The 288358-nt window shown below is 34.0% G+C and overlaps 1 pseudogene; it reads right to left on the bottom strand.

The window, feature by feature from the left end:
• Nucleotides 1–102782: 102782 nt before the first annotated feature.
• LOC109679491 (sal-like protein 4) lies at nt 102783–256657 on the bottom strand (annotated as a pseudogene).
• Between the last annotated feature and the right edge of the window lie 31701 nt (nt 256658–288358).

Here is a 288358-nt window from a genome sequence, read left to right as displayed (position 1 = left end):
TTCTAGAAATAAAAAGTCCATTTAGTCAAGCAAAGAAAAAGGCTACTCCATTACATTCTTCTCAGCAGCCCATGGAAATTTCTACAAAATAGATCATATCTTAGGATACAAAGCAAGCCTCAGAAAATATAAGAAAATAGAAATAACTTCCTGCATTCTATCTGATCACAATTCATTAAAACTAGAACTCAACAATAACAACAACAAAACAACAACAGAAAACACACAAATAATTGGAGGTGGCATAATACATTGCTTAAGTATCAGTGGGTCATCATAGAAATAAGAGAAGAAATAAAAGATTGCTGGAAGCTAAATAAAATGAAAACATAACCTACCACAACCTCTGGGACACAGCAAAGGCTATCCTAAGAGGAAAGTTTATAGCCTCATGGCTATGCATGTGCATATATTAAAAGGACAGAAAGAGCTCAAATAATGACCTAATGCTATATCTCAAACTCCTAGACAAACAAGAACAATCAAAAGTCAAAACAAGCAGAAGGAGAGATAATAAAAATAAGGGCTGAAATTAATGAAATAGAGACCAAAAAAATGCAGAGATTCAACAAAACTAAAAGCTGGTTTATTGAACCTATATTCCAATAAATGGGAAAAGCTTGAAGAAATGGACAAATTTCTAGATACTTATGATGATGCAAAACTGAACCAAGAGGATATTAACCACATAAACAGATCTATAATGCATAATGAAATTGAAGCAGCAATAAAAAGTCTCCCAAAAAAGAAAAGTCAAGGACCTGACAGATTCTTAGCTGAATTCTACCAGACCTTCAAAGAAGAACTAATACCAACACTACTTAAAGTTTTCTGTGAAGTAGCAGGAGAATGAACATTGCCCAACTCATTCTGTGAAGTCAGTATTATACTCTTTCCAAACCAAATAAGGACACATCCAAAGAGGAGAACTACAGGCTAATCTCCTTAACAAACACCAATGCAAAAATCCTCAATAAAATAATGACAAACTAAATCCAACAACATAACAGAAAGATCATTCACCACAACCAAGTTGGCATCATCCCAGGGATGCAGGGATGGTTCAACAGATGCAAATCAATAAATGTAATACAGCACATTAATAGAAGGAAAGACAAAAAATACATGATTATCTCAGTAGATGCATAAAAGGTCTTTGATAAGATTCAATGCCACTTCATGATAAAGCTTTAAGAAAGCAATTAATAAAAAGAAAGTACCTCAACATTTTAAAGGCTCTGTATAACAAACCTATAGCCAACATCAAACTTAATGGGGAAAAACTGAAACCATTCACCCTAATCTCAGGAATAAGGCAAGGGTGCCCACTCTCCCCACTCCTATTCTACATAGTCCTGGAATTCCTATCCAGAGCAATAAGGTAAGAAGAAGAAATAAAAGGAGTACAAGTAGGAAAAGAAACAGTCAAATTATCCCTATTTGCAGATGACATGATCTTATACTTCAAAGACCCCCAAACTTCTAGACACCATAAACAGATTCCTCAATGTAGCAGGATACAAAATCAAATTACAAAAATCAGTAGCCTTTCTATACACCAACAATGAACAAATCGAGAGAAAGAATATAGGAAGACAATTCCATTTGCAATAGCCTCAAAATAAAAAAACCAAATACCTAAGAGTAAAGTTATCGAAGGATATAAATGACCTCTACAAGGAGAACTACAAACCACTGAAGAAATTGGTTTAGGAAGACTAGAGAGGATGGAGAGATCTATGTTCATGGACTGGTAGAATCAACAGAGTAAAAATGCTATACTACCAAAACCAATCTACATTTTCAATGCAATACCCATAAAAATCCCAATGACATTCATCACAGAGATTGAAAAATCTACCATAAAGTTCATGTGGAAACAAAATACTGTGAATAGCCAAGGCAATACTGAGCAAAAAGATCAATCCTGGATGTATCACACAATACCTGACTTCAAACTATACTACAGAGGCATAGGAATAAAAACAGCATGGTACTGGCACATGATCAGGTATGAAGAGTAATGGAACAGAATAGAGGACCCACATATGAATCCACACAGCAATACCCACTTTACTTTTGACAAAGGCATCAAAAACATACAATGGAGAGAAGATAGCCTCTTCAACAAATGTTGTTGGGTAAATTGGCTATCTGCCTGCAGAAAACTGAAACTACATCCATGCCTGTCACCCTGTACTAGAATCAACTCAAAGTGGGTTAAGTACCTCAATATCAGACTCTAAACCTTGCAGTTAGTTAGAGCAGGGTCTACCCTGGAAACAATAGGTATAGGTCAGGACTTCCTCAATAGAACTAGAACTCCAGCAGCCCAGCAACTAAGAGAAAGGATGGACAAATGGGACTACATGAAGTTAAAAGGCTTCTGCATAACTAAAAAAAATGGACTCTAAACTGAAGAGACCACCCACAGAGTGAGAGAAAATATTTGCTAGCTATACATCAGACAAAGGACTGGTAACCAGAATATAGAGATAGCTCAAAAAACTAAACTTCTCAAAAATTAATGAACTAATAAGGTGGCAGAGGAACTAAATAGAACTTTTTTGAAGGAAGAAGTCCAAATGGCCAAAAAAATACATGGAAAATGTTCTCACCATCTCTGCCCATAAAGGAAATGCAAACCCAAACCACACTGAGTCCACCTCACCCCTGTTAGAATGGCTATAGTCAAGAACACCACCACCACCAAATGTTGGCAAGGATGTGCATAATAGGAACCCTCACACACTGCTGGTGGGAATGCAAGTTAGTACAACCACTTTAAAAACAATATGGAGGCTTCTTAAGAAACTAAACATAGATTTGTCATATGATCCAGTAATGCCATTCCTAGAGACATAACCGAAGATATGTGACTGAGGATATTACAAAAGCATCTGCACACCCATGTTTATTGCACCACTATTTACAATAGCCAAAGTACAGAAACAGTGAAGAAGCCCCACTTCCAAAGAATGGATCAAGAAAATGCAGTATTCATACACAATGGAATTTTACTCAGCCACAAAGAAGAATGAAATTTCACAAGTAAATGGATGGAACTGGAGAACATCTTCTTAAGTGAAGTTAGCCAGGCTCAGAAGGCCAAAAATTGCATGTTCTACCTCAAATGTGGGTTATAGACCCCAAACAAATGCAGTAATATTACTGGACATGGGTCACACACTCAGGGGAGAACACATATGAGAGAAATAGGGAAAGGAAAGGAAACCTAAAACTTGAATGTGGCTTATGTGTTCACTATTGAGAAGCAAATAAAGTAATCTTAAACTGACAGTGGCCACTATGGGAAGGAGACCAAGAAGTAGCAAAGAGGTCTGGCAGAAACAAACCAATGTGGGTTTCAATACACATGTGCATGGAAGCAACATTAGGGATCTCTGTATAGCTCTCTTCATCTCAAATTAGCAAAAATGATGTGTCTTTCTTATTAACTCTTATGTTTTCACTTCAACAAAATCAGAAGAAGAGGACAGAACAGTTTCTGCCTGGAAGTGGGGTGGGAGGAAGGTGGCACAAGCAATGTATACACATGTAAGTAAATGTAAAAACAATAAAATAAAAGAATACAAAAAAAGAAAAAAAAATCAAAAATAGACTCAACATTTAAATATAATTTAAAAAGAATAGCTGCAAATAAACACTTCCTCCCAATAAGGATAGAAAAATAATGAGCTAGTAGACAAATGGGATGAAATACTCACTTAAAAATTAGTAAATGTGAAAGTATTAATAATTAAATAATGAAATAAAATAATACATGACTAAACAATTATTAATTAATGAAAGAAGAGAGTGAGAGAAAGCAAGATGGGAAAGAAAATGAATATATGAGATGAAGTTATGAGGAATAATAGTGAGGAAAAACAAAATAGAAAAATACAGAACAAAACAGTTGGAAAAGAAGAGAAAAAAGGGAGAAAAGGCAATAATTTTTCCTTTCTGAGGAGATGGAGAGTGGAGATGCTTCACTGTTTTCCCAGGCTTCTTGCTTTCCAAACATGTCAGACCTGAAAACCTTGTTTGGAGGCTAAGACCAGGTCTGTGGGCCTTTCAGACACATACTGTGAGCTATCATGACTGCTAGGCTGAATTCCTGCCAGTATTCTGCAAATGCAGACCAGGTAATGGAGAGAGTGTAGTACTTGCGCTCACGATGCTTCCACTGCATGATGCCCATCCCATCAGTTGCTATCTTCCAGTTCTCCTGAAGACAATACCTAAATAGCAGTTGCATTTCTTCCAAATGTCTCTGGGACTCTGAGGATGTCCAAAGCAATTTTTGTTGTTGGTGGTGTAGGACATTGAGACATGACACTGAGTGATCCTATATACACTGGACATGGCAGTCTCGGTCTCTGTCTTATCCCCATTTGTATCCACACACAGGTTGTCTCACTCCTTTTCCCAGAAGTTGGGCCACCATTCCCAAAAGGAAATGCCTGCTGTTTCCCTCTGCAGTAGAGCCCACACTTTCCACCCTATAGACTCTGTCCTCAAGTCTGTGTCCAAGTTCCAACCAGTTTTCTGGGCCCACACTGATTCTTGGAATAATCACCTGCTTAGTTCCTGAAGAAGGGAAGATTTTAGGGTTTTGGGGTATGAAAATGTTCTTCTTAGCTAAAAGGTTTTACTGTAAGACCTCTCTTAGGTTGGTTTCCCAGCATAGCACCAGTAGCAAGCTAGAAAGTGCATGGGGTTCCTTCTTTAGTGTCTTCTTACTGTGTAGATTTCAGCTCTTACATTTTAAAATACATTTTAGCAGAGTGCTAGATTGTGGGCCTATCAGGATCACTGAGGCTTTCTTTAGCTCTTTTCTTCAAGCCCCGCTGTGGAGGTGTCTCCTCCTTCCCTTCAATGTTGCTTAGATCCAAATGTTAAGGTCATTTTTTCCTTTTTGTAAACCTAAAGTTCAATATCTCTGGATTTGATTTGGTCTTTATCAATTCTTACTGTTGTACTCCCTTGCCTTTCCATATTACCCTCGTCTTCATGAAGTCATGCATCTGATTTTTTCTTTCAGTCTCATTGAGACTGAGGAAAGTGCTGGTCATCTCTGATCTTCTGTCTTCCCTCACAATCCTCAGTCTCTTATCTGAATCCAACAGTGCACTTCTCACTTATTTCTTAATCCAGTCTTCCTTATGTCTGAGTCTACTTTTTTATCTGCATTATTGCTAAGAAAGCACATTTAACATGCATACTCAATGAATGTTGATATGTAGGGTAGTTTGCAAAATGGATGTATGTAAGTGTTGATTTAGGTTTATAGAGAGAGTAAAATGTCATTCAATAGTTCATAGTAGTTGATTTTATTTGAGTTAAAGCTAAAGCATGATTGCCTGATGATGAAATCAGTCAGTGAGATTTTCTTGTATTACTTGCAAATATCACTCAGACAATCCACCTGTTTTCCTTATATCACAATAAATTGAACTATAGGTGCTGAAAATTTTAATTTTAACTAATCATATGAAAGTATTTGTTTCTATTTTTCTAACTTCTCTATACCATAACCAACAACTTTGTAATGTAACAATTATCTATGATGAATATTAAGATGTCAAGAAGTGATAGGATGGCAGATGATAGAATGATGTTGCCATTATAGTAAGTTTATGGTAAACATACTGAAATTAAAAATTTCACTCTGACTTACCAATCTTTGATGAGAATACACTTTCTAATAAAGGAAATACTTTTTGTCAGTAAAAGGCTATGGAGGTTGCTCAAAAAACTAAAAATATAGCTACCGTATGATCTTTATATACCACTCTTGAGAATATAGCTAAAGGAACAAGTCAGCACACAATAGAGACACCTGCACACCCGTGTTTATGGAAGCTAAATTCACAATAGCCAGATTATGGAATCACCCTATGTATGTACCAATACATGAATGGATAAACAAAATGTTACATTTATAATTTATGGGGTATTTTTCAGTCATAAAGAAGAATAAAATTTTGTCATTTTCAGGAAAATAGGTGAAACTTGAAATCCTCATGTTAACTAAAATAAATCAAACTCAGAAATACAAATGCCATATATGTTCTTTCATGTGCAGAAGCTATGTCTAAGGAAAAAATGAGCATAAACATAAATGGGGGACTTGGGGGAAACAAAATCAAAAGTAGACAAATGGGATTATATCAAAACAACAACTTTCTGAAAAGCAAAGGAAATATCAACAAAGTAAAGGGACAATCTTTAGAATTGGAGAAAATATTTATAACATGAACATCTGACAAGTAGTTGATACCTAGAATATGAAAGAAACTCCAAAAAGAAAATAGCAAAAAGGCTCAAATGACCAAATTGAAAAATGAGCACTAAACCTAAATAGACATTTATCAAAAGAACATAAAAAGGACCAGAAGCTGTGAAAACTTGCTCACTATCAATAACAATTGGGAAAATACAAATAAAAATCACAATATCACCTTATCACAGTAAGAAAGACAATCATCAAAATGATTACAGATAATGGATGATAAGGATGTGGAAAAAAGGGCACTCTGTTGTTGGAAATGTAATTAGTACAGTCATTACAGAAAGCAGTAATGAATGTTGCTAAAAAATTAAATAGACAACTACCATGTGATCAATCAATCCCACTGAAGGGCATATAGCCAAAGGAAATAAAATTTGTATGTCAAAGGCATCAACATTCCCATTTCATTGAAGAACTATTCACCACAGCTAAGAAATGGAAACAACCCAAGTGCCCATCAACCAATGTATATGTAAAGAAAATGTGGTACATATGCACAAGGGAAACCTATTTTGGTACATAAAGTAACAGAATCTTGTGATTTATGACATTGCGATTAAAGTGATCATTGTGTTGAGTGAAATAAGCAAGACACAGAGAGGCAAATACCAAATTATCTCACTTACATGTGGAACCTAAAAAAAAAGTTAATTGCATAGATGAGAGTTGAATGGTGGTTACCAGAGGCTGGGGAGAGTATGGAGTAGGAAAGAATGAGGAAAGGTTTATCAGTGGGTACTACATTACAATTAGATAGAAACGAGAAGTTCTGAAGTGCAATTTTACAATAGGGTGACTACAAATAACAATGTTTTATTGGACATTTCAAAAGACAGAAGAAAGGATTTTCAAAGTTTTCATGAAGGAGAAATTACAAATATTTGAGAAGACAGGTTATCATATGATTTAAATGTTGTGCTGGGTATATGTGTATCTAGATGTCACATGATACCTCATTAATATGTACAATCTTTATGCTTTTATGTACCAGCAAAACACAAATCTAACTAAAATGATTCTTCTGTTTCATGTCTTCCCAATTCTGCAGACATTTCTGTTTGAATAAATATCTTCAGAGAATTTCAGTGTAGAATAATACAGACCCTGCCATGAGATGGGATGCCAATGACTGGTGAGTCCAGTCAAAGCTCAGCTTGGGCAGATTCTGGTTATGGTATAAATATTCATAGAAGTGAGCATCGTTATGTCAGAGGTAAAGATACAGTTTCAACAGGAAGGTAGGAAGCTTACTATCATAAGAAGTAGCTACTAGTAAGTTAAAAGAAGAAGGCAATTTTGAATACATTATACATTTTATTAGTCAAAACCATCAAGCCCAAAACCATGTTACAAGAAAGTTGAACAAAAGCAGGTATTTTTGCTACCATTCTTTCCTACAAAGAAGCTAGGTGTGACTTCAAATGTGTTCTTCTGATTTCTTTCTTCTTAGCTTAAGAGCATCTGCATTATATTTTCCACTAGGACAGTTGAAAGACTGTTACAAAGTACAGTTTTGATGAAATACATGTGATATTGAGTACAAAACCTTCACCTTCTGAACTAGAACTTCAAAATGAAAGAGTTAACTTTAAGCGAGTTCATCAAACATTAAAATTACGCGTGTAAGTGTAAAATGAAATATTGAAAATAAAATGCTTCCATAAATAGTCCATATTTCACCCAAATGTCAGCGTCTCAAGACACTGTAGGTCCTGAGTCGGCATAAATATCTTCAGAGAGTACGACCTGGACTACTATGACATCATCAAGGTACCATAACTGTGAAAAAGATGGTTGACCCACACTTGTGCTCATTGTGGATGTCAAGACCAGCAAACAAACAGGTTAGACTGTGAGGAAGCTCTAGGGCATTGATGTGGTCAAGTTCAATATTCTGATCAGACCTGTGGAGATAAGAAGGCATATGTTTGGCTCTGAATATTGCAAAAAAAATAGGTTCATTTAAATATTTAAATTGGCTATTGTAAATACACATTTTTTCATAAAAACCTTTAAATTTAAGAATCTAATAATCAAAGATTATTAGATCAATGGATCTATACCAACCTGAGATTCAGAAAACAGGAAAAAATGGTGGTAAAGTGGACATTTCAAACAGAGTAGAAAATTGAAAATATTAATTTTTAAAATTCTTCCAAGGATAACGCTAAAACCCCTCATGACACATGTACACTATTCTATGAGATAGGGTATCAGAATCTTTCAAAAACAATGTAGAATTAAAAAAAGAATTAATATGAACTTATAGAAGAGTGCTCTCTCTCCCCAGAGGGTATGGAGCAATATGAAAGCCTAACAAGAAGTATGTAGTCATGGGGTAGCAATTAAATGGAAGAGTTAAACATCCAAGAGTGAGTGTTATAAATGTGCTTCATTTTCACAAGTTGAAAGTGTCAAGTGGCCCATCAAAGTTCACACTCTCTTTTGGCAGCCTGTTATCTAACCTAGCAACTATAGGATTCGGCTAGTTGCTGTGCATACTCAGCTTTTCAAACTTGCTTGCATTAATGAGTTTTAAAAAAAACTTAGACACATACTTACTTAAAAAGAGGGTTATTCTGTTAGTTCTGAGCACTGTGAGAAATCATAATAAAAAGGATGAGAAGTACTGAAGCTGCTTGGTTTCCATGAAGCAAACAATAAACTTTGTCATGGACTTGATTTTGCCATGATCCAAGAGAAATGTAACTGCCAAAGGGGAATTCTTCATAACCTTGAAACAATACGCAAAATTAAGTAAACATCTTCCTTATTTTCCCAAACATTTTTTCTTCCCCTCAAAAGAAGTAAGGAAATGAAACACTAAATATCTATAAAATTTCTAGTCTCTGGGCTGGTAGAGAGGCTCAAATGGTAGAGTGCCTGCCTAGCAAACCTGAGACCCTGAGTTCAAACCCCATCACCACAAAAAAAAAAAAAAAAATCCAATCTCTAAATTTAATTGCAAAACTTTATTTCTTTAAGTTCCGTAATTGTTGGGATCATAACTTTTACGCATTTTATATAGTACAAAGATTTCCTGTAAGCTTTTGGCATTTCTTCCATTAGTAGTGACAGGCCAGTCACTACTGTATTCACTAATTTGGGTATTTCTCTTGTTTTCTTGCTTTTTCTATGCTTAACCTATAATGTTCAAGTTTATTCCATGAATAAATGTTAGCTATATAAATATCAGGGAAAATTTTCATCATTAGGTTTAAATCCATCCATTAGCAATTGTTTTTTAAAAAACAAGAGAAAAAATAGTTGTTCTAGACTTTGATAATATCAACCTCTTTGATGTAATAAATACTTTGGAAGACAAGTGTAAAACAAATATTCACTTCTAATTCACATGGCACACTCACCAAAATAGACAATATGATAAGTCATTAAACAGCAATAAGTTTTCAAATATTTGACATTATGTAATTGTACAGAGCTTGATCTCAAACTGGGGGGCCATTTAGTTAGAATCAGAACTTTATCAATATCACTCTACCTGTTTGAAACCAAATTCACACATACACACATGAACATTTCCCTATCTAAAAATTAAACAATATACTTTTAAGTAACCCATGCAATAAAGAAGAAATCCCAAGCAAAATTAGAAAATATTTCAAACTTATGCTAATAAAAGTAAAATAACAAATTGTTGGTATAGTTAAAGCTTACCATAATTTATAATAACCCAATAGTACAAGTAAAGCACAGAGCAGAATGACTTTCAGTGAGCCATTCTTCTCTCTGGACTCTTGGCATCTCAATTTGGACTGGGTTCGTAGCTTGCTGATGCCATAACTGAAGTTGTCTTGATATTTCCTAACTTTTGATATTTTCCTAGTTTTTCTAGTTGTTTATTTGTTTCCTAAAAGCTACTCCATCATTTCTAGAAGTGGATGTCTGACTCATTCACTTTCAAATGTCTAGATACACACCCCATTTAAAGCATCAATATTCATATTGAAAAGAATAGCTGAAATAATGAGGGTCTTGGTTACCACAATTTCAGCATAATTTAGAAATGGGAAGAGCATTTTAAAATGCCAGTTTTCTTGCTCTTAATAACCATATTTAGATTTGTATTTCACTGTCTTGAGAGATAGATTATTTCCCTTAATAAACCTATCTGCTAACACTATTTCTTTTTAACTTTACTTCTACTTATCATATGTAAGCCATGGTTTCTGTTGCGTATATTATATTCCAACACAAAATTAAGCTACATGTTACTGAATTTAAATTTGATTCATGTTTATTATGATAACCAGATTTAGTCACTTCTCTCACAAGTTATTAAATTTTTTAGGTGTTTCAATTTTGTCTAATAAGAATGTATGATTTCCTAACTTAATTGCTATAATTAATTATAAACTAATTTAAAAATTGCATTGGAAATTAAGTGAAATTTATCTTTCATATGAACCAATATAGACAGAAAACATAAAAATATATGATATAAGTCGTATTTCCTTCATAGTAACTACATTTTCAAATAAAATAAATATTGTTAAAATATGTAAGTTGCTACAAAAACTGACATACTTTTAAGCAATTCTAATTATAAAGCATTCCTAGGAAAAATGCATGCTAGTTTTTTTTTTCAGAACAATTAAAATATCGCGAAAATATGTGTTAGGTTTTATTGTTAACTTTGTTGAAATTCTAATTAACAAAAGCAGCAGGATCTACATAGGAAAGTTTTTGCAAGATTCTCAATATTTACACTAATTCACCAGTTATTACTCCACAATAAGGACATTTACCTTTCAGAATGATTCTGTCCCAACATCTCATCAGTGTTTCATTAGCTCTCTTGATCATTTCTAAAATCTCATTATAAGTTTAAAGGCAAACTTTTTGAACTTTCTTTATAGATTATTTCTTCTACATTTTGCAAATTATGCTACAGTTTGAGGACATACTCTTCACTCAAAAAGGCTCAGACTTTTCTTTAAATTGTTAATTTCCTGGGTTTTTTTTTTACAGCAATACTCAGTTTCTCATATTATTATTCTTTTTAAAGTCCTTTATGACAGAACATGTGACATTTATTACATGAATATTATATTAGTTTACTTTTTTGATATTTTTGTTGTTCTTGGTACTTGGGTTCAAACTCAGGGGCTCATGCTTGCTGCGCATGCACTCTACCACTTTACCCCTTCATTAACCCTTTTATGTAGTTGATTATTTTTGAGATAGGGTCCCCCAAACTATTGATCTAGGCTGGCCTTGAAGTTTGATCTTCATCATTTCTACCTCCCCAGTAGTTAGGATTGTAGGCATGAACTGGTGCCTGGTCAATACATATATTTTTTAACAACACTTCTGTATGTGTTTTTAACAGCCTTCACTGTTTCAAAACAACTGTATGGTAAAAATTTGAACGTTTATGTTACTCAGAAGATTAGTGCATAATCATAGAATCTAACTCTTGTTTTCCTATTCATTTGAAGTGTCACTATAATCATGTGCATCCAACTCAGCTACTTTTTCCACACACAAAACTTACTTTTTAAGCTACTATTCTTACGGAATTCATTTTGATTATACTTTGTGCTTCATGCCAAAATATACATCATGCTGGTATGAGTGCTCTCTTGCTAAGGATCACCAAGGCCATACCAGATGTCAAATATGATGTATAGAATTGTTCTATAAAATCTGTTATAGATCCATAAAACATGATGTACTCCATCAGAGCTTTCTCCATAGAATTTCTGAAAATACTGGCATTTCTTTTAGGTGGATAGATGGAAAATCAATGAAGTGAGGTGTCCCAACTAGTAATTGTAATAATTTCATGACTGCAAATTTATCTGTGTTATCATAATAGGTCATACCTGGAACACTGGAATAAGGGGAATCTAATTGTGAAGTATAAATCAGTTACATTAATGTTGATTGTGATGCAGAGTATGTTGTATTTTTCCAATATTAAAACACATTTACTGAGTGTCTTTTTCTTGATCCATCCACATCACTCTGGAACATTGCCTGCTTTTGGAGATCTATGACATTTTTCTTCATGAGAGCTGGCCTTTCTGTGGTTGTGATTTCACTCCAGTCTTCTGTACCTACTGTTACTTTTCTTACAAACTAAGTAAACACTCAAATATTTTCTATAATATATTAGACTCTGTTCTCCATCAGTGCAAATGTTCACTAGTAATGTATAAAGGTAAATGAGATATATATTAATAATATCTAATATTTTGAGCATTAAGCATCACCATACTGTTGTTAAAATATACCTATCACTATTTAACCTCTGAATTAGACCTATAAAGAGAGTTCATATCAGATATAGTTATCTTTTGATTATTTTAACCATTTCAGATACAGATTGAATGTAGTAGGCTTAGGGTTTTCATATTTTTATTGAAGAAAGAGATTGAGGAAGATTACAGAAGTTGGAAACATCTCTAATGTTCATGGATTGGTAGAATCAACATAGAAAAAGTGGCTATACTACCAAAAGCAATCTATATGTTTAATGCAATTCCCATCAAAATTCCAATGACATTCATCACAGAGATTAAAAAATCTACCCTAAACTTCATTTGGAAACAAAAGAGACTACAAATAGTGAAGGCAATACTGAGCAAAAAGAGCAATGCTGGAGGTATCACAAAACCTGACTTCAAACTTTATTACAAAGCAATAGCAATAAAAAGAGCATGGTACTGGCACAACAACAGACACGAAGACAAGTGGAAAAGAATAGAGGACCCAGATATAATTCCACACAGCTATACCCAGCTTATTTTTTACAAAAGGGACCAAAAATATATGATGGAGAAAAGACAGCTTCTTCAACAAATGTTGCTGTGAAAAATGGTTATCCATGTGCAAAAAATTGAAATTAGATACATATTTATCACCCTGTACTAGAATCAACTCAAAATTCATCAAGGACCTTACTATCAGACCTGAAACTCTGAAGTTAGTACACAAAAGAGCAGGGATACTCTGGAAGTAATAGGTATAGGCAGGGACTTCCTCAATAGAACCCCAGTACTCAGCAACTAAGAGAAAGGATGGACAAATGGGACTTCATAAAATTAAAAAGCTTCTACACAACAAAATAAATGGTCTCTAAACTGGCGACCACCCACAGAGTGGGAGAAAATATTTGTCAGCTATACACCAGACAAAGGATTGATAACTGGAATGTACAAGGAACTCAAAAAACTAAACTCTCCCAAAAACCAATAAACCAAAGAAATGGGCTTAGTTCTGCTACTGAACTAAGCAGAACCTTTTCAAAAGAAGAAATTCAAATGGCCAAAAAACATATGAAAAAATGCTCACCATCTCTGGCTATGAAGGAAATGCAAATCCTAAGCACACTAAAATTCTACCTCCCCCCTGTTAGAATAGCTGTCACCAAAAACACCACAAACAATAGGTGTTGGTGAGGATGTGGGGAAAAAGGAACTCTCATACACTGCTGGTGGTTGCAAGCTAGTGCAACCACTCTGGAAAACAATATGGAGGCTTCTTAAAAATCTAAATATAGATCTGCCATATCCAGCAATCCTACACCTGGGAATATACCCAAAGGAATGCGACTCAGGTTATTCCAGAGGCACCTGCACACCCATGTTTATTGCAGCTCTATTCACAATAACTGAGCTAAGGAAACAGCCAAGATGCCCCACTACCAATAAATGGATTAAGAAAATGTGGTACTTATTCACAATGGAGTTTTACTCAGCCAAGAAGAAGAATGAAATCTTATTATTCTCAAGTAAATGGATGGAATTGGAGAACATCATTCCGAGTGAGGTCAGCCAGGCTCAGAAAACCAAAAATTGTATATTTTCCCTCATGTGAGGACTTTAGATCTAAAACAAATGCAGTAGTATTATTAGACTTGGGTCACATGCTAAGAGGAAAGCATATACAGGAGGAGTGGGGATAGGTAGGAAACACAAAAGTTGAAACTGTTTGATGTGCCCACTGCAGAAGAGCTAATACAGTAACCTTAAAACAACAGAGGTCACTACGGGAAGGTGACTAGGAGATAGTGAAGAGGTCAGGTAGAGATGAATCAATTTGGGTTGTAATACACTTGTGCATGAAAGCAATGCTAGGAATGCTTCTGTATAGCTATCCTTATCTCAACTAGCAAAAACGCTTTGTCTTTCTTATTATTGCTTATGTCTTTTCTTCAACAAAATTGGAGAAAGTGCAGAACAGGTTCTTCCTGGAAGTTACGGGGGTAGGGCAAAGGGAGAGGGCTAGGCAGAGGGGAGAAATGGCCCAAACAATATATACACATATGAATAAATGAATAAAGAAAAAAATATTCTAACTTTCCAGGGTGAGAGCTGCAGACTGCAAGTAAGAAGTAGGCCTTGAGTAGAACTCAGTCCGCCATGTTTAAATGAAAAATTCCAACTGTGATAATACCTTGCAGCAATTGTAATCCATCTCTGATATGACAATAGGTCACCTGCTTTACTGAGAGAAGCATTATATCACATGAGCTCCCATGGGTTTTCTACCAATGTGTTTTTAGTCAAAAATGCATTCATGGGTAAATGAATTTCAGAGATGTAGTAAAATAATGAACACAATGAACAGGTTTGGAAGAGAATAATATGTACTGTTTTCAACTCAGAAAAAATATATTCAGTTTTTTATTCAGAAAACTCTTCTGTTGCTGAACAGTGCAGGTAGGATCTTACTGTCTTCTTCATTTAAAAAAAAAATAATGCCCTTGAAAGACCTGTGTCATCTTCAGACATATATTCAAGGTCATGTCCATTGTGCTATACAGAAGAAATGTACTAATTAGCTATCATAACTTAAAAATATTTCAAGTGGATTATCTAGGAAAACATACCTTATTTTATGGGCAATGCCAAAATATATTTTCTGCTAGTGTTGACTATGTGAAATTATTGCAAGGCTCAAGCATTTTGTTATACAGTTACAGTCAATACAATTGTTAACTTAATGAAAAAAATCTTATTTTCATTGTTTTTTTTTCTAAACCAATGTAATATAAGACCCTATTAAAAATGATCCTTCTCATTATTAAAATATATGTATGTATATATATGCCTATCAGTTTTACTACCCTAAATTTGGGAAAATCATTTAATAGGATGTCTGTTTGATGATCTTGTGTGACATAAATAAATTGCTTCAGTAGAGTAAATAAATAAAATCTTAGAATAGCTTATGTTTTCTATATGCATTTGGAAAACTATAAATATTTATATAATCACAAGTACTCTTATTTTAACAGTCCTGCAGAGATATTATTGGCAATAAAAATTGCCAAACCAAGATTTTCTTTTTTCCACTGGATTCAAGAAAATGATAAAGCTAATGATTTGTGGGTAAATACTAGAGAAACAATATTAAAATGTTATGATTTAGAGGCAAGAAAATAATTTTACTATTGACAAAAAATAGATCTCTGAAACAATATTTTGAAGGGAACAAGTAAATCCTTTTGAGAATCTTGGCTTAACAGTGAATGTATATGCATACTGTGGGTTCAAGACCACTAGGTCTTTTTGTATTGTTAAAGATAAAGTAATGTTTGTGTAAGGGAATGTGACCTTCATTCACTATTTAGTCTTGGTTGATGCTAACCTGACCTTGTTGTTTATTTTATATCCACTTCCAGAGAAAGTACTCTTTAACTTATTTTTTGGAACCAGTATCTTAAATAATTATTTTAGCTACCAGAGAGTGTCTTGGGGAAGTTTCCACTCAATAATTACTAAAATAATTTCAATTTTATATCCTCCCTTTCAGCAACATTTGGTTTCAACCAAAAAATGTAAACCCTAACTAAGCCTACTACATTCAATATGTATCTGAGATGATTGAAATCATCAGAAGATAGCTATATCAGATATGAATCCTCTTTATAGATTTAATTCAGAGGTTAAATAGTGATTAAAATGAAATATTTACTTATTTTAGCATTAATTTTCTTTTATATTTTTTCCTATGTATACAGGCTAAATGCACAATTTAGTGATTTTTAAATAGTCCTAAGACAAAACTTAGTATATTGCATTGACATTTGAAAAAGTTATTTAGATTTTGTCACATAATACAAATGCATGAGTCTCCATGAAATAAACATATTTCCACCACTTATATTTTTAAATAATAAAACAGTGTTATGCTAGTAATGATCTCATAATATACTACTATGCAGTTCTTTAAAGTGACACACAGACCATGATGCAAACCATGCTTTTGAGGTCCTTGGAACTTCTTTTTTATGCCTTTTGAGTTTGTTCCAATGTCACGTAATTTCTGGTCAATAAATCTCAGAGGAACAAATGGTCAATATTATGAATTGGGGATGGGATAGAGGCAAGACGGCAGGGCAGCAAAAGCTTTCTACATCAAGTCCTGTGAATAAAACTTTGAGAAACAAAGAAGAGACTACATGCAGAAGAGTCAAAAAGAAGAGAGCACAGAGAAACACAAAAGGGTGACAGGATATCTGAAAAATAGGTAAAACTTAAAAAATGACACAGTAACAGTTTGCAGAGTCGGAGAATACTCTTTGGGTAAGGGGAAGCCAGGCATCTGCCGTGATAGACTGGCAGAACTAGCTCTGAGACAGTGACTACGCCACCTGCAAATCCTAACTCCAGTTTTAGGATTAATTACTAGATCATAATTTCCTCCTGTGTGACAGCCCACCAGCAAACAATACAACCCCTCATTCCTCATGTCAGAGACCTGTGGCAAGCCACTATTATGAGAGAAACTCTGATTGAGCCTGGCGACTTGAGATATCTGAATTCAGAGACTTTGACTTGCAGCAAGCTGAGAAGTTAAGGGACCTGGCATAGGGAATTGGCAACCCTGCCAAACTAATGAAAATCTCCAAAACAAAATGCCTAGCCTACCCTGACAGACAGCTCAGCTATCAGAAGCTCCCTGCATGGAGGAAAGCATGAAGACTGAACAATTCAGATTTGAAAAATCACAGCCCTGAGAGTTCTGGGACTCAGTCACAGTGTCCACAGGAGAATCTGTCACCAGAGGCAGACATAGTGAGGGAGGGTCCGAAAAGAAAATTCTAGCTTTCCTAGCAGGAAAGTAGAAAAAATGCTCAGAAGTTGGCAGCTTCACCCAATCCTACTACAACAGCCACATTGTATGGGTCAATTAAAAAAAAAAAAAAGTACACACCCCTCTGATGGAACTAGAATTAGAGCAGCTGATTAACAACAAACAAAGACAAGCAGTATGCTTCAAACGCAGCAAATTTGGTGATTTAAAAGGTAGCAGCCTGGGAAATTCAAATCTCTGAACCACAGTGACTGCCTGGGAGACTGCCACCAGAGGTAGATGTAGAGAGCATGAGGTTTTGACTAGGGCAATCTGAAAAGCAGCAAAAGTGGCCCCACCTTCTCAAGCTACAAGGGCCCTAATCACAGAATGTGTAGCCCTGCTTGCTCAGAGCTCTCTGCATTTCAACAGGAAGTCTCATTCCCCTATGTACAAAGGCTGCACAGGCCCAAAACAACCCAGAGGGTAATGCTCTTTAAGAGAACTTGCCCAGAAGGTATAAAATCACAAAGACTCAGCTGCCTTCCCCTAATGTCCCTGCAACAGCCTAAGCTAGAGGCACAACTCCTCCTTCTTGAAATTCTTCCAAAATATGTTTTGCATTTGTTTGTTTTTTGCTTTGTTTGTTGTCATTTGTATTGTTTATCTGATTGTTTGTTTCCCTTTATCTAATTTGCTCGTCTTGATATTTCTCTTGTTTTTCTTTCTTTTTTCCAACTTGGTTTCTAATTGCTGGAATCTTTTTTTCTTTGACTTTTTTTTTTGTACCTTTTTACTATCTCACAAAAAAAGACAATATATTATATTGTCTATATTATAATTATATAGAGCTTTCTTATAGTACTATCTTCTACATATACCTCCCCTTCTTTACATCATACACAAGAGAAGACTGTGTCCCCAAAAGGTAGCAATTAGGCAAGGGGAAAAATGCCCTTTCTTCTTCCCAAGAAACATCTGTTTGCACCAGGGAAACACCTCTTTCCACCCTCTTACAATAAAAAAATCCGTAAAACTGGATTTCCAACCAGACCCAGGGGACTACCAGTTTCTGGTTCCTGCTGCATTACCCCACCAGGCTTTTTCTTTCTCTTCTCTGCAAATAAAACTCTTCTGACCTTTGCTGCTTCAGTTCACCTCTGATTTCTATCCAAGCAGACCAACGAACCCTTGCCACCACCAGAGATTCCCATTGCCTCAACCTCACTCCTCTTCTTTTCCCACACCCAACCCCATAATACTCAATTTCCTACCTTTGTACCTTTCAACTAGTGTTAAGATCCCAGATAATCTCCCTAGAAAATTGAGTTTGTCTCTTATACACCCTTATTGGGGGAGATAAATAAGGGTTTCAAATGTTCCTTATTCATTCAAATACTTGATTTATAAATGAATTGCTAACCTTGCTACTGCATTAAGTTCTCTGTTCACCCAGGGAAGTAAAAGAAACTTAGATCAACAAATATACAAATTAAAGTGTCAAAATTTAAACATGATAAACCAAGACAATGTCTCACCTCCAAAGTCTCACTAAAATAATGCAACATCTAAATCTAATGATGATAAATTGGCCAAAATGTCAGAAAGAGAATTCAGAAGGCCACTGTTAAAAATTATCAGAGACTTTAAAGAAGATGCAAATAAACAGATAAATGAAGTTAGGAAATTAACCCAAAACCTAGACAAGAAGTCAGCACCATTGAAGAGATATTTAGCAAAGAAATTACAAAAAGTAATCAAGTAAAAATGGTAGAAATGAAAACCTCAATAAACACAATAGATAGTATTTTCAGCAGACAAGATCAAGCAGAAGAAAGAATTTCAAAGATGGACCACAAGATTGAGGCAATATTGCATGCAAACAATCACAAACCAAAAAATATACATGAATACAGCATAAAAGTGCTCTGGGGCATGATCAAAAGACCAAACCTAAGAATTCATTGGTGGAAGAAGATGAAATAAAAATCTAAAGGCATAGGAAATCTATTGAAGAAGTCATAGCAGATAATTTCCTAAATCTATGTAACCAATAGATCTCCATACACATGAGGCATTTTGAACTCCAAATAGACATTCAACACCATACTGTGGATGATATGTAGTTAATAGATATTTATAGCATATTTCATCCTACAATGGCAGATTACACATTTTTCTCAGCAGCCCATGGAAATTTCTCCAAGATAGACAATATCCTAGCTCATAAAACAAACCTCAACAAATGCGAAGAAAATTATATAATCCCCTATATCTTAACAGATTCTATTAACTTTATTTATGTAATAAAATTAGAAATCAATAGGAAAGAAAACTACAAAAGAACCATCCATCCTCATTAATATTGAACAAAACACTTCTGAATGATCAATGGGTCATTGAAGAAATTAGGAAAGAAATTAAGAAATGCCCAGATTCAAATGAAAACAAGGACACAAATTAGCAGAACCTCTGGGTCACAGCAAAAGCCGGCTTAAGAAGGACGTTTATAACATCAGAAAAGAGAGATCTTAAATAAATAATCTCATGATACCCCTCAAACTCTTAGAAAAACAAAAGCAAGACAACCCAAAAAAACAATAGATGGTATGAGCTTATAAATATCAGGGTAGAAATCAATAAATTGGTGACGAAAGGAGGATATAATGAATTGATGAAGAAAAAAGGTGGCTCTTTGCTAAATAAACAATATTGACAACTCTGTAGCCAAATTAACTAAAAGAAGGAAGAAGCAAACCTGAAAAAATAAAATCAAACATGAGAAAGGAGATATTACAATAGAAACCAATGAAATTCAGATGATCATACAGGAATACTTCAAAAATATATGCAAGATAAATTTCTTGACACATATGACCCACCAAAATTGAACCAAGAGAACAGTAACAACATAACAGAACTATAAAAGTAATAAGATTGAGAAAGTTATAAAGAACCTCCCAAAAAGAATAGCCTAGGTCCTGACAGATTTACTGATGAATTCTACTAAACCTTTAAAAAGTAACAAACACCAGTGCTCCTCAAACTATTCTATAGAGTACAAAAAGAAGGAATATTATCAAACTCAGTCTATGAAGCCAGTATTAACCTGATACCAAGCCAGGTGTAGACCTATCAAAAAATAAAGTTATAGGTCAATATTCCTGATGAATATAGATGCAAAACTCCACAATGAAATACTTGTTAGCAGAATTCCACAAAACATTAAAAAGATCATATACCATAATCACATAGGAAAATGTTAGAGAATGAAAAATATTGAACTATCCCATCTATGTTTGAAAATAATATAATGTAATGCATTGTGAGCTCTTGAATAATAGAGGAGCAAAATGACAGAGAAAGAGTAACTAATGGAATTTAATCTCATTATTGCACTATATTTATATATATGTATACATGTATGTATACATACATACATATGTGTGTATATATATCTGTATTCACCTTAAAATACATATTTTTTTTTAAAAAATGAAGGACAGAAAGGTAAAACATGTCCTTTCTCAGGATAGATACCTGTGGGAGTGGGGAAGGCATAGGAAAGAGTGGATAAGAGCAAATGTGGTGGATGTATTTTGTATCCATGTATGAAAATAGAATAATTATACCTGTTGAAATAGTTCTAAGAAGGGGATGAGATCTATGAGGATGGAAGGGATGAATCTAATTAGGATATATTGTAAGTGCACATGTAAATCCCTGTTTACATGTAGCACTATTATATGTAAATTTTATTTTTAAAAAGATTGTGAATCAGGAAAATTCAATTAGATTTATAGTGAAATACCCTTTCATTTTAGAATAGTTTTCAAAAATCTGCAGAGACCATTGTGAATTGAGATTTATAGCTTATTAAATGCTTTCAGAATAAAGAAATGTTTGCTTCAGGAATTTAACTGAGGGCTTGATATAAAGAGAAAATGTACGAGAACAAACATGATTGTTTAAGAATGAACAAAAGACAGAGAAAAATGGGAAAAAAATGTAAAAGAGTAATTTTGGTTTCCTTGGCTTTATTGTTAAAAGTTAAGTAAGAATGGAAAAGATATATAAAATGACAGGAAAATTATGTTTACTTTGTTATTCATGGTATGAATATTAATATGCAATTAAAAATTTCCACAAAATTTTATGAACATTGGTTTATAGAATAAGTAAGTTCTTTTTTTGGTTAGTTCAATCTAATTTTCTCTTAAGTATTAAGCATACATTTAGATAATAATGAACCTGTGTAGTGTTTTCTGAAACACCCTCTAGAATATTTAAAGGATGTGAAGAAATGGATTGAGGGCATCGTTGGTCAGTTTGAACAATTTATATCATCCTAACAGGAGAGGACAATGAGTAATTTTCCTCAGTTCATTCATTTGTTCCCAAAATTGTTTTGCATAGCTACTGTACATTGGACATTATTCTAAGGACTGCACACAACAGAAAACTATACCCTAACAGAGCTCATATCCTTGATGTGGTGACTGGCAACTAAAGGAGATAACTACAGATGCTCATAAACATTATGGGTTAAGTAAAACTAATTAATAAAACACCAAGTGGCTGCAGGCGGGAGGGAGAGTACTGGTCAGCTCTAGAGGGAAGGCATCTCTCAGAAGGTGACATTGGGACTTGGTGGGCATAAGCAGTTGAGCTCAAAATGAACTGAATATGCTTGAAGCGTTGGAATTTTCCCAAATGTTGAGTAGATTTACTTAATAAAATTAAATAAGAACTCAGTCTGCCATCAAAAAAGTCATCACAATAACCCATGCTTATATTTTCATTCAACAATAAAGAAAGCTTTTCAGCAGTTGCAATCTTTTTTCATATATACCATCTAGTTAAGACAAATTATTCAAAAATAATTAGGAGTCAGATGTTATGGTTCATTTAAATAATCCCTTTTCATTGTAACAATGCCACAATGTATCTTTTGGGAATTCTCAATGACTGTTCCAATGACTGACCAACTGCAACTATACAAGAACTTTGACTGGGGTCAGTTAGTTATGAAGTTGTTCACCCACTGGAAGTGGTTGCATTTGATAGGAGCAGCAAGGTGAGAAACTTTAAATACCTCCTTTTATCTGCATTCTTTACATTAAGAACTTTTATTACAGTTCTTCTTGATTATCCTTTGCCCATTCATTTATCACAAGACATTTTTCTATATATATTTTTGCTTGTATTTTTATGTAATATTCATGTTTGATTTAGTGTTTCGTATTTCCTGTGTTTGCTAGGCAGGCACTCTACCACTTGAGCCACTCCTCCAGACCTTTATGCCTTAGTTAATTTTCAGGTAGGGTCTCGGATTTTTGCCCATGGTTCGTCTCAGATTGAGATCCTCCTACACATGCCTTTCATGTAGGTAGGATTACAGGCATGTACCACCATGCTTAGTTCTCCATATTTATGCTCATCACTTACCACTTGAACCTGACCTGATCTGCTCACAAAGAAAACGTCCCTCCATAGTTCAGTTCCTTAATACTCTGGAGACAACTTAAATAATTTCTTAGTTTTGGCAGTTTTTCTGCTAAATATGTATCAATTAAGTCTAAATGATATTAGTAATACTTATTGCTTTATAGTTTTATGGTATTTGAAAGAAAGTTTAATTTCCAAATTATCATTTGAATACCAATTGTTAACAATGTAATCAAGTTTGCTTTCTTCTTTTTATAGACAAATAAATTGAGTGTGCCCAAAGACTATGATTTTGTTATTGTGGAGGGTAATAGGATTTGAATTCAGGGTCTTCCACTTATTAGGCATGCACTCTACCACTTGAACTATGCCTCCAGCCCCTTTAGTTTTCCTTATTTATTCAGATAGTGTTTCTTACTATTTGAAGAGGTCAGCCTGGGACCACAATCCAATTACGTATGCCTCCTGTGTGGCTAGGATTATAGATATGAGCATCCATGATGTCAAGATGAAGTCTTGCTAACTTTTTGCTTGGGCTGACCCAAGTCATGATCCTCACAATCTCTGCCTCCAGACTTTCTAGGATTGCAAGCATTAGTCACCACACCTAGCACAAATTGGAACATCTTGCACACTTATGTACACATAACTTTTGTGCTTTTATGTATTTTATTTTTGTATATTCAAAAAGGAAGTACTTCATTTTCCTAAGATGAAAATGGTGAATTAAAAATTAGAATGTAAAACATCAGTGCTATGGGAGATATGAATCAAAGAGAGAGAGTGAGAAATAGGCAATAAGAAATTATCATGTGGATGCATTAGGATCTGCATATTTTCTCCACACTAGCCTTATGCATCACCTTGCTCTCCTGATTTTCCACAACTTTCTGTACTATTTGAAGTAATGCAGAACTAGATTTTCTTTCCTCTGCTACTTTTGTAATAAAACATTAGTCTTATCTTTATATTCTCTTAATTGATTCAAAGCAATGTACTTGTGTGTCTATATATTTACATTTTTCAAATAACTAGAAATACACATAAAATACAATTCTTACTAATGAAGTAATATTTAATTAATTGTTAGCAATCGTCTCTAGTGATTCTTTGTTGATTCCTTTTACAAGCATTTTTATTTTGAATGATGAATAGGCTTTGAATGCTTTTCAAATTTTATTATCGAATATTAATTGTACAAAGGAGATGTATTCTGGTATTTCTATAGATATTTGTAATAAACTTTGATCAAATTCTCCTACTTTATTACACTTTTTTATCCCCCATATTCCCCTTTATTTTACAGTGTTGGTGGGTTTCATTATTCTACATTCATACATACATATAATGTACTTTGTTCATACTGACCCCTCTATTACTATCTCCTTTTCCCTTCACCATTTTTGATGGCATACCCCTCAAAATCCCACTTTTCCATTCATGTCATATTATTATTATACTAAATATCAATGTTATTATTTAGATATTCATTATGCATATGACAGAATGCATGTGATATTTGTCTCTCTGAGCTTGGCTCATCCTGCTCAACATGATGAAATTTACTTTCATCCATTTTCCTATAAATAACATAATTTCATCCTTCTTTCTGGCTGAATAGTTTTTATCATGGCATGCATACTAACACACATAATTCTTTATGTGTGTACATTATATAGGTATGACAATGAACAGCACATACCCTTAATATTGAATGCTTGGCTGCTCAGCAATGAATATTTTGTCTAAATATTATAGTTTTTATCATTTGTCTCACAATCATAGCTCACATTTAGTCAGTTTTAGCTTCTCCAAGTTTTAAACTACTATAAAATTCTTCTACTGTTGTTAGTCATTTATTTGGATTTATCTAATCTCATATTACTGTACATTTATATAGTTTATGTTTTTAGGCATTGTTTTATTAATTGCCCTTTTGGATGTAAATAACATAAAGCCAAAATATAATCTTTCTGAAAGCATATGCAAATTTTCTCTTACATAAAATGCAATACTGAGGTAGAGCATAGTAGCCTACAAAGATTGATTCACACAAAGATTTTATTAAGAACCAAGATTTTTCCTAATTTGTTCAATTTCAATTACATTTCCTCTGAATTACAACATAATTGCAGTTTACAATAATTCTCTGGCTTTATTTTCATTCATCTCCAGTTCTAATTCCACCATCTCCCCAGAGTGCTGTTTCTATTATCTTAGTGCAACATTCTTTTATCTCACAAGAAAATACACATTGACCAAATCAAGTTTTCACTGTCTATAATTTACCTCATTTCCTTATACCCCTCATTGTGCAGGTTATTTTATGGTCAAACATTATAATTCCTACACAGACACTGTCCATTATCTCAAAGTCTTCCTTCATACTTTCTTGATATGCTTGCCACTTTGTCAAACTCAATCCTCTATTTACACTGTACTTAGATTCTGAAGCTCATTCTGACAGAGGGAAAACACTACACAATTCTGAAACACCACTAGTTAAATCTAAAGCCACTAACAGGGCTTTTATTTTTTTTCATCTGTTCCTTTTTTTTTTTTTAAGACAGGTTCTCACTATATATCCTAGACTGAATTCACTCTTGCAATTCTCCTCCCTCAGCTGATCACTAACTGTAACTGAGTTCTATTTAATGCCACCTGTGACATACTGTATTGTGCAAGTCTAGTAATACATTTATTTTGCATAAATTCCATCCCTTATACTCATCTGTAGTCATCACCCTGTGGATTATTGCCCCTGCTGAATTATTATTTCATTTTATTTTCCTGATTACCACCAGAATAAAAATATGGTTTTACTTTTCCTGTTTTAAATCAAATAAGTAACCTCTTGACTCTATTATCTTTCCACATATCAGTCCACTTCTCTTCTTCCTTTTATAGTAACCCTATTAAATATAATTTTATCTTTCAATTATTTTTTGAACTGATGTTTTATACCCAATGTTCATTCCATATTATTTTATTGATCATTTGAGTCATATTGTCTACATTACCAAATTCAAAGTTGAATGCTTAAACCTAATTAACTTGACCTATAAGCCACATTTGACATATGTAATCATCTCTTCTTTTAAACATTTTTCCTTAAAACTCACCACACTTTTCTGGTATACTTTCTAAATCTATGCTCATCCTATAAATATTTTGAAAGGCACTTCTTATATCTATGACATAAAATATTTGAGAACCAGTTTTCAGTACCTGTTTCTCTTATTTGTTTCAATTATTTCACTTAGTAATTCCATATAGCTTTAAATGTCTTCTTTAGATAATTGTACATGTCCTAAAATCTATATATGTGATCTCAACAGAAAAGTCAGTGCAACCATACTAAAAACAAGCAAGACCATATATATCTTTAGGACAAACTTAAGCAGCTTGGATCTCATTGAGGATATAGCCATAGCCCTTAAAATAGTGAATATATACCTCCTCCAATTTTAATCATGGTAATTTCTTCCATCATACTTGAACACTGGAACACATCATACTCATAATAGATTTTTTTCTTTTTAGCATGATTTTCCTTCCAGATAGTTTCTTATGAAAATTTCACAATGTTTTAGATATTACTATGTCTTAAGGTCATCTATCCAAGCAAAACTTTCTAAATCTCCATATTTAATTGTCTTAAAATTTTCTAAATAAACTTTCTCCTGTGTTACGTTTCTCATGTAATATCAGACATACCAGAACTTCTTGTCTTTTTATGGTATCCCTTGCGTAAAGAAGAGTGTTTGACACATAAGGTATTGTTTAGTAAATGGATGAATGATTGGCTTTTCACTTCAAGTTGGTTCTCTCATAGTTATAAGTTAGCCACAGCAGTTACAATCACATACATACCCAACAACATCTGGAGGAAAAGGATGGTTTTCTGTACAGCCTCTGTTTGTTCTTAGGGAAATGAGGATTTGTTTCTCTGTGTTTTTCCAATAGACTCTTGGCTCCTCAGACAATATTCATTTTGAATTTTTGGAGTGGTTAAATGGTTAAGAAGATACCAGTAGATACCCCTACTGACAATTACAAAGAATAGAAACAGAAATTAGATAGGAGAAAGAAATTCTGATGTTCTATTTCATAATGCAGTGATTATCAATAATAATAATGCATAGGTTTTGAAAAGCTAGAAAAAAGGACTAAATATTTTCACTATAAGAAAATGAGTAGGGCATGTATCTCAGTGGTAGAGCACATGCTTAGCATGTTTAAGACTGCAGTTGATAAATCTTTGAGGAGATAGATATGCTGTCTTAATTTGAACATTACACAAAGTATACATGTATTGAAATGTCATGTGGTACCCATTAAAATGTAACATTTTTATGAATCATGTGAGTTTTGGTAAAATATGTTATATGCATGCTGTGAATATCATAATTAATGCATAATTAATTTGCATAATTAATTTATGTTAATTTTTAAATTTGAAATTTAATAGCATAATAAATTATAGAAACTGTGTTAGAAGCAGAAATATTTTAAATGAGAAAAATCCCTGGAAATAACTTGTAAAACTGAACAAAATCCTTTAATGATATATGAAGGTCAATAGTAGTCCCATCCTTTTGCATTTGCTTTGTTTTTCTGACAGGTTCTCCTGCTAACTTTAATCTAGCTGTCCTCAAACCACAATCCTTCCATCTCTGCCTCACAAATGGCTAGAATTATAGTGTGAACTGCCACACACAGCCTTCGCCATGGCTTTGTTTTTAAGACTGAGTAGTATGTGGAGCATGGGTTTTCTGGAAATGGGAGGCTTACTCATTGTAGAAGGCATATTTGTCATTGGTATGACTTAGACTTGTCAATGCACAGCAATAAGAAAATGTGCACCATCTCTTACTATCTCTTACTAGGTTTTATTATTGCTCTTGATTTTCTGTTGACAATTCAAACATTATTGTTTGAAGATTACTTATCTACTATTGTCCCAATATTGGTAGGTTTTTAATACATTTTAGGAGTTATTGTTGAGATCAGAAATTATAGCACTGAGAATTGGAATATAATAACTGTTCTTTAATAAATATGAGTTATCATGAACCTTATTATATTTACAAAAAACATATCAACCAAATAGCTTTGAGTTAACTCTGTGTGTGCATATATGTGTGTGTATGTGTGTGTCTGCAAAACCATATGCCATTATTCTGAATTGCTCATGAAGTCACAATTCAAACACATTTAAAATTCCACTGCATCTGTCTCCATTTCATTTCTAATGGAAGAATGTACTATAAAAATCATATCTTCAATTACTTTCAAAAAAGAGAAGTACAACTGGATTCATGTTGGAGAGACTTGAAAATCAAGAGTCTATAGCACCACCTGCCTGCTGCCAGATTCATCTGGTAAAATTGTCAAGCTTTTACTGCTCTCGCCAACATAGGGCACAAAAAGGTACAAAGCATCCTTTCATTTTAATAAGGTGTTATGATGTGTTTTTTGCTTCAGTTGATGGATTCTTTATTTTCTTTTACATTACTAGTATGGATTATTTGTGCAAAATGGTTTCATTGTGATATTTGCACCCAGGCTAACTTCTGTCAAATTCACCTCTTATATCCTACCACCTCATTCTCCTTAAACAATTTAAGCAGGCTATGTTGCTTCATCTTCATACATGTGTATCAAGTATGTTGCCTATATTCACCCTGCCTTTACTCTTTATTCACTCTCCCCCATCTTGCTGGCACATTCCCACAAACACAACCTATTTTGCATATCTGTGAATCACTTTCAAGGACTAGATTCTGCATATGAGAGAGAAGATATGGTATTTGTCTTTCTCAGTCTGGCTTATTTCACTTAACATTATGATATCTAGTTCCATCCAGTTTCCTGAAAATAATATAATTTCATTATTTATGGCTAAACAATACAACCTTTTGTATTTATATCACATTTGCCTACTCATCAGTTGATGAAAGGCAGGCTGATTCCATACTCTGGCTATTGTGAATAGTGCTGTTAAACATGGGTTGGCAGTATGTCAACTATTTGATGACCTATGTACCTTTGGATAGATTCCCAGGAACAGAATGGCAGAATCATTGGGAAATTCTATCTTTAGATTTTTAAGGAACCTCCATAATGATTTCTGTAATGCCTCCACTAATTTACACTCCTGCCAACGATGTCTAAGGTTCCCCACTCCATGTATTCTACCATGCATTTGCTGTTATTTGTTTTCTTGATGACAGCCTTTCTGACTGAGGTGAGATGGAATGTCAATGACAGTTTTACTTGCATTTCCTTTATGGCTAAGAATGTTGAACATCTCTTCATGTATTTATTAGCCATTTGTAATTTTTCTTTAGAAAACTGTGCAGTTAGTTTATCCATTTACTAATCAGATTATTTATGCATTTTTGATGTTCAATTTTTAAGCTCTTCATGTATTATGCATATTAATCTTTTATCCAATGAGTAACTGGCAAAGAACACTTTTGATTTTCTTTTGATAGTGGTGTTTTCTTTGTTGTGCAGAAGCATTTTAAACTGATGCAATTTCATTTTTCAATTGTTGTTCTTATTTTCTGAGTAATTGGGATTCTACTCAGAAAAGTATTACTTATGCCTATGTCTTCAACTATTTCCATTAGGTTTTCCCCTAGCAGTTTATTTATTTATTTTTTAAAAATATATCTTTTATTCATATGTGCATACAATGTTAAGGTCATTTCTCCCCCCTTTCCCCCCACCACCTCCCTTTCCCCCACCCCCTCACTTCCAAGCAAAAACTGTTTTGCCCTTATCTCTACTTTTGTTGAAGAGAGAGTATAAACAATAATAAGAAGGACCAATGGTTTTTGCTAGTTGAGATAAGGATATGTATACAGGGAGATTCCTCGCATTGCTTTCATGTACATATTTGTTGCATTCTAAGTTGATTCTTCTCTAACTGATCTTTTCTCTAGTTCCTGGTCCCCTTCTCTTATTGGCCTCTGTTGCTTTAAAGTTTCTGCATTAATTTTTTTGTATTGAGGACATCAAATGTTATCATTTTTTTTTTGTGTTTCTTACCTTTCTTCACACCTCGCTTGTGTAATCTGGACTTATCATATGGCCAAAGTTCAATCACCTTATTGTATTTGCCTTTGATCTAAAGTCCACATATGAGGGAGAACATACGAGTTTTGGTCTTCTGAGCTTCGCTAACCTCACTCAGCATGATGTTCTCCAGTTCCAACCATTTACTTGGGAATGAAATATTTCATTCTTCTTCATGGCTGAGTAGAATTCCACTGTGTGTAAATACCACATTTTCTTAATCCATTCATCAGTAGTGGGATATTTTGGCTGTTTCCATAACTTAACTTGCCTATTGTGAATAGTGCTTCAATAAGCATGGGTGTGCAAGTGCCTCTAGAGTAACCTCTGTCACATTCCTCTGGTTATATCCTCAGGAGTGGGTTTGCTGGATCATATGGCAGATGTATGTTTAGATTTTGGCAGCTAGAGGGAGGAAGCAGAAAGCATGTCTCCTATAATGAAATCTTGGAGAGATGCTGGAGACACACCTTGCAGGCAAAACCACTGAGAAGAGTCAAAACTTTGACCCCTCCACACCTCCAGCTGGTGCAGAGCATCTCCATTTCACATTAAATGGAGGAACCAGGAGGGCCCCCAGGCCCCTGGGCTGCCAATTGCCCATGCCCAGAGGGCTTGGGAAGACATGGACAAGGTGAGCTTAGTGGTACTGCGGTACTCCCACAGACAACCCTGGGCCAGAGCAGCATAGCCCCCTGGACAGACCGACCCCCACTCAGGAAAAAAAGAGAAACTGAGTAATAAGCAATAAGAAAAATAAAGACATGCGGGAAAGAGGGTGGGGCGCACTGAGCTGAAGATTGGGAGAAGGGAATCCTTCCTGGAACTGTAAATAAACAAGCCATGTGGGCCCGAGAGGCTCCAGCAGGAGCGGGGGTGAGCGCCTAGCAACCAGGAGTGGGAAAGCTTGTGAGAGTGGTGGAGGGAGGAAAACTCCACAGGAGAGGGGGGAAGACACACTTCCCATGTGAGCTGTAAACAACCACGCAAGCTGGCAGGAGCAACAGCATCATCCAGTAATCAGGAGTGGAAAAACTTGTAAAAGTGGCAGTGGGAGGAAAACTCCACAGAAGAGGGGGAAGACCCACTTCCCACATGAGCTGTAAACAAACATGCAGGCCTGAGAAAGCGGGTGCGGTGTCAACTCCCCCAGTGTGCTTGGAAAGGCAAAAGCTTGTAGCAGAGGCTCGCACACAGGAGAACTCTGAGTAAACAAAGCCTGCAGGGCCAGGTGAGTGCTAAGCTCACCCCTGAAATCTGCATAAATAAAACCTCCAGCAACAGCAGGCTGACAGCAGCAGGCAGGCAAGCCACAGCCACAGATAACACTCACAGAACTGTCTCCAGACTCTTTTTTTTCTCTCTCCCTACCTTTGATGAGAAAACAACCAAACTACACCTGCATGCTGAAAAAGTTACTGAAACTGTATTGCATTTGAACTTGGGACACTTTGTGGGTTTTTTTTTGTTTTATAGTTTCTGGTTTTTTGTTGTGCAGTTTTGTTCTACTTTATGCATCCCCTTTGATGAGACAACTACAGAACAACATCTGAGACACCATCTCCAGGACTGGAGATTGAGACAGACACCAAAATTATTAAGACTAAAACTTCATTGCATTTGAACTTGGAGAGTCTTTTTTATTATTTTTTTTTAATTTTCTATTTTTCATTTTGCTTTATTTTATTTATATATATATTTCTTTCATTTACTTATTTTTTATTTTTATTCTTATCTTTAGTCTTTTTAATTTTTATTTTCAATCCTCTCTCTGTTTCTCTAAGGCCTGTTCAGCTTACTGTCAATTAGTACACTAACACTCCCTTTTTATACCTTTGAAACTTTCTTGTTTGAGTCCTTGTTTTGTTTTTTCCTACTTGACTGTTTGTTTTTCCCTTTTCTTTAATTTTTTGCTTCCCATCTTCTCTCACCCTTCCATTCTAAGTATTACCATTGTTATTATTACAAGCTAGAAAATACTTAATTGCACACAGTACAGGGACAGTAACAACACCAAGGACAATGATGGGAAGACAGAAAAAACAGGGAAAACAGTTTCCCCACAGCAAAAAATTAGTACAGGAACCAGAGGGGAATGGAGAAAACAGATACTCAGAGACTCCAACAAAATGAAGATAAACTATGCCAAAGACCCAATGAAGCCCACAAGAATAATTTAAAAGAAGACACACTACAGGTACTCAATGAGAATTTTATAGAAATGATACTGGACATGGTCAACCAAAATGTACAGGAGAAATTCCAAGACAACAAAAATAGAGAATTTGAAAAAGCAAAAGAAGAAATAAAGGAAACCATAGAAGCACTGTATAAACACCAAAGTGAAACAGAGAACACAATTAATAAACAGATAAATGAACTCAGGACAAAAATACACAACATTAAAGAGGAAACCACCCAGGATATGGAAGACCTCAGAAAAAAGAACGAAACAGAACTGCAAAACAAAACGGAAGGCCAATCCAGCAGAACAGAACACACAGAAGACAGAATCTCAGAACTTAAAGATGAAATGGTAATTAAAGGAAAAACTGAATAACTATTAATTAAACAACTCACAACCTGTGAAAAGAAAATGCAAGAACTCACCAACTCCATCAAAAGACCAAACTTGAGAATCATAGGCATTGAAGAAAGAGAAGAGGTACAAGTAAAGGGAATGCATAATATATTCAACAAAATAATAACAGAAAATTTCCCAAATCTAGAGAAAGCTATTCCCACACAGATGCAAGAGGTTTCCAGGACACCAAACAGACCAGATCAAAATAGAACTACCCTATGACATATCATCATTAAAACAACAAGTTCAGAAACTAAGGTAAATCCATCAAAATCACAGCAGACTTCTCAACAAAAACATCAAAACAAGAAGAGCATGGGGTGAGATCTTACGGGCACTGAATGAAAATAACTTCAACCCCAGGATACTATACTCGCCAAAACTATCATTCAAAATACATGGAGCAATAAAAGTCTTCCATGATAAGCAGAAACTAAAACAATATGTGACCATAAAGCCACCACTACAAATCAAACCTTCAAACAACTAAGACAACTAAATGACAGGAATCATCACATACCTGTCAGTACTAACACTTAATGTTAACAGACTTAATTCACCTTAAAAAGGAAGATCAAAAAATTTGTTGCTTACAGGAGACCCATCTTACTGACAGAAATAAGCATAGGCTTAGGATGAAAGCCTGGAAGAAGATTTACCAAGCCAATGGCCCCTGAAAACAGGCAGGAGTAGCAATACTTACCTCTGACAAAGTAGACTTCAAACCTACATTGATCAAATAAGAAAAAGAAGGACATTCCATACTTATAAAAAGGTAGATAGACCAAAGGGAAATAATTATCATCAATCTGTATGCACCCAATGTCAATGCACCCAATTTCATCAAACATACCCTGAAAGACCCAGAAGCAAAGAAAAAACCACTTGATCATCTCAATAGATGCAGAAAAAGCCTTTGATAAGATCCAACACCATTTTATGATAAAAACTCTAAGAAAACTAGGAATAGAAGGAAAGTACCTCAACATTATAAAAGCTATATATGACAAATCTACAGCCAGCATTACACTTAATGGAGAAAAACTGAAACAATTCCCTCTAAAATCAGTAATCAGACAAGGATGCCCACTATCTCCACTCCTATTCAACATAGTACTGGAATTCCTAGCCAGAGCAATTAGGCAAGAAGAAGAAATGAAAGGAATACAAATAAGCAAGGAAACTGTCAAAATATCCCTATTTGCAGACAACATGATCCTATACCTTAAAGACCCAAAAAACTCTACTCAGAAGCTTCTAGACATCATCAATAGCTACAGCAAGGGAGCAGGATATAAAATCAACATAGAAAAATCATTAGCATTTCTATACACTAACAATAAGCAAACTGAAAAAGAATGTATGAAAACAATTCCATTTACAATAGCTTGAAAAAAAATCAAATACCTGAGTGTAAACCTAACAAAAGGTGTGAATGAACTCTACAAGGAAAACTATACACTTCTGAAGAAAGAGATTGAGGAAGACTATAGAAATTGGAGATATCTCCCATGCTCATGGATTGGTAGAATCAACATAGTAAAAATGTTGATACTCCCAAAAGTAACCTACATGTTTAATGCAATTCCCATCAAAATTCCAATGACATTCATTAAAGAGATTGAAAAATCTACTGTGAAATTTATATGGAAACACAAGAGGCCACGAATAGCCAAGGCAATACTCAGTCAAAAGAACAATGCAGGAGGTATCACAATACCTGACTTCAAACTATATTACAAACCAATAACGATAAAAACAGCATGGTACTGGCACAAGAACAGACATGAAGACCAGTGGAACAGAATAGAGGACCCAGATATGAAGCCACACAACTATAACCAACTTGTCTTTGACAAAGGAGCTAAAAATATACGATGGAGAAATAGCAAGCAGCCTCTTCAACAAAAACTGCTGGGAAAACTGGTTAGCAGTCTGCAAAAAACTGAAACTAGATCCATGTATATCACCCTATACCAAGATTAACTCAAAATGGATCAAGGATCTTAATATCAGACCCAAAACTGTAAATTTGATACAGGAAAGAGTAGGAACTACTCTGGAGTTAGTAGGTATAGGTAAGAACTTTCTCAATGAAACCCCACAGCACAGCAACTAAGAGATAGCATAGATAAATGGGACCTCATAAAACTAAAAAGCTTCTGTTCATCAAAAGAAATGGTCTCTAAACTGAAGACAGCACCCACAGAGTGGAAGAAAATATTTGCCAGCTACACATCAGACAAAGGACTGATAACCAGAATATATAGGGAACTTGAAAAACTAAATTCTCCCAAGACTAATGAACCAACAAAGAAATGGGGAAATGAACTAAACAGAAATTTCTCAAAAGAAGAAATTCAAATGGCCAAAAAGCACATGAAAAAATGCTCACCATCTCTAGCAATAAAGGAAATGCAAATTAAAACCCCACTAAGATTCCACCTCACCCCTGTTAGAATAGCCATCATTAGCAACACCATGAAAAACAGATGTTGGTGAGGATGTGGGGAAATAGGAACCCTCTTACACTTTGGTGGGAATGTAAACTACTACAACCACTCTGGAAAAAAAATTGGAGGCTACTTAAAAAGCTAAATATTGATCTGCCATTTGATCCAGCAATACCACTCTTGGGCATATATCCAAAAGACTGTGACACAGGTTACTCCAGAAGCACCTGCACACCCATGTTTATTATGGCACTGTTCACAATAGCCAAGTTATGGAAACAGCCAAGATACTCCACCACTGATGAATGGATTAAGAAAATGTGGTATCTATACACAATGGAATTTTATGCAGCCATGAAGAAGAACGAAATGTTATCATTCACTGGTAAATGGATGGAATTGGAGAACATCATTCTGAGTGAGGTTAGCCTGGCCCAAAAGACCAAAAATCGTATGTTCTCCCTCATATGTGGACATTAGATCAAGGGCAAACACAACAAGAGGATTGAACTTTGAGCACACGATACAAGCGAGAGCACACAAGGGAGGGGTGAGGATAGGTTAGACACCTAAAAAACTAGCTAGCATTTGTTGCCCTTAATGCAGAGAAACTAAAGCAAATACCTTAAAAGCAACTGAAGCCAATAGGAAAAGGGGACCAGGAACTAGAGAAAAGGTTAAATCAAAAGGAGTTAACCTAGAAGGTTACACACACGCACAGGAAATTAATGTGAGTCAACTCCCTGTTTGGCTATCCTTATCTCAACCAGCAAAAACACTTGTTCCTTCCTATTATTGCTGATACTCTCTCTTCAACAAAATCAGAGATAAGGGCAAAATAGTTTCTTCTGGGTATTGAGGGGGTGGGGGGAAGAGGGAGGGGGTGGAGTGGGTGGTAAGAGAGGGGGTGGGGGCAGCGGGAGAAATGACACAAGCCTTGTATGCACATATGAATAATAAAACAATAAAAAAAAGAAGCCTCCAAAATTTTTCCAGAGTGGTTGCACAAGCTTGCATTTCCACTAGCAATGTACAAGGTTTCTTTTTTCCCCAAATCCTTACCAACACATGTTGTTGGTGGTGTTTTTGATGATTGCTATCCTAACAGGAGTGAGGTGGAATCTTAGTGTGGTTTTCATTTGCATTTCCTTTATGGCTAGAGATGGTGAGCATTTTTTCATGTGTTTTTTGGCCATTTGAATTTTGTTTTTGAGAAAGTTCTGTTTAGTTCACTTTCTCATTTCTTTATTGGCTCATTAATTTTGGGAGAGTTTAGTTTTTTGAGTTCTCTGTATATTCTGGTTATCAGTCCTTTGTCTGATGTGTAGCTCGCAAATATTTTCTCCCACTCTGCTGGTGGTCTCTTCAGTTTAGAGACCATTTCTTTTGATGAGCAGAAGCTTTCTAGTTTTATGATGTCCCATTGTCCATCCTTTCTCTTAGTTTCTGGGATTCTATTGAGAAAGTCTTTGCCTATACCTATTAGTTTCAGAGAGTTTCCTATTCTTTCCTTTACCAACTTTAGAGTTTAGGGTCTGGTATTAAGGTCCTTGATCTATTTTGAGTTAATTCTAGTACAGGGTGATAAACATGGATCTAGTTTCAGTTTTTTACAGACTGCTCACCAGTTTTCCCAACAGCTTTTGTTGAAGAGGCTGTCTCTTCTCCATCATTTATTTTTAGCGCCTTTGTCAAAAGTAAGGTGGGTATAGCTATGTGGATTCATATCTGGGTCCTCTATTCTATTCCACTGGTCTTCATGTCTGTTTTTGTGCCACTACCATGCAGTTTTTATTACTATTGCTTTGTAATATAGTTTGAATCTGATATAGTGATACCTCCAGCATTGTTCTTTTTGTGATTACTGCCTTGGCTATTTGCGGTCTCTTGTGTTTCCAAATGAATCTTAGGGTAGATTTTTCAATCTCTTCGATGACTGTCATTGGGATTTTCATGGGAATTGCATCAAACATGCAGATTACTTTTGGTAGTATAGCCATTTTTACTATGTTGATTCTTCCAATCCATGAGCATGGGTAATCTCTCCACCTTCTATAGTCTTCCTCAATCTCTTTCTTCAGATGTTTATAGTTTTCTTTGTAGAGTCATTCACATCCTTTGTTAAGTTTACTCCTAGGTATATGATTTTTTTTAGACTATTGTAAATAGAATTGTTTTCATATGTTCTTTCTCAGTTTGTTCATTATTAGTGTATAGAAATGCTAATGATTTTTCTATGTTGATTTTATATCCTGCTACCTTGCTATAACTGTTGATGGTGTTTAAGAGGTTTGGGGTAGAGTTTTTTGGATCTTTAATGTATAGGATCAGATCATCTGCAAATAGGGATATTTTGATAGTTTCTTTACCTATTTGTATTCCTTTTATTTCTTCTTATTGCCTTATTGCTATAGCTAGAAATTCCAGTACTAGGTTGAAAAAGAGTGGGGATAGTGGTCCCCCTTGTCTTGTTCCTGACTTTAGAGGGAACGGTTTTCACCATTAAGTATGATGTTGGCTGTAGGTTTGTCATGTATAACCTTTACAATGTTGAGGAACATTCCTTCTATTCCTAGTTTTCTTAGAGCTTTTATCATGAAATGGTGTTGGATCTTGTCAAAGGCTTTTTCTGCATTTATTGAGATAATAAAGTGGATTTTGTCTATATTCTATTAATGTGGTATATTACATTTTTTGATTTGTGTATGATGAACCACCCTGCATCCCTGGGATGAATTCAACTTGGTCGTGGTATATGATCTTTTTGATGTGCTTTGAATTCAGTTTGCCATTATTTTATTGAGTATTTTTGCATCGATGTTCATTAAAAGATTGGCCTGTTGTTCTCCTTTTTGGAGGTGTCTTTGCCTGGTTTTAGGATGAGTGTAATTCTGGCTTCATAAAATGAGTTAGCCAGTTTTCCTTCCCTTTCTATTTCATGGAACAGTTTAAGGAGGGTTGGTATCAGTTCTTCTTTAAAGGTCTGATAGAAAGCAGCAGAGAATCCATCAGGTCCTGGACTTTTCTTTTTTGGGAGACTATTGCTGCTTCAATTTCATTTCATGTTATAGATCTATTCAAGTGATTAATGTCCTCTTGGTTCAGTTTCAGATGATCATAAGTATCTCAAAATCTGTCCATTTCATTAAGATTTTCAAATTTATTACTATATAGGTTCTTAAAGTAGTCTCACATGATTTCCTGGATTTCCATGGTGTTTATTGTTATCTCCCCTTTTGCATTCCTGATTTTACTGATTTGAGTTTTTTCTCTCCTCATTTTAGTCAGGTTTGCCCAGGGATGTTGATTTTATTTATTTTTTCAAAGAACCAACTTTTTATTTCATTAATTGTTTGTATGGCTTTTTTTTGTTTCTATTTCATTGATTTCAGCTTTTTTATTTTATTATTTCTCGCTTTCTGTTTGTTTTGGGATTTGCTTGTTCTTGTTTTCTAGTTTGAGATGTAGTATTAGGTCATTGATTTGAGATCTGTCTGTCCTTTTAATTTATGCACTTATGGCTATAAACTTTCCTCTCAGGACATCTTTTTCTGTGTCCCATATGTTTCAGTAGGTCGTTTCATTTTCATTAACTTCCAGGAACCTTTTAATTTCCTGTTTTATTTCATCGATGACCCATTGATCACTGAGCAATGTGTTGTTCAGCTTCCAATTGTTTGTATATTTTTTACTGCTGTTTTTTGGTTGAGTTCTAGTTTTAATTCATTGTGATCAGATAGAATGCATGGGATTATTTCTATTCTCTTATATTTGCTGAGGCTTGCTTTGCACCCTTTGATATGGTCAATTTTGGAGAATGTTCCATGGGCTGCTGAGAAGAATGTATATTGTGAAGAAGTTGGATGAAAAATTCTGTAGAAATTGGCTAGGTCCATTTGATCTATGGTGTGATTTAGATCTAGGATTTTTTATTGATCTTCTGTTTTGATGACCTATCTATTAGTGAAAGGGGATATTAAAGTCTCCCACTACCACTGTGTTGGAGTTTATATATGTTTTAAGGTCCTTCAGTGTATGTTTGATGAAGTTTTGTGTGTTGACGTTGGGTGCATATAGGTTGATAATTGTTATTTCCTTTTGGTATATTTCCCCCTTTATTAGTACAGAATGTCCTTTATCTCATTTGATCAATGTAGGTTTGAAGTCTACTTTGTCCGAGAGAAGTATTGCTACTCCTGCCTGTTTATGGAGAGCATTGGCTTGGACAATCTTCTTCCAGCCTTTCACCCTATGCCTATGCTTATTTCTATCAATGAGATGGGTCTCCTGTAAGCAACAAATTTTCGAATCTTCCTTTTTAATCCAGTTTGTCAAACAGTGTCTTTTGATGGGGGAATTAAGTCCTTTAACATCGAGGGTTAGTATTGATAAGTATGTGGTGATTCCTGTCATTTAGTTGTCTTAGTTGTTTAAGGGTTTGATTGTGTGTATCTGAATCAATTTTACTCTCTACTTTCTTGCCTTTTGTTCTACTGTGGTTTGGTACTGGTGGCCCTTCATGATTATGTTAGCTTTTGCTTTCTGTGTGCAGGATCCCTTGAAGAATCTTTTGTAGTGTGGCTTTGTGGTCACATATTGTTTTAGTCTGCTTATCATGGAAGACTTTTATTGCTCCACCTATTTTGAATGATAGTTTTGCTGAGTAAAGTATCTGGTGTTGAAGTTATTTTCATTCAGTTTCTGGAAGACCTCACCTTCTGCTCTTTTTGCTCTCAATGTTTTCATTGAGAAATCTGCTGTGATTTTGATGGGTTTACCTTTGTAAGTTATTAGTTTTTTCTCTCTTGTAGCCTTCAATGTTCTTTCTATACTCTGTTCTTGTTGTTTTAATGATAATATGTCATGGGGTTGTTCTATTTTGGTCAAGTCTGTTTGGTGTCTTGGAGGCTTCCTGTACCTGAATGGGCATCATTTTCTCTAGATTTGGGAAATTTTCTGTTATCATTTTGTTGAATATATTATGAATTCCTTTCGATTGCACCTCTTCTCCTTCTTCAATGCCCATGATTCCTAGGTTTGATCTTTTGATGGAATCGTTGAATTCTTGAATATTTCTTTCACAGGTCTTGAGTTGTTTAACTAGGAGTTCTTCAGTTTTTCCTTTGATTACCATTTCATTTTTGAGTTCTGAGATTCTGTCTTCTGCTTGCTCTAGTCTGCTGGAGTGACCTTCCATTTTGTTTTGCATTTGTGTTTACTTCTTTTTTCTGAGGTTTTTCTATATCATGAGTCACTTTCTCTTTAATATTTTCTATTTTCATCCTGAGTTTATTTATCTCCCTATTTATGGTGTTCTTTTTTCACTTTGGTGTTTATACAGTGCTTCTATGGTTTATTTTATTTGTTCTTGTGCTTTCTCATATTCTTTATTTTTGTTGTCTTGGAATTTTTTGAATATCTCCTGTACATTTTAGTTGACCATACCCAGTATCATCTCTACAGAATTCTTACTGATTACTTACAGGATTTCTTCTTTTAGAAATGTCTTGTGGGCTTCGTTGAGTTCTTTGGCATAGTTTATCTTTGGTTGGAATCTGGATCTTGGTATCTGTTTTCTTCATTTCCCTCTGATTCCTGTAATAATTTATTATTGGGGGACGAATGGTTTCCATTTTTTTCAGTTTTTCCATCATTCCACTTTGTGCTGGTTCTGTCCCTGTACTGTGTGTAATTTAGTATTATCTAGCTTATAATAGTAAGAATAATGATACCTAAAATGGAAGGGTAAGAGGAGAAAGAGAGCAAATAAGGAAAGGAAAAAGGAATAAAAATACCACTGCCACTACCGACAAAAACAAAAACAAAAGCCAAAGAAATAAACAGGAAGAGATAGTGTGCTAATTAACAGTGAACTAAACAAGCATTAGAGAGATAGAGCAAAAAGAAAAAAGAAGAAAAGAAAAAAAAGAAAAAATCCCATGTTCAAATGCAATAACATTTCAGTCTTAATAGTTCTGGTGTTACTCCTTCAGTATCCAGTCCTGGTGTTGGTGTTTGAGTAGTAGCTCTGATGTTGTCTCACCAATGGAGTAAAGAGAAAAGAGAAAAAAAATAGTAATAATAATAATAAAGACAAAAATTAAGATGAAAAAGAAAAAATATAGAAAAGATATACAAAACTATAAAAGACTAAAAATTTCAGGTCCAGAAACCATGCTGTTTCAGTCTTAGTAGTTCTGCTGTTGTTTCTTCAGCATCCAGTCCCGGTGTTGGTATTTAATCAGTAGCACTGTGGTTTTCTTCCAGGTGTGTGGGTCAGGAGACAGCTTTGTAGACCCCTATCTGCTCTGTTTCAGGCTGTGGCTCACCTACCACCTGTTGCTAGCCAGCTGCTGCTGCAGGCTTTATTTATTGCAGTTTGCTGGGAGGGACCATCACACCCACCTACTCCAGCAGGCTTTGTTTATTTAGGGTTGTCTCAGGCACCTGCCCCTTCCCTTTTCTCCAAGGTGGAGTCCTACCAGCCTGCTACAGCTGCAGTCCTTGTTTATTTAGAGTTTATGTGGGGAATTTCCTTTTCCCCACTCTCTGGCGGAGTGTGCCACATGTCAGCCACTGTTGCAAACCTTGCCCACCCCAACCTCTCTGGCTAGGGTCATCAAACTCACCATCTCCAGCAGGCTTGTTTATTTACAGTTCATGTGGGGAAGTGCACCTCCCCATTTCTCCAGAGCTCAAGGTTCCCCGCCCTTTTTGCTATGTGTCTTTTTATTTCCGAGTTTATTATTCAGTTTTTTGGTTTTTTTTTTTTTTTTGTGGGGTGAGGGTCAGTCTGTCCAGGGGGCTATGCTGGTTTATCCCGAGAGTGATTGTGGGAGTACCGCATGCCACTTATTTGCTCACCTGTTTATCTGTGTCTCCCAAGCAAGTTAGGAGCCAGTGCCTGGCAGCATGGGAGACCTCCTGGTTTCTCTGTATAACATGGCATGGGGAAGCTATCTGTGGGTGTCAGATTTTTGCCTCTTCTTGGTAATTTTTCCTGCCAGGTGTTTCTCCAGCATCTCAGAAAGGTTTTTCCTTTATGGTGCTCATGCTGTCTATTTCTTCCCTCTAGTTGCCATCTTGGAACTCTCCCCTAGCAGTTTTAAAACTTCTGGTCTTTTTTTTTGGGGGGGTACTGGGGTTTGAACTCAGGGCCTTGCACTTACTAGGCAGGTGCTAACACACTAACACACTCCTCCAACCCTCTGGTCTTATATTAAGATAGTTAAATGATTTAGTATTGAGTTTTATTACAAGGGTGCAAGATAGGGATCTAGTTACAGATCCCTGCATGTGAATATTTATTCTATTACATCAAACTGCATGGCTGTTTTTGTGCAAGCAATATGCAGTTATTGTTATTATGGCTCTGGAATATAAGTTGAAGTCTGATATTGTGATACCTCTACTATTGCTCTTTTTACTCAGGATGGCTTTGGCTATTGGGGTCTTTGTGTTTCAAATGATTTGTAGATTAATATTTCTACTTCTGTGAGGAATGTCATTGGAATTTTGATGGGTATTTTCACAATATTAGTTCTACCAATTCATGAACATGGTAGTTCTTTCCATCTTGTACTGTGTTCTCCAGTTTCTTCAATGTCTGTTTTTGGTTTTGTTATAGACGTTTTTCACTTTTTCTGTTAAGTTTATTCCTAGGTATTTAATTTTTGAGGCTATCATGAATGGGATCATTTTTTCTGATTTTTTTCTCAACTTGTTCATTATTAGTATGTAGAAAATCTCCTGATTTTTAATGTTGATTTTGTATACTGCTTCTTTGCTGTAAGAGTTTATTGTAATTTTTTGATTTCTATCTTTACTTCCTTTTGTTTTCATGGGATCAAGAATATGATACAAATTAGTGGGCAAGATCTGCCCTTTGAGAAGAGTATTAGTAGGATTTTGTAGAGAAGTAGTTTTAACAGCAGATTGTTACATAAAAGCAGAAAAGATTCATACACAAAGAAGCACAAATATTTTTCAAAAGTACTCCAGAATTGTGAATTTTAACTGAAGACTTGAAAGAATTTTTAGTCTTAAAAATCTGTAGGGAGCTTTATAATGGTGAAATACCATTGGAAGTGATAGAATACTGATGTTGCATTGAAAATGGTGCATGAATATGGAGAGGTGAGCTAACTGTTTCAGGCCCTTTAATAATGAAAGTTAGTTATGGCTTTGTGGCACTGATTACCAAAGATATCAAAAATATTTTAATATAAAATTTATCTCCTCTTGTATTTCTCTATGGATAGTATTTAATAATGGGATTATTTGAATCATATTGCAGATTACCTAAAAACATTTGTATTATGTAGTTGAATTATAGCATATTGAATGTTTTATTTTTAAACAACAGAAGGAAAAGAGGGATCACAGATAAAAATTTTTAAATAATTTAAAGATTTTTTCAAAATTATGAAATATTGAACATATATATTAGTTATAGAAATGATTACCAGTTACTTCACAACAGAAAACAATTGTGAGAAATATCTTTCATCTCCAGAAAATTTTGGTTTTCAGGACAATCCAGCACAAATGAAGACAGGGCTGAGATTTGTTCCAGGTTTAGTGGATTTACAAAGAAATGGTCATGAAAAGAGGAAAGAAGAGATAAAGATAGTTTGACCAGAAATTGGGGCAGCACTGGCCTAAGAATGTGAAAGCAAGATTTTCTCTATATAATGTAAGATAGTAGATACATCTTCCTTTTAAAATTCCTAAGGGTTTATTAATAACCCATGTGAAAAGAGTATCTAATAATTGCAAAAGTTTATGCATTCTAGTATATTATATTGTCATCACTTTATTTTCTACTGTTCAATGGAAAGTAACAGATAAAGTATTTTGAATTAGTAAGAACACAGTTTTTGCCCTAGGCTGTTATTTGATTATTATTTTGTTAACCTTTTTGTTGAAAATCTCTACAATAACAGGCATAGCATTTAAAAATTAGAGGTGAGTTGTCTTAGTGAGATTTTCATCATTGAATCAATTCAGTAAACACAATTAAAATAAATTGCATTTGTAATGCGAATTCAGTATGATACATTGTTGAATCTCCTTTTAATTTGCTAACATGGTTAATAATATTTTTTCCATTTCTTTGTCTGATAATTTATTTTTAAAAGAAAATTCACAAATATATAATTTAAGTCATTTACATAATATACCTTTACTATGTTCATTTGTCACACAATTGATAATTGTAAATATTTGTATATATACATATGTTCAATTAGTTTATGCTATTACATTAAGATCATCAAGATAAAGTTTTAAACCATGTGTTTATTTCACTTGTGTTACTGTGTTTCATCAGTCATAGCATATACATGTACACATTTGCATTAATAGGCCATTCAACTGTATATTAAATTATCATGAATACTTGTTGCCTTACATTCATAGAAATATAACAGAAATTCTGTCTATGCTTCCTGGTGGTTTTGTAGCCAAAGTGTGTTCAGTCAAATGTTTGTCTTCTCACTTCAAATTGAGACTCAGTCTTCTGTCTTTAAGACATGATATGTGCTAAAGTCCATTTCAGAGTACTTGCATGATCATTTTCTCTTTTCATGACATTTAATCTTATTATATTAAGAGATATCCCAGAGGAGATGAAAGGTGGGAAATGATGCCTCATGAAAATGTGATTTCAAAATATACAGTGAATATAGAGAAGTGAATGAAGGAAGTGGTTTTGAGCTGAATTGTAGTAGGACAGCTTAAATAATTCTTGAGTATAAAAAGAGAATGAACTTGTGAAAAATCTGGGGCAGAAGTGAACTAAACATTTATCGGTAAATTAGAGTTTAAAATTCTATCAGAGAATTAGAGAGTGAGACTTTAGGAAAGGAACAACAAATATCTATTGCACTAATTTAACTGACTCATCGTAGTTTTATGGTGTCTAGATGTGAACTTGAATGATTCATTTTCGTCATGTTGGTAGTAATGCTCATTGAACACTCACTCAGTACTTTCCAGCACAAGAATAGATATTTTATGTAACTTCAAAAGTCCTTTTAGATCCCAAATTTTGAAACAGTAAATGCACATTTGCAACAAAGAAGAAAAAAATTACTATAGACTTTATGAGTATTTATTTAACACTATTAATGATAATGGAATTCTACAAATGAATGCATAAAGAAGGATCAGCAGCATAAAGAAGGATCAGCAGCATTTAATGAGGGAATGCCTACAGGCTATTATCTGTACAAATATATCAAGTGTCTAAATGAATATGCATCTCTGGTGATGTTAACTTAATAAAACTCATTGTAGATAAAATTTATGTACCATTTCTGACCCCTGAGTCCTAAATTGTTTAGGCTGGAAATTTACAGCTAATATTGATTAATTAATTTCTCTTTTTTTTTCTCTTCAATAGATGGCTATGCTTCTTTGACTAGGCACTCCATGTAAAGAGTAGACTGAACATAATGCACTTCTGGTTAGTTGAATGAAAAAGAGTCATACTTTCCTACTCAATCAAACATCAATAAAATATGGACTAGGACACAAGAACAGAACATATTTTAGGACAAATTTTATTATATCAAATACTATCTCGTGCTCACAATCTCCCTAAAGTTCCAGTTTGAGAGGCAGGATGTGGCCTTATGTGTTTGAGATGTAACACTTTGCAGAAGAATTTTTGCTGGCCATGGAATAACCATTATTTTTACCATCTACTATGACTGTGGACTGTCTCCTTTGACTCACCAGCAAACCCATAGAAGGTATCTCTTTATGTATTGAAAGGTGCCTTCAATAGAACTATTTATATAGTACTTAAGTATTTTAAAAAGCTAAAAGATATAGTTATAATCTAGGTCTTTCAAGAAGATATGAGCCATTTATTTAGAGCAAAATAAACAAAAAATAGCATTGGGGATTTTAAGTTAGCAAAAGTTCACTTTAGTAAAAGTAAAGAAAGGAATTTTTTAATCCCCTTAACAACTCATTCGAACTGCTTTATAGGAAGTATTAAAAATCAATTTTCCCTGTACATTGTAGTGTATACCTACAATCCCAGCACTCAGGAGACTGAGAGAGAGGCAGGAGGATGGTGAGTTTGAGGCCAGCTTTTGCTGCATAGAGACTATCATAAAAAGCATAAAAAGCAAAATCAATTCTAAATGCATTAATAGAAGCATTATATATGGCCTGGCCTTTTAACACTTGATGTTATCAGGCTTTTATCATTTTTAAAACAGTTTTTGACAATTGGTTGGAAATAATACACTTTTTCATACTGAAAAAATTTTTTTCTCTTACAAAAAAAAGCATCAAGCTTAATCTATTGTGTCTTCTTGAAACTTGAGGATATCCATTCACAATTTGAAATTCTTCTCACTCCTCCAATGCCAAACTGAGGTTGTACAAGATTTCTTTTCTAACTCTCTAATTTTATTACTTTCCAGAAGTAATTATGTTAATCATAATCACTTTTCAATCTTCCAGCCTAAAGATGGTTTATGGTAATTACCCTTCTAGGCTAAACAAGAAGCAGTGTATTTGCTGCTCTTTGTAGTTTTAAATTCTTCCAGTTATGGCCCTCAGTTTGTCTCTGAAATGTTTAACTGACTCCTAGTGTTAGAGGATTGAGCTTTTGATATTGAGGCCCTCAGATCCCATTGACTCTGTAAGTTACAGGCTATCTCCTCACTGCCACTGTCACTATTGGCAGTCACTGCTGCTGCCGTTGTGATTGCCAAGGCTGGAAACCCTGGGTCTTTGCTGTCTGCTCTTTGTGACCCCAGCTCAGCCTGCTCTAACCATAATAAAAACTACAACAAGTCAAGGAGACCACTTGGGAGAAACCTTTATTAGGGCTTAATGTTTTAACACCAGAGAGTTAGGCAGAAGTGAAGCCTCCCAGACTAACCTGAAGAGATTGGCAAACAATCTTATTTGGTTAGAAGAGGGGTATGGCATTCTAAAGCAGAGATCTTTATTTCACCAATCACAGAACAGCTTCTAGTTCCACCAATCATTAAGCCATGCATAAGGACCAATCACCAGCCTTGCATTGCCAGGAGGGGCTTTTGCCTAGCTTTCTTTTTAGTCCTGACTGTGGGATTAGCTGCAGGGGAGTAGGCTCATTTAGAGTTCACTGAGGCTTAGCTTTCCTGAAATGAAGTCTTACAAACTGTGTGCAAGTTATCTGAATCAGCTGTAACTGGAGCAAGTCCTACTTCAGCAGAAGTTTTCCACTTCAAGAGTATTGTGTTTGCAGTGTTCTTAAGTAGTTAGAGTACAATTTCCTCAAGTTTCCTGTGAAGATTTCAAAGCAGCCAATATGGCATAATTCCAGCTTAGTTTGTCCAGTGGTCGCCAAGAGCTCCTGCTTGTTGACAGATTCTCACTCACAAAAGAAATTATCTTCTTTTCATTCAGATAAACATGTATTTACCAAGTGCACAGTTTCATATAGCTCTTTTGGCAGAGAATAGCCAGCATTCTCCCCAAAAGAAAATATATATGTCTACATATATGTATGTGTATATATATTTTGGTACTTTCTTTATTCCTGCTTATACACTTGATGACAATATTTGAGGATGTAGGTACATATGTACCAAACTGACAGCAATCTCAGTTTGCCAGGGAAACACCCACAGCTTATTTGAAGATGTTCCAGAACTTTTTTTGTTTTAAATTGATTTATATTACAAGGTATGAAATGTTTAGGCTGCAAAGACTGAGTATCTGAATAATAAAAAAGTGGAATCTTGTAATTTGTACCATCCCAAAAACGTTCAGCTTATAAATATGTAAACAAGATTCAACAACCACAGCATTCTTACAGACTTACCAGATGTGTTTTCAAAGGGTTGTTTGAGGCTCTTCTTTTATATGTTCCCTTTTTTATCTTCTTCTGCCTGAAATATCATGGAAAGGGCAAGTGATTACCTCACAGTCTTCTTTTCAATATGAAATATTCATGATATCTGTTCCTACTGAAAGTTTACATTTGCTTAGCTGGTTTAACATTTTGGGGAGAATCATAGCCTTAGTGGCTTCATTAGACTTCCTGGAAAACAGATTTACATAGGAAATAGGAAGTCAAGTTAAACAAAAACTAGGTCTTATAAGAACAACTTATAGGAACATGTTCTTCTTTCTTAAATTGCATTCAAGTAAAAGAGAAGGTTAAATTTTGAATTAAAACAGTGTTCCACTCAGAGAAAAGTCATTTAATCGTTAACATTTATCTGGAATTGTTTTGTGTCAATTATATAACCTCAATTACATGGATTTTTGTCTTATTCTACACATATTTATTCTAATCTCAGAAATTATCTTTTCACTGTTCTACATTTTGATCATTAACAAAGTGTGCTATATTCTAGCATTGTGACAGATTTAAATTTATATGTAGTATAAGGCAATAGGTTAAAAATCAATGTTCTAATGTGCTTAAATGTAACATATTTGGTAAATAACACTCTCTGTGATATACAAGGTATAGCTTATAATGTGATAATATTAAAAATAAGGAAACATAAGCAAAATATTACCTTGTATAAAAGCAATTACTTCGAATCTTGGCTATTGTGAATAGTGTTAAAATAAACATGTGTGTGCAAATTGCTCTATTGCATACTGGAGCACATTCCTTCCAGTATATGCCCAGGAGTAGTATCGCTGGATCATATGGTAGTTCTATTTTTAGCTTTTTGAGGTACCTCCATGTTGTTTTCCACAGTGATTGCACTAATTTATATTTCTACCAATAGTGTAGAAGTTCTCCTTTTCCCCCAGCAACAAATGCTGTTTGAGTTATTGTTGATAACCATTTTGACTTGGGTGGGATAGAATCTCAAATTTATTTTGATTTACATTTCCCTTATGGCTGAGGATGTTGAGCATTTCTGCATATGATTATTGTTCATTTGTACTTCTTTTGAGAATTGTCTATTCAGTTCATTTGCCCTTTATACCGTGGGTTATTGATTTTTTGCAAGGTTAGAGTTTTTATTTTTCTTTATAGTCTGGTTATTAATACATTGTCAGATGTATTGCTAGCAAAGATTTTCTCCCATTATGTAGGCTGTGGATTCAGTCTGGTAACCATTTACTTTGCTGGGCAGAAGCTTTGGTTTCATGAAGTCTCAATTGTCAATACTTTATCTCAATTGCTGCATTATTAGAGTTCTACTCATAAAGTTGTTATCAATGCCTCTGAAGTCCAGTGTGTTCCTTATTTTTTTCCTGGATTAATTTCACTGTTTCAGATCTTAAAGTAAGATCTTTAATACACTTTGCAATTTAGAAATAATCTAGAATATCCTTAAAATAAGTATTCTTTAAATTTCTCCTTAGATCAATTTGAAAAGAATAATCTAAAATGACCTAAGAAAGTGAGTATAATTTTATTTGCAAATATGTGATCTGGTAATACAAATGAAGATATGTTGAAAGAAAGTAGATGAGGTGGAAAGCTTTGGGAATAAGTGGATAGAATTCAGGAACATAGCTGACAATAACAAATGAGTTTGTAAAAAATACCAGAATAGGTGGAGATAGGAAAAATATTTAGACAGAGAATCTAAGTTAAATATAAATATGTATGTACTGGACAGGAAGGGTTTGCTGAGAACATGTACATATGAGGCTGCACAAAAGGGAGGAAAATTTAAAAAGAAGATTTGTAAGATGCCAATTTGAGACATATCTGTGGCAACTAAAATGTTCTAGAGGCATAATGTGGTATGGAGTCCTTTATGTGATTAATGTGGAAAAGGAATTCATCTTGTAGATGCACTGTATAAATGTACTGCATTTTCTACAGAAGCATAAGAGAATAACCTTCAAAGGAACATCTTACTACAATCATTTACTATCTTGAATTTCTTAGGATAAGGATGCTGGAAGCAGTTTGTGTGGTACTTCCAGCTCAGCTTCTCTTGTGAAGTTGCCATCAAGATGTCAAACACAGCTACAGTCATCTAAAGGCTTGAGTAGTTGTGGGAACCCAATTCAACAAGCTTCACACATGTAGCTATTGAATGAAGGTAACACTTCTCTGAACTACAAGCTTTTCCATTGGAAAGTACTCTTATTATGGCAATAGGCACCCAGAGTTAATGAGCTATAGAAAGTGAGAGCAAAACAAGAAGCAAGAGTGCCATTGTGATTTGTTTCCAAACTCACACTTCATTATTTCAAGCTCACACTTGAGGGAAGAGTTTAGGTTCCACTGCATCAGAACACATTCCCATAATCCCAGATTGATGAGAAAATTCTAGTAGGAAATACATAAAGGTCTAGCATTGTTTTTGCCCCCAAAATAGATATGGGACTCTCATTAGGTCATTGAATTTCTCTGTGAGTCTTTTTTAAAGATGGTTCACAAGTATCATTCAAAGGGTTTTTGAAGTTAGTATAAAAAATTACTCTCAAGAAGTTATTTTCATTAAGTCAGTGCAAATTTATTATTATATTTTATTTTATTTCTTCATTTTTACATTATTTACATGTGTATACATTGTCTGTGCCATCTTCTACCTCTGGTATTCCCCCTGCAGAATCAATGAAGCAAAAAGTTGGTTCTTTGAAAATCCAAACAAGATTGACAAGCCTCTGGAAAATCTGACTGAAATGAGGATGGAAAAGACCTAAATTAGTAAAATTAGAAATTAAAAAGGGGAGATAGATAACAACAAACACCAAGGAAATCCAGGGAATCATCAATGACTACATTGAGAACCTATATTCCAATAAATTGGGAAATCTCGAAGAAATGGAAAAATTTCTAGATATTTATGTCCATCCAAAATTGAACTAAGAGGATATTAACCACCTAAACAGATCTATAACATGTACTGAAATTGAAGCAGCAATAAAGAGACTCCCCAAAAAGAAAAGTCCAGGACCTGATGGATTCTCAGCTGAATTCTAAAAGACCTTCAAAGTAGAACTGATACCAATACTCCTTAAACTTTTCCATGAAATCGAAAGGGAAAGAACACTGTCTAACTCATTCTATGAAGCCAGCATTACACTTATCCCAAAACCAGACAAAGACACCTCCAAAAAGGAGAACTATAGGCCAATTTCCTTAATGAATATCAATGCAAAAAACCTCAATAAAATAATGGCAAACTGAATCCAATAACACATCAGAAACATCATACACCATGACCAAGTCAGGTTCATCTCAGGGATGCAGAGTGGTTCAACACATGCAAATCTATAAATGTAATACGGCACATTAATGGAAGCAAAGACAAAAAACACTTGATTTTCTCAATAGATGCGGAAAAAGCATTCAACAAGCTACAACACCACTTCATGATGAAAGCTCTAAGAAAACTAGGAATAGAAGGAAGGTTACTGACAAACATTTAGCCAACATCATTATTAACAGTGAAAAACTGAAACCATTTCCCCTAAAGTCAGGAACAAGACAAAGGTGATCACTATCCCCACTCTTTTTCAACCTGGTACTGGAATTTCTAGCCAGAGCAATCAGCCAAGAAGAATAAATAAAAGGAATACAAATAGGTAAAGAAACTGTCAAAATACCCCTATTTGCAGATGGTATGATCCTATTCTTTAAAGACCCAAAAAACTCTACCCAAAAACTCTTAAATACCATAGACAGATATAGCAAGGTGGCAGAATACAAATCAACTTACAAGACTCATTAGCTTTTCTATACAACAACAATGAACAAACTGAGAAGGAATACATGGAAACAATTCCATTTACAATAGTCTCAAAAAAAATCAAAAGATAGGGGTAAACTTAACAAAGGATGTGAATGACATCTACAAGGAAAACTACAATCCCCTCAAGAAAGAGATCAAGAAAGACTACAGAAGATGGAAAGATCTCCCATGCTCATGCATTGGAAGAATCAACATGGTAAAAATGGCTATACTACCAAAAGCAATCTACATATTTGATGCAATTCCCATCAAAATCCCAATGGAAAAATCACACAGATTGAAAAATCTACCCTAAAGTTCATTTGGAGACACAAGAGACTGCAAATAGCCAAGACAATACTCAGCAAAAAGAGCAGTGCTGGTGGTATTACTATACCCAACTTCAAACTATATTACAAAGCAATAGCAATAAGACCAGCATAGTAGTGGCACAAAAACAGACATGAAGACCAGTGGAACAGAATAGAGGACCCAGATATGAATCCACAAAACTATACCCACTTTATTTTTGACAAAGGGCCAAAAAATATATGATGGAGAAAAGACAGCCTCCTCAAAAATGCTGCTGGGAAAAGTGGTTAACCGTCTGCAAGAAACTGAAACTAGATCCATGTCTACCTCCCTGTACTAATATCAACTCAAAATGGATCAAGGACCTTAATATCAGACCCAAAACTCTGAAGCTAGTACAGGAATGAGCAGGAAACACTCTGGAACCAATAGGTATAGGCAAGGACTTCCTCAACAAAATCCTAGCTGCCCAACAACTAAGAGAAAGAATGGACTTCATAAAATCAAAAAGCTTCTGTACAGCAAAAGAAATGGTCTCTAAACTAAAGAGACCACCCACAGAGTGGGAGGAAATGTTTTCTAGCTATCCATTAGAAAAAGGACTGATAACCGAAATATATAGGGAACTTAAAACACTAAATTCTCCCAAAACTAATGAATCAATAAAGAAATGGGCAAGTGAACTAAACATAACTTTCTCAAAAGAAGAAATTCAAATGGCAAAAAAAACACATGAAAAAATGCTCATCATCTCTAGCCATAAAGGAAATGGAAATCAAAACCACACATAGATTCTACTTCACCTCTGTTAGAATAGCCATAATCAAAAACACCACCAACAACATGTGTGTGTTGGCGAGGATGTGGGAGAAAATGAATCTTTGTATACTGCTAGTGGGAATGCAAGCTGGTGCAACAACTCTGGAAAAAAATTTGAAGGCTTCTTAAAAATCTAAACATACATCTGCCATATGATCCAGCAAACCCACTCTTGGGGATATACCCAAAGGAATGTGACACAGGTTACTCCAGAGGCACCTGCACACCCATGTTTATTGCAGCACTATTCACAATACCCAAGTTATGGAAACAACCAAGATGCCCCACCACTGATGAATGGATCAAGAAAATGTGGTTTTTATACACAATGGAATTTTACTGAACCATGAAGAAAAATGAAATCTTATCGTTTGCAGGTAAATGGATGGAACTGGAGAACAACATTCTGACTGAGGTTAGCAAGACTCAGAAGATCAAAAATCATATGTTCTCCCTCATATGTGGTCTTTAGATCTAGGGCAAATATAGCAATGTTGTAGGACTTGGGTTACATGACAAGGGGAGAACATATACAGGAGGTATGGGGTTAGATAGAAAACCCAAAACATGAAAGCATTTGATGTCCCCACTCCAGAGGAATTAATATAGAAACCTTAAAACGACAGAGGTCAACAAAAGAAGGGCATCAGGAACCCGTGTAAAGATCAGTTAGAAATGAATCAAACTGGGTTGTACATGGAAGTAATGCAACAAATCTCTCTGTATAGCTGTCCTTATCTCAACTAGCAAAATTGCTATGTCTTTCTTATTATTGCTTATTTCTACTCTTCAACGGAACTGTAGAAAAGTGCAGAACAGGTTCTGCCTGGAAGAGATGGCAGGGGGAGTAGGTGGGTGGGCAGGGGGGAGAAATGACCCAAGCAATGTATGCACATATGAATAAATGAATTAAAAAATCGATGCAAAAATCCTCAATAAAATAAAGGCAAAGTGAATCCAAAAACATATTAGATCATTAACCATGACCAAGTTGGCTTTATCCCAGGGATGCAGGGATCAACATACAGAAATTAATAAATGTAATACAGCACATTAATAGAAGCAAAGACAAAAACCATTTGATCATCCCAACAGATGCAGAAAAAGCCTTTGATAGGATTCAACACCACTTCATGGTAAAAATTCTAAGAAAACTAGGAATAGAAGAAATGTACCTCAACATTACAGAGTCTATATATGACAACCCTTAGCCAACATCAAACTTAATGGGGAAAAACTGAAACAATTTCCCCTCAGAACCAGACAAAGGTTTCCACTCTCCCCACTCCTATCCAACATAGTCCTGGAATTCCTAGAGAGAGCAATAAGTCAAGAAGAAAACATGAAAAGAATACAAGTAGGTAAAGAAATATTCAAAGTATCTATTTGCAGATGACAGGATTGTATACCTCAAAGACACAAAAGCTCCAACCAAAAACTTCTATTTTTATTATTTTAAATGTTTTTATAAAAATCTACTTTCTTCTGTGTCAAACATCTTTCATACATATCTTCAGCTCCTCTCCCTCTTGTTTGCCTCTGAAGCAGTTCTGCACCAATTTCATTCACCTGTTATTACACCAATGAGGTCTGCCTGGGCTCTGAATTATTCATCACCTCAAAACCTCTTGTATCCATTTATGAAAATAGAAGAATGAAACCTGTAAAATTGTTCTAAGAAGGGGGAGGATATGCAGAATGATGGAGATATATTGTAAGCATTTATGTAAATGTCACAATGTACCACATGTACAACTATAATATGCTAATAATAAAAAGTATGTAAAAACCTCTTACCTAATATAATAAGCACTGCCTTGACTCTAAGGTGTTAAATGTCAACCAGCCTCGAATATTCACAGGTATGTGAGATCTAGATGTAGACTAACAAACATCTTGTGGGGAGAAAAATATTGGAAGTGTGTGACCAAGAAAAATTCTTTTCTCCTACTCCCTTCAGATATACTTTCATGAAAACATTGTAGATACAGTCTCCAGGCAACATGTGGTTGGTTTGAAATTATAATCTTCAAATTGATACTCTTTTTCCCACTCCCTCATCTTCTCCTGACTCAAGTTCCCTGGGATTCTACACCACTTTTGCTTGAGCTTATTGCACACTGGGAATCCAAGACATGGACACCACTTATTTGTTACATACATGAATAAATACATAATATATTATAAATGCAATATACACACATTTTAATTGAGAATGTACATAGCAACATATAAATATTTCATACTTGGTATTATATAACTACATGCAACTAACTATACAATAATCATGCATAATTATACACAAGTATTTCTCTGAAAAGAGTGTGTTTATCTATTTGATTCTCAATATTGATAATGGATATAAAAAAATCTAGGAGATTAGTGGAGTTTTGAAGGAGAACTTTCAGAAAGTTTTTGAAATACAGACAAGATATAGAACCTTAGGATGCTTTTGAAACTATGTGAGATACTGAAATAGTTGTAATGGAAATGGGAAGAGAACTTCTATGTATTTAAAATTTTTAAGGTACATTTCTGATCAAAATCAGATCAGAGGAGGGGAATAACTTCATTATAGCTCTAGTAATAAATTTCATCTGTATGAGATGTGTTGTGCCTCAATAACTATACTGGAATAATATAGCTTCTTTTAAAAGTCCTACTCACTATAGCTATATATAAGCAACATGGAAATTAATTTTCTTTATCTTTACCTACTAAAAATACATTGGATAATCATCTCTTAACAGAAGCAATTCTGTTCCTTTTCTGATTTTCCTGCAGTCAAGGGTTATGACATTTTAATTCTTATTAATTCATTTAACATGATCTGTTGAATTCTCATTACATTACATGCACTATTCTAGGAACTTAAGATTCATTTTCTAATAGCAGAGATGATCTATATAAAAAGATAATCATAACATGTTTCAATATATTAGAATAAATACTAGGAGAAAACTAGCACAGCAGGCTTGAAGAGTGGAGTCTGATAAGGAATTATGGAGAAATTTGGAGGTATAAGAAGTTAGGTTTGAGTTACTTTAGTATATTTGGCTATGAAGTAATTCATTTCAGATGTGATAATAGGTGAAACCAGTTAGTAAAGGTGTTCAAAGTGAGAAGTGGGAGGATTCTGTGTGTTTTAAACATAAGACCTCCTCAACGATTGAATGTGATATTAAAATTCAAGAATGGGTACAAGGGACTGGATCTGATAAAGTGAAATACAGGAATCACCACAGATAAAGATAAACTTCAGAAGGGTCTATTTGGGGTGGGAAGTTTATAAATTCAATTTGTACATGTATAAATAAGGTGATATTTAAATTCTTGGTGGAAAGTGGCAAAAACATCTAGCTGTGTTTGGAAAGGCTATTTGGGATGTAGGTAAAATTTAGGTGTCATGGTATGGCAGACAGTTTTTAGAGACAAAAGAATATACAATTTTCAAGGAAATTGCCATCTAAATTTTTAAAAGGATGAGGGAAAACAACTAGGCTTCAGAAGTCCAACATAAATGGGTTAAAAAAATAAAGAAAATACAATGTAAGAGACTAAGAAGAATGACCAGTAAGATAAGAATAAGAATTAGTATTGTGTCCTGGGAACTAAGAGAATTTTAATTTAATTTAATTTTCTATAAAAAGTTTGAAAAGGAATGCAAGTATTAACTGTAGTTTCAAAAATATTAAAATCAAATCTTGTATTTATCAACATGAATAATTTGGTGACTTTTACAAGACTTATTTGATGAATTGGTGGTATGAAAACCTGACTGAAATGAGTTTGAGAGTGGCAGGAAATTATTTGAAGACAGAAAGAGGATACATGATAAAGCAAATAGTATTTCTTATTTAATGGGAGGAATGGAATGGTATTTGTATGTTAATGATAATATTAAAATGTTATAATAGAGTGAGAGAGGAATTCAACAAGATGAACAATGAAGGGATTTGCCTTTGCTAAGAGTCTTATGTGTTCAGCAATAGCCATAGGAGGGAAGGTAAATTTTCTTTATGATTTGTGATGCTTTTATGTGTGCATGTTGTTGTGAATGTTTGAAAGACTCTCATTTGAATTTTCCCAATGAAAAAGAAAATAGGTAGAATGTAATTGTGAAGAAGGGAAGAGATGTTGTAGATTTCATGTTGAAGGAGATAACCTGAAGAAGTTTAGCAAAGTAGAGGAATGGAACAAGAAAACATAATGTAATTGCAGGGAAGAACCAAGGACCAGCTCAAGATTTGTGAACATGAGTCAATTGTGACATGTGTTATCATATTGCTCAAAGTCTGCTAAGGTACTTGGCTCATAGAAAGTAATCATTAAAAGTCTGATGAGTAAATGGAAAAATACTTGAGTAGTGAATTTCTATCATAAAGATGCCCTTTGTAGGTTTGATTTTCTACTTACTCTTGTCTACCTAAGGCCACCTTTTGATTCTAATCATGGAGAGAAAAATAACTACTCTATTGTAGTTGCCTGGAAAATAGCAATGAGAGCTCAGGAAAGTAATTTTGTTTGGTACAGTATCTAAGGAAGCAGAGTTGAATGCTAGGACTGTTGATGTAGAATCAATTTCCAATGATGGATTTAGTTGGTGTCAAAATTAGGAGAAATGAACCCTTAAAGTTGTGGTAACTGACCTGGGAGCTATGCTCAAGTGGTAGAGTGCCTGCCTAGCAAATGCAAGTTCCCAAGTTCAAACCTCAGTACTACAAGAAAAAAAATCAAAACAAAATTGTAGTAATTGAGACAAGGTGGGTGGCATAATCATATCTCAGTACTTGTGGAGGATTACTTCCGGGACTTCCTGTAGAGTCTCAAGTTCCTTATTTGAAATAGCACAGTATTTTCAAATAACTTATGAACACTTTTCTTGTACTTAAAATCATCTCTAGATTAGTTGTAATAACTAATACTATGACAGAGTTATATAAATACCTCTTGTACTGTATTGACTAAATATCTGTGCAGGTTCAATATAGATGACAGTTTTATTTTTCAAATATAGTCATTTCACAGTTTGTTGATTCCTTGAATGTGAAGTTCACATATACAGAGAGCCCTATGTGCTGCATCCTCCTTCATGAGCCAGTCATCAGATGCAGGTTGCCAAGAGAGCGTGTATTAGTTTATTCTAGGAAACATCAGAATAATGAACATACATAAACCAGTATTGTCCCATAATGCATACTGGAATTCTTAATCACTAAACAAAGTCAAATGTTAAAACTGAGGAATTCACAATTGGTGTCACTGAAGTTGTCTGGCATTCTCCCTTGTTTTGTTTTGTTTCTTTTTTTTTCTTTTATTTAATTTTGCTAGAACAGTAGGGAAGTAGAAGATGAAAAGTTATTTGACATTTATTAGAAACCACTAACCTATATTTTGCTATGGCTTCCATATAGTTTGAATGTATTCCTTAAAAGATTCATGTGTTGGAATCCTGGTACCCAGTGTGACAGTACTAAGAAATGGGGAAACCTTTCAGAGATGGGAAGAAGGGTGTTAGGTGAATAGGGGCACTTCCCGCAGAATGAATTAATGCTATCCACATGAATAAGTTCTCCTAAGACAGAGTTGTTATAAAAAAAAAAGTGAGCAGAATCTCTCTCTACCCTCTGGCTTCCTGTCTCCCATGCCATTACTCTTTTACAAGTCCCACCATTGTGACGCCTTCACTATGGTAGTCTAACCACAGACAGGCAGATGCTGGCACCATGCTCCTGCGTGACTCATTTTGTGAACTAAATATACTTCTTTGCGTTATATATTGCCCAGCTTTACACATTTTGTTATAGTGAAAGAATATGCATGAATACATCTTTTAGAGCTTCTACTAGCTATAAAAGAAAAGAGGATAAAATGTAAACTTGTAGCTAAATACAAGCCAAAACAAAAATTATCAACTACACCAGGTTGAAGAAAATCACACCATCCTGTGATGGGACATACAGCAATAAATATATGTCTAGAGATATGCTCTCTAAACAAGCTTAACACACATGCACAAACATGACACACACACATGCATCCAGATCTGATACCCTATTGGGACTGTCAGAGTTTATGAGTCATATAGAAACAATCCTCATGTGTTAATTATATAACAAAATCAACCATGGAATTTTTAAACTGAATTTTCCCAACTCCATATAAATCGCACATGTTTGTTTATCATTAAACATAAGATAGGTTTGATTTTAAAGAATTTTATAGAAATTCAATTGGTTGTAAAGTACATCACAAAAAACATTGCTACAAACACTATATTCTTCATCTCAGATGACTTTATATTTCTACCTAAATATTTTTCAAGAAATACTAAACTCTTTAATGTTTGACTTTTATAATTTGAATGTAATTTCAATGGAATTTAAAGAAAAAATAAAATATATTTAGTGGCGAATTCTGAAGTCAAAACCAAATATACTGTATGAAAACTTATAACTATTCATTAAATAAGTAACTTTGACCTTTCAACTCTGATGTGATTCTTGGTCAAAAGTAGGAAGAGCTTATATGGGAGGAGTTCCACAAGGAATTTTCAAAAACCAGCATTTTAAAAGCTGAATCTCCTCACATATGACATGGAATCAAAAAAGGGGATAGAACTTAACTCAATGTGCAGTACATGTGTAACATGCATGAGTCCTGGGCTCAGTCCCCAGAAACAAAAGTAATAATGATGATGGTGATGATAAACTGAGTACTCAATCATACCACTGCTTGTTTACCCTGAAAAGGTTCTTCACATTTGTTTTCATTTGTCAAGACCTGATTAAGCTATGAATTTACTACCCACACTCCCTAGTTACAACTACTTAAATGTTTTCTTTAAATGACAGTGATAAAACTTCATAACTTCTAGCTATGATAAATTTACTTATGCTTATACTTATGCTGACACTTACGTATAATCGCATCTGAATAAGCATATTCTGCTTTTAAGATTTTTTGCATGACTGTTTTCAATTTTCAATTGGGACTGTCAATAATTGCTTATATGTACCCAGGTGTTTGTAAGCCTAGTGTGTTCAAGTACACATTTATCATTGACAACTCATTTCTATTTTTATACTGTAAGTTGTCATCAGAAAATGTATGCTATCAGTCATTTTACTCTGCATGATTGCTACTTTTTTTTTTTCTGGTAAAACTGGGGTTTGAGCTCAGGGCTTTCCCCTTGAAAAGTAGTCCCTCTATTTCTGAGACATGCCTCCAGCCTATTTTACTTTGATTATTTTGAAGACGAGGTCTTACGAACTATTTGCCTGGGCTGACCTCAAATTTCTATCCTCCAGATCTCAGCCTCCCAAGTAGCTAAGATTACAGTTGTGAGCCACCATAGCCTGGCACAATGGTTAGTCTTTTGTGAATTAAACAGGACTCGATAATGTAATTGTTTTGTTGAACTAGATACAGTCGACTACAAGAAAATATTGAGCATTTGACTGGTAAGAACCATGGAAGGTTGCTTTTTTTTCTGGTACTTATTATTTAGTAAGTAGAATTGAATAATTTCTACACTTATAATTTTCTTGGTGCAATTGATCCTGGAAATACAGACTTTGTTTTCATTTTGCATATAATGTTTCAGTGATTTTGCATTAGTAACATTAGCACAATTTCCAAAAAAATTAGTGTGCCTTTCAACATATGTTTATTTCCTCTTAAATAAATTTTAGTGCTTAATAAATTTAAAAATAAAAATTTAAATATTGAAACATCCAAAGTTAAGGCAGCTAACTTAAGTTTTAGAGAGGAAACTGTAATTCAGATCATGAAACTAATATGAGACATTTACCAATTAACATAATGATATTAGCTAACTAAGAAAACTCTTCACTTATATACAGTTTCCTCTTAAAAAAAAGTTCCTGTTCCTGTTTTTGTGATAAAATAATTGTTTTAAAATTCTGGTTGCAATCTAATTCAGAGACAAAAAAAGCAATTTCATGTCATAGATAATTTACTTTATAAAGAAATCATTCTTTTCTACCTTGGTTCAATAATGATACCTTTTCATTTTCAAAAGTGAGCCACAAAACATTATAATGAAGAAATTCAATAACTCCTTTTTCTAATAATATAGGTTTCCAAAATATTATGAACCCAATAAAGAGCTGCACCCTAAGAATCATTTAAGAAAACGCTCTTCATATCAACATTTGTTCATATTAAACAAAAATTATAATTACCTCTGAGTACTACATACTAATTCTAACATTTTAGTATTATGCAAAAATAGAAAAATAAAATGTCATTTAAAGCATACTTTAAAATCTATTATGAAATTCCCAAAAGTGACACTATAAAAGAGGAAGAGTAGGAATGTTTATATTTTTCCTTTTGTATTTGTATACTTACATTAAAAAGTATTATATCACATAGTTAACACTGACCACAATTTTCTAAGTTAAAACATAAAATTTTTTAAAATAGGTAACATGGTTTAAAATTTGAATTAGTTTGTATAATGCTAATAATATTCATGCACATTTATTTGCAAATTTAAGGTAACTCATTGCTACCTTAACTATTAGGAAGATTAAATGAGTTCATTATATTTATTTCTTTTATTATCATGATGTAAACATCATTCCAATAGATAGAAACCTTCTTTTTCCTGCTTTATATTTTCACTAAGTATAGGACATCCATTTTTTAAAAGTAAAGACCTGAAAGTTTGAACTTTCCAAGGTAGTTGGGAGCAACACACAGTCCAGAATAAATGGAGTAGACCTACTCTTCCAACAAGAATAACTAGAAATATTGTACCAAATAAGAAATTGATCAATTACAAATATCAGGACACTTCTGTAAGAAGGAGGGAAAGTGAGCCCAAGATTTTGGAAAACAGAGATGAGAGCTGGCATTTTTAAGCTATATTCCAACTAGGGCACTTGATAATTCTTAGGGTAGAAAGAGATCTAAGAACTTGTTTTGCTTAGCAAGGGACTGCACTGGTGGATGTAAGACACATGCTGCTAATTTAACAGCTTCTTTAAGTTCTCTTGACATTGAATTTGTTGAGCCACTTCAGTAATCAAGAACTTGAAAGAGAACAAGCACTAGGGTAAAAGCGTTGGAAGACTCAACCCAGGCTAGAAGAAAATGTTGTTCAGTCACAAATGAAGCATTAAACTTATTCTTCATGTTAAACAATCATAAGACATAGAAGATAAAGGAGGTATAAACTCACATAATGTAACTGAAATTCAAAGAGGAGTATGAGATGCAAATTTTGTATTTGAAGACATAAAGGCCAATCATTTTAATGTGTTTGTGAAAGCTCACCATTAAGAACTTAAGAAGAGAGTCTGAATGTGACGGCACATGCTTCTAATACTAGCTACTTGCAAGGCAAAGATCTAATAGAGGATTCTGTTTGAGGCCGGGATGGACAAAATGTTAGCGAGAGTAGAGTGTGTGCTAAACAAGTCCTGTCTGGATGCTTGTTCCAGTGGTGGTGTGTGGGGGTGGTAGGACATGAGAAAAGAGTGTAGGAGAATGAACATGGCGGAAATATTATGTAGTCACTTAAGAAAATGGAAAACTAATTATAGTATATTTTAATTCTTGAACGATCTATAGATGACTCATTTTCTTTACTTAGATATTAGCAGTAGAACACTTAAAGGCTGTACAAAGAAACATATGGATCCTTATCATTGTGGCTTGGAAATATTATAAAAAGTTAAGACATTGTTTTCTATGATTAGAATAGAAAAATACTCATGCATTTTCTTATCCCTTTTAATTTGCATTTTAGTTTTTTCATACAAATGTTTTATCTATCCAATTTTTTTGGCATAAGAAAAAGGCAAGAATTTTTCTTTTTTGTTATTGTTTTACTAAATAGATAGTTATAACATTAGAGAAATGGCTTTTTTGTGATATTTTCTAAATAAGTCCTTCCAAATAAAGACATTTCAACAATTCTAATTTCAGATAAAAATGTATTGAGCATTTATTTGAAAATTTGAACTAGTAGGTAGTGGTTGTTTTAAAGGCTGGTAATGTAGCCTTTAAATGGTGGAGCACTTTCTTAGCATGAGCAATGCCCTGAGTTTGATCCTTAGCACACAAAAACAAAAAACAAACAAATTTTAAAACAACAGTCAAGCATAAAATATAATAATTTAAAATTCATATTCAAGGTATTATTTGCCCAAGCTGAAAAATTTGGACTCCACCTACAAGTGACAGAGATTCTTAACGTTCTTTATGCCTACTATCTTGTTTGATAAAAGATTACTTACATGCAATCTCTTACTTATAATTTTTTAATTAGTGACATTGGCATAGAAATCACAGATCCATTAAATATTCTGCCTCAATTTTAGAAAACATTATTTAGAAAAGTTTATGTTAAGCTACTTCCTTATTCTATGTCATTCTTCCATTTAAATCAGTCTTTTATGTTGAAACAAAATTGGTTAAATTACTTACTATAAACTGTTGCACAAATGATTAGAAAGAGTCTATATTGTGGCAACATCAGGTTGAGTAACAAGTACCCAAGCACTGATAGAAATGTTGCAGGCTGGTATCTAGAGTTCTTGCCTTCACCGGCCAAAGAATTGGTTTGTGAGGCAGTGGATTGACTCATGAGACAACAAGGTTGGCAAACAAAGTAGGATTTATTGGAGAAAAAGGAAAAGCTGCCCTTAGAGACAGAGGTGGACAGGGATCTCAGAAAATCAGTAGTTCTCTGTTGTTTACATAGAGGGTTTTTTTTTCATTTGGTCCTTTTTGTTGGGGAAGGAAGTCAGGAGTCAGGGATGGAGTGATCTTTGAACATACCTCTGCAGGAACATGTACACAGTCCTGTGAAAGCCTGCTGTTTATTGGCCTTGTGGCATTTTGAGGCATCCCCAGGTGGCCATGACTTGTGAAGATGCATGTCTCTTTACAGGATGTAGGGCTCACGGTGCTCTCATGGGGGATGGGGGAACTGGCTCATTTTTTTTGTCTTCTGATCCCCCAGACGCAACAGAAGTAATGCATTCTAGTGCTTTGCATCACAATGGGGTGACTGTAGTTCACAATAACCTGTTATACATTTTTATAAATAACTAGATAAAAGGAAGTCAAAGGATGAACGACAAAGTAATGATCAGTACATATTGTACACTTGTATTAAAATATCACAGTGTACACCATGAATACATACAATTGCTTTGCACTGGTCAAAAAATTGCAAAAAATGCTTAAGAAGACAGAAATGTTAATTATCCTTGTGTGATTACTATACACGTCACACATACAGTACTCCATACTACCAAATGGTGCTCCATAAATATGCACAACTGAAATGATAATTTTAAAAAGTAAAACTTTAGAGAAAAAGAAAGAATATATCATCAAGGTGGCCTTCCTTCCTGTGGTGTATCAATGGGTCTCTTAAAATCTGTTGCTCAGGAATAAATCCATTATTCCTGATAAGTTGAGTTGGAGAATCTACAGCTTTTCTTATACTGGTCACTGTACTCTATGCAGTTAGTTCAAAATAGAAGTTTTTCCTTTTCCTTTTATGAGTGTTTTTTACTTTTAAATAGATAAAGTAAGAGGTAAATCAAGTTTGTGATCAATTAAAATCTCATGAACAAAATTTTATTTTGGTTACCACCATTCAACATATTTTAAGCTTACATGTAAATCATTCCAGTATTTTCATTATGTACCAACTTGTAAAATTGAGACAGTTTTATTTCATCATAATTCATTAATTTTTACAAATTACAGATTAAGGGATTCAAATACACCAAATAATTTACTAATTTTATGGCAAATGAAGCTCTATCAACCAGATAGGGTTTCTGTATTTCTCCAATCATAAAATCAGAAAGGTATAGTCCTCAACAAAATTACATAATAAATGAACCATTTGGAGAAAAGGCTAGAAGACTGACCAAAAATGAACAAGGTCAGTGCTAGTATAACATTGATAATTACCTGCCTAAAGATTCATTCAATAATATAGAGTCTTTACTTGTTGGAAAATGGGTAATATTGAGGGATGAAACTCTTTTATGTCTTCAATATATATATAATGCATATGATATCTTGCAACTTTTTATACAAGTGGCAATGGCAAAAGATGAGTCAAAAATGAAAGATGAGTGTGACTTATGCTCACAGAATTTATAGATACTTTGAATATTCTTTTATTTTTCCTTTTTGGAAGTAAAAGTTCAAATTCAGGGCCTTGGGCTTGCTAAGCAGTTCTAAAACTTGAGCCATTTTCCATTCCTTCTTTACTTTAGATATTTTTCAGATAGAATGTCACATTTTTGTCTGGGGAACATGTATACTATGCCCTCAAGTAGCAGAAACCACAGACCTTTGCCACCATGTCCAACTTTTTGATTCAAATGAGATCTTGCTAACTTTTTGCCTGGGCTGTCCTTGAAACGCAATCCTCCTGATGTCTACTTTCCAAGTAGCTGGGATTACAGTTTGAGCCACCCTACCCAGCTATTCTTGGTATTAATCTGACATATTTAGGCACAATCTCATTCCACTAAATTTCAAAACGTTAGAACGAGAATACTAGAATTTGTTATCATGGTAACAATACATACAAAACCTTAATGTTTGCTACAAATTAAAGCACAATGGAACAAACATTCACAAAAATGTTGTGCACAGTATATTCTAACTATCCAAAAATTTGAAACGTATTTTGGATACAGTGGTTTTCAATGTGACCCTAGGATCAGCACATCAGTAGCACTTGGGAATTTATCAGAAGCACATGTTTTTAGCTTCCCCTCACACCTACTGAACTCAGGGATAAAAATACAGTCCAGCAAGCTGTGTGAGTGTGTCTGTGTGTCTGGGGTGTTCTTAATTAATTTATTAATTTTCAAATAATAATTGTGTAGATTTATGGGGTACAATTGATGATTTCATCTGTGTAAACATTGCAGAAGATTCAATCAAGCTAAAGCTAACTGACCTATCTATAAATGTATCATACTTTTATGGTAAGAATAATAAAATTTTGAAGGTTTTTTTTAGTAATTTCAAAATGGAATACATTATTGTTAACTATGGTCACCATGAAGTAGTATACATGACTAAAATTTATTCCTTTTGTCTAACTGAAATTTTGTACCCTTTGATTCACATCCCACCTTTCCCCGTGGCATCCTCTCTCCCATCCTCAGGTAACCTCATTTCTACTTTATCTTCCTATATGAACCCTTTTAGATTCCATATAAGCCAGATTATACATATTTGTCTTTCTATACCAGACTAAAGCTATATTTTATCTACTTCAAGCAATTCTTAAGCATTTATTGATTGTGAAACATTGTAATGTATAGTGGCTTATTACCCTGGTAAAGGAGCAGAATAGCCAAGAGCGTTTCTTCAAATTACCCTGGCTTATCTCTACCCATATTGGTTTTGATTTAATATGTTTCACAATTTTTAAACTTTTATGCTTCTTACACTGTACACAATATGATTATGTATAATGTGCTACTAAACTAATATTTTGTCTATTCCACACTTTTTCTTTTCTCCTTTTCTATCTTAAGTTATTGTTTACTTCATTTTATAATTTTCATGTGGTTATTAAACATTTCAGTTTCTCTCCATGCATTTTCTGAACTTACAAATGCCTTCTTGGAAACAAGCCATGTGTTAGACTTCATCTCTCTCTCTTCTTCCTAAACTCACATCCTTCAAAGTCTCCTTTGATACAAAATGTTCAACTACTTTCTTCTTGAGTATTGGCCCTCTGCCTGCATGAGGCTCTGATTCTCAAGCCTCCCATTCTACACACAGGATGGAAAAACTGGTTACAGAATGTGAGCTGCCACATGTTTTTATTGCCTTTGATTCTGGACTTCTCCACTACAACTTCCTCAACAACGGTCTTATGCTTTTCAGAAGATGTTACATTTTTTATGTGTTTATTTTTCTAATTATTGTCTGTAACAGTTTTGGATACCTTTAAGCTATCCCATCAGAACCAGAAGCAAAAGTTTAATGTGACTTTTTTTATATTTAAATTTGTTATTTTTTTTCTTTCTTGTTAGCATAAATTATACAAAGGAGTTTCATTGTGATATTACATAAACACATATAATGTACTTTAATTAAATTCAACCCATCCATATTACTCTTTCTTAGCAGCCCTCCCATGTCCTCCTCTTTTAACAATTTTCACTGGGTTTTATTTTGCTATTTTCATATATACATATATATACATATATATGCATATATGTATATATGTATACATGTATATATGTTACTGCAATATATATGTATATATATTACTTCAATCATGTTCACTCCTCTCCCCATCATTTCTCTTTTCCCTATTCCCCTCCCATGACTTTCCCCCAGTCTTATTTTTATAATTATGTCATATTAAAAGTGTTATTGTTATTATTATTACTAAAATTACTTTGAAGCCTATATTTCACATGAGAGAAAACATGTGAAATTTATCTTTCTGAGCTTACCTTATCTCACTCAACATGACTACAATTCTAACCATTTTCTTGCAAATGACATAATTTAATTCATCTTTACTATTCAATGATTCTCCACTGTGTGTATCATATAACACATTTTCTTTATTCATTCAACAGCTGTTGAAACATAGGCTGCTCCCGTAGGTTGACAATTATAAATAGTGCTGCTAAGAATAGCTGTATGAAGGTACCTCTATTGTATGTTGAGTTCAGTTATGTGACCAAGAAGATTAGAGCAGGACTATATGATAGTTTTACTTTTAGTTCCCTGGGGAACCTTTATACTTACTATTTCCATAGTGGCTGCATTAATGTACATTTATGATTAGGGTGAGATGGAATCTCATTGTGGTTTTGATTTGCATTCCTTTTATGGCTAAGAATGTTGAACATTTCTTTATGGAATTGTTATCCATTTGTATTTCTTCATATGAGACCTGAATGTTCAATTTATTTGCCCATTTATTATTGGATTTTTTTGTTGGTGTTTAATTTTATAATCTCTTTCTAAAACATGGATATTGTTGGAATAGCTTGCAAAAATTTCTACCATTCTGTTAGCTGTTGCTTCATTTTGGTAAATGTTTTCTGTGATGTATGAAGTTTTGAATGTTCTACAATACCATTTGTCAATGCTTCCTCTTATTTCATAAACAATTTGAGTCCTATTCATAAATCTGTTGCTTATGCCTATATCATTAAGGATTTCCTTTAGCTTTTCTGTAGTAGCTTTAAAGTTACAGGACATTCATAAGATTTTAATGCAACTTGAATTAATTTTTCTACAGGGTGACAGGTAGGAATCTAGTTTAAGTACTCTACTTACTGATGCCTAGGTTTTTCAACATCATTTGTTAAAGAGATTGTCTTTTCTTCAACATGTGTTTTTGGCTCCTTTGTCAAAAATCAGATAGCTGTACCTCTGTGGGCATATCTATGGATGTCTTATCCTATTCCATTGACCTAAATGTTTGTTTTTAAGCAAATCTCAACAAATACAAGAAAATTAGAATAACTCCCTGCATACTTTGTGTTGTCTGAATACAACATAATAAAATTAGAACTCAACAACAAAAGAAGCACCAGAAAACACTCAAACAATTGGAGGCTGAACAACATGTAGCTCAATGATCAGTGGGTCACAGAAGAAACAAGGGAGGAAAGCCAAAAGTTCTGGTAATTTAATGAAAATGAAAACACAACCTATCAGAAGCTATGGGAAACAGCAAAGGCAGTCCTAAGAGGAAAGTTTATAGTCATGAGTGCATAATTAAAAGCACAGAAAGATGTCAAATACTGACCTAATGCTGATCTCAAACTTGTAGAAAAACAAGAGCAAGCTAAACTCAAAACAGGCAGAAGGAGAGAAATAATAAAACTATGGGCTGAAATCAACAAAACAGAGACTAGAAAAACCATACAAAGAATCAACGAAACAAAAAGCTCATTCTTTGGAAAATGGCAAATCTGACTAAAATGAGGGAAAAGGCCTAAATTAATAAAATCAGTAATGGAAGGAGGGAGTTAACAACAAACACCTAGGAAATCATCACAGACTACTTTGACAACCTATATTCAAATAAATTGGAAAATCTAGAAAAATTTGACAAATTTCTAGATACATGTGACATTTGAACAAAAGGATACCAATCACCTAAACAAGATCTATAACACATGATGAAATTGAAGAAAAAATAGTGTTCCAAAAAAAAAAAGTCCAGGACATGATTGGTTCTCCACTGACTTTTATTAGACTTTTAAAGAAGAACTAATACCACCACTCCATATAATTCTCTATAAAATAGAAAGGGAAGAAACACTGTCAAACTCATTCTTTGAAGCCAGTATTACACTCATACCAAAATCAGACAAGGACACAACAAAAAAAGGGAATTATAGGTCACTATCTTTAATGAGCATAGATGCAAAAATCCTCAATAAAATAATAGCAAACCAAATCCAAAAGCATATCAAAACACCATGACCAAGCTGGCTTTATCCTAGGGATATAAGGATGGTTCAATATATATAAATCATTAAATATAACACAGCATATTAATAGAAGCAAAGACAAAAAACATTTGACCATCTCAATAGATGCAGAAAATCCCTTTGATATAATTCAACATCATTTTATGATAAAAGCTCTGATTAAACTAGGAAAAATGGAATGTACCTCAAGATAATAAAGGCTGTGTATGATAAGTTGATAGCCAATGTCCTACTTAATGGGGAGAAACTGAATCCATTTCCTCTAAAGTGAGGAATGAGATAAGAATGTCCACTGTCTCCACTCCTATTCAGCATTGTTTTGGAATTCCTAGCCAGAGCAATCAGACAGGAAGAAGAAATAAATGGAATACAAATAAGAAAGGAAGAAGTCAAACCATTTCTATTTGCTCACCACAGGATCTTATACCCAAAAGACCCAAAAAACTCCACCAAGAAAATATCTGGACATGATAGACATCTTCGGAAAAGTATCAGAATACAAAATCAATTTACAAAAATCAGAAGCATTTCTATACACCAACAATAAGCAGATTGAGAAAGAATATAGAAAAACTATTCCATTTAAAATAGCTTCAAAAAAGTCAAATGCCTAGGAAGAATTTAACCAAGGGTATGAATGACCTGTACAATGAAAATTACAAACCATGGAAGAACAAAATGGAGGAAGACTAAAGAAGATGGAAAGTTCACCCATACTATTGGATTGGTAGAATCAGCATAGTGAAAATTACTATACTTCCAAAATCAATCTACACATTCAATGCAATTCCCATCAAAATCCCAATGACTCTAATCACAGAGATTGAATAGTCTACCCTAAAGTTTATTTGAATACACAAAAGACTGCGAATAGCCAAGGCAATACTCAGCACAAAGAGCAATGCTGGAGGTATCACAATACAGTCTTCAAACTATACTACAGAGCCATAGCAATAAAAACAGCATGGTACTTGCACAAAAACAGATATGAAGACCAGTGGAACAGAATACAACACCCAGATATGAATCCACTGAGCTATGCCCACTTAATTATAGACAACAAAGCCAAAAGCATATGATGGTGAAAAGAGAGCCTCTTCAACAAATGCTGCAGAGAAAACTGGATGTCTGCCTGAAGAAAACTGAAACTAGATTGATGTATTTCACCCTGTACAAGTAAGTATCAGTTCAAACTGGATTAAGGACCTTAATATAAGACCTGAATTTGAAGCTAGTGCAGGAAAGAGCAGGGAATAAATGGGAAGCAATAGGCACAGACAATGACTTCCTCAGTAGAACTAAAACTAAGCAACTTCCTCAGAAACTAAGAGGAAGGATTGACAAATGGGACTACATGAAATTCAAAAACTTCTGTACAACAAAAGAAATGGTTTCTACATTAAAGAGGCTGCCCACAGAATGGGAGAAAATCATTGCCAGCTATACATCATACAAGGGACTGATAACAAGAATATACAGGTCATTCAAGAAAGTAAACGCCCCCAAAATCAAAAAGCCAATGAAGAAATGGGTAAATGAACTGAACAGAGCCTTCTAAAAGGAAGAAGTTCAAATGACTAAAAAAGAAATCATGAAAAAATTCTCACCATTCCTCATCATAAAGGAAATGCAAATCAAAGCCACATTAAGATTCCACCTTACTCCTGTACAATAGCTACTATCAACAACACAAACAACAAATGCTGGTGAGGATGCATAAAAAAGGAACACTTGTACACTGCTTGTGGGCATGTATGCTAGTACAATCACTATGGAAAACAATATGGAGGCTTCTCAGAAAACTAAAAATAGAATTTCCATATGATTCAGCAATTGCACTCATAGGCATACACCCAAAGGAATGTGAGTCATGTACAACAAAGGCACCTGCACTCCCATGTTTATTGCAGCACTCTTCGCAATAGGCAAGTTATAGAAACAGTCAAGCTGTCCCACTACTGATTAATGGGATAAGAAAATATGGTATTTACATACAATGGTATTTTACTCAGCCATAAGGAAGGATGGATGATATTTTGCAATTTGAAGGTAAATGTATGGAACTGGAGAACATCATCTTGAGTAAGTTGGCCAGACTCAGAAGACCAAAAGCCACTTATTCTCTCTCATATGTGGAATAAAGATCTAATACAAATGCAGCAATATTATGAAATATGGGTCATGTATGAGAGTAGAAGCATAACAGAAGGAAACAAAGAAGATGAATATGTTTGATATACTCCCTATACAAGAATGAATGTAGAAATCTTAAACAGACTAAAACTACCACAAGAAAGGAATTTAGGTAGAATGAAGAAAAATAGAGATGGACCAATTATATTGATTTTGTAGTCATGAATTCCTTTAGCTTTTATATATGAAGGAAAGTTTTATTTTTCTTTCAATTATAAAGGATAGCTTTGCTCAATATAAAAATTTAGGTAATGCTGATGGGTCTATGGTAATATGTGACTTGCACTTTCTCTCATGAAGATTTCCTTTCATTTCTTGTTCTGTATAGTTAATGTTCTATTTTACACTTTGGAGAGATTCTTGTCTGGTCTTGTGTGTTGCATGTACTGAAATCTCCTTTGCCTCTATGATTGTCTCTTTCTCAAGATTTTGAAATTTTTCTACTGTTATGTTATGCAACGTGCATTTTATCCCTCTAGCTGGCAGCTCTTCTCCTTATTTTATGCCCACTATTTGGTATACTAATGATTTCCAAGAGATATTTCATGATGTCTTTTTCTTTTTTTATCATTACCTGACTATCATTTCATTATTATCATAACATCTACCTTGTCTTCAAGCTCTGGTATTCTGTCTTACATTTGACCAGTTTATTGGAGAAGCTTTCATCTGAGATTGTTTTAATTTTTCTTAATGAGCTCTTTATTTCCAGATTTTCAATTTGATTTTTTCATTGTTTCTATCTTTAATTCATTCCTCTTATATTTCCTGCATACTTCTTAATTTCATTGAGCTGCTTATTTGTATTCTTTTTGAATTCATTATGGTGTGTATACTTATTCTCTTTAATGGTATTGATAATTCTTATAATCATTCTTTTGAGTCTCTGCTTAGGCTTTCATCCACTTTGCTATCCTCGGTGTCTATTATTGTGAGGTTATTGATTTTTGAAGTTTCCATGTTGCCTGATTGTTTCATATTTCTTGCATTTCTGTTTAGGATTTGTGCATCTAAGTCCAAGTTATTGGTTGAAAGTTTAATTTACCTACAGTCCTTCAGTTAAGAGTTCTCAGTGTTCAGGAAGGACTGTTTAGTAGTAGAACTGCAGTATGCTTTCTTTTTATTGTATTGTTGGTCTGGGTGGGTGTACATTGTAGCATTTACAAAGGTTATTACAATGTATCAAATATATCATACTTGAATTCATTCCTTCCACTGCTCTCCTTCATCCTCCCCCACCACCCTAATTCCTGGAATAGTTTCAACAGGTATCATTTTTGCTTTTATATACTTGTGACCATTGGGCTGAGGGTAGCTCAGCAGTCTAACTTTTGCCTGATTCCCAGTACCACTCATATAGATGAAGAATAGCTGAAGTCTCTTATTTCTTGTTTATGGGTTGGGGATATATTTAGATTGAGAGTGAGGGTAGTCAAATAGTTCAGCTGTGTGCTCATCTCCTGCTTTGACCTTAGAAGCTTCCCCCTTTTTGTGTACTGGAAGCCACTGCTGGATGCACAGAGCTTTGTCGGTGGGCCAGAAAGGTTCTCACTTGCTGCACAAGTCCCCAGTTTGTGTGCCAATGGACAACATGCATGCAAATATAGGGGTATCCATCAAATCTGATAGTGAGGAGAACAAACAGAATGTTGAGTGATAGAGAAGTAAGGGACTCAAATGCTCTGCCTGTAAGTCTCTGTGCTTTCAGACACCAACCAGCTATTCATCACCCTATGGTAAGTGAAGGCTGGAACTATCACACATAGGTGTGCTTAGAGCTCTCAGCCCCACTTGTCAGCAAGCACAGATAGCCAGCTAATAGCTTCTGGAGGTTGAGAACTTTGCCATTCATGGGCTTGATGTTTCTGCAGTGATCCTTGTCAATGGGACTTGCTCTTGCCAGGGAAGGTGATGACTCTGATTACTGCCCTGCCTATGCATACAGCAGCTAAAATGTCTCACTGGGTCCATGTCAGACTCTCTTCATCTCCACAACCACCTCTCATAGCCTATTATCATGTAGACACTCTGGTAAGGTGCACTAAGACTCACTGACCCTTGGTCTAAGTCTCCATGTCCCCAGAGTAGCTCAATCTCCAGCCCTGCCTGGTAGCAAATGCCTGTGGCTGGAAGGCTACTGCGGCCAAAACACTTCACCAGCCATGGGCTTGGTGCTCTGCTTCTTCTGTGATCTTCATCCAAGGGGGTTTCTCCAGCCAAAGAAGGTAGGGTCACTAAGTACCATGCCCTTCTCTGCACAAGCTCCTATATGCTTAAATTTCTCAGTGAGTCCACAAAAGACCCTCTTCCTTCCCACAACCACATTTTGGAGCCAACTCCCACCCAGTAACTGTGTCCTTGTGTCCCAAGACTCCCTGACCTATGATTATTCAATATTTTCAAATTCTCTGAATAGTTCAGTCTAATATTCTATTTGACAACAACCCCCTACTGCCTACTGGTAGCTCCTGAAACCATATCCTTTATTTCTAAAATGATACTCAGGTAATCATACTTTGTTCTATGAAGGAGCATAGGCTCAATGACCACTTGCAGAGCTCCAGCTGCTTAAATTTCTTCTTATCAGACCCTCTCCATCTCCACTATCACTTGATGTGGGTCAATTTACTCAATTACACTGTAGTCAGGTGTCCCAAGGCTCCCTGAGCTAAGATTATCCTTTTTTCCAAGTCCCCCAAGTAGTCGGTCTTAAACAGGAGACCCTATCTTCAGATGGTGCCTCACCACACCTCTCTGACATATTAGGAGTGAAAGCAGGTCTTCCATGTCCAATAATATCCCATCATGCTGTGGTAGCCACTTTCCTACCAAATTCCCAAATTAAGATTTGTGGGAGATGTGTGCTTTTCCTACAGCTAAATCTTCGTCTGTCACCAAACCTAGCTAACCTCACGGTGGAGTCTGACTTTCCTTTCCTCAGAGAATCTAGGAATGTAGCTGCAATCTGATTCCTGTTTTCACTCTGTCACCTTTCTGTTTATCTATGCTTTTCAGCTGTTCTGTCTCTTGTGGTTCTTGATGTTCTTCCCCTTTATCTTCCATGTTTAAATTTTCCTTTGTTACCCTGCCTTTTCTCATTCATGAGTTGGGCAGAAGAATCTTCTGTTATGTGTGAATTTCTTAAATTTATTTACTTTATGTTATTTGTATTTTCTGTGCTTTATCACTTATTTGTTTACAATATTTTCTAATTTTATGTCATTATATTTTTATTTTAATTTCCTATTATGCACAACATCTTAGAAGCTGTATATTTTAGCAGAAATTTTGGCTCAGTCTTATAATCCTAAATATGCAGGAGGCATACCATTATGTATAATGCTAAGTTATGGAAACAGCCACAATGCCCCACTACTGACAAATGGATTAAGAAAATGTGGTATTTATACACAATGGAATTTTATTCAGACATGAAGAAGAATGAAATGTTATCATTCGCTGGTAAATGGATGGAATTGGAGAACATCATTCTGAGTGAGGTTAGCCTGGCCCAAAAGACCAAAACTCATATGTTCTCCCTCACATGCAGACATTAGATCAAGGCCAAACACAACAAGGGGGTTGGGCTTTGATCACATGATAAAGTGAGAGCACACAAGGAAGGTATGAGGATAGGTAAGACACCTAAAAAACTAGATAGCATTTGTTGCCCTCAATGCAGAGAAACTAAAGCAGATACTTTAAAGCAACTGAGGCCAATAGGAGAAGGGGACCAGGAACTAGAGAAAAGGTTAGTTCAAGAAGAATTAACTTAGAAGGTAACACACATGTACAGGAAATCAATGCTAGTCAACTCCCTGTATAGCTATCTTTATCTCAACTAGCAAAAACTTTTGATCCTTCCTATTATTGCTTATACTCTCTCTTCAACAAAATCAGAGATAAGAGCAAAATAGTTTTTCCCTGGTAGCGAGGGTCTGGGGGCAAGAGGGAGGGGGTGGGGGATAATAGAGGGGGTGGGGGAAGGGGGCAGAAATGACCCAAACATTGTATGCACATATGAATAAAATAAAAATTAAAAAAAATAAAATTTATATATCTATAAAATCTGTCAACAGAAAATTTTCTTTAACTTTTAACATTTTTCTTTATCTTTGATCCTATAGAGATATTATGAAATATAATGGCTAGAAATGACACAAGATCCCTGGATACTATGTAGTCCAAATTACCACTGTATGAAAGAATCACTCTCTCTACAACAAAATTAGAGATAAGGGCAAAATAGTTTCTGCTGGGTATTGAGGGGGGGAGCGGGAGGGGGTGGAGTGGGTGGTAAGGGAGGGGGTGGGGGCAGGGGGGAGAAATAAACCAAGCCTTGTATGCACATGTGAATAATAAAAGAAAAATGAAAAAAAATATATTATTTTTGAAAGTTGACCATCTGCTTGTGTTAGGCAACTCACTATACATATTAATGACTCATTTTATTCCCTAACTGTACTAGTTGCCAAACTATTATAGCAAATCCATTGATTTTTGTTATCATTAACTTCATTTTACCTTGTTTCAACAATCAATAACTTTGAGAAAATGCCAGTTATTGACTTAGAATTATAAGTAAGTACAGATACACTTGTAAGCAAATTTCACTAGAGAATTTTGGAAATAACAAACTAACTTCAATAGGTTATGTTACCTTTTTAAAAATGGAAAAAATAAGTCTTTATTTCTAAATACATTGTTAAGTATTAGTTTCTTGAAATAATATGTAAAAACATATTTATACACAGTATACTATAATATATTTACTCAAAATGGGATTTTTGTGTTAGACTGTCTTAGGAGATACTGATTCTGCTCTTACTAACAGTACATGTAAGTTTTGCACATTTTGTACATTTTAATTAGTTATAAAATAGAATGCAATGATAGTTTAAAAACATGATAAAATCTTCTGTATAATTTTTGTGCAATGATGTTTTACAGAAGAAAATTTGATTGGCATGTAGTATAAAAGGTCACAGCTTAAAACAATGTCACTTGAAATTGGATTCCCAAATTGCACTAGTTATTGAAATAGTATATCTAATCTATTGAATATTTCATAGTAGGAGAACATATAGTTGAATATTAAATTCAATATCAGTTATGATATAAGCACAGTTGACGTAACAATGTTCCAAAACTACAATGGTTTAAATAATGTAGAAATTTGCTTGTCGATTAAGTTTCTTTCTTTTTTCTTTTTATTTTTTTGGCTCTATGGGATTTGAACTCAAAGCTTCACCGGTAGAGCTTCACTGCTCTACCAGCAAAGCCATACCTACAGCCCTTTTTGCTTTAGTTATTTCTCATATACTGTCTTTCATTTTTGCCTGGGGCTGATCTTGGATTGTACTCCTCCTATGTATAGTCACCCATATACCTGGGATCACAGTATGAATCAGCATGCCTGGCTTGTTGTTTGAAATGGGGTCTCTCTAACTTTTTATCTAGGCTCGAGTGAATTATTCTGCACCTGATCTCTGCCTTCTTAGTAGCTGGGATTACAGATGTGAACCAATGCACCAAGATCAAATACACTACCTTAACTCCCTTCTACTTCCCCACCTTTTACTTTTACAATTTTGATGAGTTTTATTATCCATTTTGTCACACATGCAAACTATTTCATACATTCATCAGATCCACCCAATCATCACTCTTTCTTTTTCTCTTCTCCCTTCCACTGCCTCCTGAACATGAAAATGCTTTCTATCCTTTTATTCTGACAATCTTCGCATATGCTTTTTTATATCTTCACTTAAGAAATGTATGGTTTCGTTCCATAAAATGATTTACCTGTAATCCATGTAGTCAAATTGGGAGAAAAATAATGGAAATCAAATCAAATATATTTTCTTGAAGCCTAAGTCAGGAGGTGCACATATTTTTCACATTCTTTTGGCCACAACATAACTATAGAGACAGTGTTAGCTGAAACTGAGGCTAGGGTACATAGTATTTACTGTAGCTAAAGTAAGATCAATTAATTTTTTAGAAGCTCTGCTGTTTAAAGGAATTAGGGAAAAATAGTCTTTAGAGGATAATCTGCAATCTCTTCCATCATTCAACAGTGTGGTCACTCAAATATGCTTATTATTTCATGTTCTGTTGTTCCTTTGCTTTCCAAATGAGACAATATCAATTATATGTAATAATGAGCTACTTAATTTTACCCAAAGTTGGGATCTTTGCTTTATGGGGAATCCTCTACATAGAGAGGAAACCTTCTACCCTAAACATTGCATATAAAATGGTGGATTTGAAAACAGATCACCAGGGAGTGGACAAGATGGCAGATTGTTGACATCTGTATAGCCCAGGTATGACTAACTGCCCTGAAAAAGGAAGCTCAGAGGACCCCAAAAGGCACCCATGGAGTTCCATGACCAGCAAGAAGCAAAGCCATCTCCAAATCCACAAACAGAGAAGCAATTTACCATGTGAAGAATGGGAAGAAGGAATCACAGCTCAACACTCTGATCCCCTGCCTTTCAAGTTACCATGCAGCTCCAGGCTTCATTAATATATGTTCTGAATTAATTAATTAATTAATTAATCCTGCTTGCCAGGACATAGAGGAACTTGGCTGCCCATGCTTCCCCCTAATACATGACCTACTACCTCCACCCTGAAATGTCAGAGAAACTGACACCCCTATGTAAGCAGGTCCAACAGCTTCCACAGCTTCATAGGTAACAGAATCACCACAGAACTTAGCTCTCTGAAGCCTATGTAGGAGCTTGGGCTCCAGAACTCCCTCTGCCTGCAAGCTTTGTTCTCCCAAGCTGGCAGCACCACAGAACTGAGCTTCCTGAAGCCCAGGCCAGAAATCAGACCCAAGAACTCCTGTTGCCCAAACGCTTTGTCCTCCTGGGCTAGCAGAAGCACCATAACCTGCCACCACACACCTAAGTAAACCCCAGGCTCCAGGCCTTGCTATTCTGCTGGTGTCAGCAGGCTTCCCTCCCCACAGAGCATGAAGGCCCAGCACTCCCACTGTCCTGACAGCAAGAGAGCCCTCGCTCCCCCATCAAAGACAGAATGCTAGATTCCCTACCGAGGGGAAGAAAGCTATAACCTGCTACCTTGCAGGTAGCACCATAATCCTTGTTCCTCCAAGATTCAGAGAAACCAGTGCTTCACATTGCACCTCTCTGCAGAGGAGTCATGTCTCTCCTGTCCAAGAGCTAGAATCCTAGCTCCTCTACTGAATGCCAATCCACTACTTTGCTGGTGCTAGGAAGCTTACCTTACACATTGCACAGAGACCTAGCACTCTCCCACTGCACCTGCAAGAGATCCCCAGTGCCCCCATAAAAGAGCAGGAACTCCAGCCCCCTTACTGAGGGGAGAAAAAAGTAATCAGCACCACGACAAGAACCTTGCAAGGGGTAACATATCCAGCATACTCCTCTCTGAGGAATACTGCTGGAATGCCAGGAGAAAAAACTCAAACCAACTACAGGGGCACAAGAGATTCAAAACCTAAGAAAAAACAACATCAGAAGCATAAATCTCAATGCAGAATGAAAAAAGACAACTGCTCTCCATCAAAAGCCAATTCCACCACTAAGGATCCAAACATCTGCATAGAGGAAGAGCTATCAAATAGTGAATTCCAAAAATCAAAAGTAAAAATGATCCACAACTTCAAAGAACAAACACAAAAGTTAGTATTTGACCCCAAAGAGGGCATGAATAAACAAATGAGCTCAAAGAAAATACAAATAAACAGACTAGTGAAATTAAGAAGACTATCCAGGATAAGAAAGAGGAAATCAAAAAAAGTTGTGGAAAACCTAAAAAATAATCAATCAGAAATAAGCAACTCAATATCCCTAATAAATACAACTATTGAAAGCTTGGTGAACAGAGTAGAACAAGTGGAAAAATAAAGTATAAAGAATAAAAAACAAAGTAGAGGAATTATACCAAACAGGAAAAGATCATAAAAGAAAGCAAAGAAAATCGAAATGGAACATGCAAGATATCTTGAACACCAGGAAGAGACCAAACCTATGAATCATAGGAGCAAAAGAAGGAGAGGAGATACGAATTAAAGGCATTGACAACTTATTCAACAGAATAATGGCAGAAAAATTCTGAAACCTCAAGAAAGAGAGTGACCTAGGTTCAGGAAGCTTATAGTACACCAAAATGTCAGTAACAAAAAAGAAATAACCCCAGACAGATCATAATCAAAACACTTAGTACACAGAACAAAGCAAGAATTCTGAAAGCTGCAAAAGAGAGAAGACAGAACACAAATAAAGGCAAACCCATTAAAGTAATAGGAGATCTCTCAACTCAAACTCTAAATGCAAGAAGGTCATTGAAAGACATAATTCACACCCTGAATGAAAGCAAGTGTCAACATAGACTAGTCTACCCATCAAGCTAGCCTTCCTAATTGAAGGAGATACTAAAACTTTCCACAACAAGGAAACCTAAAGGAATTTGCAACCACCAAGACAGCACTACAGAAAATACTTAAAGGACTTTTACATATAGAAGAAGAAACTTGAGTGAGACAAGAAGACTCAAGAAAGTAAAAACCCTTTTGAGCAAGTAGACCAGGGAACAAGGATTGGGTAAAAGTAAACAACAGGGTAAAAAATTGATTGGAAACGACAGGAGCTTTCAATATTAACACTGAATTTAAATGGCCTCAATACCCCAATCAAAAGACAAAAAATAGCAAATTGGATTTAAAAAAAGACATTCATCTCACTGAAAAAAGTAAACCTGGGCTTTCAGTCAAAGGGCAGAAAAAAATTCTCCAAGCAAATGGATCCATAAACAGGCATAAGCAGCTATACTCATTTCTGACAAGGTAGACTTTAGACTAAAATCAATCAGAAGAGATAATGAAGGTCACTTCATATTAATGAAATGAACAATTCATCAAGAGGAAACATCAATCCTTAACATATATTCACCAAACACAGGGGTACCCATCTACATTAAAAAAAAAAAAAAACTCTAATGGCCCTAAGAGCACAGAGTGATAGTGGGAGATCTGAACACTCCACTGCCACCAACAGATAGGTTATCCAGACAAAAGTTCAACAAAGAAACTTCAGAGATACTCCACACATTAGACATGGTTGATATCTACAAAGTATTTCACCCAAAATCTAGGCAATACACATTCTTTTCTGCAGCTCATGGAACTTTCTCCAAAATAGATCATATTTTAGGACATAAGCAAGTCTTAACAAATTCAAAAAGCTGAAATAACCCCTGCATCATATCAGATCACAATGGAATAAAAGTGGACTTCAGCAACAAAAGAAACTCCAGAAAATATTCAAACACACTGCTGAAAAACTAATGAGTGACTGAAGTAATAAGGGAAGAATTCAAAAAGTTCCTGGAATCCAATGAAAATGATGATACAACCTACCAGAATCTGTGGGACACAGCAAAGGCCATGCTAAGGGCAAAGTTTATAGCTATAATTGCCTCATTTAAAAAACAGAGACTTCTCCATAAACAACCTAATGATACACCTTAAACTCCTAGAGAAACAAGAACAAACTAAACCTAAAACAAACAGAAATAATAAAGATCAGGGCCAAGGTTGATGAGATTGAAACCAAACAAATTATAAAAGGATCAGTGAAACAAAATTTGGTTCTTTAGAAAAATTAACAAGATCAACAAACCTTTAACCAACATGACAAAAAAGAAGAGGGAAAAGACCCAAATCACTAAAATCAGAAATGAAAAAGGGGACATAACCACAAACACCAATGAATTCCAGAGAATCATTAGAGAGAACTTCAAAAACATTGTTCAAGTAACTCCTAGAAACATATACTCAATCAAGAAGACATTAACCACCTAAATAGTCCTATTACATGCAATGAAATTGAACCAATAAGAAAGAGTCTCCTTGCAAAGAAGAGCCCAAGACCTGAAGGATTCATGAATGAATTTTACCAAAACTTTAAAGAACTAACACTAATACTCCTCAAACTTTTCCAAGAAATAAAAAGGGAAGAAATACTACCAAACTCATCCTATGAAGCCAGCATTACACTCATTCTGAAACCCAATGAAGATGTAACCAGAGAAGAGAATTATAGACCAATATCTTTAATGAATATAGATGCAAAGATTCTTAACAAAATGCTGGCAAGCAGAGTTCAACAACGCATCAAAAAGATCATATAACATGACCAAGTTGATTCCATTCCAGGGATTGAAGGATGGTCCAACATATGTAAATCCATTAAACATAATATGACCCATAAACAGAAGCAAGAACAAAAACCACATGATCTGCTTGAGAGATGGAGAAAAAGCCTTTGACACAATCCCACACTCTTCATGATAAAAGCTCTGAAGAAACTAGGAATAGAAGGAATATTCCTCAACATAATAAAGGCTATATATGCATCTAGACCCAACATCACACTAAATGGAGAAAATCTGAAACTGTTCCCATTAACATCAGAAACAAGACAGAGCTGTCTGCTTTCTCTACTCCTGTTTGAAATAGTTTTAGAATTTCTAGCCAGAGCAATAAAATAAGAGCAGTAAATAAAAGAGGTTCAATTAGGGAAATAAGAAGACAACCTATATCTGTTTGCAGACGACATAATCCTATACCTAAGAGGCCCCAAAACTCTGTCAAAAAACTATGAGAAATCATAAACTCTTTTGGCAAAATTAACATATAGAAATCAGTGGCTTTTCTGTATATCAATAATGCACAGACTGAGAAAGAAATCAGGGAAAGAATCCCATTTACAATAGCCTCAAAAACAATAAAGTACCTTGGAATAAATTTAACAAAAGAAGCCAAATACATTTTTAGAAAATTATAAACCACTGAAGAGAGAAATAAAAGAAGATACCAGAAGATGGAGAAACCTTCCATGCTTGTGGATCTGTAGAATCAATATGGTGAAAATGGCCATACTACGAAAAACAATGTACATGTTCAATGCAATCCCTATCAAAATTCCAATGACATTCTGCATAGAATGAAATACATATGGAAATACAAAAGACCTTGAATAGCCAAAGCAATGCTGAGCAAAAATTCCTTCTGGAGGCATCACAATACCCAATTTCAAACTATTAGAGCCATAAAAATAAAAACAGCAAGGATGTGGTGAAATAGGAACCCTTATACACTGTTGGTGGGATTGCAAATTAGTATGACCATCATGGAAAGCAGTATGAAGGTTCTTCAAAAAGCTAAAGATAGAACTGGCATATGATCCAGTGATATCAATCCTGAGCATAAAGGAATGTAAGTCAGGATACAGATGAGACACCTGTACATCAATGTTCATGCCCAGACTATTCACAATAGCCAAGCTATGGAAACAACTCAGATGCCCTACAACTAATGAGTGGATCAGGGGGATGGGAAGTAAAGTGGTAAGGGAGAGTATTCAAAGGGATTAAACAGACCAAAGTAAAGTATATCCATAGAGGGCATACACTGAGACATCCCTTTGAATGTCAACTTACATATTAGAAACAAAAACCAGGACTGCAAAATAGGCACAGTGTGTGTGTGTGGAGGGGTACTAGTGTGCAGGGAGAGGGTAGGAGGGAAGGAGATTAAGATGATGGTATATGGTTGGTGGACTTCATATACTTATATAAAACAGAGCTAAAAACTCTCTTCCAATTGCTTTAAGTGAGGTGTGGAGGGGGTTGAGGGAGAGAGACAATGGGGGCAATGTAAATAATGTATAACACAAGTCTAATCAGAATTGTCACTATGAATCCTTCCCTGTATAATGAATATATCCTAATAAAAATTTATAATAATAAAAAATCTCACTGAAATATCTATGATTTGACATCCATATTTACAGGCAATAATAAAATTTAAAATTTCTAAAACTAGAAAATAGATCACCAAAATTAAAATTTTCTTCTAAAAAGAAAATAAAGTAGAAATAGAATTCAATCACCAGGAAGGAATTATGGAAATGTATTAATATGATTAAGAATGTCAGAAAAAGTTTAGCTCGTGTGACAGCCTTGTGTGTGTTCTCTTGTCCAGCGCTCTCTGTGGCTCTGGCTTTGAACTCTGGGTAATATTTTCCATGTGAATTTTCTGTTCTAAAGGAAATTTATGTGAACAATGGAGATGGATAGTGTTGTTACCTTTTCTTCTCCAAATGTAGGAATGGGATTCTGTATTTTCAAGCATAATGTACTGATAATAAACTACTGGAAAAGTTAGAGTATATTGGTTTTTTGGCAGATAGAAATTCCAAATGCTAAGTATACTCACAGATTTCATTTTGATGTTGTTACTAAATAACTATGGATATTTAAATACAACAGAATTTCTAAACACTTTTGGAAAGTGTACAATTGCTGATATTTTTAAGTCTAAATTTACAATTGCAATAACTACTTGCATATTATTTAGTGTTTATAGTATAAATATATACTATCACCAGAGGCAAGAAGTCTTAATTAACTGGGGAGAAACATTCCTTTATTTGTGACCACATCACCCCAATTTCTGTCTCTGTGGTTACATTCCCTTTTCTCCACTTGGGTGCCAAATTTTCTTCTTTTCTTAAGAGCACATGTGATTTTAATTATAACTCATTTAGATGATGTAGGATAGTTTCCCTACTTCAAGACTAAGTTTAGTCACATTTGGAGAGCTGCTTTTGTCAAATAAGGCAACAATAACCTGACACTTAGGAATATGAACCTATTTTTGAAGGCCATCTTTCAACCTACTATATCTTTCCATTCAAATTATATTATTAATAAGGATTTCAGAATATGTACCTGTATTTTAAATCTACAGTTGTTATAAAGAAGCATATCTTGTGGCAACATATGAATTGATGCAGGTGACAAAGGAAGGATTATTATCGCACTGGGAGAATGTTTGTCTGTTTCGTCAATATTCTGCTATGGTGCCCAGGCTTGCCTGGGACTCATGATCCTCCTACCTTAGTCCATTGAGTGCTGAGATTACAAACATGCACCTCATGCCTATCTTGAAAGTTTTTATTGAACCATTTGTAACTGAATCTTTAAGTAGAGAATTAGCTGTCTATGGAAATAAATCATATTAACATTGTATATGCTAAATCAGAAGAAGTAATTTATCTTTATTTAAGGAAAGTTCATTTACTTATTGAGGCAGAACATGTAAACTTTCATGTTCAAAATAAAAATGGCAGTTTTTGCAGAAACTACATCCTATCTCCAAATTACATCCCATGTCCTAAAAAGTAACCTTAGTCCCTGAATGGAAATATGATCTGATGGTAAAATACAAAGAAATTTATATTTGTTTTCATCCAAACACGTGCAAACCATTTATATTAGTTAAGGTGAAGACCAAATTTATTTTGTCAAAGTTCTAAACTTTAGTGGCTAAAAGAAAATAAATACTTATTGGGTACATTATATAATACACTGTATTAGAAACAGCTGCTAATGAATGGCTTTGTGTAACATGGTCATTCTGGCAACTTGCTTTTTTCTGATTATTCTGCCTTCTCCTATGGTATTGACTTCATGTGCATGATTCACAATACATTAATTTTTCTTTTAAATAAATGAAGAAATGCAGGTAGAAGAATGTGTAACATTTTAATGTATAAAATTCCTACCATACACCTTCATTTTAATAGCAGGGCTTTAGTTGCTGGGCACACTTAACTGTGCTCACCGATGGAAGATGTGTCCACTCAAGCAACTGCGTGTCCAGCTTCAAAAGTCTTCAAATGTCTTGTTCTGAAAGGTAATACATTTCGGGTTTGGTTTTCTCTTTCATAACCTCAATAGCAGATGATAAAAATTACAGTGTATTATACAATGTGGATATCTATATAATTTAATAAAAATGGGGAAAGAATTTGAAACATCAAAATCAGTTTCATATAAAACAGATTTTAAATAAAAAGTTAAATAACAATATTATATTAGAGGAAATCTAAATCAATAACCTTTATCACCTTTTCAATTTTCTCATTTATTCAGTTATTTCCATTCCCACTAAATGTCTCCAGGACATAAAGATTAATAGATACATTAGCTGGAATTGGGAAGCTCAGAGACCAATCAGAGATGGCAAAGACTCAATAATATCAGTTAAAGTAGATGATATAATCACACTACAATTATGATCAAAAAGTATCCCAAAACATTTTTAATTTTACATCTAAAAATATTTTAATATTAATTTTAATAATATTAGCTTTGAATTCTGGGACATTATATTGAGGGTGCATTCACATTGTCTTAGCTCACTTTTGCAGTGAGTTGACCAATTTATCTCAAGTTCAGGACAAAATGTTGGAGAAATACAGGGCTTTCAGCTATAGTGATATATCATCTTTGAAACCAGCATTTGAGTTTCAGTGATTAAAATTTAAATGTTGATCTTAAAATATTGTGAGTATAGAATTGTTGTGAATATAGAATCATTGAAGGTGACCACATATGGAAATACCGAAGGTAACATTTCCCAAATATCCTACTGAGACAAAAAAATTACATGAAGCCAAGCAAATTTCTCAGACAAGATTCCTATGAATCCAGCTATGATCTTACGCTCATGACTAGATGTATGCCATTTTTGTGACCTTGATTTTCTTTGCTTTTTACAACTCAATACCCGTCAATATCTTACAATGCTCTGGATTTAATTTCTCCCAGGAAATATTCTCAAATAGGTAAATGCTATATACCTAGGAATTCAGTCCTTATAAAATATTTTATATTGGCCTATGTAAAATCTTCACCACATGTATGTTTTGACTGCCTAAATATTGACCTGCACAGTCATAATTGTTCATGTCTTGAATCATATATTCCTCAAAACACTCTTAGGACCTACCATTATTATTTCAGGATTTCAAAAAAAAAAACTTAGGTTCAAGGAAGTTGTAATCCATGACTGACACCAGGTCAACTGCTTGCATTTACAACATAGCATTATTTTGTCAGTGTTTAATCAAGTCACATTTAATCAACTATGAATTTATATTTTCTTGCATTCAGGAGTTCTGTGAATACTTTTTGTGGCTCTACAGCTCATAAGTGATCTACTTGAAGTTTGTATTTTTTCATTTCCTTTTGTTTGTCAAGTGCTCAATGAAATGTCCTGTATATGTGAATAAAGTTTAATCTCATTAAATATATTTAATTTGCACTATTGCAAATGTATCTTTACAAAACAAATGATTGAGTAGGTTTAAAAAAGCCCTGCACTACAATCATATCTATTATGTGTTCCTAGGCCACTGATAACTACTTCCATTATCTGAAATGATGTTATATTTTAATCACTTTATTTATATATTGTCTAATATATTCTAATTAAGATATTTAATTATAATCCACGCATTAGTACTTCTGATCATAGTTTTTAAATTGCATTATGAGATGTGTTCTTAAGCAGCCATTTATAAAACAACTACAAAAAATCAATGGGAATATTTTTATTTAAGAATGATAATGTCTGTTGAATTTAATTTCTTAGCAGAGCAGGACATTTTTGATATCAGGATACTAAAAAATGCATCATTGTATGAAGAACTTTATTGGTTATTCTAATTCGTTTGCTTAAATTTCATTTGCAAAATTCACAAGAATTAGTCTATTTTTTTATGCCACAGTCATCTCTGATTCAGAAATATAATTTTTGCTGCCAAATTGTGAAAACTTAACATTTCTCTAAACAACATGTGGGTTTGGATAAATTTCTATATGAACCTATGACAATATTGGCTTTTATTTTAAAAAATGTGAAGCCAACATAATGGTTTCAAAAAAAAAAAATCTAGTCAGGAGTGACTTGGTCTGACCTTCAAATGGTTTGGAAAATGCATATAAATGGGCCTCAGGCTTGAGAGTGGTGGAAAGGTGTGATTTGCCTCATTTATAAAAGCAAGAGAGCTAAGATTCTTTATCATTGAAAATAGTTTGCTTAGGTGAATTGGTAATAATCTTTTCACCTGTTGGGTGTTTGCTGTACACTTGCATGTGTATATTTCAAGAAAACTAATTTTTTTCCACAAGTGTTTCCTTTTGTAAATGCCACAATTATCCCTAACCTGCACAACAATGAAAAATTTAAAAAGGAGAAAAAAGAAAATGAAAGATCTGATGGTTGTAGTGTATCTGTCTGTTTGTATATATGTATATACACACAACACACATATGCACACACACACATATATGTATTTATATAAAATTGTTGAGTTATTGGGAGTCAAATATAATACTCAAATCGACTTGTATCCTCACTTAATGGATAGACGTTAAAATTTCATCTTTAAATAGTAGTCTAATTTTTTCTTAAAATGAAATATTATGTATATTTACAACTATGGAAAATTTCCAAATGGCAGGAAATAGTGCATAAAATGTGAGGTTAAAAAGAAAGTCGGATGGGAAATATTTGGGAAGAAGAAGGGGGTCAGCAGCAGCAGCATGTGGGACAAGAGAGCATCATGGGGTTGAAGATGATCAAAGCATATTACATACATGTAGGAGATGACATAATAAAGCCCATTATTTTTCACAATTACTCTACATTAATAAAAGGACACAATGAAAAATAAAATGCTATAATTAGGCCAGATACACCATGCTTGATTTTACAATTAATTCATCTCAATGTTTGCATAATATTTTAAAAGTTTAGCACATTTTATTATAAAAGTCTACATATGAAAAACTTTCTAATATCTATTTGCATTACAAATTATTTAAAATATCTGTTAATTTTAAGTAACATTTTTGGGGTAGTAGTAGAATGTCTGCCTTGCAAGCATAAGGTTTGATTTCAAGCCCCAGTGTCACCAAAAACAAAGTAACATTTTTGAGTATTACTTAATTAGAAACTTATAAATTCTCCTTTTATTATTTTCAAAACAATAAAGGGAGGTATTAAGAGAGAAAAACAGAAAAGAAAATCATACTTCTGGCTATAAGTTGGTTATTTCACTTACTTGATATCAAAGGAGTTGTTTTTTTCTGCTTTTCTTTTCATCCCTGTCACCTAAAGGAAGGCTGAAGAAAGGCAAAAACTCAAGTATTCCTGAATTATTAATGAATGAGATACTTTGTTCCCACCTCTAAAAACTCAACTCTTATCTTCATAATCCTCAAAACGTATACTTTTCATATTAAAATCCCAAAGTGAAATAAAACTTCCACTTGTATGTCTTTTTATGCACAATCATCTATCATTACATTTTCAAATCACAAGAGAAAGTCACTTTTGTCCTTTAATGGGGCCTCCTTAGGTATATCTCCTTTTTACCTTGCAAAACAGCTAACAGGTGCGATTTTCTTTCTTCCTAAAAGGATTAAGTGAAACTTTTTCAATTATATTTGGTTCAAAAATAACATGTACATCACTATAAAAAAAGGACAAAATTTCAGTCTGACTTTTGCATTCATAGCAAACATGGAAGCAAAAATTAACATAAGTGGATAGCATGTACATTACTAAAAATAAGTGTAACATTCCATACTCCAGAGACCTATGAAAATTTATTCCTTACAGCCATATTGTTGGATACTAAAGATGCCAATACTCAAGAAGACAGGGATGCTTGAAACATAACTATTACATTTATTTGGGATGTATCTCAATGCTCAGTAGTAAGCACTGGCCTAAAATGTGAGAAGTTCTGAGTTCAATCACAGCACTAAAAAAGAATATAAATATACATATATTTTTTTCCATGTTAAACATATGAGGTTTTACTGTACCAAGACTCTTGAGTTGTTTTTAAGCAGTCAATAAAACTTTAATTGCTCTAATTCCTTTTGTTGAAAATAATTTCCTCATGAATTGATCAAATAAGCCAATAGCCTAGCAGAAAAATAAAATGTAAACATAGCATTATAGGACTAAGTGTAGAAAAGAATATTTAGTGGTCATTCCTTCTATGACCAGCATAAGTGAAATCTAATGGAACCAAACCAAGTAATAGAGTACACGAGTGCCAGAGAAAATTCAGAAAACCTCTCAGAAATTTGAAAGGATTTACCTACACTGTGAAATCTTATGGTTTCCTGAAATCAAAAAGGTCAAAAGAAAGCTGAACTAATGGGCTGAATCTTCTCTAATTTTTTAATATTTCTTTATAATATTATGGTTGTATAGGGAGTACATTGTGACATTTTAAAAATTATGTACAATATATCTTAATTAGATTTACCCTCTCCATCTTTCTCCTTCATTCCCCTTCCCCCCTTTTTAGAAGAATTTCAACAGAGTTCATTGTTCTATTTTCATATATGAAAACAAAATTCTTCCACCATATTCACCCTTTCCTTATGTCCTTCCCCTTCCCAGTGGTACTCACACACAGACAGGACCTGTTTTACCTTCCTATCCTTCATTTATTAAAGAAAGAACATTTTTGTTAACTTATGATTATTATACAGGGAATTTGGTTGTGACATTTCCATATATGTGTATATGATACCCCAAATTAGTTCTTCCCCTCCATTATTCTCCCTTTACTCCATTCTCTTTTTTTTAGTGGTGACTTCAACAGGTTTCAATGTTACATATTTGTACTTGTATGAAAGTTCATCAACTCTATTCACCCTCTTTGAGTTTGGAATAGTGAGGGAGAGCAACAAGCTGAAACAAGTTTCTATACATGTCCACTGGGTATGGGATATGACAAAAGACTGACCTGTTTCCCAGTCACTTAATCAGGTCAGGAGTGTCACCATGGCAATCATTTAGACAACTGGACCACAGACCACACAAGAAGTTCACAAAAGTAGATAAAAGCTTATCTGAGAGTTCAAGCTATAAGAGGTGGATAGACTACAATCAGATTTTATGCTAAATATTTGGTGGTTATTTTAGTAAAGGTAACATTTAAAGCACTTTCTCTGTCCTAAGTATATGCATTTTAAAATAAAAATGAAGTAGACAAATAAGTAGTTGGTAAGTCACTTATAAGGCTTGAATTAATGGTCCAGAGGCAAGTGAAAGAAAATTTCAAAGCACAAGGAAGGACAGTAAAGAGATGGAATTATGAAATAATGATTTAAAAAACTGAAAAATCTGAAAAGAGAAAATGTAGCACATAGGAGAGACACAATAATTTAAAAATAGAATAAAACTGGGCTGGGATGTAGCTCGGTGGTACAGCGCTTGCCTAGCATGCGTGAGACCCTGGGTTCGATCCCAGCACCAAAAAAGACAAAAAAAAAAAAAAAATAGAATAAAACTGCCTCTTTAAAAAAGATATGAATCTACAGATTGCAGTGTGTCACTATTACTGAGGTAAATTAATAAGAAGACACATAGGAAGGAAAAATTCTATCAAAATTGCTGAACTTTAAAGAGGAATGTAAATATATAATGAGGTTCCAGGAAGCAAGAACAAATGTATCCAACTGGCATTGGACTTTTGAAATAAACATAAAAGCCTGACCACAGGGTTAATCTCTACTTACCTACCTTATTATCCAGAGTGACAGGAAGTTGTTTGAGAATGTGCAAAAATTAAAAGAAAACTCACCACATTTAAGACATGCAAGAAATAGAAAAGCAAACATTGTTTGATATATAATTATTTGATGGTTAAGTCCACACTGTCTACTAATGTTCCATACATTTTCTAAATAGGACTGTAGAGCCAAAGGAAAAACACTGGGATGGTGGTTATAACTAGTATGAAAATACCCACAAGTTTAAGAGGTGGTTTTATGGGTACGGAGTGTGGTAGTAGAGATTAAATTATTGCAAGTGGTATACTACTGCAGGTACAAGTTACAAAATATACTGAGAAGTTAGAATACTGTGGTAAGTAAAAAACGTTAGTGTAAAACACTACTTTCTGCTTAAAATAATGTACTTGCCTCACTAGGGCTGATAACAGAGGAGACCATGAATGAGTAGGGGTGAAGGAGGTATGAGAACTAGCCTTCCTCTTTCCCTGCGAGCCTACAACCTTTCCTACATAACGTGAGAGAAATCCTTCCTACCATTGTGCAATGTAAAAGAGCATCCTGCAGCTGCCCATAAATGGAAGGATGCTTCTGTATCCAGATGTGTCATTTCTGAAAAACATTTGTCATCAAGTAAGGATACCACTTCTTTATTCTGAAGAAAATTCTAATTGCTAGATAAACTTTTTTTTTAAATTTTGTAACATGGTTTTATTTAGTTTTGTATGTATATAGAGAGAAACATTTGGATACATTGGGGCCTTTTGCATAATCAATATATAATTGGAAAGCTATTTTTAATAACTAAAGAGGTTGAACAGTTTTTCTTTTTTTATTGTTTGGGTCATTTCTTCTCCCTGTCCCCTGCCCCCACCCTCTCCACTCGCCTTCCTTCCAGGAAGAACCTGTTCTGCTCTTATTTCTAATTTTGTTGAAGAGAAAACATAAGCAATAATAAGAAAGACATAGCGTGGATAGCTATACAGAGAGATTCCTAGCATTGCTTCCATGTACAAATGTGTTACAACCCATGTTGATTCGTCTCTAACTGATCTTTACACTGGTTCCTGATCCTCTTCTCATGTTGACCTCTGTCACTTTGAGGTTTCTGTATTAGTTCCTCTGGAGTGGGAACATCAAATGCTTTCATGTTTTGGGTTTTCTACCCATCCCCATACCTCCCATATGTGCTCTCCCCTTGTCTTGTGTCCCAAGTCTAACAACATTGCTGTATTTACCCTAGATCTAAAGTCCACATATGAGGGAGAACATTGCTCATTTTAACATTTACTTACATGTGTATACATTGTTTGGGCCAACTCCCTACTCCTGCGTTACCCTCCTCCTCCTTCATCAGCTTCAGGGCAGAACCTGTTGTTCTCAGATTCTGTTGAAACCATGAATATCTTGAAGGGGAGTGAAAAATTCCCTCTTATCTCCACATGTAGTTGACTCATTGCTACCCAACCCAAATTCCAGAGTTCTTGGGTATAACTTTTCTCTGGGAAATATTGCAAAAGTCATCACCAAGTTTTTGTTATCTCAACCAAGTTGTTCTTCCATTATCATCCAGCAATTCTGCTTTAAACTAATCTTGAACTAGTCCAGCTAAGAATTAAAATTAGTTTTTAATTACCAGAGTTTTATTTTATAACTTTCTTTAAAATGTAAATTAAATTTATTTTTATCTTGTAAATGAAAAATTAAAAGTGTGCATATTAATTGGGTAAGATGATGTCTCTTTATGCAATGTAATGTTTAATCTTATTTGAACATTAAATTTAGACTGCTAACTTATTTGATTTTTTGGTCACAGATTTTCAAGATAATGCACCTCTTTCTAGTGTCAGCTGATAATAAATTGCTGATTCCTCCAATCAACTAGGTGAACAGTTTTCTTCTTCTTTTTTTTTTTTTTGGTGGGGCTGGGATTTTAACTCAGGGCTTCATGTTTGCAAAGCAGGTGCTCTACTGCTTGAGTAACATCTTCAGTCCATTTTGCTTTGATTATTTTGAGATGGCATCTCTCAAACTATTTGCCTAGGCTGGGCTTGAACCTTAATCCTGATCTCAGTCTCCCAAGTAACTAGGATTACAGGCACAACCCACTGGCACCTGGCTTACTCTTTTTATAATTGTATTTGTTCAATATGTAGTAAGTAACATACAAAAAGTCACATAAAACTATTAGTTATTTTTCATAAGCTGGGGAGAGATTCTTTGAATAGTATCTATTTAAAATGTTTGCATATTTCAATTTCTTTCTTTTTTAAAAAATGATTTTTTCTCCAGATATATTATTGTGTATCAGAAAGAATTGTATGATGCATTCCAAACTGCTTATACTGAGAAGTCAAAATATAAACTTTTTATCCATAAGGTAGGTAATATTGGAATATTTGCATAAACATGTTTGTTAGGATTTTTTTTTATGGGGGCTGACTGCATTATATCTGCTTTGTTGGAAGCTTTGAAAGACTAAATAATCTTTAAATATAAATATACATAAGAGGAGAATTGCACATTATTTGAAAATTATCATTTTTTTCTAAGTATAAAGGAATGAAAATTGCTTAATATTTACCTAAAAATAAAAATCTTAGTGCAGTTATATGTACACATATATATTTGTGTGCATACTTACATATAAATTTCAGTATTACATGATTCTTAATACAAAATGGTTAAATATTTTGGTTGGACATTATTTGACATCAATAAAATGTGCTTCAAATATATATTCATGAAAATAGTATAGGAAATAATTCTACATTTTTCAAGGAATTACTGTTTAATAAAGTACAATACAGAAAATATGCAGTATTATTTATCTCACCAATGTGGAAGCTCACATAAGAATAAGGATAGCATCATCATTCTTATATTTACAAATGTCTTCTATTTTTGGAGTTGTGTTCTTGAGGTACTCATAAGACAACTAATCATGTTTCTGTGAAAATGTAAGAATCTATGCTTTATTTAAAATTTCTTCAGAAATGATCATTGAAAATTTCATTTAAATGAGAAATGTTTTAAAGCCTATTCCTTTCATTTCTTATTTATCAATTGATTAATTAATTGATTAATTTATTAGCATTGTTAAGCATGTAAAGGATTTGATAAGTTCTTATTTTGTTCATGGCATGGTGTTATGTATTATCAATCATGTGTAAGACAGTATTTCTTCTTATGTGAGTTAGCCATATAAATTGTACTTCAATAAAATTAAAGAATAATGGCATTCAGCAATTTACAGTAAATCACATAGATGTGGGAGTGTTATTACTTCTGATAAAAAGTGCAAGAAATTCACAGAATGTATCATTATGATCATTTATCTTATGCTAACTAGACTGAAACAGAAATGAGCAGTCTGCTTTGTATCCTTAAGTTCATACAGACAAAGGATTTATTTCAAGCTTTATTTATCTTAGAGAATTTATCATTTTGTTTTTGTTCTCAATGAGGCTCTTTTTTTCTTACTAAACCAACCCTAACATAGAGTGAACACCTGTACTCATCTGCTAATCGTCATGGCACTTGATATCCAAACTCAGAGCAAAAATGTTAGCTTCATTTTGGTTAATTAAAACATAATTATAGAGAACATAACATCTTCCAGTGGGGGTTGAGTAAAATCAATTTATTCTGTATATCAATATGTGCATTTCAATTATGCTTTTTCAATTATAATGCACAGCTTATTTCTCCAAGGAATGCATAATGTGTAATTATTGTAACTTATATGTTACCTTTGTTAATGTTAAAAAAAATCTTAAAAAGGTCAATTCCTACTTTTTTAAGTCTTTTTTAGATGTTAGGTATAATAATTCACACAACTTAGATTATTGCATAATATTTTTATAGAAAAAAGGAAATCTATTCATGGCAAATAAGATCCATCTTTTTGGTTGTATGTTAAACTGATATTAAGTTTTCCATTGGAAAAATGTCCTAAGGAGAAGCAATGCACATTTAAATGTTTATCATTTATTTAAATAAAATGTACTTCATCTAATTTACATAAAGTAGCACTAGATTATCCTATCTACTGCCTGTTATGAAGACTATTTTTCATTATGTACAATGTGATACAATTCCAAAAGAAACAGAAAGATCACAACAAAATTGAGTAAAAACCATTTTCATCTGAAAATGTTGTTGTTGACTGGACACAGTGAAGTATAACTTAGGGGACAGGGTAATGAATGTTGCTCAGACAACATTTCCAGGATCTTTGTAACATCTATTTTTAAAATAATGATTTTAATTAGTTTGTTGAGAGTAGTTCAAGAGTCTGGTTTGTGCAAAGCCTGCCAGAGGTCTGTAGGGGAGGCCAGTTCTGCAACTGTAGGTGTCTCTGTGAAAGAAAATGTATCATTATTGCCTCTTGACATTCCTTATAAAGTAGAAAGTAAATGCCACACAAAAGTAAAGAGACGGAATGCCGGGAGAATAAGGAGGAAGGAAACATGCTTTCAACTGAAGGTAGATAAAGGCTGGGGTGTGCACATTGCAAAATTTCATTGTGAAGTTTTATTATCTAAGAAAATATAGTGGCTCTTCTCTAAATGCATCTTTTATTTTTGCAAGTAAATTTCTAGAAAATTTAACATTTGTCACAAGATTTTTGAAAATAAAGAAGATTAATTTGAAAGGGCTAGTATACTAAATCTCATGCAAATTGATTTTTGTTGTCAGTGTTTTCCAGCTCAAATGAATGAAGATGAGTTTACCTAAGTGGGTTGGTGGAGATAAAGTCCTCTGTTTGCTAATGTAAAATTTGCCCAAAAGGTGAATTGGGTTTGAAAAATATTTCCTGAATACCCAGTCAACTAATCATATTTGTTATGGTTTTCATGATTAGGGATTTTAATGAGGATCTCATATTTGTGTTTATAGCTCTGTTAGGGCATTAAAGTATAGTTTTTCTCAAGGTTTAGTTGTGTGTGTGTGTGTAGGCTGTGTGTATGTGTTACAGTTTTCATCTGGTTAAAAGCTTGATAAAACAATTAATAAATGAACAGTATTTTTTTAAATATAAATTTTATTTAAATATTAAATGTCAGAAATGCTTTTGGTAGTGATACTTTTGTTCTTTCATTTTTTTGTATGTTTTTAGAGACAAGATCTCATTCTATAGTTCAAGTTGTACTTGAATTCTACATCTTCCTTCCTCAGCCTCCAGAGTGTTGGGATCACAGGCATGTGCCGACATAGTAGTGATTCTTACCATAAATTTCACCGTGCTAAAAATTTAGACATAAAAATAATATGTCCTGTTTTCTCTGTTTTAGATTTTCGAAACTAACACAACATTTCATCATGTAGTTCAGAAATCCAACATTAGTCTTGTTGTTTAAAATCGATGTCAGTTAGAACTATGTTCCTTTCTGGAAACTCTAGTGAAAGAAATCCCTCTTGTTGTCTTTTGGTCTTGCACAATCATCCCAATTCTTGGTTCTTGGCTCTTTTCCTATCTTAAAAACTGGCAATGTCACATCTCTCTATTCTCCCATTGTCACTACCCCCTCTCATCATACCTATAAAAGTTCTCTCTTTAATCAAGACAATCTCTGCATTTCAAGTTCCTCAGCTTAATCACATCTGCTAAGTTTCTTTTGCCTGTAAGGTGACATATTCACAGTGCTCAGATAAAGAATCTTGGGAATCTATTAATCTCCCTACCATAATCATGGCTTCCCATGTACTTTCAAAAGTCTTAGATACAAAATTAAAATCTCTTTGGTACTGATAATAATTTGAAGGCTCAAACCAGGAGGAAAGTCACTGGTCTCCACATTTTATATAATTTGAAAATAGTTGTTGACAACTAAGTAACATCAACTTCTAGAACTTTGAAAATTGAAGATTGTTTTTGTTCTTCTCTAAGATTTTGCATGTGCCTGTTTGTGCATAATTCACCTTTGTTTAGTCTGACTGAATGCTTTCCTCCGAGATCATTAAGACCTAACTCCTCAGTAAGCCTTTTCCCGACCCAACTTTTTCTCTCTTGATCAAAAATCACTCCTCAGGCCGTCATTCCCAAACTGTGATATGGGAACATGATCCTGGCAGGGGTCTGTGAGGTCAAATGATTTTTTTAAAGTAATAGTTATTTTCATATCCATAAGCATGTTCTATGGAGGTTCCCACAGACTGCACTATGTCTGATATAACAGCTGATTGAAGTAGAAGCAGAAAACAGAGCTGCTTGCTATGAAGCCAAGTGTTAAAGGAACTTTTGTGAAATAAAAAATATGCTACTCTTCTCACCAGATTTTTTGCTTGGGAGATATTTTTTATATAATATGTGTAATATATTATTTTAAATAAATATTTTCATAATGTACAATTTTAATGCTACTTATACACATGCATATACACCCATATGGAACTCAGGTAAACAAAGTCTCATTGAAGTTCTCAAGATTTAAGAAACTAAAACAGTCCATAGATTGAATATTAAAGACTCTCTGCTTTTGGAATTTGGTGTTTAAGTAATCTCATAAATTAGCTACTATTTAGAGCTAATTATACTTCATGGTAGGCAATTATTATACTATCTTTCTGATACAGTTTTAATTTTTATATGAAACATTAGAATTTTAAAGCAAAAGTGATATGCTTGTTTAAAATAAGGTAAAATTGAAAGCACACACACGAAAACTCAGCTTAGTTTTCAAAACCTTTTATTTCCTATTCAAAATTGCAATGCTACTTCAATCTTTCTTTTAGAAAAGCAAATATTTATAACAAGATTCACTTACCACACCTCCCCACACCTTACTCATTTCACTTGTTGCTAGTGTAGGTAGTCCAATGTAATGGGAAAAACACAAAAACTTGCAAAGAGTTGAGCCTAAAAGAAACTGTGGCTTCATTACTTACCAGCTATGTGACAAATTTCTTTGAATTCCCTGACTAATGACACTAATCCTGAAAACTCTGCTCTGAAGATGTACGAAAAACACATATTTTTATCCTACTTATACCTCAGTTTCCTCATTAGTAAAATGACAAAAATTGCTTTGAAGATTATTGCAGCTTATCCATACACAGCACTTTGCACAATTTTTGGCAGTAAAAATGCAAGGAATAAATGCTAATGAATAAATTAATTGTCTAGCTTGTTGTAGACATTCAATAAATACACTTACTTCCTAAAAAATTACCACCAGATCTAAGTTTCATGACCTAGATGAAGTTTAATGTCTTCACTAAAACCTGCATTTCACTTTACTTTTATCTTCAATAAACTTCAATTTAGCTGTGTTTATCGACATAACTTTATGTATATGTGTTCATTAAAATGCAGTTTTATTTATATGCTTTTATCTTTACCTTGTCATAAAGCAGTAGCAAATACATTTGGAATTGTACTGTTAAATCCACAACAATTTAGGATTTTTATATCTTCTAGCTAAGTTGGCATTAGGTTATAATTTTTTTAACCAGTATAACAGTTTTTTACAATAAAAGTATAATTTTTTCTGGTATTAGAATTGATTCATAAACTTATGTTTAGATATTGGATATATTATAGTTGTCTTCTCATTGTAATGATTATTTTATTGATTGTATTTGTTATTTTAGAAGTCTAGTGCAAAATTTTGTCTGCTGATACTTAGATTCGAGTAATTATTCAGTTACTTTGTGTATTTTATTTTTCTGGTCATATTCTTCACAAATGTTAATATGCACTTAGTTATCAGAGTTTCTAGAAATTATTCCTCATTCTTCCGTTAAAAACAAGGAAGCACCTGAATTGCCGAGGATGAACCATCTCAGGCTTCAGTGCCAATTTCTTGGTGTCTTTGGCTTTCATTGCTCAGTAGCCCTGAATTTAGCATAAATTGTACTTTTCCCCCTACAAATGAATTGCAAGCTACTTAATTTATCCAGAAATCTGTGAAAAGTGAGATATTTATAAGGATTTACTCAACAATAATTCTCCAAATGGTTTCTAATTATGTTTGGCATTATAGTTACAGTTAAATCATCAAAAACAATCCAATATTTTGTTATAATATCATTTCCAACCATTTGTCATTTATATCACTCTACTCTTCAACATTTACATTTAAAATAATATTCATTTTTTAAGTTACAGGGTTATATTTACTGATGAAGAAATCAAACTGTTTTTACTTTACTTTTTAAATTATTATACTGGGGGTACATTGTGACATTTACAAATTTAGCTACTTTTATTTTCTTAGGAAACTATTTTTATAAAAATAATGAAGTGAACATGGAAATACATCTGTTTCAGTATTATTAGTGATAGACTATGAAAGACCATAAGTATAGTTTGGATAGAGATCAAAAGGCAAACAATCTAAAATCATGAATATTAATTTAAATTTTAGGACTTATACTCACATTACTAGTTATAAAAAGTATTACTCTATATAAATTATAAAATTGTTTAATATATGAATAGTGAATATTAATATAAATGCAACAGTGCTACCAAGTATCATATCTTGTATTGTACAACTTCCTACAGAAGTTTTTCTGTTTTTGAATTTCACATAAGCAAAATACATTATAATTTTTAAAAGTACATGATAAATCATAAGATAGTTTCTAAAAGTATGAGCATTTTGAATATTATTTCCTTAGTCATAGAATTAATATGAAATAAAAAAATGATGTCTAGACACAATATAAAATAGTACCATGAAGAAAAACTGTTGAGTAAGAGGCAGAATATGGGGTAAAAATCTATAAATGCCATGATATTTTTGTTCTGAAAATAATATTAGCTATTGCCTTAGCTTTTATCCAAAGCAAGATACAAAACTGTCACTTCAAACTAAAACTGACTATATCTAATCAGCTTTCAAAGGGGAATGGGAATATCTGTATCAGAAGGAAATACATTTCTATAAAACTCCCTTACATGTTCAAAGTCAGGTTGGAAGAGAAAAACCAGAAAATTCCTGTTTTGAAATGTTGATAAAGAAAGGGATCTAGTGAATAGTGTGAGAATACAAAAGGAAAAAAAGAGAGTTTCCAATTATCTACTTATTTTTGTTTATTTATTTTTTTGGAAGGGAAGCAGTCCAGATTTATTTTTCAATAGACGGCATTAGCAGGTACAGCTACAGGGATTCCTCCACGGGTCACAGATTCACAAGGCCTGATTGACCAAACACAAGAGAAAGCCACATACTGATGTGTTTTCTGTCACAATATATACCTCACAGTGTAAACAGGTGAACACTGTACATTTAGAATCCCAGAAGGAAAGGCACAACTCAGCAAAGAAAATTTGGGGCTCCTAAAGTCAGGTGCAATAACTTACAAAGCTCTGGGTGACAGTCTTCATCTCCATTTCGGCAAGGCCCTTCCACATGGTGAGAATTCTCTACCCAGAATTTGAGTCCTTCTTCTTCCTTTCTCATTAAACCATTCATTCGTCTGTTCAATATTACTACATGAAGAAAAGGGAATTAACAACAACAACAAAAGTGATCAAAGAACATCCAGCTCTTCCATTAATACGTCAACTCTTATGTATTCTGTTGGGACTACGTCAGTGGTCATAAAATGGGAAAATAGAGACTATGGCTACCAAAAAAAAAAAAAAAAAAAATATATATATATATATATATATATATATAGAGAGAGAGAGAGAGAGAGAGAGAGAGAGAGAGAGAGAGAGAGAGAGAGATGAGGTAGATAAATTAAAGCTTTCACCCTCCGGACTTGCCAACTTTGTAGCCTTCATGCAATACACGGGAAGGGGAAGGAAATCTTTCTTATTACCTGAATTAAGTGGCACCAAGGATATTACAAAAAAAAAAAAAATCATCATGTGAACCTGTGACAGGAAACACACACTTCCTTCTCATTTTCTTCTCAAGAACAGACATCGATCTACCATTTGATCCAGCAATACCACTCTTGGGGATATAACCAAAAGACTGTGACACAGGTTACTCCAGAGGCACCTGCACACCCATGTTTATTGCGGCACTATTCACAATAGCCAAGTTATGGAAACAACCAAGATGCCCCACCACTGACGAATGGATTAAGAAAATGTGGTATCTATACACAATGGAATTTTATGCAGCCATGAAGAAGAATGAAATGTTATCATTCGCTGGTAAATGGATGGAATTGGAGAACATCATTCTGAGTGAGGTTAGCCTGGCCCAAAAGACCAAAAATCGTATGTTCTCCCTCATATGTGGACATTAGATCAAGGGCAAACACAACAATGGGATTAGACTATGAGCACATGATAAAAGCGAGAGCACACAAGGGAGGGGTGAGGATAGGTAAGACACCTAAAAAACTAGCTAGCATTTGTTGCCCTTACTGCAGAGAAACTAAAGCAGATACCTTAAAAGCAACTGAGGCCAATAGGAAAAGGGGAACAGGTACTGGAGAAAAGGTTAGATCAAAAAGAATTAACCTAGAAGGTAACACACACGCACAGGAAATCAATGTGAGTCCACTCACTGTATAGCTATCCTTATCTCAACCAGCAAAAACCCTTGTCCCTTCCTGTTATTGCTTATACTCTCTCTACAACAAAGGGCAAAATAGTTTCTGCTGGGTATTGGGTGGGGGGGGGTAAGGGAGGGGGTGGGGGCAGGGGGGAGAAATGAACCAAGCCTTGTATGCACATATGAATAATAAAAGAAAAAGGAAAAAAAATAAAAAAATAAAGAACACTCCTAAACAAAAAAAAAAAAAAAAAAGACACTGTGGAACCACAGTAGGTCCACTGAATCCCCACTCAGGTGTGTATTTCTCCTGGTGTCTGGAAAGAAAGATGTCCATTCCAGGGTACTTTAAGGTTCTAAGATTCTGTCTATCAACCTTAGTTTTCTGGTCTTTTTTTTTTTTTTTTTTCCATTTTTTAAGAACATTCAAAAAAACAAAAGAGAGTGTTGGTTGGGGCCATACAAAACAAGTCCCTAACCAGATGAAAGACTATCCAGATTACCTACATACAGTTACCATGGAAATATACAGCACCCTCCCCTCAACTAGGCCAAGCAGTGGTCTTTCACTGTGGTCCAGTAAGCTCCAACTGTTTCACCTTCACAGTCACAGCCTTTGGAAACTGTCACTCTGGGTTGTACAAAGCTTCTATGTATACAGTTTGTTGCAAGTAACACAAACTACTTTGTAAGACCCAGCTTCCTTCCAAAACAATAAAAAAATTCTATTCTGTGTTTTGGCCTAAATTTTTTTGTTTCTGATTTTTAATTTTTTTTTGTTTTGATTTCATTTTTTTGTTGTTGCTTGTTTGCAAAGCAGCATTAACAACAGATATGATGATAAGACTGCCCAAGGCTGTGGTCACAACCGTAAACATCATTTTATATCAGTAAGAAAGAAAACCAGAAGAGGAGATGGATTTGAAAAAAATCTTTTTTTTTTCCTGTTGTAGTTTCTTGTTGTTGTTCATTTATTCACATGTGCATACATTGTTTGGATCATTTCTCCACCCTGTCTCCCTCCCCCACCCTTCCCCCCTTCCCCCTCCCCTCTCAGTTCCAGGCAGGTCCCGTTCTGCCCTTATCACTGATTTTGTTGAAGAAAAGACATAAGCATAAGGAAGACAAAGCGTTTTTGCTAGTTCAGTTAAGGATAGCTGTACAGAGAGATTCCTACTATTGCTTTCATGTACCCATGTGTTAGGACCCATGTTGATTCAACTCTAACTGATCTTTACATTGGTTCCTGATCCCCTGCTAGTGATAACCTGTCACTTTAAGGTTTCTGTATTAGTTCCTCTGGAGTGAGGACATCAAACGCTTTCATGTTTTAAGTTTTCTACCTATTCCTATGTCTCCCATATGTGCTCTCCCCTTGTCTTGTGAAAATCTTAAAAAGCAGAGATTTTAGACATTTCCTTCCACTGCATTTCTCCTCCCGCACTTGAGTTTAGCTAACTGCAATCTTGTTTTCTTCCAGGAGGTGAAGGACAGGGATTTGAACACACTATCGGTGACACCTGATTTCTGCACCTCAGCGCTGCCACCTGTCTGGGAGGCATCTATCTTGGACACAATGGAGTTGTTCACAGAGCTGGTCCCCAGGGAGACGGCAAAGATAGAGAGGCCGCATCTATGGTTGACCAAGATCTCATTAGTCTTCATGGCCAGGTCGCCGTTGGGCATGTTGATGTATTGGTTCCACACAACAGGGTCAATGATTTCCTTGGAAAACATTTCTGACACTTTACATCAGTGCTCAACAGTGCCATCGTGTTCTCTATAGCTAGCTTCCTCCCCCAGGGAGCACAGTCATTATTTGCCCCGTGTGTCACGTAGTGGACCTTCAGGATGCCTTTGGTGGTGAAAGCTTGCCCGCACAAGTTGCGCACAAAAGGCTTCTCTCCGGTGTGTATCCTCTCGTGGATCAGAAGGGCACTGTTAGACAAGAAGTTCTTCCCATAGTGTGTGCACCCGTGTTGCTTGGCTTATCGGTGTGGGTGGGATGATAACAAAGGTATCATGCCAGGGACATGGTGAGGGTCCCATAAATGTGCCAGGAACTTAAACTTTTACAAAGGTGTGCTCGGATAAACGTTGATGGGGGAGACTTATAGGACCTTCCAGCTCAGTGGTTGTGCTCTCTGAGTTCTCAGCCTTGCCCCCATCCAGGGACCTGGACTTGATTTTTGCTTGGCTATTCGCAAGGGACTCTGCCTGGAAGGACATGGCTTCCATATTGTCTGGGCTTCGGCTCTGATACTCCTGGTTCCCCAGGAGGGAGGACGAGCCCTTGGTCAGACCGTTGCTATCAACAGAGCAGTTTTCCCAGCTGCTCTGGCGCTGCAGATCCAAAGGACAGGACCTGCTTTTCCTGGGGCATCTAGACAGGACATGATGGCAAACCCAAGAGTGGACGATGAGGTGCTGTGAAGAGGTGCAGGGAACTTCGAGGGCTGGGACCCTCAAAGTAACAAGCACTCTCTGGCAGAAGCATGTTGGGAATCTGGCCACCCATGTGCATCTGAATATGGTGCTGCAACATGACCGCGTTGGTGAACTTCTGGCAGATGGGCCATGAATGCTGCGTTTTTATGGATGTGTTGATTCGGTGGACCCCAAGGTGCTTCCTCAAGTTGCCTTGATAGAGAAAGCTCAGCCACGAAACTTCCGCTGGAATGACCTCTCACCAGTGTGAGTGCAGTAATACATCTTTTTTTTTTCCTCTTTTATTATTCATATGTGCATACAAGGCTTGGGTCATTTCTCCCCCCTGCCCCCACCCCCTCCCTTACCACCCACTCCGTCCCCTCCCTCTTCCCCTCACCCCCTCAATACCCAGCAGAAACTATTTTGCCCTTATTTCTAATTTTGTTGTAGAGAGAGTATAAGCAATAATAGGAAGGAACAAGGGGTTTTGCTGGTTGAGATAAGGATAGCTATACAGGGCATTGACTCACATTGATTTCCTGTGCGTGTGTGTTACCTTCTAGGTTAATTCTTTTTGATCTAACCTTTTCTCCAGTACCTGTTCCCCTTTTCCTATTGGCCTCAGTTGCTTTTAAGGTATCTGCTTTAGTTTCTCTGCGTTAAGGGCAACAAATGCTAGCTAATTTTTTAGGTGTCTTACCTATCCTCACCCCTCCCTTGTGTGCTTTCGCTTTTATCATGTGCTCATAGTCCAATCCCATTGTTGTGTTTGCCCTTGATATAATGTCCGCATATGAGGGAGAACATACGATTTTTGGTCTTTTGGGCCAGGCTAACCTCACTCAGAATGATGTTCTCCAATTCCATCCATTTACCAGCAAATGATAACATTTCGTTCTTCTTCATGGCTGCATAAAATTCCATTGTGTATAGATACCACATTTTCTTAATCCATTCGTCAGTGGTGGGGCATCTTGGTTGTTTCCATAACTTGGCTATTGTGAATAGTGCCTCTGGAGTAACCTGTGTCACAGTCTTTTGGTTATATCCCCAAGAGTGGTATTGCGGTAATGCATCTTGAAGGATGCATGAGTTGAAGGAACTCTGGCAGCTTAGAACTCGACAACATTTGAGACACTCATCGGGGTCAGTAGTGGCCTTGTCAATGTTTTCCACCAGCTGCTACAATTTCAAGTCTCAGACCCATGCTTGGGGGTTCCACTTCCATGGAAGCCACCAACTCTTGGGGAATTGTGTTTGAGCCCCACCAGGGGTACCGTTTCTCCACCCAAATTTCTGGAGAAGGGTGGGGTTGCAGCCCATTGGTCAGGGGGCCACCTGTGAGGTTCTTGATGTTAGCTCCTGAAGAAAGATATTGAGATAGCCCTCTGGAAGAAGGTCCCTGTTTACAAGGACAGGTTTACTGTCTTAATACAGGCTCGATTCATCTATAAAGACAGGGACAGAAAGTGCATAGGGGACTCCAGTACCTGCCACCACTTTGTTCTGGAATTCTGCAAACAGCTGGGGGTTTGCTTTCACCTGGGGGTGCTGGTGCAAATGTACCTTGAGGTTGCATCATCCTTGGTGGTAAAGAGGTGACCACAGACCCAGCACTGGTCCTCTTTGGAGTTGATGTGCTGGGGTTTCTCCTGTTTGTGCCTGGATACCAGGCACCACAAGTTCCTGGAGTTAGGAAATTTACCTCAAATTACTTATTTTTAACTTGTTGATGAAAATGACCTAGAGTGGCTCAGCCTTTATTTCAGTATAGCTCGGAGGACTTTGCAATTGCAAAAGGGGTGCAGAGTCCCAAAAGGTGTAGAGACCAAATTTTACCAGGAAATAAAGGAATAAACAATGTTGAGCTACAAATAATTATTTTATGGGATTCTGTGTCACATGTTAAATTTGAAGAGATCTACTTTGTCAGGATGGAAAACTGTCTTGTACTCAAAATTTAATAATCTTTTCTATGTACATGTCTGCTTGCATTCAGTTTGAACTATTAGAGCAGATGTTCTCACTCCTTTCCAGTTCAACATTAAATGATCAGTTTGGTAAGTTAATAGTAGCCATGATGGGAGAGTTTAAATCTGAAATTTGGTAAAGGGTAAAATTTCGGTCCTTGTTGGCATCTTCTTCTTTTCTTCCCTTTTCTTTCCTCCTCCTCCTCTTCCTCTTCCTTTTTGTCCTTCTTTGAGGATCAGTTAATAAACATCTACCCTCACACTATTTTAACACAGACTTTGTGTTTGTTATATTTGGAGAAATCAAAGACAATTTGTTCAGTTCCTCACTTAGATAGATGTGAAAGTAATTATTAAATTAGAGGCAACCTAACTTTCCCTGTCTCAAAAAATGGAAACAAAGAAGAATAAAAAGAATGAAAAAAAGAAGCAAGGAAGGAGGAGAAAGAAAGAAAGAAAGATGAAAGGAAGAAAAGAAAGGTTGAGGAGAACAGTTTCAAATACTTCCTTTCCTTACATATGTACAGCTTCCTCTTCTATAGACCATCTACATTAGAGTGGTTGATTCATTAAAATTGATGATCTTACATTATTATCACCCAATGTCCTCAGATTACATTAGGGTTTACACATATGGTTGTATTATGTATGGGTCTTGACAAATGTGACTTGTGTTCATCACTGTAGCATCATAAAGAATTGTTTCATTGTCCTAAAAGTATTTGTTGTGATTATTCACCTGTCTCCTCCCCAAAACCCTGACAACCACAGATCTTTTTTTGTTGTTTTTGTACTTTTGCCTTTTCCAGAATGTGATATGGTTGAATTAATATAGTATGTAGACTTTTCAGATTGTCTTCTTTCACTTAATAACATACATTTAGGAGTCCTTTATTTCTTTTTTATTGTACTGGGTGGAGGTACATTATGGCATTTACAAAAGTTCTTACAATATATCAAATATACCATATTGGAATTCACCCCCTCCACAATTCTCCTTTATTCCCACCATCCCCCATTCCTGGAATGGTATCAACAGGTATCATTTTTGCATTTACCTACATGTATACATATTTTTTGCATTATATTCACACTTCTAACCACTTTCCCCATCACCATTCTTCACCCAATGGTATAAACCCTTCCCAGGCAGGATCTTTATTTATATGATTTGACAGTTTATTTTATTTATAATATAATTCCCAGGAATGGTTGCACCTATTATAAATGTCTGAATATTGCTAAGTACAGAAAAGAATTGGGACTTCCACAAAATGTGGACTAGAAGAATCAATTCATTTCAGTTAAAAGCAAAAAAGACATAGTGGCCTCAGATTATTTGGTTTGTCAAAGACACATTTCTCCTTCATTTTTGTTCATGGATTTGCTTTTGTTTCTGTGTCACCAATATTATCTACTGCTGGTTTTACTGCTTTTTTTCTCCTGATCTTTGTCTTGCTCTCTAGCCTATTTTCTGTATGTTCAACTCAACATGTCACTTTTATTACCAGTTCATCAATGCACAGAAAATCTAGCATGAATAAGATTCTAAATTATTGGTTTAGTTTTACATCTATTTGAAAATATTAGGTCTAATTACATTTCTTCTTTTTAAGAGCATTTGAGATTGCATGATGAACTAAGTGAATGTTCACCGATCACATCATTTTGTCATTACTCAAATTTCAGGCAGTTGGGTATGAACAGTTCAGAGTAGACAAATCCTTCATGAATGAAAAGCAAAAATTTGAGGTTCATATCTCAGGTCCGTCATTTGTTAGTGTTCTTCATCTCCAAAAATGCTTTCTTTTTTATAATAATCTGAAATTTGCAGACCTCATGTCTCGTATCTGATTATTAATAATGGCCTTTGTTTGTCAGCTAATCCATGTATTTTATTTACATTATTGCAAAATAGGTAGCTGATTAGATGCATCTCTGATGATGATAAAAATTATCATTTAGAATACTGAAAGAAATGGAGAGTTTTCCATTTCTTCCTTGTCCTCACTTTACTATTGTGAATGATGGTGGGTATACTTTCTGAAGCTGAAGCTTTGGGAGATATTAATTTGTGGAGTTGTAGCTTAATACATATACTTTGATCTTTTCACAGTGGTGAGACAAAGTTGTCTAGACCATTGGTTTTCAAGAGTGGTGCAGACACCTCTACATTTTTTTCACCTCCAAGAATCTATCAGAGGTTCTGAAATGTCAACTTATTTCCATAATAACATTCAGATATTATGAAACCTTTTCATTCTCATTTTATCACAGGTATATGCTGATGCTTTCTTGGGAGTGTATGATTTGTAAGAGTGGAATGAGTAAAACACAGAAGCAGATATGAAAATCCAGTTGTCATTTATTGAGACAAATATTTAAGAGATTTTCATGAATATAAAATGATGTGACTTTTCTAGTTGTAAAAGTCATTTTTATAAGTTATGTTATTAATGTTAACATTTATTATTTTCAGAAGTAAATGGGTAAATATATTTCACATTTATGCTATCATTTATAATATAGTAAGTATGAATATATAGCAACAGAGTTCTTTTTTGTCTTTAATCATATTTTAGACTCTTATGAGGCTTAAAAGTATATTTTGACTAGATAACATTTAGGCAAGGTTGAAGATTAACTATTATAGATTAAGAACATAAAACTAATTATAGTAACAACCTTATTAGAACAGGAGAAAAAAGATCTATTTCATAAGTTATGGATACTGGAGAAACAAGCAGTCAGAGGCAGATGAAGTAGATAGGTGATCTGATCTCTTTCACAGCCCTGTTTATCTTGGCAGAAGTTATTTCAGGATTGCCTGGCTTTCTGCCCTGACATGTGACCACACAAGCACAAATTATATTCATTAGAAAGGCCATGGAATGTCATTTCTAAACCAGTCAAGAAGGGTGTTTCTTTGTAATGAAATCAGAATTAATTTACTTTAACACAATTTTATCACTATGCTTCAAAGCATATGTTTGTATTATTTGTTATATATAACTCAATTTTTTTTGTGTGTGGTGGGTGGAGGTACATTGTGGCATTTACAAAAGTTCTTACAATATATCAAACATACCATACATGAATTCACCCCCCTTTAACATTCTCCTTCATTCCCCCTCCCCCATTACAGGAATGGTTTCAAACATAACCTAGTATTTTAGATATGTTTTATATTAGCATGGTAACTTTTAATATATTTAAAATATAATGCTTATATATGATAATAAACTTAATAGAATGTTGATACATTTAAAACAACTTTAAAAGTTAGTATCAAAATACAAGCAGAACCATCATCATGTTCAGTTCCTTATGCAGAAATTAGAGATATATTTTACAGTTATTAATACTTAGCATTAGTACAAATAAATATATTATTTTTATGGAAAATACGTATAATTTTTAGAGGGTTTTACTGGTTGTTTGTTTGCTTGAAACAAGGTTTCTTTTCATATCTAGCTTGGCCTCAAATTTATTATACTCTAGCTTCAGCTAGAGTATGCGTGTATCCATCACCACACATGGCAAGGATAAAATTTTGAATTAAATCCAGTCACTTGAGAGAAATAAGTCAAATATATTCTCTTGAAAATTATGACTCAGTGGTAAACAATTGTTTATAATGTATCAACATATTATAAAACATATATCTTTATCCCTTTTGATAAAAGTATAAAAGCAAAATATAGAGAAATTATCATCTTAAGTGCCTTTCTGTTTCTAGCTGTGGTGGCAAGATCAAAACAAAATAAAAACAAAACAAAGTAAAAATATTTCAGAAGGTTCTGTATAGTTGTTGGCTTTTAGTAATAAGAGATAGAACAGGTCAGATTAATTATGCTGTCATGAATAAGCATAATTATCGGGATTCAACATTACCTAATGTAAGTATGGCTTAAGTGGTAGAGCTCTTCCTTTGTGAATGCCTGCTTTGCAAGTTTGAAGCCCTGGGTTCAAACCCCAGTCATACCACACACAGAAAAAAAAGTCAAAACCAAAAGATAAACCACATACGACAGACTTTTTATGTTACAGTACTTGATTAGGCATTTAAACAAAGTGCCCTATCATTTCATACATAATATTATTTAAAAATGTTTACCTAATATGATTATATAAATGAATATAGAAAATTCCCATTAAGGAAAATTACTAATAACCCATCCCATTAAGGCTATAGCATAAACACTGTTATGTGGCCAGTTCATTTATGGAATTTGAATTCTCACAGGTTTAATTAGGCTTTCTCAGGTCTACCAAAGGAGAATATGGGTTTAAAGTTCACCGTGAAGTTAATAACTGCTACTGACTTTGCTAGCTTTCCTTATAAAAACCCATCAAAGGTAATATAATTCCTTTCAGCTTTGATTAGCTTCATGTTCTTACTGAATCTTATAAACATAAAATACCAGGAATTCTTGTTTAACAGAACTTTTTTCTCCCGAATTTTTCAGAAGTTTAGATCTCAGTAAACCAAAGTGTTGATCTATTCTTATGAATTGAAGATACATTACAAAATAGTTAAAAAAAACCTACAGATTTAGCTAATGTGTACACATTTGCATTGAAAATATGTAAGGCTGGAATAGAGCAATGATTTTACATTCAAATTAGGTGGGTTTTATAATGAACAAAACACGCCAAGGGAAAGAGACATGGGATGGGGCAGGGCTGTGAGCAGAGTTTTGTGTGTGATTCATCTAAGGTGTCATGCCAGTCAGCTCAAACAGATGGCTGCCTGGTGGCAATAAAGGCTCAGTATTGACATCCAGTACTCATTCTCAAGAAGGATGAAATATCTAGATCATTGCATGAAATCTGCGTTTTTTTTAAATTTTGACAAAAAAAAACTCCAATAAACTACTGTGTGTTTAAGCAGACATCTGTGCTCCTCTAAGGTACCTGACAGTGACATCTGATTCAAGGACTATTTACGATTGAGTGAATGTTAGCCAACTTTATCATAGTTATAGGGTGCAAATTCAGGGATGAACACTGAAAATTATATGAGAAATTTATGTCCAAATGTATTTTATTACTTTTTCTTCTAAAAACAAGCAGCAACACAACCTACTTTATTTACTTAATGTTTGCCAAGTGACTTGTAGAAGCATTGTCCAAAATCCACACGTGTCTTAAGACTTCGTTTCTTGAATCATAGAATAAACATCTTGTCTACTAATTAGTGCATAAAGCATAGTTTTCTTTTAATGGTTTTAGAAAATTTTTCTCCCCAGAATTTTCAGGGAAGTAACTCACTATTTATGTACTATTGAGAGAGAGAGAGAGAGGAGGGAGAGACAGAGAAAGAGAGAGAGAGAGAGAGCGAGAGAGAGAGAGAGAGAGAGGGAGAGAAGGAAAAAGTGTTTTTAATTTTTTCCATAGGCTAATATTTTTGTTTTTAATATGCTGAATAGTAATCCATCTAAATTTGTTGAATTCCATCTTAAATTGGCATTTGTAAATTATCTTACTTTCCATGTTTATCTTGCCTGTATTTGTCATTTTGGAGTGGAAGAAACTTTTTTCCTTGAGAATGAAAGTTGAAATGTGGCTTCAAGATGATATCTGTAAGTACTTAGCAGTTTATGGTAAGCAGTTAACTTCTCCGTGCTGCTGTTCCAAAATAGTTTTCTCAAACAGTGACTCCTCCTGCCTGTAAGGGGCAACACATACAGTACCTTTTACTTTAGCTACTCTTGGTTATAGTGCTTAGAAATATAAGTCCTATTTTGGGAGCTCTCATTATTATTCATATTATGTAACTGAGCCCTCTTGTGTTATCTTTGAGTACACGTAGAAATAAAGTCCTTTGTTCAAATAAATAAGTGTAACCTGGCTCTGAGGCTCACAAGGTATAGGACTTGATTCTTTAGGTCAGAGCTAAAACGCCTAGGGAATAGAGGTAGGAGTGTAAAGCAATGAACGTATCTTCCATTTATTTTCCAGCTATGGAACTTCTTGTGTACCAACGTGAAGAATACCTGTGCCAATAATTATGTATTTTAGGCAGATTATTTTTGGTTGCAGCAGTCACTCAGAAATCCTACAATACTTCAATAAATTATTGACTATTTACTAAAGATTCCAGTGAAGTTTTTATTATTATTTTTAGTATCATATTATTATTGTACTGGGAGTACATTGTGACATTTACAGAAGTGCTCACTATATATCTTAGTAAAATTCACCCCTCCATCATTCTCTTTTATCTTCCCTCTTGCCATTCTTGGAATAATTTTAGCCTGTCTTATTTTTCCATTTTCATACATGAGTCATGAGTACGTAACATTTCCACCATATTTATCTTCCTACACCCTTTCTTTATATCTTCCCCTCTCCCATTGGTACCAACCCTCAGAAAGGACCTGTTTTGCCTTCCTATCCTCCATTTTTGAAAAAGGCATTTTATTTAAGAAATCTGTATAAAGACTTTCATTATGTTATTTCCATGTATTTATGTATTATATCCCCAATTGTTTCATCCCCTCCATTTTTCTCCTTTCTACCTTCTTATGAAGTTTTGAGTTTAAAAATGTTTACCAATATTGTCCAAGAAAATAGTATAGGCTATTACAAAGGATGGCCTGACACCATCTTTATAAAGAACTTAAGTTAATATATTTAAATTTCCATATATGTCATTTTCCAGAGAAGAATAGTGATAAAAGTAAAAATTAATAATGACTAATATATACTGAAACAGAGGGAAAGCCTCTGTTTCAACATGGTTGAAATCCTCTGTTCAACATCGTTGAAATCCATATAAATCATAATGAATGCAGAACAGTTAAAAATGAGTTTCCCTATGATTAAGATTATCAAAGAGAAAATTGCTGTAATTTGTAAGCTATGGACTCCCAGCAGGTCCTTGCTGACTCAGTGACTGAATAACAAGTAGACTAATTTAGGTTTAATATCTCTTCTTCTCATCCTTTATTAGTGGTATGAAGAAATATTACAAAGGCCAAAAGCCAGGCAATGAGGGAAAGAAAAAATATGCTAATAATCTGTGGACAGGAGAATCTGAATATTGGAATAGTTAATAGTTTCTCATTCTTTAAAAACAAGTCGTAGAATTTGATTTTTAAACTACATAGTAATCTAAATGATTATGCCCATTTATAATTAAGTAACTAAATATATATATGCAAAAAGAATTCTAACATTTCAGAACACATTTATTCAGTATTTAATTACTTAGATCTGCAGAAAATGATATTGCAATTGTTCATTTAGAGGCATTAAAAATCTGTTGGCAGATTAATTGATTGCGTTATCATTATCCCAATGACTGAGTCATGATATACAGATGATAGATTAAAACATATTCAGTAAATCCATAGAACAATTAAAATTTTAAGAAATAATTTCATTTTTTCTTTCATAAGAACATATTGTGAATTATTAAATAAAATTCCAAAGATAATTTCAAATGTAGCAGTGTTCAAAAGAATGTTCCTCAAGCTTTCTCGTCTATAGATGGAAACCAGTAAACTTGTTTACACCTTTAAGATGTGAAATTCTAATGAGCAATGACAACAGCTTCTAGGCAGATGACTCAAGTCTGTTAAGAATGTGTGTGTCATACAGATAAAAAGAGAAAAGGACACCCATAATTAGGAAGGCCATTCAGATCACTGGTTTGATGATTAGCAGTACTTTTCTGTTGGTCTTGGGATCAATGATTCCAAGACAAGTTGACTACTGAGACTACATGTGTTGTCACACTAATTGGATAAATTGGCACTGATGCCACAAATGAAGGTGAGCTAGAGTAGCTCTAAAATGTCAGCACATCCATAGAGGAGGGTTTTGGCTAGAAGTGAACAAAATCTTCCATATTAGAGAAAGGTAACAATTCTATAAAATACACTGGTCATTGCAGTAATAATAAATAAGCAGGTGTATCTTGATTGCATCATTTTTTTCTGATATTATTTTTTTATAAAAAAGATATTTTTATTTCACATGTAGAAGGAGGATAATTTTATAGAAGATCAAAAATGACTTAAATCAGATATTTTCATAGATTACACAGGCCCCTGACTGTGCAGTATTATATGGGAGACATTTTACTTAATTTACTTATTTTTTAATATTTAAAAGTTCACATGTGCATACATTGTTTGGGTCATTTCTGCACCCTGTCCCCCTCCCCCACCCTCTCCTCCCTTCCCCCCCTCAGTTCCAGGCACGTTCTGTTCTGCCCTTATCAATAATTTTAAAGATGAATCAATATGGGTCGTAATACATGGGTACACGAAAGCAACATTAGGAATCTCTTTGTATTGCTATCCTTAACTCAACTAGCAAAAACATTTTGTCTTCCTTATTATGTTTGTGTTTTTTCTTCAGCAAAATTAGTGGGAGACATTTTAGTGTCACGGCAAAATACTTTCCTAATTCTTGCGTAAACATGGATGACCTAATGTAAATTCTTGGAAAGTGTGATTCATTTTCCAGAAAGTTGGTAGGTATAATTGCAGCTGTTTTATTGATATGAGTATAATTACATGTAAAAGAGTTTCTTGACTTCAGCACTTTTCAGGGCTTTTACCATGTTGGTCCCTTCTAACTGTCCATCTGGAAGTAGAAAGCAGAATCTGATGGAATCTTTACTCTTTATATAATAGGGTATATTAGAGAGATTAATAGTCAAAGTTCACTTTGGAGTTTGCTGCTCCACTTTTCAGAAAACAGCATCCCGAGAAAGATGCTCTGTTTTCTGTTGTGACCAGGGGCAAGAGCTGTGAGGTATTCTGCCTGATTCCGCATCCACACACCTCTCTTTGCTCCCTAACTTTGTGGCTTACTGTCTCTCTAACCATATAGAGAGGCTATTGTATTTTTGTTCTTTATGTGTGTCTTCTTTTGTTGCTTATTAGAGATTAGATATGCTATATTGTAAAGTTCTCTAAATAGTATAATTTTTTAATAGAATTTCTCCTGGTAGAAAAATGTTTAGTATAGATTAACAACAATTTTTAACTCATTAAACAAACTGGATTAAATTGTATGCTGATTCTTATAAGATGTGTAAATGTTGTATGGGAAAAACAATAATAATTCTTCATGAGAATCAACTTAATCAGCTTTTTGTCATGTTTGTCCAATGTTCTTACAACATTGGTTTTACTTTACTTATTTTCAAAGTTTGCGTGCATCTCCCTCAATTGACAAATATATAGAAGCTCTATCCTCAAATTGTCTTATCTTCATCTATTAAGAAACTCAGAACAAGTAGATTAAACAAGATATTTAGCAAATATTGACTAAAGGGGATACTGCCTCAAGATCATATTTGATCAATTGATATTCCATATGTCCTTTGGTCTAAGAGACTTCAATCCATCAAGACATAGACAGAACATTTATACTTACAGAAGGTTTGAGAGTATAGACAAAACATACTGAATTGCCAATAATCAGAAGGGGATAATTTCTAGAAAAAGGAAGTTTCTAACATTGTGCACTATGTAGCAGTGACTAAAAAATTCTAACTGAAATAATAAATTCTGACAATAGACATCCTGTCTGATGTGAAGTGATAAATCATGCTTATTAGTTTCCATAGCAATTACTCATATTGAGCATCTTAGCATGTACCTATTAGCCATCCGCATATGTTTTTTGGAGAAAAGTAATTCCAAGGTTATAAACAATTGTAATTGTGTTGTTTTATTGCTATTGTGTTGCAGGATTTATACATTTTTTATATTAGCCTTTTCAGTTGATTTTTTTATATAAGACAATTTTTTCTTTTGGTGGTACTGGGGTTCTAACTCAAGGCCTCATGCTTGCTATGGAAGTGCTCTATCACTTGAGCCTCTCCAACAATCTTTAAAACAAAGATTTTATGAAATAATTCCATTTGCTATTATGTGGAAGTTTTCCAAATATCATTCATAGAAAAGGCTATACTTTTGTGTAGTTCTTATTCTTGACATCCTTGTTGAAGATCAGTTGGTTACAGAGGCATGAACTATTAAAAGCAAAACAAAATAAATGCTGTAAAGAATGTGGAGAACTTGGAACCCTTGCAAGACTGTTGTTTAAAATGTAAAATGCTTCACAGATATGGAAAACAATATGGCGTTTTCTCAAAGAATTAAGAATAGAATTACCATATGATCCAACAATCTCACATCCTGGTATATATCCAAAAAATTAGAATGGGAATCTTAAAGAGATATCTTATACAACACCAATATCCATCAATGGACGAATCCAAAAATGATGTCTTATATACATAAAATATACTACCTGGTGTACAATATTGTGCATATAGTTAATAATATTGTATTTCACACTATAAAAATCACAAAGAGATTAAATTTCATGTACTTTTATCATAATAAAAAGTTAACATTTCTATTAATCTTTTAAAAACAAGCCTGGAGAACAATTGTGGGGCAAATTAAGCTCTCCTCAGTTTTCTGTGCTTCATTGTGACTTTAATCACAGCCCCACAAATGAGAAAGCCTCAGTAGCATAATCATGTCTGCATTTGCCTTTCCAAGTAGTGGATCCTCTAGAATTTTCAAATTCAGTTAATCCTGGTCCTTATTTCTGCCATGTGATGAATTAACCTATGAACAGTGAGTTCATGCACTTTGGTTTCTAGAACAAGTGGGTACTTTATCATGATTGTCTGAGATTTTTTTTTTCCTGTGGCCAAGGTTTGAACACAGGGCTTTGTGCATGCAAAGCAGGCCCTCTACCACTTGAGCCACACCTCCAGTCCATTTTGCTCTGGTTATTTTGGAGATGGAGTCTTGTGGACTATTTGCCTGGGCTGCCTTGAATCACAATCCTCCTGATCTCAGTCTCCCAAAGTAGCTAGGATTACAGGTGCGATCCAATGGTGCCTGACTTGCTTGAGAATTATCTTATTTATTTGATGCTTTGGTAAGAATTTTAGGATTGCAGGTATTGTTTAGGGTGTGAAGATTTTTGTCATCTGTAATTTGATACAGCAATTTGACTTGGTGAATGCTATGTAAGAGGTATTAGTAACATGGACAATAATAGCAATGCTAACAGTAGCCTACTAAATAAGAAACAGATGAAACAGAAAATAAAGGAAATGAGATGTTCTTGTATTAATGATCTAAAGAAAAGCCTTTTAAAATGACGATCTGATTAATGAAATATTTTAATGTTAATAATATATCTGGCAAAATTGTTATTCCTTGTTAAAATATTTCAGTCTTTGTATTTGAAATGATCACTTACAGATATTAATGAAAACTATTGAAAATATTCTGCCTTTAAAACAATTGTCTACTTCATATTATTGAAAATGACCCAAGTATATAATTGAAAAGGGTCAGAGATGTAGCCTTTTGTTACATGTTGCTAATATAATGAACTAAATTGTTAGATGGTAATTCAACATATGGAATCTAACTCCTTGATTCTTCAAGCCACTTTTGCTATTTTTGCCCTCTGGAACAAAGAACAATGTTCATCTTCTTTCACATGACATCCCTTCAAAAGCATCTAAACTTTGATGTTGGGATCAATGACTCTTAGACAACTTGAACAGCAGAATGCATGTGTTGTCAAATAATCAGAGAAATAGTTATTGGTGTTGAATAATAATGAACTTTAGTCCTGTCAGCATATTAAACTGTGCTAGAGGTCCTCCTTCACCCATCAATCCTTTTCTTTGTTAAACAACTCTAGTTCCCACAATCTTTGTCTTATTTAAAGTACTCCCACCATCTATATCATCTCTCTGATTCCAGTATTTGGTGTAAAGTTTTAGCAAGCCTATCAAAATGTGCTTCTTAGAAGTATTCTGGTTAAGTCCCAAGCAAAATTTATGATCCAGATATTCTCTTGCAGGTTATGTGAATGTTGTTGCCTTAAATGAGATAATGACTAAGGTAACTTTTTTCACTCTGACTCTTTTAAAACCTTGCTAATGAATTTTGAAATTTGTCAGGTCATTTTTTCATCCTCAGTGAAAGACATTATATTTGTTCACATTCACATGTACTATTTCACTGCTTATTTGATATTAGTTTTCTATTTTCTCAATGAATTTTTAGTGTTACTTCCTTAATGCAACTAAAGGGCTTATGTCACCATCTCAACTTCCTTCTCACTCTAATCAACCATTTAAATATTCAGTGTTGGAATTTTACCTATTTTAGCAAATGTCTTTTACTCAATAATTTTCATGAAGACAATATGAGAAATTCTCTGATGACTTACTAAAGATAAAAACATATCTATATTATTTTTCTGAAATGAAACACATCTTTAAACCAAAACTAATCTACTCAATGTCAGAGAAAATGTAGCAGCAGAGAGAACATTGTGGGCTTCAAGGAAAAGAGTTCATAGTGGCATAAGTAGATCTCTTCAAATTTGTCTCTAAGCTTGAATCTGTATTTCATGTATTCTTGTTCAACTTCTCTTGACACTTGGATTAATAACCTCAACTAATCAATTTCATTAAACCCTAACCCTATCCAGAATAGCTATTGTTACTTTCTTTCTACTTCTATATCTTTACTTATTCAAAGCTATTTAGTTCTGTCATTGGTCTTCAGTAACATGCTTCTAGTAAAACTCTCTTTTGGACAGACTTCAACTATACAATTATGCTCCACATCTTGATTCTGATAATATGTCCTCTTGCTTGTTCTTTTTGGTTTGGTTTCATTGTTGCCATTGCTGTTTTAGTAAGCTTGGTTTTGTCTTTTGTTTTTATTTTGCATTTTGAGACAGGGTCTGGCATTGTAGCCAAGGTTAGCCTCAAACACACCATACTACTATCTCAGTCTCCAGAGTGCTGATATGACAGGTATGCACTACTATGCCTGGCTTCAATGCTTGTACTTCATGTACTTCAACCTTATACTTTTATGAGTATATATGGTTCATTTTACTTCTCATTTTAGTAAACTTTGGGCCCTCATTTTCCTCAGATTTCATATATTTACAGATTCAACTATTGATCAAAATTTTTTTTCATTGACTCATATGTGCATACAATGTTTGGGTCTTTTCTCCCCCCTACCCTCTGCTCCCTCCCTTCTCCCCTGTCCCCTCCCTTCCCCTACCCCTGGCACTTCCTGGCAGAAACTGTTCTGCCCTTATCTCTAGTTTTGTTGAAGACAGAATATAAACAATAATAAGAAGGACAAAGCATTTTTGCTAGTTGAAAGAAGTATGGCTATGCAGGGAGATTCCTAGCATTGCTTCCATGTACATATGTGTTAAATTCTAAGTTGATTCTTCTCAAACTGACCTTTTCTTTAGTTCCTGGTCCCCTTTTCCTATTGGCCTCTGTTGCTTTAAAGTTTCTGCATTAGTTCCTTTGCATTAAGGGCATCAAATACTATCATGCTTTTTGGGTTTCTTACCTATACTCATACCTCCCTTGTGTGCTCTCACCTTATCATGTGACCAAAGTCCAGTCAACTTGCTGTATTTGGCCTTGATCTAAAGTCCACATATGAGGGAGAACATACGATTTTTGGTCTTCTGAGCCTGGCTAACCTCACCAAGAATGATGTTCTCCAGTTCCATCCATTTACTTGCGAATGATAAGATTTCATTCTTCTTCATGGCTGAGTAGAATTCCATTGTGTATAAATACCATATTTTCTTAATCCACTCATCCGTAGTAGGGCATCTTGGCTGTTCCCATAACTTGGCTATTGTGAATAGCACTGCAATAAACATGGGTATGCAGGTGTCTCTGGAGTAACCTGTGTCATATTCCTTGTGGTATATATCCCCAGGAGTGGGATTGCTGGATCATATTACAGATCTATCTTTTTAAGAAGTTTCCAGATTTTTTTCCAGAGTGGTTGTACTTTGCATTCCCACCAGCAGTATACGAGGGTTCCTTTTTCCCCACATCCTCACCGACATCTGTTGTTCGTGGTGTTCCTGATGATGGCTATTCTAACAGAGGTGAAGTGGAATCTAATTGTGGTTTTGATTTGCATTTCCTTAATGGCTAGAGATGGTGATCATTTTTTCATGTGTTTTTTGGCCATTTGAATTTCTTCTTTTGAGAAAGTTCTGTTTAGTTCAGTTGCTCATTTCTTTTTTGGTTCATTAATTTTGGGAGAGTTTAGTTTTTTGAGTTTCCTATATATTTTGGTAATCAGTCCTTTGTCTGATGTGTAGCTGGCAAATATTTTCTTCTACTCTATGAGTGGTCACTTAGATATAGAGACCATTTCTTTCGTTGTACAGAAACTTTTTAGTTTTATGAAGTCAAATTTGTCTATACTTTCTCTTAGTTGCTGAGCTGCTGGGGTTCTATTGAGGAAGTCCTTGGCTATACCTATAACTTCCAAAGTTTTTTCTACTCTTTCATGTACCAATTTTAAAGTTTGGGGTCTGATATTAAGGTCCTTGATCCATTTTGAGTTGACACTAGTGCAGGGTGATAAACATGGATCTAGTTTCAGTTTTTTGCAAATGGCTAATGACTTTTACCAGCAACTTTTGTTGAAGAGGCTGTCTTTTCTCCATCGTATATTTTTAGCACCTTTGTCGAAAATAAGTTGGGTATAGTTGTGTGAACTCATATCTGGGTTCTCTATTCTGTTCCACTGGTCTTCATGTCTGTTGTTGTGCCAGTACCATGCTGTTTTTATTGCTATTGCTTTGTAATATAGTTTGAAGTTAGATATTGTGTTACCTCCAGCATTGCTCTTTTTGCTGAGCATTGACTTGGCTATTCACGGTCTCTCGTGTTTCCAAATGAGTTTTAGGGAGATTTTTCAATCTCTGTGATGAATGTCATTGGGATTTTGATGAGAATTTCATTAAATATGTAGATCACTTTTGGTAGTATATCCATTTTTACTATATTGATTCTACCAATCCATGAGCATGGGAGATCTCTCCACCTTCTGTAGTCTTCCTCAATCTCTTTCTTCAGGGGTTTATAGTTTTCCTTATAGAGATCATTCATATCCTTTGTTAAGTTTACTCCTAGGTATTTGATTTTTTTTTAGACTATTGTAAATGGAATTGTTTTCATGGATTTTTTTTCTCAGTTTGGTAGTTACTAGTGTATAGAAAAGCTAATGATTTTTGTATGTTGATTTTATATCCTGCCACCTTGCTATAGCTGTTGATGGTATCTAGGTAGTTTTTTTGGGGGTCTTTAAGGTACAGGATCATATCATCTACACATAGGGATATTTTGACAGCTTATTTACCTATTTGTATTCCTTTTATTCCTTCTTCTTGCCTAATTGCTCTGACTAGGAATTCTAGTACTATGTTGAATAAGAGTGGGGATAGTGGGCATCCTTGTCTCCTTCCTGTTTTTAGGGGAAATTGATCAAAGATTTTGAGAAAGAAAATTGTTTCAATAGGATAATTGTAGTTAATAACAATTAATTAACAATAAATAGCTAGCAATATATTCTCAATGTTCCCAACACCAAGAAATTACATATCTGAGGTGATAACCATGTGAAAATTACATTAAGCTGATCATTATACACTGTACATGTGCAATGAATTGTCACCCTGCACTCCATAAATATGTACAACTATCATGTATCTATTAAATTTTGTTTTTATACTGAACAGGTACAGATTTTTCTTTATATTATTCTTCAAACAATATAGTATAACAAGTATTTACATAGCATTTACATTGGAATAGTTATAATTAATTTAGAGCTGATATAATATGTAGGTTATACATTATGTTATACATAGGTTATATGTCAGTAATACACTATCCAGGTTATATGTTAATAATACATTATTTTATATAAAGATCTTGAGTATCTATACATTCTGAGCATCTAGGACTATCCTGGAACCAACTCTCCACCAACATCAAGGCACGATTGTATTTTGATAGTAGTCTTAAAACATAAAATCAACTACATATTAACTGAAACAATATCAGATTTTTTGATATTTCATAGAGTAATGGGTGTTGGTATCTATGGGGTGATACAATTTTCCTAGTTAATATGTTGCCAACCTTCATCACATTGCTTAAAAAATTCTGCCCTCTCCTCTACCTAACTCTGTAATGCATATCTATTTCACTTCATGCCACTTAAGAATTTTGAGATAGTTTGCTTTTAACAGTGGCATGTTAATAACCTTAGTCTATGAGTTAATTTGAATCCAGTACTTCCTATTTGATTCATATCTACCTCCTTTTGCAGGCTAAACAAGAGTATGAACAATATTTAGTTAACAGTTAATTTTTAAATAAAAAAATTAAAAGTGTGTAACCAAAACTAAAAAGGTTATCTCCACAGACATTTATGAGAACTTTTAGAAATAAAAATATATGTTGAAATTGTTTTAGAGACTTTTAAAATTATTTTTCTCAAATATTTATTTTTATCTGTATCATTGAGGATGTTTACTTAAGGTATAATTTACTGAGCCTATCAAACCAAAATTATTAAAAGATAATTCTAAGGAATAAGGCCTGTTAGTCAGATTTTAATAGTTCCCAAGTGATATCTGATTACTGTTTGTCAAACTTTGTTTCTCTGTGATAATTACTTTTAATACATAATTACCAGTAAGCATGTAAAAGTCAGAGTTAAACAAAGGTGCTACAACTTTTAAAGAAGTAGACAGAAAGAAAGTTAGTATTATAATGTTGCTTGGTGGTAAAGCACTTTTTTAGCATGCACAAGGCCCTGGGTTCAAGCCAAAGTGCTGAAAAGAAAGTGTATTAGTGGAATACTTAGTTTAGTATATGTATTTAAAATTTAAGTAAATTTTAAATTTACTTTTGTTTCTTTTGTTATTATATTATATTCTTGTATTATATTAATATTGTACTACATTATATTGTTTTATAGCTTACAATTCTAATTTTTATTTATTTCACTGCATTACATTTCCTAAAATTATACATAGAAATATATATGTATACATATATATTTAAAATATAGTGCAGTCATAGATATATTCTGTGCTGCCAAATGAATATTTGCACATTTTGAAGAACGTTTGAAATAAAGGCATGAAAAATGAGTTACATTCATGCTAAGCTTAGTGTATTTGTGGGATAAAGAGGCTGCCCGTGAAAAGATTTGACATAATGATGCTTATAACTAATGCTTTAATTATTTTATGAAATGGAAAATGTCACTGATTAATACCACAAGAGTCATTTTAGAGAAAGGGATAACTATGAATTGCAACAAAAGCTCTTAAGAGTTAGAAATTGCAGAACATATCTTGCTCACCATTACATTTGATTAGAATATCCACTCCATTATATCACTGAAAAATTTCAAGCATCTACTGCATATTTATAGTCAAAAGGAGCTTCACTCTAATAAACAGAATAAGAGAAAGGGCAGACCTGAGTTTTAGAAATTTAATTTTACCTTTGCTCTGTTTCCCCTTAGATTTCACATAAATCATTTTTTTACACTGGTAATGTTCTGTACAGTATTTGGAAGAATATTCTACATATTTCTTTGGAAAATGTCTGTCATAGTAGAAAAACTGACATATCTCACAAATTTTAGACATTTTCACCTAATTTTTTACTCATTGTAGTGGTAGTTTACATATTGTTTATAACAATAAAAGTGGATCTACTGCTCTTACATTGCATTAACAGTATTCAACTGAAAGATGTGTTTGGAGTGTTCCTTTGTTACTATCTTGTATTGAATTATTGTATTATACTATGTCAACATTACATTATGTTACCTAGCTCACAATTCTAATTTTTACTGATTTCACTTCATTACATTTCCTAAAATTTTACAGTAAGAACTTTCAAAAATATAAAGTTGAGAGAATTTTGCAGTGGAACTTCATATACTCACTACCAACATTCTACATTTTGCCCTTCTATCAATGTATTTTATTTGTGGATACATTTAAAGGTAAGTTATAGGTATAAGTAAACCTCTCCTGAGACACTACAGTATTCATACAGTTAACTAAAACTCAATGTTGATTTTACTTTCTTTTGAGTTAGAGTAAATTGTACATTTTCATATATGATTTAACTTTCAACAAATGACAAAAGGATATGTATAAGCTTATCCCTTCACAAAATATATAAAATATTACCATTATCTTAAAAACAAATTTGTTCTTTTTCCAAATTAATCCCAATTTCAATCATCCAGTGGCAGCCACTGTTCTGGTATTTCTTTTGTCCACTCTTGAATAGAATATAAATGGATATATGCTATATATATATTCTTTTGCATAATCTTTCTGACTAATATTATATTTCTTTGTGTTTTAATCACGCTGTATGATTGTTCCTAAGAAAATATGCCATCTTGATAGGAATATCATTAAATCAAATTATATTGCATTACCAAACCTTGCTTTATCAAAAGAAATTTCTTTCAAATTATTTATGGACAACATATGCTAAAATTATACCAGTGAAAAAGTTTAGGAAAAAACATAGTTTTATAGAGAAAATATTGCATTATGAAAAAAATCTGAATTTCCATTTAATTGAGTAACATTTCATTTCAGATTCCAAAGTTTCTATTGTGCAGAATATTCATTATCAAAAATATATTATGAAAGAAGTCTCACTTCCTATGTAAAGCAAAAGCTATTAATAATAATTCCAACATTGAAACTTAGGAACATTTTTAACTTAATTGACATTTCATGAAATATATTTTTCACCATTATACAATGATATATAATATATTTGGGGGCCCTGGAATTGAAAGCAGAGCCTGATGCTTGTTAAGCACAGATTGTACAACTGAGTTACTTCCTTGGTTATATAAGATTTGAAGTTTTATTGATTTCATGAATAGTATTTTAGTGAGCTCCCACATATTAACTAACTAAAATAATAGTAGCATATTGAAATTTTGTTTCTTAATGCCTAATTTGGAAAGAAATATGGACATTATATGATGCTTTGGAATATAACAAGAAGGGTTTATAAACACAGGAATTACTAGAAAAATAGTGCAAATATAAAACATGCTGTACCAGGGAAAAGGAGTTAAAGTGAAATAACACCACAAACCTAAAACGTTTTCCTTGATCTCACAGCTTATGGTGAGTACAGATGGACTATATTCACTATGGCAGAATTTTCTGTAGAGCTCTACTCCCTTAGAGATTTAATATGTATTTGATCAACAAATATGAAACATGGATGCAAATCTATAAAAATAAAATTCCTTTGAATGAGAAGGTGGCCTGATAGATACGTAGAAATTTCCAAAGGCAGTGGATAAAATCAGTCTATTCTTCCATTGGCCTTCTCAGACCTGCTGAAAAAGCTTTTTAGTAAACCTACCAAAAGAAGGAAGGAAAATTTCAGATGAAATGTGGCAGAAAGGATGTAAAAGCAGAGAGAACAAGACTCAAACCCAAGTGGTTGGAGGAAAGGAAGATTTATTATGCCAGTGGGCCAGCACCTGAATCTCTCCAAAAATGCAGAAGAAAGCAAGCAGGAAGGACAAAAGCAGACATGGTGGTTAACCTTTCGCTGGAAGATTACAATTTATCACACTAGCACAAGGTTACAGGTATCACACCAGCACATCTGTGAAAGAGGAGCTTGATGAGGGGGAAGAGGGGGGCGGGGAGCACTTGCCTTCAGATCTTTCCCCTGGGTTTCTTTATCACAATGTCTCCTTATCCCTTAATTCTTTTAGGATTTTTATGTTTTTCTCTTCAAAACATAAAGATATTTGGGACGTTTTCTGCTTATGAGAATTAATAAGTCTCAACTAACTGGAGCATATGGGAAGTTACATACAATATTATAATAAAGAAGTAATTTCATGAGTTACTACCTGGGGAAATTTATAGAAAACTGATTAGTAATCTTGTCCACATTTGTAACTAATGGAGAAATATTTACCAACTCTCTTTAGTTTCTTAATATTTCCTAGGGTTGGGTATCATGACATGTTTTGTCTTTTGGAGTGACAAGTTTCACAGAAATCCAATCATTATTATTTTTCATTTTGCATGCCATCTGGGGGCAAAATACGGTGGGTGAAAAGTCACCTGATGCAACCTCTGCATCCTTGTTCATATTTACCCAGATAAATTGACCAATATTAGCTATTTATCTATTTACTGAGGTTAAAATAAACATCAAGAATGGAAAGTTTTCTCTAGTACTTACCACTTTTTTTCATAATTCTTTGTTCCTGGGTACATGGAAAATCAACTAAGAATGTATGTTCATGTGCATCTTTAAATAGCCGAGCAGCATGGGAGTAGCTGATCTTATAACATTTTCACTGAGAAAGCCAGCACAGTTCAGAATTGCATACATCAGAAAAATTTTGTGTTGGTATTATAGTCCACTTTTTCTGGTTCCTTTACTGTCATGGGTTACAATATAGATTTAGTGGGCAGAAGAGATGGTGACTAACATACTTTATTCTCTAAGTTCAAATACTTTTTGCTAGATGCATTTAAAAACGAAATATGAAGGTAAAATTAATGAATAAGTTTTTTCACATGTTTCCAGGGAAAAGAAAAAGAAAACTGTTTTAGCATTTTGGCACTAGATAGACCAATTGTCTTACTCTGACAGACCATTGTTCACATGTACACACGCAATGCCAAAACTCAAAACAAATCAACACACACACACACACAAACACACACAAAACCCTTACAAATATACATTTAAGCACTCGCAAGTACACTATAATAATGGCTCTCAACTAGGGGAAATTTTACCTGTAGGAAACTTGACTCAGTGTCTCAAGAGATTTCTGAAATTTACTTTGGCAGTGGCAGAGTTACTACTAACCTAGACAGTAGAGGCCAGGGATGATTTAAAATATCTTGCAATACACAAAATAGTCCTTCAAAGAAACAATTATCTAAACCAAAATTTCAATGCTGTCAAACTCCCTATAGAGCTATCTTAAACAAACAAAAATGCCTTTTTTGCAAATGTCACAATGTACTCCCAGTACAACAATTATACAATAATATAAGAAAAAACTTGCAAAAGAAAAGCAAAAAAACTTCACAAATATTCATAATGTTTAATACAAAATCCTTTTAAGAATTAATCAGAAATAAATTATGAAAATCCACAATTATCATCATATTTTTTTATAAAATCACACTGAGTAATTAAATGTCTACAACTAGAGCTTATTAAATACTGAATAAATGTTTATGAAATGAAAAAAACAAAAAGAAACCTCACTGTGGGCTGGCAGAGTGGCTTGAATGGTAGAGCATGTGTGAGACTCTGAGTTCAAAAAATTACTGCCAAAAAAATTTTCATTCTGAAGTTAGGAACAATATAAGAAGGAAATTCACCCAGTACATTGGGGTGGATCAACAATTTATTATCATTGTGATGGACAGCCATCTCACTCTAATTTTTTCTTATCACAGTTCAGAGGTAGACTGTTTTATCAGCTCCCCAAACTATCACTTTAAGGTCCAATATTATAATCAATGACTGTTTTTTCAAACTATTACTTTTTAATAGAAAGACTTCAGTGCATAATTGTAAGCAGTTATTTTATGACCTTTAGTACATGCTTGTCTATTTAACAATTAAACTACCTGAAGTTTGTCCTTCCATATGTCAATTAAGGCACTTTGGTTTTGAAAGGACCTATCGCAAAATAGGAATGGTTGAGTGATTAATTTTCTTTCGTTGAAATGCTATCTCTCTAATAGGGCTCAATAACAGGCTAGCCATAAAAAGGAACATCCACAGGTCTAGGAATCTCAGAAAACACAACATAGATTGAGTACAAAGAAAATCAAACCGAGTCACACTGCTCATACAAATAAAACTATAAACTAAAAAATACAAAAAAAATTGCCAAATTAGAAGATCAGGGAAAGCAGCAATGGCTGACTTACCAGAAACAATGGGAGCCAAGAGAAAATGTACAGCATTTTTTAAAGTACTGAAAGAAAAAAGCAAAACCCTGGATCATCAATGTATAATACTCTAGTCAGTGAACATATGATTTAAAAATAAGATGAAAAAAGACTTGTGTAGAGAAATGAAACTGATGCTACCTAAAGCTGACTTTCAACTGCAAGGAAGGACTCAAGTGAGCTAAAAAGGAGATGAAAAGATACAATGTGGAACACAAATCATAAAAATTCTGGAGTGGATTTGTGAATATCATGTAAAGTATACTTTGAGTCAAGGAATATATCAAATGATGAAGAGGAAAATGTACACATAAAGCAATCAGTTCATCGGAAAGGCGTAATAATCCTAAATGTGTGTAAATTTAATAAGAAAGTTTTAAAATACACAAAGCAGACTGTCAAAACTAAGACAGAACAGTTTTATTACAGACATTTTACAGATATAAGTTTTAAAGTTCTCTCTGTCAAAAAAATAATCAGGATAGAAATTTGGGTACTACCTATTGATAACAGATTCATTTAACCCAATTGACATTGTGGAATCCTCCACCTACCCTTCAAAATACAAGTCCTTCACATGTTCACATGGCTGATTTACTAATGTACGTCATATGCTGTAGTATTGAACAATTCTAATCAAACTACAAATCATTGAAGTCACAGAGTGTGTTCTCTGACCCAAGTAGAATGAAGTTAGAAAAAAAATTTATAAAACTCTTAAATATTAAATTAAGTAACAAATCTCAAATTAACTCATTTAACAAAGAAGAAAGCACAAAAGAACTTATGAAATACTCAGAAATGATAGCATAATACACCAAATTTTGTGGCAACTGTTGAAGTTGTAATAACTCATGTAATATATTTCTTCATATGTTTATATTTGATAAACACATAGCTCTCAAATATAGACAAAACTAAAACAGACTGCTTGAACAGCAAAGCTCACATTGTACTTGGGTTTATCCATTGTTTTGATGATGTATCACCAATGAGTTCAAGAGAATAAAGGCAGAATGTTTGGTTCCTTACCAAGTGGTATATGAAACATACCATTTGCAGTATTCATGGATTCTTGCCACATGTCAATCACAGCAACAATACTGTTTTAACGTACAGTTGGATGGACATAAAACCTTTGCACTCCATAGTAGTATTTTCAATGGCCAGACAAGGCTCTGAAAACAGGGAATAGCACTTCATATTGCTTCCTCCTATAGTAGATTTTGTATATGAAAAAATATATTGGTCCGCCAGGGATGTGGTAGCAGAGTACCACAGGAGGTGGCTTAAATAACAAAATTTATTGATTCAAAGTTCTTAAGGCAGAAAATCAAATTTAGCATGGTTGCTTCCATTTGAAGGCTGTGAAGAAGCATCTGCTTCGTGTCTCCCCCTAGTTGCTAGTTGTGTGTTTCTTGTAATCTTTGATGTTCATTGGCTCACAAAAGCATCATACCTTCATCTTCACATGATACCCTGCATGTGTTTGTGTCTGTGTCCAAATGTCTCCCTTTTCAAAAGACACCAGTCATATTTGGCTAGGGCCAATCTGAGTGATCTCATTTTAACTTGATTTCCTCCTCAAATGAAAAGATTTCTCTCTCTGTATAAAATCACATTCGGAGTTACTGGAGTGTTGGATTTTCAACATGAACTTAACCCATAGTAAGATCTATTTTTCCCTCTGGAATGAGACATTGTTAGAACTGTACAATTTTAATAGGCTTTATGAATACAGAGCACTGGTTTTCATTTGTCAACTTTCATAGTATCCAAAAGTAGAATCTGCATTGCTGAGAGCCATGCAATGAGTCTATTCAATTCAATACTTAGAATGTTTATATAATTATACAGCTGAATAAAAGCAAGTCACAGATAAAACTAAAGTAATCACTCTTAGTTTTGATATCTTGTTGTCTTAGGAATGTTTGAAACACCCAAACCCACTCCCAGGAGGAGGAAAAACGATCTATCTGCCAAGGATTTCATTTATTCTCTTCATTCTGAAGAGCCCAGGAATTGGCTTGTCTAAGTTTTCATCTATGGAAGGGCCAAATCAATTCTTGGTGTTTCCATCAGACCCATCTGCTTAGTTGTGCTTTGAGCCCTCAACTCTGTGAGCTTCTCTGGTCCATTTTATTTATCAGTACCCCAACTGTTAGCCATAAAGCATATGTATTCTTACAAGGATTTTTTGAGCTCCAAAACTTCTGTTCTTTCCTCTGCTACCAGTACTACAACCTGGGGTCATCCATTAGTGGCAAATTCTCCTTTCTTTCAATGATCTACATGATTTCAGGATATTTGTTTCTGATAGATTGCCTGGTATTTTAAATGTTCTCTTGAATTTTTTGTGTCTGAAAGAATGTTCTGCTTCTGCCCACCTCTTTCAGGGCCTGGAACAAATCTCCTTAAGGACTTGATGGGTATATGCTAGGACAATTTGTGAGTGACTTACTTTCTCTGGAAACAACCATCACAACTGCACTGTCTCCTACAGGGTTTGCAACAGTTATCTCACAATATTGGCTAGTACTACTTCCAAAACCAATAGCACTGCATAGTATTTATAGATGCACAACACTGAATTTTCTCATTTTAATCACTGTTCAGTTTATTAAAACATAGATGTATTGTTTGCCTAAAAAGCAGTCTTTCAATTGAGAGTGGTCCTTAACAAACAAATCTCATTTATTTATAGAAATAGTGAGTAAGTATGCAACAATGGAAGCTCCAAGACAAAAAGAGACTCCTAAGAAAGAACAGTCTCTAGAATTAACAGCCATACACAGTCTGGGCTACTACTTAGCCTACTCATGCCAGGTGAGCCAGATCTATAAAATACTAAAGTGTGTATGTGCTGGTGGGGAATAACACATGGGATGACTGGTTCTTGTAACAAAGGTATAGGAATAAAATGCATTGAGAATAAGTAAAATATCTTTAGAATTGTTTATTTTTCAGAGAAGAAATATGTAAATTGTCACTAGTATGATCCTACTTATTAGTTATTTCCTCAACTACAATAGCACAACCTCACTTGATTATAAACCAAGCACTTTTCTGCTTCCAGAAACATTGAATATCTTACTTTAATTAAATGTAGCTTAATAGTGATATCCTTTCTATTATAATAGTCTAATTGTCTAAAATATATAGTACCAAAAGAAGCACATGGGGTTTAAAAAGATGTAGGACATGAGCTGGGCATGGTGGCACACACTTGTCATCCCAGTCTTAGGGAGATTGAAGGATGAAGATCACAAGTTTGAGACCAGCCTGTGCTGCATAGTGAGCTGGAAGCCAGCATGGGCTACTTAGTGATACTGTCTCTAAAAAAAATGGAAGATATGATTTTTGAAGGGTGTATTGATTACTATAAATTGCCCTGAAGAATCAGGCAATTAATTTAAAATATCAAAGTATATTGAACCATGAGGAAAATCTAGAACATTTTAGAAAGGCCTGTTAGAATAATTCATAGTCCTTCATGTTATATATTCTTTAATTAACCAGGGCACATAAGGTAGGTAAGTCCTCCTTATCCAAGTTCCAAGACTTCCCGTGTGGACTCCTAAAACCACAGACAATACCTATACACTATGTTTATTCTTATGCATGCATAGTAGTGGAAAAATTTGGTTTGTTAATTAGGCACAGTAAACAATTAACAAGATTAATGATAAAATAGAGCAAGTAAAAAACAGATATTTATAAAATGTTTCATCACACTACTCAAATGGCATTCAATTTGAAACATAGGAGTTGTTTATTTCTGGAATTTTTCATCTAATAGTTTTCAGCTGCTGTTGGTCTAATATAACTGATGCCTTGGAATGTAAACTGTGGCTAAAGGGTGACAACTATATTCTATATTAATCTAGTAGTCAGATTGGATTTAATTCTCAAATCCAATCATTTCTATCATTTAAGTATTTCAGGGGGATTTATTCACCTACTTGAAGACAGAGTAACCATTTTTATCTTTAGGTATTTACTAATGGCAGCTTTTATCACTTTTTAGAAAGTGTCAAATATTATGCAAACTCAGAAGCATTTATGTTAAAGAAATAACAGTTCTCTAGAAAATATTCTATAGTAGAACTATGGCTTTAAATTAAGCATACCATCTTGTTATTTCCTGTTCCTTTAATTATAGATATTTATATACAAATGAGCATAAAATAAAACCTGAAGCTATGCACTAGCAAGGACTTCTGGGACTCTTTCAATCCCTGAGCTAAGATGGTTATTTTTTATATGGATTTTTAAATAGTACTTTTTAAATACTTGGTTCTAAATTTTAAAATCTTGTACTGAATTTCCTTTAAATTATCACTAATGTACACAATGAAAGGCATTCTTCCAGTCAAGCCTCATCTGTTTTCATATTCATGACTATTTCCTACCTTCCCATATATTTCTGTTTCAGTGTGCTTTGTAACTCCCTCAGGCATCCTAAATCATCCATGCTACTCCTCCTGTGGATGTTGTTATGTAACATTTCTTCAGAGCAGTCAGGCCTCTCCCAAGGTGAGGTTGTTTTGTTTCTCCTGGGAAAACCTGAAGATATTTTACTTATTCAGTGACTGATTTTTATTTTACCCTTGTGAGCAGCTCTAGCCAACTCAGAATTTCAGCTACTTTCTTTAGTCATATGTATAAAAATGTGATTAGAATTAAGTGAAGTCAGTCTGCCGAACCACTTTAATATTTCTACCTCAGTTACCATTGTACATATTTAGGAGAATTTTGATGCCCTTTGTTTCACTAACATGTAGAAGACTTTGAATTTTATGTAAAATTTGCTGATCTAAAAACTCCTTCCAAATAAGTTATATGCATTGTTTTATACATAGTTTCTAAATTTATTTGACTTCACTGCATTTTCTAAATTTATCTGCTACTGACCTTTGATTCACTTATATATAATTATCCTTGACTTGGCTATTCAAACTACATTTACATATTACAGCATTTGCACAAAATAATGTGACTTTCAATACATTGAAACAATGTATTGAAACAATTTATACAATGAATTGAATGAAGAAAGTATTTACTGTACTTACTAATTTTATGTGCACTTTTTTCTTGTTACCTGTCACTATTCATGCTGATTCTTTTATAGCCACATGTCGGATGTTCTAGAATACGGATTTTATGAAGACATATTTTTCTTGTTTTTTATGACTTGGGAATAAGGGTTCAGTTGATCATGAAAATAGTATGTCAGGCCTTTTGGATATAATTCATGAGCTTAGGTTTATTGAAGTATGATTTGGGGTCATGTTGGTTTTCAAGCCATATTGGATCTTGACTTTGGCTTTGAATTGGTGGAACATTTGGGAGCAAACTAAGAATTTACCATCCAGATGTGAATAGGTCACCCCTACCTAATTCTCTGCTGAGGGAAGGCACAGGTTCCTTTCATATGATTTGTGACTATGGTCAGTATTTGATAAATCACACAAGTCTTCTCTTCTCTAGAAAAACTCTACTAGGGAAGTTAAAAAGATTTCTTGTGTTATTTGTAAAATGCTTGTGCTAAAGTAAATATAAGGATAGGGGACTAAAGTTTCCACCCTAACTGGAGACAGTGTCAGTAATGGATTTCCCCCAAATCTGTTTAGTAGCAGAACCCAACAAGCCTTTCTAAAAAATTTCAGTTTAAAAACATTAATTTGCTGCCTGAATAAATGTGAACATATTATGCGTCACTGCATTTTTAATTACAAGCTTACAGTTTCCTAGTTTGAATCATGGTAGCATTTAGAAAGATCATGTTTTAGAGCTTCAGCTTTGGACTTAATAGGAAAACATCAGGCGTTCCACTTCTGGCCACCTTCATGACAATATTGAATCAATAATTAGTAAAATTGGTAACTATAGATTACAATTAATGGGTTTTTTAAATTCTGTCCTAAATATTTCCATTAGTTTGGACAAGAGTCACAATTGAAAAAACAAAATTGTTGGTTAGCTAGACATTGTAAATATTAGTTTTTAATGTAATATTGAGTAATTGGTTTATTTCTCTGCTTGTTCTCTTATTGCACAAATGCTCACATACTTGTGTGCATGTGTCTGCATGTCTATGAATAATTTGTATATCCATCTTGAGTAGTGTTTCTTTTCATCAATATAAAAAATTGAAATAACATTGTGTAAATATACTCTAAGAAAGTTTTATCATAGCACCTGCAAATTCTACCTATTATTTTTCATAGATGACTAATGGAAAAAATCTAACAAGTTCAATCCTGACCTGAGGAAGCCTAGGTCTGTATATGAAAACTCTGAGAACTTGTAGCATCAACATTTCATGTGAGCTTGTTTAAAAATGCAGAATTCCTATGTGGAATTATTGGGTGGTTTTTGAGAAGATCATTGGTTCCTGTTATCTAGAAATATTGCGGGAAGACACACAAACAGCATAGAGACAAAGAATTTATTTTGTGTACTGATAAAAATGTTTCTAAAAAGGAAATGAAACATTAACAGTGCAATCTAAACCACCTATGTCTTTTCCTGAAAGAAGTATCCATGTTATCTTCCATAATTTAACACTACCTTGATTTGGTTTTTGTATTTCCCATAAATGTCTTCATACTTTTACTATGTATATATATATATAGATATGTATATATCTATATATATATATCTCAAAACATGTGTAATTGTTTGGCATATTCTAAAAGCATAAACTTTAAGATAATGTAAAAAAAGTAAGTAAACTCCACAAAAATAAAACTCCAGAAGATATCAGGAGTGGGCTCCATTGAAGTTTCTCAGAAGCCCTGAAATCTTGGCTCAGAAGGGGATTTATACAGAACGTGGAGCAGAAAAAAGAAGGGGGATTATTGAGACTTCCAGGGAAGGAAAGTCAGAAGGGGATTTGATATAATACTTGAGACTGCAAAAGGGGAAATTAATTGGGCTATTCCAGGAAGAGAAGTCAGGGATTGACAGATTTGATTGACAAGAGGTGGTTACATAACTCTAAGCAGATTGCATATGTGACTACCTAGAATTCACTATTATATGTATGAGATGTAAACCATATTCATAATATATAACTAAGGGATTTTGCCAAAAAGGTCACTAAAGTGCAATATTTTTTCCTTTGTGCTCATGCTCTAATTTGGGAATGGTCTCTTGCTCACTCAGAATACTGTGGTTAGTTTTTGCTATAGCCTTAACCACAAAAAGGTTAAAGACTCTTGAGTGCAGTTAGATCACATGTTCCCTATGGAGCAATCAGTAGGGGTACTTTCCCTACATTTCCTACTTCAAATTTTCCCCAGAGAGAAAATATCCTCCAAAATCCTTTCTAGATTATAAAGGGAGGGATGTCTCTTCTTCTGTATCTGCATCTGTGCTTGTGAAGGGCAGTTGTCCCTACCTGTCAGGGTTACTGTATCTCCTGACTATCCCTCTTAGGACCCAAAAGATTTCCCTGGGGTTCTTGGCTTCCTCCTGATCAATGTCTTCAGGGAGATATCATTTTTTGGATAGGGGAGTAGCCTTGTGGTATTTTAATGTCTTTAATTAAAAGAAATAAAAAAATTAAGCAATTTAAAAATACATGGGTCAAAGCAGAACCCTAAAAAATCAGAGTTGAAGAGCACAGGAATGGGAGAAGCCAAAGAAAAATGCTATTTCCCAAGGAAGAGAGAAGACTGGATAGGCAACTAACAACTACTGTGTACACATTCCTGAACCTTTAATTTATCAAAAAGCCTGATGATTTTTTTTGAAGTTTAAGTTTTTCTTTAACTATTCCTTAGGATTTGTCATTAAAAACAAGTTTCATTGAGCATAGTGCAGAGGCCTCCTCGTCCAGCTGTTAGGATATCTAATCCTCTCCAAATTGAAGAATCATCTCGGCTACTGAATCCAAAATTTTCTTGATTCTCTATGGCATTCACAAGATTAGTGGACTGGAATAGTGAGGGTAAGAATTGACCTTTCCTATCAGGAGATCCCATGCAACCAAAAGAAACCTCTAGATTTTCAAAAATGATGGCTTGATGTTTAGTTAGTTGCTCTTTAAACATCTACAAGTAACTTTTCAGTTCCAGGGTGACCCTTATCTCATAAGAGGAAGAATTTTAGTGGTTGACCCAGAATAATCTTCGCACCTTCTTCCATTAGAAGGGCAGTGGCCACTATTGCCCGTAGGCATCCTGTACCATTCTCAGGCTGTACAGTCCAAACTCTTTTGCAAATGGGCCACCAGTCAGGGTTCTTATCCTAGTGTTTCTGTCAGAATTCTTACAATTATGCCTTTTTAAAGTTATATGCAATGAGAGGGGGCTTTGAGAGATTAGGGATTTCTGGGGCAGGGACCTTTATTATGGCTTCCTTCGGTGTTCTGAAAGCGTTGTCAGTTTCTTTAGTTCAATTTAGTGGTTCACTGTCTATTCCCCTAGTGGCTACTTATAGAGGTCGGGCTATGAGGCCAAAGTTAGGTGTCTAGATGTGGCAGAATCCAGGCACCCTTAAAAAGGAGCAAAGAAGATGCTTAGTCATTGGTATGGCAGTTCACAGAGGCCCATACCCCAGCTGCCAAAAATTGTCAAGACCCTGGAATGAGAACATAGCCTAAGTATTGTACCTCCTGGGCAGGCCTGAGCCTTTTTTTTTTATTTTGATACCATATTCTCTGTCAGCAAGAGAGCTTAATGAGGACAGTATTAGTGTTGGAAATCACAAAGGAAAGATTGCAAGTCAGGTCATCCACATGCTGGATGATCCCCTTCATCAGAAAACCTGGAGATTTTTCAGGTTCCTTTCCAATGCTCTAGCAAAAAGATGGGGTTTATTTTTAAATTGCTGTGGCAGAACAGTCCAGGTGAGTTGTTATTTCCTTGAGAAAGAATTTTCCCATTTAAAGGCAAAGAGGTACTGGAAAACTGGATGTAGGGAATAGAGAAGAAAATATCCTTTAACTCTATACAGTGAACCAATGGCTGTCTTCCATTATCCGAGTCAAGAGAGTGCAGAGATCTCATACAGAGGGTGTGTTAGGACCACAATATTGTTTGTTAACCCTTGATCATAGACCTTCCAATATTCTCCAGTGGGATTTATCATGGGCAAGATGTGGTGTTACAGGGACACTGATATAGTTTTAGTAACTCATGCTTTAGAAATCTTTCAATAGTGAGGTGGAGTCCTTCCTTAGCCTCCTGTTTCAGGGTTTGTTGCCTATGGTTGAGATAGTGATTCAGATCCCTGAGTCTGATCTTAATAAGGACAGTAGTCCTTCTGCTTTTCCAGAAGTTCCACTAAACCAAACCAAGCAGTTGACTTGCTGATTGATTTCCTTTGGTATCTGTCATGTCAAACCATTTTCCCTCAGTACTAGTAGCTTAGGGAAGGGTCTGATGAAAAGAGTCGTTCTTAATTTTTCCATTATATCTCTCCCTAAGAGGGGAAGTGAGTATTTGGGTATACCAGAAATTTATTCAAAAACAACTAACCATTTACTTAACAAGGTAGCAAAGGAACAAAATGTATAGATTTACTTTTTTCCTCCACTCCAACAGCAATCATAGGGATGGGGAGGTGTTTCCCATTGTGATCTGTGGAGAAATGGAGGAAATTTCCAAAGAGTCTACAATGGACTCACTAGCTACCTTAGAAGCATCCCCCTGTGGAGTTAGAGGTCCAGGACTGAGGTCTGAGGGAGCTCCTGTTGTCTTCGTTTTGAGTGGCCAGGAGTCCCTGGCCCTTAATAGTGGGCACCTGTGCTATGTGGGTTAAAATGGCATCAATAGACAATGTCCCACCTTTAATATTAAGGTTCTCAAGTGAAGGGATTGACTTTTGGAATCTAACCAATTATAATATTTTTCTTTCCTGATAAACTTGAGCAAACAAAATTTTAGAGATGTGCCTAATTACAAGATTGAGAAGGGAAGGATGGAAACCCAAGCTCATCCAATCATTCTTAATAAAGGAACACTGTTATTTTATACCTTTCAATCTGTCTTCACTTTGGAACAAATATTTAAGAGAAAAACCTTGTTTTACCATGTAAAAACTGTTTTTCATCTTTTCACTTTACACATACAGTTGTATATATTATGTAAACTTTGTTACTGCTTGGATTTTTAAAAGAGCACCTTTACACATTTTATTTTTTCTCTTTTTGTCTCACAAGAGTTGAGGAATTACACAGAAAAAAATACACCAAGAGCCCAAAACCTTTACATGTTAACCCTGAAGTTAAAGTTTAGGATGCAGTTATTTGGTTTTTTTAGACACAGTAGAGAAAAGGAAGAATTAGAAGAATTGCAGGAGGGAGGGGGTGATGCACCTGGTGGAGTGGCGCAAGTGGTAGAGCACCTACCTAACTAGTTTGAGACCCTGAGCTTAAATCCCAATATCACCAAAAACTAAAGAAGGATTAGGAGGAAGCAGAGTAGAGGGTGGAACAGAAGAGAGTTGGAGATCATACAGAATGTCCTGAGGTTTTGAGAAATGGTCAAGAATTTTCCAAGGCCACCTGAACACTGTTTCCCTGAGAAGACCTGTGACTCAAAAAGAAGTTGCATGAGATCCAAGCGTGGGGTGAATCCTGCCTTTGTTTCATGAACCTAGAAAAAGGAGCAGGGAGCACACAGGTAAAGAAAAGTTCTGTCCCCCTCTTTCCCAAGTGAAGAAGGAAAGTTTTCATTTATGGGCTCCAGAGGAACAGCAAAATATCAGAGAAGAAAGGGCAGCAAGCATGCTGGGGTGGGAGGGGACACAAATAGTCCTACTGGGGTTTTTTGGGGTGCCTTATCTCCTAGCTGGATTGTCAACTATATTTTATCAAGTAGCCTGACTGGAGTGGTAGTCAGGAAGATAACATTTTTGACATCTTCAACAAAGAATTGGACCAAGACATACAAACAGCTTAGCAGCAAAGGATTTATTGAAAGCAAAAGTACAAAAGTACACTCCATAAGACATTGGGAGCAGGCTCTGGTAAAATGGCTCAAGAGTCCTGGTGCCTAGGTTCAGAAGGGGATTTTGTACAGTACTTGGAGCTACAAAAGAAAGAGGTTTTTGGGCTGTCCCAAGAAAAGAGGTCAGTGATTGACAGGTTTGATTGACAAAAGGGGGTTATATAGCTCGAAGCAGACTGTACGTGCAGCCACCCCAGGTCACTTTTTTGAAATTATGAAATGTAATCCATATTCATAAGCAGATTTTACCAAAAAGGTCACTGCTAGGCAAGATTTTTCTTTTGTGCATGTGTCTTTGTTAGGTGAAAGGTCTTTGTGTGCAAACATCCTCCTCACCAAGCATACTGTGGTTAACCTTTGCTGTAGTCTTGATATCAAATGGGGCATCAGTAGAAGCTCTTAGGTACAGCTAGTCCACCTGCTCCCCATGGGGTTTTGTACGAGTGGTACTTTTCCTGGATTTGCTGCCTCACTATATCTAAGCTATGGTATCAGAAATTGCATTGTAACAAGGACTGCTAGCAGTATGAGTGCACAGTAATCTCTCAGAACCCTGCTCTAAGCCAAGGTGTACACATTAAAAGTTCTTCAGTGTGAAAAATTCTGGGAGAAAGTGAATGCTGATATGTTTGGTGTTACTTTTTTGAACACCTGTCCAAGTGAAGCCTAGCATCTGACAAAAAGGTGATGCATTTTGCTTTACAGTTGAAGTTGAGACGTGTTCATCTGTACACTGTTACATTAAACTCAAAGATGCATTTCATGGGTTAGTAGTTTTCTTTTGAGTCTCTACAGAGAAAATGAGCAATTTTGTTACCTTTTATGACAGATAAATGAAAGTGTAATGAAGGATTGTACAAGGGATTATTATTTCTTAATGCGTTCATTCTGGGTTTCTGAAGATGAGAAGTTACTGTTCAAGAACTTGTAAATCCCATGAGTTTCTTAGAGCTATATAAATGAAAAGCAATGGCTTTAGATTTAGGAAGTAATTTGAACCAAAAAAAATGAAGGGAACAGTGACTATTTGCAAGTATTAAGTCTACTGGTGTTGTATATAACAAGAAACAAACGTTTTAATATTTGAGTGATGCAAAGAGCCTCCTAAGTGGTAATTTAAATTCATAATATGCTCATATTTTATTAAATCTAATTAAATTTAAGGAAGTACCTGTTCACTTTCATTAAGATAATTAAAATGCATCATGCAATCTGTTCATGAGAAAAGCAGGAATCATAATTATTGCTACAGAAAGTTTTTATCCAGAACACCACTAATTATGCTTTTGGTATCTCATTCATGAACAAAATTGACCACAGGTTTTGAACTAATCATAAATGAATGTATTCATTTTTTCGTGCAATAAATTTGACCTGTAGAATGAGCCGAAACCCTTAGGTATTTATTATGAGTATGACAAGCTATGATCATCAACCATTTTAAAATTATGTAAAAAATGATCACACACAATTTTATCTTGCTGAATGATATTTTATACTATTGTGGAAAAAACAATGGCTTCATTTTCTCATTTCCTTCCACAGTTTCTATCTTTCCCCCACCCTAGTTTCTATGTATTATATCAACATGGATTTGGGTTCATGCCATCAGGTGAACTATAGTAACCCTTCATAATTCCTGCCATCATTATTATGCTCTTCAATCCTTCTTCACTTTTGTAGACACCAACATAAGCAGAAATAACCTATGTCTTGAAAAGATAATATTGCTACTGATTGTTGTGTCATAGATTAGACCTAGGAAAAGGAACATCAAATAAATGAGCATATCATATGATTACTTGCTACTATTGTGGACAAAATGAATGACTTCATTTCTCCCTTCTCTCCTCAGTTTAATTCAGTACAAATTTTGCTTATTTGCAACACCAAGCAAATTTTGCTTACTTGTGTTAGAACAGGTTGCTGTGATAGATATATCCAGAAGATAAAGGACTCTTTTGACCATATTTGTTTTCCATGTAAATATAGATTTCATGATTTATCCTCACACACTTTCACATAAAAGTATTTCCTTTCCTTTTTGGTTAGAAGTACAATAAAAGAAACAAAATGTTTAAGAGTCGTGAATGAAAGGAAATTCACATGAAACAGAGAAGCGGTCGTATTTCTTTCTGTTCCTTCCTGGTTGTTGTTACAGGGAATCAAATAAAAAATATGACATCAAGCAATCTGCAAATAGAAATAATTGTACTCCTTTCTTTCCAATTTGTATGCTTTTAAATTTTTTTCTTGGATTATTTGCAAACAATATATCAAATAAGGTGCTATTAGCTAAGATTTATAAAGAATTCATGCTACTCAATACTGAATAAAACAAATTACCTAATTAGAAAATTAATAACATACCCAAATGGACATTTATGAAAAGAAGATATAAAACATGGCCGACATATATAGACAGATATATATGTATGAGTAGATATATTATTTTCAATATCATTAGTAATCAAGAAAATGGTAACCAAATTATTGTGAAATTATAACAGAACAACACCACCCTTAGAATGACTTTCAGCAAAACCATATCAATTATTTGTAAAGATGTGTAGAAAAACAGGTAGTCTTGGACACTGTTGGTAGCCAAGATGTGGAAACAATTAAGTGTCCATTAAGAAAATAATAGATAAAGAAACTATTTTTGTTTTGCCTCAAAAAAGTAGATACTGCTATTTGTCACAATATGGATGAAACTGGATAAAATTATGCTTAGGGAAACAAGCCAGATACAGAAGGAAAATATTACATAATCTCAATAAGCGGTACCTAAACAATTAATTCAAATACACGGAGACAGAGAACAAAATGGTGGTTACCAGGGATTGGAAGAACTAAGAAAATAAATAGGTCTATTTCAGTAAATATAAGTATTCAAATATGTATCATAATCAAGTCTAGAGATCTCATATACAGCCTGAGGATGATAGTGTTTAGAATTGGTCTGTGTACAAGTTTCCTGCTTAAATGAGTAGATTATTTACCTTCTCATACCAAAACAACAAAAACGTAAGTAACTATGTAAGATGTAAATTTTAATTTCTTTAACTGTGGTTGCTTTTGTGCTATTTATATATATCCCATAATATTACATTATGTATCTTAAACTGACATTATCATTTATTTATAAAATAGGATAAATACAGTGGGAATGATATCATATTTGGATCAGTGTGACATGAAAAAAGAAATCCATATTAAGACAGAGAATTTATTCTTGATTACTATAGTGATTTTTTATATTCTTACCCATCCTACAGATTTTTTTCAAGGCATCTATAAAATTTGAAAGCATGTGATATTATACTTTTATAAACAAACACATGAGTAAAGCTATTATAGAGATTTATCTACATTTTGTCACCTCAGAGACACCTGGTACACACTGTATTTAACTATCTATCTATTTATCATCTCTTTATTTACCTATCATCTATCTATACATGTATAGATAGATACATATCTATATATAGATATCTATTTTCTGTGTCTATCTGCATAGATATGTAGATAGGCATATAATATTTATAGATAGATATTTAAAAATATATATCACATTTTATAATATATCATACTATATCATATTATATTATGTTAGGCAGAGATTTTCTATTGCTAAGTGTGGGTCTCCATCAATTTGACAAGGAACTTTCTTTGCAACTTAGCCCTATCTCCTCTACACAATCAATTTTAGGAATATTTTTATGTATCTTCATAGTGTTGTGTGACATTCTTGCTGTAGTTAGCTCTCTGTGGCACAGTCTAGTAAAGAATATGACAACAATGTTTGAAATAATTATTATAATTCCTAATTTTGAAAGCACAATTTGATTATTTTAATCAGTGTTTTACATAAAGAAATTATTTATTAGTAGGCGTGAGGAGACAATGAATAATTAAAACACAAGATCAATTACTGTCCATATTGCTATATTGTTATATTATGACTTATGAAACCATTCATTTGGCTGCAAATGAAACTCAGAAAACAATGACTAATTTGTGTTTCAGTTCTTGCTTCTTTCCATTCCTCAATATACATTTTAGCCGTAAGTATAACAACTTAAATATGAATAACAAGGAAGAAGATATGTACCAAAAGAAAAGTACCTCCACATAAATCTATAGCCAGCCAGTAACTACATTTAGGGCTTATTTAATGGTTGTGCCTATATTCACCTAAGAATTTTTGCATTGTTAAGCTCTTTTTGATCATATGTTGTCTGCTGTGTAACAAACAGAATCAATATTTTTAACCTACAACATGCATTCTCAATAGAAGTAATTAACTCTCCCTCTAAGAAAAGAGCAAAATTTTTTCTGAGAAAGAAAAGAAAGAACTTTCTTTTTTTCATTTTTGCTTTCTGGCATTCTGTGATATTAGGAATCACACCCAGGGCTCTGTACATGCCAGGCAAGAACTCTACCACTGAGCTATACTCTCAGCCCTCTTTGTAATGTGTGAAGCATGGTTATACCTATAGTATTCAAATGAATATATAAGAATATATGTTTTATTAATGTTTCATGTTGGGGTTATTATGAAAAATAAATGTCTAAAGAGGTTTTATGGGATGAGTGTTAGGAATAATTTAAAAAGCAGTTTGTGAAAAAATATACAAGTGAATTAACTGCAAATGACAGCAGTTGTAGATTCAGAATTTCTACATGGAAAAGAACATCTGAATAGAATTATTTTTTTTGAAATGGCTATAGTGACAAAGCAAAGGTTTTTATTTGAAGTTTTTACTGAGTTTGCATAATTGTGCTGGCTAGAATTCATAGGCAGCTCCACAGAATACTGGCTGCCAGTGTACATGCCTACATAACAAAACCCTCTAGTTTCAGGATCTGTGAATACAGTGCATATTATTCTGATGACTATATTTCCTGCCTGGGGTCAAGACATTTTGAAGAATTGGTTAATGTCCCTAATATGTTGACTTACAGTTAATCATAATAAGACTTATCATTAGTGCCTGACTTAAGCAGGTAATGTCTTCAGAAAAGGGTAAAGTGCAAAGACATCATCCCAGTCACTGCAAAGGAAGCAAGCAGCCATGTTCAACTGCCTTCAATTGCTGAAGGTCTCCTTCTCATAATGCAAGGGAATAAATTCTGTCAACAGCAGTGGAGGAGGCGATTTCAAGTATGGTATATTTAATACATTGTAAGAACCTTTGTACATGCCCCAATATACGCCCCCCCCACTCAGCAAAACAACAAAGGAAAAGAAAGAAGAAAAAAAAGAGAAAAAACCTGAAATACAGAAATAAAAAACAAAAACCATTGACCTAAACTTGAAAGGGACTGTGAGCTTCAGATAAGAACTTCAGCCCCAGCTGATATCTAGATAACACTTGTACAAGATCAGTGAAGGGTTTCCGCTATCTATATGTGGATTTCTGACCCATGAAAACCCATGTTATTACATAGAAAATTTGAAACCATTTGTTATGCAGCTGTAGAAAAGCAATGCACATTTCAAGCACACAATTTTTACTTAGATTTCTGTCATTTAACACAGATTTACAGAATGAACTCTGCAATACCTGTGCTACCACAGGAAAGAAAGAAGTGCTACATAAAAACTATTGGCAAGAAATGGGATGATTATAATTATTATTTATAAATACTACCCAGAATGAACATTCTTTTGATCATGATTTCAAATGATTTTTTAATTTTGAAAACTGGCAAAGTATTCAAAAATTTTTAATATACTTATGTTAATTAATTTATTTCACCCTAACATAAATTTTACTAAGTACACATGTGAATGGAGACAGTAGCATCTAAACAGCTCAATTGATGAACCCAAGATGATATAGTGCTTTAGTGGTGGATCAAAGACTAGACTTTAGGTTTTCTGAGATTAGACAGATCTTTTCCTCCTACAGTCTCCTACTTCATGTTCATCCTCCTACTAGTTTATTATTCATTCACAATCCAACCTTCACTTGATTTATGCTATTGCTTACCAGAAAATTGCACTTTAGGAGAAATGAAGAAGAAAAATATCTTTTATTGAAAAAGGCAGATAATGCATGACTGGAATAAGCACATAGAGCTATGCATAGTACTTTCATTTTATGATAAATGTTATTAATTCTCCTAAGGTGGTCCAAGTCATGACATATTTTATATTTCAACTGAGAACTGACATATACAGCAATAGTGATCCCTTCACAAGATAAAAGATTGATTATTCAACTTGGGATATGAAACTAGATTATTGATTAAGAAGTTCCGTGTTGAAGAGATACTCTCTTCCTAAGAGTTATAAAGAAAGAAGAAATAATTTGAGCCATTCTCTGATGTGAGAAGTGCCCTTTTATATGCACTGAGTTCATCCATTTATGTGCCAATGCTCAGTAAAATCCCTTTCCAAATATTATGAATGCCTATTTTTTCTCATAAAGTAAACCTGCATACATACATGCTCAATTCCCAAACTTCACATTCTGCTTCCCACAATTTACACTCACTTTTCAGGTTTGATAAATGCTTCTGTTTCTGCTTTGAAGTTAACTCTGAAGAACTGAAAAAGATCTTTAAGCTGGGAGCATGGTTTCTTTTAAGATATTTATAGCTTGCACATAGTAACACCACTTTCACTCCCCCCAGAAAGCATTCCTGTACAAATGTCTAGGGGATATTGAGATACCACACTACATACGATATTCCTTTGAAAGATGTTATGAGCCATCCACCATAAACAGATCATGTATTGATGATTTTAATAAGTGCTTCTGAAGACTTATTTGAAGGTACAAATACTTTATTTTAACATTTTTCCTTAAGGAATTATAGAATTTACAATGATTGGAAGAACATGATAGCCCAAGACTCATTTTTATTTGTTAATCTTGCAAACAGGAGCCACATGGTCTCTGGTAATATAGAATGAATAATTATTGATGTAACTGGAATGTATGTATTGGAAAGACAGGGTCATGGAGCTTATCAGAACTTAACTTATCAGCTACATTTTGATAATTTGATAATACCATGCCTATTTCTTCTAGGTTATTGCAAGACTCTAATTACCATGGAAGTGTTAAGTCTATGAGAGCTTCCCACTGCTATAGAACTAAATTCATAATTTTTGGTTCTCATTTTTTGTTATTTATTAAATATGATGAGATTAAATGGACGTAAAGTAACTTCCATAATATGCTAACTAGCTCATAAAACTTTGTCCTGTACTTCACCCAATATACAATTCTAGAAAATTATTGAATAGCAATTATATGTAACACTTTCTTTTGCTGATTTTAAAAAATAAACTGCCAAGTGGTTTGTGTTTATGAAATCATATCCCCCAATGTAACCTTATGTGTTAGTACCTATTTTAAATATTCATATTCAAATATTTAAAAAATAACAGAAAAACATTTGAACCCAGGGGATTTTGCATGAGAATTGCAGTGCTGAAATCAGTCCAGGGCTTAGAACATGGTAGATCACTGAGATACACCCCAGCACACAAGAATTATTATTCTTAACTGTTGACACCACACTAGCTATATGAAAGTTTACCAAAGTTCACCAAAATCTATCTTTAAAATTCTAATAGGAATTCTATCTAAATTCAGTTGTACTTTACTGAAAATAACTAATGTACAAAGTCATTGAAGCAATGAACCTAGCAAAATTTGACGGAGAACATAGAATGAATTTTGTCATGAAAGCCAAAACTCCTAGGAGAACTCAGTAGGCCTTCACATTAAGGCATCAATGTCCATCTAGGACCGGTGTGGCCAGCAGCTCTATTTTATTTCTGTAGTCTGTATTCTCCTTACATTGTAGTCCGTGTATGCTTCTGTACACTATGTAGATCTACCAATACTCATTAAACAATGCTTGCTGGACACTTCAATAATAGCAACAGTATCATTATAGAATCAGAGAGCCCATACATTTTCAACCATGTTTTCATTTACTATTGTGGTAATATCCACAAATACCAATATGAAATTTTAGCTTTCTATCATAAATGATGAAATAATTGCAGAAATTATTTAGTAGGAATTGTAGTCTTATATAGTTAGAATTTCACTATTTACACCATAACAGCTGTATTTGTTTTGTTCTATTTTGTGATAGTGCCAAAAAATTATAAATATAATTTGTGTGAAATGCAAACAGACTCCACATAGTTACCTCTGGAGTTGAATGTCATCAGAAATTCATAAAAATATGAAAAACTCAACATAAGATTAAAAATAGTAGCTGTTTAAAAACTGTAGCATGGAATTCCAAAAGTGTTCTATCATTTCTAAACTGCCTTTCTGTCAAACAAACCATTTTACTATCAGACCTAGTGTTTCTTTCTTGGTCCCACTTCTTATGAGGTATCAATGTACCTGTGAATATTCCATATGCTTTTCCATACTTTGAAATAATAGATTTTCTTTATAGTATATTTTTCTCTGGTATTAGAATGCCAATATACAAACCTTCCATTGTGACCGGTATTTCAGGCTGCTTGGTTTATTTTTTTTTTAGTAATTCTGGCTCTTATCTAATTTCTATACTATCTATCATTTCTACTTATGCTACTTATATTCAGTGACCCTGTATTATATGCAGAGTTTATATCCTATTATACATCATTTATCAGTGAAAATTCCAGAAAGTCCTATGTGAGAGGTGGAATATTATTTAATAGTCCTCTTCAGCTTTATGGGAACACTACAAATGAATGTTTCTGGCTGAATGTTGTCCAAAAAACTGTCTTACTGATGCAGAGCATTTTCTTCTGTAGTTGACTTTTGCCACTCAATTGTCCTCTAGCTGCCATGTTGAGGGTTGGAAAGTATGAATATCCTTGTATACTTGCACTTTGTCTGCTTGCTATTGTTGGGATTTCATAATTTAAGAGTTTATGACTTTCCTCATTAAAATGAATGTTGCAGTTTCCATAGGCATCATGTTATGCTATTAAAGTGTCAAACAGCATACTTGTTAACTTATTATTCTCTCCTATGTTTGTGATAGATCCCTCTGTCCTGAGAAAAGTTTTAAAAGAAGATTTTTTATATCTATTATAATTACAGAAGCAGAAAATTCCATAATGACTACCAAATTTTAAAGCCAATCCGCGGTAGCTAATACTATGAGCCCTTTTTATGAATACCAAAAATCAATTCAGCTGAATGAAAATATTGGAATTTAAAGCAAGCTATCTTGGTGTGCTTTCCAATTAAAGCAGCTTGGTACATTTTAAAAGGAAACAGTTAAAAGAATATGTATTAAGAATAAATGCTCCATTTATCTTTTGTATTAGTTCAAATTTTATCTCATGTATGTTGAGCAGCTGACCAAAGTGAATATTTCAACTCAATTGATGACATGTCCTTGTAATTTTTTGAAGTCATGAGCTTGAATTCAAATTATTTTCTTACTAGAAAGTAAGGCCCACATTAATAAAAAACATTTTAATGTAAAAACTTACATGAGACTGATTATGTATCTTACCATAGGCTCATAGTGCTAAAGATTGGTTTCTGCGGAATGATTTCTCAGGTGTCTTTTAATTACATCATTGAGTGTTACTTCACAAAACATTCTAAATTTGTTAGGTGTTATCTTTATATACTTAAAAGATACAAATCTAAGGAAATGTCTCTGGAAGATAAACTGCTGTATGAAATTATTAAAGAAACACATTTCTCATGTTAGCATTTTGGGTTTCTTCTCTTTCTCTACTTTTCACTTTCTCACTATATTTGTATATGTGACTATAGAAGTGTCATGTAAATGAAATATATAAAAGGACCATATTTAATATTTGAATTTTTCTAATATTCCATTTGTCTCCTAGAGTTTGTATTTTGCTGATTGTTGAACCTGCAGTTTTTTTATTTACCTTTCTTACAACTTATTATGTTAACCTGAAACTTACATATGCTAAGAGAAAAGAAAAGACTCCTAAATCAGAGACAAATAACTTTTTGCTCTCAGTATATAGCAAGCAGCTATAGTTATCATGAGTGTATCTGTGTCAATTCTCTTTGTCCTTAAGTCTCACCTAGACCACATGAAGCAGCCCTGTTGGATATTAGGCATACAGTGCCTTTGTATCACAGATGAGAAACATTAAACTGACAGATCTACTCCATTTATATCATACGGTAACAAATCTACTCATTGCCTCATAATACCTCATCCTTTAAGATTGTTCACTAAAAACAAGACCGTGATAAATGGCAGAGGTAAAGAGCTGTCTGTGCCTTACATATTGGCATACTTAGTAAGACAAATAGGAAAAGAAAAGCCCAAGGAGGATTTTTAGTACTCATAATTCACCTATAAAAATATAATTAATATTTAATTTCTGTAATTATAGCATAGTTTGGGAGAATTTTAAAGTACCAATAATACTTGACTACATGTTTTTAAATCAAGTTGTCTTATATGGAAAAAGGACTGGTTTGAACAAAAGTAATAATCAAAATTTCTCTTTTGTTTATATTCTAAAAGTATACATTTATAATGTGTTTAATCTAAGTAGCTGTAAAATTTATAGAGTGTCAGATTATTTTAGAATTGCATATAAATGGAAGTTATTTCTATAATCATGGAGCTACCATACAATTATGTTTGACCTAATTTCTCACAAAGAAAACTGTCCTCTGGATCAATTTAAGGAGAAAATATGTAATTAACTATCATTAAAACATCAGCATGATGCTGGTGGAGTGGCTAAAGAAGGACAGCAATTGCCTAGCAAGCATGGGGCCTTGAGTTCAAACCGTAGTACTGTCTGCTCATTTGAAGAAAAGGGTGCTAGAAAAAATAAATGAGCCAGTAGCAATTATGTTATTTTATAATAAGATACTAAAGTTTAGTCCATTTTAATAAAATTGCAAAAGGCATTCTGAGTGTGTTCCAAAAATAAAATGTGACTTTGTAAATTACTAAATTTGTATTTTCAATACCAGATAAAATATAAGAAAATAGGATATATCTATTTTAATTTTTAATTAAGTAAAACTTACCTTATTTAAGTGGCCCAGTTTTTAGGATAGAAAAGTACTCTGCAGATACAACTTGAAAGTTGAATTTTTGAAAGGCTCCAAACCATGGTAAATCATATGATTCCTTCTTATTGCCTGAAACTGCAGTTGATGTACTCACCATATGAGAATGAATATAGAAATCTTAAACTGGCTGGGGCTACCATGGGAAGAGGACTAGGGAAGAGTGAAGAGGACTGATAGAGATGAACCAATACAGGTTGTAATACCTATATGCAAGGAAACCACACAAGGAATCTCCCTGTGTAGCAATCTTTATCTCAACTAGCAGAACATCATGTTTCTCTAAAAAAAATTATCTAAAATCTGAATAATTTACAATGTATTCCTGGTTTATAACTAAAATATAAAATAGCATATTAAAATTTACAGACTGGAAATTCAATAGCAATTGCCATCTTATGTGTTTATATATTAGCTTCATAATCATTTTTAACACTTGAAGTAAAAAAATAACTTTGATTCCCATTATTTGTTGAATTATTAATTTGGGTTTTTTCCCTATATTATCCTTTCTATCTTTAGTTTAGTTACTAGGATTATAATTCTTTGACTTTTGGACTTGGATCAGTCTTAAAACTGAGGTATCCTAAAATCAAACCTCTAATTATTCTTGCTAAAAGTCTAAATATATGGAAAGAACTCTCCTTGGAAAGGGTTAGAGGAGAGATGGAGAGGGTATTTGGAAACTAAGAGAGAGTATATCTTCCAAAAATCTGTGTACTTAGAAGGTGTTTACTGAAAGTCATTTCTGGCCACTTCATTTAAATTTCTTAAATAGTTTGTCTTATCACAATACTCTATATTTTCCTTAATCACTTTTTGTTTTCTAGCATTTTATGTAATTTTCTCATTGCTCTATATTTTGTGTATTATCTTGCTTATTGTGTATTACCTTCTATTAGTAAATGTAAATTTTATGAAAGCAGACTTTTATGTGTTTTGTTTGTTCATGTAAGTCTCTTGTTTTGAATAATCTAAAAGTGAAAGGATTCAAGATGGTTACTAGGGCACAGAAGCAGACAACGTGCACTCAGTGAATCAAAAACCTTGCCGAGACATTGGAGCTACACATGGCAGAAATAAAGCATGAAGGAAAATCAAAACTTCAACACCTTGACACCCTAGCTCATAGAAAGCCTCTCCACACCATGTTACACTGAGAAAACAGAAGGCTGCTGCTCTGCCAGATGTCAGCTCAAAAATTGCTTTGGAGACATTTGGCAGAACAAACAGGTGAGTGCCAAGCATCAAGCAGAGATCCCCCAGACACCACTGGGATAAACCAGCATAGCTCCCTGGGAAGACTGATGCCCCCAAAAAGAACCCCCAAAAACTGAACAATTAATAACATACTGAAAACTAGCACACAGTAGAGGAGTGGAAAGCTGAAAACACACTGGAGAAGTGGGGAGAAGCAAGGAGCAGCTCTCCATGGGAACTTTCAGTACAAAGTCTGGAAAGGCAGAGGGCCAGCAGGGTCTGGGTGATAAGCCACTGCCTGAAATAGGGCAAGTAATGGTCCATAAAGCTCATCTCCTGAGCCAGGCAGCAAAATCCAAAGTCAAATGACACTGCAAAATTGAAAAACAAACAGCAAACCATCATAACACACTGACAGCAGGGGGCTGGCTGATGGATCATTGATCTTGCCCCAGAGAAAGGGGACAAGGCAAAGAAACAAGACCCCAGTAAACAAGCACAGCAAAAAGTCAACTCCAAAGCAGGACAGCTGGTGGGCTACAGAGCTGATCTCCAGAACCTATGTACAACATGCACACTTCACTGAGGGAGGAAATGACTGAGAAGCTGCTGCTGAAAGACAAACAAAACAAAACAAAAAAACAATAAAAAACACTACCTGACCACCTGGCAAAACTACAACAAAGCTTTAGCTTAAATAGCAACACCAGGACTGGATGCTGGAGGACTAACACCAGAACTTAAACTAGGATTGAAATTCTACTGTTCCTGAACCTGGAATTTTTAGTTTTTTGTTTGTTTACTTTGTTTCTTGTTTGTTTGTTCATCTCTCCCCATTGATTTCTTTGTTTTTTTTTTTTTTAGTTTTGCTATTGTGAATTAGCTAATACTAAATTACACCCAGACCATGGACAGAAATAGCACACACACACTTAGCTAAAAATCCAATACAGTCACAAAACAAAATTAAACTGAGGGAAAGAAAACAGGTAACTGAAACCACCAACTAGTCTATCAAGAACATAGTTGCACAGTACCAAGTGGAGAGATGGGAAGTCAAAGAAGGGTGGAAACCATTTTCCCCCTAAAACCAATTTAATACAGGATTCAGAAGGAAATAAAGAAATATGATACCCAGTAATGGATTCCAACAAAACAAAGATAAACGATGCCGAGGAACCCAATGATGCCCACAAGAGCAACCTTAAACAAGAAATCCTGCAAGTAATCACTGAGAATTTCATGGAGATGTTATTAGACATGGTTAATCAAAATGTACAAGAAGCAAAAATAAAGAATATGAGAAGATACAGACACAAATAAGTGAACTCCCAGGAGCCCTAAATAAACACCAAAGTGAAACAGACAATACTATAAATAGGTAAATGAATTAAAGATGAAAATAGACAATATTAAAGAGGAAATTACACATGATATGGAAAACATCAGAAAAAAGAATGAAACAGAAACAAAAAGAATGAAACAAAACACAATGAAAGGCAGCTATGCTCACCACTATACCACCAATGAAGGCAAAACACAATAGAAGGCAACTCCAGCAGACTAGAACAAGCAGAGGACAAAATCACAGAACTTGAAGATAAATGGAAATTGAAGGAAAAATTGAACAGCTATTAGTCAAACAACTTAAGGCCTGTGAAAGGAATATGCAAGAACTCACTAACCCAATCACAAGACCAAACCTGAGAATCATGGGCATTGAAGAAGGAGAAGAGGTACAAGCAAAAGGGATTTGTAATATATTCAACAAAATAATAAAAGAAAATTTCCCAAGCCTAGAAAAAGTTATGGCCATTCAGATACAGGAAACCTCCAGTACACCAAACAGATTTGACCAAAATAGAACTATCCTATGACATATTATTATTAAAACAACAAGCACAGAGAATAGAGAAAGAATATTGAAGTCTGTAAGAGAGAAAAAACAAATAACATGCAAAGGTAAACCCACCAAACTCACAACAGATTTCCCAACAGAAACCTTAAAAGCAAGAAGGGCATGGAGTGAGTTATTCCAGGCACAGAATGAAAATAACTTCAACCCTAAGATACTCTAACCAGCAAAATTATCATTCAAAATAGATTGTACAATAACAGTCTTCCACGATAAACAGAAACTAAAACAATAAATGACCACCAAGCCACCGCTACAAAAGATTTCTCAAGGAATTCTGCAAACAGAAATGAAAGCAAGGAAAACCATGAGAGGACAGGCAGTACCAAATCACAGGAGAAGAAAAGACAAGGTATCAGAGAGTAACATTGGTTCAGCTGCACACAAACCCTTAAACAACAAAAACAGCTAAATGACAGGAATCACCACATACCTATCAATATTAACACTGAATGTTAATGGACTTAACTCCCCCATCAAAAGATACCATTTAGCAAACTGGATTAAAAAGGAAGATCCAACAATCTGTTGTTCACAGGAAACCCATCTAATTGACAGAAACAAGCACTGGCTTAGGGAAAAGGCTGGATGAAGATTTAACAAGCCAATGGCACCCAAAAACATACAGGAGCAGCAATACTTACCTCAGACAAAGTAGACATCAAACTTACATTGATCAAATAAGATAAAGAAGGACACTCCATACTAATTAAAGGAGAAATAAACCAAAAGGAAATAACAATTATCAGCCTATATGCACTGAACGTCAGTGCACCCAACATTATCAAACATGCTCTGAAGGACCTAAACCCATGTATAGACTCCAACACAGTGGTAGTGGGAGACTTTAATAACCCCCATCAACAATAGATAGGTCATCCAAATGAAACTCAATAAAGAAATTCTAGAAGTAAATCACACCATAGAACAAATAGACCTAGTCCTGGAATTCCTAGCCAGAGCAATTAGGCAAGAAGAAAAAAGTAAAATAAATACAAATAGGTAAAGAAACTGTCAAAATATCCCTATTTGCAGATGACATGATCTTATATCTTAAAGACAAAAAACTCTGCCCCAAAACTCCTAAACACCGTAAAAAGCTACACGAAAGTGGCAGGATACAAAATCAACTTACAAAAGTCATTAGCTTTTCTATACACTAAAAATGAACAAACCGAGAAAGAATATATAGAAACCATTCCATTTACAATAGCCTCAAAAAAACTCCTCAAATACCTAAGAGTAAACTTAACAAAGGATGTGAATGACCACTACAAGGAAAACTACAAACCGCTGAAGAAAGAGACTGAGGAAGACTACAGAAGGTGGAAAGATCTCCCATGCTCATGGATTGGAAGAATCAAGAGTAATGGCTGTACTACCAAAAGCAATTCCCATCAAAATCCCAATGACATTCATCAGAGAGATTGAATAATCTATCCTAAAGTTCATTTGGAAACACAAGAGACTGAAATAGTCAAGGCAATACTCAACAAAAAGAGGAATACTGGAGGTATCACAATACCTGACTTAAAACTATATTACAAAGCAATAGCAATAAAAACAGCATGGTACTGGCACAAAAGCAGACATGCAGGATGTGACCGAGGTTGTTTGACTTGGGTCACAGGCTAAGGGGAGAGCACATACTGGAGAAATGGGGGTAGGTAGGAAATACAAAACTGAAAGTGTCTGATATCCCCACTGCAGGGGAGCTAATACAGTAACATTAAAATGACAGAGGTCAATATGGGAGGGTGACTGGGAAATAGTGAAGAGATCAGGTAGAGATGAATCAATTTGGGTTGTAATACCTTTGTGCATGGAAGCAATGCTAGTAATCTGTCTGTATAGCTATTATCTCAATTATCAAAAATGCTATGTCTTTCTTACTATTGCTTATGTCTTCTTTTCAACAAAATTGGAGAAAAGGACAGAACAGGCTCTGCCTGGAAGTGAGGAGGGTAGGAGGCAGAGGGAGGGGGCAAGGGGCAGGGGGGAGGAATGGCCCCAACAATGTATTCACTTATGAGTAAATTAATAAAGAAAAGAAAAATAAAAAACTGGTGATATACAAAGCTTAAAAGGAGGATCCATTTGACTTACATTTGTTTTTTAAACCCCAAATTCTACAGACACCTATTTTAAAAGGAAATACTTCTGCAGAGCTAATGTACAAGACATTGCAAGTGGTTGCATTTAGTGGAAAACATGATATTTTTTCCTCCCAATTGACCTCTTAAGAGTTAGGTCAGGGGGTAAATTAAAAAAATAAATAAAAGTAAAAGCCTGCCACACTTTTTAAAATGATGACTAAAAAAGGAGTGTGGAGGGTGAACAAAGGAGATTAAGGTGAGGGTACAGAGTTGACAGATTTAATATACCTATATAGAAAAGAACAAAGAAACCTCTTGTGATTGCTTTAAGTGGGGTGGGGAAGGGGCTAACAGGGAGAGATGATGGGGGGTAATGTAAATAATGTATAGAATAAGACTAATTGGAATTGTCACTATGAATATCCCCCTCTACAACAAATATATCTTAAAAAACTTTTTAGAATAAAAAATTTAGAAGCCACAAAAATATAAAATGTGCTGATTTCAGGATACAAAAGAAAAAAATATAGCTAATATGCAAAATTTTGGTTCAATAAATTTATTAGAGGTTTATGAACTGGCTTTACTAATTTTATGAAAATAAATAACTGAGCTTTTAATTAATTGGATCAATGGATGACAAAAATGCTGTGCATGAATATTGTAACAGGTGACATTTGCACTGATTTTCAGGATAATTAAAGAATATTAATAACAGAGCATGAAAGTGAGTAACAATATTTGGTTTCATCCCATTGTATAAAAGGTAGTTATGTGGAAAACTTCTTTATTCAAAAGAGAAAAAAATTATATTTGTCAGACTTACTTTAACAGTCCCTTTTGTAAGCACTTTCTTTTTCTTTTACTATATGTGCCTTAAGAGAATTAGAATTTCCTACAACTTGTTCTACATGAAAATCTTAAAGGCCTACTATTGGCCAGTCTCAATTATTTTGTAGTCATGAGAAATGAACACACAAAATGAAAGTGAGAACTTATTTCTTGAAATAAATATTTCTTTAAGTTTCTCTTATAAAGTAGACCTGAATATCATGAAGGAGAAATGATTTGATAATAGGTTACTTTCCACTTTTCTGCTATCTCAAACAAAATGGAAAATATCTGACAGTTTTTACAGGTATAAAAACTCACTTAATAAATAGGTGTATCTTTATACAGGTACATTTATTTATCTCCACTTTTTGCTTTTTAAACATTCCTCTCTAACACAATAACATACAACATTATTCTAAATCTTTCTCTCTACTTTCTATTCTACAATCTTATCTTGCTTACTGTGGGAAGCCACCTCAGACTAGTGAAAAAAATAGACAATATTGAAATAGGCTATGAATTATGATTAATTCATTAATAACATATATACTAAGGAAAAATAGCCAAAGATATCTAAGGACTGTTTTGTTTTCATTTGAAAAAAAAAGATGGACATGGAAATAACTGAGTTTTCTTAGCGTATTATATTTGTATCAGGAGTAGATTATGGCATTTACAAAAGTGCTTACAGTATATACTATTTATTTTTTTTTGACATTTCACTAACTTTATTTTTTATTTATTTTTTTTTTACACTTAATTGTTTATTATTTTGGGATACTGAGGATTGAACCAGGGCCTCACACATGCTAAGCACACGTTCCACTAAGCTATAGCCTCACCCTAAATTTGTTCAATTCTTTTTTTTTAATTTATTTTTTCTTTTATTCAGTATATACTATTTAGATTCACCCTCTCCATCTTTCCTTTTATCCTCCCTCCCCCTTTCCTCAGAACAGTTTCAACCGGTCTGATCGTTCCATTACCATATATGCGTATAAAATACTTCCACCATATTCACCCTCCTTTGCCCTCTTTTTATACCCTTCCCCCTCCTAATTGTTTTATGTTCCTGTCCTTCATTTTTAAAGGTATTTTTGTTTGCTTATAATGGATTTTCATTGTTATTATTCCTTATATATTTTATACCCTGAATTGATTCATCCCCTCCATTAGTCTCCTTCCTATGTTAGTTCTCTTCTTATGGTGATTTCAACAAGTTTAAATGTTCCATATTCATACTTGCATAGAAAGTACATCGACCATATTCACCTTCTTTGTTTTCTTCAGTTACTCTTCCCTTTCCACTAGAGCCCTTCCCCAGTGGCCTCTTTTGCATTTTTTTCTGTCTTTGTTTAGGTTTCTGTTCCTTGTTTATTGGGATTTTTTCCTTGATATTTTATGAGTAAATGTACTGTGCTTAAGTCAGTCTAACACCATCCACTCCACTTCCTCACCATTTTGCCCCTCTGCTGCGTTGTTCTACAGTTTTCAATATGTTGCCTTCTGTCTTGTTCCTATAGAACTGTGATGTATTTCATTATTGTTACCTTTCTTTCCTTCTTTTCCTCTTCCCCTAGTCTTTTCTACCTGTCCCACTTGGGTGGACGTACTGTGTATATATATATATGTATATATGATATTGCATGTATTTGTATTGAGCCTGTATTCTGTGCATGAGACAGAACATGCAGCCTTTGGCTTTCTGAAGCTGGCAAAGTTCGCTTAAGATGATGTTCTCCAGTTCTATCCATTTACCTGCAAATAGCAAAAGTTCATTCTTTATGTCTGAATAAAATTCCATTCTGGATAAATACCACATTTTCTTAATCCATACATCAGTTGAGGGACATCTTGGCATTTCCAAAGTTTGACTATTGTGAAAACTGCTGCAATAAACATGGGTGTTCAGGTGTCCTTATTGTATCCTGACTTTTATTCATTCAGATATATACCTAGTAGTGTTATTGCCAGATCATATGGCAATTCTAAGTTTAGTTTTTCAAGGTGCCTCTATAATGTTTTTCCATAGAGTTTGTACTAACTTACATTCCCACCAACAGTGTATGAAGGTTCTTTTCTCCTACATCCATAGAAATATTTATTGTTGTATGTGCTCTTGACTGTCACCATTCTAACAAGAGTGAGGTAGAATCTTAATGTGGCTTTGATTTTTATTTCCTTTATGGTCAAAGATATTCAGTATTTCTTCATGTGCTGTTTTATTTATTTATTCATATGTGCATACATATTTGGGCCATTTCTCTCCCCTGTCCCCTCCCTCTCCACACCCCTCACTTCCATGGAGAACAGGAAGTGTTCTCTAATTTTGTTGAAGAAAAGACATAAACAATAGTAAGAAAGACAAAGCATTTTTGCTGGTTGAGATAAGGATAGCTATACAGAGAGATTCCTAGCATTGCTTCCATGCACAAGTGTGTTACAACCCAAATTGATTCATCTCTACCTAACCTTTTCACTAGTTCCTGATAATCTTCCCATACTCTGTGGCTTTAAGATTTCTGTATAAGCTCCTCTGCAGTGGGGATATCAAACACTTTGAAGCACATACCTCCTGTGTATGCTCTTGCCTTATCATGTGACCTAAGTCCAACAACATTGCTGCATTTGCCCTAGATCTACAGTCTGCATATGATTTTTGGTCTTCTCAACCTGGCTAACCTCACTCAGAATGATGTTCTCCAGTTCCATCCATTTACTTGTGAATGATGAGATTTCATTCTTCTTCATGGCTGAGTAAAACTCCATTGTGTATAAATACCACATTTTCTTAATCCATTTGTCAGTAATGGGGCATCTTGGCTGTTTCCATAACTTGGCTACTGTGAGTAGTGCTGCAATAAACATGGGTGCTAATAGGTGCCTCTGGAGTAAACTGAGTTGCATTTCTTCATGTGTTTTTTGACCACTTGTACTTTTAAGACTATTCTGTTCAGTTCTTTTGCCTATTTCTTCATTGGGTCATTGATTCTTTGGAAGTTTATTTTTTAACACTAAACAAATACATGAAACTTCACAATGGCCTATTCTACATTGCAATACAAGTATTCGTGTTTCATTTGTCAAAATGCCAATCTCAATAAACACCAATATGTTAATACTACTATAACCAATTTTTATAACCTAAGTTGTTATGATTCATTTTTCTTTATGGGATATTTTTAACTTAGGTTACTAATGTAATATAGTAAAGAAATCAATGAACATTAATGGAATAGAACTATTATTAGATGATTTAGAAGTTGGCAAGTGGTACTTTAATTAATTATATTATATAGACAAATTTCTTTCTCTGCCTATAAGTCAGATAATAATAAATAATATGTGTATTAAATTATTGTAATTCATTTGCTATTGTTCTTTTATGACTGGGTTTGATCAGAAAATAACATAAGCATATTTATCATAATCAAACACAGATCAAATAAATATTAATGGAGCATTTATTGTATGCATATTTCTGTGCACTATAGGTATAAAACTAGGAAGAAAATAGACAAGTACACATATTTGCCTTAGGAATCATCTCAAATATGCAAAAATGTCACAAAAACTCATTACATATAGAACAATAGCAAGACCTTATGCCTTGGAGTTAAGATACTTTGGAATTGTGAGATTCAGTACTCTCATCTGGAATATTTGGAGTTTATAATAATCAGTAAAAGTCACCTATGGGATATTTATATCAGATGTCAACATACCCACGTAGAAGAATTCAGCTAATATGCTTAGCTAATTTCTTAAGAGAGATTGTGTGCTAGAATAAGAGTTTAAATTTCATAGCTGCATGTAGATGTACAAGAGAACTCATACCCACTCAGTGTGTCTTCCATAGAACTCTCTAGGTATACACCTTGATGACAGGTTCAGGGTTTGGTTTCTAGCTTGTTGTAGGATTGCAACACATCATAGTGGAAATACATGTAGAGACAAATGCTTACATCTCAAATAGGAGCAGAGACAAAGATAATGGACAGTGTCAGGCTTACTCTTTTTACTAAACAGGAGAATTCAAAAAGATACATGAAAACTACAAAAGGGTTATGTGCGACCTAAATATTTCACACTGGGCTTCACTTCCCAAGGGTTTGACAACCTTCCAGCAGCACCTTGGATACCAAAGTTTGAGTCACAATTGAGCCTCTGGATGCACAAATCATACTTGAGGCATGACAACACCAATGAAATTAAACTACAAAGTAACAGCAGAGAATTTAAAGACCTCTAGCTCACTAAGAGTAGCTATAGCAACAACAAATGGCAAATCGAGATCAGTTTGGCAATTACTCAAAACTTCAGGTTAGATATGAAATTTATGTTGACGTCCCAGAATCAATATTTACTGGATTTTGTCCTTTCATACAAAAAATATCTGACATTCAACCAATAATAATGAAGCCATGGGGAAGCAAGAACAAATCACAGTCTTTCAAAAAATAAAACAAAAAATCTGACTCAGAAATGAACCAGATGTTGGCATTGTCAGGCACAGGATTTGATATAACTATGATTAATGTGTTAAAAAGTTATACACATTAATCAGAAGATAACAACTTGCATGAAGAAATGATTAATTTCAGCTGAATATGAGAATAAAAAAAACAGATATATTACAAGAGAAAATACAGTAGAAAAGAACAAAATATGGCTTTGAATTGACTCTCAAGTTAATGAAATGGAACTGATGAAACATCCAATGAAACTGAAGATAGATCAATGAAAAATATTCAAACAGAAATAAAACAACAGTGAACACAGGCTCTTGAGACATTTTAAGTGGTCTGATTTAATTTCAACCTCATAAAAAGGCAGGAAAAGATAATGTTTTATAGTTACAAAAAGTTAATAAAATTCATCAAATAAAAAAAAAGAATCTAAGCTAGAACAGCAAAAGTGATAAAAATCAACACAAAAACACCTGTAGACTCATAACATCCAAGGAGCTGAAAATTAAGAAGAAATTTTTGAAGAGAATGACTGCATACAGAGGATAAAAATTGAGTAATACATATTTCTCATCAAAACCTATGCAATCCCAAAGGCAAGAGCGAATTTTTGAAGTTATCAAATGGAACAAACAGAATAAAAGTCAGAATCATAAACTAAGTGAATGCATTTTTCAAAATGGAATAATTTCATAGTAACACAAAAGGTTATTTTACAAAATACATTGCAGTGTGTTTTACAGGCAAATGTGATATATATAAAGAAGTAAGAACATTATAAATGAATAAATTAAGGTAAATATAAAGTTAGTTTTTATTTAATTTTATTCATTTACTTATTTTTGTTGCTACTTGGGTATGAAATAAAGGATTCACACTTGCTAGGCAGTGACTCTACCACTTGAGCAATGTATGCAGTACTCCCTGCTCTCATTATTTTTGGAGACAAGGTCTTGCTTTTTGCTCATGCTTCCCTGGAACATGATCATCTTATTTTATACTTCCTGCTGTCACCTCTTTTCCATTGATATAAAATCTTGCAAATTTCTTTGCACAGGCTAACCTAGACCCATGATTCTGCTGATCGCAGCCTCTTGGGTAGCTTGGAATGACAACAGTGCATCACAATGCCCAACTGCTGGTTCATTTAGGCTCTCTCAAACTTTTTTCCTCAGCTGGCCTTGAGCCATGACCCTCCTGATCTCAGCTTTCCAAGTAACTAGGATTAGATACGTGAGCCACTGACACCTAATTTTTTTTTAAAGAAACAAGTGACTAATTAATGAAGAAACAGTAGCAACATATCTTGGGTTTATAAATTTATAAAATTGTGACAAAAATAGCACAAAATATAGAGGGACAACTGAGTATACACAACTGGTTGTGCTCAGACTGCACACAGTAGGAGCACTATTTTAGAGTAGATTGGGAATAATAAAAATGCATATTGTTTGTTAACCACCTTTTGATAGATACAAAGGTTGATAGTGTAGACAAAATGGATGAAAAAAATTTCAATTACTTTAAAAACAGAAAAAGAGACAAAAGTTGTTCAGCTAGAGAAATATTTACCTACATGAGAAATTGCAATACAACTATGTCAGTATTTATCAACATCTTAACAATAAATAATAGATGGTTCCAGATTCAATTAAAATGCATAATCCAATACATATCTATAAACACTGAGTTTAAATATAGCAAGGATGAGATAAAAATAAAAGATCTGGTGTGATAAAACATGGACACATGAATCAAGGCAAACTTAGAACACCTACCTTAACATTAGACTGTTTTGTATTCAGAAAAAATGTTGCCATGGACAAAGAAAGCTATTACCTACTAATAAAGGATAAAATTTTCTAAGACAACATAACTATCATAAATACTTGTATGTCTAATAAAGGAGCCTCAATGTATCCTAAGCACTAATGTCAGAAGGTAAAGAAGTACACAAAACCACATATGTTGCAGACTGCAATAACTCACTGCTGAAAAAGAACCACAACAACAGAAAATACTTTGAGTTGAATGGAAATAAAATCACAACTTACAAAATTTGTGAGAGGAAGATAAAGACATACTCAGCTGACAGATTATATCATCATGATTTTGTATCATACAAGAAGATAGATAGTGAATCAAGTTTAAATTTACATGCTAACACAATAAGTAAAAGGCCTAGATTAAGCCAAAGCAAGAGAATAAAGGAATGAATAAAGATAAGAGCATCAAACAATTCAATTGAGAATGGAAAAATTAAAGAGACACAATCAGTGTATTCAAAGTTATTTGTTTAAAGATCAGTAAATTTGATAACACATTATAGAGATAGACTACAATATCTGTGATGGAAAAGATTGTGAGGGAATCAGAAGTGAAGTAAGATCCAGACTAAAAATCACTAAATGAATTTTGAGAATATTTCTATGACAATACATTTTATCACCTAGATGAAATAGTCAAGTTTGTTGAATGAAACTTTTCAGGCTCATCAAGATGAAACACAATAAATAAAAACATCCCTATCTATGCTAGAGAAATAGACTTTGCAGTATAAAAATTTCAAAAAGATCAACTCTCAGCTCCCAATCATGTAAGAAATATGTAGTACTGAATCCATGCATACTTCCATAATGTAAAAGATGTGGGAACATTTCCAACTCATTTTATGAAGTCAGTAGTGAACTGGACTTTAATAGCAAAAAAAAAATTGGAGTATTCAAGAATATAACACTACACATTCATATGTCCTAATAATATAGATGTGCAAATATATGGCACAATTCTGGCTCCAGTTACTATGTGTTTCACTAGAGGATAATTTCAAGAGAAAAAAAGCTATATTTTATAAAATTTAATACCTATTTGCAATAAATATATTCAGAATACTAGAAACACAGAGGAACTCCCTTTAACAGACACAAGTGTGTGCAAAGTCTTATATTTAGAGTTATACTTAATGCTGAATATTTTTTTCCCAGTGTGGAAAACAAGATAATCTTTCTCACCACTCACTCTTCATTGTGGTGAAAGTTCTAACTAGTACAGTATGACAGGAAAAAGACAGAAAACAGCTACAATTTACAGACAACATGATTGCCACTTAGAAAATTCTAAATAACCAACAGAAATAAAGCTAAATGAGTTTAGGTACATCAATAGATAACAGGTCAGTATTTTCAAGACTGATCATATTTCTAAATATTGTCCTCTCCCAATTTGAAATAGAAAATTTTGCAGAGAGTACCACTTAAAAGTGTGTCAACAATAATACATGCAGGTTTTACACAATGAAAATTATAAAACACTAATGAGGAAATAAAAAAACCTAAATAAGTGGAGGGTGATTTCATCTTCATGGTTTGAGAAATTCAAAATGGTAATCTCCCAGCCAAATCTACAGATTCAATGCAGTTCTATTCAAAGTCTAGCAAAAGATTTAAAGAAATTGATAAATTGATCCTAAAGGAACTACAATAAGCCAAAGTATTTTGGAGAATAACAAACAAGGATGCCTAAAATTATTTAATTCCAAATTTTTATAAGACTACAATGATTAAAGAGTTAGCATCAAAGAAAAGACAGATATAAATTGAACTACAATTAACAGTACAGGTTTAGGCTTACTGGGATGCTACAGTAAGAACACCCTCAACAAATGCTGGTGTTTTGATGTTAGGCTTCCAACTCACAGGATTGGGAGAAATAAATTTCTTTTCCTTATGTTACCCAGTCTTAGATATTCTGCCATGGCAGGACAAAATATACAAGCACATCTCAATTGAATGTGCCTCACTTAATTTTCTACTTTGACTCTGTTTTCTCTTTGTTTTATTTTAATCAGTCAGTGGTTTTTAACACCCCTGAGTCAAGCAATTGTATGAATTCTTCTTTCTGCAACAACTCATACCTCTGCCTTGATATGTCAAGTTTTCATTATTATTATAATATCTCTTATGTTGATCAGTGATCACTGACCTTTGATTTTATTATTAATTTGTTTTAGGGTACCATGAACCTCACCCATAAAACACAACATGTTTAATTGATAGATATCATGTATGTTCAGGCTGTTTTTCCTATCTGCCATATCTCCTGTCTTTTTCCTTCCCTTCAGGTCTCCATATTCCTGAGACAAAACGATACAGATATTAGACCAACCAGTAACCATTATCTTCAAGTTAAAGGAAAAATCTCAACAATCTCAGTTTATAACAGAATATAAAAATAAGCTGAGACAGGTGGAAACTGATGCCTTAGTTGTAAAGCAGCTAACTAAGTTGTGGATTCAAAGGAAAATTTCTTTTTTTTTTTCTTTTATTATTCATTTGTGCATACAAGGCTTGGTTCATTTCTCCCCCCTGCCCCCACCCCCTCCCTTACCACCCACTCCACCCCCTCCCTCTTTCCCCCACCCCCTCCGTACCCAGCAGAAACTATTTTGTCCTTATTTCTAATTTTGTTGTAGAGAGAGTATAAGCAATAACAGGAAGGAACAAGGGTTTTTGCTGGTTGAGATAAGGATCAAAGGAAAATTTCTGAAAGGAAGTTGACAGTGCTATTCTGGTGAACACAATAATAACAAGAAAGTGAAAAAGATTTACTGCTGACATGGTCTGAAGAGAAGATCAAATGAACCAGGACAGTCTCTTAAGTCAAGATGGAATCCAGAGCACAGTCATAATTCTCTTCAATTTTGTCCAGGCTGAGAGAGATGAGGGAGATACAAAAGAAAAGAATGAAGCTAGCAGAGGTTGGCTCAAGAGGTTTAAGGAAAGAAGTAATCCCTGTAACATGAAAGTCAAAGGTAAAGCAAAGTACTGATGTAGAAGCTTCAGTAAGTTATTCAGAAGATACAGGAGTTAGTTGATGAAGCTTGGCTGCACTAAACAACATATTTTCAATGAGGTTAAAGAGCTTTCAATTAAAAGATGTTATCTATGCCTTTCATAGCTAAAGAAGAGAAGTTTATGACTGACTGCAAAACTTCAAAGGACTCTTGTTGGTGGCCAGTGATGCTAGTGCTTTGAAGGTGATGTCAATGTTCGCTTACCATCTCCCAAAACCTACCATCCTTAAGATTTATACAAAATCTACCCAGTACATGCTTTAAAAACAGAGCATCAGTGCCTGAATGGCAACACATACAAGGTGGTTTATTGAATATCTCAAGCCCTCTATTTAGAGCTAAAGCTCAGGAAAAAAAAAATCATTAAGATTACAGCTTGGGGCTGGTGGACTGTCTCAGGTGGTAAGAATGCTTGCCAAGCATGAGGCCCTGAGTCCAAACATCAATGCTGCCCTACCACTCCCAAAGAAGAATATAATAGCTTAATAACAATGCACCTGTACAGCCAAGAGCTCTGGTAGATAGGTACAATGAAAATGTTGTCGTAGGTGTTAACACAACATCCATTCTGTAATCCATGAATTAAGGGCAATATTGATTTTAAAGTCTGATTATTTAATAAAAATATTTAATAAGGCTATTGCTGTCATAAATATTTATTCCTATGCTAGATCTTAGCAAAATAAATTGTAAACCTTCTGGAAAGGATCCATCATTCTTTTTCTTTTTATTTTGCATTACTGGTGTTTGAAATTGAAATTTCACACTTGGGAAACAGGAGCTGTACCATTTGAGCTTGCCTCCAGCCCTTTTTTCTTTGGTTATTTTGGAGAAAGGGTCTTGCTCTTTGCCCAGGATTGCCTAGACCATGATGCTCTTATTTTAGGATTTATGCATAGCTTGGAGGACAGGTGTGTGCCACACATACACAGTTGTGTTCTCTGCTCATTAAGAAGTGGTCTTACCAACTTTTTTGCCCAGGCTGGCCTGGAACTGTGATCCTTCCAGTCTCAGTCTCTCACATGGTTTGGGATGACAGGCACATGCTACTGCTCCCAGCAGTTGGTTGAAATGGGCTCTTGCTACCTTTTACCACAAGCAGATCTCAAATCACCATCCTCCAGATCTCAGCTTCCAAAGCTGCTAAGGATACAGGCAGGAGCCATCAGCACCCAACTAAGGATTCACTCTTTCATTTGTCAAGAATATCCATGATTGATTCAAAGATGAGTCCTTGGAGATTCTAAGATGGAGACTAAAGGGAGGAAGTAGAAAGAGTGCTTCCTAAAGTAAACTCTTGGAGAGACACTGGAGATACACCTGGCAGGAAAAACCACAAAGAAGAGGCAAAACTCCAACACCTCCACACCCCCTGCCTGTGCATAGCATCCCCACACCACATTAAATGGAGAAACCAGGAGGATTCCCACACTGCCAGATACCAGTTCCTAATCTGTTGGAAGAGGCAGACCACCAGTACAGGACCCAGAGGGAAATGAAGAAGACAGATGCCCAGATCCAGACTCCAACAAAACAAAGATAAACAATGCCAAAGACCCAATGAAGCCCACAAGAACACTGAAAGAAGAAGTCTTTCAAGTAATTAATGACAATTGGATATGGTTAAGCAAAATGTACAGGAGATAAAGAAATTCCAAGACAACAAATATAGAGAATTTGAGAAAGCACAAAAACAAATAAAAGAAACTATAGAAGCACTATATAAACACCAAAGTGAAACAAAGAACAAAGTAAATAAAGAGATAAATGAACTCAGGATGAAAATAAAAAATATTAAAGAGGAAGGGACTTGGAATGAAACAGAAATGCAAAACAAAATGTAAGGCCAATCCAGCAGACTAGAACAAGCAGAAGACAAAATCTCAGAACTCGAAGATGAAATGGTAATTAAAGGAAAAACTGAAGAACTATTAGTTAAATAACTCAAGACCCATGAAAAGAAAATGTAAGAACTTACGGACTCCATCAAAAGACCAAACCTGACAATCATGGGTATTGAAGAAGGAGAAGAGGTATAAGCAAAAGGAATGCATAATATATTCAACAAAATAATAACAGAAAATTTCACAAATCTAGAGAAAAATATGCCCATACAGGTACAGGAAGCCTCCAGAACACCAAACAGACTTGACCAAAATAGAATTACCCCACAACATTTTATCATTAAAACAACAAGTACAGAGACTAGAGAAAGAATATTGAAGGCTGTAAGAGAGAAAAAACAAATAACATACAAATGTAAACCCATCAAAATTGCAGCAGACTTCTCAAAGAAACCTTGAAAGCAAGAAGAGCTTGGGGTGAGGTCTTATGGGCACTGAATGAAAATAACTTCAACTGTAGGATGCTCTACCCAGCAAAACTATTATTCAAAATAGATGGAGCAATAAAAGTCTTCCATGATAAGCAGAAATTAAAACAATATATGACCACAAAGCCACAATTACAAAAGATTCTCCAAGGAATTCTCCACATAGAAAATAAAGCAAACAAAACCATGAAAGGGCAGACAATACCAAACCACAGGAGAAGAAAAGACAAGAAAGTAGACAGTAACATCAATTTAGCTACACACAATCAGACACTCAACTAAGACGACTAAATGACAGGAATCACCACATACCTATCAATACTAACACTTAATGTTAATGGACTTAATTCCCCCATCAAAAGACACTGTTTGACAAGCTGGATTAAAAACAAAGATCCAACAATTTGTTGCTTACAGGAGACTCATCTCATCAATAGAAATAAGCATAGGTTTAGGATGAAAGGCTGGAAGATTTACCAAGGCAGTGGCCCCTCAAAACAGGCAGGAGTAGCAATACTTATCTCGGACAAAATAGACTTCAAACCTACATTGATCAAATGAGATAAAGAAGGACATTCCATACTAATACAAGGGGAAATAGACCAAAAAGAAATAACAATTATCAACCTATATGCACCTAATGTCAATGCACCCAATTTCATCAAACTTACCCTGAAGGATCTAAAGAATATATTAACTCCAACACAGTGGTCGTGGGAGACTTTAACACCCCATTATCATCAATAGATCAGTCCTCCAAACAAAAAATCAATAAAGAAATCCTAGATCTAAAATATACCATAAATCAAATGGACCTAGTTGATGTCTACAGAACATTTCATCCAACTTCTACACAACATACATTCTTCTCAGCAGCCCATGGAACCTTCTCCAAAATAGATCATATCCTAGGGCACAAAGCAAGCCTTAGCAAATATAAGAAAAAAGAAATTATACCATGCATTCTATCTCATCACAATGCAATAAAACTAGAACTCAGCAACAAAAATAAAAACAAAAAAATGCAAACAGCTGGAAACTGAACAACTCATTGCTTAATGAACAATGGGTCATTGATGAAATAAAAGAGGAAATTAAAAGGCACCTGGAAGTCAATGAAAATGAAAACACAACCTACTGGAACCTATGGGACACAGCAAAGGCAGTCCTGAGAGGAAAGTTTATAGCCATAAGTGCATATATTAAAAAGACTGAAAAAGCTCAAATCAATGACCTAATAACACACCTCAAACTCCTAGAAAAACAAGAACAAGCAAATCCCAAAATATATAGAAGTAAAGAAATAATAAAAATAGGACCTGAAATCAATGAAATAGAAACCAAAAAAACCATAGAAAGAATTAATGAAACAAAAATCAGTTCTTTGAAAAAATAAACATGATTGAAAGACCCATGGCAAACCTGACTAAAATGAGGAGAGAAAAAAAACCCAAATCAGTAAAATCAGGAATGCAAAAGGGGAGATAATTACAAACACCTTGAAAGTCCAGGAAATCATCAAAGACTACTTTGAGAAACTATATTCAAATGTATTTGAAAATCTTGAAGAAATGGACAAATTTTTAGATACATATGATCATCCAAAACTGAACCAAGAGGACATTAATCACCTGAAATGAAATTGAAGCAGCAATCAAGAGTCTTCCAAAAAAGAAAATTCCAGGACCTGATAGATTCTCTGCAGAATTCTATCAAACCTTTAAAAAAGAACTAATTCCAAACCTCTTTAAACTATTCCATGAAATAGAAAGGGAAGGAAAACTGCCAAACACATTTTATGAAGCCAATATTATACTTATCCCAAAACCAGGCAAAGACAGCTCCAAAAAGGAGAACTATAGGCCAATCTCTTTAATGAACATTGATGCAAAAATCCTCAACAAAATAATGGCAAACCAAATTCAACAACACATCAAAAAGATCATTCACCATGACCAAGTAGGCTTCATCCCAGGAATGCAGAGGTGATTCAACATATGCAAATCAATAAATGTAATACACCACATTAACAGAAAGAAAGACAAAAGCCACTTGATCATCTCAATAGATGCAGAAAAAGCCTTTGATAAGATCCAACACCATTTCATGATAAAAGCTCTAGGAAAACTAGGAATTGAAGGAAAGTAACTCAGCATTATAAAAGATATATGACAAACTTACAGCCAGCATTATACTTCATGGTGAAAAACTGAAAACATTCCCTGTAAAATCAGGAATGAGAAAAGGATGCCCAGTATCCCCACTCCAATTCAACATAGTAGCCAGAGCAATTAGGCAAGAAGACGGAATAAAGTGAATACAAATAAGTAAAGAAACTGTCAAAATATCCCTATTTGTAGATGATATGATCCTATATCTTAAAGACCCAAAAAACTCTACTTAAAAGCTCATAGACACCATCAACAGCTATAACCAGGTAGCAGGATATAAAATCAACATAGAAAAATCATTAGCATTTCTATACACTAATAATGAACAAACTGAGAAAGAATATATGAAAACTATTCCATTTACAATAGTCTCAAAAAAAATCAAATACCTTGGAGTAAACTTAACAAAGGATGTGAATGACCTCTACAAGGAAAGCTATAAATCCCTGAAGAAAGAAATTGAGGAAAACTATAGAAGGTGGAGAGATCTCCCATGCTTATGCATTGGAAGAATCAACATAGTAAAAATGGCTATACTACCAAAAGCAATCTACATGTTTAATGCAATTCTCATCAAAATCCCAATGACATTAATTAAAGAGATTGAAAAATCTAAGATTCATTTGGAAGCACAAGAGACCGTGAATAGCCAAGTACTCACAAAAAGAACAATGCTGGAGGTATCACAATACCTGGCTTCAAACTATATTACAAAGCAATAGTAATAAAAACAGCATGGTAGTGGCACAAAACAGACATGAAGACCAGTGGAACAGACTAGAGGACTCAGATATGAACACACACAACTATACCCACCCTATTTTTTAAAAAGGCAATGGAAAAATAAATGATGGAAAAAACAGCCTCTCCAACAAAAATTGCTGGGAAAACTGGTTAGCAGTCTACAAAAAACTGAAACTATATCCATGTTTATCACCTTATACCAGTATTAACTCAAAATGGATTAAGGACCTTAATATTAGACCCCAAACACTAAAGTTGGTATAAGAAACAGCAGGAAACACTTTGGAACTGATAGGTATAGGCAAGGACTTTCTGAATGGAACCCCAGCAGCTCAGAAACTAAGAGATAGCATAGATAAATGGGACTTCATAAAACTAAAAAGCTTCTGCTCAAAAAAAGAAATGGTCTCTAAACTGAAGAGACCACCCACAGAGTGGGAGAAAATATTTGCCAGTTACACATCAAAGGACTGATAACCAAAATATATAGGGAGTTCAAAAAATGAAACTCTGCCAAAATTATGAACCAATAAAGAAATGGGAAAGTGAGCTAAACAGAACTTTCTCAAAAGGAGAAATTCAAATGGCCAAAAATACATGAAAAAATACTCACCATCTCTAGCCATTAAGGAAATGCAAATCAATACCACACTAAGATTCGACCTTACCCCTGTTAGAACAGCCATTATTAGAAACACCACCAACAACAGGTGTTGGTGAGGATGTGGGGATGTAAACTAATACAACCACTCTGGAAAAACATTTGGAGGCTTCTTAAAAATCTAAACATAGATCTGCCATATAATCCAGCAATATCACTCCTGGGGATATATCCAAAAGAATGTGACTCAGGTTACTCCAGAGGCACCTGCACACCCATGTTTATTGCAGCACTATTCACAATAGTCAAGTTAAGGAAATAGCCATGATGCCCCACTATTGATGAATGGATTAAGAAAACGTGGTATTTGTACACAATGGAATCTTACTCAGTCATGAAGAATACTGAAATCTTATCATTTGCAGGTAAATGGATGGAACTGGAGAACAACAACCTGAGCGAGGTTAGCCTGGCCCAGAAGACCAAAAATCGTATGTTCTCCCTCATATGTGGACATTAGATCAAGGGCAAACACAGCAAGGGGATTGGACTTTGATCACATGATGAGGCGAGAGCACACAAGGAAGGTATGAGGATATGCAAGAAACTCTAAAAAACCAAGATAGCATTTGATGTCCTCAATGCAAAGGAACTAATGCAGAAACTTTAAAGAGACAGAGGCCAGTAGGAGAAGGGGACCAGGAACTAGAGAAAAGATTAGTTTGAGAAGAATTAATTTAGAATGTAGTAAACTCTCTGTATACCTATCCTTACCTCAAAAACCCTTTGTCCTTCCTATTATTGCTTATACTCTCTCTTCAACAAAATTAGAGATAAGGCCAAAATAGTTTCTGCCTGGTAGCGAAGGGGTGGGGGGAAAGAGGGAGGAGGTGGGGAGAAAAGGAGGGGGTAGTGGGAAGGGGGTAGAAATGACCCAAACATTGTATGCACATATAAATAAAAGAAAAAAAAAAGAATATCCATGATTCATGGGAAAAGTTCAAAATGTCACCATTAATAAGACTTTGAAAGAAGTTTAGTTTAATTCTCAATGAAGAAGTAGTCAGAGAATTTAAACTAGAATTGAAGTATGATAGTTGGTTGATTTATTCCAGTCTTATCATAAAACTTAAAGGAATGAAGAGCTGCTTCTTTTGAGTGAACAAATAAACTGATTCCATGAGATTGAATCAATTTCTGGTGAAAATACTGTGAAAGGACAATAAAGAATTTAGGATACTATGCAAGCTTAATTGACAAAACAGCAGTAGTTTTCAACAGGACTTTCAACTTGAAATAAAGTCTACTATATGTACAATTTTGTCAATAGGACTACATGCTTCATAAAAATCTTCCATAGGAGAATTCAACTGATGTGGCAAATGTCACTGTTGCTTAATTTTAATGAATTGTCACAGCTACCACCATGGTTAGCAACTAACAGCCTGCTTAGTCATGGACACAGAGACAAGACTCACACCAAAGCAAGAGCATCCACCAGCAGAAAGATTATGACTCATTTAAGACTCAGAATATCATTAGCATATTTTAGCAGTAAACTAGTGTATTTTAGCAGTAAGGATTTTGTGTGTGTGTGTGTGTGTGTGTGTGTGTGTGTGTGTTTTGTTTTATTTTTTTAGCCAGGATCTTTCTAGGTAGCCTAGATTATTATTGAATTTACAATCTTTTTCTTATATCTCCAGAGACATATGGGCCACCATGCCTAGCTTGCAAGGTATTCTATGTTTTAGTACTGGGTATTAAATTTAGGGATTTTCATATGATAGGCAAACATTGTACCATTAAGCCACACCTCCAGTCCCAGTAAAGTAGTCTTATGAGATGCACAATGCTTTTATAGAAAGAATGTTTTTAGACACACTTAATGTACTATAGTAGAATGTAAACATGAATTAAGAGCCATTGGAGAGCCAAAAATTCATGTAATTTGCATTATTGTGATATTTACTTTATTGTAGTGGACAAGAACTGAGCCCAAAAAATCTTTGATGTATGCCTATACATTATTTTCAACAAATTACAATTGATTTTCATAAATACTTAATTGTAATTCAATATAGTAAGGATAGTCTTTTCAAAAATCTTGCTAAATCAATTTATTATAAAAATAAAAACAGAAAAGCCCAGTTTCATGCATCTTACCATTTGTAAAAATTAACATAGATCAGTTATCTTAATGTAAAATATACAAAAAAAGTTTTAGTAAATAAATAGGATAAATTAGTTTTTACTTGGGCTAGGCAAATAATTGTTTAATGCAATAAAAATCTCACCTCATAAAATTAAAATCTGAAAACTTGGACTTCACTTGAATTAAGGGCTTCTATTAATTGAGTATAATGTTAATACAAGATACAAACAGAAAATTAATATCAATTTGAATATCTTCTGTAGCACTTTTATCCCTAATATAGAAAGGAACATAATTCAAATCCTAAGAGCAAACCTATTAAAAAGTTAGTTGAGTCATTTGACCACACAATATATCAGAGAAGACATATAGACTCAAATAAATACTATCTGGAATTACCACTACAGACTTATTTTAATAGTAAAATGACAAAAGGAAAATTTTGAGCATTATAATAGCACAGCATCAATTTAAAACAGTTTTAAATTTTCTTATAATGTTAAACATGTACAATTTAGTAATCCTACTTTTTGAAAAATGAAATGAAAAATTTAAATCTTCATGAAAGTTTTATAGCTTAAAACCTGGAAAAAATCTCAATGTCTTTCATCTGATGAATGGACAAGGAAACTGCGTTGTCTTCGTACAGTGAAGTGAGAGTGGATGGACTACCAACACCTGCAGTAACATCAGTTACTGTTGCGTTCATTGGAGGAAGTGAAAGCAGCCATGTTTGAAAGGCTGCATGCAGTGCGATTCCATTCACAGGTCATTCTGCAAAGCGCAACTGAGTAAGTTCAGAAAACAGATCCGAGCTGCAAAGGATGAGAGAGCCTAGTGTCTAGGAAAAGGCACTGGAAACTGTTGGGACTAATGACAATATTTGATAGGTTCAGTGTGGGGTTCATGACTCACACATTTCTCAATTTGGCCTCCAAATATTTTTCATTCTTCTCTGTCTCTGTCTGTCTTTCTTTCTCTCTCCCTTTTTCTCCCTCCCCATCTTGTTTACCTAAACATTTTGAAGCAAATTCATCTCCATCAGAAACATAAATCAATTTTTATCCTTAGAACAATTGGAAGTAATTTTGGAGTTTTTATATTTTAAAATATGTTTAATATTTTCATATTGTTTTCCGTGAAACTATTTCCATAATGTATCTCCACATAGCTTGCTTTTTAATTCTTTCTTTACTTAAGAAATGCACAAACAAAAGAATATATATCAATTACTGGATTGAATTTGTTCTATGCATTATAATATTTCAAATTTAGCAAGGATTCCAATGTGATCTGTTTGTTTACTCCATAGAGTAAACTAACTGTCATCTGACAATATGTTAATTAAGAACATTATTTTCATTGATTATCAAAAGAGCAATCAAAAAGCACCATGAGAGCTTCAGTAATCCTGATTCTTCTCCCAGATTTTTATTTCTTACCAACAGCACCATATTTTCATAAGGCATTCAAGTTAGTACCCTATAAATCATGTCAGACCCTGTGTTCCTTCATGTACAAGAATTACCAGATTCTACTGAGTTTTTACCTTCTCAGTTTCTCTCAAATTCATATAATTGTATAAATATCTATACTATAGAGATTGGTTCATGTCTTTTATAAACTAGGTAGTAGTCTCCTGAGTGACCTAAATTCAATTCTGATCCCTTGAAATCAGTTGATAAATGATTGAAGTTTTGCAAAATATTTCATTTTTACAAGTGGAATCATGTCTAGTTCTCAGGAATAAATCATATGTTGACCTATAGAACAAGCTTTCTTACTCTTGAATGTAGAGAAGAAATAATTGTTACTAAAGCCTATTTTATAAATTGGGTCTTATTTACCATTCCTACCTAATTTTGCTAGCCCTGTGTCCCTTTCTGTTGTCTAAATTCATCATAGTTCAGGTTCTGCAATATCTTTTTCTCTATCACAATAAGCCTTCTGTGCAGTTCCTCCCTCTATTGGAATGGAACTATTCCTAATTAATTAAATTTTTCAAGGGTTCATAACTCAAATAACCCAATATAACATTCTCAGGTGCACTTTCTGTGACATTATTAGAGTAGGTTGGCAACTGCTTCTTACCTCATATTCTTTTGTAGTACCTCCTGATACTTTATTAAATAATGAACAGGATAGTTAAGGGAAAATTTACACTGTGACTTAATGGTAAATATTTATGACATATAGTAATTAATCAAATACTTAATAGTTATGTTATTTCCTTAAGATAATTTGTATTAGATTAGAAGTTTTATCAAGGTAGTAATTCTTGCTGTTATCTAGCAGTATATTCCCAAATATAAATGTTTTGCTTATGTAGCTCATTATTGGTGTGTTGAAATGCTACTGTATCTATATGATGATTTTATATGCTGCTACTTTGCTGAATTTGTTTATGCTATCCTATAACATTTTTCAGGGAATATTTTGGTTTTTCTATGTATAGATTAATGTCATCCACAAATGAGAAATTTAAATTTATCCTTTCCAATTTGGTTGCTTTTTATTTCTTTCTCCTACTGTATTAAATAAAAGTGGTGAATGTGAGCATCTTTGTCTTGTACCAAATCCTTGAGGAAACTCTACCAGTTTTTCTCCATTCAGTATGATAATAGCTATGGGGTTTTCATATATGCCCTTTAGTATTTTGAGGTATAGTCCTATAACTAAATTGTTGAGAGTTCTTATCATAAAAGAATGTTGACTCTTACTGACTTCTCTAAGAGCACCTATTAAAATGATTTTATATCCTGTTACTTTACTGGATTTTTTCCTTCATTATGTTGATGTGGTCTATCATATGTATTGATTTAGGTATATTTGCATCCCTAGGACAAATCCCTCCTGATCAAAAATAAAACCAATATTTAGGAATAAATTTAACCTAGAAAGTGAAAGATTTCTATAACAAAAAATTTAAAACATTGAAGAAATAAATTATAGAAGGCACAAAACCTGGAAAGATAACCCAAGTTCATGAATCAGAAGAATCAATATTGTTAAAATTTTCATATTTCCCAAGCAATCTATTGACTCAATGAAATTTTTGTCAAAATGATTTTCTTCATAGAAAAATATTCTAAAATTCATATGAACCACACAAAGACTGAGAATATCCAAAGTGATTCTGAGCAAATAAAATGTCAGCCATCAAAATACACAAATTCAAAGCATACTATAAAGCTACAGTTTCTAAAATGTGCATGCTGATATAAAACCTACAAATAATGGAACAGAATAGAGAATGCAGAAATAAAGCCATGCTCATACAGGCATCTGATTTCTGACAAAGGCACTGAGTGCATAATACGGTAAAAAGAGGATCTGTTCAATTAGATATACATATGCAGAAGAACCAAACCAGATCTCTTTCTCTTGGCCCATATAAAAATCACTCAAAATGGATAAAGACCAAAACATTAAACCTTAAACTATGAAATTATTATGAGAAAACATACTGAAAAATCCTGTAAGACATTATTGTGGGCATTAGTTTTTTGGATAGGGCCCCAAATCACAGACAGCAAAAGTAAAAATGGACAAATGATGTTAACTAAAACAAAGAAGCTTCTTCAAAAGTCACATTCAATAGGGTTAAGAGAAAGCCTACCAAATGGAAGAAAATATTTGCAAATGCTATATCTAACAAGGGATCCAGAATACCTAAGGAATTACAAAAGATAAACACAAAAATGTCAAGTAATCCAAGTAAAAATGGGCTTAGGAACTAAAAGACACTTTTTCAGAAGATGAATGTAATGCACAACAAACACATGAAAAATGCTCAGTTTTACTGATTGTGAGAAAAATACAAACCCAAACCACAAAATGATTTCATCTTACCCAAGCTAGAATGGCTACCACCAAGATGATATGAAACAAATTTTGGCAAGGATGCAGAGAAATGGGAGTTCTTATAGAATGATTAAAAAGAATGTAAATTCTAGAGCTACTATGAAAAAAGCCTGGAGTTTTCTCAAAAAAAGCCCCTAAAAATGGAACTGTTATATGACATGATCAATGTATAAAGTGCACCTGTATGGAAATACCACAGTGAACCCCACTAATTTGTACAATTAATATGCAGCAAAAATATAAATAAAAATTTAAAAAGACAAATCGCAAAATCCCTGGTTAATGGCATGTGAGAGGTTTTTTTTAAAGGTTACATAATAGAATGCAATATATATTGCATATTTACTTATGTATCTACATAGATAGATACTTATATCTATCTTATATATATCTTATATATCTACATAGATATATAAGTATATAGAGAGACACATATATACTTATATTTTAAATAAGTAATTAATTTTCCCCTAAATAACAATAAGTTTTGGGTTTAGTTGTGCGAATGTATATGTGATTGTGTCACATATATTTGTGTGCTAGTGAGTTTTAATTAACAGTGATATAAAATAATTGACTGGAAAGTGAAAGAGGGGATTAGTTTTAATTTGTATTTAAATTCTGGACTGGGTATTTAGCTTAAGTGGGAAAGAGCTTGCTTGGCATGTGCAAGGCCCTGGGTTCAAACCCCAGTAGAACAAAATATTACATATAAATTCTAATAGAAACAACTGAAGTATATTGCTTAAGACAACAAAACTTTAATTGGAATAAGATTAAGTCCACCTCTATTACTTATCAGCTTATTGTTTTGGTAAAAAAAATTCCTAAACCATCTGAGCCACAACCTCTGAACTATAACATTTCAATAAAAACAATACTTAATCCTTAAAAGTTTTGAGTTTAAATGAGATTGTAAATTAAAAGCATTTACAACAGTATCTGACACTCAAAAAAATTCTACTATAATGATAATAACAATACTGATAATTCAAACTACAAAACTATTTAGAAGCATTAACTATAAATTCACCATTAAAATATACTTTTATACTTTATTTTTATTATTATTGTACTGGGGTTTCATTGTGACATTTGCAAAATTTCTTACACTATATCATAGTTAAATTCACCCCTCCATCATGCTTCTTTATCTCCCCACCCCCCATTCCTGGAATAGTTTCAACAGTTCTCATTTTTTCGTTTTCATACATGTGTGCAGAATATGGCCGCCATATTCACCCTCTTACACACTTTCCTTCTATCTGACTCACTCCCACTGCTACTTACCTCCCAGACAGGACCTGTTTTGCCTTCCTGTTCTTTGTTTTTGTAAAAAAAAAAAAAATGTCATTTTTGTTTGTTTAAGATAGCTATCCAGGGTGTTTCATTGTGACATTTCCATGGATATAAGTATTATAATCTGAATTGGTTCATACGCTACATTTTTCTCCTTTCTACCTTAATCCTCATCTTATGGTAATTTCAACAGGTTTAAAAATTCTGTATTCATTCTTGTATAAGAAGTACATCAACCATATTCACATTTTTTTAACCTCCTTAATTTCCTTCTTCTACCTGCCTCTCTCAAATGTGACCTTTGTTTAGTGTAAACTGTTTTTCATAATACTGCTTGTATTTGTATTGGGTCTATATTCCACATATGAGAGAAAATATGTGGCCTTTGGTTTTCTGAGTCTGGCTAACTTCACTTAATATTATGTTCTCTAGGTCCATCCATTTTCCTGCAAATGACAAAATTTCATCCTTTTTAATTGCTGAATAAAATTCCATTGTAGATAAATACCCCATTATTTAATCCATTCATCAGGAGTGGGGCATCTTACTTATTTCCATAGCTTAGCTATTGTGAATAATGCTGCAATAAACATGAATGTTCAAGTGCCTTTATTGTAACCTGACTTACATTCCTTCCAGTATATCTCTAGGAGTGGTATTACTGGTTCATATGACAGCTTTATTTTTTGTTTTGTGAGGTGCCTCCATACTGTTTTCCATAATGGTTATACTAACTTCTATTCTCACCAACAGTGTATGAGGGTTCCTTTTTCTCCATTCACATCTTCACCAAAACAGGTTATCATTTGTGTTATTGATGATAGCCATTCTAACAGGAGTGAGGTGGAATCTTTATATTGGTTTTGATTTCCATTTCTTTTATGGCCAGGGATGTTGAGCATTCTATGCAGTTATCTTATGACTGCATTTAATTATCCTCAATTCGGAATGGCTATCCAAAATGAAAAAAATTTTTTTGTTTTCTATTTTGTTCTTTTTTGGTGGTACTTGGACTTGAACTAAGGGCTTCATGTTTGCCAGGCAGGTACTCTACCACTTGAGCCAGTCCACTAGTCCCTCCAAAGAAACAATTTTGAATGTGCATGAGTCATTACTTAAAAGCATCTCTGTAAGTTTAGGTCTATATGCTTTTACTAAACCAATATTTTATTCCATACAAATATTAAAACATATTTTAATTGTCTTCATGTGCTTTCTCTTGGAGAATATTCATATTTTATTTTGCTATGAACAATATTTTCATTATTAAATGTTTTTACATCAAGATAAAATAAAATACACAGTCTCAAATAGAAAGCTCATAAATATAATTAAAAATTTTTCTTGTGATTGAACTGTAATACATTTACATTGAAATCAGGAGACACAAATTTCACCAAAAATACATTTATCTAAATTTTACTAATGGTGGTGCCACAAATATCATTTGGGATCTTTAATATTTATTTTATTCCCTGAATTTATTTAAATTAAGCTGAAAATTTATTTAGTGTTTAAGAATAATACTTCTTGGAATCTGGTCTCCAGAAATTATGCAAAATGTTGAAAAATTTTTAAGAAGAATAATTTCAGTAGAACATTAAAAAATGTTTATCATCCAGGTCTGTTTATCCTCTTCCCCAAACTATTTAAGGACTGTTTCTCTAACTCATAATTGAAGAATCTGTGTGGCTATGTTTATGTCTCAGGAACTTTCACCAAGGTCACTAAATAAAAAAATGAGACAAAATACTTGATCTAACTGAAGAAATCTTAGTTTTGAACAAATTACATAATCTGCTGATATTTTCTAATTTTTGAGCAAGAGAAGATTATGTTTAGGTTATAGTTTGTGAAAAGTATCAAATGTAAGTAAAGTATTATGTTTAGGTTATAAATAATTATTAAGATGATTATAACTGACAAAATAGAAGTCAGTGGTAAAGGAAGGATGAAAGCATAGATCTGAAGATATTTTTCTATGACAAATTTATTTTGGGATAATATTTAATCTATTATTACTTTGATTTTAGTAGTTACTGAACTCATTAATATTATAATATACTTAAAATACATTGCATCTTGCAGTTTACCATAAAGATCCTATTGATACATATACTACACTTAAAAGTTATTTAAATACTTGTAATTTATATAAGTTGGAATATTCCTGAAGAATTATAGGTAGTATACACAGTAGTTGAAGGAATAAATGTTTTCATATATATTGTTTTACAAAAAATGTTGACCAAAAAGTTTTAAAGTGTTATTGCACAGGAGGGAGGCCACAGATAGCAGTAATGGATACATTTCAAAGAGATAGAAGAAAGGTTTTTTGAAAGCTTTTAATATAAAGAAAAAAAATGGAGGCATCTTGAAAATCTAAACATAGATCCACCATATGATCCAGCAATACCACTCTTGGGGATATACCCAAAAGATTGTGACACAGGTTACTCCAGAGGCACCTGCACACCCATGTTTATTGCAGCGCTATTCACAATAGCCAAGTTATGGAAACAGCCAAGATGCCCCACCACTGACGAATGGATTAAGAAAATGTGGTATCTATATACAATGGAATTTTACTCAACCATGAAGAAGATTAAAATCTTACCATTTGCAAGGAAGTGGATGGAACTGGAGAACATCATTCTGAGTGAGGTTAGCTAGGCTCAGAAGACCAAAAATATGTTCTCTCTCACATGCGGACTTTAGATCAAGGGTAAACACAACAAGGGGATTGAATTTTGATCACCTGATAAGGTGAGAGCACACAAGGGAGGTATAAGGATAGGTAAGACACCCAAAAAACAAGATAGCATTAGATGTCCTCAATGCAAAGAAACTAATGCAGAAACTTTAAAGTGACAGAGGCCAATAGGAGAAGGTGACCAGGAACTAGAGAAAAGGTTATTTCAAGAAGAATTAATTTAGAATGTAACACATATGTACAGGAAAGCAATGCAAGTAAACTCCCTGTATAGCTATCCTTACCTCAAACAGCAAAAACCCTTGGTCCTACTTATTAATATTAATACTCTCTCTTCAACAAAATTAGAGATAAGGGCAGAACAGATTCTGCTCAGAAGTGGGGGGGAGGGAGAGAGAGAGGGGGGAAGTGACCCAGACATTGTATGCACATATGAATAAAAGAAATTTTAAGAAATTATAAATATGTGAAAGTAATTTAAACAGTGTTTAAATGTATTCATATATTGCATGTTGCCCCATTAATATGTATAATTTTATGTTTTCATCTGTCAAACTTAAATGAAAATAAAAATGAGTTCTTAAAATAATAGAAAACTTGTTTCTTTTACACATTTGTGAATATAGTTTTCTCTGTTTTAAATTTTAGATTTGGATTCATATAATTCATATAATGTAGTATAACTGTCATTCCACTAAATAAGTAAATACTTATATATTTGTAGCCTATTTTATGGCATATCTGTATTGTTTTTTGAAATAATATTTGATATTATATATGTTTTTGTCATGAAATTTCAGTTTTTCTGAATTTTTTAAATAAATTCAATAAGAGAATTTTATTTATACTGAGATGTTGGTGAGATCTTTATGAATAGGTCAGATACTCTCGTGTGAATTAGTCTGGGCTTCAGCTGCTAATTTTTACACATAAATGCAAAGTGCAAAACAAAAATTAACTCAGCTTAGCAGAACATTGATCAAAACTAATGCATAGGCCAAAAAAAAATATTGGCCAAAGTGTTATCTTCAACTATATTTTTCACTTCAGTTCTAATCTAGAGATTCTTCATTCCCTCTTCTATCTGCAGATTAAGTTCTATGCAAAATAATACTTCTAATAATAATTTTTAAATGAATATTAAAATTTGGTTGATAAGGAAAGGTCAACATCCCTACAACAAAATTAATTAATTAAGTCTGGGCTCCATTATTGGACTAAAGGCCATCATTTTTAATTTCACACAATTTAAAGTAAACAAGTCACCAAGTAAAATAATATTTGGGAATAATTATTCATTGTACAACTATCACATTTTAAATGATTCATTAATGACATAATTTATCCCCTCTATCTCCAAAATCTGAAAACATGGGAAACCTTAAGGAAAGAATTTTAATAAGAGGAGATGAGATTCTATTCTAGAGAATTTGATGGTGCTTTGAATGGTACCTAGAAGAATTTTTGTGAAATTGATGGAAAATAATTTATCAGCCTACAGAATTACTAGCTCCTTCAACATTTTCTTCATTTCATGAAAGCTAAATAAAGTGTCCCTTGTTCATGTTTGTTCTTTATTTTCATGCTTATTATTAGTCAGTAGTGATGCAGTTTAAAAGCAGTCATTAATTGCAATGTACAGATTCTAAAACACCAAAGTTATTTTCCTTTAAAAATAAAATTTGGCACATAATTGTTAATTTGTCCAAATATATAGTTTGGCTATAAAACACACACTTTCTGCTCCAGGCCAATTGAAAATATACAATGAAATTTTTTTTTCATGAAAGATGTTGAAAGACTTAAGTTTCCTGCTGCTAAAATATTAATAAGAAAGCACCACATAATATGCCCACCTCATTAGCAGTTTTTTGAGTTTTTTTAAGTCATCATTTATTTGATACTTTCAAGCAGTTGTTCTTGTTAAAATATACTGTTACCTCTTCCTAGGTTTAATATAGTTTGTGTATTTTGCTTTGTTATAGGGTGCACTTTCTTTATTATTAGCTATATTGCACAAAATAATTGATGTGAAAAGAAATAAAATTTATTATATTGCCAAATAGTATTTATAACCACGAACAGTATACCCTTACATTGTTATAACTTTATTATTTATTTAATTGATTCATGCATACAGTTACTTACAAAAGTTTAAAATGAATTCATTGAGTAGCTATAATCTATGTTCTTTAATTCTTCCAGTAGTACTATAGGAGAAAAAATTTAAACCAATCCATGATTCATATTGAAATCATTTGATAGTTTTTACTACTTTTGTTTTTAATGGTGTTCCTGGGTTATGGACTCAAGATTATGCACTTACTAGGCAGGTTCTCTACCACTTGAGCAATGTGCCCAGCCCTTTTGATCTGAATTTTCTTCACAGTTTGCCCTGGACTGTTATTCTCCCATTTTATGCTTCCCAATGTAGCTGTGATGTCAAATGCTGCACCACCACAACCAGTTTTGTGTTTGCTTGTTTGTTTTTTCCATTGAGATGAGGTCTCATGCACTTTTTTTCCCCCAGTCTTACCCTCCCTTGTAACCCAGGATGACAGGTGTGTACACTGGTGCCAGACTTTCCCCATTTATTTTTATATTTGAGTTGAAGTCTAATTGAAAAAAACTTATAGCTGTCCCAATATTGCTTTCTTAAGGATTTTCTGAATAATAGCAAGTATTTTAATAAGTAATAATAGAGTTGGGTCATAACAATGTAGGTATGTATATATTGTGGCTAGTTTATAATGTAGTAATCCAAGATAGAATACAGGAAAGATTACTTAAAGTGTAGTAAGCACTGTACTTTCAGAATAGTAAGAGTATTGTCTACAGCTCAGGTGTATTAGTCTCCTCTGGCTAATGCCCAAACTGGCAAAACTTAGGTCAAAACAACATTGACTATCATACAGCAGCAAAAATAATGAGTCTCAATGAGCAATGATCAAGTTGTTGGCAGTGCTGTGCTCCATCTGGAACCTGTAAGAGTGAATCAGCTTCCTTGTGTTTTCAGGTTTCTAGAGCAGGCTCATGCTTTCCCTTCCTTCCTCCCTCCCATTCTCTCTCTTCATCCCTCACTGTGAAATGTTTGAATATATTTCTTTTTTTTTTTTTGGCAGTGCTGGTGTTTGAACTCAGGACTTGATGCTTGCTAAGCAGGCACTCTACTACTTGAGCCATTCCACCAGTTTTTAAATATGTTTCTTGACAATTTTTTAAAAATTAGGAGATCTTCTGTCTTTTTCTTATATATTTGTAAGATGGGTCTTGCTGGACATTTTGGATGTGTGTGTTGTGTTTATTTTCTACACTAAATCTTGCCTTTTCACTTTTAGATGCTTTTATCTCTATATGTGTATATTCATGGAAGTTTTTTTACATTCTAACACTAACTTATACATCCAAATAAAGAGCCATTTATAAATGAACTTTTATAAAGACGACATTTATTGTATCTTCAACTATAAAAGTCCAGTGAGTTAAAATCATGATTCCATTTAAAGATTATAGATGAAATATAGAAGATAAAAACAGACAGTGATAAGTGTAGATTTATAGCAAATTTTAAAAATTGGTTTATTTATTTATTGTGTTACTATAGATTAAAACCACACACGCTAAGCCAATGCTTTACCACATTAATCCTGTCCCCAGTTCTTGGGCTTGAATGTTGTTTTTTGAGATTGCAACTAGCTAACTCTGCCTGAACAGCCCTTAAACTTGTGATCCTCCTTCCAAGAAGCTAGGGTTACAAGTACATACCATTATACCAAGGTATGTGTGTGTCTTGTGCAATTATCTTTTTAAGAATTCTTTTAAAGTTACAGAAAAATTGAGAATAGTGCAGAGTTCCCATATAAATTTTACCCAGTTTGCTGTTATCTTGTTAGTAATATCTTACATTGCTGTGTACATCATTACCATTATGAACCAAAATTGACACATTACTATTAGGTAGCACCCATGGCTTATTGAGAGTTTATCAGATTTTACCTAATGTCCAGTTTCTGTTCCAGTATTCCAATGAGGATAACCATCACCCTTAGTTGTCATGTCTCTTTAGGCCGTCCTTGACTACTGATATGACAGTTTCTCAGACATTTCCAGGGGAAGGGGTAGGAAAATTTCATGACTACTAGATTTTGCTGAGTGTTTCTGTACTCCACTCTGGCTTTTAAAGACCATACCAGTAGGGGACAAAAAGTTCCACATCTTTCCTGCTGGGTGTAGGTATAAGTCCAAGCTTCCAAGAGAGACCAAACTTTTTGGGAGTCTTGGTTTGTTTGTGCGTGTTGCCAATTTGTGGATATGGAAAGCAAAATGATAATGTGTAAGACTCACAGTGCTGTTCTTGGTATTCCTGTCTTTCCTGGTCTGTCTGGTTTCCACTTTTCAGAATTTTATGTATAATATACAAGTTGCTAAATGTGCTTAATGTAAGAAATAGGGTAAAGTGTGTCTTCTATTCGTGGAAAGCAAAAAATCCAATGTGCTTGTCTGTTTTTAAATTAGCAATTGTTTCATAGATTTTATTACCAGTACCCTCTGAATATTTGTTATATTTTTAAGGATCAGCTTTTGAAATTGATGCAAATGACATATTTTCAAGAAAAATCGAAAACTTTAAATGACATCCTTCGCCTGAAAACTATAGACTTTGAAGAATGATTTTAGAAAATATATGCTATTATTTATCCATCTATACCAATGTAATGGATACAATGAAAGCGTTTACAGAAAAGATAGCTTTTCTGGTGGTTTTATCAATTTTTTATGCTCTAAAACACTTTTACCATCCAAAATATTTTATTATGAAGACTTATATTTATTAATTTGATCTCTGTTTTCTTGAAATGGAAACATTTTCTAGTTTTGTAAGGAATGATTATCCATGCCATTTAACAATATATTTAAAATTTTACTATGATACATATTTAAGCTACATTTATTTTCAGCCCTGTAATTTAGAAAACTGTTAATAAAAGTATTTTATTTCCACAATTGGAACCTTTAGACAAAGAAAACACTTGAATTATTTTGAACTACTTGAAAAGAAGAAGAGCATTCTGACATTATCTTTTTATAATAGTCCAGATATTTTAGTAGTAATGAGCACATAATCAAAGATTTGTTGAATTTATTTCTATAAGACAGTTTTATATGATGCTTTGACAAGTAATTGATGATTTTTTTTCAAAATATAGATCTATTCAGATATCTTTCCTCAATTGCCTTGGCTATTTACTTAAGCAAACCAAATATTCTATGTACTTTTACACATATGTAAGCATTATATAATGAAATGGTTTTTAGGAAAAGGAGTAATATTCGATGTCACTAGCTACGGAGAAGGATGCTCTTTTCCAAACCCATGTCCCTCTGTTTAGAGATAGTATCAGTGTGCCAGCCCCTTTAGTTGTGTTAGGCTACAGTTGGGCAGAACACCATCCATGGGCTCTTTACCACTGCTTTTCTTTTACTGGGGAGAATATAGAGGGTACTTCAACACTTTTTGGAGTCATGAAATGAAGGTTGCATCTGGGGTTTTTCAACTACAGTGTAAAACATGCCACTTCTCATCCTATCTACATAGTTTGAAAAGTAGCAAATATTGCATTAGAAAGAAATGAATGTGTTATATTTGAAAAATTACATATGTCGGTATATTGTTTACACTTGAAGTCTATATTAGCTCATAGACAATTTAATTCAAAATTGTTTTCTAAACAATAGGGAGATAATTGTATTTTAGCTTTAGTGACACTATTCATAAATAAAACTACAAATACTGAGAATTTTGTGGTATACCGTAGTGCAGTAAAACAATTTCTTTTACTTACATAGTCTTTTGAATTGTGCTTAATATGGTAAATGGTGTTCAGAGATAATATCATTGCATTAAAATTCAGGGATTTTAAGTATTTTTCTTTTTCTCCCCTAGGTGTATACTAATGGATATTTTATTTTCTTATAAACCAAAATGCAAATAAGTTTGCTTTAAAAATTAAGTATGTCACTATTTTTAAAAACCTTCCTTTCTTTCTTTCTACATATGTACTAATATCCTCCAGAAAAACATCCTGGCAATTGCATTGTTTGATTTATTGAGTCATCATTTTGAGTGAGAACACACACAATGGACAGCTATGGGGATTCTTAGTAATAATGATATCCTACAAATATACTGTAGTATTTGTACTTTATAAAAAAGTAATTTTGGGGTGGGTTAAATGAAGCAGGATTTTATTTTGGATTGGTTGCTTTCATAAAGTAGATGACTTTATGTGTGGATCTTTTAATAACTTTTATGTAGAAGTTTGGAGTAACAAATGTAATCAAAAGGGAAATTAATAAATTACATATATTCATGAATATATACTGCATAAATATACATATATTAATCAGGCAATAGCTGTTTTGCCATTATTTTGCTTTAGACAATTTTGTTTTTGTCTGTACTTACACATGATTATGAAGTTGTTTTGCTTTTTTCTTCTTTCTTTTTTTAACAAAACTAAAAGTTTAATTCTTTTCTAAACTTTAAATTTTACCATTTTTAAAATCAAAAGGATCTTGTCACAGCTGAGTTGTGGGAATCAGATCAAAGTCTAGCTTTGCCAAGTTGTCAGAGCTGAGATAGCTACCAATAAGGAATTATATTTCTTTTTCTTTGTCCCTATTTTTCTCCAAGGGTAAATAAGTGAGAATTTAGAATATTAATCTTTGATATTCAGATTTTAACTATATTGCCAAAATTTTGTCATTCAGAAAGTTCTTCATTGCATGCTTTCTACAGTTTGAACAGAAATTTCTTTTTCATTCATTATCGTGCATTTGTAATTGTAGTAACATTTACAAGACAGGATTCTTTAGCCAACTGTAAAAGAAAACAGAATTTTGGCTTTATAATAGGCCTTGAAGACAAAGGCCCAGAATACCAAGTTTAGGCAATAAAAACTTATCCTAAACCCAGCTATAACTTTTCCAGAGGTTTAATCATCTCATCATCATTTCACTTTTTTCCCTTTAGCCTGGTCACAGGCTATTTTGTGTGACTTGCAGTTTTTATATTTGCACAACAACAAGTGTTTGCAGAAGCACGATTTTCTCTTTAGCTAGATAAATAGAAATCAAGGGCTATACATTTGTCTGTCACAATGTGCCTAATAAATTCAAGTTTAAATTGGCTTACTTGGCTTCCAGAGCAGAAGTTTATTTTCTCATAAGAAGGGCACAGAATCTATTGGGGATAAAATATTCTTTATCTCATCTGGAGTGCATTAATTGTTGGTCTTTTAAGGTGGACACAGTCTTCTGAATAGAAGCAAGCAGTCCCTACAAAGCAGAATGAAATGTCTCCAAAGAGAAAAATCTTACTCTTGCAGCAAGTATAAATCCAATTACTTCCCATTACCTTTGGCTAATTTTATCGGTAGAGTTGTAATTCTTCAGCACAAATATTTTGCTGATATGGGTTCCAAGTTCAATATTTACAAGACTGGAACTTTAGAACTTTAAAGTTTATCTTCTGAAATATTTTAAGGAATAGGTGTTAAATTTTAAACAGGATAGTTAATTAGGAAATGAGGGATACACCAAATGTTTAAATTAATGACAATCACAAAAAATCATAATGTTTGGAAATAATGAGCTAAATATAAGAAATAACACATGGATGAAAAGTTTTGCTATGAAAAGATGATAAAACATAACAATATTCAAGATTAATATTAGAATTTAGAGTCAAAAGAGGACACTGAAGAACCAGAAAATCCATGTTATTGTCTCATCTACCTCAGAAGATACCACGCTTGCAATCAGTAGCATGCTATGTTGTATGAATGGATTCCATTTCTATATGTCATTTTACTTGGAAATTATAAAGCCAATAAAAATGCTATGTGCTCTAGTGGTGTGTCCATTGTTAATAGTACCTAATAATTCTTTTCATTGCTGTTATCATTAGTTTTTCTTAGTGTCTTCACCAGAAATTCAAATCTCCTTGTTTCAGAGACTATAGGGATTTTAAAGTGATAATTATGAATTTTCCATTTGGCTATATTTATACTAATGCTGGCAGTAGCATATGGTTTCTGGCAATATTTAGTCCCGTTAGCTAATAATAGATTAGAATCTCAAATAATCCTAATGCTTGGGGCAGCCTATTACTTATTCAGGAAATGATGTGGGGGACCCAGATGTAGCTGATCTTATTGCATGCACAGATAAAGGCTTGTATTATGTGGCTTGTAAATGCTAGGCTTCCTAAGACCTTTGATATTTATAATGGTAGAATTCCATTACTTATTTTTACAGTTCCTGAACTTTGTGGGTGATAAGGACATTGGATTTTCTAAGAAAATTGTAAAACTTTATGGGATTATTTAATGATGGTGCATGATAAATGTCTATCTCTTTTACTCTAGCTATACATTGAAATTCCTAAAAACAAGAAATCAAAATCAACCAATTTCCCCTCAACTATTTTACCCATAGTTCTCTAGTAAAAAAGCCCCCTTAAACAATCCTAAAACACAAATAATAGCCAAAACATTATTATAACCCATTGGAAAATATTCAAAAAATCTTTATGAGTTTAGTTCTTGTCCACATTTTTTCTTTTCAGTCTTTCCATAATTATATAATTGGCATGGAGGAAATTCACTGAAAACTACCCTTACAGTTATCTTGTTTGCTTCAATATCATTGCCAATGTATGTCTGCTGTTCTGTATAGTTTTAAGAAACATTTATGCTAAGTTTCACTTTCTTATGACTGTCTCGTTAAATAATAACAAGCCATAGATGGTTTTTTCAGTTTGTTGTACAACTTTATTGGTGGTTGCTGTAAATATCAAGATATACCATTTTATAAAACATTTAAATATTATTGACTAACCTTATATCATTACTTCTATTAGTAAAAACATGTATATCTTTTGTCAGCTGGAAGTTCCTGATAAGGGGAATTAATTCAATCAACAAAGTGAATTAAGTCTCTAGAAAGACTATCTACCAGAATGGTATAATCACATCTTCTGCTAACATAGTCTGGTAATGTTTTTGCATATGCTTTTGAAGTATGCACCCAGACACAAATGTGTTTCAATGAGTGGTAGCCTTGCGATATTTTAGAGTGTTTGTTCATGGCATGGATAACCTCCAAACACTTAAGCAGTTACTGGGTGTTTCTTATTCAAGATTAAGAAGGAGGGTGTACATCCTTAAAGCAGGAATGACGGTGATATCCTAAAATGACAATAGGAAGAAGAAACACTGTATCACAGAAAGGATGCTAACTAATGGAGTAGTGGCATTTTCTGTCAGTAGAAAAGTCTACAGAGCCTAGAATACTGGTAACTATAGTAGTGATCACTAAATAAAACAACTGAAGCTTCCCAGTTTGTTGCAGTGGCTGTAGAAGAAACAGACTTGCCTTCGATTTCTTTGGGGTTTAATATAATACACAAATAAAAAGTAGCTCTTTAATGATTCCTATGTAATAGAGTCAAATGATTCATAAAAAATGGAAAATATTTGTTCACCCTAAATGATAGAAAAAAATGCGTTTGCAGATATTATTTATTACTCTTTTGGTTTAATCACATTATATTTTAACTAGAAAAGTACATAAACATTAATAATAAACATGAATTTGTACAGTTTAATATACATATATGTATATTATATTTTGCAAGTAATTTAATTTTGGAGATTTCTAGAAAAATCTAGTGGAAAGGATGAGGAAATCTCTGTGTTATTTAATGACTATTTTAGAGAAAAAGATAGAGGACATGTGCACAGAAGATAGGTATTATTCATTATTCAGAAATTGGGAAATGAATTTGTATAACTGTGACACACACTACAACCACATTTGTTGCTCACAATTGGAAAAGATCAATGAGTCTGGGACAAGTTGTTGAGACAATAGAAGAGGTTATTTGGAAAGCCAGCAAAACAAAGAAAATGGAGACTATCACCAACAAAGACAATCTTGCCTAAGGGTTGAAGCATAGCTTTATAGGCATTTGTTGGAAGACAGATCAAGTAAGTGAACACAGTTGCACATTTCAAATGACTAGTTTTTCTGAGGAACAGACTATTGCTATGTGTAGGTCACCAGATGTTTTGAGTTCTGAAAATCTAAAATAAAGTTAGGAATTCTTATAACTTATTTTGTCAGTTCCTATTATTAGAAATAGTTAATTCTTCAGTTATTAAGATACAAAAGTCAATGAAAGGCTCCTTTTCCCTGAGAACTGAGAGAGAAAGAGAAAATCAACTTTCCTCTGAAGGGCAGAGTATGATAATGGGAAAGTAACAGTCACTGGACAAAACAGTCAAATGTAATTTTTCACCAAAGTTTCACCTAATTTATAAGGCGGCTTCAGACATCTTCAGCAAAGCCAGTGGAAAATCAAAAACACATTGCTCAGCTGTGTGCCCTCCAAAATTATTTACTTAAAATCAACCAAAAGCAAGTAGAGGAAGACAATTCATCCTATTCTTACCGTAGTAACATTTGGGGAAGTTTAACTAAGAATAATTTTTAGACAAGATACAGTATAAATATATAAAGGAAAAAATACCTTGCAGACATGATTATCATTACTCAGTAATAAATAATAATTATTCAAAATTCAACATTTTTCAAAGATAAAAAATACAGAAGATCATCAACTTACAATGGGGTTATGTTAGCATATAAACTCATTGGAAGTTGAAAATAGCATAAGTCAAAAATGCACCTAATACAATTAGCCTGCCAAACACCATAGCTTAGCAACTTGGTAGACCGCAGATAACCAGTGGTTCATTGTTGTGATCATGGTGTTGACCAGGGAGCTGAATTTCACTGCTGCTGTCCAACATCATGAGAGAATATTATACTGCATGTTACTAGTCCGTAAAAGATCAAAATCCAAAGTGTGAAAACTGTTTTCCACTGAACACTTTTTTTGGCAACATCTGAAATTTAAAAACTCATAACTTAAACTACCTTAAGCCAAGGAGCATCTTTATTCTAAATTTTTTTATTTTAATATATATTTATTTAATAAACTATTTCCAAAGTATTATCATCACTACTTGTGGCAGTAGCCACATTTGAAGAGCACAATGGCCCTTTGTGACCCAGTAGCTACCATATTAAGAAAGTTACAGAACTTTTCAATCATAAGAATTTCTGTTGAACACCTCCATTATGTAATATAGGCTAGCAATCTCTGGCCCAAGTGACAAATACAGCATGCTCGCAGTTTTGATGGATTCATAGCCATACACATTTGCTTCTGTATTACCTGCAGTTGCTTTGGCTCCAGTGGTGCTGCTGGGTATTCATGAGAAACACTATGTGGGCTACAAGGCCAAAGACACTTCTTTGTGGCCTTTTGTAGAGTCCTCCTGCTTTCTCCTCACATGGACTTAAAGCATTATACACAAGAGTTCTCACAAGTAATTCACCTAACATTAAGTTTTTATCATTCCTTTGCATTACTTATCATTGTCTTTTCCTGTATGATTTTGGAAAGATGTTTTCTGCATTTCATTATGATCTAAGTTTTATTTTAGATGATGTCCAGTGAATCAGAGATTTTCATTGAGTACATAAACAATCAAGAGAAAACACAAAACAGATTAACATTAAATTAACCATTTAAAATTTAACTGAGTAATTCAGTTGTTGGTAAAATAATCATTCAACTTGTTAAACTCAATGGTACTTCATCTTAAGTCAGATGTGCTTTATAATTGACCATCTAAACTTATGACCACAGATGTAATCAAGAGTTTGAAACTTAAGTATTAGTTCTGACATCTTATCATTCCTATCATCATTTGACAATAATCACCCCTAGAAATATGAGTTACAGGCACATATATTTAAATTCTAATCCTGAAATAATGTTAGCTTTTAAGATAAAGGAAGACATATTATAATGTGGCATATTCTTAGCTGGAATTCTTGCTCTAGGAAGCACAGGAGTCATAGTAAAAATGCAGAGAAATATGCATATCAGATATATAATTAGAATATCTCATTCTTTTTATTATTTTTACATGTACTGCTTGTGTATACATTGTTTGGACCACCCCACCCTGCTTCCAGGCAACAGAACCTGTTCTGCCCTCTTGTTCTCAGATTTTGTTGAAGAGAAAACATAAGACATAAAAAGAAATAGTGTTTTCGCTGGTTTGAGATAAAGATAGCTATACAGAGAGATTCCTAGCGTTGCTTCCATGCACTTGTGTATTGCAATACACATTGGTTCATCTCTACCAGACCTCTTCACTGCTTCTTGTTTCCCTTCCCATAGTGGCCTCTGCCAGTTTAAAATTACTATATTGGCTCCTCTACAGGAGCACATCAACCACATTCAAGTTTTAGGTTTCCTTTTACTTCCCTATTCCTCCTGTGCTCTTTTTCCCCATAGAGTATGACCCATGTTCAATATTACTGCATTTGTTTTAGGTCTATAATCCACATATTAGACAGAACATGCAATTTTTGGCCTTCTAGCCTGGCTAACTTCCCTTATGCTGATGGTCTCCAGTTCCATCCATTTATCTGCAAATAACAAAATGTTATTCTTACTTCTGGCTGAGTAAAATTCCATTGTGTATAAATAGCACATTTTCTTAATCCATTCTTGGTCTTGGGGGATCTTGGGGCTTGGTTGTGGAATAAACATGGGTGTGCAGGTGCCTTTGTAATAATCTGAGTTGCATCCGTTCAGGTATATGCCTAGGAGTGGTGTGGTATTGCTGGATCATACAGCAAATTTATGTTTAGTTTTTTTAAGAAGACTCCAAAGCCTTCTTAAAAAAAGAAGTAAAAAAAAATGTAAAAAAAAGAAGTAAAAAAAGTGATTGTACTATCTTACATTCCCACTACCATTGTATGAGGGTTCCTTTTTCTTGCATCCTCAGCAACATTTTTTTTGTTGGTGTTCTTGATGATAGCTACTATAATAGGAGTGAGGTGGAATCTTAGTGTGGTTTTGATTTGCTTTTCTTTTATGGCCAGGGATTGTGAGCATTTTTTCATGTGTCTTTTGGCCATTTGGACTTCTTCATTTGAAAAAATTCTGTTTAGTTCAGTTATCCACTTCTTTATTGGTTCATTAATTTTTGGGGGAGTTTAGTTTTACTAGCTCCCTGTATATTCCAGTTATCAGTACTTTGTCTGACATATAGCTAGCAAGTATTTTCTACCACTCTGTGGGTGGTCTCTTCAGTTTAGAGACCATTTTTTTTGTTGTTGTGAAGAAGTTTTTAATTTTATGTATTCCCATTTATCCTTCTTTTCTCTTAGTTGCTGTGCTGCTGGAGTTCTGCTAAGCAAGTCCTTGCCTATACTTATTGCTTCCAGAATATTCCCTGTTCTTTCCTGTATTTATTGCAAGTTTCAGGTCTGATATTAAGGTCCTTAATCCACTTTGAGTTGATACTAGTACAGGGTGACAAACATGGATCGAGTTTCTGTTTTCTGCAGGCAGATAACCAATTTTTCCAGCTCCATTTGTTGAAGAGGCATTCTTTTCTCCATTGCATGCTTTGGACACCTTTGTCAAAAATAAGGTTGGTGTAGCTGTATGGATTCATAGCCAGATCTTCTACAATATCTAAGTATTTTTGTGCAAATATTTTTCATATGCTTTATTTATAAAATGTCCTTTGATAATTATGTATTCATATGGACATATATAAATATATTGAAGAGTGTGAAGAATAAATATTACCAAAAATACATATTACTAAGAAATACAAAAAAAATCATGGCCACAGAAGATTTTGAAGCACACAATCTTGTTTTGACTGGTTCTAATGGAAGTGTTTTTATACTGTCCTGGGAGTACAGTTGTGGGAGTGATTGGTCTTAGGACAGTTCCAATCATATCATAGAACCCAGTTCTTTTTTTACTAGTAGTAGGATATAATAGTGGTAAAGGGAGATATGTTGGTTTTTGTTTGTTTTTTGTTTTTTTATTTTTTATTACTGTTGTGGTGGGTGGTACATTGTGACATTTATAGAAGTTCTTTCTTTTGGAAAAAAAAGTTCTTATCATAAATTCATCACCCCCACCATTCTCCTTTATCCCCCCTGCCCCTGAAGAGTATCAACAGGTCTCATTTTTACATTTTCATACATGAGTACATATTTTTACCATACTCACTCTTCTACACCCTTTCCTTAAATCCCCCTCCCTTCCACTGCTACCAACAAAACAGAACCTGTTTTGCCTTTGTGTTCTCCATTTCTGTAAATAAATGACTTTTTTGTTTGTTTAAGATGTCTAGGGGGGAGAAATGACCCAAACATTGTATGCACATATAAATAAAAGAAAAAAAAGATGTCTATACAAGGTGTTACATTATGATAATTCCATTTATATTATGTATTGGAAGCCAAACTGGTTTATTAAGAAGATGTCAAGGGGAAGAAATGACAGTATTTTAGTGACAAAAAGGAAACTTTACCAATAGAGGAAGAAAAAAGTACCCACTTGATAGGGGAAAACATATATATATATACAGAGAGAGAGAGAGAAATTCTAACTTACTATCTTATGCATTAATCATAAGAGTTTTATGTTTATTATTAACGTACATGAATATGTATGTATTTGGATATACATATATCCAAGAGCATATAAATAGGCCATAAATTGAAAGCTTTTAACAAAATCTTAAAGTATAATCAACTATTAGTATAGATTGAATTTAAAAGTATCATTAAATTCAACAATTTGATAAAGTATAAGAACTTCCATTTTGTTTTAATTTTATTTTTGAATTAACATACATTAATAATATGAGGGGATTTCATTGTTATAATTATATACATGTGTACAGGGTACCTTGAACAAGTTCACTCTCTCCTTTGTATTTCCATTCCTTCCTTTCCCCCTTCTTCCTTTTTCAAATAGTGCTTAGCTGGTTTCATTATCTTTTCTTCATACACACACACACACACACACACACACACACACACACATAGTGTACTTTTATCCTCTTCACCCCTCCATAAAGTTTCTTTTTCCCTTCCCTCTTCTGTTAATCCCCCCATATAATCCGACATATACACTCATTTGTCCATTGCCTTTTATTCATAGTCATGGTCCTCTATCATTTTCTGGGAATCTATTTGTATGTATTATATTGGGGGGGAGGGGGGAGAGTATGGGGGAGCGGAGCAAGGGGAGAAATGACCCAAACAATGTATGCACTTGTGAATAAATGAATAATAATTAATTAATTGTTTATTTATTTAAACAATAAGAGTTAAGTAATTTTGTCAAGAAATTATTTTTTTCAGATACAAGGAAAAATGCCAATAAATGCCCAAAATAAAACAATAAACACTAGAAGCTATCTATTTTTATTCAGAAGAACATACTTCATACTATTTTAACAATTTTTCAGGCATAAAAAATTTACATAATTATTATCACCAGAAGCAGTTACATTTTCATTTTAGCCTTTTAAATAAACACAGAATTTGTAACCATTGTATTGTATCTATTTCCACTTAGAATTTTTACTGCCACCTAAAAATTATGGCTAAAGATAGCGCAAAATGAAAAACTATAAATAGATCAGTATTTGCCATTCTATTTATTTTATATGCATAAATATATAAGCAACCATATATATACACATTTAACAAGTTACACACTCCTGTTAAATTATATAACTCACAAAACCTCTACCCAAAATACAGAAAATTTAATTTTGAAATATGAAATAGTTAATCCTAATCTTATGTGAGCCCAATTTTGTTTTGACATTTTGAAATGTTAAGTAATTTTTTAACAATAATCTAAATCATCCCTAAACTTCCTCCTCTATATTGGAACACTATTCTTTGTATGTAAAACCTGTATTAATGAAGGCTATTCTAGAAATATACTTTTCAAAATCACCAAAAGAAATAAAAGCATTTAATATCTATTCTATCTCTCATTTAGACATTCTGACTGCCTTTTAAAATAAGATATTCCTATAATATGCATGTAAGAATACAATAGATTTTTTGTATAAAGTTTCAAAAATGGAGAAAAAAGGCAAGAAGATGTCAGAAAAACACCACAAAATAGAGCCAACTTCAAACATACATGAAATTACCACTATAAAAAGCTAATGTCCTTTCTTCCACCAGGAGAAAGTATTTAAACTTTTTTTAAATTCGGTATAAAGCTTTTGACATATCAACACAAAAGAATGTTGTATTTGAAATAATGTGGGGTCTTGAAAAATGCTGCTAGCTTTATGATTAATAAACCAATGCTCATTAGTTCCAAAAGTAGAACTGGAGCATTTCATGTGCTAAACTAAATTGTTTTTCCCATCTCAGAGGAGTTCTCCTGTTTGTTTTAACTGCTTCATGAACCATTCCTTTCATCTCAAAATTCTACCAATTATCCTGTGCAATTTCAAATTGTCCTGGTGAAATTGGCCCAATTTGAAAAACAGGCATGCAATTTAACATCACAGTAAGCATACATGAAGAAAGAAAGTGATTGGTGAGGAAGAAACTCATTTATTTAATTTTGAAAAGACAACATAGGAACTATTAGCAATCCGCAATGAAGATGTTTGTGCAAACTTGTGTCCCTGAAATTTGACCAATGACCAATCAACAAACTTAATGCTTAGCAGAAACAACAAAGTATTCAGAGACATAAAGACAGGACTGAAAAATAAAACATTTTCTAAGGTTTCAATTGGTAAGCAGAAGACAAAGTTTTCTTTTTTCACTAAAATATGTTTTATTAATTTAGTTGTCACAACATTACTTAAAAATATATATTTCCTGAACTTAATAGGTTAAAACAGTACATACAGTGATATGAATCAAGTTTGAATGGAGTAGGGATTATTGAAGGAGATCAGACAAGGGCACTCCAAATATCCTCTGTGACATAAAGATGATTCAAGTTGAAGGCAAATGAGAGGAAGCAGATGAATGCTCTTCTCTTTTCTTGTGCCAAGAAGCAGGACATGGTTTACAAAGACAAAGGTGCCCTGGCCTTCTCTCCCAAGAAGAACAAAGGATGACCACTCTCATCCACTTTGACTCAGCTCTGGAAGAGTCTATACTGACAGGCTTCACTAATGAGGCTGTGTACACCATTTGTTTGTTCATGACTTGCCATCATAGACACACAAAGTCCTTTTCTTTTGTCTTGTCCTTTCTCTAAAATTTTAACATTCTCTATTGGAGAGTTATTTAGTCTATGGGACTAAGTCACCACTTTAAGAATTAGTCATTCCCTCGGATTCATATGATACACCTGTTAATAACTTCTGCTTGTTCCCACCTTAACAATCTGTCTTTTATTACAGGAGCCTCTTCCACTTAAGAACCCATTATGGTTCAAAAAACTTTTTTTTATCCCCCTTCACTGCAAACATGCTAATGTGTTCTCATTGGGTAAATTTGTACCACACAAAGTAAATTTTGTAAGTTTGGACCACAAAACATATTTATGGCAATAAAATACTACTTGTTAGTGGGGATTAATGTGAGATTTTATGTGGCTGTTTTCTTTTACTCAAAGTTGAATATTTTCTTATTTTTTTATCACCATGTTATTGCTGTGCTAGAGTACATTGTGACAATGTATCTTAGCTAAACCCACCATCTCCATCATTCTCCTGTCTCCACTCCCCTCATGGAAAATGACAGGTCTCATTTTTCCATTTTCATGCATGAGAACATATTTCCACCACATTCACCTTTATACCCTTTCCTTATATAATCCTCCTTCACATTGGCACTAACCCCCAGACAAGACCCATTTTATCTTCCTCTTGTCTGAGGAAAATTTATGAGTTCCTCCACCTCTAGAGTTGTTTAAGGAAGCTTACCAAACCTATACCCTACCCTCATGTTCTCTCTTTATAAATGAAAAAAGAAACAATACCAATAACAAAACAATAACAACAAAAGACAGTAAAGAAATTCCAGGAGCTGATGATAGAAGAATAGAAAAATCTTATTAATAAACAGTAGAGCTGGAGTGGCTCAGGACCACATGGTAGAGTATCTGTCTAATCAAATGTGATGCCTGAGTTGAAACTCCAGTACTGACCCCCAAAAATTAAATAAATAAATAAATAAGTAGTAGAGACCAAGTAATCACAAAGTTTCTGAAGATTTTATTTCTTAACAATCAAATCCAATAAAATAAATCCAAAATACTGATACATAATTCACAATAATGTCACCATCCAATGTGGGAAGAAACACAAGGACTATAGATGGGCTCATGGTTATTGGTCTTGGTCTGTGTGGCTTTGATTTGACACCTGTTGGCATCACCAGAGACATATCTAGTCAGTTAAGATTGACTGTTTTCATTGGATTATTGGATGCTGTCAGGACCAAAGGAAATTCCATGTTTTAATTAAGAATTATAAGAGATGTAGTATTGTGATAAAGAAGCCAGAGCAACTCAGTTTAGACACTTTGGCCATTTTATGGTTTGGACAGTGTTCTTGTGTTTCTCTGTGTGCAAAGATTATATGGTGGCCTAATTCTATGATGGTGAGGTTATTTCTCTGATATCAGTGTTCTGGGGTTCTGTAGTTTTTTTATGTTCAACAAGGGAACGCATGTATTGTCTGTGATTATCCAGAAAGTTTCCAAATTTCAGAATTGTTTTTCTCTTTCTTGGTGTGAGTTTAAAATGAATATTTTTTCATCGAAATTTGATCAATCTTTCTTGAAGAGTTTTATCAGATATGACCAATAGTCACATTTTATAGGAAGTTGCAAAAGAAACTTCCTACGAGGAAGTTTAATCTGCAAAAGATTATTGATGCTGTGTTAGATTGCAATGGAGCTTTAACTTCATTTTTTTTACTGTATTACAAGCAATAATTGCATATATTTGTGGACTACATAGTGGAGTAGCATAGTAGTTGTCACAGAATGGGGGACCAGGGTAAACTGGAAAAGAAGAGGTGTTGATCAAAATGTACATTTGTCCCATGAGAACAAGCTTTAGTGATGTGTTACACAGAATGGTGACTATAATAATGCATTGTCTGATTCAAAATGGCTAACAACCCATAAAAGTGATAAATTTGCAATACCCTTTGACATGTCTCAGCAAAGGAGTACAATCTTAGAAAGTAAACAAAGAGTGATGCTGCATTTATAACAATTATAGATAAGGGGTCCTCCTTAATTATAACAATTTTTGATAGAGGGTACTCCTTAATTAAAGCTATCTGGCAGCAAATGTGTTAAAAAAAAGATGCCAATCTTTCCTTTAAAGTAATAAATTCAAAACAATTCTGCAATTTACTCCTCATTAATGCATAAATACTAAGCTTTTCCAATGTGAATTAATGTGCATGGAGACCAACAATTAGAAAAATATATTATTCTTTCCTTAGAAATCATGATGCACGCACTTGCCTGTCTATCATGATTTTGTCTTACATCACTACATTTTGAGTGTGTCTCATATTTTATGTGAAGTTCTATATATACTTTTTCTCTGAAAATTATTGCAATTAATTGTTGTACTTAAAATTTACTCATGAGAACACTTCTAAAATTGCAAATGTTTATAGCTTTTATGTTTAAACTTTTCTGCTTAAAAATCTTTCTACATTCTGCAATTTAGCAAACCTCTATGTCCTAAAGCTCAGACTGCTTGCAATGTTCTGAAAACAGACTTCTATTCTTCATTACGATGAAAATCTTTGTGTAATGGGAGATTTCCCTGGAGAATTTTGCTTTTAATTGACCTTTTAGAATTTCAGGCTCAATAATACTTTCTGCAAAAATTAAATTGTCTTCAATGTTAGAACTAGAGGAGACCTTAAAGTTCATTTAATTCTTGTTTTCCTTTCATGAATGAGTTTAATTTACTTTTACAAGGTTACAAGGTTAATAAATGCAAAATAAGGACCAGAATTTAGGTTTCATCATTTCCCAGAACAAGTTCTTTTCTGTTCCTTTCTCTCCTAAAAATTCCGCACTCTTATTATGTGCAGTAATGTGCGTACATGCATGCAGGTGGGTTTTTAGAAATTAATCAAGTAGAAAAGAAGACAATGCTCTTTTCTCACTCCAAAGAATCTCTCTATCCCCATTTTTTTCCATGAAACATTTCTAGGCTCGAAAACCAATTAATTGATTTCCTCTATGAGAAACTCTAGAATCATTAATCTTATCTTCAGCATTCAGCTATGTGTGGTTCTTGTCCCATTGTCTGGGCTTTTTTTTTAAATTTTATTATTCATATGTGCATACAAGGCTTGGGTCATTTCTCCCCCCTGCCCCCATCCCCTCCCTTACCACCCACTCTGCCCCCTTACTCTCTCCCCCACCCTCTCAATACCCAGCAGAAACTATTTTGCCCTTATCTCTAATTTTGTTGTAGAGAGAGTATAAGCCATAATAGGAAGGAACAAGGGTTTTTGCTGGTTGAGATAAGGATAGCTATACAGTGAGTGGACTCACATTGATTTCCTGTGCATGGGTGTTACCTTCTAGGTTAATTCTTTTTGATCTCACATTTTCTCTAGTTCCTGGTCCCCTTTTCTTATTGGCCTTAGTTGCTCTTAAGGTATCTGCTTTAGTTTCTCTGCATTAAGGGCAACAAATGCTAGCTAATTTTTTAGGTGTCTTACCTATCCTCACCCCTCCCTTGTGTGCTCTCGCTTTTATCACTTTCTTTTTTTTTTTTTCTCGTTCTTTTTTTTTTTTCTTTTATTATTCATATATGCATACAAGGCTTGGTTCATTTCTCCCCTCTGCCCCCACCCCCTCCCTTACCACCCACTCCACCCCTTCCCGCTCCCCCCCCTCAATACCCAGCAGAAACTATTTTGCCCTTATCTCTAATTTTGTTGTAGAGACAGTATAAGCATTAATAGGAAGGAACAAGGGGTTTTGCTGGTTGAGATAAGGATAGCTATACAGGGCATTGACTCACATTGATTTCCTGTGCGTGGGTGTTACCTTCTAGGTTAATTCTTTTTGATCTAACCTTTTCTCTAGTACCTGTTCCCCTTTTCCTATTGGCCTCAGTTGCTTTTAAGGTATCTGCTTTAGTTTCTCTGCATTAAGGGCAACAAATGCTAGCTAGTTTTTTAGGTGTCTTACCTATCCTCACCCCTCCCTTGTGTGCTCTCGCGTTTATCATGTGCTCATAGTCCAATCCCCTTGTTGTGTTTGCCCTTGATCTAATGTCCACATATGAGGGAGAACATACGATTTTTGGTCTTTTGGGCCAGGCTAACCTCACTTTCTTGAACATCATTCTCACTTCTAGTCAGGATTGTCAGCCTTCTTTTCACCACTAAAGATACAAAACTATTCTCTGCCCTGTGCTTAACATACTGTTTCTCACCCTGCCACAATTCTTTGTCTTGCTAGTTGTTCATTCCTTAATTCATTCATTTGTTAATTTATCAAGTATCAGGTATTATTGTTCCTTGTATATTTTCTTCAATTATTTTTATATTATACCAGCAATATTGGGCTTAAGTTTCTTTCTCAAAATTTTTGCCTATTTTTGGGCATTTTACACTTTTTGTTTTCTGACAGTAAAGAGGTTTGAGCCTAATACTTGCTAAATACGTGCTCTGCTGCTTGAGCCATGCCCCCAGCCCTTTGTGCTCTGGTATTTTGGAGGTAGGATCTCACTACTTGCTCAGGCTGGCCTGGACTGCAATCCTCCTTTTTACTCTTCTCATCTTCCTTGGGTAACCAGTACATCTCAGCACACCCAGCTTTTGTCCATTGAGGTGGGATCTCACAAAGGATTTTGCCCAAGCTGGCTTGTAACAGTGATCCTCCCAATCTCAGCTTCTAGTGTAGCTTGGGACGGTGGGTGCATACCATCAAACCCAGCTATTAGTTGAGATGGGGTCACACTAATTTTTTGCCTAAGCTGACCTTGAACCACAATCCTGGTCATTTCAGCCTCTCAAGCACCTAGGATTATAGGAATGAGCCACCAGGGTCCAACCATTTTTCATACTCTTAAATCTGGCTTAGCACTTTATTACATATAGTGTCTTGCTTATTTAATTTCTATTTCTTCATATGATATTTAATACATGTATTTGTCTTCTTTTGCTTTTTAAAATTTATTTTCTTGCAGTATTTCATAACACTAACCATGATATGAGTTTATTATGGAAATAATTTTTTTCTATATTTAGAAAATTATTCTCTAGACAATAACAGGGAATGTCTGAACAAGGATATAACCAAATGATATCTACCACATTTCCATTTATAATTATGGACATCCAGATAGTGAATTGTTTGGTGTCAAGTATTTGGTATTTGACAATTTTGCAAAATAGATAGATATTCATGTTTATATTCAGCTCCTGCAAGTAGTTTAAGAGATCCTCTGCAAAAAATCATGTTTTTTTTTTTGAATGGACATAGCTCCTTTGGACAGAATCTAATATTAGATGTTTTCTTTCTTTAATGTATTTTAGTGTCTTACAATAGTTAGCACTAACAGGGAAAAATAGATTTTTTTCCCATAGACTTACTCCCAAGTGACAAGGAAAGCAAGTTTCATATAAAAACCATACTTTTCTTATTAGCAAGTATGAAAATTTTTACTTTCTTAGATTGGTGAAATTGTAGGTTCTGTCTCAAGACTCTCCTGAAAAACAGAAAAAGATTTTCTTCTTCTCTCTCTCTCTTTGCTGCCTCTCTCTCTCCTTTATCTATGTATATATTAATGTAAAGCAGCCACAGAGAACTTATTTCATGAAATGTGGGGGCTGATAAACCTGAAATCTGTAGGAATGTTCAGCAAATTGTAAAGTTGGTTAATATTTTTATGGTACCAACTTATAGCAGAATATTTTCTTATTCAGGAAACCTCAGTTTTTTTTCTTAAGGCCATATTACTGACAGTAACTTTTGCCTCAAGTCAACTTACAAAGGTTAATCACAACTAGAAAATGTTTTCACAAACCCACTCAGACCAGTGTTTGACCAAACCATTGGCCAACATAGTCTAGCCAAGTGAAGCTAAAATTAACTATAACAGGCACTAACAGATCTTCTATCTGTTCACCAGTAGTGCAATGGTTAGCTTGAGGACTGGGCAACAAACTATTACTTGAATATATAACTGGAGTCAAATGATGAAGGACTTGCTGGAATTAGTTAGCAGAATAGGCAATCAGGGTTTCAAGCTTGGTCTATTGGTGAAGTATAGTCAGAGAAACAGAAAGCATAATTATTTTTAAACAGAGGGAATTTAATGTAAGAATGTGTTTGTGTGTATATGAAAATTGGTAAAAGAACAAAAGAAACATAGAATAGAACTACTGGGGATGAGAGAAAGGCTCACTTACAGAGATAAGTTATTATAAAAAGCAGTTACCTACAGCTATCATTACTTGGGCAGGGATAAACAAATGGAGAAGGTGCTACCAGAACCTTAGAGTGTACTTGCTCCTGAGTCACTGAGAGGGTTCTCTGGATGGTGCTAGAAACACAGAGCAAGAACCTTAAAACCAGTGGTAGGAACAATCTAGCAACCCAGATCCTTCCTGAGATGCTACCAAGAAGCAAGTGAAAGTGAGGAAGAAATATATTTCATCTGGTCTTCATTTTATAGCTCATCCTAGAGATACATTACTTCCTTCTGGAAAAAATCTAACAGAGAAGTTTGGGAAACATAGTTTCAAAACTTCTATTTTCAATAATTCAGAGAAGAGTATATTTAAAGGTGATACAGTAATGGTGTATCACCAGAGCAGGAGAAATAATACTTTTGGAAAGAAAAGCATAAAAAGGTCTTCAGATCTTTATGAGAATGCTCTAAAATATTTCTAGCCAACACTACAAAGTTTACTAGTAGTGTAATCTTGACTCTCATTTGGCTAATGACACACATAGCTGAAGTGTGCTTGCTGCCTTTCATAAAGGGTCATCAAAACCCTTGGATTTTTATTTCTCCTTAGGGTAACAGACTGCCTCAAAGGCACAGATGGAAACTACCATCCATGTATATAACACTGCCTTAACCAAAATATAAAATCCATGAGAAAAATGCTTATGAAATTGTTTTCTGTCTATATGATACCTCCTCATAGTTTTCTATTTTGCCATAGAGTAAGTATGTAATCATACAAAAAAGACATTGGAATTTCTTTAAATTAGCATCCACAGATTCAAGAGTTCAAAATATTTTTCTCTGAATTATCAATAATTCACAGTCTTGTCCTTTTTAAAATGTTTACAAGTAGATCCCTCATGCTCATTCTAGAATGTTTATTTACCATGCAGTGTGATATGCTCAAACTTTCAGGCGACAAAGACCATTTCTACAACAAAGCTGGCAATATCATTTCAGTGATAAAACCTACATGTAAAACATTTTTTTCTGATTTTTTTCTCTGTGCTTTTCTTTTTAAATTTTCTTTCTATCTTTTATTTTATCATTTTTACATTTACTTACATGTAGCTACATTGTTTGGGCCACATCCTCACTTCAGGCAGAACATGTTCCCCTGCCTCCCCAGAACCCCCCAGTTTCCAGGCAGACTCTGTTCTGCCCTCTTCTTATCAGATTTTGGTGAAAAACAAACATAGGAGATAGTAAGAAAGACAAAAAGAAGACAAAGCTTTTTTGCTAGTTTAAGATACAGATAGCTATACAGAGAAAATAAATCCTAGCATTGCTTCCATGCACTTGTGTATTGAAATACCCATTGGCTCCTCTCTGCCAGACCTCTTCACTACTTCCTGGTCCCCTTCCCATAGTGTCCTCTGCCAGCTTAAGATTACTTTATTCACTCATGAACAGTGAGCACACCATCCATATTCAAGTTTTAGGTTTCCTCCCATTTCCCTATTCCTCCCGTGTACATACTCGCCTTAGTCTATGACCCATGTCCAATAATATTACTGCACTTGTTTTGGGTCTATAATCCTCATATGAGGGAGAACATGCGATTTTTGGCCTTCTGAGCCTGGTTAACTTCTCTTAAAATGATGTTCTCCAGTTCCATCCATTTACTTGCAAATGACAAAATTTCATTCTTCCTTGTGGTTGAGTAAAATTCCCTTGTGTATAAATACTACATTTTCTTAATTCTTGGTAGTGAGTCTTGTTGGTTGTTTCCATAGCTTGGCTATTGTGAATAGTGCTGCAATAAACATGGGTGTTCAGGTGCTTTTGTGATAATCTGAGTCACATTCCATTGGGTATATCCCTAGGAATGGTATTGATGGATCATATGGCAGATTTATGTTTAGTTTTTAAGGAAGCCTCCATAATGTTTTCCAAAGTGGTTGTACTAGCTTACATTCTCACCAGCATTGTATGAGGGTTCCTTTTTCCCTGCATCCTTGCCAAAATTTTTTGTTGGTGGTGTTCTTGATGGTAGCTACTGTAATAGGAGTGAGGTGGAACCTTAGTGTGGTTTTGATTTACTTTTCCTTTATGGCCAGGGATGGTGAACATTTTTGCATGTGTCTTTTGGCCATTTGGACTTCTTAGTTTGAAAAAGTTCTGTTTAGTTCAGTTTCCCACTTCTGTATTGGTTCGTTAGTTTGAGTAGAATTTAGTTTTTTGAGTTCTCTTTATATTCTAGTTATCAGTCCTTTGTCTGATGTATATCTAGCAAGTATTTTCTCCTACTCTGTAGATGGTCTCTTCAATTTAGAGGCCATTTATTTGTCGTGCAGAAGCTTTTTAATTTCATGCAGGCCTGTTTGTCCATCTTTTCCCTTAGTTGCTGGGCTGCTGGAGTTATACTGAGGAAGTCTTTGCCTATAATTATTGTTTCCAGTGTATTCCCTGCTCTTTTCTGTACTAACTGCAAGGTTTTAGGTCTGATATTAAGGTCCTTAATCCACTTTGAGTTGATACTAGTGCAGGGTGACCAGCATGGAACTAGTTTCAGTTTTCTGAAGGTAGATAACCACTTTTCCCAGCAACATTTGTTGAAGAGGCTTTCTTCTCCATCATATGTTTTTGGTACCTTTGTCAATATAAGATGGGTGTAGCTGTATGGACTCAAATCCAGGTCTTCTATTCCATTCCACTGATTTTCATATCTGTTTTTGTGTTAGTATCATGCTGTTTTTATTGCTATTGTAGTATATTTTGAAGTTGGATGTTGTTATGCTTCCAGCATTCCTCATTTTCCTCATTATTACCTTGGCAATTTATGGCCTTTTGTGTTTCCAAATGATCTTTAGGGCTGATTTTGCAATGTTTGTGATGAATTTCATTGGGATTTGATGGGAATTACATTGAACATATAGATTGCTTTTGGTAGTATAGCCATTTTTACTATGTTGTTTCTACCAATCTATGAACATGGGAGATCTTTCCACCTTCTGTAGTCCTACTTCATCTCTTTCTTCAGTGGCTTGTAATTCTCCTTACACTGATCATGTATATCCCTTGTTAATTTTATTCCTAGGTATTTGATTTTTTTGAGTCTGTTGTAAATGGAATTGTTCTCCTATATTCTTTCTTAATTTGTTCATTATTGGTGTATAGAAAGACAACTGATTTTTTTAATTTGATTTTGTGTCCTTCTACATTGCTGAAACTGTTTATGGTGTATAAGAGTTTTAGGGTCGAGTTTTTTAGGTCTTTTAGGTATAGGATCATGTCTTCTGCAAATAGAGATACTTTGATTATTTCTTTACCTATTTGTGTTCCTTTTGTTTCTTCTTCTTGCCTTATTGCTTTCACTAGGAATTGCAGGACTATGTTGAATAGGAGTGGGGAGAGTGGGCACCCTTGTCTCATTCCTAACGTTAGGGGAAATGGTTTTAGTTTTTCTCCATTAAGTATGATGTTGGCTATAGGTTTGTCATATATAGCCTCTACAATGTTGAGGTACATTACTTTTATTCCTGTTTTCTTAGAGCTTTTATTGTAAAATGGTGTTGAATCTTATCAAAGGCTTTTTCTGTGTCTATTGAGATGATCAGCTGGTTTTTGTCTTTGCTTCTCTTAATGTGTTGTATTACATTTATTGATTTGCATATGTTGAATCATCCCTGCATCCCTAGGATGACTACAACTAGGTTATGGTGAAAGATCTTTCTGATATGTTGCTGGATTTGCTTTGCCATTATTTTATTGAGGATTTTTACATTGATGTTCATTAAGGAGACTGGCCTGTAGTTCTCCTTTTTGAAAGTGTCCTTGATGGTTTTGAGATGAATGTGATGCTGGTTTCATAGAATGAGTTAGACAGTGTTCCTTCCCTTTGTATTGCATGGAAAAGTTTAAGGAGTGTTGGTATTAGTTCTTCTTTGAAGTTTTGATGGAATTCAGCTGAGAATTCATCAGGTCCTAGCTTTTCCTTTTTGGGAGACTATTGGTGCTTCAATATTATTATGTCTCATTGATCTGTTTAGGTGGTTGATATTCTCTTGGTTCAGTTTTGAATAGCCATAAGTATCTAGGAATTTGTCCATTTCTCCAATATTTTCCAATTTATTGGCATATAGGTTCTCATAGTTGTCATTGATGATTCCCTGGAGTTCCTTAATGTTTGTTGTTATCGCTCCTTTTATTTTTCTGATTTTACTAATTTGGGCCTTTTCCCTACTCATTTTAGTAATATTTGCCAGGGGCATATCACTCTTGTTTATTTTTTCAAAGAACCAACTATTTGTTTCACAATTGACTTGTTTGTCTAGTGAAGAACACAGCTTTCAATGTTGATATTTATTACTATTCAATGAAACTTCTAGAAAACATATTCCCTTTTTTGTGTACCATTTTTCTAGGACATAAACAGGAGTCAATAATTGAAAATATGGTGATGTTAGAAGTCTAGAAATGTTCATTCAAGAGTGAATCCAAAAATGGAACCCTCATACACTGCTGGTGGGCATGTATGCTAGTACAACCACTTTGGAAAACAATATGGACACTTCTTAAAAAACTAAATATAGATCTGCCATATGATCCAGCAATACCACTCCTAGGGATATACTCAAAGGAATGTGACTCAGGTTATTGCATAGGCACCTGCACATGTATGTTTATTGCAGCACTATCTACAATAGCCAAGTTATGGAACCAGTCAAGATGCCCCAGTACTGACAAATGGATTAAGAAAATGTGGTATTTATACAAAATGGAATTTTACTCAACCACAAGAATGAGGTCTTATCATTCTCAAGTAAATGGATGGAACTGGAGAATAATATCTTAAGCAAAATTAACAGGCTCAGAAAGCCAAAAATCTATGCTCTCTCCCATATGCATACTTTAGACTTAAAACAAATGTAAAAATATTATTGGACATGGGTCACACACTAAGGGGAGAATACATACAGGAGGTATAGGGAAAAGTAGGGAATCCAAAACTTTAAAGTTTTTGATGTGCCCACAGTAAAGGAGCTAATATAATAATCTTAAACTGACAGAAGTCACTATGGGAAGGTGACAGGGAAATAGTGAAATGGTCTTGTAGAGATGAACCTATTTGGGTTGTAATACACATGTGCAAGGAAGAAATGCTAGGAATCTCTCTGTATAGCTATCCTTATCTCAAACTAGCAAAAATGCTGTGTCTTTCTTATTATTGCTTATGTCTTCTCTTCCACAAAACTGGAAAAGAGGGCAGAGTAGGTTATGCCTGGATTTAAGGGGGGGTGGTAGGAAGAGGGAGGGGTAGGGGACATAGGGGAGAGATGGCCCAAACAATGTATGCACCTATGAATAAATGAATAAATAAACCAAAAAAAGAGAGTGAATACAAAAGCAATTTTAGTTGGAAATTGGAATTATTGACATATTTATATTTGTAATTAATATTCTAGAAAAATTCCAAATTTAAAGCTGAGTTTGTTTACTTGTGGAAATGGCCTCTTCCAGCATTCAAGAATAAATGCTAATGTGACTGTGATCAACATTTCTTCTGAAAACAAGAGAAATGTATGTTAGAAAAGCAGAAAGGATAAGGATGTTGGAAGGAACTGACCACATTCTCTCTCACCTGATAAAAATGGCCTTTACTTTTTATTCTTTCTGAGGAGAAGAGTTACAGCCTGCATTCTTCAGGAACTAGGTGACAAACAGCATACCAGAGTTGAGGAACAACCATTACTCCTCTCTATTTTCCACTAGTTCCAATAATATAATGCATAATTTTAGCACTGAGACCTAGCTATTTTGGCTTCCATCATACCTGGTGTTTAATTTCACACAAGACACTGAATCCACAGCAGTTGAGGATCTCCTAATGATGAGAGCAAAATAGAAGGTTATGGATGAACATATCCAAGGACACTCAGTGTTGAGTATTATGCTGCCATAAATATGAATAATAAAGACATAAATGTTAATGTTAGTTTGTTTTTTCCAGTTGCAAATTAATCTAAAGGAACAGATTTATACAAGGTTTAAATAGACTGTTGATATCAACTAAAGTGTTGTGTTTCAAATTAGGGTATTTTTTGTTTTCTCGTGGTTTGTGTACAAAGAGTGCCTCCTTCTGGCATCAAAATCTACTAACTTAATGTACTTTACACTATCCTTATAGAAGAAAGAAAATTAGAATTTCTCAGTAAGGCATTTAAGGAAAAACATAGACGACGTGCAATGAAGCAAGAAATAAACAATAGTCATTGAAGAAATTAGTCAATCATTACTCCACAAACGTATAATAGGATTTTTATTTCTAACTAATTTACAAATCAAATTACCCAATTATCAGGTTCTGTAAAAAGATATAAAGCTATTTTTGAAACAATGGTAGAAATGTCTAAGGAAATCCATGTTTTAAAGCAATTTAACCTGCAATGTTGTTCTTCCCAAGCATACAAATGTGATCTTTTCCTAGAAACTTCCTTGTTTCAGAAACAACTTACAAGACTTTTTCAGACAGTTTTCTAGAAAATTTGTTGTAATTAAAGGTGGAATGCTATAGAATAGGCTCTGTCCTTCATAGCTTACAGGAATTTAAATTGCTCCAAAGATGTCATTGATGGCAACTTGTAAATAGAATATCATATAAGAATATAAATATTTTTAACATAATTATTCTCTATCCAAATATAAGAGAATGGATACAACTATGAGATATTATAAGAACTTTTGTAAGTGTCACAATGTACCCTCAGTACAACAATAACAAAAATATTTTAAAAGTTCCTTGTAAAAATTTTTTAAATGATGGAAAATTCAAAACCAAATAAATATATAATTTTGACATTTATTACAACATCTAAAATTAAAATCATTCTTGCTATTAATCATTGGAAATTATTTTAAAACCCTACTCTTTATATGAGTTTAAGCATATGTATATAACACATATGTTAAATTTTAAAAGCAGGATTTTCATGTATCTTGAAACCCATGTAACTCTTTTTATTTGTTTGATGATGCTAGAGTTTAAACTCAGCCTTTTTCTTCCTAGACAACCAGGAGCCACACCCCCTCCCTTTTGATTTAGTTTATTTTTCAGATGGAGTTTTGTTTTTTACTTGGTGCAGCCTGGAACCACAATCCTAGAACCTCTGTTAATGTACAGCTGGGATTACAGGGGTGTTTCACCATGCCAGTGTGATTTTGATATAGGGTCTTGTTCTCTTACTTTTTCCTGGGCTGACTTTGAACTACAATCCTCCTATATCTACCTCCCACATAGCTGGGATTACAGGTATATGCCCCACATCCAGTCCCTCATGTAGCTTTTATTAATAACTTTATAAAGTTGCAGGATTATCACTTATGTGAAAAAACTGTGTTTCAGTTTTATTTATAATTGTGAAAGCATTGTTGCAACTATAAATTTAAGCATGTTTAATTCCACAGATGTGCTAAAATGTCATTATTGTTCAAAAGAATATTTCCTGAAAGATCGTTATAGTAAAACTTTTTAACCTTAAGATATAAAACTGCATTGCCCAGACATTAACAAAGAGATTTTTCAAAAAATAACCGACAGAAATCAAGGAAGGTGGGAAATTTAGCAAACCTATCTGCTTCCTTCTTCTCCCCCAAAATTTCTTGAATAAATTGTCTTAATTAAGTCTTATCCATCAAATGATGTTCCATCACAAGAAAATAAGAGCTTCACTATCAGTAGAAAAAAACATTTTTTCATTTTTCTTCCAGATTAAGACAGAAAGAATATGAGATTTTACTACAGAGGGGAAAATATGGCTCAAAATTTTGTTGGCCCGAACTTGGAGGTTTTGGCCAAGAGGAGCATTATAGAAGCTTACACATTACAAATGAAATATCAGAAAAATGAAGGTCAGATGCGCATTCAAATAAGTCATCTTAGTATGAATCCAGTGGGTGGGGGGGGGTCCCAGGCCTTTTCTTTTTTTAACAGTTTTTTACTTGACGTTCATGAAGACAGTGAGAACTTAGAACTCTTCTGCCAATGAAAGGAAATCCTATCTAAGAAAATGCATTTCTTTAAAGACCTGTGTAATACCATCCTTTGGACTCTGCTAGAAAAGTAGAATCAAGTCTCAAACATTCCCTTTTTAGTTGTATCTGCTAATATCATAGATGTAGGACTGTACTGTATCATACCTCTGTGAATGTAAAGTATCTTGCACCTGCTTTATGATACATAGTAGCAACCATGCTTTATCAGAACTGTTTTTAATGATGCTACTCTAGAACGTTTTCTTTCTAGATGATAATAAAATGGTGCTAGGTACCACAACAGTTAATAAAGAAAAAAACAGAGAGGAAAACAAATATGGACAAAACAATAGTCATAAGACTTAAATTGATTAAGGAATAGGGCTCTGTATCCAGTCAAAACAAGATTTATAAAACATTCAACTAGAAGCACTAGTCTTGATAGTTCACCTTGCAATCCCAGCCCTGAGGAGGTAGACACATGAGGATTTCCAGCTTAAAATCAGCTAGGGCTACACAGTGAGACACTGCCTCAAGAAAAAAAAGCCTCAACTAGATAGGGGAAAATGAAGATAGTATAAATATAATGAATGACTGTTTGTAATCATAAACTTCCAATTAACTCAGAGAATATTTTAATGAAAAAGAATAATAATGAATTCAAATGCCATGTGTAAAGTTTAACAATATTAAGGCCAAATAAACAACCTAACAAAGGAAAATACAACTTTAAAAAAATAATTTAGGACAAAAAAATCTGATTACACCAAAATAAAATAGAGAAGTGAGAGGAGAGGTAGAGCAATGGAAGTTCATCCTGCATTTTACATTCTAAAGAAGACAATAGTAATAATGATTAATTTTTATTGTTTAAACATTTTATTTATAAGTGTACTAAATATTTTAGTGTGAGCATTTCAAGGGAAAATATGTGATGGATGATTTCAAAATATTAATGGAACCATATATAAAAAGTTTGTTAATACAATAAACTCAGAAAAGAATTGAAAGATGTGTATATGAGTAATTACAGATTATCATGTAAATGCAAAACAAGAATATAGAATAATTCTAAAAGTATTAATTCATCACAATAAATCAAGATTAGTTAACATATGTTATTAAAAAACAGGAGACTCCAAGATAGTATAAGAAAGTAAACCTTAGTTATATGATTGGAAGTCTTACTTCCAGATAAAATATGAAGTTTACATTAGGTTTTAATTTAAAAGATAATGTTAAAATTGATTTTAATATATTTCTTCTCCATAAGGAGTGAATTTCTAACCAGGGATCATATTTCATAATTACAGCCCCAGAAATATTTAAAAATGTTTTGCTCTGTAAGAGGCTATTCAAGTAAAACGCTATTTCATTGTGTGAACAGCCAGTAGGTTAAATATAATCAAATTGAAGGGTATGTTTTAAAGTTATAGAAATATTTGGCTCCTCTTTTTTACATTTCTGTAATATGATAGCCAATTCTATATTATATTTGTGGTTATATGGTAATATTCTGACTTTAATATTGTTAGACACATTTCTTTTGAAATTAAGAAGCCAGATATTTCTTTTTTGCAATTCACATAAAATTTTTAACATTTTTTTGGTGCAGGGGATTGAACAAAGAGCCTCTCTTATGTAAGGCAAGTACTCTACCACTGTGATGCATCACACCCTCTCATATTTAATATCAAAGTTCAAATATAAGGAAAAACTTTTAAAACTAAAACCTTAAACTCAACGGTTTTCACATTTATTTGGTAAAAGAATTTGTTTTGAGAAAACAATTTATTGCATGATGCAGAACATTTTTTATCATCAGGAAATCTGCTTTATGAAATACTCCACACAACTTGGAGATGTATGAAAATTATATTATTTCATTTTGCCCACAACCCTAAAAGTGGAATTTGAATTAGAAAAATATTGGTTATTTTTCCAATTATTATAAATATGTCATGAATCTTTGTTCCACACATACAAAAATGGCAATTAATGGCATAGTCTTAGGAAAAAATGTTATTAATTTCAAAGTATATACATAATCATTAGATCACAAATCTTTCCCAGAAAATAATTTGAAATACTTTTCTCTTTTCAAACATATACATAATATCGAATCTTTAAGAGACAGTATATTTGACTGTCCATATATTTTATATCTCCAAATTCTTATACAATATATAACAAAACACATATTTGATAAATTTATATCAGTGAGAGTTTCCATGTTGCAAAATGAAAAGAAGGCTAAAATTACAGAAGGAAATAATAACAGTTACTTTGTTTATCAGTTAAGAATGTGAACATAAATAAATTAACTTTTCCTTTTTGGGGACTGGATTTAGACTTTCACTGTAGTGCTGACACAAATTAAATTCAAAGGCAATACTTCAGATATTTAAATAACTACCAAAGTTGACCTATGTGCATTTCTTAGTCTTTTGATATATATTCTATCACTTACATGATATATTTTAAGAAAACTGATCAAAAACTGTGACTTGCATTTTGTTATAGCCAAGTTTTCTACAGCACTTTTTCAATCAAACAAAATGACATTTCTTAATTTTCATCATACCTCTTTAATATGAAAATTATTATTGAATTGAATGCATAGTGAGCTAACCTACATGCACTTTCTCATACAATTATTTATTTTAAATATGGTTAAACTAATATACAGTTCCATACATACTACATGCAAAGTACTTTATGAACAGTGAGCTTTTCTGGTGGGTACTGGAATTTGCACTTAGGCCTCCACACTTGTGAGGCATATATCTATTGCTTTATCTACACCCCTTAGCCTTTTTACTGTGGTTATTTTAGAGATAGAGACTTGCTTTTTGCCCAGGCTGACCTGGACCATGATCCTCCTATTTTATGCTTCCCGCAGTAGCTGAGAGGACAGGCCTATGTCCACCACACCCAGCTTTTTCCATTGAGGTAGGTTCTCATGAATGTCTTTGCCCAGGCTGGCCTGGAACCATGATCCTCCTGACCTCAGCCTCTAGCAAAGCTGGGGTGACAAACACACACACTACACTCAGTTATTGGTTGAAATTCTGTCTTGCAAACTTGCTTTGCCTGGGCTAGCCTAAAACCATGATCTTCCCTATCTCAACCTCCCACATAGCTAGGATTACAGGCATGCCCAACTTTGCCTGGCTCATAGTGAGAATTTTCATAGTATGCAATGTTCTTGACTTCAATGATGCAATGCTTCCTGCAGTAGCTGAGGATGTGTGTGTGTGTGTGTGTGTGTGTGTGTGCGTATTTTGAGAGAACTCCGATTTGAACTCAGAGCTCAACCTCTTGAGACAGGACTCCAGCCCTAGTACTGACACAAAAAAGGCATGAAGACCAATGGAACAAAACCTATATACATACCCACACAGCTATAGCCATTTGATTTTCTACAAAGGGGTCCAAACTTTGCATTGGAGAAAAGATAGCCTTTTCAACAAGTGTTGCTGGGAAAATTGGATATTCACCTGCAAAAGATTGAAAGCAGGTTCCAGTCTCTCACTTTGTACTAGTATCAACTCAAAGTGGGTCAGAAATCTTAACATACTGTCTGAAACTGTAAAACTATGGCAGGAAAGCATAGGGAATGCATTGGAACATATAGGCATAGGTAATAACTTTCTGCATAGAAATCCAATTAGTTCAGTCATTAAGAGAAAGGATTGACAAATGGGACTGCATCAAACTAAAAAGCTTGTGCACATCAAGGGGAAAAGTCACCAGACCAAAGCAGCCTACAGAACAGGACAAAATCTTTGCCAGCTGTACATCTGACAAGGTATTAACACCTAGGATATACAGGCAGCTTAAAAAAATAAACCTGCAAACAATAAACAACCCAGTGAATATGTGGGCAAATGAGCTGAACAGACGAGTCTTAAAAGAAGCACAAATGACCAATAAATACATTTAAAAATGCTCAATATCCTTGTCTATAAAGGAAATGCAAATCAAGATGGCATTTAAATCTCATCTCACTCTGTACAGAATGGCCATTATCAAAAACAATACCTCCTGGGGAGCACATGGGGAAAAGTGCACTGAAACTCTAAAACTTGACTGAATGCAAATGTTCAATTTCAGAAACTGACAGTGGGGTTGGGGATATAATTCAGTGGTTTAGTATTTGCCTTGCATTCTTGAGACCCTGAGTTCAATCCCCGGTACCACAAAAAAAAAAAAAAAAAAAAAACGGAAACTGACAGTGAATTTTCCTGGGATATTAAAGTAAGACCTTAAATAGCTATTGGCTTCTAATATGTCTTTTAGAACCCTAACTTCTTCTTTATGTCTTTTGCTACAGAGAACAGTATGCTTTTTCCCATTGACAAGGAATCTGAAGTATGACATTGAACTATAACGTACTTTACCTGTGAGAACTTTAAAGGAACCCAGAGAGACTGTAGTTCAACCACAATATGACTCAACTTCTTCCTTTCAACTTAGGAAATCATGCTATAGGAAAGTCATTTATATTTACTACTAATATGGTGCTAGGTGTACATCTTCTAAGTGACTTACTAATAGAAGTCCCAGTGTTGTGATATAGCAATCGGTAAGTACCAATTATTGATAACAATGGTGCTGTTTACATTGCCTTCATATAAAAACCAGAAAATAGGAACATTAAATTTAAAGAGACTTAGGTAAACTTTAATCTAAATTATTCTAGTGAAAGTTAGATGATGCATAAAGAAGGTATGTAAATTTGTGCATAAAAGATCATAGAACTTTTAATTGGGCTTGGAGAAGAAAGTATGGTGTAACAATGTACACAGTCTTAGGCTACCTTTAAAATCCAGGTGCTATTATGGAAAGTATGTACTGGACAAAAAAGTCTGTGTTTATATTTTTATCATGAAATAAACTCCTATTCAGCATTTTCTATTTGAAAAACATATTTTGTTGATTATAATATTTAGAAATCCTGTCATGGGAGGAATACTAGAAAAGTACAGGATGTTCTGCCTCTTTATGATTTTAAGTGAGACAGTTTTCAAAGTCTCTTGTAATTCAGAGGAATTCATGGTAAAGAGCCTCTCATAAATGAGATGAAATGGTAAGAAAATAGCTGGTGATGAAGAGATATTAGAAAACTTGAACAGCCCGTGACACGCAGAATTGCAGCTGGTAGCTCTCTAGAAAGTTGTGGTGAAGTCTCATTACCACAGCTTGATGACAATTGTTCCTGCTTCTCACAGCTGTTTGGATTGCAAGAACAGCTGTTACCTGCAAAAGGTTATGTGTAGGGATTAGTCTCCTGTAGGCTCTCCAATAACCTTAAAGAGGGCCAGGAAGAGGAAAAACAATGCAGCAACCAAAGACAGAAATTGGATGAGATGTCAAGTGAAGAAACTTTGGCAATTCGTGAGGATGCATGTTTTGATTTCTCAAACATGTCTCTCTTTAACTACTACAGTGATTTCTGTAATACATTTTTCACTTTGACAATTTTATAAATAATTGTGACTTGTGTAGTCTTGTGTAGTTTTGTGTAGATAAGTTGACTTAATTATTATTTGTCTTCATATGTTTTTAAACTCATTACTTTCTCAGGTTTTGTGAAGGAAATAAAAGAATCTTGGTAAAATTAGTTTTGCTAAACATTTTAGAAATATTTATTATTTCTTTAACTAATTTCAATTTGTTTTGTCACTGAGCACAAATAAATGCCCGTTAAAATTTCATTCATAATTTGCTCTTGTTATAGAATTCTGCTTTGGGAAGTAGGATAATTATAACTAATAAGCAGTATTTTTTTCTTTAGATATGGCCACATATTGAATTTATTTGAAAGGTACTAATGAAGTTGAAAACCTTGTCTCAAATCTAGAGAATTTTGTTTTCTGTGCATGTAAGTGCATTTGAATCAGATCTCTTTTATTTAGCTTTTCTTTCCATTATATTATTTTTACTAAATGCAGTAATAAAGTATGCTGGTAAATACAAGAGCTTTACTTCTGATATATGCAGTGATGTAACTGTAAGAATATATTGTAAGGTTTTCATAGGCATATTTAGTTCCTAATAGCCTTTTTGGTTATGGCTATGAAGGACAATATATCAAAACAATGACCAGATTTGTTTTCATGAGCTACAAAAAACATGGGCAATGCAAAGTTAAAAATAAAATTTATCCATACATCATTGAGCTTTCTGCTTAAGATACATTGTAGTGTTAAACATATTTATCTTATATTCACAGAAAATAATTTTAATAATGATCATATTTTTTTCCTGAAATACTTAATGCATTTATTATGGCTTTACAATTTCCAGCTACTTTTTTCTTTATACTGCAGTGCTCTAAAATTTAAAATAAACATCTAAGAATGGTGACGTGATATAATTTTTCTAATCTTTCTATCCATGCATGTTTGTAGTAAGGCAACTATACATCTATTTATAATATGTAAACATTTTTCTTTTGTTTGTGTGAATATGGAGATCATCTGGGAGGTTATTTCCCTCTTTATAATTCAGGTTCTTTTCCATGAACATGGATGGAATGTGTTTTCATATTTACTAGATCTTCTTTAAATCAAGTGTTTTGTAGTTCCAGAGCATAGCTTGTATACAACTTTTGTTAAGTAGGAATAAATAACTGCTTTATTCTTTTTGTATCTATTTTGAAAGGTATTGCTTTCTTTTTTTATTTTGAAAGATTTGGCAAGGATTTATTTTAGTATAACAGCATAGTACAGACTGGGTGGAGAGGGGTGGAGAGATAGAGAGAGAGAAACATTTCCTGCCCTCATGCAAGAAATAGGAGCAAAGACTCCAGGTATTGCTTACTTAATTCATTTGCAGATTGTTCATTGACAGTACATAGAAATAGCATATATATATATACTATAATGGAATGTTCTGCATCAAATTTGTTATTGAAACTGCTGAATTTATTTATTAATTCTGATAGTGTTTAATGTATTCCTTAGGATCCTCTCTATGCAGGATCATGCCATCTGCAAATAGATATATTTTAATCCTTCCTAATCTACATACCTTTCATTCATCTTTCTCACTTGCTTTTCTTTTGCTACAACTCTCAGCTTAATGTTGACCATAAGTAGAAAAAGCAAGTGTCTTTGTTTGCTACTAATCTTGGGGAAAGTACAGTCAGTCTTTTATCATTCAATTTTCAGTTGGGGACTTTTCATATGTGACTTTTTTCAAGATTGAAGACAGTTCCTTGTTTTCCTATTTTATCTTTATTTATTTATTTATTTAGGCAGCATTGGAGTTTGAACTCAGGGCCTCATGCATGCTAGATAGAAGTCCTTCCTGCTTGAAGCATTCTGCTACCCCTGCTTTTTTTTTTTTTTTAAAGATAGGATCTTGAGAACTATTTGATTTTCCCAGAGCTGGCTTTGAACAAAATCCTCCTGATCTCTGCCTCCTGATCCGGTAACTAGGATAACAGGCATGACCCACCAGTGACTGAGAAATTTTTTAAGTGTTTTATTTTGTTCGTGAATGTGCATTGGATTTTGTCCCTTTTTATGTATTTATTGAGACAGTTATGTTATTCTTTTATTTCATTACAATGACTGCAATAATGGATTTTCCAAATACTAAACCAATCACGCATACCTGGGATAGATCCCAGGTGGTCATGGTACATAGTTTATATTATTATTTTACATGTTTTTATATTTAGCTTCCTAGAATTTTGCTAGGGATTTTGCATCCACATAAACAACAAATAATAGTTTCTACTTTTCTTGTGACACTGTGTGTGGTGTTGATACTATAGTAATACTGATTTCTATGAATGAGTTGAGAAGGATTGCTTTCTTGTATTTTAAAGAAAATGAAAAATCAGTACTAACTCTTCATTGAACACTCATTGGAATTCAGTGGTGAAGATGTTTGGACTTGTGCCTTTCTAGAGGAATAGTTTTTTTTTTTAATTACAAATTCAATCTCTGTGTTGTCATAGCACTACCCAGATTGCTTTTTTATTCCTTAGTCTGCTTAGAAAATTTACATCTATCTAGCAATATGTCCATTTTTGACCAAGATATCTAATTTGTAGGCCTGTGATTTTTCATAGTATTTCTTTTTACTTTGTTTTTCTGTAATGTCAATAGTAATTCCTTTACATCATTTCCAATTTTGAATTCAGTTCTTTTTTCTTTGATCAATCTACTTAGAGATTTGTTGATTTTGATGATCATTTCAGAAAATCATCTTTGATTTCATTTACTTCATTGCTTTTTCACTCTCTACTTTATTAGTCCTGCTCAATTGTTTATTATTTTCTATCTTTGGCTGCTATGTTTCCAATATCCTCTGGGGAATGTTAGAAAAAATTAACATAAGCTATGTTTTCTTTCTTAAAATTGAAATATATGGCTTTCCATTTTCCTTTAAGCAATATATTGGTTCTATTTGATTTTTTAAATTGTTGGTGGTTCTGGGAATTAAACTCAAGGCCTTGCATTTGTTAGGCAAGCACTCTAGTAGTTGAGCTATATGTCTAATCCCAGTACTTTGTTTCATAGTTTTAACTACCCCAAAATATTTTCTGATTTCCATTTTTATTTATTCTATTAACTAGTAGTCATTTATGAGTGAATTCATTTTCACATACCAATGAGCTTTCTCCAATTTTTTTCATGATACTTCTTTTCATTTTCTATTTACTACAGTCAGAGAGCACACTTGTACTGTTTTCTCTTCTTTCAAGTTTAGTGAGCCTTATTTTTAGTCTACCAGATTGTATATCCTGGAGAATGCCCCATGTGAACTTGAAAGAATGTAATGAATTAATTATTTCAGGAATTTCTATGAGGTGTTAGTTTAAATATTGTGCAAGACTTCTATATCTTACCTATCTTCTGTCTAATATTATAGCATTATTGAAAGTAGAAAATATTTCATTGTTCCAATATTATTGTTTGTATATATTTGCACTCATTTCTTTCTTTTTTGCTTCATGTGATTATGTTCCCTGTTATTTGGCATGTGGAAATGTCACAAGAACCTCTGTGTAGCTATCATAAACAAAAATGTCATTTTTTTCATTTACAAAATCAGAGAACAGAAGGACAGAATAGGTCCTCTCTGGAGGTTGGTACCAATGGGAGGGAGGAAGAGTTAAGGAAAGGGTGTGGGAAGGTGAATATAGTACAAATACTAAGTACACATGTATGTAAATGAAAAAATGATACTTGTTGAAACTATTTCAGGAATGGGGAGAGGGGAGAATAAAAGAGAATAATGCAGGGGTGAATTCAAATATTATATATCTGATATATTGTAATAACTTTTGTAAATGTCATAATGTATTCCCACAAGCACAACAACAAAAAAGTTAAAAATAAATAAATGATAATAAAAGAAAGATAAATAAACTATAGGTTTTAAAAATGTTTGTGGTTGTTATAGTTTTTAATACATTGACACTTTCATTATTATATAATGTAATTTTTTATGCCTCACAACATTTTGGGATAGTGCTGTTATGACTTGACTTTATGGCCTCAAGCTTACTAGGTAGGCAGCCTACAACTTGATTCACATCTATATTACAGAGTCATAGCAATAAAAGCAGCATGTTACTGCACAAAAAACAGATATGAAGACCAGTGGAACAAAATAGAGGACCAAAGTATGAATTCACACAGGTATGACAAACAGTTTGTCATGTGTTTTGAACTTCTTCCTTTGAAAAAGTTCTGTTTAGTTCAATTGCCCATTTCTTTCTTGGGTCATTGATTTTTTGGTAGTTTCTCTTTTCTTTTTTTCTTTCTTTCTTTCTTTCTTTTTTTCTCTATATTCTGGTCATCAGTCCCTTGTCTGATGTATAGCTAGCAAAGATTTTCTCCCATTCTGTGGGTGGCCTCTTCAAGTTAGAGACCATTTCTTTTGTTCAGAAGATTTTAAATTTCATGTAATCCCATTAGTTAATCCTTTCTCTTAGTTGCTGAGCTGCTGGAGGTCTACTGAGAAAATCCTTTCATATACCTTTTGCTTCCAGTGTATTCCCTGAACTTTCCTGTACTAACTTCAAGGTTTCAGGTATGATATTAAGGTCCTTAATCCATTTTGACTTGATACTAGTATAGGGTGACAGGCATGGATCTAATTTCAGTTTTTAGCAGGCAGATATCCAGTATTCTGAGCAACATTTTTTGAAGAGGCTGTCTTTTAGCCATCATATGTTTTTGACACCTTTGTCAAAAATTAGATGGGCATACTGTGTAAATTCGTATTTTGGTCCTCTATTTTATTTCACTGGTCTTCATATCTGTTTTTGTGCAGTAACATGCTGTTTTTATTGCTACGACTCTGTAATATAGTTTGAAATTAAGTATTGTGATACCTCCAGCATTGCTCTTTATGCTCGGTACTGCCTTGACTATTTGTGGTCTTTTGTGTTTCCAAATGAACTTCTGGGAGACTTTTCAATATATGTGATGAATATAATAGGGATTTTGATGAGAATTGCATTGAATATGTAGATTGCTTTTGGTAATATAACCATTTACACTATGTTGATTCAATCAATCTATAAGCATGGGAGATCTTACCAATTTCAATTGTTTATAGTTCTTCTCATAGATGTCAGTCACATCCTTTGTTAAGTTTATTCCTAGGTATTTTTTGAGGCTATTGTAAATGAAATTGTTTTTCTATATCCTTTTTCAATCTGTTTATTGATGATATATAGAAATGCTAGTGATTTTTGTACATTGATTGTGTATCCTGCTACTTTGCTGAAGATGTTTAAGGTGTCTAGAAGTTTTAGGTGGAGTTTTTCAAGTCTTTTATGCATAAGATCATGTCATCTGTGGATGGGGATAGTTTAACTACTGCTTTACCTATTTGTATTCCTTTTATTTCTTCCACTTCTTTCCTTATTGCTCTGGTTAGGAATTCCAAGACTGTATTGAATAGGAGTGGGGAGAGTTGGCACCCTTGTCTCATTCATGACTTTAGGGAAAATGGTTTCAGTTTTTCCCTATTAAGTATGATATTGGCTATTGGTCTGTCATATATAGCCTTTAATATGTTGAGATACATTCTTTTTCTATTCCTTGTTTAATCAGAGTTTTTAATCATAAAATGGTATTGAATCATATTGAAGGCTTTTTCTGCATCTATTGAGATGATCAAATGGTTTTTGTCTTTGCTTCTATTAATATGCTGTATTACATTTAATGATTTGCATATGCTAAACCATCCCTGCATCCCTGGGATGAAGCCAACTTGGTCTTGTTGTATGATCTTTCTTATATGTTGTTGGATTCAGTTTTCCATTTTCTTGATGATTTTTGCATCAATTTTCATTAAGGAGATTGGCCTGTACATCTCCTTTTTGGTTCTTAACTCCCCCATCAAAGGACACCATCTGGCAAACTGGATTTAAAAAGAAGATCTGACAATCTGTTGTTTACATGAGATCCACCTTATTGTCAGAAATAAACACTGGCTTAGGGTGAAAGGCTGGAGGAAAATGTACAAAGCTAATGCACCCCCCAAACAAGCAGGAGTCACAATACCTATATCAAACAAAGTAAATTTCTAACTTACATTAATCAAAAGGGACATAGAAGATCACTTCATACTAATAAAAGGAGCAATACATCATGAGGAAATAACAGTTATCAACTTATATGCACCCAGTGTCAGTGTAACCAACTTCATTAAACATATTTTAAAGGACATAAAGCCACATATAGACTCCAACACAATGGTAGTAGCAGATTTAATACCCTTCTATCACCAATAGAAATGTCATCCAGACAAAAAATAACAATGAAATCCTAGAAATAAATGACACCATAGATTTAATTAAACTGACAAGTGTCTACAGAGTATTCCATCCTGCAACAGCACAATATACATTCTTCTCAGGAGCCATGGAACTTTCTCCAAAATAGACCATACCTCAGGGCACAAAACCAGTCTTAACAAACACAAGAAAACTGAAATAACTTCCTGCATTCTATCTGATAACAATGCAATAAAATTAAAACTCAACAAAAAAAGCAACTCAACAGTTGGTCATAGGAGAAATAAGGGAGGAAATCAAAATTTAATGAAAATGAAAGCTCAACCTAACAGAATCTATGGGACTGCAAAGGCAGTCCTACGAGGAAAATTTTTAGCCATGAGTGCATATATTAAAAGGACAGAAAGATCTCAAATAAACTACAAACTACCTAATAATGCATTTCAAACTCCTAGAAAAAAAAAGAACAAGATAAATGCAAAACAATTAGAGGGAAAGAAATAATAAAAATAAGGGTAGAAATCAGTGAATTAGAGACCAAAAAAAAAAAAAAAAAAGAAAGAAAAAGTTGGTTCTTTGAAAAAATAAAGAGGATTGACAAGTCCCTGGCAAAAATATGAGTAAAACAAGCAAAGAAAAGACCCAAATTAGTAAAATCAGAAGCAAAAAAGGGAGATAATAACATACACCAAGGAAATCCATGGAATTATCAGAGACTACTTTACGGACTTATATTGAAACAAATTGGAAAATCTAGAAAAAATGGAGAAATATTTAGATCCATATGGCTATCCACAACCGAACCATGAGAATCTTAATCAACTGTATGGATCTATAATGAGTAAAGAAATTGAAGCATCAATAAGGGTCTCCCAAAAAAAATAAATCCAGAACCTGATGTACTCTCAACTGGATTCTACTATACATTTAAAGAAGAACTAATACCAACATACCTTAAACTTTTCCACAAAATAGAAAGTAAAAGAACACTACTTAACTCATTTTATGAGACCATTTATTTTGTTGTGCAGAAGATTTTAAATTTCATGCAGTCCCATTTGTCAACCATTTCCCTTAGTTGCTGAGCCAATTAAATTCTACTGAGGAAGTCCTTGCCTATGTCTATTGCTTCCAGTATATTCCCTATTCTTTCCTGCACTAGCTTGAATGTTCCTTGATCATCTCAATGGATGCAGAAAAAGCCTTCAATAAAATTCAACACTCTTTCATGACAAAAACTCTGGTGAAACTAGGAATAGAAAGAATGTACCTCAACATATTAAAGAATATATTTAATAAACTTATAGCCAATATTGTACTTAATGAGCAAAAACTGAAACCATTTCCCCTAAAATCAGGAAAGAAACAAGGGAGGGCATTCTCTCCACTCCTATTCAAAATGATCTTGGAATTCCTAGCCAGAACAATAAGATAAGAAGAAAAATAAAATGACTAAAAATAGGTAAAGAAGTCAAACTATACCTTTGCACAGATGACACGATCTTATGCCTAAAACACCCAAAAACTCCACGAAAAATCTCCTACATACCATAAATATCTTCAACAAAGTAGCAGGATACAAAATCAATCTACAAAATCAGTAGCCTTTGTATACACCAACAGTGAACAGGAAAACAATGACATTTTCAACAACCTCAAAAATAAACACCTAGGAAGAAACTGAACAATAGATGTAAATGACCTCTACAAAGAGAACTATAAACTATTGAAGAAAGAAATTGAAGAAGACTATAGAATGTTCATGGATTGGTAGAATCAACATAGTAAAAATGACTATACTACTAAAATCAATCTACATGTTTAACACAATTCCCATCAAAATTCCAATGACATTCATCACAGAGACTGAAAAATCTACCCTAAAGTTCATTTGGAAACAGAAAAGACCATAAATAGCCAAGGCCATACTCAGCAAAAAGAGCAAAGCTGGAGGTATCACAATACCTGACTTCAAACTATATTACAGAGCATAGCAATAAAAACAGCATGAAACTACCTATGCCTTTTAGTTGCTATTTTAACCATAAATCACATCTAGAACTCTAGTAGCATTTTTTTTTTGATAGTACTGGTGCTTGACCTCAGAGCTTCACACTTCCTAGACAGGCACTCTACACCTTGAGTCTCAATTCCAGTGTTTTTGTTCTGATTATTCTGGAAATAAGGTCTTGTTTTCTGCCCTAACTGGCCTGGACCATGATCCTTCAGTTTTATGCTTCAAGCAGTTGCTGAGATGACAATCATGCCCCACTATTCACAGCTATTGGTTGAGATGGATTCTCATGCCCTACTTTTTGGTCCAGGCTGGCCTCAAACAGTGATCCTCCAATGTCAACCTCCCAAAAAACTAATGGTAGTGACTTGGATAAAATCTCAAAGAATTCAAAGGAGTCATACAAATCATCAATGAAATTAAAGAGGATATAAATAAACGGTTCAATGAAATCAAAGAAAACTCATTTGAAAAGCTTAATGAAATAAAGAACAATGGAGGACATGACATAAGAATTCAATAAATATATAGAAATTCTGAAAGATATGAAGTTGAAATTCTGGAAATGAAAAACTCAACAAGTCAAATAAAACATTCAGTTTAAAGCCTCTCAGGTATAGTGAAATAAATCGAAGACAGAGTTTCAAGGCTTGAGGAGAAGGCATATGTGCTAGAACATGCAGATGAAGATAAAGAAAAACACTAAAGAATGAATGGAACATTCAAGATCTCTGCAACACCCTTCAAGACCAAACCTATGAATCATGGGCTTATGAAGTGGAGAAGACATGCCAACTAAATACATAGAAAACTTATTCAATAAAGTAATAGATAAAAACATCCTAAATATTGAAAAAGAGAGGACCATGAACATACAGGAAGATTGTAGGTCTCCAAACAGCCAAGACTAGTAAGCAACATTTTCCAGTCATATAATATTCATTAGGCATATAGAACAAGTGAACAGTATTGAAAGTTTAGAAAAGGAAGTGCCAAGTCACCTAAAAAGGGAAACCCATTAGAAATAACAGCAGATTTCTAAACAGAAACTTTAAAAGACAGGAGGGAATAAAATGACAAATTTCAAGAAAAAAAATAGCTGTCAACTTAGATTACTGTGTTGAGCAAAGCTATCCTCTACAATTGAAGGAAGAGTAGAAATGTTCCATGATTTAAAAACAACTGAAGAAATTCATAACCACTAAACTAGTAATTCAGAGGATATTTAAAGGAATTCTACATGCAGAATATGTAGATAGATGTAACTCTCAAAAACAGGTAAACATAAATCTCACCAGATGAGTAGATGAAGAAATGAGGAGTAAGGAAGAAGCAAATACTGCAAAAGTAACAAAATCCCAGGAATTACTACATAACTTTTATTCAGATTATAACTCTGAATGCTAATGCTCTCAATTATCAAGTCAAAAGGCACACCAACTGATTTGTCTAAATAACATGATTCAGCCAGGTGTTGGAAGCTCATATCTGTAATTCTGGTTAATTGGGAGGCTGAGATTTAGAGGATTGTAGTTTGAGCAATTGCAGGCAAAAAAGTTCATCAGACCACATCTCAACAGAAAGAAGTTGGCATTATGAAGCACACCTGTCAACCCAGTCATGGTGGGAAACATAAAACAGTAGGACTATAGTCCAGGCTAGCCTGGGCAGTGACTGAGATCCAGAGAAATTGCCAGAGAAAACAGGGCTAAAGGCATTGCTGAATCAGTGAAGTGTGTGCCTCGTATGAGCAAATCTCTGGATTCAAGCACCAGTACCTCTAGGGAGATAAAAGGAAACAACAAAATAATAAAGCCCAACCATTTGTTGCCTCCAAGAAACGCACCTCACTGCCAAATACATATACACAAGCTTAAAGTGAAAGGGTAGAAAAAGATATTCCCAGTAAATGGAGGTCAGAAGCATGTATGAGTATCTATAATTATATCTAAGAAAGCAAACTTGAAACCAAAATTAGAAGAAACAAAGATCACTTCATACTGATAAAGGGACAAACACATCAGGAGGATATAATAATGAACAGACTCAATGTCTGGAAATAAAATTATAGAGCCCAACACAATAATAGTGAGTGGTTTTAATATCCCACTCTCACCAATACATAAGCCATCCAGACAAAAAAATCAATAAGGAAACTTCAAAATTAACTGATACTATATATCAATGACCTTAACAGACATCTAGAGAATATTGTACCCAACAGGTATAGTATACACATACTTTTCAACAGTACATGGAGTTTTTCCCCAAAATAATTATGTTTTAGGACATACAGAAAGTTTTAACAAGACTATTGAAATGGCACCCATTTCTTTTTATCAGACCACAATGGAATGAAACCCGAATTCAATAACAAGAGAAACTATAGAATTACTTAAACACAGAGAGACTAAACAATTCACTATTGAGTGATCAGTAGTTCACAGAAGAAAATAAAGGGGAAATCAAAAGATTCCTACACCAAAATGATAATGAAAACACAATTTACCAGAATATTGGAAATACATCAAAAGCAGTGCTAAGAGCAGAGTACAGCTATGAGTGCTAACATTTAAAAATCAATGATTTCTCAAATAAATAACCTAACAGTGCTTTTTAAGTCCTTAAAACTGAAAGGTCAGTGGAGTAGAGAAATTAAATATTAAATATTGGGAAAGAAATAGACAAAATGAAGACAAAAAGAACAACAGAAAAATCAATGAAACAAAAAGTTGATTATTTAAAAAAATAAGATAGATTTTAAAAACTAACCAAATGAGTGACAAGATTCAAATTAACAAAATTAGAGTTAAGAAAGGAGATATCAAAACAAACAGTAATAAAATTCAGAAGATGATTAAAGAATATTTTAAAAACTTCTAAAATACTGGAAAATCTAGAAGAAATAAATAAAAAAACAAGAGGATATAAACATCTAAATATGTCTATAACCAACAATGAAATTGAAAGCATAATAAAGAATCACTTCAAAAAAGAAAATAGCAGGACTGGATGGATTCACTGCTTAGTTCCAACAAAACTTCAAAGAACTAATACCAATGCTTCTTAAAGTATTCCATAAAATCAAAAGTGAAGTAAAGGTATATTGGAACATGTCAATATTTCTAGTTATTCTGAAGGTAGAAATTGCGAGGATCACAGTTAGTGGCCAAAGTGCACAAAATGTTTGCAAGATAGCATGTCGACCAATAAAAGCTTGTTATGGTGGCCCACACTTGTCATTCCAGCAAGACAGGAAACATAAATGGGAGGATTGTACTCCAAAGCTATCTTTAGGAATAAATAAAAGACCGTATTCTTAAAATATCTAAAACAAACTGGACGAACAGCATGACTCAACTGGTAGAATAAAATGCTTGGTGAATGCAAGGCTGAGTTTAAACACCAGTACCACCAGAAAAAAAAAAGGAACTGAAAGAAAAGAAACATTACTAAATTCATTCCATGAAGCAAATATTGCCCTAATACCAAAACTGGAAAAAAAAGGAAAAAGATGATACATCAATTCCTTGATGAACATGGAAGCAAAATTTCTCAATAAAATTCATTCAAACCTCATTCAATAACTCATAGAAAAGTTCATACACCATGAGTGAATTGATTTCAGTCTAGGGATGCAAGATGGTTCAATAAACACAAATAAATAAACACAATAAACCATAAGCAGAATAAAGGACAAAAGATGCAGAAAAAGTCTTTGACAAAATTCAACATCCCTTTCATGATAAAAGCCCTAAAAATTAGGCATACAAGCAACATGCCTCTATGGCATAAAGTTGTTGTTTTGCCAATATCAAAATAAGTGGCTAAAATTTGAAACCATTTCCTCTAATATCAGGAATAAGGCAAGGGTATTCATTCTCTCCACACTTATTCAATGTTGTACTTGAAATCTTAGCCAGAGCATTAAGGAAAGAGCACGAAATAGAAAGGAAATGGAAATAAATAGGAAAAGAAGATAAACTATCCCTATCTAAGGATGATATGATCTTGTAATTAAAAGACTTTAAAGAATCCACCAAAAACTACTCTTAGAACAGAAAAAATGCTTTTTAGAAAATAGCAGAATACAAAAATCTGTTGTTTTCCCATGCACCAATAATGAACAGTCTGAAAAAGAAATCAGAAAAACATTTCCACTCACAGTAGCCTAAAAAATTAAATATCTAGGAATAAACTTAATTAAGGAAGCAAAAGATCTTAGTCTTTTACTATAAAACATTGAAGAAAGCAATTCAAGGGAAGAAAGTTGGAAAGACCTCCCATGTTCATGGATTGACAGGATTAATATTGTGGAAATGGCTATACTGCCAAAAACAATCTACAGATTCAATGCAATCCCCATAAAAATTCTAATGTTGTTTTGCACAGTAATAGAACAAAATCAATCCTACAATTCATATGGAGGCACAAAAGACTTTGAATAGCCAAAACAATCCTGAGCACAAAGAACAATGTTGGAAATATCAAAATACATGACAATATTATACTACAGAATAGCAGTAACCAAAACAACATGGGAATGCACAAAACCAGACATAGAAACAAATGGAATAAATAGAAAATACTGAAATACACCTACAGCTACAGACTGGTGATTTTTGACAAAGGTACCAAAAGCATATGTTGGAAGAAAGACAGTCTCTTCCACCAATGGTGTTGGGCAAACTGAGTATCCACATATAGAAGACTAAAACTAGATTGCTATCTCTAATCTTGTATAAAAAGTAATTCAAAGTGAATCTAAGATCTTAGTGTTAGACCAGGAACTTGGAAAGTATGAGGAAAACATAGAAAAGTCTCTTGAAGATAAAAGCATAAGTAACCTCTTTCTGAATAGGACTCTAATTACTCAAAAAATAAAAATAAGAATTAACAAATAGGATTGCATCAAATTAAAAAGCTTCTATACTGCAAAGGATATGATTATCAGAATCAAGCAAAAGCCCTCAGAATGGGAGAAAAGTCTTTGCCAGTTATTCCTCAGATGAAAGATTAATATCCAGAATATATAAAAATCTCAAGACTATGGAACAAACCATTTGGTGAAGAAGTGTGCAAATGAATTGAACAGACAGCTCTCAAAAGAAGAACTACAAATAGCCAATAAACACATAAAAAATGTTCAAAATCCTTAGCCATAAAGAAATACAAGAGATTTCATCTCATCCCCGTCAGAATGGCTACCTATCATCAAGAAAATAAACAACAAATTCTAGCAAGTATGTGGGTGGAAGTATTTTCCTCATTGACTCTGGAGGAACTGTAAATTAGTTTCTACTATGGAAATCAGTATGGTGTCTCCTCAAAAGACTAAAACTCAAACTACCATATGATCCTTTTATACACTTCTTGAGCATATATCTAGAGTAATGTAAGTCTGCATCCAATGGAGATACCTGCACATGTTTATAGCAGCGATATTAACAATAATCAAACTATGACATAAGCCTACGTGGCCATCTGCTGATGAATAAATAAAGATAATATGTTGTATATGCACAATGAAGTATTATTCTGCTGTAAAAAGAATGAAATCATGTCATTTGTAAGAAAATGGATAAAACAAGAAATCGTCATTGAAAGTAAAATAAGCCAGACAAAGAAAGACAAATATTGCACATTCTTTCTTATCAGTGTAATATGGATTTCAAAGAAAAATGAATGATATAAGTGTCAATGGAGACTGCTTGGCAATGGGAAGTAGGGGAAGGGAAAGACTGAAAGCAGGTGAAGTGGGAGTGATTATGATCAAAATTCTTTGATAACTTGTATGAAAATAAAATAAAACCAGTTAATTTTTTTAAGGGAGAGAGAAGAAGAAAGAGTAACAGAATTTGATCAATACACATTTGATGCATCAAAATATAACAATAAAATCCCTTCTTACAATTAATATTATCTTAATTTTTAAAATTTAGCATAGTACATTTATATTTAACCAACACCGAAAACATACTATTGTGTTAATGTATATTGTCTCAATATGTACTTGCATTGTATTTTATCTAAATCATATTGAACATATCTATCACCTCAAATATTTTTCATTTGTATGGTAAAACCTTTAAAATCCTTTCACTTGGCTTTTTGAAAAGTACTGTGCATTATTGATACCTATACTTACCTCACTTACGTGATAGCACACCCCAATATCTTGTTCTGGGCTAAATGTAACTTAACACCCATTTGTCAAAATTTCCCCTTCCCTCTCTTCCTCTGCTCCCTGGTTCTGATAACCACTGTTCTACTCTCAATTTGTATTAGGTCAACTGTTTAAATTTGACTTATGAACTACATTATGCACTATGTGTCTTCATGTGCCTGGCATATTTCATCACTATAATAATCTCCAATTCTATCCAGATTCTATGAATATCAGTCCTCCTTTTTTGCAGATGATTACTATTAGATTGCTTGTGTGTACCATGTTTTCTTCTCCAGTCATTGGTTGATGGGCTCTTAGGTTGTTTCTATTCTTGACTATTGTGATTGGTGCTACCAAAGACATAGAAATTCAGACAACTTCTTGAGATTCCAATTTCATTTCCTTTGGATCACATGATGATTTTATTTGTAATGCTTTGAGGTCAGTTCATTCTGTTTTCCACATGAATATGCCAATTTTCCACCACCAACAGTGTGCAATCATTCCATTTTCAATACTTTCTCACCATACTTATTACATATGTTTAGGTTGAACAACTAGAGTTTACCAATACACTATTCAGATAAACTGGTACTTCAGAACTTTAATGAGTATTAAGAAAAATATAGTAGATTTTCATTCTCCTTTATGAAAAGAATATTAATAGCAGAGCAAACATTTATTTTGTAGCCATGGGAAAAAAACTGACAACATTTATGTATGTCTTTGGTAAAAGAAAGTTTGCAAAATATGTAACTAATTTTGGCTCCTTATCAGAACATTTGTATATTTTTCCTAATTAAAACTTGAAATAATCTTATTAGGTTCCAAATTTTGCCACTTTTTTCTAATTGTCTGTGAGATTTTTTACTAGCTAGGACAATTTCCTGGCTAGCATTGAAGATGCTGGTAAGTCTATTAAAAACAAGTTCTGTGAGGTCATATTTTATGGACTACTTAGAGGACAAAAGCATTTTTTTCAGTACCAGTTCTTTTTACCTCCAGAGGGAGTTGATTCATACTCTGTTTACAAGCAAATCTGTTCAGAGTAGCAACTTACTTCTTCAAGTTTGTAAAACACATAGGAAAGAAGGACTTGATAATTTCTTACATTCAAATGAAATCCTGCCAATTATTTGATGTAGGAATTGTAAATCACTGAAAACAATGTTATTAAATAGGTTTTGTTATATGAATCAATTCCTATTCCCAGAACAAACATTAAAATAACTGCAATGATTATAATCTAGTGCTTTGAATTTATTTTATTTAGAAGAAAATAGTAATTTTTGCCTATTTATATTTTGAATATGCTCATTTCCAAAACATGACTCATTTACCCTCAGAAAAGGTTTTCCTCCTGCATTATGAACTTGGTTTGGTGATAGCATCATCCAAATCTAATAAGCATGACTCCTCTCTTTCTGTTCTTCTCTGACTCAATAAATTATTGAATCCTTTGTATTATATCATAAATATTGTTCTCAGATTCATTCTTTCTTTTCAATTTCCCCTTCACTACCTCATCCAATGCTTTTTATTTCCCCTTAACTTTTATGATGGATGCTTATCCAGCATATCCTATTATTACCCTATTTTTTTAGAGTTCCCACATTTACCTTTTGAATTTTGTCATTTCCTCTAAAAACCTTCAATGATACCTGACCACCGTAGAGATTAAGTCTAATCTCATTAACATAGTCTGAAGTGCCATTCTTTCATTATTTCATAATCTGTTTTAGGTGTGTTGATCAAGTCACTTCTTCAAACAGAATATTTACCATAGAAAATGGATAGATTTATTTTTCATAATGGACAAAAAGAAAGCATGCTACTTCCTGAGGGGCAGGGTTTGAACTCATGGCCTTGCACTTGCTAGGTAGGCACTCTATCACATGAGCCATGCCTCCAACCCTTTTTTGCTTTAGTTAATTTTGTCCATTGCCAACCTTGGACAGGTTCTTCTCACCCATACCCTCCTGGGTAGACAGCATTACAGTTGTGAAGCACCATTCCTGATTTATTTGATAAGATTGAGTCTTGCTAAGTTTTTTCCCAGGATGGCCTCAAACTGCTTAAAAATGAAATCCTCCTGATCTTCTCTTTCTCAGTAGCTGGGATTACAGATGTGAGCCCTTGCTCCTGTAATCACTGTATTTCATTTATTCCTCAGTTGTTTCTTTTCTGGGCAGAGTGATTTTACAGTCTGGTTTTCTGCTTCCATATCAGTATGGTAATGAATGTAACAGCAGGAAATTCTATTCATCTATGCCTTAACTGGTACAAGACTCATGTATTTAGTTGTTTTGTTTTTCACAAGTTAATATCTATTTCTGATCTCAACATATCACCTGAATACAAAAGGTTTTCATGGACACTGGATTCAATCTTCCATCATGTGAGTGATTCTGAATTACATGCTTATTTATCACTGGCTTGTTCACCCAAGAAAACTGGTTTATGTACTTATTTATTCATAAATCTTATGCTGTCTAGGTGGAGTTAAGCTTCTTATTCATTCAACAAGCTTATAGTGCATAATGAGACAATCTTACGAAAATTTGAAAATGGAAAATCTTTGTAGTGGACATTGGCAGACCAGATTGAAGATGTAAATTTTACATTCTATCAAAGTTCTGAGTATGCACTTGTGTTATAGGAATATCTCTATTTTCTATTGTAAGTCATATTTCTCATAGGAATAAATGTAAAATATTTGTAGGAAGGTGCACAAAAGGGAATATCCATGCCTCATAAATCCTATACTATTGCAGATTAGATTTTTTTTAATTTATGGAAACCATTTCACATCAACATATCTGTGATTCACAGATATTATATCATACAGTGGTGATTGCTTGGCATTATGACTAATGCATTCTCACATCCAATTTCCATTCTTAAACTTACAGTTGTTTTTTCATTTTTTTGCAAAAGTAGGACTGCTAGATTATTACAGAAACACTATCTTATCATGTGGAAAGATAATTTTAAATTAAAACACGGGATATTAAAATAACAGCAAAATAATTTGCTAAAATCATGACAGAAAATCTGATTTATATAAACCACAATGTGTCTTAAACTGAATTTGCATAACTTGGTTGCTATTTTATGTTTGCCAGCTGAAGTTGACTCTTTATATGGCAACAGGGCATCCACAGCTTCCAAGTAATTTGTCTGCCAACTTTAGTTTATGCAAATCATTTTCAATAACTTTTGGATTTGCATTATTTCAGATTTTTCAGGAAAAAATGAGAGAGTAGATATTTAACACACTCATCCAATGTGACATGGTAGATATTGTTGAATGTCTGCCAGACATTTCTATCCTTCCTGTGCTTATATACTATATTTTTAATCATGAGATAGTGTAGATCTCCAATTTTATTATGTATGGATTGAATTTATTGTGACCATTACAACAGGTAGAAGAGGCAATATGCCTTCTATCATATCTGGTAGCATCCACTAGAAGACCACTTATACTAGGAGAGAAAGAGAGAGAGCATATAGGGGGAAATTGAAGCTCCTGACTTGCATCAACTGACAGTCAGAGTTATGAAACCTTGTTGGACACCCAGTTCAGTCAAGTTCCAGGGTGAATGCAATCTCATACATGCCTAAGAAATAATAATGAGTTGACTAACTAGTGTTGAGCATTCAGTGGATTATTGACCCACAGAATTGTGTGAAATAACATATAATAACTTGAAGGCTGTAAGTTGTAGATAAAATTTTCATATTTCCATAGTAAGTGTCCAGTTACAAAGATGCTGTATTGTCTCTTCATTTCATAAATAGACTATCTTCTTTATATTAGTTTTTGAGATAATAAAAAAAAAGAATGATAAAAAGCTCAATATATTTTCTCTTTTGTAGCTGTTTGTATTGTGTTTTTAAAGTGTTTATTTCTTTTCTACTTTCTATTTGGATTCATTTGTTTCATACAAGTTTCTTAATCCTGAAGGTATGCCCTATTTCTTTCTTAAATTACTGATTATATTTTCAAATTAAGTTATTGTCTTCTCAACATTTTACCCCCTGAATCATTTCCAACTTCCACACCACTAAGTTCAGAGATGATAGTTATCACACATTTTTGTTTTGTTTGACTTTTTCACTACGTATAGCCATGGCTAGGCAGTAAATCAGAAATCCTGTGACGGCTTGATAAAACATTTGCAAGTTATTGATTTCTCTTCTTTCCTAACAGGCTATTATGAGGGCACAAAATTTTTTAAATCAGTTAATAAACTGTAGGTGCTCTACCAATATTTGAAGGATAAATAATTTGCATTTTCTAGATGAATTTCACTGGTCAATTTGCTAATACTATTTGAGTAATAACTTTCTTGTTTCAAATTCCATCAAAGAACACCTGGGCTTGGTGGTGCACAGTGGTAATCCTAGCTAACAGAGATGATGAGGAAGGAAGATCATGAATTGCATATAATTCACAGTGAGACCTTGTTTCAAAAACTAAACAAAATTCCATTCAAGAAATTAAATGATATGAATTTGCTTATAAATAGCATATAGCAATCCATAAACTTGAAAGGGAAAAGAATAAATGTTGATCTTCAGTGTTTTATTTGTTTGCTTGACTCATTAGTTTGTATTATGGCTTAGCTGCTGGAAGAAAAAACATTGTTATAAAAATGACTACCATATGCAGTAGGTGAATAATAAGCAAATATATATTAGTGTCTAACAGAGTAGTATATATAAAACCACATTTTATTCATTTATTCATATGTGCATACATTGGGCCAAATGAATAAAGAAGAAAATAAAATAAAATATAAAAATAAAAATAAAACCACATTTTAAACAGTGAAAGAAATAAATTGTAAAAACACAGTGGTAGTGTTGTCATGTTCTTTGAGATGTTAAATTATAATTTTAATAACACAAAAGTATAACATTAATTCAGGCATTGTGGTGCAAGACTTTAATCTCAGAACTGAGGAAGCTGACACAAGAAAATCACACGTTTGAAGCCAGACTGTGCTGTATAGAGTGTGCAAGAAAAGTCTGGGCAGTATACTGATTACCCTGTTTCCAATAATAGAGATGTTGACACCGATGTACCAAAAATGAAATACTTTTAGGAACAGATTGTTAGTTGATATTTCTATATATTGGGATAACTTAAAAATGGTAATTCTGCTTTTCTAGATAAAGCTTTTGATGACTAAGTGAGCAGTCTAAATTATGGCTGTGGAAACTCTGTCTTGCTTATGTTTATCCCTAGAATGTCAGTCCAGAGAGTAAATTTCTCACTCCCAAAATCTGTATGTACTGGGTGTCTGTTATCAGTTTTTCTTCTTACCTATTCTTGCAATCTATGACAGTTTTCATTTTATATCATAGATATTTCATCTGATAGCTGCATTAATATATTCACTGGTTGAAACAACCTGATTTTAAAAGTCAAATATGTGGGCCACATTTCAGAATCCATCACATCAACCTGGGGTGAGCCAGGAAGTGGAATTTTAAACTTCTCTCAAAGGTTGACACATGTGGACAGTTCAGAATTAAATCTTCTCAACACTGTTCAAGAAGCAAAATTATCAAGTTAGTTTGTCTATCAATAGGTGACAAAAATTTAAAATAGAATTTATAAGTATAAAAATAAAAACATCGAAATTGATGTGGATAATGGAAAATATTCTTTTATTTTCCAGATTGTGAGGCTGTCATATTGACATAATAATTAGTATTATTAGGGATTTGTTTTTAATTTTATAGTGTATTTATGAGGAAGAAGTGTATCTTCTTTAAGACATTGTGTTAATATTGAATCATCAAATTACACTCTTGTATAGAACTTTGATCTATGAGATCAGACTTTCTCTTTTCTTTTCATTTTCTTTTCTAGTTAGTAATTTATTTCCTAAAAGATGTCCCAAATTTTTCCCATGAAGGTTGTTTTTAAACATATAAATTGTACCGGCAATATTTAGAAATTTTATTAGAAAACTTATTTTCCTCTCTTCTTACATTTTGAGAACAGAAAGTACTTCAAACCTTTTCAGTATATTTATTTATTTGTTTGTTTATTTATTTTGGAGATACTAGGATTTGAACTCAGGGCCTTGAGGTTGCTAGGGAGGTGCTCTATCACTTGAGCCATGCTTCTAGCCCAAGAAATTTTGTTTGTTCTAAAAAAATTTTTACTTATTTTTTTATAAATAATAAAAAAATTATAATTTTTTATAAATGCTAGGTGGGAGTACATTGTGGCATTTACTAAAGTTCTTACAATATATCATACTTGAATTCGTTCCTTCCACCATTCTTTTTAAGAAAATATCATTTCTAGCCACATGTAATGGTACACAGCTGTTGGCCCAGCTACTTGGCAAGCTGAAGCCAAGAGGGCTGTGAGTCAAAGCCAGCCAGGGCAACTTAGTGAGATTCTATCTCAAATCTATACAATTGCTTTATCTAACCCTTCCAAAAGACTTTGAATACTATGATTGAGTTAAATGCTGTTTTATACTTATTCAAACCATGTTGCATCTGTTAGGGATCTTGTAGTCATGGTTGGTCTGCAGAAATCAAAATTAAGGGAACCAAAAAGGATTAAGGAGTAAATGGAAAAATGAAACCTGTTGAAACTATTCCAGGAATGGGGGAAGGGTGGAGAACAAAGAATGATGGAGGGGGTGAATTCAAGTATGATATATTTGATATATTGTAACAACGTTTGTGTAAATGCCACAATGTACCCCCAGCCCAACAATAAAAAAATGAATAGTGAAACATGCTAGAATCAGAAATATTCAAATACTTTTTATCATCACCCCCTCTAATTGTTATTTCAGCCTGAATTACAGAGCATCTAGTAGTATTAAGAACATCAGGATAAGGATTTCTCAGTAAAAGAAGTCACCATAAAAGGAGAAGGCTTTTGCTATGGCAATGGCCACATTGAGAGAGATGCTACCTGTTTCCTCCATCTGGTCTTACTTCTGGACCTTTTATTGGCCAAAGACAACCAGACAGTAGAGGGAAAAGGGAGCCTGAATGATAAGTTTTCAAAGGGTAACTACCCAGGGTGAACAGCAGATCACAGCATTATGGAATATGGATTTGGAGGGCAAACTGTGTTTATACAATGTTGAGGTAGAAAAAAAAAATGATCAACACAGTAGAAATACAAACATCTTAATAACTTTTGCATCATTACAGAGAATTTTAATTCACTCTTCACCAATTGAGGTCATTAAAGGAAATAGGAAAAATTGACCAGTATTAACAGATAATTAGTGCTTCAATCCCCACTCCTGTCTTTTGTCTTGAAACCTAAGGTGATAAACGATAGAGTTATCTGGCAGAAGTCATTGTCCTGTGTCCCTCTTCATCTCAGCCAGCTTTTACATATTGGGAAGTTTTACTTGATATGCATTAATAGATCTAGAATACCAAGTGACAGTGTGCACAATCCCCTAAATTCTAAGTACGGTCTCATTTGCCTCCTCTTGTCTCCTTTTAATCATTGCCACCACATAGGCTGAAACCTGGAAAATTTCATATTTTGGATTATTCATTAAATCAAAACTTTGCTAATTAAATAGTTAAAAAACATAGAATGTGTTAGTTTGTGATATTCATTATAGTACCTCTGAAATCACAACTGTGATTGGTGTCACTACTTGAATACATTCTTGATAACCCAAAATTATTCTCTGAGAACATTTTTGCACTGGTCAGGAAGTCAGATTATATAGGAATGTGGTAGGAATTATAAATCAAGAATCACAGGCATTTAATGGTTGCACTAAGATCTATCATTTGGTTGCACTAACTAAGATCTATCATTTTTCTCAGATTTGTACTATTGCTTTTGGTTGTTATTTAGGAAGGAGGATGGGAGAGAGCTCTACTTTGTGCCCTGTCTACAAAATTTGTGTGTCTAGTTTAGTGAGCTCTCCATAAATAAATTGATGATAGATAGAGACAGATAGATAGATAGGTAGATAGACAGATAGACAGATAGGTAGACAAATGTCACACACATTTTGCAGCTATGAAAATAAATACATGTAATTTTTGCAGTTTAACTAAATGCTTTATGAGATATACTGAGACTAAAGCCCTACCTGTCACTTGAATTCCATTAGCACAATGCTGCTAGAATACTATAGCAGCATTTTGCTTTCCCAGGAAATAGGAAATCATGTCAGAGACAGTTCAGAGACAGAAGCTGTGACTATTACCCTTTTCAGAGTGAAGGGACACCTTGCTACATGCCCAGGACTCCCTTTTCGTAGCTTAAACTAAAAGAAGTGGAACATACATTTTGTGTTCACATTATAGAGTTTATTCTCAAAGGGATGTGGTCTCTTTACTGAGGATCTGTGTTTCTCTGAAGTGATAGAGTATCAGCAGTAATTATCAGCCAAGCTAAAAGGAAACACACACATTGAGAGGTGTCAATTGAAAATAATTTAGATATAGAGATGACAAAAAATATACTGAAATGTTGAACAAGAAAAAAAAAGAATTAGTAGTACAAAAGTCAGCAAATTATATCCAACTAATCTTTCACCTAAGTGTGAGATGGGGAACCCACTTCAGCAGATGGAATGGTTTAGAAAGACCTGTATGATTCCCAAATCTTCTAGCTATTAGCCCTCAACAAATGAAAATGATCTAATCAAATTACTAAGAAAATTTTCAAACATGAGAGAACATGTACTTTTTTATCTTTAGTGCTATGCTGATTAATTAATATCAACTGATAATAATTATGCTAATAAGAGTAATAATACTTCAGGCAATTGAAATAAAATATACACTTGCTGTATGGATATAACTTAATTTCTTTACATAATAAAGATTCTGGAAAATTGGTGCTGATTCATCGGCAAATTTTATAGTTTACTACTTAAAAATTATATTATTTCTTATTAAACATGTGTTCTAAATGCCATATCTGTTTAAAAAATAGATATAGACACTTCATTTTTTTCAATTTTAAATAGAATCTCATGGTATATCAACTTTAGTGTGAGAAACCCATTGACCTTACTAACTGTCTTTATTTCATTTTCACAGTGTATCTTGCTTATACTTTTTTTGTTCTGCACGTTTCAACAAGTATTCTTTAGAGCATTTAAAAATCAATCTAAACTACTATTCTACACATTAATAAATCCTCATAATTCATAATGTAGAAAGTCACTGATTCCATCTAGATAATCTGGCATACAAAATTTTATCAAATATGTTTAGCTTGCAATTTAATATAGAGATATGAGTTCACATCTTCTAGAGCTGCTGTCTGTACAAATGATTATGGACGAAAGAGGCATGAAGTGAAACAGAACTGATCTGGCATTCACAATGATTCATGACATGACTCAAAGCCAAGAAGAAACATAAATCTTTCTCTTTCCCACTAAAAATAAATGTTAGCAGATTTTTATTGATGCCATTCAAAGTTCTCCATGTGACAACATAATTATCTAAGTTTACAAGCGATATCCCCATAGATGAAGCCTGGGAAAACTGAAAAAAAAAAATAACAAAAAAAACCTTTTGGTCTGTTTGGTTAAAAGGTCCCAAATGAGTGATTAATTTTGAACCTTTGGGTCTTTTGAAGCAGTTACTTTCTTTGAGTTCTGTAAGCCAAAAATTGAACCAGATGACTCCATTTGCTGAATTTCAGCACTAAGGTACTCTGAAATCAGCATGTCTGCAACTCACCTAACTTCAGTTTGGGTGTCACTCACCAATCAATTAGCTTTTTTCTTGTCAGTGTAGAAGCCCTGGCTTTTCCACTAGAATTGCTCATAAATCCATGGAATTGCCTGCTTATACAAATCTCTGGCTTTAACCTTTTAAAAAATTTGTTTATTTATTTGTTTCTAAAAAAATCATATATCCCACTAAGGTAAGTATGTGTATAGAATTACAATATTTTCTATGGCTAAAATTAAATGTAAGCATCTTTACATTTCTGCTTGTAAAAAGACTTTTAAAATTATTATAGTCCTCTTCCCTATTTATCCATACTGTTGCAAACTCAGAAGAACAAAAGTAAAGAAGAGTAAATACCTGGCAGGATGCTGGTGGCCCATGCCAGTAATTCTAGTTACTCAGGAGGAAGAGACCAGAAGAATCACAGTATGAGGTGGGGCTGGACAAATACTTTGCAAGGCCCTAGCTGTAAATTACCTGACATAAAACAGGACTGACAACATGGCTCAAGTGGTATGGCTATGAGTGGGAGGGAGGAGGATGTAAGGAAAGGGTGTAGAAGGGTAAATATGGTGAAAGCATTATATACACATATATGTAAATGGGAAATTGAGACATGTTGAAACAATTCTAGGAGTGGGGGCAGGGAAGATAAAGGAGAATGATGGAAGGGGGTGAATTCCAATATGATAAGAGTAACAACTTTTGTAAATGTCTCAATGTGTCCCCAGTACAACAATAAAAATAAATGTCACAAAGGGTAAATATCAAAAAGATATGTTTTAATCACTGTAGTCAAAGAGATTTTTACTGTTTTGACCAGGTTTTCAGAAAGCAAGAACAGCAATGAGGAATTGGGCACATCTAACTTTGGTTTTAAAGATGTGATTCAAATCGTATATTTCACTTTTACTCCATTTTCTTGACCCAAATTTAATCACAAACCCAAGGTTATCTGTAAGGTAGGTTAGAAGATATTGGCCCCAACTCAAAATCCTTCTGCCATGCTAAAAATTAAAGGAATGGAAAGACAAAAAAAAAACCAAAACCTGTAAATGGATATAGTTAGGAAAACTAAGAAATCACTCTTACATTCTGCATATGCCAAAGACAGGTTACTGTTACTTTGTAAATTCTTTTGAAAATACAGATATCAATGACGCTTAGAGAAAACTTCTTAAGTTTTAAATTTTTTTTTTAATTAACTGGGGATACTATCAGGAGAATATAATAGATAAAATATGAAAATATTTGTTAAAGGTAATATTTTCACTAATAGAAAAGCTTAAAGCTCATGTATAAAGTTATAGGAAGACTCCAGTTCGTTAAATGTCTTTACATGCAGCTTTAAATTTTTAATTGATAAGTTCTGTGAAGATACAATGAGACATGGAAATAGGCCTAGAAAAAATGTTGCAGAATCATCTTCTGAATCCATTTCCTGAGGGAAACATTGCCCGTATGATATTCTGAGACTTAAGAGAATTATCAGAAGCAAGTCTTTTTCTTTTCTTTTTTTCTTTTTTTTAAATTTTATTGTGCCAGTAGTGTTTTAGAACTCAATATCAAACATAAATGAGTTTTTACCTTATTGCAAAAATTTTTAAGACTGATCTTTGGTATGTGTGTGTGTCCACCTTCTGCATCTCTATTGAAAGTTTAAATTATATCGTACTGAAACAAAAATGAACTGAAATAAATGGGTTATTCACTGGATCCTGTACCTGGAATGTAAGAGAGGTGTGTTCCCACCTTGTCTATAAAATTCCAAGAACAATTGAAACAATCTGGGCTTTAAGTTGGGCAAGACATGTGCAGACCATAGGGAATCAAAAGGTAAGAATTTAGGTTTGCTTTCTTATAATTATGTAACCTTGAAAAGCACTTCAACTCTTTAAGTCTAACAGAAACACTGAGTACTTTGGATCAGACCGTCGCCAAGCGCTGTTCCAGCTCTAGCAGCCTGTGATTATAACTGTAATGCAACTCTAGATTTGAACATTGCTTTTCTTGCCAAAATTCTTTCGTGCCTCTGTTTTTCTACCTTCCTTTTTAGGAGGTTTCTTTGACCTTTTATTTTACATACCAGAGAAAAATATACTTTGTCTTTCCACTAGTGACTTTTACCAAAGAAGAAACTCATCAAACTTTGTACTCTTGGTATGGGAAACTATTTTTCACCAGACTATATGGGCATACATTCCCTAACACTCTACAATGAAATCATGCTATAATGTCACAAATCCTTATTTTCTGATCTATTCTATGCAAATTGTTTGGTTCCTTATTTCTGTTTTTAAAATTTTTATTTATTTGTTATTTTTGGCAGTGCTGGAACTAAATTCAGAGTCTCCTTGCTAGACAACTGCTCTACCACTTGAACCCTACATTCTTCTCCCTCTCCATCCACTTCCTTTTAATATCATCTGAAACTTCTTTATATTCCTACTTAATAGTTATTTTATAAACTGTTCTTCACTTTCACATTTTACCTTATATGTTACTCTTCTTTATGTTGGTGCTGATTACATTATAATAAAAGGGAGTTATTCAAAATGCATAGCTGTTATAAACACTATCCTTTTGATCCTTCTTGAAAATTTCACTCAAAAAATAAAAATTGATTAGTCAATGGATTATCACATGTATATTAACTTGTTAACCTTACATTACTTTCAACTGTCTATTCATAGTAACTTTGGCCTGCCTATGACACTTGTCACTTACCCTAAGACACCATTTCTCTGTGTTGCTCAACAAGAAGAACTAGGCAAAGAAATTTCCCTGTCATAGGCTGATTGGAGAGCACATGAGAGATTCCCCCACCATTACTGCACTGTCCTGGCTCCATGCCCCTGGCTGAATTTCTCTCCCAGATGTTCTTCCTACTACACTTTAATAATACCACTAAAGCTGTAAAGCTTAAAAACAAATATTTATTTGCCTCAATCTAGCATATCTCTGTTTAATCTAAAGATACCCTTTAATTGAGTGCCAATATTGTACCAATTACTGACAGTAAAGTCAGGTATAACAGACTGACTTTTATTCCAGGGTTTCTTTCTTTTCAAACAAAATACAATAAAACAAACTTATAAGAAAAGTAAGGTAGGTTCCCTAATAGTTCTAGAGTTAAAAGTTACTCATAGATTTTTTTATGTTACATATCATTTCATTGGAGAGTTATAGTAAATTTTCTCATATTAAATTTTCATAAGGAGCCTATGGAATCATAGGTGTTTATATTATTGAGAACAAAGATAAATTATATTTAAATGCTTGTTTTGCCCTTGCAGATTATTAATGCACTAAACTGAACTAAGGAAAAATTGCATTAGCTCTAACAGGATAATTTTCCATGCTGACTACACACATTGAGCAGGATACAGGCTTCCTGCCAGCAAATGAACACACCTCAGAGTGACTAACTAGGTAAGTCTCTTCAGCTGAGAGAAATCCAGAAAAGTTTCAATAGCTTAGGGCAAACAGGCTGGAACACGCCATAATATCTGGGTAAATATGTCTGGTTAATGACTAGGGGGGATCTAAAGTGGATTTAACATCACTGACATCTTTGTATTGCTTCGACACATTTTTTAATGAAAAGTTTTGAATGTGGCCAGGCATGGGGTACGTGTCTATAATCCCAGCTACTCAGGAGGCAGAAATCTGGAGGATAACAGTTTGAGCTCAGCCTGTGGGGAAAGTTTTCTAGACCCCACCTCAACAAAGAAGCTGGACATGGTTGCATACTTCTGTAACTCAGGTACACAGGAGGCAGATCAAAGAGGATTACTGTCTGAGGTTGGCCCCAGGTAAAAACTTGAGACACTATTTGAAAAATAATGATAGCAAAAAATGAGTTGGGACCTGGCTTAAGTAGGAGAGTACCTTCCTGGCAAGCACTAGAACCTAAGTTCAAACACTAGTACAACCAGAAAAAAGTTATGGGAAATGGAATCATAAGTTTATGATTGGCTTTTTGTCCTGGGTGAAATTTATCAGTGGAAATTCAGTGGTATGAAACACGTCATTTGTCATTATAGTTATACGAGACCAAAATTTATATTTAACACTTCCTACCTTTGTCTATTATCCACTTAAATTTCCCCCTCACTCACAGCTAGCTAGTCCAGGTGACATCTCCAATGTCATAACCTCAAGTCCTCACCTCTGAGAGCTTGGTCATTGCTCTCTATGCAATGACCTGGCCCATGACTACTGAATTCATCTATCTAGTATCAAAATCAAGCAAGGGCATTAAGAGATATCCAAGCAATCACCAAAAAGAAAATGGATGCCTTTCTGCCCCACCTACCTACAATGTAACAAAAACAACACCTCCTGTTGATTGGGTTTGGTTTTATGGGGTTTAGAAATAAATTCCAGATACATTTCTAGTTTGTCTCACCTTCTCAAGCATGAGAATTCTCTACAGTTCTTTGGAATGTTGAAGGGAAAACAAATACATTCAGATTTCAGTCTTGCTCAATGTTAAGGTAAAAACCAATCTAGCACCAAAATGAAAATTATTACTCCTAGAAAAGTGTTTTATTAAAACACTAACTGCACACAAAGACAAAAGGCATTTATAAATGGGGCAGTATTCATGTAATAAGTGTTCAGATTGCTCTAAAAAAGATAGAGGTTAGTGAGTGGGGACGAAGAAAAGGTAAGACCTCAAGAATCTCACAGGATGACTGTTGCATAAAACAGAAATACAAATATTTGCCATTTGACATTGTGCTTTAGACATTTGATAACAATTTTTCCTTGTTAACAAAAAAGTATATTTTGATTATTAACTTATGGCTAATATCCCCCACTCAGTAGAGCCAAATTTGTTAACTGGACATGTGTGTTCTGTCTTCTGCCGCCTCTGTGTTAGTGCTCAGTGTTTAAAATGATCTGAGTTCTTGTAATGCAAGGTCAGTCAGCATGAGTTTAATTTAGCAGCACTGGTTTTCTAATAAGTGATGCCACAAATGGACAACTCAGCTCTAAAATGGAAATAAATCTTTTAAAGAAAGAAATTAAAAGAAAAATTTCCATTACATTAAAATATTCATTATGTAACAGTGTAAAAAAATACTGGAAAGCACATAAAAGTAAATTATGAATGGTTTTTTAGAGCAATGGAGAAAAGTGCTTTGGGGGGCACAAGTACCACTGTGTTATTAGCACAACAGCCAACTGCAAATGAAGTGAATTAGTATGAAATCCTAAGTGTGATACAGCCGGGTGTGGTGGTATTCATCTGTAGTGCCAGTTCTCCTGAACCAGGAGAATTGAGATGTCAATGCCAGCCTGAGCTACATAGTAAGTTCAAGGCCAACCTAGGCTACATAGGGGTTGCTGATTGAAAAAAATACATGTGTGTTACAGGAAGACTTGGTGTTCTCTTTTCAATGTTTCATATAAAAACATTTTACCTTTTAAATGAGATACCCTAATGGCATATATTCAAGTTATTTTACAGTGTAGGAAATTATACAAATATTTGATACTGCTCTGCAGCACAGTCAAGGCAAAGTTAACTGTCCAGTTGAATGGACATTGCCCTGCAACAGTTAGCATTATTAAAGTCAACCAAACAGCAAAGATAAAGGAACTGTTAAGATGTTTGTGATATATTTACAGCAGCTACATACCCATAATGTGCATAAAATTAAATATATGAGCAAAATCTAAAATAAGATTAAGCTTCAAATTGAAGAAGAGGAAGAAAATATCATTTTTTAAAGAAAAAGACAATAGAAAATCACATTTAATAGAACTTTGCCATATAAATAGCTGATACAACACCAGAATTCTTCTTAAGCATGTAAATGTAGAGGCTGATAAGCACTTAATATCACCAAACTTTCATGACACTAACATGGCTTAAAGACTAGCACTTTCAATGCCATGCTTCTCCTTTGTCTGGTGAGAGCTCCATCTTGCTGGGTTTGCACTGTTACCAACTTTCCAGGTTCTCGTGCAGCTACTTCTTGTTCAGTGAATTCAGCATTTGTTAAATCAGCCCTTTTCTAGATGGGAGTTTAATAATTTAAAATCTGTTTTGATTTTGTGCACATCATTAAGTATGTACTGCCTTCACTGATGCCTTTCAAATATTAGGGTTTTTTTTTCTCATTTTCTTCTTTCTGGGCTGAAAACTCACTCTTCAAAACACATCTTTTTGCAGATTAGCAATCAGAGGCATTTTCTGGAGGATTCTGCTGCATTTTGTAGATGACATCTTTGTTACCATATGCGTTCTAGTCATATGCAGATTCATTCCTGCTTGTAGAATAATAGACACACTACGTTGTGGGTGTAAAAGAAAATCCTGCCTTCCCTTCCTATGTCATTAGTGTCAGGGGACACAAGCTCATTGTTACCTGGCTAGAGTGCTGCTTGTCTTAGTGTTTAAACTGGTTTGGAGCTCTGAAAATGTAGAGCTAATTGACAATCTTTGACAAGGCCTGATTGAACTGAATGTCCAGAAAACAGAAGGCAAGCAGTCTTCTCATGAAGTTTCATTCTAAATTAGATTTTAGCATTTGCATGAAAGATAGGAAGATAAAAGGTCATGGGTGGTTTTTGTTTGGTTTTTAATGAGACTTATTATAGCATGTTTATATAGGGGACTAATGTAACTAAGTGGGGAAAACCAATGATTTATTAAAGAAAGTAGATAACATCCAAGAGTAAAATCACTGAGCACATAAGAGAATTGAGATAAAGGTCAAGTTTGGAGGGATTAGATTGGCAAGGCAAAGAATTTGGGTTCCAGAGCAGTATTGTTTTAATTTTGATTTTTTATCCTTTATGCTCCTCAAATGGTAGTTCTTTGATTTGTGTTAAAATTATAAGAGGATGCTTATGTCAATTTCTACAAATAACTCAAGCATACTTCATTGAAAGGAGAGTGTCAGGGTTACTACCTGGTTCCAAGGATGGGGGTATAGTGTTTTGAGCAGAGGTCTCATTGATGAGATGCTGGCTCAGAGCAAGCAGTCCATCTGCCTCTCTATCATTGCCTCACAGGATCAAAAGGAGTGGATCCCCATTCTGATATGTCTTTTGTCACTCAAGGCAATCTTGACTGCATGTTGCTCAGTATCTTTAGATAAGATACACTCAGTTTCAATTTGGGACCAAATCTACCAAAAGAGAGGAAACAGGGAGAAGACTCCTGAACCTTTGATCTCAGTCATCTCAGACCACTGAGACCTTAGCATATACTCACCCTGCCATTTGTGATAGAATGTAACCTCTGTATTTTCAAAATTAAGGCTTATTGGGGGTGCTTTTACTTTGAAAATTTCTTTTTCCAACTGTCAACATGCTATCTGATTAGCATTGTCTTGAATGTATAGGTTTGTTACAAATTTGAGTAGATACTTTGATTATAAGTTGGAAGAGTGGTCATTTACTCTTTAAAAATCTTGCAGTGTATTTTTCATATTTTTTTAGCTTTTTTCCTAAATGTATTTTAAAGTGATTGCAGTTTGTTTAATGGCTAACTTCAAATACATTGAGTTGCTTACTCTCTTTTTGTTGTTGTTTATTAGATTATTTGCCTATTCCTGTTTACATCTTAGTTATTGTGGCATGTAATAAGAAATTTATTAATTATTCCTAGACAATAAAATATAGTATGAAAATATTTAACACTAACATAAAACAAAAAGTCTATATAGTAGATTTTGATTTTTAATATATTTTTAAAGCCTTGATTGACTTTTGTATACATTTTTGTGAGTGTAAAATAATTCCTAAGAAGCTTTTTCCAAATGAAGCAATTCTTACTCTTCTTTCCCAACAAATGCTAAAAATGGCAACTGTCCCTAGAGTCAGTGGAAGTTTTGCTATGTAAACTGCCAAATCAGGTCCCGTGGGTGGAATCTGACAGCTGTATAATGCCAAGCTGCAAATTTCACGGCAGCTGAGCAGAGGGAGAAATTCCATTTGAAGATCTGAAGTTTCAGGAGAAATTTAGTTAAGTAGAAGGAAATTTCACAAGTTGGAATGTACACAGACTTTTCAAACTCCTTTTTGTTAATTTTGAAATGTCAATGAACAGTTAAGACCTCAATTTCATATTGCAGAGCATGTGTTGTTTCTTTAATTTTCCAGTTTAGGGACTGAAATAATTCATGGTCTTAATGACAATTATAAAAATCCTTTGTGATTAGAACTTGATTACCTAAGAGAATGCCTTTCATGTCATATATGAATGTAGAATTTTATGTCTTGTAATGAACATTAAAATAATGTATATATTTTGATATTAAATCAAAGCATCCATGAAAGTCCCCATTTTGGAATGAACCCTTAGGAATGGAAAAGGTGATTATTTCTCTGAGAGTATGGGAAGTATTCATTTATTAATTATTCTTTCATTCATTTATGAATTATTAAGTTTAAGCCTGTTGTCAATTTCCTTGAGACACTTGTGGTGAAACAGTAGCTGAATGGACTTCTGCACTAGGATTCTCATTTACTTTATTTATGGGGAGCTAGGCATAAAACAAATTGATAAAATAATATGCCATATGAAAGATGGCTGGATAATATTCATCTCTATGTATGTATATACACACACAAACAGCATTTTTTGAATCTTTTCATCATTTGTAGGGCACATGGGCTGTTTTCAAAGCTTAGTATGGCAAATAGTTCTCCAATAAACATGAGTATGCAAGCATCTTTGTAGTATCCTGATGTATTCCTTAGGTTATATGCCCAGGAGTGGTATCTGGACTTTATGGTAGTCTGTTTTTAGTTTTTTTAAGGAATCCTAATACTTCTTTCCATAATGGTTGTACCAATGTACATTTCTTGCTTTTTAAAAATGTGATGTCATCAATTCTGTTTGGATTTCATCATCTTTTTAAACAACGCCTTGTGCTACCAATATGGCTTGAGTTTTTTTTTTTAATCAAATATGTTAGGAAAGAGGCTTTACAGATGATCACTTTTCAAAAAAATCATGAAAACCATAAATATAGTGCTTATGCATTTGGAAATCTCGGTGGTATATATATAAATATGCTTGCAGTGTCTCATTGACACTGTTATGAAAGGTCTTTGTCTAAGGGATTGAGTATGGTTTAGGGAAAGAAGACAAAGTAATTCTCAAGATATACTCTTGCCTTTTCTTCTCTCTTGAGCTTTGCCTGCAACTGCCCTGTGAGATCATCTGATTACAAAATTCTAGGAGTTGTTACTATTCGTTGACTTCCAGCATTAGCCTGATTTTTAATTTCTCACATTTCTCTTTCAGTTTTTGGTTGAGTTGTTTTGCTTAGGAGGTAATGTTATGTATATGTAAATATATAACCAATATAAACATATATGTGTATATTAGGTACAGATATATGTATTGTTTCAGTGAGTTTTTCTTACCCTTTTTTTATTCTTTTGTGGGGTCTCTATTTTGTCCTTTAAGATTTATTATTAAATATATTAACATAACTCTTTAAAAATACTAGTTTTATAACATGTTGTTAGAAACTGTATTTGCTTTTAAAAAGCACTGACTCCTTAATTGTGCCCACAAGTTAACTGAAACCATAATAAATGCTTGACATCCCTGACTCCATTTAAAAAATAACAATGATGTGCCATGTAGCTTGATACAAGCCACATAGAACCCTTAAATTTTAGATAAATCTAGACTAAACTGGTAGCTGTACCACTTTAAAATACAATTTTACCTGTTCCATAATACTATATTTAAAATGAAAGACAATAGTGCTTTTTGTGTACTTAACAAGAGTTTTTGAAATCATATCTATTGTTTTATTTCTACATTAGCTATAAACACTGAGATTTATGAAGGTATCCTTATTGTTATATTGGAAAGCTTCAAAAGTGAGGTTTTTCTGTGGAATTTGAAGAGTAATAAAAAAGTTCCTTAGTATTCAGGGTATAGATTTTCTAAAAATTGCAATAATCTAAGAAATATCTTAGTGAATTAAAAAGCTTGATATATTTGTTAAGGCATTATATACACTCCATATGATTCTGTTTAACATGTACTCAGTGCATTAAAAAGTGCTTAGCTATAAAGAAGGAAAATTACTGAAGACTAAAATCCATTACATAGTTTATATGACATGATCACCAATGTAGGATGCCTCACATAATTGCAGCAAGGATGATCCTGAAGTTTCACTCACACACACTGGTCTTGAGAGAATGGCAATTGTAGACATTACTGTATTTTATGATTTAAAATGTTTCAAAAAAGAAAGTTTGGCAATGTACCCCTACCACGCACAACAGAAAAATATGGGTAAATATACAGGAAAGAAAAACATTGGAAGGAAGGAGACAACAACAAACCCAAATTACAGTTTATGCAATAAAACAATAAAATTTTGACACCCAAAAACATAAGATAAAGTTGTTCCTATATCTACATCTAGGTGAGCTAAACAATAGAAAACAAAGTAAGTTTTAGACAAATGAGCAAACCAAAAATTGGAGGAAAAGGGTCTTTCATGAATTTCTTATAAAATTTTGTACTTTGAATTTCACTCATTATCAACACCACAAAAACACATTGTAAATGAAACATGTCTTTAAAGGTGTCAGGTGCAGAATTCAAATCATCAATCATCAACAGATCAATCAGCCAATGCATACTGTGAAACTACCAGCCTCTAATAAGTCATGTTGGATATCTATTTGACAAGAAAGAAAACAAGAATTATAGCAGGGTTTGGAAAGAAAAGAAATAAGTCTGATACTATTTTATTGGAAACAAAAGGCATTCTTTCTTTGACATATCAGTAACTTCTACAGAGTAATATTCAGTCTCAAGAGACATTACTGCAAATTTTTGTCCAACCCAAGACAACTATTGATGATGTCTTTTTTCAAAATGTAAGAGAAAGTTTGTTTTGCTCTAAATGATGTTAAACTCTTCCAAACAAATCAACTGTGCTCCTCCAATGCTTCCATATTACTTGAAAAATTTTCAGTTCTGTGTTATCTCTCGAACCGGCCTTGTTTAATTACAAGAGAATTGTTCAGTGAGCTTTGTGCTCACAGACATGTAATATGGTGATAATTGAATTAAAAGGATTTTATTATCCCATTTCAGCTAAAGGTGTAGCTATCTACACATTCTGAAAAAAGCTCCACTTTCAGCTGAGCAGCTCAGCTAGTCCTGATTGTGTAACTTATGGCACAGGGAAGCCAAGTCATCTGTAGCAATTCAGTACAACCAGTACTCAACCCAGACACTGAGCAAACTTGGCATATCTCAGCAATATAACAGGTACCACATAAACTCTTTATGCTAAAAGAGATAGTGAAAGCATTCAGAATTTATAACAGCACAATAGCTATTTACCAAAAAAAATCACTATCTTCTCTCAGCTTAAATTTTTCATGATTCTTAAAAATACCTACATTGGCATGCCATTTTGGCTCACAGATATTTAAGAGGCAGAGATAGGAAGATCACAGTTCAAGGCCATCTGAGCAAAAAAAAAAGTTAGAGACCCTGTCTCAAAGAACAAGTCAGGTACAGTGGTACATAGGAGACAGAGATAGCACGGTCATAGTCTGAGGCTGGCTTGCACAAAAACCATGCGATCCTATCTGACAAAATAAGCCCAAAGTACAGAAGCATAGTTCAAGTGGGACAGCAATTGCCTAACAAGTACAAGGCCCGAGGTTCAATCTCCAATATTCCAAAAGCATGTATGTGTGTGTGTGTGTGTGTGTGTGTGTGTGTGTTATAGAAGGCCCTGCAGTTAACGATTGAACTACCAATAGTTCAGTGTGAGCCTCCTGAAGTGTATGGTTTTTTTTTTTTTCATAGGTTGTTTTCTGATGTCACAGACTTGTGACATCTAAGACAGGCATGTGTTCTTATGAGAGCCACAGGCTATAATCTGTAGATGGCTATTGAAAATGAGTATAACCTAACTCGTGCCACTGGAAGGGTAGTAACTGCTGTTCCTTTGGCAGATGAGCATCTAACCGGCTGCCATTATAAGATGGCTACCTGGTCCACAACAACTATCTGTGTGTTTCCTTACCATAATTTTTTAGTGGCACTTCTGGATGTACTCCAATGCAGAACACAAACCATATCACCCAATAGTTTTACAATTTGACCCCTTGGAATCTTCCAATCCTTTCTTAAAATTTTCAGATTCACAGGTGACGAACAGTATAGATACTAATAGACTCTGCAAAATAGAAGATCTGCTGTTGTAGGTTTTGACATTAAAGGTTTCTGAGGGACTTATAAATATATTTATATATAGCATAGTTCAGAAAAAGTTATTTATTTTAGCATAAGAATAATTCAAAGACATATAGCTAATTATCCTGCAAGCTTTATTTAAATATAATGATAACTATTACAGAGTCAAATAATTGAAAATTATCATGAGATTCGAAAAGATATCCTGTGGTAAGATTTTAATAAGGATTTAGAAACATTGTATAGTAAGAGGAATAAAGCACAGAAAAATATCAGATGAGTTTGAGATTTTTGGTTGTGTTTTTAGGACTCATTCTCAATTACACAGGATGTGCTTTGTCTTATGATCATCAAGATGCATACAGAATATGCTGATCTGAGGGAAACTTTATTCCTATACAATGAGTGGTTCTGGAGACCCTTCTGCTCACATAGTCTACATCAGGCTACCTGCTCAAGGGCAGAATCCAAGAGGCCATAATGGACACCATGTAAAACTACAGATGCATAGATTTTCTATAAATGATGTTGGCAAGCTGACTTAGCTTGTTCTCTGATCTTAGTACAGGTGTATATAAATCATTAGTTTGTTCATTTCGTTTAGGTTTGGCAAGTTCAGAACCTTGACTTCAGGCATCCCTAGAGATAAGATTGCCCACACGAGCTGATATTGACCCTGTACTTAAAGAAAAAAAATAACAAAAAGGTGAACAGGAATTATAAAACAAGAAAAAGAAAGTGAGATTAAAAGGAAAACACCACAGGAAATTTGGTAAGAGTAGTTTTTTTTAAACCATCTGGTAAATAATACATTTTTTGCTAGTTTGAAAGTCAATGTAAGCATGATATCTTTCAGTTGGCTAACCAGGAATTAAAAAAAAAGTGTCAGTTGTTTACAATTTGTGCTTATAGTATTTATATGCAAATATGTCTCTGAAATTATATACCAGGAACTTTGCTAAAGTTTCGATCTTAGTTACCCTACATAACTTTATTAGAGTTTCTCAATCACATAGAGAAAAGAAAATTCTTTCACATTATGGTATGTGCAAATTAAGGGAAAGTCCGATGGGTGTTTTTGAGATATTATTTAAAATTCATTTCAATGAAGATTTGTGTCATCATTACAACATACACTCTAATTTTTACAACATTGAATATAATATAAAACTATGACATATTTCACAACATCAGCAAAACTAGAATGAGAGGTTTATACAAACTGCTCGTTGAATTTGTGAGAATTTTTCATGTATTAAAATACCTTAGAAATGAGGTTGTAAAATTGTTTCCCTAGTCAATTACAATATCTTCACCTTATATCTAACATAAGCTATGTGTCTTGGCAAAGCAAGTTCTGAATTTGTTTCTGCCGTTGATCTGGGGTTTGAACTCAATGCTTCTCACTTGCAAAGTGGGCAACACTCTAGTCCAGTTTTGCTCGGGTTATTTTAGAGATGGGATCTTGAATTATTTGCTCAGCTGGCCTCAACCACAATCCTCGCAATCTCAAATTCCCAATAAGTAGGATTACAGGTGTGAGCCACCAGCACCCAGCTAAATTCTGAAATTTAAAAACATCTCTCTTTCTTCATTCAACCTACTAGATTAAAAACAAGAAATATTTTTTTTAATAAAAAGAAGTTATTTTTTTCTAGTGGTGCTGAGGCTAAAACACAGGTCCTCATGCATCCTCACCAAGATCTACCCAATTACACTCCCATCCCTGAAACTCTCTGAGGTATTCTCTGAGAATACTCTGAGGTATTCTAGTTAGAAGAATAGGACAAAGGTTTTGTTAGAATTTTTAAAACATAGCAGGAATACATATATACAATAATTATTATATTTACTTGTCTTCTTCATTTTATTATTCATGCAGCTCTAAACTGCCATCATCCTATTTAATCAAATCTAAAATGTGTAATTATTCACATCTAGATGCAATTGAAGTTGGGATACTATTGATCCAACAGCAATTTATATGTGACTCCATGAAAACCTTCTTTAAACTATCTCTAAAGTCAAGGAGGTTCCAGCACCACAGTAGCAAATAAGCCAACAAAGGCAGGAGAGCAACAGTATGCAAATGAAAAAGTGGAAAATAAGCCTGCCAAGGTTGCAGATGTGCAGGGCATGTCCTCCACCAAGAGCCACGGGCCTCACAATGGTGTCCATGTCTGGAAAAATCAGAATGCTGCTTCTTAAATGTTAAACCTTAAGCACTGCATTAATACGTGTTTCAGTAAACAGTACATTAGGAACTTAGTCTAAACTCAGCATTGTATCTACTGCATGGCGACAAATTGACGAAATGTGCATCCTTTTGTTTTCTTTGTTATATATTCCACAGCATCTAAGAGGAAGCCATCTCTCACTTTCAATTACTTTCACTGATGTCACTGTCACTGACACTGCTGCTACCATCATCACTGTCACTGATCAATGCATTTAGGTTGGCCAGAGCTTCTTTTTGTTCTGGGTTGATAGCAAAGTTAGTCATTACTCTCTGGGCAACGGTTTCACAAATGGGCAAGCTGAAGGCATTTGCCAGTTTCACAACGTCAACGGCCTGGGAAGGCTGTTGGACACTTTTACAGTGCTCCCAAAATTGCTCAGAAACTCACTTCTAGGGATCTTATGCTTCCTGAAAAGCCCCAACATTTTCCAGGCTTCTAGCCCTTGAACACAGCTATACAGTTGAGAGTGTTACCAACCAAATCAGGAGCAGTCTGTCTGGCACCTTGGCTTCCTATATAGATTTGATATCAGCAGCAGAGTCAGCAAATTCCATCAGATGCTGACAGGGTCTGTGGTGTATGCTTATTCCTTGTTAGAAGCATTAGGATTGCTTCACTTAGGTCACTGCAAAAGGTGTGATTAGTTCTGATTAGCTCAATCAATTAGTTTAGTATTAATTCATTATCAAATTATGTCCACTAACTAGACATTTCTGGAATATATTTTACGTTGGCTAAAATGACTAAAGGTTATTATCAAGAATAAATTGAATGTAAAAACTCTATTTTCTAAAACATTTCCCATTTTAGATTAGTTCTGAAGCAAGTAGAATAAAAGAAATGGAACTTTCATTCCTTAGAACGTTGTTGCTCTTTACTTTAAAATTTCCTCTGACAAAGTCACCCTGAGGTACTTTACATTCATGATAGTTTCAGAATGGAAAGGATCACAGATAAGTAGTTTCTATTTACTATACTCACATGTGCATTGCTACCTCTGACAACTGTCAAATGTTCTTTGGCTTTTTTCCTTCAGGAAAAATCATGTGTAAAGTATCCTTATATCTTTGTTGTTTTGTTTAATGGATTGTAAATAAATAACCTCATGAAACACTTGTAAGCAAAAGAAAGATAATCTAAGAAAATAGAAATGATTTGTTACAATACTAGAGCAAGAAAATTAGCTTTAATTTTTTTTAAACATATCTTGTAAAATTCTATACCTTGGAGAATAATTAAATATCAGGAAAAAAGACATTTTATTGAAAATAAAAATGATACTTCCAGCCAATATTTTACAGTAACAAAAATAAGCATTAAGCCTACGAAATATTGAAATTACTCTTCTCTTTTCATCCAAAGGAAAATGAGGTTTTGTTTCCATTTCAATATATTTCATTTTTGTTGTTTTTGCTTTTGGCCTTAACAGGAATTGAATTCAGGACCTCACACTGTCTAGGCAGGCATTCTATTACTTGAGCCACTCTGCAAGCTCTCTTTTGTATCTGTTTTTAAGATAGTGTCTTACTTTATATCCTTGGCTGATCCAGATCAAGATCCTTCTATTCGTACTTTCCTTAGTAGCCGGAATGACCGGCACACTCCACTGTGCCCAGCTGTGGTGGAGTCTACTCTGCCCAATCATTGTTGGAGATGGGATCTTTCCAACTTTTTGTCTGGGCTGGCCTCATACAGTGATCTTCCTGATCTCCACTTCCCAATTAGCTAAGATTACAGATATGAACAACTGTGTCTGGCCTGGCCTCTCTATATTGTTAATTTCCTTTTATTTTCTCCTATCATTAAAAGTTACATTTCTGTAACTGATTGATAGCAACTGTTCTTTATCTTTTTATAAATATGTTTTTTGATACGGAAGCTCAATCTTCCTGTGTTAAATATATATAATGATCAGAGCAAAACAATAACAGAGATTGAATATTTTATTTTTCCTGGGAAAAATATTTTAAAAACCCAGCAGTAATTATACATGTAAGTTTATTATATATACTGATTTAGGTGTGTTTGTGTGTGTATAAGACTAAAAACTATATACATATATATATATATATTTGCATATATGTGAGTATGCATGTGTACACAAAACTATATCTGTAGATGTAGATGTAGACATAGATATAAATAGTTTGAATACCTCAAAATGTATCCCACTAACGTAGATAGGAACTGCCTGTATTTGTGATGTACACATTAGTTATTTGTTACCTGAAATAGTTGGCACAAAAAGTACTTTTTTATTTCAGAGATTTTTGAGCTTTAAAATGTTTGCACATATATAGTGAGATATCTTGGGGATGGAACTCAACATCTAAACATGAGATTCGTTTCATATATACTTTATATACATAGTCTGAAGATAGTTTTATAAACTATGTTAATAATTTTATGCATGAAAAAGTGGTCATGATGTAGAGCTTCTCACTGTGGCATCCTGTTGGCACTCAGAATTTTTCTGGAGTTTTGAGAATTTGGGATTTAGTATTTACAGATTAGAAATATTCAACCTGTACTGAAAATAGCATTTTTGTCAATGGATATACAAAACCCTTACTGAATAATGAAATAAATGTGGTTAGACAGACAAAAAGAGACATATTGGAAATAATAACAGCAATTTATTACCCTGACTGTGTCTTATGTCCTAAAGCAGCCTCTGTAAAACTAAGCTAAGAGGATTGTGGTATTGTCACAAGTTTGCTAGCAGAGAAGAAATACACTGTCTTCAAGAAAAAGGCTGATGGGTTTTAGTACTAAGTGGGCCCTGATTTGTTTCTTCTTCCTATTGTCTGAAAAGGCTGGGCTTTGAAGATACAAGAGAAGAAAAATAGTAACATAAGCAAGAGAGAGAAGACAAAGTATGAACTTGGTAAATTGAGGACTTGAATGTAAGCTAGACAGTTCAAGAGAAAATTTAAAAACAAAAGACTGAACATTAAGAAAAGCTAGGAGAACCAGAAATATTGAATTGGAGAGAGAAAGAGAAAAAGTGAATGTGTGAAATAAATAAAAAGATGAACAAGAAATAGTGTGCAGTACCAAAGAAAATAGTTAGACAAGGAGTGAGTGTGCCAGTAAAAGAGAGCACTATGAACTGAGAGAGTGTGAGTGTGAAAGCAAATTAGAAAGAAGGAGAGAGTAAATAAGTAACTATTTTCACTTAGCATATCTCTAAGGAAAAACTTTTTTCCTTCTAATCACTAACATTTTCATCCTTAATTTGAATTTTCCAGTGTCATGTATTCAATAAAAAGCATTGTTTCTAAGAAAAATATTTTATATCTCTATTGATAGGATAATCAATCCAATAGTCACTAGTGTTTCTTTTCATTGGTCATACTTATGAGGACAAAATAGCACCTGTCTCTGTAAGTTTACAAGTAGGAAGTCTACCTTCTATGAACTCTGGGTTTCCTACAGATGTGTGAAGGAAGATCAAAAAGAAGTGCATTTTATAACAATACCTGTAAGCATTAAGGGGAAAGATTTATGCAGAGGAAGGCAGGGAATTCTGATGCACTTATGACCCAGTTTCTAAAATTTAGAAACTAGGATAACCTTTCAGAGGTGAGCTGAAAGAGCCACTTCCGTATCCACAAGGCACTGGTTACAAACTGCCCCAGGAAAAGGTCTCATCTTGACTATAGTAGTTGCTTTGATCAGGGCAATTCCTGGGAAGCATTTAATTGTTACCTTTCAAATAGCCAGTGCAATTTAAAGATTATTTCATTTCATGTTAATGTAATATAGAGAACACTACTTCTCTCAACTGTTTTCTAGAAATCTTGTCCTGAAATGGGCTTTAGGGATAGAGAGATGAATCAGGTATAGTGATGTTTGCTCTCAAAGAATAGATCCTGGAAGAAGGGATAATAATCCTCTAAGCAAATAGAAACAAAGAGGCATTGGGCTCACACCTATAATCTTAGCTACTCAAGAGGTAAAGATTAGGAGAATCATGGTTTGAGGGCTGCCTAGGTGAAAAGTTAGCAGACCCTCTCTGAATGTGGTGGCATAAACCTGTGAACCCAGATATCCAGGAGGCATACACAGAAGATTGCTGTCCATAGCAGATCCAGGCAAAAACACAAGACCTTATCTGAAAAACAAACTAAAGAAAAGAATAGCTAGGGGCACAGCTCAAGTGGTAAAGCTCATGCCTTGTAAGTGTGAGGCCCTGAGGTCCTGAGTTCAAACCCCAGTACCACCAATAAAAAAAAAAAAGAAAGAAAGAAAGAAAGAAAATTTAAAAAGAAGAAACAGAAAATAATTTTCTAATGCAGTAGAAATATAGGTCGCTACTGGCATGATAGTCAGAAGAGCACAGGAATGCCTCTAGCTAGTTTCAATCGTATACAACAATTTATTTGACCAAAAATGTAAATAATACTAAGGTTGTAAAACTCTGACCTACAGACTAGGAGTGGAGTATATATTGGATATAAAGGGATAGAATAGAACAAACAGAAATATTAAGAATTTTATTAGAAAAAAACTTGCAGAAGAAGTAATGAAAAGGTTTTCATTATGTAGGGAAGATGAGAGATTGAATTCCATGTACAGCAATGAAGAGAAAGGTGCAGGAATACAGAGAACATGCTGGAGCATTGTAACCAGAAAGGTAGTTCAGGCTGATGTCAGAGGCATAGTCAGAGCCAGGGAAAAGAATTTGGATTTCATTGCAATTGTTGAATAGTCATTGATTGATTGAAAACAAATTGGCATGATATCTTTAATTTACTCCTCACCATGCATGCAGTATGTATATCTTTTATATATATATATATATATATATATATATGTGTGTGTGTGTGTGTGTGTGTGTGTGTGTGTGTGTTTTCTTATTCACCTCACTTCTTACACTTGATGTTTCTATGTCTGTAGTAGGGTGCTAGCATATTACCCTTTTTTTGTAAAGCTCCTCAGATCTGGCAGGAATAGGTGAGGAAACAAACTGAGGATAGAAATATTAAATGTAAGAGATATTAACCAGTTAATCGTGGGTGGATATTATATTACGATGATATATGACGTTGAATTAAAGATACTACTTCCCTCTTTAAAAATTGGTATAAGCCATCACATGTTCATGAGCTAAACTTTCCTTCCTTCCTCCTTATGCTTTTATTCCCTTTGCTTTCTGAACTTGCACATATTTCTTTAACCCATGTTATCAGTGAGATAATATAAATATTCCAGATGTGTAACCATCATCCTTCTTTGAAATAAAATGTGTGACTTCTTTATCGATAGCACATTATGTTAAAACAGAAAGATTCTGCCCCTTGGGCATGCAGGTCTCATTCAGGAGAGGGAAGAGTGGTCTAGATCTAACTCAGCACTGAAATTCCTTCCAACACTTTGTGTGCAGCAACAAATTTTTAAATTACTCACAAGGTAGTACAACATTTTGATGTAAATGTATAAAATAATCTAAAAAATATGTTTTCCCTGGGCTGCCATAAAAACTTTACACTCCATACTCAATCTAACTTTTATAAAACCCATTTCATACCATATTGAACATATTAAAAATCCATACTAAATAAACCAATAAAAATCAATACAGCTATTTTTCTTTAAATATGCATATCTATTTTAACAAGTTTTATTAAAAATGTCAGAATTTGTAAATACTCCTTATTTTTATAAGTTTTTATTAGTATATAACAGTTGTACAGAAGATTTAATTGTGACATTTCCATATATGTGTACATGATATACTTCCGTTAGGTTCATCTCCTCCATAATTTTCCGGCTTCCCCCCCCTCCCTTCTTAAAATGACTTGTTTCAATGCTCCATATTCATACAGGTTTAGATAATACATTGACTATATTTTCACCTACCTCAACCCTCTTCATTTGCCTTCTACCTCCCACTAGTATCCTCCCCTTAACATGACCTGCTTTATATTCTGTCCTTCATTGTTTAAGTGGGTATTTGTTGTTCAGTTTGGTTTTTGCATTGGTGTATATATTGGTTAATATATTGTACTTCAATCTGTCTTACCCCCTCTATTACTCTTCCTTATCCTTTCCCCCCAACCCATACTGTTCAAGAGTTTTCTATGTGTTTTGTTGTGTCTTGTTCCTACACAAATGCAATGTATTTTAATATTATTCTCTTTCTATCATTCTCTTCTTTCCCTCCTTCCCTAGTCTTCTCTAACAGTCCCAATTGGAAACATGTTCTGTATATATTTATATGTAATAATGCTTGTATTTGTATTTATATTTTTCTTCCATATATGAGAGAAATGTGAACTTTGTCTTTCTGAACCTGGCTTACTTTACTTAAAATGATGTCCTCAATTCCATCCATTTACCTGCTAATGACAAAAAATCATTCTTCTTTAGCCTGAATAATATCCCATTGTATATGTATACCACATTTTCTTGGTCCATTGATCAGTTGTAGGGCATCTGGTCTGTTTATATACTTTGGCTATTGTGAATAATGCTGCAGTAAGCACGGTGTATAAGAGTCTTCACTGTATCCTGATATCTTGACATATATTACTTCAGAAATATGTCTAGAAGTAGTATTACTGAATCATATGGTCATTCTTTTTGTAGGTGCTTGTTATTTTTTTCTTGGTGATTCTGTGGTTTGAACTCAGGGTCTCACATTTGTGTTCTACCACTTGAGCCACTCCACCAGCCATTTTGTGTTGGGTATTTTCAAGACAGGGTCTTGCAAACTGTTTGCCTGGGATGTCCTCAAACAGCAATCCTCCTGATCTATCTGGCCCCTAAGTAGCTAGGATTACTGAAGTGAGCCATGTACACATGGCTGTTTTAGGCTTTTGAAGACCCTCTATGCTACTTTCCAAAGTAGTTGTACTAATTTGCGTTCCCACCAACAGTCTATAGGGGCACTGTTTTTTCCTACATCCTTGCCAGCATTTGCTGTTGCTTGTGCTCTTAATGATAGATAATCCAACAGGATTGAAGTAGAATCCTTATAAAATGGTTAACTGTGTGGATTGCATTTGTACATTGAATTACATTTTTTGCAGTGTTGGGGATTAAACCCAGGATCCTATGTATACAAGACAAGTATTCTGCAACTGAGCTACATCCCCAGTCCTTGTGGATTCTTTTGTTTGTTTGTTTGTTTTAAGTGAGACAGGGTCTCTATATGTAGTTCAGTATGGTCTTAAATCCATAGCCATGGCTGCCTTCAAAAATCTTAATTCTCCTGCTTCTGCTTCCCAAATGCTGGAATTACAGACATGAAGTACACTACTATGCTGAATTGATGGAATTTTTGACAACCATGGTCACCTAGAATTTCATGTTTACTTAGAATTTCTTGTGAATAAAATTTAATCTATAAAGTAAGTTTTTAGGAAAAATTTTAACAATATTAAATGTAATCACTTAAGTAAATTGTTGATGTGACCTCTAAGATAATTATTAATTTCACTTTGGTTACTTTACGTAAAATTTTTAACTGACTCATTTTTTTCCTTCTCTATTCTTTGAAAATGTTGCATAAATTAAATTTTTATAAGTGAAGTAAACATAATGCATGTATAAAATTGTTGTGTTTACATCTTGTGATATAAAAGTCCATGCCTAGGAATTTATACTAAAACACATATAACAAATTTTTCTATAAATGCATTATTATAGAATATATTAGGCAATATATTTCTATATTAAATATTTATATATTTACTACTATATATTATATATTTATATGTAATATATATTTGCACATGCAATATAGTACTAAATAACATGAGTATAATTCATAAAGTATATATTTATAATGGAAGAAAATGTAGTAATTGAATATGATACTTTTAAAATTCTGGTTACAGTTCTTTTTTTTTTTAATACTTTTAAAACTTTATTAATTTTACAATCAATAAATCATAAAATTTAGAAAGAATGGATAAATTTCTAGATGCATTTGATGTATCAAAATTGAACCAAGAATATATAAACCATTTAAATAAACTGACAGCAAGGAATGATATTGAAGAAGTGATAGAGTCTCTAAAAAAAAAAAAACAAAAGCCCAGGATCAGATGGACTCACTGCCAAATTCTACCAGACCATCAAAGAAGAACTAATACCAATGCCCTCCAAACTACTCCATAAAGTAAAAAGTAGAAAGAGATGACACAATGCCAAACTCATCCTATGAAGCCAATATTACCCTGGTAAGCCCTATAAAGACACACACAAAAGATAACTACAGATCAATTTCTTTGATGAAAATAGATGCAATTTTTTTCAATTAAATAATTACAAATTGAATTAAACAACACACCTAAAAGATCATATACCACAACCAAGTTGGTTTCATCCCAGGATGCAAGGATGGCTCAACATATGTAAATCAATAAATTTGTTGGGCCTATATTCCACATATGAGAGAAAACATGCAGCCTGTGGTTTTCTTGTTAATTTTACTCAAGAGGATGCTCTTCATTTCTATCCATTTACCTGAAAATGACAAAATTTCATTTTTTCTTTATAGCTGAATAAAATCCTTTTGTATATAAATACCACCTTTTCTTAATCTACTCATCATTTGTGGGCCATTTTAGCTGTTTCCAGCAATACTATGAAAAACATTTTACACTAAGGGCAGGTCACTAACAGGAGTGGGAGGGTAAAAAATTCTGGTTACACTTCCATTCTACTTATTAGGCTATCAAAGTATAGAAAGACTAAAGATTTCCCCCAGGAATCAGAAGAAGACCTGGTTGAGGTGCTTTTTTCTGTAGAAAAGTAGAGAAATACATTTCCTTTCCATGGTTTGTGTATTACTCTCTTTCTTCCCAAGATTCTTGGATAGAGATCCATCCAGTCCAAGAAGGTAGACTCCATGGCAGGAAGCATGTAGAAGTTCCCTGGATAGCTGTGGGTAAGCATCTGTCTTCAAACTTGACAAGTAAAAATAGTAAATGCCTGATAATAATAGTAATAATGACTTACATCAAGTAGTGCTGTGATTTTTTTGTTTGTTTGTTTTTGTGGCATTGTGGCTTGAACTCAGGGCCTACACCTCGAACCACTGCACACCAGCACTTTTTTGTGAAGGGTGTTTTTTCAAGATAGGGTCTCATAAACTTTTTGTCCAGGTTGGCTTCAAACTGTGATCCTCTTGATTGCTGCCTCCTGAGTAGGTAGGATTACAGGCATGAGCCACAGGCATCTGGCTCTGTGAATTATTTTTTAGGAAAAGCTCTTCATATACACATACATGATTATTTAGGTGGGAGTCCACATTTGCTCCACTCTGCAGGCTATTTTATTTATTTTTTTGTTATTGTCCTAGGTGGGGGTACATTGTGCTATTTACAAATGTTCTTACCATATATTGAATATATCATACTTGAATTCACATTCAACACTCTCCTTTAACACCCCTCCCATCATTCCTGGAATAGTTTCAACAGATATCATTTTAACATATATATACAAATTTACACATTATTTGCATTGTATTCATGCTCCTTCACCATTTCCCCACCTCCTGCCTCCTTCTGGTGCCAACCCTCCTCCCATGCAGGACCTATTCTGCCCTACTGTTCTCCAATTTTGTAAATGAAAAAATAATGACATTTTTGTTTGTTTAAGATAGCTACATAGGGAATTTCCTTGTGACATTTCCATGCATATATATTATAAAATCAATTGGTTCATCTCCTGTATTTTTCTTCTTTCTACTTCAGTCCCCTCTTTATGGTGGCTTCAATGGATGTAAAAATTCTAAATTCATTCTTATATAGAGAGTACATCAACTATATTCACCTTTGAAACTTCATTCTTTTACCCTCCCCCTCTCGTATGTGACCCCTCCTTAGCTAGACTTGTTTTTCATATTGCAGTATTTGCATTAGGTCTGTATTCCACGTGTGAGAGAAAACATGCATCTTTTGGCCTTCTGAACCAGGCTAACTTCATATAAGATGATGTTTTCCAGGTCCATCCATTCACCTTAAAAGAAAAAGATTCCATTCTTCTTTATAGACTTATATTCTTTAAGGAACAATAATGGAAAAGTAATATATTAGCTTTTAAAAACACAGCTTATTAAGTAGTATCCACACTTTGAGTCATTTTAAAATTCATGCATATGCACATGAAATCTAAAAATGATGCTTGACCTGCTATTTTAAAAGCATAATGAATATTATAAAAAGTACATTAAATGTGAATGTATGAAAGTAGCACGATGAAACCCACCAAAAATATTAAAGATAAGGAGAAGAGAATGGAGAGAGCTCAAGAAAGAGTAACACAGATGGGTGAATGTGATCAAAATACATGATATGCATGTTGTAAATGTCACAATGAAACTCCTTTGTACAATTAATTTATGCTAAAAATATTTTTAAAAGAATGGTACTACAGAAAGTATGGTGAAAAATTTTTTAATTAATTTTTTTCATTCTTATTATACCCACTTTCTACCTTTGTTTTATGTTACTTTTCCAATTAAATATTTTCCAAATTAAGTGAAAATCATCTACTAAAATAAAGAGTAAAAAAAATTATTAAAAATTAATAAGGAAACTACAAACAAGAGTACTGGATTCATTTTGCAGATTCTTAATGCTATTCTTAAAACATTAGATGTCATATAATTATATTGAAATTTAATTATATTAGTAGTTAGTACAAAGTACTTTTCCTTTCCTTTTAAATTGAAATAACTATTTCAAATTGGCTGCTTATTAATTTTTCACTCCTAATCATTCCATTTTCACTTTGTCTATTTATAGTCACCTAAACTAAGTGTTCATGGATTTTACATGTGCACATTTGTTCCTTTTTGAGTAGTACTCACTTTCTTTTAGGAATGTGACACAAGTATGCTTTTATAGATGATCTGTGAAATGATCTGTCTCCAGTAACATCCAAAAGCAGGGACTATAGGAATTGTCCATCCTATATAGGAACAATATTTTATTTATTCATTAATTTATTTTTATTTATTTTATTTTATTTATTTTTTTAACACAGGATCTTACTATGTAGTCCAAGATGGTCTCCCACTTTCCAAGCTCCTAACTTAGGTTCCCCAGTACTGAGAATACAGGTGTGTACCACCTGGCCACTATGGAAAAAGCTATTTTATTACAATTGATATATCAAGCAATAATAAGAAGGAAAGTGAAATTTAGTAGATTTATTTTTATTGCCTTGCAATGTCTACTGACAATGCTGACCCTGAAGGACTGCTCAGGTTGAATCTCCCCCACCTTATTTCATGATTACGCTGCTATACTTATTCAAAACACTTAGAATTTCAAAATTAATGAGTGAAACTGTTAAATGTTTCTTCTGTAATGACACATAAGCTTATAAGCTCTCTTGAGAAGCTGAATTGGATACCTGCAGAAATTATTAACTGAAATACCAATTTAATAATTTGTGAATTAAAATTGATGTTGAAAATTCTTTAAACTTGTGATTCTACTGATCTGAGAGAATTCTGTAATCTAACAAAATATGTGTAGACTACACGCTTTGTCAATTTAGAAAGACAATTATACATGCTGTAGTTATGACCAGTCCTCTCTGAGAAACTTTTATAGCTGGGTAAATAAAGGCACATTAATAAGCTTTAAACATAGTAGTCATAACCACTGTTCTATGAGAAAATTTTATAGTAGAGTAATGCTAAAAACTTTCAAGAGTTTTGAGTACTAGTTAGGAGAAATGTTTAGCATCAAAGAATAAATGAAGATAATGTCAAGAGAAGAATTTCATTTTAAGCTTTGGTAAAAATAATCTCTTATGTGAGAGATGATCCAAAATGGTTATAATCCAAATCATATTCATGACTCAATAATGTACTTTCATTGACATTTGGCCTAGGCATGCATAATAACATCCTGGCATGTAATAATTTAAACAAACTAATGAGGCCATAAAAAACATAGCTTTTCAATATCCTAAATTATATTCCACATATAAAATGGTGGTTTCTGTCTCCTTTATGGGAAAAAATTTTTTCAAAAAAGAACATGTACAATACAGCAATTGGAGCATTAAGTTTTTTTATTTTTATTCTCATTGCCTTTATGGCCCACACTTCCCTAAGGCCACAAAAGTTCTAGGCTTTGGGAAGACTGCTTTTCCATTTTCGTCTAGATAAATGTGTATAGTGATAGTGGTAAGGACTTAATTCATCAGAATAGGTGACTTAAAAAACATTTGAGCAAGAGTTGCAATTTAAATGGTCTGAATACTGATACAGAAAGATGAACTCTTTCCTAGGCAGGACAAAAAAAATTGACAGATTCCCTTTAATGGATTGCTAATTGAAAGTAATAACAAAGCAGAATAGAATTATTGGAAATAAACTCAAATTCAGTAAAAAAAAATTATGCCAGATAAAATAGCATCTATCAAATGCTCACTTTCCCTTAGTAAATGTCTTATGATAGATATTTACAACTTTTAAATACACTATTTAACTGCCAGGCATATATTCCACAATTTCAAATCTCTATTTAAGGCTTGGACTAAAATATAATTTTGTAAAATAATGCATATTCAAGCAAAGAAAATTATAGCAGTCTGTTTGGAAGAAAAAAATTCTTTTGCATGTCATGAACACATATATACATATACATGGAGTGTCCCAACTTTTGAGTTCATTTTTAAAACAATTACTTCTAGAGAGTATAGCAATAAAGTTATACCCAGCAGAAAAATCGATAGTGAGCTCTGAGAGTGATACTTTTGTAAGCATTTTTGTGGTTCTATTGAAATAAACAGGAAACCTTACAGAGAAAAGTGGCAAATAGGTTGATATGTTCTAGTGCCCTAAATTCATTATCTGTTGCACACTATATCCCTTATCAATGATGTATGGAATGTGTCCATTGCTTATCCCTATCCTGTTCTTCCTGTTCTCACCCCAAAGACAAAACCTCCTGCCAAGTGCATGGCAGCACCATTTTCTGTTAAAAATGAACTGATCATTCATCTGTGTCTTACATGAATAAATCTTTGTAAAACATGAGACAAAATTATTTTCTTTTATTAGCATAAATTAATTGTACAAAGGGACTTCATTGTGATTACTTCCACATAAGAATATAATGTACTTTGACCAAACTCACCTCCTCTAATATTCTTTCTTATCCCCTTTTCTCTTTCCCTCTTTTTAAAATAGATTTTACTGGGTTTCATTATGCTATTTTCACATATTTACATATATATGCATACATATACATATATATAGTGTACACTTATTTTAGATTCACCCCCCAGCATCTTATCCTTTCCCACTCTCTCCTGATAGTTGACCACACCTAACAGTTCCCTAAAGTCATATCATATTATTATTATTTTAAATCTAGATCCTGTGTATAAGTGAAAACATGATATTTTTATTTCTGACCTTAAAAAATGCCATCCTCATCATTACTGAAAAATTATTGAAACATGGACCCCCCCCCAACAACCTGATAAAATACCTATTCCTTGTCCTGATTTGGGGGCTTTTTGTTTTCCTGTCTCTTCCAGTATTGTCCTCTGCTTCCTTTCTTCTCACCCTCATTCTGTTCTTCTGAGAAGAAGCCTCCAATAGAGCTTTTGCCTGAGTGTCCATTTCCTCTAGGTCTCAATTTTTATTTCTATTATAGGAACATAAGTTCCTTCAACTCCTATATCACTAATTTTAAAACAAATACACAAAATTATTTTCATTAAAAAGTCTCAGAAGATATTATTTATGGACAAGTTAACCATATCAAACTATATTTATTTATTAAAAATCAATGTGTGTATTAGTTATCTATTGTATTAAACATTTAAAGATATATCTCTTAAAACACTACACAGAAGTTTAGGCACATTATAGTTGGATCTTCCTCAGGGTCACAGTCCTGGTGGGGGTCTTGCTGGCTGTCAGATTGAGAGCCTCAGTTTCTTTCTGGATTTAAGCTGGAAGCTTCCCTCAGTCTTTTTGTTTTCAATTCAAGACATGTCATAATACATCCTCAGAAGCAAGAAGACAAATCTTCCCTCCACCAAGGTATGTTTCTTTTTACTTTAAACATGGATAACTTCTAATTTATACAATATTTGTGCCCATAATATGTGATTTAACTTCCATGAATCACCCAAGCCCTTCGATACATATAAGAATGATGAGTTCCTGAGAAATACAAAATGGTAGTTATTTTTTAGTTTTATTTTATTATTTTTACAGTTACTTATATGTGCTGCATTATTTGGGCCACTTCCAGCCTTCCCCTTCCCACCACCAGAACCTCTCCAGGCAGAATCCCTCTCCAGGCAGAGCCTGTTTTGCCCTCTTGTTCTCCAATTTTGTTGAAGAAAAGATATATAAGATAAAAAGAAAAAGTGTTTTTACTAGTTTGAGATAAAAATAACTGTACAGAGAGACTCCTAGTGTTGCTTCCATGCACTTGTGTATGACAGTCCACATTGGTTCATCTCTACCAAACCTCTTCACTACTTCCTGGTCCCCTTCCCATAGTGGCCTCTAGCAGCTTCTGCCAGTTTAAGATTACTATATTCGCTCCTACACAGTGAGCATATCAACCATGTTCAAGTTTTTGGTTTCCTTCCCTCTCCCTTTCTCTCTTGTGTGCAGTCTCCCCTTAGTGTGTGAACTGTATCCAAAAATTAAAATTGTAATTCTTCAGGAGTATGGAGAAATTAGATAATTTTAATTATTTATTGAAAGTTTAAAAACATAATATATCTATGGTATTGAGACAGATGCTGATGCTTTTGTACACTAAAGGCGCCTCTAGTGATATCTTCTTTTATTACCTTCCTCTACATTGCTTAGAGAGCTATATACCCAGTTCTTCACTATCCCTTGTCCCTAATTCCAGCCATATTATGTAGCTTTAGCACTCAGTAAATAAGAAGATATGTTTGGAGATGGGAATGCTTAGGGGAAAGCTTCTAATTTTCTAATTAATGTAAATCCAGAGTGGATGCAAAATGGCAACTAAGGTAAGGAATCAGAAATCCTAATCTTTGTAATGCCAGAGACCTCCTTAAGATGTCGGAACTACACTTGGATAATTCTGATTACTCCTAGTCAAAATAATAGCTGCTATCACATTAAGTAGAGATAAAATTTAAAGACTGACATTTAAATCAGCTTTTAATTGCACCTAATAACCCTGAAAATACTGTATTGCATAGCCGGCAAGGCATGATTGGCCCTGGGAAAAAAGTCCCCCTGTCATTTCTCTACTTTTTTTTTCTTTCTCCCAACAAGCAGAAGACAGAGCACTAATCAGAAAAAAAATATTCAACATCCTGGACGCCCAGCCTGTGGAAAGCCTCCTTACACTGTGCTTCACTGAAAAAAAAAAAAAAAAAAGCTATTTTTCCCTGCCAGCAGCCTCCAAAGCTGTCTGCTTGAAACTGCAGAATGAAAAGGTGAGCATCACACACTATGCATGACTCTCAACTCACCCCCTGGAAACATAATCCAGTGCAGTCCCATGCAGACTGAACCCCCTCATCCCAGCAAAACTGAAAAATATAAACAGTGAACTGTAATCTAACACTGATAGTGAAGGTGGGGGTGGAAAGCTGAACCTGCCCTGAAAAGTGGAGGTGGGGCAAGGAGCCAAGTTTTCAGCACTGAACTCAGTGAAAAAACAATGGTAAATCAACAAACACTGAGAGTGGGAGTCAGGTGACAAGCCAACCTCCCAAAAGAGCCTCTTGCACCCAGCAGAAATCAGGAAAATCTCAAATACTGAGAGCAGGAGTGGGACTACAGGTCAACCTCCCAAAACAGGGCAGGTGTTGGATACCGAGCTGATCTCTAGGACAGAGGGCAACATTCAAAACTCAGTTGCCCCCCTTTGCTGGGGGAAAAGCTGACCAAATAGAGTTGCAGATGAAGGGCAATACTGCTGCCTGATGAAAACAAGAGCACTGACCACCTTGCAGATGCTGGAAGTCTTACCTAACCTCACAACTCTAACTAATCTTGTGGGCAGAAGGAACCAAATACTACTCACAAGCCAGACACCTGGTGAGACCACATCAGAGATTCTGCTTGTATGCCAGTACCAGAACTGGACATCTCAGGAATAACTCCAGAACTTTTACCAAAAGACTGAACTTTCTGTGGTTCCTGAAGCTGGTGTTTTTTACCGTGTTTTTTTGTTTTTATTATCCCTGTATTATTAACTTCACCATCACTATTCTCTTATCCCTATTTTTACCCCCCTCATGTTCCTTCCTTTCCTTGTGCTACAATTCATTGCTTTCCCAACTACTCTTTTTTCCCATTCCCATCCACTCTTTCCTCATCTTCACTTCCCTCTTATATCTTCCCCCAACCTGTCACCACACTACTCCTCCCTCCTACACACTCAACACGTGCTGACTAGCCTACTGTACCATCTATACACAATCCCAGCCCCTTGCAATCCCTTATATAAGCACCCTCCACTCTACAACAGAAATACACCCAAACACACACAAGGTCCACAAAACCCTGCAGCCCTGATAACACATCCCCCACCCAGCCACCCCTTTTCCCACTCCTAACTTTTCAGTGCAACCTTTACCAATAACCAAAAATCTATAACTATTCTAATAACTATTACTCACTGAAACTCCCACTAATTATAGATATTATCATCAAGGGGTTTTTGATATAATATGCAAACAACATATCTGACATTGAACACCTCCAGGCCAGGGAAAGAAAGGGCACCTCAATCTAGCAAACAACCAAGTCAGTCACAACACAAAAATTAAATTAGAGAAAGAAATCTGGTAATTAAAACCAACAACTGGCCTATCAAAAAACATAGCTGTACAGCACAAAGTGGAGCAATGGGAAGAAGAACGAATGGAGACAAATCATTCTCCTTGAGAAAATAATTCAATACAGGATTCTGTGGGAAATGAAGAAAATGAAGGAATAGTACCTAGTTCCTGATCTCAACAAACAATGATAAATATTATTAAGAATCCCAGTGGTACCCACATAAAAACCCTCAAAGAAGAAATTTTGGAAGACATCACTGAGAAATTCATGGAGAAGGTACTAGACATGGTTAACCAGAACATACAAGATGCACTCAAAAAACTTCAAGACACCAAAAATAAAGAACATGAGAAGACACAGAAAAAATAAATTAACTCAAAAAGGACTTCAACAAACAACAAAGTGAAACAAAGGACACTATAAAAAGGGAGATATAAGAATTATAGATGACAATACAAAATATAAAAGAAGAGTTGAACAAAAATATGGAAAAACTCAGAAAAAAGAGTCAAACAGAAATCCTGGAAATAAAAAGTGCATTTAGTCAAACAAAAAAGCACAGTAGAAAGCCACTCCAGCAGACTGGAACAAGTGGAAGACAGAATCTCAGAACTCAAAGATAAAATAGAAGTTAAAGGAAAAATGGAAGAAGTCTTAGTCAAACAACTCAACAGCTGTGAAAGGAATATGCAAGAATTCAGTGACTACATCAAAAGACCATACTTGAGAATCATGGGCATTGAAGAAGGAGGAGAGGGGCAAGCCAAAGAGATACATAATATGCTCAATAAAATACTAATGAAAATTTCTCAAATCGTGAGAAAGATTTGCCCATTCAGGTACAGGAAGCTTCCAGGACACCAAACAGTCTTGACCAAAATAGTACTTACCCACAGCATTTTATCAGTAAAACAACAAGCAAAAAGAACAGAGAAAGAATATTGAAGGCTGTAAGAGTGAAAAAACAAATAACATAAATGTATCAAAATAACAGCAGATTTCTCATTGGAAACCTTAAAAGCAAGAAGGATATGAAGTGAAATATTTCAGGCACTGAATGAAAATAACTTCATCCCTAGGATACTTTACCTAGAAAAACTGTCATTCAAAATTGATGGAGCAATAAAAATCTTCCATGATAAACAGAAACTAAAACAATACATGACCAGCAACCTACCAATGCAGAAGATTTTACAAGGAATTCAGCACACAGAAGATGAAAGCAAACAAAACCACAAGAGGATGGGAAGTATAAAACCACAGTAGAAGAAAAGAGAAATAATCAGAGAATAACATTAACTTAACTGCACACAATCAAATCCCTAAACAAGAAAAACAACTAAATGGCAGGAATCACTACATATACATCAATATTAACACTGAATGTAAATGGACTCAATTCCCCCATCAAAAGACACCATTTGGCAAACCGGATTGAAAAGGAAGATCTGACAACCTGTTGTGTACTTAAGATCCATTTTTATTAGCAGAAATAAACTCTGGCTTAGAGTGAAAGGCTGGAAGAAGAGTTAAGAAGACATGACCACCAAAACAGGCAGGAGTAGCAATACTTATATCAGACAAAGTAGATTTCAAATCTACATAGGTCAAACAAGATAAAGGAGACTTCATACTAATAAAAGGGGCAATACATCAAAAGGAAATAACAATTATCAACCTGTATGTACCCAATTTCAGTGCGCCCAATTTCATAAAACATATACTAAAGAAGTTAAAAGCACATACAGACTCCAACATAGAAGTAGTGGGAGACTTTAATACCCCCCTATCACCAATAGATAGGTCATCCAACAAAAAGATGAATAAAGAAATTCCAGAATTAAATGACACCATAGGTCAAAAGGACCTAATTGATGTCTACAGAATATTTCATCCAACAATACAATCTACATTCTTTTCAGCAGCCCATGGAACTTTCTCCAAAATAGATCATTTCTTAGGGCACACAGCAAGTCTCAGCAAATATAAGGAAATATAAATAAACCCATCTATTCTATCTGACCAAAATATATTAAAACTAGAACTCAAAAGCAACTGCAGAAAACATGTAAATAATTAAAGGCTTAAAAACACATTGCTCAAAAATCAGTGGGTCATAAGAAATAACAGCAGATATCAAAAGGTTTCTGGAAGCTATTGAATATGAAAACTCCACCTACCCGAACTTGTGGAACACAGAAAAGGGAGTCCTAAGAAGAAAAGTTTATAGCCATGAGTGCATATATTAAAAGTAGAAAGATCTCAAATAAATGACCTAATGATACATCTCAAACTTCTAGAAAAACAAGAACAAGAAAAACTAAAGCAAGCAGGAGAGAAATAATAAAAATAAGGGCCAAAATTAATGAAATAGTGACCCAGAAAACTGTACAAAGAATCAACAAAACAAACACTTGTACTTTGAGAAAAAAATAAAAAGAAAAAGAAGATTGACAAACCCTTAGCAAATCTGACTAAAACAATGAGGGAAAAGACCTAAATTAGTAAATTAGAAATGAAAAAGTTGAGATAACAACAAACACTAAGGAAATCCAGGGAATCATCAAAGACTACTTTGAGAACCTATATTCCAATAAAAAGGAAAATCTTGAAGAAATGAACAAATTTCTACATACTTATGACCATCCAAAACTGAACCAAGAGGATATTAGCCACCTAAACAGATCAATAATATGCAATGAAATTGAAGCAGCAATTAAGAGCTTCCCAAAATATAAAAGCCCAGGACCTGACAGATTCTCAGCTGAATTCTACCAGAACTTCAAACAGAAGTTGTACTAGCACTTCTTAAACTTTTCCATGAAATAGGAAGGGATGGAAAACTGCCTAACACATTTTATGAAGCCTGCAATACATTCATCCCCAAACTGGACAAGAATACATCCAAAAAGGAGAACTACAGACCAATCATCTTAATGAATATTGATGCAAAAATCTTCAATAAAAAAATGGCAAAGTGAATCCAACAACATATCAGAAAGATCCTTCACCATGACCAAGTCGGCTTCCTCCCAGGGATGCAGGGGTGGTTCAATATATGCAAATCAATAAATGTAATACTGCATATTAATAGAAGCAAAGACAAAAACAACTTGAGCATCACAATAGATGCAGAAAAAGCCTTTAATAAGATCTAACACCAACTTCATGATAAAAGCTCTAAGAAAACTAGGAATAGAAGGAATGTACCTCAACATTGTAAAGGCTATATATGACAAACCTATAGCCAACACCATACTTAATGGGGAAAAAGTGAAACCATTTCCCCTAAAGTCAGGAATGAGACAAGGATGCTCACTGTCCCCACTTCTATTCAACATAGTCCTGGAATTCCTAGCCAGACTAAAAAGGTAAAAGGGAGAAATAAAAGGAATACAAATAGGTAAAGAAATAGTCAAAGTATTTCTAACTGCAGATGGCATGATCCTATCCCTCAAAGACCCAAAAAACTGCACTGAAAAACTCTTATACACCATAAACAGCTTCAGTAATGCAGCAGGATACAAAATCGACTTACAAAAATCAGTAGTCTTTCTATACACCAACAATGAACAAATTGAGGAAGAATATAGGAAAATAATTCCATTTACAATAGCCTCTAGAAAGTCAAGTACCTAGGAATATACTAAAGAAAGGCTGTAAATGACCTCTACAAGGAGAACTACAAACCACTGAAGAAAGAGATCAAGGAAGACTACAGAAAATGGAAAGATCTCACATGCTCATGAACTGGCATAGTGAACATAGTAAAAATGGCTATACTACCAAAAGCAATCTACATGTTCAATGTAATTTACATCAAAACCACAATGACATTCATCACAGAGACTAATAAATCTACCCTAAAGTTCATTTGGAAACACAATAGACCATGAATAGCCAAGGCAATACCAAGCAAAAAGAGGAATGCAGGAGGCATCTCAATACCCGACTTCAAACAGTACCACAGAGCCATAGCAATTAAAACAGCATGGTATTGGCAGAAAAACAGATATGAAGACCAGGGGAACAGAATAGAGGACACTATATGAATCCATACAGTATGCCCTCATTATTTTTTGACAAAGGCATCAAAAACATACAATGGAGAAAAGACAGCCACTTCAATAAATGTTGCTGGGAATAGTGGTTGTATACCTGCAGAAAAATGAAAATAGGTCCATGCATATCACCCTGTACTAGTATCAAGTCAAAGTGGATTAAGGAGCTTAATATCAGACCCAGAACCTTGCAGTTAGTACACAAAACAGCAGGGAGTACCTGGGAAACTATAGGTATAGGCAAGGACTTCCTCCACAGAACTCCAGCAGCCCAACAACTAAGAGAAAGAGAGAAAGGATTAATAAATAGGACTACATGAAATTAAAAATCTTCTGCATAACAATTAAATGATCTCTAAACTGAAGAAACCATCCACAGAGTGGGAGAAAATACTTGCTAGCTATACATCAGACAAAAGACTGATAACCAGAATATTCAAGGAGCTCAAAAAACTACACTATCCCCAAATTAATGAACCAATAAAGAAGTGGGCTTCTGAACTAAACAGAACTTTTTTAAAGGAAGAAGTCCAAATGGCTAAAAAAAACCCATGAAAAATGCCCACCATTCCTGGCCAATAAAGGAAATGCAAATCAAAACCAAACTAAGATTGCACCTCATGCCTGTTAGAATAGCTAGCAGTAAGAACACCATTAACAACATATGTTGGAGAGGATGCAGGGGGAAAAAGGAACCCTCATACACTGTTGTTGGGAATGTAAGCTAGTACAACCACTTTGGAGAACAATATGAAGTCTTCTTTAAAAACTAAATATAGATCTGCCATATGATCCAGAAATCCCACTCCTAGAATATACTCAGAAGAATGCTATTCAAGTTATTACAAAGGCAAGTGCACACCCATATTTATTGCAACATTATTTACAATAGCCAAGCTATGGAAACAGCAAAGATGTCCAAGCCAGGATGAATGGATTAAAATATGGTATTTATACACAATGGGATTTTACTCAGCCACAAAATAGAATGCAATCTTTTCATTTGCAAGTAAGTGGATAGAACTGGAGAAATTTATGTTTTTTTTTCCATTTATTCATATGTGCATACAATGTTTGAGTCATTTCTTCCCCCTTCTCTCACTCATTTCCTTTCCCCCTGCATCCTCTGTCTCACTCCCCACCCCCTTGCTTCCAGGCAGAAACTCTTTTGCCCTTATCTCTAATTTTGTTGAAAAGAGAGTATAAACAATAATAAGAAGGACAAAGGGTTTTTGATAGTTGAGATAAGGGAGATTCCTCGCATTGCTTTCATGTACATATGTGTTACATTCTAAGTTGATTCTTCTCGAACTGACCTTTTCTCTAGTTCCTGGGCCCTTCTCCTGTTGTCCTCTGTCGCTTTAAAGTTTCTGCATTAGTTCCTTTGTGTTGAGGACATCAAATACTATCATATTTTTAGGGTCTCTTATCTATCCTTATACCTCCCCTGTATGCTCTCACCTTTATCATGTGACCAAAGTCCAATCCCCTTTCTGTATTTGCCATTGATTTAAAGTCTACATATGAGGGAAAACATTGGGTTATTTGTCTTCTAAGCCTGGCTAACCTCACTCAGGATGATATTCTCCAATTCCATCTACTTACTTGCAAATGATAAGATTTCATTCTTCTTCATGGCTGAATAGAGTTCCATAGTGTGTAAATACCACATTTTCTTAATCCATTCATCAGTAGTGGGGCATTTTGGCTGTTTTCATAACTTGGCTATTGTGAGCAGCACTGCAATAAACATGGGTGTGCAAGTGCCTCCAGAGTAACCTGTGTCACATTCCTTTGGGCAAATCCCCAGGAGTGGGTTTGCTGGATCATATGCAGATCTATGTTTAGATTTTCAAGAAGCCCCCAATTTTTTTTTCCAGAGTAGTTGTACTAGTTTGCATTCTAGGGTTCCTTTTTCCCCACATCCTCACCAACAACTGTTCTTGGTGGTGTTGCTAATGATGGCTGTTCTAGCAGGGGTGAGGTGGAGTCTTAGTTTGCTTTTGATTTGCATTTCCTTTATGGCTAGAGATGGTGAGCATTTTTTCATGTTTTTTGGTCAGTTGAATTTCTTCTTTTGAGAAAGTTCTGTTTAGTTCACTTGCCCATTTCTTTATTGGTTCATTAATTTGGGGAGAGTTTAGTTTTTTGAGTTCCCTGTATATTCTGGCTATCAGTCCTTTGATGTGTAGCTGGCAAATATTTTCTACTCTGTGGGTACTCTCTTCAGTTTAGAGACCATTTCTTTTGTTGTGCAGAAGCTTTTTAGTTTTCTGAAGTCCCATTTGTCTATACTTTCTCTTAGTTGTTGAGCTGCTGGGGTTCTATTGAGGAAGTCCTTGAGTATACACATTACTTCCAAAGTGTTTCCTACTCTGTCTTCTACCAATTTCAGTTTGGGGTCTGATATTAAGGTCCTTAATCCATTTTGAGTTGGTACTAGTACAGGGTGACAAACATGGATCTAGTTTCAGTTTTTTGTTGAATTCTAACCACTTATCCCAACAGCTTTTGTTGAAGAGGCTGTCTTTTCTCCATTGTATATTTTTAGCAACTCTGTCAAAAGTAAGTTGGGTATAGTTGGGTGGATTCATATCCGGGTCCTCTATTCTGTTCCACTGGTCTTCATGTCTGTCTGTTTTAGTGCTAATACCATGCTGTTTTTATTGCTATTGCTTTGTAATATAGTTAGATATCGGGTATTGTGAAACCATTAGGAATGTTCTTTTTGCTGAGTATTGCCTTGGCTATTCACGGTCTCTCATGTTTCCAGATGAATTTTAGGGTAGATTTTTCAATCTCTTTGATGAAAGTCAATGGGATTTTGATGGGAATTGCATTAAACATGTAGATTGCTTTTGGTAGTATAACCATTTTTACTATGTTGATTCTACCAATCCATGAAAATGGCAGATCTATCCATCTTCTATAGTCTTCCTCAGTCACTTTCTTTAGGGGTTATAGTTTTCCTTGTAGAGGGCATTCACATCCTTTGTTAAGTTTACTCCTAGGTATTTGATTTTCATTCACAGTATTGTAAACTCAATTGTTTTCATATATCCTTTCTCAGTTTGTTCATTACTAGTGCGTAGAATACCTAATGATTGTTGTATGTTGATTTTATATCCTGCCATCTTGCTTTAGCTTTGATGGTGTGTAGGAGATTTTGGGTAGAGTTTTTTGGGTCTTCAAGGTATTGGATCATATTGTTTGCAAATAGGGTTATTTTGACAGTAACTTTACCTATTTGTATTCATTTTATTCCTTCTTCTTGCCTAGTTGCTCTGGCTAGGAATTCCAGTACTGTATTGAATTGGAGTGGGGATAATGGGCATCCTTGTCTCATTCCTGATTTTAGAGGGAATGGTTTCAGTATTTCACCATTCAGTATAATGCTGGCTGTAGGTTTGTAATATATAGCTTTTGTAATGTTGAGGTACTTTCCTTCTATTCCTAGTTTCTTAGAGCTTTTATCATGAAATGATGTTGGATCTATCAAAGGCTTTTTCTGCATCTATTGAGATGATCAAGTGGTTTTTGTCTTTGCTTTGGCTAATGTGGTTTATTACATTTATTGGTTTTCGTATGTTGAATTACTCCTGCATTCCTAGGATGAAGCCTACTTGGTAATGGTGAATGATCTTTTTGATGTGTTGTTGAATTCGGTTTGCCATTATCTTGTTGAGGATTTTGCATCAATGTTCATTAAGGAGATTGGCCTATAGTTCTCCTTTTTGGAGGTGTCTTTGCCTGGTTTGAGGATGAGTGTAATATTGGCTTTGTAAAATGTGTTAGGCAGTTTTCCTTCCCTCTCTATTTCATGGAACAGTTTAAGGAGTGTTGGTATCAGTTCTTCTTTAAAGGTCTGATAGAATTCAGCAGAGAATCCATCAGGTCCTGGACTTTTCTTTTTTGGGAGATTCTTTACTGCTACTTCAATTTTATTTTGTGTTACAGATCTATTCAGGTGTTTGATGTCCTCTTGGTTCAGTTTTGGATGATCATAAGTATCTAGAAATCTGTCCATTTCTTTAAGATTTTCAAATTTATTTGAATATAGGTTCTCAAAGTAGTCTCTTATGATTTCCTGGATTTCCATGGTGTTTGATGTTATCTCCCCTTTTGCATTTCTGATTTTAATGATTTGGGTTTTTTCTCTCCTCATTTTAGTCATGTTTGCCTGGGTTCTGTCGATCTTGTTTATTTTTTCAAAGAACCAACTTTTTGTTTCATTAATTCTTTGTATGTTTTTTCATTTGTTTGTTTCTATCTCATTGATTTCAGCTCTTATTTTAATTATTTCTCTCCTTGTGTTTGTTTTGGGATTTGCTTGTTCTTGTTTTTCTAGGAGTTTGAGGTGTAGCATTAGGTCATTGATATGAGATCTTTCTGTTCTTTTAATATATGCACTCATGGCTATAAACTTTCCTCTCAGGACTGCCATTGCTGTGTCCCATATGTTATGGTAGTTTGTGTTTTCATTTTCATTAACTTCTAGGAACCTTTTTATCTCCTCTTTTATTTCATCAATGACCCATTGATCATTGAGCAATGTGTTGTTCAGTTTCCAACTGTTTGCATGTTTTTTTGCTATTATTTTTGTTGTTGAGTTCTAGTTTTAATGCATTGTGATCAGATAGAACACATGGTATAATTTCTATTTTCTTATGTTTGATGAGGCTTGCTTTGTGCCCTAGGATATGATCAGTTTTGAGAAGGTTCCATGGGCTGCCGAGAAGAATGTATGTTGTGTAGAAGTTGGATGAAATGTTCTGCAGACATCAGCTCGGTCCATTTGCTCTATGGTATGACTTAGATCTAGGATTTCTTTATTGATTTTTTTGTTTGGATAACCTATCTATTGGTGACAAGTGGGTATTAAGGTCTCCCACTACCACTGTGTTGGAGTCTATATATGTTTTTAGGTCCTTCAGAGTATGTTTGATGAAATTAGGTGCATTGACTTTGGATGCATATAAGTTGATAATTGTTATTTCCTTTTGGTGTATTTCCTCTTTTATTAGTATGGAATGTCCTTCTTTATCCCATTTGATCAATGTAAGTTTGAAGTCTACTTTGTCCAAGAAAATTATTGCTACTCTTGACTATTTATGGAGACCATTGGCTTGGTCAATCTTCTTCCAACCTTTCACCCTAAGCCTATGCTTATTTCTATCAATGAGATGGGTCTCCTGTAAGCAACAAATTGTTGGATCCTCCTTTTTAATCCAGTTTGTCAAATGGTGTCTTTGATGGGTGAATTAAGTCCATTAACATTCACTGTTAGCATTGATAGTTATGTGGTGATTTCTGTCATTTAGTTATCTTAGTTGTTTAAGGGTTTGTGCAACTAAATCAATGTTACTCTCTACTTTCTTGCCTTTTCTTCTCCTGTGGTTTGGTACTGCCTGTCCTTTCATGGTTTTATTTGCTTTCACTTTCAGTGTGCAGAATTCCTTGAAGAATCTTTTGTAGTGGTGACTTTGTGTTCATATATTGTTTTAGTTTCTGCCTATCATGGAAGATTTTTATTGCTCCATCTATTTTGAATGATCGTTTTGCTGGGTAGAGCATCCTACAGTTGAAGTTATTTTCATTCAGTGCTTGGAAGACCTCACCCTATGCTCTTCTGGCTTTTAAGGTTTCCATTGAGAAATCTTCTGTGATTTTTATGCACTTACCTTTGTATATTATTTGTTTTCCTTTTTCTCTTACAACCTTCAATATTCTTTCTCTATTCTCTGTGCTTGTTGTTTTAATGATAATATGTAATGTGTTAGTTCTATTTTGGTCAAGTCTGTTTGGTGTCTTGGAGGCTTCCTGTACCTGAATGGCCATAGTTTTTTCTAGATTTGGGAAATTTTCTATTATTATTTTGTTGAATATATTATGATTTCCTTTAGCTTCCACCTCTTCTCCTTCTTCAATGCCTATGATTCTCAGTTTTGGCCTTTTGATGAAGTTGATGTATTTTTGCAATTCCTTTCACAGGTCTTGAGTTGTCTAATTATAGTTCTTCAGCTTTTCCTTTAAATACCATTTCATCTTCTAGTTCTGTGATTCAGTCTTCTCCTTGGTCTTGTCTGCTGGAGTGGCCTTCCATTTTGTTTTGTATTTCTATTTTGTTCTTTTTTTCTGATGTTTTCCATATCCTGAGTCACTTCCTCTTTAATATTGTCAATTTTCACCCTGAGCTCATTTATCTCTCTATTTATGGTGTTCTTTTTTTCACTTTAATGTTTATACAGGGCTTCTATGATTTCTTTTATTTGTTCTTGTGCTTTTTCATATTCTTTATTTTTGTTATCTTGGAATTTCTTGAGTGTCTCCTATAAATTTTGATTGACCATATCCAGTATCATCACTATAAAATGCTCACTGATTACTTGCAGGATTTCTTCTTTCAGTGTGTCCTTGTGGACTTCTTTGGGTTCATTGGTATCATTTCTGTTTGTTTTGTTGGAGTCTGAATCTGAGTGTCTCTTTTCTTCATTTCCATGTGGTTCCTGTACTAATTTGTTACTGGGAGTACAATGGTTTCCATACTTTTTCTGTCTGTCCATCATTCCACTTGGTGCTGTTACTGTCCCTGTAATGTGTATAATTAGTATTTTCTAGCTTGTAATAGTAAAAATAATGATATCTAGAATGGAAGGGTAAGAGGAGAAAGAAAGCAAAGAAAAAAAAGAAAAAAGAGAAAAAAAAATAGAGAGCCAAAGAAATTAACAGGAAGAGATAGTGTACTAATCAACAGTGAACTAAACAAGCATTAGAGAGACAGAGAAAAAAGAAAAACAAACCCCAGGTTCAGGTGCAATAAAGTTTCAGTCTTAATGGTTCTGGTGTTACTCCTTTAGCATCCAGTCCTGGTGCTGGTGTTTGAGTAGTAGGTCTGTCATTGCCTCACCAAAGGGAAAATAATAATAATAAAAAAGAGAAAAAATAATTTAAAAAATAGAAAAGATATACAAAACTATAAAAGAATAAAAATTTCAGGTCCAGAAACCATGACATTTCCTTCTTAGTAGTTCTGGTTCTGCTCCTTCAGCATCCAGTCCTGGTGTTGGTATTTAATCAGTAGCACTGTGGTTGTCTTGCCAGGTGGTTGGGTCAGGAGACAGCTTTGTGAACCACTATCTGCCGTGTTTCAGGCTGCAGCACACTTGACACCTGCTGCCAGCCGTCTTCTGCTGCAGGCTTTATTTTTTGAAGTTTGCTGAGGGGAGCCATCACACCCACATACTCCAGCAAGCTTTGTTTGTTTAGAGTTCTCCCAGGCACCTGCCCCACCCCTTTTCTCCTGTGTAGAGTCCTATGAATGTGCTACAGTTGCAGACCTTGTTTGTTTAGAGTTCTCACAGGGAACTGCCCTTCCACCACTCTCCAGCAGAGCATCCTGCAAGTCAACCATTGTTGCAAGCCTTGTCCACCCAAAACTTCTTGCAGGGAGCTGCTAAACCCACCTTCTCTGTCAGGCTTGTTTATTTAAAGTTCATGCAGGCTTTCTCTGAATTGCTCAATGTGCCCTGCCCTTTTTGCTATGTGTTCTTTTTAGTTCCTTGTTTTTTATTCAGTTTTCTTTTTTTTCCCTAGGGCGAGGATTAGACTGTCTAGGGGGCTATGCTGTTTTATCCCAGGGGTGGCTGTGGAAATACTGCATGCCACTTATTTGCTCACCTGTTGGTCTGTGTCCATCAAGCAGGTTAAGAATCAGCATCTGACAGCATGGGATCCCTCCTGGTTTCTCTGTATATCATGGCCTTGGGAGGCTATGTGCAGGCTGAGGATTTGGGGGTGTCAGAGTTTTGCCCCGTCTTGGTGGTTTTTCCTGCCAGGTGTGTCTTCAGCATCTCAGCAAGATTTTTGCTTTACAGAGCTCAAGCTATCTGCTTCCCTGCTCTAGTCACCATCTTGGAATGCCTCAAGAAAATCATGTTAAGCGAAGTTAGCCAGGCTCAGAAGGCCAAAAATCACATGTTCTCCCTCATATGTGGATTGTAGACCCAAAATAAATTCAGTAATATTATTGGACATGGGTCACACTGAGGGGAGAATGCACATGGGAGGAATAGGGAAGGGGAAGGAAACCTAAAACTTGAAAGTGGTTGATGTGCTCGCTGTAGAGGAGCAAATAAAGTAATCTTAAACTTGCAGAGGCCACTATGGGAAGGGTTCCAGGAAGCAGTGAAGAGGTCTGGCAGCGATGAACCAATGTGGGTTGCAATACACAAGTGCATGGAAGCAACAGTAGGAATCTCTCTGTATAGCAATCTTTATTTCAAACTAAGAAAAACACTATGTCTTTCTTATTATCTCTTATGTTTTCTTTTCAAAAAAATTGTGGAACAGGTTCTGCCTGGACGGGGGAAGGAGGGAGTGGGGAGGTGACAAAAACAATGTATACACATGTAAGCAAATGTAAAAATAGCAAAATAGAAGAAAGAAAAACAAATCAAATCCATTTCTGGTGTATTTTTTTTTTCTTTTACCAGCTTGAAGGCAAAAGCCATCCTGCAACATTACCGAATTGTTAGGATAATCAAAGAAATAGTGGTGATGCTGTTAAGCTGCTAAACGAGTGGCAGTAACATTTTGTGTCTGTAATGCTTCATTTTCTGATTCCTGATGCTAAGTGAAAGCTTAAGAAGTAAGGAAGGAACTCATTTTATAAGTTACAGAGACACAATGCTTAAGATTCTGTCCACTAATAAGTAATGTCTTTTCCCATAAAGGAATAAAAAGGGAATATGTAAAATCCAAGTATAATATGATTCTTATTCAATAAAAATATGTTTAGTCTCTTGGTGTTGTAAGAAAGTATTGATAATTACTGTCAATGAGTAAATAAACGTGTATGTCCCACCAAAAATGGTTATATAAGCAAGACGAAATTAACTAATGTTACTTTTTTATTAATATTAATTATACAAAATAATTGGTTTCATTGTGTGAGTTTTTTACATCTGGATAATGTAGTGTCCTCTCTTGCTTCCTCCCCTTAACTATAGCATTTTATATGTGTCAATTTCAGCATGATTGCTTATACATATTTATATATTTTTTTTGTCATTACATCCTATGCTTTTAAGCAGAGGAAGCAACTGTGTATTGGGAATTTCCATTTCCATTTCACTTTTGATGAGGTGAAACTTAATAGTGGTGACTGCAGCTAAAACCTAAGGCAAATATGATAGTTGAAATTACAGAACAGCAGTATGGGACACACAAAGGTGAACTTTTTTGAAAGATTTAATGATATTTATTCTGTTCTCCACCGCAAATATAGGATCCTGAAAAGTTTAAAGGGTGACAAATGAAATCCTTGCTTCTGTAAAGAATAAGGAAGTAGATTGAGCAGCACATTTAATGGGAAAATCTGGTATTTTTCAAAAGTAGTACAAGTATAGGAGTCCTGTTAAGTCCCCACTCACATTTAGGCAGAGAATGAGTATAAATTATAAAAAGCAAAGTCTAATAGTAACCATACTTACTGGTGTTCATGTTTATAAAGACAGATGTTTTCTGTCCTACAATATAATAATAACTACAATATCTAAAATGGTTTCAATGTAGATTTGCAAAATGCTAACATGTTTGAAATCTTTAGAATATGTCTTTTCCTTTTTCTTTTATTTATTTTTTATGTAGTATATAACTAAAATTAATTTTTATATTTTATTTTATAGTTTTTACATTTACATTATTTGGGCCACCTCTCCCCCAACCCCCTGCTTCCAGGCAACACCTGTTCTGTCCTCATGTTCTCCAGTTTTGTTGAAGAGAAAACATAAAGATAATAAGAAAAACAGTGTTTTTGCTAGCTTGAGATAGTGATAGCTATACAAGGAGATTCCTTGTGTTGTTTCCAAACACAACCCACATTGTTTCATCTCTACCAGACCTCTTCTCTACTTCTTAGTCTCCTTCTCATAGCGGCCTCTGGCAGTTTAAGAAATTTTAATAAACTTCCCATCAATAGATGGTAACATTTAGATGACAAAATTAACCTGAGTCTTGAGCTGTGAATTAATATATATTATCAAGTTCATTTCTTGATACATTAATTTAATAATTATCTATTTAGCATTTATGATAATATAATACAATGGTTTTTATCACTGAACAATTTAAAGAATATTTAGATCAGAAAGAATTTAGCATAGTAATATTTGGACTAAAATTATGTAGGAAAAACTGGTCATCTTTGAATTTGTTTTCATTTTTTTATCTCTTTATTTCCTGGCTTTTCATTATTCCTTTTGTGTGGTTGAGATGATGAAAATTCTTAGAGTCCTCTTCTCCATCTGAAGTACCTTTCATGCTCTACTCAGTGGAAATGATCTGCCACAAACATAGATAAAGAGATACATCTTTAATCTTACAAGCTGTCTTCTTGCACTGGATCAAGAAAATGATTTTTCTTTTAACAGTTGTCAGCATGCTTGACATCTGTCACAAAGGCTTAGGATCTATTTTTATTTTTCCTATTGAAATCATGCTATGACACCTGCCCCTTTGATACTTTCAGCAGAAAAGAACTCAGTGATTTTCAGTAAAAGAACTCACCATATTGCTTTTCCTTTCTGTTTGGTTCTAAAACAGAATTAAAAATAAAACATTTTCAGTAGAACAGATACACAGAAATATCAAAATTAAATACAGATACATAAGTATGCTATGAAAACTATATTCTTAATAAAAATACAGCTGATCTTAATAAATTCTGTCTTCTTAGAAATTATAAATAACATATTCAAAGTCATTTTTCATATTTATCAGTATTTATATTTATTTATATACAACATACTTAGCATAAAGTGAATAGGTACACGTTTGTCAGTTAATGCCAAGTTAAATTAAGGTAAATAAAGTAGCCATATGAATAAGTATATTAAAAGATTCCAAGATGGCAGCTAGAGGTAGGAAACAGAAAGCAAGCCTCCTATAGTGAAATCTTGGAGAGACGCTGGAGACACACTTTGTAGGCATAATCACTGAGAAAAGGCATAACTTTGACCCCTCCACATCTCCAGCTAGTGCAGAGGATCTCCACCTCACATTAAATGGAGAAACGAGGAGGGCCCCCAGGCCACCAGTGGCCAGCACCCAGATGGCTTGGGAAG

This window comes from Castor canadensis, chromosome 5 (genome assembly GCF_047511655.1).
Source record: "Castor canadensis chromosome 5, mCasCan1.hap1v2, whole genome shotgun sequence".
In the NCBI taxonomy this organism is placed as follows: Eukaryota; Metazoa; Chordata; class Mammalia; order Rodentia; family Castoridae; genus Castor; species Castor canadensis.
Note: the sequence above shows the minus strand (reverse complement) of the source record. Positions and strands in the feature narration are given on the sequence as shown.